Consider the following 248291-nt stretch of genomic DNA (forward strand, 5'->3'; position numbering starts at 1 on the left):
AATTATATCCCAGGTGCATGGCTTTTGCTCATTGCTAGGTCTTTAGTTTAGTAACTGAAAAGGAACCATGTATGAAAGGGCAAAACAGGGGTAAGTAAGCAGAGGACAACAGAAAGGGTTTACTTACAGGGCTCCTGTTTCAAATTACAAAAACTGGTTATTCAAGTGTTGCAAAAAGGGCTCAGTATGGAAAGGAACTTTTAACATGCAAGTATAGTTAATAACAGACCTCTTTTCCACTTACAGATGAGAAGGAAACTAGCCAAGCGAAGAAATGGACCTGAAAGGGGGACAGTAGGAAGGCACTTTCCAACAGATGAAGTGGCCATTTGCAAACATTAATAACTCTTTGTCTCCATCTAAACAAAGGAGGGTGAGAGACAGATGCCACATACATACCTAGATTTCCCAGGAGAAGAATGGAAGGGAAATTAGAAAAGACCAGATGTTCAAGAATTACAATTTTTGAAGAGTAACTGAACACTCAAGCAGCTGTTATTGCTCAGGTGAGCTGCAGCTGCCTCAAGGTATGTCTATCTCATGCAGTACAGAAGTAGGCAGATGTGCCCTGGGCATCTCAAAAGAGCCAGCTAGGTCAGAGTCATACAAGTATCTCTTCAGAGCACTGCACTCCCCTGAGCCCAGAGGGCGAGAGGAGGCTAATGTTCTGCCAGTGCATTTTAAGCCATCTTCGGGAAGCAGATAACTCATTGTGTCTCTGCAGATCAGTTGACAAGACAGATACGTACAGACATGCGTATCCACTGGAGAGCGAATCCATCATCCAACTTAAGATTTGTCTCAGATTTTCTGACTCCACCTGCAACTCAACTAAAGACAAGTCCGAAAAAAACACAGAGGGACAAGGATGAAGTGTGGGGGGCGCTCACGTTTTCACTGTCTATCACTTCCAAGTATCACATACTTAACTCATCCTACTCTCCAAAAGTCCTTTCCCTGTTGCCCAGCCCCAAAGGACTGCACATTCAGGAAGGAAGCTAAGAAACCACTCTCCAAGGGCAGGGATTTTTTGTCCCAGTTTCAGGTTTGAATCCATTGTCTTTTAATGTTAAAGCATCTTCCAAATAGCTGCCTACAAAAAAACACCACGTTAGAAGAAACAACTTTAAAACCTTACAGCATTCCGCAAGAACAACCACTGTGCCAAGCTCCCTGTAGAATTTGGCCAATATAAGGTAAGAAGGGGATGAGAGTGTAACTTTAGCTTTGTATTTCTCTCTTAACCACTATCAGTTCAAGGTAAGCCCAAATGTTATTTTTATCCACTGTACAGACCGAGTGCTACAGAAGTACTTGTCACACTGCAAAACAAGTGTCATATTGAATTAGTGATTCTCTGCTACACTTGTCCTGTTCCTCCACAAACAGGCATGTAGTAGAAGTGTAATAGTAAAAAAAAAAAAAAAAGACAAACTAAAACCAGAACAGTTTCTAACTCCTATATTATAAATCAGCTAATTCCTCCACTTACATGGCATTATTGTCATGGACAGTCAAGAGAAGCAGTAATTAGACTGGCACATTAGACACTTGTTAATTACATTCTGAGTTCTCAATGTCAGGAGAGTCTCTTGTTCGTACCTTTAGAAGTTGTGAGAGAAGGAAGAGCGCAAACAAAAGCAACTCTTCTCTGATGCTGTGTAGTTGAATTGGCTAACAAGCTACTGCAGTGTAGTTGCCTTATTTTCGTCACGCACTAATGTATGCATCTGGGAGTGCAGATGGACTGATTTTATCCACAAGAATATACAAAACAAGTATCTCTCTATTGAAGTCAATGAAGCTGTACTGGTATGGAAACCAGCAAAAATAAAATCAAAATGCAACATATCACTTCTAGCATATTGATCTTGGTTGGACCAATTCAGCTGATAAGAACTCAGTTCATGAGACAAAAACACCATCTAGGTTTGAAGGAATTGGAACTAATATTTTTTGATTCAGGCTCAAACCTGACTTGAACTGATTTTCCTCTCACTGTGTATATCGTACGTCTTTTAATATCTTTCTCTCCAACTAAATTATTATACTTCCCTCACACCTCTCCACCTCATGTACTTAACATGTATTAAATTAAAACGTAATTTTCACAGCTCTTTCACAGGTGGTCTTTGAGCCAAATATCCCTTCTGAAGCACAGAAAGGGGAAGATGGCTGTCCAAGCAAGCGTCAAAGATGACCCCATCTATCAAAGAGCTCAAGAACTGACCAGTACATTGCTCTCAAACAAGGGAGCAACAAAAGAAGGAAAAATCTAGGACTAGAGTCAACATCCCTCTTGCACAAAAACTGAACAAAGTGAAGGGTGTATCAGGTCATTGCTGATACACAGCACAGCTGATATGCTGAGCAGCAGTGAAAACAGTAGTTAAAGCCTTGCTCAAAGCTCTGCTCAGCCAAATGCCCTGAACCACTTGCTCCCGGGGGTAGAACTCACAGCAAAAAAGTGGAACCCAGAAGCCCTCATCACAAATAGAACCAGTGAACTACTAACACATAAAATATGGCTACTAACATATAAGATCTTCCATCTGCTTTCATATGCTTTGATTCTCCAGGCAGAGAACAACACCCAACTCTGATGACACATTCCTGCACTGTCTTCTCTGACAGCCAAGCTGCAGCAGACAGCTAAGTGTGCACAAAACCTCTTCTGCACTGAAGTACCTGTGTCTGGAGCCCTCTTGCAAGCTCCCACAGAACTAAGCATAAACAGACAATTAGATGCCTTTGACAGTTCTGGAAATGTTCTTTTAGACGTTTTAAAAAGCAATCAAGGGAGCACAGGCCTAGTTGAAAGGGAGTATGTTTGCTCCTTTGGAGCGAGGATCACAGGCAGCTGCCTGAGACAGCAAACCCCTACACACTGACCTACAGCAGTCATCAGGGAGTAGCCACATCATGAAATGTCCTGAGCAGAAAGCAGTATGGGCTTTCTGTACCTCTTGCTTTTTAACTGCTGCATCTTTCCTCAGAGAAAAGGGCCACACACACATTGGCTTCTGCTAACACAGCAATCTGCATAAGATGCTTTAAAAAGGGTCAGTGAACCTACCTTGAACAGAAAACACTTTCTCCACTGAAAAAGCATGGGGAAAAAGTTGCCCTTTCCCCAGGTTCAAGAGTATTGCATTAGTCTCAGCCAATCCATGCTAGTGAAGGGTGTGAAAGTATGGCTCTATCTTACACAAGAGATCTGAGGCAAAACAAACCATTTAACACCTCACATCCTCCTTTTTCCATATTCTAGTGTGCAAGCAAAAGTTTTTGCAGTCATGGATTTCTAACCTCAGAAGCAACAGTTGGCTCATTTGTTCTGACTTCTCCCACACCCCTTAGCTCCTCTGGCTAAGGGAAATGATGGCTAATCATGAATTTTGTAGAAAGCAATCCAGAGCACTGATTTGAAGGCTTCAGGACATGGGAAAATCCACCAATTTCCTCAATAGTTTGATCTAAACTGTCAGCACAGGGAATCAGGCTCTCCATGTCTGCTGCTGTTGCTGCTTTTCACTTAACTACACATTAGAAGCCTCAAGAACAGGGCAAAAAGGATAATAGCAGTTCACAAAAGTGCAGTGAGACTGTTGAAAGAAATACGGTGCTGATTAAAAACAGATTGTCTAGAGTTCAAGCACTGTCTGCAAAGCGAATCAAAACTTAAAGGTGTTACTACAGACAAATGCATGTGCTAAAAATCAAAATTTCTCTGCCTATGTCAACTGTCTCTCACAGTTACAGCCTATATTTAACAAGGCAGACAAGCAAGCCATGCTTACTTTTTCAAAGTGCATTTCATGAGAATTTGCTATGCCATCTCACTATAGTGCTTAGATAGCAGCAAGAAGATGAGTTGGTAGAAAAGTTTGCCTTGTATTAGCTCAATAAGATTAGATTGGAGAGTTATGAAGTCTGCATTTTGACAGGAGATGACAGGACAATGCTAGTCTCAACACAGGCACATTTTGAACCCGCAGACACACATTCTGCTACCAGGAACAGGAAGGGTATTTTTGGAATCATCCAGAATCTGCCTTGTAGCATGTCTTGTCACACTCCTCTTCAGCCTCCCACGCTTTCTCCCACCCTGCAGTGCAGGTAACGTCTGCATTTTTGCATCATTTGCGCCCCTGAGGGCACATGGTTTTCCAGTTGCCCCTTTCTGCTGCTTCCCACTGAGAAACCAGCACTGAAAAGTATTTGCTGTTAGAGCAAAGCCCACTGCTAAACACCATGATCCCAGAGAAAGGGTTCCAGAGATGAACCGGTCACTTGCGTTTTACAATCCAAATGGGCCCTGAAAAGCCCCTTGGGGCTTTTGTCACCACATTTGATGTTGGCTTGGCTTCACCAGTGGCACAGAAAGACCATGTCACCAATGTCACTTCCCCACTGGCTTTGACTTGCCTAGCTCAAGTGTGCAGAGCCAGTCCATAAAGGTCTGTGACAAGGACATGACTTGTCTTTGCCAGCCTGGACTACCTGAGGACTGCATCTACCTTCCTCTAACAGGCACAGCTAGAGTAAGAGTTGCACAGAATGACAGTGCTGAAAGTGTAGTTTTACAGATCCTTGGTTGTTTTTTGTAACACCAAGCTGTGCGCAAAGAGAGTGCTACATGAAGTTAAGACCACCACCCCAATCCCTACTTGATTGACCAAGTACAGGTGCTCTCTTAGTCACACTACACAAATTCAGATACAACTCCTCCCAGGCAACACAGTGACACCGAAAGCCCTAATGGCATGGGCTCAGATCAATATCTCTTGCAAAGCAGGTGCTTTTGCTTTAGGATCAAGATACCAAGTTGACTTCTCTTCAGGCTACACTAGCTTTCAATCTTGAAAGCTTACATGGGTGATGCTCTTTCCTTCCTCATGCTGATTTACAGATCAATATGAACCTCTTTATTCATCTGATTATAGCTTCAGGGGCTCTTCACAGCTCAAGTACATTTGTCTCCCTATGATGTTAATATAATCAGGCACAAAGATCACGTCATTAAAAGATCATCTATGCTTGATCTTATTTGAGCTGTAAAGATCACTTCTTTGTCATACAAACCTTATGGTGAAAAGTGCAAAGCTGGATGACTCATTTTAGCCCAGGAAGCAGAGTTCAGCTCCAAACTGCAGCTGGAAGAAGAGCTGTCACCACATAAAGGCAGTACTTCCACCATGATTCAGATGCAGGCATCACACTGCAAACCCCAGTTAACCTTCTACTTAAGGACCCAAATCAGTCAGTATCTTGGCACTATTTAAGCACTTAAGACACTTGTTCCTGCCTTATGCTCAAATTGGCGAGACAGGAATGGAAGCATTCTTCAAAGCCAGCAGAGGTGACTGACTAGCCCGGCTGGCTTTGCAAAACAGTGAGCCAGGCTGCAGCCCCTACTCCCTTTCTGTCACAGCGCTGCCGGTGGGAAGGACAAGCCTCCAGCAAAGCAGCTGTCCCATAACAAAGCAGCAACAGCAGTAGTCTTCACCACTCCAGATGAATCCAGGAAAGACACCCATCTCTGCCCAACAGGACCTATCCACTACATAGATAGATAGACACTCTGCAACTGGGTACATGGAGGAAATGAAGAGTACATTGAAAGCAGGGTGCAAAGTATCTGTAGCAGAACCCACAATGGAGTCTAGCTCTCCTGTACTGTAAAATGATGTCCTTTTTTTTTTTCCTCATCTACCTTTCATATCACCCCTGAAATGCAAAATGCAGGGTTTGCTTATTTATAGTGTGGTCAGACAGACACTGTACTCAGAGCAAAGGGGCTCTTTTCTAAGTGGCTAGTGTCCTAGAGGGGATGTTGTCTGCAAAGGAGGCCAAGAATGTCCCAGCAAATGCAGCTTTAGGTTGGTACTTAAGTAGCCTGGTGTAACTTCCAGCTGGTTACACAGCGAATATCACACTTCCACAAAAGAGCACACCTTCAGCAGTAAAGACTAAGATTTATGATTAACAACCCAGAAGAAGCAGGTAAAAAATTGAATTTGAGACTCCAATATTGCTACAAAATGAATTAGCTCCTTGACTAGGACAGACAATAACAGAGTAATGGACCAGCACAACCAGCCTGTGTCCGCTAGATTTTTTTCAGATCTAACCCATTTTCGCAGACATCATCTAAGGACACCTACCCTCAGGCCTGCGGTGAAGAACAGTCTTTGTTAATTCTGCAAGGAAAGCAATGCAGCCTTGGGACACTGGAGCATGCACACAGAACATGTAGACAAAGCACAACCACTGCCACTGTGTCCCAGTCCAAAAGGGACATCATTCCTCCAAAGAAATTATCTTGCCCTGCCAATGTATTTCATGTGTCTACCAATACTGACCCATCTGTGTGGATATTGCATCTCTACACTATAAAACACTCAGCTGAAAAACAGGAGCAATGCTTAATATTTGTTTGAAAACATCAGGATGAAAGTAAGCTATTACAGCACTCTCTGTGCCACTAAGTTATAAATAAACAAAGTCCTGAAATCTTTCTATCAGATTCTCACTGAAAAAAAAAACCATACCACCTACACCTGCTAAAAATCCAGCAATACAGGAAAACCTGAATCCTTGGTTTATCCTTCAAAGAAGTTTCCAGACATGAATTAAATACTTATGCTTAACACCAGACATGCTCTTATAGCAGCACCACAATGCAAGTTGTTCTTTCCTGATCAGCCTGAATGATTCTTCAGGAACTAGTGATCATAGAATCATAGAATAATAGAATCGTTAGGGTTGGAAAGGACCTTAAGATCATCTAGTTCCAACCCCCCTGCCGTGGGCAGGGACACCTCATGCTAAATCATATCACCCAAGGTCCCGTCCAGCCTGGCCTTGAACACTGCCAGGGATGGAGCATTCACAACCTCCCTGGACAACCTATTCCAGTGCCTCACCACCCTCACAGGAAAGAATTTCCTTCTTATATCCAACCTAAACTTCCCCTGTTTAAGTTTTAACCCATTACCCCTTGTCCTGTCACTACAGTCTCTAATGAAGAGTCCCTCTCCAGCATCCCTATAGCCCCCCTTCAGATACTGGAAGGCTGCTATGAGGTCTCCACGCAGCCTTCCCTTCTCCAGGCTGAACAGCTCCAACTTCCTCAGCCTGCCTTCATACGGGAGGTGCTCCAGTCCCCTGATCATCCTCGTGACCCTCCTCTGGACTTGTTCCAACAGTTCCATGTCCTTTTTATGTTGAGGACACCAGAACTGCACACAATACTCCAGGTGAGGTCTCACGAGAGCAGAGTAAAAGGGCAGGATCACCTCCTTTGCCCTGCTGGTTGCGCTCCTTTTGATGCAGCCCAGGATACAGTTGCCTTTCCGGGCTGCAAGCGCACACTGCCAGCTCATGTTCATTTTCTCATCAACCAACACCCCCAAGTCCTTCTCCTCAGGGCTGCTCTGAATCTCTTCTCTGCCCAACCTGTAGCTGTGCCTGGGATTGCTCCCACCCAGGTGTAGGACCTTGCACTTGGCATGGTTAAACTTCATGAGGTTGGCATCAGCCCACCTCACAAGCGTGTCAAGGTCCCTCTGGATGCCATTCCTTCCCTCCAGTGTATCAACCGAACCACACAGCTTGGTGTCATTGGCAAACTTGCTGAGGGCGCACTCAATCCCACTGTCCATGTCAGCGACAAAGATGTTGAACAAGACCAGTCCCAACACTGATCCCTGAGGGACACCACTCGTTACTGGTCTCCAGACGGACATTGAGCCATTGACCACAACTCTTTGCGTGTGGCCATCCAGCCAGTTCTTTATCCACCGAGTGGTCCATCCTTCAAATTGATGTCTCTCCAATTTAGAGACAAGGATGTCGTGTGGGACAGTGTCGAATGCTTTGCACAAGTCCAGGTAGATGGCATCAACTGCTCTGCCCCGTCCATCAGTTCTGTAGTCCCGTCATAGAAGGCCACCAAACTGGTCAGGCAGGATTTCCCCTTAGTGAAGCCATGCTGGCTGTCACCAAGCACCTTGTTGTTTTTCATGTGCCTTAGCATGCCTTCCAGGAGAATCTGCTCCAAGATTTTGCCAGGCACAGAGGTGAGACTGACTGGTCTGTAGTTCCCCGGGTCATCCATTTTCCCCTTCTTGAAAATGGGGGTTATATTTCCCTTTTTCCAGTCATCGGGACCTTCACCTGACTGCCATGATTTCTCAAATATGATGGCCAGTGGCTTTGCAACTTCATTTGCCAGCTCCTTCAGGACCTGCAGATGGATTTCATCAGGACCCATGGACTTGTGCATGTTCAGATTTTTAAGATGGTCTCGAACCAGTTCCTCTCCTACAGTGGGCACAAGGTCTTCATTCTCACAGTCCCTGCATCTGCCTTCCAAGACTTGGGTGGTGTGGTCAGAGCCTTTGCCAGTGAAGACCGAGGCAAAAAAGTCATTCAGAACCTCAGCCTTCTCCAAATCCTGTGTAGCCACTTCTCCTGAGAGCTTCCTGAGGGGGCCTACATTGTCCCTAGTCTGTTTTTTATTTGCTATGTACCTGTAGAATCCCTTCCTGTTATCTTTAATACCTCTAGCTAAGTTTAATTCTAACTCAGCCTTAGCTTTCCTAACCTGGTCCCTAGCTTCTAGGACAACATCCCTCTACTCTTCACAGGCCATCTGTCCTTGCTTCCACTTATTATAAGCCTCTTTTTTCAATTTAATTTCCCTCAGGAGCTCCTTATCCATCCAAGGAGGTCTCCTGGCCCTCCTGCTGCACTTCCTTCTGGTTGGGATGCAACACTCCTGAGCTTGCAGCAGGTGATCCTTGAATATCTACCAACAGTCTTGGGCCCCTCTGACCTCTAGGGCTGTATCCCATGGAACCTTACTAAGCAGGTTCCTGAAGAGGCCAAAGTCTGCTCTCTTGAAGTCCAGGACAGTGAGCTTGCTGCACGCTCTTCTCACTGTCCTGAGGATCTCAAATTCGAGCATCTCATGATCGCTGCATCCAAGGCTGCCCTGGAGCGTCACATTTCCAACGAGCCCTTCCCTGTTGGTGAGCACAAGGTCAAGCACGGCACCTCTCCTTGTCGGCTCCTCTATTACTTGCAGAAGGAAGTTGTCTTCTACACAATCGAGGAACCTCCTGGATTGCTTGTGCCGGGCCGTACCGTCCTTCCAACAGATGTCAGGGTGGTTGAAGTCACCCATGAGAACAAGGGCCTGCAAGCGTGAGGCTTTTCCTATCTGTCTATAGAGTGCTTCATCCGCAGGTTCTCCTTGATCGGGCGGTCTGTAACAGACCCCCACAGGAATGTCTCCCATAGCTATATTCCCTTTAACCCTGACCCACAAACTCTCTGTTAACTGCTCACCTGTCCCCAGACAGAGCTCCATACTCTCCAGCCTATCCCTAACATAAAGGGCAACTCCCCCTCCCCGCTTGCCAGGCCTGTCTTTCCTAAAGAGCCTGTAACCTTCCATTCCAACACTCCAGTCGTAGGAGCCATCCCACCATGTTTCTGTGATTCCTATTGTATCATACCCCCATAGACATGCACACATCTCCAATTCCTCTTGTTTGTTCCCCATGCTACGGGTATTTGTATCGAGGCATCTGAGCCGAGCTCCAACTGAAGCCGGCTCATTGGCTGGAGGGGCTGGGATATCTCTACATTGCTCCAAGCATTTATCATAGGTTCTGGCAACTGACTGGGTGTGTTGGGATGGAATGATGCCCCCCTCCTCCAACACATCTAGTTTAAAGCCTCCTTGACCAGTCTGGCAAGCCTCCTACCAAAACTGCTCTTTCCCTTCTTTATCAGACCAGCTCCACCAGCTGCCACTAGACCTGGCCTACAAACTTGGGTCCTGTGTTCAAGACACCCAAACCCCTGACTATGACACCACCCTTTTAACCATTCATTAACCTGGCTAATGCTGCTAGGTTTTTTTAGGTCCTCCCCTGTACCCTGGAGAATTGATGAAAAGTCCACCTGAGCTCCAGAGCCCCTAACCACCTCCCCCAGGGCTCTGTAGTCCTTCTCTATGTTCCCCAGGCTACTACTATCTATATGCTTAGCACCCACATGTATCACCAGGAGTGGGTAATAGTCTGTGGGACTTACTAGAGCAGGCAGCCTTTCTGCCACATCCCTGATCCGTGTCCCCGGTAGGCAACACACCTCCCTTGAGATGGGGGTCTGGCTGGCAGACAAGTGCTTCTGTCCCTTTCAGTGTAGAGTCCCCTAGTACTACAACCCACTGCTTTTTCCTAGCAGCACCAGTAGAGATCGTCTTTAGCAGTGCATCAGCCGGCTGTTTCTGGCTCGAGTGCCCTTCCTTATTAGCCCCCTGCAGGACAGCAAAGCGGTTCTGCGTGGGGACAGGGGATTTAGGGGGAAGCCCCTTGCTTTTGGTTGTCCTTTTCCTCCCTTTTTTGTTGTTTTTTTTTTTTTTTTTGTCGCTAATTCCCAGCTTCCCAGGTTAACGGCCTCCTTCTTTCCTTCATGAGGTAGAGGGGAAGCTCGAGGCCCCTGCACAGTTTGGGCCTGGAGCAAGCATTCCTGCTTCCTCTCGGCTTCCCTGACATCTCGCAGCCTATTAACAGCATCCCGCAGCTCAGCCCCTGCTGCAGGAGGACCTCCACCAGGGAGCACCGAGCGCAGCCCTGCCCGTTGCGCACCCTCCCCTCACCAGACCAGTGCAGGCACTCTCCTCTCTACACCCCGAGCTCTGCGCTGCAGCCTCCCCTCTCAGCGGCTCTGTCTGGGTGCCTACGCTGGCCACCGCCGCGGCAGCCAGAGCAGAGCTCCCGGGCCGGGCCCTGCTCACACGCCGAGTTCTCACCATCCCGCCCGCCTGCCCGCGCAAACTGCCCCGACCCGCTCTGTTCGCCGCGCTCCCTGGGGCAGGTTTTTAACCAATCAGGGCTGGTGCCGCTGCTCCTGGCTCCGCCCCGTGTGAGTCAGCTGCTCGCTCTCGTCAGCTGAGCTGCCGGCTCCCGGGCAGGTCCTGTCGAGGACTTGAGGCTCCCTCGGGGGCTCTTGCTGCTCTGAGTTGAGGCTCCTGGACGCTGAGCTCCCCCCCGCTCCGGTGTTGAAGGCGTCCTCTCTCGAGCTGCTCACCTCAGCAATTCATAAGAAAATTCAGGGAGTGATAATTACAGGTCACCAGGCTGACACTGGTCCCAGAAAGCAGAGATTAGTTACTTGCAACAGAAACAAGATGAAAAACTTTAATGGAGCATCCCAGAACTAAAGGCAATAAATTGACAAGAGGTCTACCCTGCAGCACTGGAGAAATGGGTCTCCAAAGAATGGTGGTTTGAAGCCTCCATGGTACCCTTCTGGACATGTGAATTCTGAAAAGCCATCAAGTCAGAAGAATTTGAGGGGTCTCATTCCAGCCCCTAGGAGTCAGAATCAGGTGGCAATTTCCTGCAGCCAGTGGTTTTGCCTCCCAAACCTGGAAGTGCAGCAGACAGTGCTGATTTCAGCTGAAGGTAAATTGCCACAGTTAGTGGATCTCTGAATTCTGAAACTCATTTGCAAAAGCAGCGTGAAAGCAGCTGCACAAGGTACATAACATGTAACAGATACACATCAGACCCATGGCAATGGTAAAAAAGGAAAAAGCAGACACTAGAGACATGGTGCACACAGCCAGGCCAGTTCATTCACAACCCACCTCTGCTGGTTTGGAGTGATGGCGTTTCCCTGTCTTTTCACATCAAAGCATTAAACTCTGGAGCTGTTCAAACACCAAGTAGCAAAGCCACTGTCACTCAACACATTGCCTTTCCTTTAAAATCTCACAGAGAAATATCACCTCCTTGAAGGGGTCACTTTGTTGTACTGTTCCATGCACAAGAGGCAAAGTACATGAGCACATTTTATGCCCAGAAGTCTGCTGAGCTTGACATGAGACTGTATCTCCAAGGTCTATTAGTAAATACAAACCATGCATTTCCTCGTAGGATGTTAACAGTCAGCTGGTCAGCAAATCAGCCTGTTAATGATCTCAGGGCACCAGTAAAAAAACCATAAATCATACTCTCAGCCTATGGCACCTTATAAAGAACTCATTGCTTCTTACCCCAAATTACAACATCATGCAGGGGAAGGGTGTAAATCAATTCTGGGGACATCAGTGTTTCTGTTCCATGCTGCTATGAAGCTGTGAGCCTGTATGTGATTATCTGTCATGCGTGCATGTGCATTCACATGTGTACAGACATCACCACCATAGGGGCAACCTTTCCAAAAGGAAACAGAGAAGAAACTGAGAACCTGGCTTAGGTTTGCCAGAAAGTTCCCACCCTATTGAACTCAGAAAAAAACAACTGCACAGGGTGTGAAGGCTGTTTACATCACCATTCTCATAAACTTTTTTTCTGTATGTTAGTCTTGTTTTGCTGTAGGCGCAGCTTCCCAAGGATGGCTGCACAGGCAGGCAGGAAGAACAACCATGCTAGTGGTAGCAGGCCATCAGCACAATGACACAAAGCTACAGGACTCCTCAGCCCTGATACCGCACCCTGGATCCTCATACCTGCACTTCTAATATACACAGGCCAGATGCAACTTTCAAGGCTTATACAGCAATGCTGATGGAAATGACAAACTTGCCTTCAGTTAGCCAACTGAACAAATGCAAGAGAATGGAGCTTTGCTTCAGAAAGCACAACTGCTTATGAGAAGTCTGATGTATCAGAGAAATTGTGTAGCTCTGTGTTATGACTTTTTTTTTGTAAAATGTCCTTAGTCAGCAATGCAAGCCTGGGTAATCATTGTTAAAAGCATTCCATTATGGGACTGCCGCTCTAGGACATATGGGTGTTATCTACAAACAGCAAATGTGCATTAATAAAGACTAGTTTATACATCACAGATATTGACAAGCTCCATGCAGAGCAGCTACACGAACTCTCTGTCACCAAGCAGGATTTTGAGTTGATGACATACAGCTAAATTCTGAAAGCCATACAAAGACTAAGAATTTATTTTTTTCTACAGTACTGTGCTCCACGGGGCCTCTGTGTGTTCATTTAAGTGAATCCTAAGGCAATGTGCTTGTTGATAGGATTTGCTGTCTTCTCATAGTAAATATTTTGCCCTCATCTACTCATTTTTCCGCCCCTGATTGTCTTGAAGCACTATTTTTCAGCTGATATCAGATTCCAAACTGTATATATGTGTTTTGAATTACATTTCTCTTCTCTTGTCTCAGTTCCCTTGATGCCTTTAATTCATGCAGGGATCAATTCATGCTCCACAGACACAGCTGGCTTGTTGGGTACCCAACAAATCCCTAAGTGAGCGTAAAGGAACAGCAGTCACAGCAGTCAAGCAAGCTTCCCTGCAACTGCTCCAAGAGCAGTTTGAACCTGAGCAACTGGGCTGCCAATTCTATGCATACCTGCTGATTTTAGCTCAGTATCCTCTGTGTAGTCATTGCTATCTGGAGGAAAACTGATCCTGCCCAAGATAATTTTGGTGCAATGAAGACATCAAGTTCTGCCCCATCTGGTGGTTTCATACAAACTCTGAGAGCACACAGGAAACCTTCAGAGACTTCAGGAAATCTTTGTACAATGACGAATACAGATATTGGTAAGTTATCTTCAGGTGCACTTGCTCTTCTAGAATTTGGCAAGTGAGTTGATTATTTCTTCAAAGAAAGATTTCAGGGGGTTGGACTAGATGACCTTTAAAGGTCCCTTCCAATCCAAATTATTATATGATTTAAAGACAGAATTTCACAGAATTGCACCTCAACAATTGTGGTCATTCCAAAGCTACCAAAAGAATCACAGCTTATTTTCTTCATTTTCACTCATCCTTAGGCTTTTGTACCAGTCTCAAACCATTTGCAGCCTGGCCTAGGGGAATTTTCAAGACCAGATACTGACAAAATCCCATCACATGGAAATTCCTGCACAAAAAAATTCAGCAGGTAAACCTGAAGACAACAATCTGAGCACCTAACAATCTTACTGTAGTTGTTATTTGCCTTTCAGTTCTCTTTATCCCACACTAAATCTCTGAAATTTCCCACAGCTCTTCCACAAAGAACTAGATTCTGCAGAGTCATGTTCCCTTGACAGCTGTTCAGGTGAAGCTGGTCCTGCCTTCTAGGACACACTCACCCTGTAACATAGATGCAAAGATTCTGTCCCTTGATTTCCAGTGATCCCCTTGGTTATATAAATCTCTTTTTCTGTTTGCAGTTACAGTGACCTGTTGTAGGAAAAAGTCATTTCTGCATATTTTTCTCTCATGTTTGAATATCCTCTGTCTCATTGTAGCTCTTGCATCTGAGTTATCACCAGCTTTGGGTTAATGGGGATTATATACAATCTTACGTGTAAACCTTGAGCTGTGAGTCATTCATATGCTAAAGCCTCTATTGCTCCCATCTCCTGAGGGCTGCAGAGAAATCACTCCTGGACAAGCTACAACCTAATTACATATTGTCTTGCTGGACTAACCCTATTCCTTCTACATTGATTTTGTCACTGCTAACTGAAGGGAACTTCGTGACCATTTGCATTTTTAAATAGGTCAGTATGTGTGTGTCTGGGAGAACGGTAAATAAATGTTCATTAAGTAAAACAGCTCATTTTTTTTTCTGGATTGTGAAAAAGATATAAAAAGGCTGTTCTTTCCAATAATAAGCTTTGAAACCTCATCCATTTCCTCCCATTGTTTTCAAAGTCATTAAATAGAATAACTGATTGTCCATTTCTCCAGAATACCTCAGTCTTTGTCTGTTTAATGTCTGCCTTTCACATATTCCTGCTGCCTGTGAGACATATAATGGAATTCCCACTGCTCCACTTCTCCTCAAGACTAATGATCATGCTCTCCTCACATCCCAGGGAGCATCACAGTAACTTGCTTTTTGCCTTCATTTACTCCCCTCACTCCCATTTTTTTTTGCCATGAAATTTTTGCACTTACACATTCTCTGTATATGAAGTCTCGTCCAACCAAAGTCCCTCAAAAGTCTTTCAATCACCTGCTCTGTGAGATCCCGTAAGTAAACACCTTTCCCCAATTGCAAAGGGAGGATAATCAAGAGGCAGAGACTAAGTGGCCCCAAATGAGTCTTCAATAGAACTAGGAATACCCTACTGTGCTGTCCTCCACTACTGAACCAGATTAGCTCTCTCACTTTCTCATGAAATAAGTAAGACAATGAAAAAATTTTAATGAAGCTACAGGGGACACAGCCTGCTTCTCTGATTCTTTTACCTACAGGTTGAGAAAACATAGGCCATCTAGAGTACCTTCTTTATCTCCCAAGAATCCTGACCACCAGATCTCACAAAGGTTTGAACCATCGCTTTTGACAGAGCCATAGACCCCTTAGAAACAACGTGCAACAACAGACTCGGCCAGCTCAGTGACACGTACTCACAATTGCAGGGGTCCTCATGCTTTCCTTGTTTGCTAGCAAATACCGAAAACACAAACCTTCCCTATCTCTGTCCCTTCAAGACATTTCTGCAGTATGTGCATCCCCTAAAGGTAATGTTACTGTCTGCGAAACATAACTCATACCAGACAAGCAACTGTAGCTAGCTACAGAACACACTGATAGTTCTGGTATTTCAAGTGGTAGAACATAATACAGAAGTAAGTTCGTTAAACGTATGCAATTTCCATATCACCAAAAATGCTTTACTTCCCAAAACCCTTTGTCTCTTTTACTCCTTTCTCCTCAGGGAGAAAAAGGATCTAACTGCTGGCTGATGTTCTCTTTGATAAGTTCCCTCATAAGAAAATGAAGAATCAGCAAATTCAGCTTCTAGACGATTAGAGTGTTAGTCAAAGGTGGGATTCAGATTATATACAAATTTGTACACTACCCAGCAGAGTTTTGTGAAAGGTGAATCAGTTATTGATTATGCTATGCTCTTCCGGGAGAGCGTACAACCTTCTAAACCCTGGGACAAAACTGGAACACGGAGATACTATGGTTGGTAACTGCTGAAAGTTCACAAGGACTAAGGGTGAAGAACCTGTATCACAAGTCATTAACAAAGATCGCAATATTTCTCATCTCACTTTTGCTTTTATCATTTGTAGGCAGAGAAGTGACACTCCCTGAATGTTCAGGAAGGCTGAGGGCTAGAAGATGAAATTCACATGGGATTCACGCACAGTGTTACGGGATCACAGGGACAAGCTGTTGGCTCTTAACCTATGCACAGATTAGGCCTTTCCATGCTGGCCTGCCTGAGACCAAAGAATAAAGTTCTTCCCCTTACTCCTAATTTTTAGTAAGTAAAGGCTCCCTAAGCATTCCAATATAGCTGCTATAGCTCTTGTGCAAAGCCAGCATGGTATAGGGGACTATACACCACTACTTCATATGAATATTTGTCATTTGACTATTTGCATTAGCAGGCTGGAGAAGGAATTCTCTTACATCCAAGCCATTTAAAACTCCAATAATTGGGTACTACAACCATTTTACCTTATTTTTACCTAGCATTATGTCTGATCCACATGCCTCAGGAAAACATATCTGCACCACAGCTGTACAGCTCCTCAGGAGCTTGTGCTCCCTTCATGCATTGTCTCAGACAGCAGATAGAAAACGTTTCTAGTTATACTCTACATTGGAGGTATTTTTGTTTTCTGTTTAGTATCTGGACAGCCACAAGATTCACTCCCTTCCAGAAGAAAATGAAATGACAGTTATTACTGCTTATTACTGTACATCAAAATAGGAAGAAAAATAGGGAAGAAAAACAATCCTTTGGTTTGATACATTGAAAGCAGCATTAAATACATTTCTATAGTCAACCTACCAGCTCCACTGTAGACTTCTGAGAGGTGAGGCACCAGAAGAACAGGATTCATTTTACTGTGTCTAAACCACTCTGACTTCACCAAGTTATTTGGAAGAGAAAGCAGATTAATTTCTGTCCCACTTAAATCACTGAATTAGAATAAGTTTGTGCAGAGAGAAAGTCAGATGAGTGAAGGGCCTATTTTAAGCCCCTCAGCTCACAGATGCACTAAAATTATGTCTGGTCTGTAAAAACGAGAGGAAAGGATAGGGTGCCTAGTTTTTGTTTAGTTATTCCGTTTTCATAAATGCTAGTACCACTCTGAAACAGTAAATCTGGGGGAAAGGTGGGGGAGAAAGTTGGAGGGCACACTAATCTTTCCAGTTATCAATATTTGCTACATGGAAAAATACGGTCAAACTTCTAGCTGTGTTCAAAAGTTTTCCAAGTAACTTTCTTGCACAATATGGTATCTCTGCCTCTATGCCAAATTTTTATGCACAGTTCAGTGTGGTTTTTCATCCTTTGGGAAAGGCAAGAATGGCTAAAAATTACAGCCTTGACTTTTTAATAGATCTATTTTAGTTCTTTATAACAGATTATGACAGTATTACAAAAGAAAAATTCACCAATTCTGGTTTCATTCATTTTCCTTAGCATGTGGTAATCCTTTCTCTAAGATTTTCAGGTTCAACAATTATGAGAAGAGCCCAAACTGGTGCAAAGCTTCTCCCAAAGCTGCCTTCAAAACAGTGCACAGAAATGCTATATACATAAATTCCACCACCTAGAAAGACAAACTCTTGAAGAAGTCAATGCTATCTTCATTTACTAGCACCATTCCAGTGGTGGGTTCAATAAAGAAAGCTGTTCTTTTCTATGCAGTGGTTCTTCAAAGAATTCAGAAACGCAAGCCTGGGTGGGCCTCCAGTTCCTTGCTAGTGCTGGGAACATTTTTTTATTTTTTTTATTTTTTTTTTTTAATAACCTTTGTAACCTGCATCTCAAAAGAGGGAGGAGAAAAACCTGGAAATTTTCTACATCTGATACTTGTTAGATGTTGCCATGCACATAATTCTCCATTATGCACCTAATGCCGCACTAGTACCAAGAGATGAAGAATGACGACAAAATTTAAAAGGAAACAAAGCTTAAAGTTTGGTGGAAATGAGTTTTTCTCTGTCACAAACCAACAGCTTAAGTTAACTGCTTATTTCACTGGCATGGTCAGTGGTGGCATGGTCAGTGGTGGCATGGTTAAATGAAACCAAACTCACCCCTTAACTTATAAACACAACACGAATATCTACCAGTATATTTGCCAGTTTAACAAAATGCAAGACCAAACTCTCCTTCCCAGATTACCCCAACCCACCTGAGATCATGACGGAACTTCTCATTTCCCTTGTACCATCTAACTTATGGTAGAGGCCAGCAACTTCATCCTAAGAGCAGGATCTGCTATGGTAAGCAACATGGCAAACACAGAGCATAAAGCTGGGCCCTGTCTGCAAAAATCACAGCCTAAATAACTTTTCCAATCTTCCACAGATGATGGTGAATTTCCTTCCTTGTTTTCTAATTCTAAAGACCCTGCACCAATACCAAACAGACAATCCTGCCAAAACCAAAATATCAGGAAAGTTAGCAAGCAGAAAATCTACCCTGGCAACTGAGAGACTGCAGTGCAGCACAATAATCTCTTCACAGAGGAAGTGTTTTGATGGTATTCATCATACTTTCACGCCACATTGTAAGGAGAGAGGTAGAGCGGTGCTTCCAGAGTTCTCCAAACATGTTGACATCATACTGTTGACCTGACAATTAATTTGAAGCCAATATAGTAGCACATGAATCACAAGTCTTAATTACGTAACATTTTGGAAGTTATCTTCCACTACTTCCATGACATTTTCACAACTGTTCAAGAGCACAAATTGGGTTTCTGAAAAATGAATGAGACAAGACTTGAGAACTGTGTTATAGAGTCAGCAGACTCACTATTCAGTGAAAGAGCAACCAAGTTCATGAATAGAACAGATACAGCCTGGTTACTTACAGATTCCTGGTATGGTGTTACTGGAAGAGCCTCATTCTTCCTCTATGGCTCCCTAAACCAGTATTTTGCCCTTTCTGTGGAGTAGTTGCCCCAGCTCCCTCCCATATTAATTATGCTTCCTGGTATGATACACCTCTGGATTCTTTCCACCTCCCAAAGTCCATGCTGCAAAGTATGTTTTTTCTAGTCTGCATTTCTCTTTCAACTGAGGAAAAGAAGACAACCTGCAGACTAAGCAACACATGATACTGACAATGTGTCATGATAATTAGCCTGCCAGCTGGTATTCCTCAGCTGCCAAGCCAGCCAAAAAGGGACAACAGGCTGAACTCTATTCTTCTCCCTTTCACCTCTTCCCAGCATTAACTTCCATAAACATCTTTTAAAATATAATACTGAAATCACTGCCTCTCCATCAAAGGTGACTGCTACTGCCCAATGAGTTAAAGAGCTATCAGAGCAGTAGATTAACAGAAAGACACAGACAACAATCACAAGCTTTGATGTCTCAGCAAACAAGGCTAACCATGGTTACTGTCTCATATTATTAGCACCCAAAGAGCTTTCCAGAGAGGCATTCCTTCCAGGGGAAAAATAAGATAAATCAGCAAGATATAACAAAATCACAGCCATTATCTTTTCTTTTTTTAGACACTTGGATAATTTCTCTTGTTAGGAAGTACAGGACAAGGGATGTTCAGTTGCTTACAAGAAAACAAATTTGCATGGCATTTCCTGCATGTCTGCTTTTGAAATAGACAACTAGCTGCTCTTCTGCTTCTGAATACTGGCCAGTATTGCAATTCAGAACAAGCAATCTCAATGTAATTAGCAAGTAACCACATCAGACTTCATAACTGAAAATGTGAACTTAGACTATATGAAAGATCTCTTCCAGCTACTCAGTAAGAACCTGAAAGCAGACCCCTGGCCAAAAAAAAAAGGGTAAAATCAGGCTGCTATCTGATACACACTCAGTAAGATGTATCACAGGCTTTTGATGACTGACAGATGCAGAAGGCTGGTCAGAATGAAAGATGCTTGCCTTCTAAGAATTTGCTTTCACTTACTTTGTGTCATAAATTCCCATTCCCTTCTTCAGTACTAGCAACTCAGTTACCATACTGAGCCTAGATGTGCTGTACAGGTAACAAGATCTATGAAATTATACTCCATGAACTAAATCTTTACTGCTTGACAGAAGCAAAACTCTCTAAAAATATGGTCAACTGTTTCAAAAGAGACAGAAAGCCCTAATCCTTATTTTGATTTGTGAAGTAATTCTATATCCTGTCAGGTCCAGGTCCTGACCAAGACTTTTCATGATCTCTGCCAAAATGGTAAAAATTATTTTATTGGGGTGTTGTACAGTTTAGAGTTTGAAAAGGATAGAACAAGTAATCACACCCGGCTTCTATAGAGGGATTTTGCTATTCAGTGTTTGCATTGTATGCACAGAAAAGGCGCTTTTGATAGATTCTCTTAGGTACTGCATAGATAGCTAATAATCTGATTTTAACAAACATGGTTTGAAGAAGACAACAGCAAATTTTTTGAATGTTTTATTCATTAAAAAAAAAACAAACATAAAAAACCTCAGCCAGTGTTATACTCTGTAAATTGGCCTTGAAAGACATTCAAAACAATGGACTGGCCAAATACCTCTTATTTACAGCTAAGAAAAAATATCTTCCAGTGGCACCTCTAAAGACCTGGAAAGATCACTTATTCCCTGATATATGTATTTGAGAAACCCTTTCAAAGCCAGCATGAACTCAGTCAAGACATGATCTACTGTGAGGTGGTTGCAACTAGATGACCTTAAGGTCCTTTCTAACCAAAACCATTCTGTGATTCTATGATGGAAGAGAGGAGAGAGGAGAGGGCAGGTCACAGTCTAGGGAGAGAGGGCCTAAAAACAATCGCTCTTTCCTACACAGGAGCTGCTGTTCAGTATAAAGTGCAGATATTCCAGACTATTTTTTAACTCTTTTTTTTTTCTGTTTTATGACCTTAATGTAATTTTGCACAGTATGTTTATACATTTGCAATAATGAATGAACATTTTAAATGAATGAATCTGATTGTAACAAATAAGCATCTGAGAAGGTGTCATTAGTGTATCTCCAGATCTGTATTCTTATTTAAGTATCTGGCTACTTTGGATTGCTCTGTGTAGACAGCACTCCATTTTGGTTACCAGTATAACTATTAGCAGTTACCTATCACAGGTGTCAGTATACAGCAATAAAAAACGAATCCCAGCATATGCAACTGGGCAATGTATGCATAAAGGGACAGAGACTGTTCAGCTGAGCTGACAGGATGGAGAACTGTAGAAAGAGATGTAATTACTGTGCTTTGAATTCTGTTGCATATTTCAAACTATTACTTTGTGACCCCCAGGCCTAGAATTTTTTCCCATAAGCCTTTGTGCATATTTTTGCTCTGTTTCTTTAATAGGAAAAAAGCATGAAAATAGAGACTTTTTCCCCTTCTGTAACAATAATGCTACGGAGTTACCTCCACTACAGATTCAGCATTACCTGGTAACATCACTGATATTTTTGTCTCCCTTCCCAGGCAATGTAACAAGAATTTCAGTCACCAGTGCAGACTGTCATGAAATTTAGCAGTGTTTAGCTGAAAGCAATATAAAGGATAAGGTAAACTCAGTGTTTAACTAAACTAATAAACAGAAAATAAATAAGAAAAAAAAAGAAAAAAAGGAAATGCCTTAAAGGTATCACTACTTCACAAATACTTCAGATTATTTCAATCTTCTGTTTTTCTATCTTCTGTTCTAGATTTGAAAAGTCAGATGACATTTTTACCAACTGGAATTTTCTCTGGAACTTCTGCTCTCATTGGAGAAAATAAAGATGGATAAACTGTCTTCTCATTAGTGTGTTTAGTGCCCCATCTCATAGGGAGATCTCTTCCAAAACTTTGCTTGTATAGGCACCATATATCACCCACTCACATCATGTCCAGCTGCAAACAGAAGAAACAGATTTGGAAGAAGTAGCACTGAATTCAAGTTATTTCTTATGTGTTCAGCACTTAGAAAACAAAGCAAATTTGGAAATCCTTGTTGTATAACATAAATGGACTGCACAGAAATTAATACTATGCATCTATAAAGTACAAAACCAAACCTAAAACCCCTCATCTTCACATAATCATATGTGCAATTTAAAGATTTAAAAAAATTAGTTCAAAAGTAGAAATCTGTTTACTATTGAAGCTTCTTTAAAACTGTCTACACCATCAGCTTAAGCCTTGGAGACAGATTTGTAATGACTCAGCCTGTAAAAACCAGCTTAAATATTTATTAAAAAAACCCTCCTGAAATCCTTAAATTTCAGGCAGCCTATGGAGAGAAAGCTGAGAAGATTAAAACATCTTTTTAAAAATTACTTTCAATTTTCAACCCACATAAATAGCGGTTCTAGATCTACAAGCTTTTTTAAATGCTATTGTAGTAAATTATAACAATCTGCTATCAAATGAGCAGCCTTACTAGCTCTTTTGAAACACACTAGAGGACACATTTAACCTATATAAACACCCAGGTTACTATATAACATAGTATTTGCCATGAAATTACACACCTGGTTATGTTTTACAATAGCAAATAAGTAATTCCATGTGGCTCTTTTCTGACTCAATTCCTTAGATGTTTTTTCTAAGCCATGCACATCTACTGCTTTAAGAAACACTCACTCTCACTGCATCTTTCAGTTACAGTTTAATTCTAAAGACACATAATGACTTTACGGTACTCACCAAATCATCAACATCACCACCTTCATCTGTGGGAGGCAGATTTTCACTTTTCTTTTCTTTTGGAGCCAAGAACTGAAAATAAAAATATATTTATATGATATTGGCAAAACTCGGGCCCTTAATGTTAATGTCCCCTTTATATTTCAAAACAAATCCACCTGTAATTAAGAATTATGAAGGAAGTTTGTTCTGCTTTCCACTCTCCAAAATAATTTTGAACTACAAGAAATTCCTTAAGACTTGCTTTTAAAGGATTTTATGTTGAAGTGTATTGGAAAACAGACAAAAAGATACGGTTCTTCAGACAACTTATGGTTAAGCTGTAGAACACACTGCAATAAGGATGCTGCAAATATTAGTACCTAGTCTCATGGAAAGATGGGGAAAGTTCATAGAAAATAAATCCTCTGTACTAAGTCCACAGAAACAACCTCAAGCATGGGAAGTACTGGAGACATCAGTGTCTGCAGCCTGGGACTGTACACTTCTCCTTACCCATCTGTTATTATCCATTGTCAAACATGGGATTCTGGGCTAGATGGAAATTTTGTCCATTACAGTATGGCTATGTTTGTGTTCTCACAGAAGGTAATTTTAAAAGTAATATTAAATAATATTACGTGCAGCTACAAAATACTAAAGGACAGCAAACGGCATCCTCAGTGGTGAGGCGCTGGAACAGGTTGCCCAAAGAAGCAGTAAATGCTCCATCCCTGGCAGTCTTCAAGGCCAGGCTGGACAGAGCCTTGGGTGACATGGTCTAGGGTGAAGCATCCCTGCCTATGGTAGGGGGGTTGGAACTAGATGATCTTTACAACCCTAACTATTCTGTGATTCTATGAATGCCAGTTGTTATAATTAGAAAATTCAGTATGTAAAATTCTACTGCTACAGTTGCTGATACAACTCACCATATGCCCTTCACTTACAGTATGACATCCATAAACATAAGATAAAGGTAAATTGCTCAGATAGTATAACAACTGAAATCAAACATACAGACAATATCTGAAGTACAACTACCTCTGAATTATTTTTCTCTTAGCCTAAAATAGTGTGGGGCGAAAATATCTGGAATGGTAGAAAAAAAACACCAAAACAAATATTTGAGTCTTACTTTAAAAGTATCCAGTTGTTTACAAATTTTAGTTATGGTCTCTTTATGATAAAATCATACATTATCTTTTTCTTATTAAAATGCACCAGAATAAGTACACAGAGCCAAGAACAACCCTGCTGCAGATAAAAAGATGGCACTGAAAACTGAGGAGGAAGAAAAACAATAGTCCATGACTTTGAGTTCCATCATCCTTAATTCAGAAACAACTTCACTCTAATGCTAGATGATGAAAGAGAACAGCTACTTAGAAAATAACTACATTAATCAGGCTATAAATACCTGCTTAGAGTCTATGTTTATCTTTTTGTAAACAGCAGGCTCCTGAAAGCAAACTACTGTTTACCTGAGAACTCTGATTGTAACTGCCACGGAGGCTGTGTAAAAGGCCATGGGATCCCTATCAGAGCACTATCAATCTCAGAGACAATACATTGTAAAAAGCTTAGATATTATTTGACTTAAATAAAACATTCAGATCCTTTTCTAGAGCAATACTGACAGCTTTAGGCAAGGGCTAAAACACTGAGAAGTTACCAGCTGCATCCCATTTGTGGGAAAGTACCAGATACCCACTAGGATGAAAAGCAAATACATTGCTTTTGGTGAACATGAAAGGCAGAGGAAGTGGACAACCCCCGCCAAGTTGACTCACTGCCCAAAGATCAGACCACTCCTACATCTTCAACAGCAACATCCAAGACGGATGTAGAAATGTAGAAAGCTTATTTCTACAACAGACAACACTCATAATTTGCACTCAGCATGTTAAAACATCATATAGATTTTGCAGCTGAAGAAAAAAAATAAAAATGAGAAGATGACAGGGCCAGAGGAAATCAGAATTCCAACATGCTGTATGTCTGTGTATCTATCACCTTTAGTGAATGGTATCACCTTCATTATAAAAAACAACCAAACTGTTTTTGCAATCTACTACAGACCGAGGAAAAATGCTGGCTTACTCCAAGAATAAGTAGTCTTCCAGCTTCTGAAGTGAAAAGTCATATGAACCCTCAACAGACAACGGCAAATCAGGGTTCTGGTTTTGGATCTGGAAAGTGCATGGTAAGGTGGTTACCTATCAAGTAAGTGGCATTGCCAACTGCCTAGTCCTCAGAGATTAACTCATTTATTCTGAAAGTTAGGCTAACTGCTGTGTTAGAGAACACTGTTGCAGAGCTGATTTCATGCATCCTCTCTTACTCCACTATTTTAAAGGGAAGTTATGGCTGCTGTAGGATCTTCAATCAACCACAAAAGAATTTCCTGCTTTGCAACACCTGGCTGACTGTAGGATGATGTTAAACAGAAAAGCAATTTTGAAGTCAGTCTACAAATGCTTTGCTTCAGCTTAGCCTGGCAGCTGTAAATCTAGTCCATGGTACTCTAATTTGTACTGCATTCTTCTGCAGGAACAGTATTTTTTCAGTCACTTCAAGGTCACAGTTAAGACAACAGTATACTGTAAGGTCTTCATAGCTAGTAGATATTTCCTTATGGAATAGTGGCTATTTCACATAGCATTAGCACATTTTGAGCACCAATGGTAGTTTCAGACTAGAAAGTTCTCAACAAAAGTACTGTCTTATGAAGTTTCCAAGTAAATTCATACCATTTGGAATACACAACTGAAACTCTTCAAAACAACCACTGGGGAAAAAAGCTCTATACAATTACGTGTGATGAGAAACAGCCAGTAGGTCCTTCATGTCTACAAATAACATCATATTCTGTCATTTGTACCCTGCAGATGTGCTTAGCTTTCTAGTCTCTTAGTTTGTTAGCTTTTCATTTTCATGACATTTCTGTGCCTCTTTCACCTTGAGGTAAATTGTTACAACAGATGAAAAAAGCAGTTTCTAAAATACAACCTTTTACCCACTCATTAATTCACTCATGGAGAACCTACTTCTACCCTTTCCGGTTATTGCTAATGTAAAGCCTGGAAGCTGCCAAAATCAGTGTGGCATCTTTTAGAAAAGCTGCTTCTCTGCAAAGTGCTTAGTGATTTTAGCCACAGGTTTACCTTCGGGGTCTGTAATACAAGGACCTTCTTTCTCCTAAACTATTTAAAATCATGGCTAGCAGCCTGATACAAAAATGCCTGTATTACCATCGCCACAAAAATACAGTTTTTGACAGCAACTCTGAATTCTGCTTTCTTTGAAACAGAAGTCACCATTCTGCCTGTTAGAATTCATTCCTTTATAACTCTGACATCCTTCATTCATCACTGCAGTTACTGAAGTGTCATATTCCTGTAGAAATAATACCTGCAAATACTCCAAACCTTTTGTTTCTGAAAGGATCTTACATCATCACCAATAATAATACCAGCATCATCTATGATGTCCATCAATCCATAAGAGCTCCATAAAGTGGAAAATACTGGTATCATCACACATACGGTGAAAATTAGCCACAACAATTATATATTGCTAGAGTTCACAACACCTTAAGACAAAAAAGCATCCCAATTTTTGAACTCATGTAACAACGAGATCGTGGTTCTTTCTATGAAGCTCAAATAGTAATCTTGCATATACAAATAGTCTGTTACTGTTCCACTGAGTTCCTAGAGTTCCTATTCTTCGTAGAGGATATTTTCAAATAATGATATCATTACATACTACTTTCTAAAGCTCAATTAAAGTAAAATGCTGTGGGACATGCCAGGGAATTAAATGTAACTCTGAATTGGGGCAATTTCAACTGTGTGGCAAAAGACCACTCTTCTTCCTTCATATGGATCCTGTTTCATTCACCTAAAGATTCATCCACGTAAGAAAGAATCTTCTATTCCACAGCAAAAACTCTATACAAATAGTTGCTCATTAAAAAAAAAAAGATACCTTTTCAGCCTCTTCACTAGTCACTGAACTTTCCTTTGCTTCATCTTTAGTGATCAAAGAAATTCTGTCTAAAAAAGAAAAAAAAGAGATATAAAAATATCATTAGAAGGCTTACCAAAACCATACTTAATGTTAGAAAAAAAACCATCTTCCAAATTCCAACTTCTGAACGTGTCAGCAGAAGCAAAAAAAAAAAATACTGCTCAAAGGAAAATATGACTTGCATAAATGAGTCAACTATCATATAAACTATGATACAAAAATAAATTAATGAGCATATTCATAAGATTGTGGAAGTACCCATTTAGGAAACTGCTAATATTATGACAATCAAACTAATGAGACACTGAAATCATAGATCATAGATGAAACACTGAAAATCTATCAGAAATTACACTTTTAGTCATTCACAGCATGCTCTTAGGTCCTTAGAAAAATTAACTCCTAACATACAAACACTTATGCTGCGATTACCTACACTCTAACTACCAAAGTGCTGGTCCTGCCCCTATTTTACTCCTTGGTTGTGCCAGCACCACTACCCTGTGCAGTGACCTCTGAAAGAACAAACTAAAAAAAAAAAAAATCTTAATTACTTTTTACCCCAATAGTTTTTCTTCAGTTTAGCTCATCACTTGGCTACACAAATGCCTGTGCCTCAATAAAGAAGCTGCAGGTGTGAGAGCAAAGAAAAGTCAGTTCATAAAGGTTTCAGTAACAGCACAAATATAATGCCACCTTAATGGCCCCGCAGAACTACACGGCAGGATTTCATGAGACAAGCAAACTTGTCACAGATCTGCCTTGCTCTTGAGCCACTCACTTACTCACTCCCATCCTCTTTGGAGGATTGCAGTCACTCATGACAATGCCCAATGTATGCCACATTTGGAAGAAAAGAGGGGATGAGTCATCGGCAAGAAAAAGGGAAAACAGGACTTTTGCTTTTGGCAGCAGCAAATGAAAAGCTATTTCAGCTGCCTAGTGAAAGCAGCTAGATTATGCACAAAGCACCACAATTTTATCATCTTCTTACAAGACGATAATCTATTTTGTATGAAAATATCATCTCTGTATTTGTAATTCTGTTTTCTCAATAATATACTGCAGTTTTTTTACAAAATGTGGTTTGTAAAATTATTCTAGCATGGTTTTGGAAGATCCAGGTTTCCTACTTTCAAAGTTTATTGGTTTCTGTTTTTCAAATTTCTTCAGAGGTTCCCTCCAATACTTCTGAATATAACATTATTTCAGTGTGGTCTTGCGCTGTTTGTGTTGAGAAACAAATTCCCATCTCATAATTCGAGAAAGTTGGATGAAGTAGACATTACAGCGTGTCTACAGTTAATTACTTTTAAAAGTGTTATACAAAAGCATATATTTGCATTTTATAGCATGCACCTTTAAGAGATACAGCTGAGCAGTTAGATTTTCTTAGTACCGGTTCCAATTAAAAAGATTATGACGTAAAAGATTATTTTAGACCACCACGTTTTGTATTTGTGCAAGTGTTCCTTTATTTATCACTTGCATAGTCTCCGAATGCCTTTTAAACTGCACTGCCTTGTGTCTCCCAGTTTAATCATAGGTAGGTGTCACATTACTACATATTCTGTCCTTCAGGTTGCTTAAATACAAAAATGATCAGTGACATATTTCAATACTATCTATGCCTTTTTTGAAGCTTCATTTGGAAGAATCTTTTTATATCGGTGCTGCATGAGTTTTTTTCCATTTATTTTTGAATTTCAGCTGAAATCATATCTTCTTCTCCTTACTCTGTAAAATTTAATTTGTCTCTCTTCTTCCACAATTAATTTACCGTTTCAGCAAGACTTGGCAAGGCATTACGAACATTGCTGAAATATGAAACTATTAGTGTGAAAAAGGAAGTTGCAAAGTGAAAGATTATTTTGGGCTTTTTGTTTGTTCCTTTTAAACTAAACCCAGAGCCATCTGTTAAATAGTCCCATTGCTAAAAAGAAGTTTTCTCTTAGATAAAGGATAATAAACCAGAAAAATGCCATGCTACCTTGCATCATGATCTCCCAGAAATCAGCTAAGGCTTTATCTTCCACCTTTGATTTCAGGGCCTGCAGGAAATCATTAAAGCACTGCACTTTGGACAGCTGAAAAAAAATTACAGCAATGATAAACAAGAGATTAAAAATACTAAAGAGCACTGCAAACTTAATTCTTCACAAATGCATCTAACATGGTGAACACAAAAGTCATTACAGATTTTGGTTTTTATCTCTACCAAAACCAAGAGTTCTAAGGAAACGTGAACCACAAAAACTGCCTTTCAGAAGGCTAGAACGACCTTCTTGTAACTAGCTTTATTGAAGAACAAACTGGTAGGATTACTTTTTTTTCTTTTACAAGCATCAGAGAATAGGTTTTTTGTTTGTACTTTTAAAAGAAAACAAGCAAAAGCAAATAATACCAGAGAAGCTAGTCACCATTTTGGTAAGAAACATAAAATGCAAATATATTTCTAATCTTTCAAATAATGTAACAGATTTTAATTTTTTAATCACTTCTTTTGGCTGTAACAGATTATTAAGTTCCTAATACAGCAAATAGATTCATCATGTCTTTAATTTGAAAGATATGAGAGTTTTAACATATTACCTTCATAGCCTCCTCTCTGAAAACTCTGATACAATTGATCCCTTTCATGTAGTACTGAGAACCTTTATTTTCCAGGAACTGATCAATGCGGTTTATCAACTGCTGACTCACTGGAGAACAAAGAGAAATAAATAAATCAAAGAATGCACACTTTCAAAGCAAAATATATTTTTTCTTTTACATTTCTCTTTCTATTTCACAGGCATCTTTAAAGAGTTAATCATACCCCTACTGCCTCAAGCTACTTAAGTTGACAACTGTTACTTAAGCTACTGAAAACTACTTCAGCCTCTCTGGAAAATCTAAATATACTAGGAAGAAATGCAAGCATGGCCAAAGCAAAAGCCTTTCACTGAAACCCAAGATAAAAAGCACTGGCCTAGCTGGTTTGATAGAAAGTAAAACTAGAACACTTGGGATCCTAAACTGAGGGAGGTTATGTTCTACAACACAAGCATATCCCCATAGCATCCTTTGAAATACATGCATATTTCAATGAAAGTGTTAAATATACAATGAAGATGTAATAATGTCAAAACAACATCTGTAGGGTGATTACAATTATAGGAGAATACCTTCTTGCTACTGACATTAGAATATACCTTGTCTCTGTACAGGTAGTTTGATGACTTTTTATCCAGGCAATGCTGTTTATGATTATGGAGATAAGTATTATAAAATGTGCATGCCTGAGAGAGAGCAACAGAGGCAAACAACAAGACTTGTACCAACAAGAAGGGGAACACCAGATTCATCCTCACTGTTTAGCTCCTAAAAAGTAGGTAGCTGTAAAACACTGCAAATGTGACAAGTGAAAATGTCACTAAGAGCTTCTGCTCTTCTGATTTTAGTACTTTCTTTTCTTCATATTTAATTACAGGTGAAAAACTAAACAATTTTACCCTCTGGCAGACACCTCAGCCTGGGAAAAGACAACTGGGTGAAGGATACAACAGTGATCTATAAACTCAGAAGCACTGTGAAGACAGTGAAGGGAGTGATAGCCTTTCTCAAAACAAGAGTGAAGAACTGGGTTAAGAACATATGAAAAAAAAAAGAGTTCCTCTTCAAACAAAACCAGTTAACCTCTTTACCACAGACTGCTGCAGGATACTAGAAATTCTAACAGCTTAAAAAAATGCTTTAATTCTTTAATCAGGGAGATTAAAGGTGGTGTTGACACTGAGGAAGAAAATGCAGGAAAGGATTCTGGAGAAGTCACAGCATCTGCCTGTCCTGTTCTTGTACTGTTGAAGTTGGTTTACTACATTAGCAGAACCTTTAACCTTCTATAGGTTAAACCTACAGACCTTCTTAAGTTCAGAAGTTATGGGCATAGATATCACTGCAAGTACTTCAGCCATGGAAACATCAACATAGAAAATAATCTGCTAGAGTGATGGAAAAGACAAGGATAAGGAAACACACCAAGAAACAGACACTGTTTAAATATTGTATTCCACTCTGCTCACTATAAGCATACACAGCAATAACTGTTAGATTTATGTTCCATAAAATGCTTAACTGAATATGAAAAACAGCATCTCTGAGTGAAAAAGATGTGAAACAAGACATGCTTGATATTCTTTCCCACTAGCTTTTTACAGTTTCCAGAAAAGGAGGCGGATAATGGTTCTGTCCAACAGCAGCCATCACACAAGAACATGTCCAAAAGTGCCTGCTGCTCCAGAGGTGATCTGTTCATTCTTTTTATTTACTTTACCAGTAGCTGTCAAACTAAATTGAAGTCTCAGTACTTAAGCTCCCTGAATTACGTCAGTCCATTTTTTTCCATGGTTAACGATTTTCTCATTAAATGTTCTAATTTCTTAGGAATTGCACTAATAAAAGCAAGTCCTGCTGTTTTTTTCAGTGGTGCTGGTGGGTTTTTTTAAACACTGCCTTTTCATTGATGTGTTAAATTAAAACCCCAGGCACTACGAGAGTGCAATAAATGTCTTTATTGTCAGAATGATTCCAGCATACTGTTTGAAATTATCAGACACTCTACTTCTTCTTTTGCATTTAATTTTTTTAAATCCCTTTCCATTTGATCGCACTGGCAGGCATCAGAAGACTTCTTGCACTGACTGTGAATGCCTCCTTTTGAAATCTGTTTTAAGAAATCAAAAAAAACCTTACATGTTTTAAGAGGCTCTGAGAGACTGTATGTAGGAAATGGGTTAAAGGCAACACTATTTTAAGTCAGTCTTCTAATGTCTTAAAACAGCTTGGTGAAAGCTGGGTCTGTCCACTGCTTAAGTGACAGGCAATAATCCATGAATCTAAAATAGATAAAATTCTTCTGATTAGATGATCAAATTATTTCAGGGGGCCAAAGACAATACTGAAGAAGGTAGATGAGGATTATAACTGGAAGTCCTCCAAAGTGGACTGTTTCTTTATGTTTCTAGGTCTGAGAACTTTGTTGATTTCCTGTTGCTTGTCATCTGCCTATTTCAGTGAATCGTTGGGTTTGGGTGCTGCAAAAAATAGATCTCCCTACTTTTTGGCATTTGCTGCATAAAGATTTCTATTAAACTAAACTGTGAATATTAAAATTAACTCTGATGTGCCCCAGACAAATCTCAGGCACTGGGTTTTTGAAGAGCAAGTCCAAGAACTACAAATGGACACCCTACTCAGGACACTATTGTGTAATACTAACTTTTTTTTTTTCTTCTCTCCGAGCATCCATCATCCCATAGACACCTTTAAGGAAGTGAACTAATGGACTTCTACATTTTACATAAACTGGAATTCCAGCACTCCTAATAACCACCCTGTTCTGCAGAACAACCCAGGAAATTTTAATCTTCTGCTTCCTCTTTCTACTGTACCTGATTGGTTAGAAAACAAGTATAGTGATTAAAGGCTGGAGAAGTACAGGGGAAAAAGATCTTTGAATACAACATCTTTTAGTTCTAACAGAATTTCTTTCGTCTCTGGCATTCAGATACATTCCCTATGCTAAAATACATTCACCAGTGCTGTTATTTCTCATGAAATATGCCATGAACAATTATATTCACTTCTTATCTCTGAATAGTTACAGCACAAAAGCGTAGTTATATTCTCATGTTTGTTCAGTTCAGTCCTTGTTCTTGATTACTACGCCATCCGGATTACAGAATAGTAATAGATAAAAACTGTATTAGAGTCCAAGTTCAATTACTTGGGGACTTTTTTTTTTCTTAAAAAAGAAAAAAATCAGGTTAAAAAAAACCAGTTCTTTCTGCAGATGCAAGACTCCTATTGTTGACTATCTTCTGATTTATCTGCTGGTGGTGGTATTGACTTATATTCATGGGCAGTGCTTAAAGTAAGAGTCACTGACAAATCAGTTAAATCACCTCATAATTAATTTTAAACTACTGCTCTGTAAGAATAATCTTTTTCTAAGTGAAAAGAAGAAAGAGAGTCTAAACTGAAAACTGCCCTAATTTTTAAGGACTTCCTGCATCTTTAAGCCAAGAAATAAGAATTTTAACATCAAGAGCTGCTGAACTACTCCAGTGTCCTATAAGGAGCTGTTCAGTTCTGCAATGCTGTCTCTAAATGACCTGTCGGTACGGACCAGAATGATTTAGACTGGACATCTGTAGGACATACAGCCCAAATCCCTGCTCAAACCAGGGTCTTTGTGAATCAGGTAGTTCAGTGCTCCACAGACTTGCGTTCCAAGTAGCTCCAAAGATAAAGAGTCTCTAAGTTCTCTGGGCCCCTCCTTCTGTGTTTGACTACCTTAATTCTGATTTCCACCCCCCACAAACATCTAATTCAAATTCTGTTTGTTGCAACTCAGAGCTCTGCATCTCACCCAATCACTATGCCCTTCAAAGACAAATCCGGCTTCATCTTCTCTGTGAAGCAGACGTACAGAAAACTTCAAAGTAATTTTATGTACTCAAATATTTGGTTTGCAAATATCCTTCTAATGACTGAATCATTTTCATCAAATCAGTCATTGCATTTGGCCTACCTAGCAGCAGAGCATGAATAGTCTCTGAAATACACAAAAACATCCAATAAGATAGAAATGCAGATGAACTGCAAATACATATGCCAACAAAACCTGAAACTAAATACTTTAAAAAAAAAAACCCACCACCAAATACCAAAACTATGTTAGGTCTAGAAGAGTAGCTAACTATAAACATTTCTAGAGAAAATTAATGAATTATCATCCTTATTGCAACTAATAAATTCCCACTGCAATCTCTTACATGCAATTCTTTTATGCATACAAAGCATCCCGTGCAAAACCAATGTTTTACATTTTACTTAAGAAGCTATCTACATGCCACGGCAAAAGTGTGACACGTCAGGCACAACAGTATTTGCTGAAATGTACATGTGAAATTACTGACTCTTTCTTTTTCTAGAAATGCCTTGTAATAAAAATATTAACAAGCTTGCTATAAATGACAGCTGGGTACAATTTGTCTCTGGACATTTACGTCCATAACTGTACAGCTGTCATTGCAGATTTCTCTCTTCATTGACAATCAGTACAATAAAAAAAAGCTCTTTCAACTACAGGACTTCAGACACCATGTTCTCAGATAGAAGTGCTGGAAGGTACAATGAAATCCAGCCTCTAAACTCACAAAATTTATAAACCAAAGAAAATACTATACATGTGCCAATATCTTTTTTTACTTCCCATTAAGACAGCATACCTTTTACAGAAGCCTAGGAAAATACAGCACACAATATCAGACACCTGCTCTTCAGAAATGCAGACATGGATGGAAACCCATAAACAGTCCAACAGGATGAACTGATAGTCATGTGGCTACTCCTTTGGCATGACAAAGACGGCAAATACTCACCGCATTTGAGAACCGTTTTTGCAGCCACAGCAATGAAGAAACGCATTGTACACCCCAGGAGTAATAATTAGATTCTACTCAGGCAAACTAATCTATTTGATTTGCATTCATTGACAAAAATGTCAGCAGCTGTTATCAGAAAACTGCTCTTTGTGATGACTGTGCACTTGTAACCTGCTCAAAATAAGACCTGCATAAAATGACATCTCTCTGGCCATTAATGCAAATGAGAAAGATATCTGGAGGGGGAACACAATATTAGTTACATAAGCAAACAACATTAACCAGTAAGCTGACACCATCTCACACAATACATGATGTAAGCTGTAAGTAGGTCCCCTACTGCAATAAACTATACAGATGTCGATTCAAAACAAAGTTAATCACTGTTTCAGGAATTAAGCCATCAGTTTGAGAAAATCTAACCCTAAGACCCTTACCAATTTGAAACTCTCTGATTTTCTAAAAACAGACTATTTACACATTAGTGACCCAGTTCTCACTAACAGCAAATGCATTGTTTCTCCTGTGGGATGTAGCATCAGACTCAGGCTGTCTAACTTGCACTTAAGGCTTCTCCTGTGAATGGCACAAACCCTGATCATCAAATCCCAGTGAGGCTACTACATGAGATGCAGTGGTACTCATTTTGGTGATAAATATACCATCAGGAGTTCTGACAAACTGGTAAAAAAAAAATTAAAAATCCCCTTGCTATACTTAGGTCTTGATAACTTCATTCCTTTTGGAGGGAGTCTTGCTGTGGACTGAAGAGAACATGTGTCATGAACCTGCAGCTTAATTAAGAAGCTGCTATACTGTCAATATTTGAAGTACAACTCTCCCTATTACTACAACTTCTCTAGCTACCAAAAATAACCCACCTCAACAAAACAATTGAACAATCTTTCTCCTCCATGTAGAGGGCGCCTCTGTTGCTGTTTTGTTTTAAACTGAGAATCTAAGCACTATTCAGTTTGGAAGACTACACTGGATGCTCTTTTTATACAAGAAAAAAGCAAAACAGGATGCAACCTAGTAGTTCTCCTGTCTGCATTGTGACATAAGAAATGTAACTTTTTTTTTTTCAACAAGCTATTTGGATGCCACAGATCATCCTTTCCTGCAAAGACATTTGACATTATGCATGTTCTAGCAAAGGAGGAAAAAAAAAAAAGTTTCATCATTAAATGTGATATAAAATTATACTTACCCCCCCCCCCCCCCAGAAACACCAAACAGTTTTAAGGTAGATTTTACTATTTACATAACCCGAATGCAATTCAGCAAGCCATTAAAAACAAGCCTGTAATGTTTTATGTACAAAGCTACCTAAAAGGTAGAAAGCAGAAAAAGGATTATGCAAAAGAAAAAGGTAATATGAAGAACGTGTTTCTATTTATAGTGGCTCTGTCTCTCTTTTTGAATGGGTGACTGCACTATATTCTGTCTAACTACACCTTATAATTACAGAACAGATCACACATAAAATCAGGTTGCTGAAAATTTCAGAAGCCATCCAAACATGTACTGCAGTTATCTCTAGCACAGCTACCAAGTGGACGTATTTAAGCACTCTTTCGAGTTAAACCATCTTTAAGGGTAATCACTTTACTTATTTCCGCCTTAAACCTTTCCTACATGATAAAATTACTTACCATAAAGTAGCCAACTGCTTCACAGTTTCTGTATAACATACTGTACAATGGGGTTTTTTAGTGCATCTTTACTGCATTTGAGAACACAATTCTCAAATGCTCAATGAGCAATTTCTTCTGGATCTAATACAAACTATAGGTAAAGAACTGGTTAACTGGCTTATAGGTCTGAACATTCTGGAGAGAAATAGCTATGTAGGCTTTAACAAAGTGTACTGCAAATCAATATACTACTTAATATGCTCCTGCAAGCTATATCTAAAAGGACCAAAGACCTTGTTGAAATAGCTAGCACCTCACTTCAGCACCTCTGCAAATCTTTTTCTTTCAAAAGAAATGCTACGTTAGTGGCTATTCGGTAGATGAGATTTACCTTGACACAACCTTCAAATTACCCTTTAAAAGAAAAAAGGACCCCATCCATCTTGTGCATTCTTTTTAAGATACCTTCGGATGACTTGTATCTCTGTATAGCTATTCCAGCAGGAAAATACCATACAAACAAATGGTAATTCTGTTGCATTTTCAGATTCAGGGCATGCAAGACAGTGGCTGACCTGTGCTTTGTATTCTTCCTTGCCTCTACTTGAAAACCCTGTCGTATTGCACACTGAGAATAGATTCATAGAATCATAGAATGGTTAGGGTTGGGAAGGACCTTAAGATCATCTAGTTCAACCCCCCCTGCCATGGGCAGGGAAACCTCCCACTAAACTATGTTGCCCAAGGCCCTGTTCAACCTGGCACACAGAGTCCATTCAGTGTGCACAGAATCACCTCTCATCTTTAGGAGTTACATACTATGTGTTCATTACACCCTAAAAGCACCCATGCATTCTTTTGCTCACAACATGAAATAAAAAATGATCTTTGCATGTAAAGATTTAAATCACAGGTATCAGATTCTTATTTCTTCATTGAACAGAGTAAGTAGCAGAAGACAGGTTTCTCACACTGTGCACAGCCAACAGGTTTCCACTTCAAGTCAGAAAGATCCTGTGAAGCTAGATGAGAAGCTGATACCCTTCATGGATCTGTAAGAAACACCTGAGGAGTTGGCTCAGATGCCTCAGTATAGCTGTTTAGTGCCATCTTACACAAACACGGGTATTCAAGACTTTCAAATGAGGAAGGCAAGTACTGACATGGGAATTCAGCAACACCTTTCTTTGGTAAGTAGCACTAGAAGCTAACCAGAAAACTCCAAAGCATCTCACATAGTACCAGAAATTTATGTTTAGACAAACTGCCTGAATTTACTGAACCCTGAAGATGCTACTAAACATAATTAAGATAGAAGTCATTTACCGTCTTTGAAGTCAGCATTTTCCTGCCTCACCAGAATTCGGAAATCTTCTGCTGGATTAATACTGCCAACCTACAAAAGGTCCGAAAAATGATACAGTCATCAGCCAATATCCATCTCTTTCTTCTTATGAGGCAACAAGGATCTTTATATTTCTGTTCAGAAGCTTTACACTTTTCTGTGTGCAGACTCATAGAAAGCAAGTCTTACAATGTATGTTAAGGCACAGTACTCCCAACAAAGGGTAGTTATGACACGAGCAAGATGAACTTACACTTACTACGCTGCACTGTTATAAGCCAAATGTGTTCTCTAGGGTTTAGAGGTCAGAAGCACAGTAATTCAGGTTACCTGCTAGTTCAGCTTTGTGACTTTCTGTAGCACAGACCTCTCCCTAATCTTGACAGGGGCTTAATGATGAATGGAAGCTCCCAGGCATGTGGCTACAGAATCACTGGTTTGCCACTCCAACGGGACACTCAAAATTAAAAGCTTGCACTCAATTCATTTATCCTTTCTGGCCCAGTCTGACATCTTAAAGTTGAAACTCTAAATGGGCATACAAATGGAGAAGCCTTTCAAAAGGACTAAAGGTAAAATATAAACACTTACTGAAAAATGGATGCAGTAATTTTAGGGAAAAAAATTATATTGCTTAAAATTTTCTTTCAAGAATGAAAATTCTCCCAAGTATAACTGAAACTTTTATGCTCAGCTGTCAAAATAATTTGTAGCTCTTTCAATAATCTTGCTTGGTCTGTTAGCATTTCATTTAAATCTAGAAATGACACTTTTCAGGAAATATCAGAATTCTGTATTAGGAATTCTGAATATTAAAATATTTTTAATTTTAAATATTTTTTAAAATCTGAATCATGCATTTTGAAGACCAACCTTAAAAGATAACACATTTAAAAACAGCAGAAGTTATCTCAATATTAAATCACACTTTTACTTCCAATACAAAGAATCAAGTAAAGGAAGGTGCACAGTTATGATATAGGCTTCATCTACCCATGTAAACAACCTCTGGAGTTAAGTTAGATCTAGCAGCAAGATGAAGCCAAATTTGCAATTTAGAACCCAGTCCTGGTTGCAGCAGAGAACAGTCTCGAAAATCACAGCAATACCGTTGATTTCATACACAGAAGGCAACTTCTGTGTTGCAGATGATATGAAAGAGAGCAAGAACAAAATTCAACTACTGAACCCAAATTCCGAGATTCTGTTTTCTTCAGATCCTCGTGCTTGCTTGCCCTTTAGAGTTCTAGACACTGGGGGAGAATTTCGTCAAAAAATATCCAAGACTGATGGGAATTTGTGCTAAAATAGACCTAAGGGCAGCAAATCTCTAGCAGAGTTTCAAATCTACAAGTAGATAGTATTTCAGTCATGTTTCAGCTAGAAACATTCCTTTCATCAGGAATTCTATATATTCACTATAACAGAGAAACTAAACCTCCTCTTTAAGAAAGAGATTTGTAAAAATATGCTTACAGAGGTGACATTTCCTTCAGCAAGTTTCATGATGCTAAAGCTACCTTCTTCATCTTCAATTCTTGGTTTCTTAGGGTTGGGTCCACCTTCACTGCTGCTATGAGGAGGATGGAAATTAATACAAACACTTTAAGTAAACCGTCCTGCCTACTAAGTAGGGAGTCAGTAAATTAATGAAATATACACTGGACGAAACTTCATGATACAACTATTCCTAAATTAACACTAAACCAGTTTTCGTATTTCCTTACACTGTACAAAGCAGACAGTAAAAACACAGATCAAACTTTATCCTGGCATAAAGCAAAGGCACTGCTTGTTGAAGGTGCAAGATTATTCATGCTTATTTCAGGAGTGAATTTACTTATACACATCTTTTCCACTTTTCTAAATATAGACTATCTCCAGTCACTTTATTTTGAACCTGTATACTGCATTAACCTTGATAATTTACATATTATAATTTACTGATTTACAGTATATCATATACAGTAATATATTACACACATTACAGTATATTACATTTGGTATTCTTGCCACATTTGTTGTAAATAGAAATAGCAAAAAAAATTAACATTTAAATTAAAAAATTATTTACTTTCAAAAATTACCTGCTAGTTCCTGTACTGGAATTGATAGCTGCTACAAAACTGTTTACGTGGTGGCTTTTGAGTCTAATGACCCACACTCTCCACCAGCACACAAGAGCTTTATAAGCTTCCACATACAGCAGTCAAAACCTGCTAGACACACCCCAATTAAGTACGTAAGAACTCTCAGGACATTTTAAGCTAATTGCAAAATGCTTTCAAAAGACAGTTGCTCTAAAAAAGCTAATTTTGAATTTAAGCTACTTTGTTGCTTTGCCCTGACAGGTAACATATACCAAAGTGTACATTCAAACTAGGATCTTAACTGTAACATCTAACATGCCAAACTTTACAGCACATCTTGGCAACAGAAGAAAATCAGGTAATCACAAAAGTGGAAGAAAATCAGATGCTGTGTTCTGTGTCACTTAATGTGACAGGCTACTGACACAGAAGAATCAATTTCAGTTTAAGAATGACTGAAAGCTACTCAGCTATCTGAATGGCAGCATCTGCGTCCAAGAAATCCCAAAATAAAGTAAAAAGTTTTTCTCAAAAATTCTGCTACTACAGTGAAAAGACTATAGGGACAAAGCCAAGGCTCCTAGACTAGATGCCACTTTGCATTCTACAAGGTTAAAACTGATTTCTAAAAACTGCATTGCACATTACAATCAACTATTAGAAGGCACTTGCACAGTCTTCCTTTTTACTTCCTATAGCACACCCCTCCCCTACTTTACAATCAGTGTCTATCCCACCTTGTTTCAGAAGTTTTCTCTGTCCTATACTTATTTTTGTCACTACCGAAATGAAATCCCTTCTCCTCAGCAACTCCTGTCATCCAACATAACCTTACTTATCACTCCAGGAGAAATTACTACTTCGGTTATGCCTCAAGACAAGAATAGGATACCTCGCTTCATGCTCAACCCTGCTGACTTTCTGGCTGACCTTGAACAAGGCGCTTAACTATTCTGGACAGCAAATATGCTAGTCTGTAAAATGGAGAGAAACTGATACTTTTTTAACAGCAGTGAGTTTACATCTTCCACTTGAACCAAAATCCTTGTATATTGATGTGCTTTGATGAAAGGTACAAAGAACAATGGAAATTATCTTTTAGAATATTTTTCTCCAAAGGTGTTTTGCAATCAGTTGCAATGTCTTGAAATCTTTTTCCTCCTGCATTATTTTTACTGATGCAAAATGCTTGGGGATTGGAGGAAGGAGGAGAACGTAAACGCTGATGCTGCATTTAACTGCCGAGGACCAAATCCACAGCTGTCATTAATCAGTTCAGTACAGTAGAAACTAATGAATCCACACCCATTTATACCAGCCAAGAATCTGACATTTAAAATCTGTTACTGGCAATGCACTGATTACCAGTATTTTTAAACTGTAAAACGTGCAACTACTATTTGAGAAAAATTAATGAAATACAAGATTAATTTAAAACACCCACTTCTGCGTTTATATAGAAGCCTCTCACATATGCAAAGTTGCATGAGGCAACAGCCCCTCCAAAGCCAACCTAAGAAGGAAAAAGTAAAACGCTTTCTGTTTTACTGGATTTTTTAAACTACATAAAACTTAGCAAAACTGAAACAAATGAATACTGAATATTAAAAACTGTGTTAAGATAGCATGCCTACATTTATGCTGCCTTAATCCCACTAGACCTTAAAAATTACGTGGAGATGAAGCTGGTCAATATGATGATAGGAGACACAAATTAGGCTTAGGAAAAAAAAAAAAGGTCAGGAAAGCTTCTAGACAAACTTTTCAAAACATTTTAGTGCAAATCATTTAGATCTGATAGTTTTATTGAATGTTATTTGTTGTTACACATTTTTCTTCGTCATTGTCACAGTGATGTATCTCTACAGTGTTTATTTAACTCTTCTTTATCAAAAGATATCCCTCAGCTGTTCCTCAAACACAGAAAACCATACAATTAATGTTTCTGTTGAAGCAATGACAATACCACTATACCCATCCATTACTACAGCAATATCATTTATTCTGCAATTTCTAAAGCTCTATTACCGTTCATTCTTCTTTGCATAATTGAGTTTGTATCCTTTTATTTCCCTTACAGTTTTTTTTTAATCAATTTTAATGCCCTACATGAATTTCTATCTTAATTATTTTTATAGTTGCTTTCATCACCCTTCTAAAGGAAACCAGTTTTTAAACAAAATAGCTCTCCTACTTGCTTGTCAAATTGATGCCTTTGGGGTGATATGTTTTTAGGCAACTACCAATAAATTTTTGCTTATATTCTCTCTCTAGCTTGTTTGAATCTAGTTTTACTTTCTTTGATTTTGCTTTGGGTTTGTCTGAGTTTTTTTTAACTGGTTCTATCACCTTTTTAAAGTACACACAGAAATCTACTTATGCATACACACATACGAGAGAAACTGGGGCACAGAGCATGGACAGAAGAGTTTGCTCAGTATGAATTCAAGGACACACCAAGGAAGACAGGGACACATAGCAATGAACAAAACAAAAGGCAAGGTGCTTCCCAGTTTGTATACAGAAATGCAGTCATTGTTCTATAGAAGTAATGTGAGAAGTCCTATGTCATGTCTTCCCAAAGACAACATGCTGACAAGGCTCTAGTCATCCCCAGATAATGGATATATGACAGCTCAGATAACCAAGGTCTCAAAATGGCTCAAAGACATGGTTCCTAGCACTGAAAGGACTAAGATAAAAAAACTACAAAAGGGAGGGAGAAGGAGCTAACTAAAAGCTCTCCAACATGTGAGAGTGATGAGGCATGGAACAGGTTGCCCAAGGAAGTTGTGAATGTTCCATCCCTGTGTTCAAAGCCAGGGTAAGACAGAGCCTTGAGCAACCTGGTCTCATGGAATGTGTCCCTGCCCATGTCAAAGGGGTTGGAACTAGATGACCTAAAGGTCCTTTCCAACCCAAACCATTCTATGATTCTATGATCCCAGGGAACCCACTGGTTATATTATAAACATTCAACAAATTAAGCTCTAAGACACAGATTTCATTTGAGCAAATTGAGTTGGCTGGAGTGACAGTACTATTGCAGTAGCAATTAAACATTTATTCTTTATATCTGCAGCACAAATAAAGTAAACATAGTATATGTAACAACAAAAAAAAAAAAAGTTAAAAACTCTTCAGACAATAGATGCTCCAGAAAGTGTCTGTAGCAGTTTGATTTTTCAAGACATCCACATTTACTGCACAGCAGATAATAATGAAGCTGCTTTTCTTTTGATTTGGTATTCAAAAATGAAAGCTGCAGAACAACTTAAATTGAGCATGCTGAGAAGGCTCATCTTTAAACTTAGTTTAAAGCCCTGCAGCATTTATTCTAAGCTAAATTAGACCCTCTGTTATTCTTATTTGAACTGTTTTGTTAACTACCAGTAGTGAACAGAGAGAGTAAGCTGCAACAGGTTACCCAGAGAGGATATGCAGTCTCCATCCAGACTGGATGAAGCTGTAAGTTACATACTTAGACGACAGATGACCCTGCTTTCACAGCAGACTGAAAAAGAAAGCTTCTGAGGCCCCTTCCAACCTGAGGGATTCTGTGACAACAAATACAGATATGAGAAAGCTACAGAACACTTCCTAGTGTGTCTTGCCCAATAATAGTAAGACCACCGTTAATCACAAAATACCCCAGACATACTGTGGTACCACAATATTCTCCACCGATCAGATCAGTGTTTTTATATTGTGTAGCTCATTGATTTTATGTTCTGAAGACCCTGAGACTGCTTCATCCAGCAAAAACAACTTGAAGTGTAAAACAAAGTTTAAAAAAATCCATAGTACAACTTCCAACTTACTTGTCTTTGAAGATGTCTTGAGCAGTCTTGTCTTTTTTCTTGACAACCTCCTTTAGGGGGAAAAGTGCTTTTATTTTTTCAAGAGGACCCTGACACCTTTCTTTTACCACACTGGGCATCTCCAACATCTCTAAAAGGTGCTCTTCAATTGGCGGCAATGGCTCATTGGGGTGAAAAGCCTTATGCTGCAAACACTGCAAGAAACAATTTCAGCAGGGAAAAGCTTTTAGTTTATGTGCTTTTAATATAATGTCTGTATGCCTGACATCATATGGTAAATGCAAAATATCTTCCATATTAAAGAGTAGTCTTCATATTGCTGAGAAATATTCCAGCTCACAAGTGCTCCACTACAGAAGTGGATTGAAAGTCAATTGGTAAGCTGTTTAAGAAGATAAATAACATTAAACAAGAATAGTGATGCAGATGAGTGTTCCCACACTCACTGGCATGAGTTCTATGAAAATTACTAGGAAAACCCCAGCCATCTGCATCTATTCAGCTTTTTAACTTCACTTTGTCTTTAAAATGCAGATCTATTATAAAAGAGTCACATGGGAGAGATTTCTACACATTCCAAAATTAGGAATTAGCAAGAAGATATATACCCCAATCACGTATTCCAGTTACTGTCACAGTTTATTATCCCTCAAAGAACATATTTCTTCTTAGTCAATAATACTCGATACGCATACAAGAGAAATTTTCACCAGCTTAAGAGCAAATGAAAAGAGACGAGTTAAATGTACACAGGTAAGACACAGAAAACAGGTATGGTTGGAAATCAGCTTTGAAAGAGTGAGGGAATGAAGGGGCCTGACAGCTTACACCAAAGTTGGAACAGATGGTAGGAACTACAGAGAAGGCTTTTTCACCAAAGTGTAAAGACAGTGCACACAGTTAGGGAACCAAGCAAAGGAGAGAGATAAGGTTAATGAGGCAGACTATGGAAATTCCACTGAGAACCCTAAAAGCAAAATAGGTATCTTAAATGTTGTGAAGTGTGGAATAGCAGAAGAGATGCATGTGTAATGCATGTGTACGTGTGTGTGGAGAGAGAGAGAGAGAGAGAGAGAGATACCAGTGCATCCACACACACATGCATAAAACCACATAATCATAGAATGGTTTGGGTTGGAAGGGACATAATGTACATGATTTTTCTAAGCTCATTCTATTGGGTGTGTTAGACACGTGTGAAGGTAACTACTCCTGGCAAACTAGAAATACAGCAGAAATTTGCTCCCCTGTTGGCTGTCAGACATGCCATTAATTTAAAAAACAAAGCCAAAACAAACAAAACCCTCTATTCATACCAAAAAGCTGCCAATAAAGAAAATCCAGACCATATGCTACACATCAATACTGATGTGCTTTCATGCTGCTATTAAGATTCCAATCCATATTAAAGCATACTGTCAAAAGGAGGCAGTTACACAAGGCTACTGATTTGGAAAGACTTGTAATGATTTAAGGCATAATTATTTTGAAAGAGAGTAAAAAAGTTGCTAGAAGCTGCAGTAATGGCTCTTGTGATACAAAAAAAACAATATTACAACAACATTAGAGAATTGAATTAAACTCAGGAAGTGAAAAAATTAAGTCTGCTGTTGTGAATGTGTTTCCCATCTGAAATCATTACGTGTGCAACTGGAAGAGCTGAGCAGATCAAGTAGCCACAACCTCCACTTGTTCCTCTTTTTTACAGTAGACAACTACGTCTGAAACCTGAGATGGTAGGTACCATCAAAACTCAGGTGCTAATTAGAAATTAAGTTAAACAGACTTAACCTGGAGTTTCCAATTCCAAACAGTCCCTTTTAAACTTGCTTCATCTTCCTTCTGTGCTCAGCAAGAACCACTCCTACTTTCACCAGCTAGAAGCAACCCACACTGCCACTGGCATCCAGACTCACTGTTCTTTTCATGCGTGTTGTCAGCAACGTACTAGCTCCTCCTTGCTCTTCCTTATTTCCTTACATTTCTAGCCTAGAGATGTAGCAAGCTTTCAGAAACAGGCATCATGCTAAGATGCTGGTCAATGAAATGAAGAAGTGGGCTTTTCAAAGAATTTATTCCATGATAAGAAATGGCATAAATGCATGAATAGACAGGAATTTACTGCAAGAAAGCATCTTGCCTTGTTCACTTCCACACAGCGTTTAGAAACACACTTTTGTAAAGAACATATTTTAGCAAATCAATAATAAATCCCACAGCAACCTGGTAGTATTTAAAGCCTTAGAAATAAGAGGCAGATTCGGCTAGCTAAAAGATAAGCATCTAGCCTATCTCTACACCACCACAATGATCATGTACTTACGATCTCCAAAACAAGAAGGATCAATTACTTTCCCAATGTTCTTATTCCATGGATTATGGAACAGGCTTGGACAAGTCAGCCTATACTAGTTATCTAGCTTTTGGGTGGTTAAACCTGTGCGAACTGAATCCCAACAAGAGTGTCTTAAAGTTCAGTTTACAGCTGAAATGACCTTCCAAGAGATCCACCACATTCAACCAAAGATAAGACTATTTTTTGTTTAAAGCCCTTAGACTTCTGTGAGCAACCTCCTGTGCCCCTTCTGTTCTGCTTTTTGAAAGAACATAACCATACAGTCCAACCATTTATAAACAAGCTCAGTCCTCTAGGGTCACTTACACACTTTACACAAGAGCCATTACAGCATATTTAGAGGCAGACTCTGCAGCTGGATCCCATGAAATATGTGATGCTGCAGGCTACTGTGCTCACAAGCCTTCCCCCAGGTCTGTCTCAGTACAGAGGAATTGGTTTATTGGCTATCAAATAAAATGCACTGTGTTCCCCAAATATCGTACGTGTTTCAAACCCCTGTATTTAAGAGGAACAACTTAAACAGTGATGCTGGAAGTCTGCTACCACAAAAGCAATAGAAGTTCACTCCGGCTTTTCTTGAAGCAAGGAACAGAAGTTGAAACTCTGGATGTAGGATATTCCTCATCTTCCACTCCAGCAAGCTTAACAACTGCTTTTCACCCACTCTGTCATTTCCTGATGCCTACCACTACTTCCAGAGATATAATTTAGCCTGATGTTTCTGTTTAAATCCTGGCTCTTGTCACTTACCATTCCAAGTATCTTCATAAGGTAACAGAGCAAGGAAATTAGGAAGTTCATCCTTTCTTCAGAGTTGTTTTTCCAAATTATTTATAAGTGCTGTTTAGCCTAATCAATTTACTGGCTACATTCAAAAAATGCTGCATAATTTTTCTTTGTATTTCTTAATGAATCAGCAGTGCCACTTGGTCTGCGAGCAAAATATTAAGAATCTGGAACATCTTTGCAGCAGAGAACAATCTTTCTGCAACTTACACAGATTAATAGCAGTTTTGTAACCACAAAAAATAAAAAAAAAAAAAATTAAAAAATGGGGCTATGCATGGCCAAAAGAAAGCACTAAAAGGACTGGCAATTTAAGGCTTTATAAACAGCAAGCACTGTGGACAGGAACTGTGTACTACCCAGCACATCAAAACAATCAATAAATACTTTTTCCACCAGTAGTATTCACCCTTACAAAATCCTATTACCCTCTAAGGAAATTGGTGATTTACACAGTTACTCTCTTCTAGCCCTTGCCTCAACTGCTACAACACCACCATCACACTGTTCCAGAAGACAAATGGCACACCTAGAGAAACATCTGTCAGGCAATATCCACTGAACCAAAAGAATGCAAAATTGTTTCTAGCAACATAACAGAGGATATTCTATCCCCTATGTGTTTCATTTACAAGCAAAACTATGTTTATTTTTTAATACCAAGCCTTAAAATCCTTCCTACAATACTAGCCAGGCAGAGATCAAGCCATTTTTAGCTCTTGCCCAGCAATAACCTTCTATTGAACGAACCTTGCATTCAGTTACATATTGTCTTGTCAATACGACTGGCAGAATCTGAAGGGAACAGTGAGTTCTTCAAGTTTCAATCAGAGTAAGATTTTAAAAGAGTGGGCTTACATATATTCCTGAAACATATATATGACCTTCAGATCCTTTGGCTCTTTTGACAATACCACAGTAGCATGGCTTGTGGATGCTGGGGTAAGGTTTCTTAATTAAAAAAAATACAACACTTGTAAACTGAAAAATAATTATTTGGAATTGTTGAGATACGATGAACATGGTTGCTTTAACACCATTTCCAGTCAATTTTCAGACTGGAGTCATGCACTCAATATATCTCCATGGGTCTGTATATGACACAACTCTGCAGCTGCATAAGTTATAACATAATTTTCCTTATTTTTGAATTTGCTGTGTCATTTTTTGAACACTTGAATTCCAAAGTATAATTAAGTCTCTCATCCTCACAGTTTCAATGAAAACTGTCATGATATGAAAGGAATGTAAATCAAAATGATGCAAAAAAAAAAAAGCAGATCAATCTGAGTGGACTGCTCAAGATTTGACAGGACACAGAAGCTGAAGAGATCCCTGATTTTCAGTCAGTTTCTCTCTGTCCAGAAGTTGAAGACTGAGGCTATGCCCACACTATGATCACTGCAATAGAGTTTTGAGATACTCAAGCAAGTTTTAATTTGTCTAGTCTAGGTCCTGTAAATATCACTGGTGCTGTTGCAGACACCTCAGCACAGGTGTTATTTCCTTTCCTCCCTAGGAACTGGAAAATTTAAGAATAAAGACTTATGACAGGGACAACACAGAAATCACTGGCTATCCTACTTGCTACTTAAATACAAAAGAATTTATATTAAATCTTCACAATACACATCTTTCCAATGCGAATCAAACACAGAAAAGTGAAAAGTCTTAACAAAACGAGGTTTTTAAAAATGCCATGTAGTTCATCTCACCTGATACAGCCTCTGAAAATGAGGGTTTGGGATTTTGCTGGGCTTAAACAGGTCCTCAAAAGTTTCTCCATCATCAGCTTCACAAACCAAATTCATAGAATCAATCAAAGAGTCAACAGCAGATAACTGATCCGCTAAGGCAGCAATCACATACAAAGAAAAAGTAAATATGCTTACAGATGGATGCATTTCTTGGAAAAATTTCTAAATGAAGATTCATTTCAGAACATGAGATTTTGACCAAGTCATTACATGCTACAGAATACACTACAGATATAAACATGCCAATAAAGAGTAGCAGACACAATAACACCCTGCTTTATTTAAGGACTACAGTCTAAAGTCAGAAAGCTTTTCTTTTCCCCCAAGACCTCAATTATTGCTGCCCTTCTGCTTCCATTTTTCTTCTTTTTCAAGATGTATTTGCAACAGAATGCTTATAGGCCATGTAGAAAATAAGAACAGTTTATTTGAAGAACTAAAGGGCATAATATAAATTTTTAAAGTTCTGATGGCAAATTAACACAGTTCACAACAGCCAACTATTGCTTTGGTAAGTCAGGTTTGAGATTTGTTCTCAAACTACGGGTTAGAGGCAAAAAAACGGAAACTGTTTCAGAAAATAACCCAGCATGCTTTATATACCCTGATGCGCAGATACCCATTTAATGAATCTCATAACAAACTTTAGAAGTGGGAGTTGATTTTAAACTACATCTATTTAAACTCATTGCTATGCAAAATTCTCAGAACAGTGAGTCAAGCTTTGTATGGCTGCATGCTCTATGGCTCTCCAAAGACAATCTCCATCTGAACCTGGACACCAGTAAGTGCATGCTTTAAAAAAACGCGAATACACCACAGAAAATACATTCTTTGTCTTGTACATTAGATTAACAGGCCATACTGCAACTAGCTACAGGACCAGCTTTGAATGAATGGAGCTGATGCCTCTAATTCTAACTAGCTAATCACACATCGTAACTCCCAGAGGTTTGCCCATTTAGTCTCACAAATGAGTTCAAAGATCAAAGGATACAGAGGACTAAATCTCCACTCTCTATATGAAGATCCTGTGAGACTATTAATCCCATAACACAAGCCAGAAGCCATTTAACAGGACAGTTTTAAAAAACTGTGGGCAAACCTCAAGTCTGCTCAGCTTGCAACTAAGCTGGCAAAGTTTTGCTGCAGGCTTTACTTGTCAAGATCACATCACCATAATATATTCCCAAAGGGAAGGGGCTGTTCTTCCTAAGTCAAAGTTTTCACTGGAAAGCCAAATATTCCCTTTTAGAGTATCTCAAATGAAGACAAATGGGTTACCTTGCCCAGCAGCCCAGTGAATTACTATCTTACCTGTAGGAATGCATTTTTTATTGTTTTTCAAGGATGAAAATATATACTGTCTTAAGTCTTCCATGTAGGGTAGTTGAACATAGATGAGACACTAAGTGAGGCAAAAGAAGAAAACACTGAGCCTGAAGAAATCTAAAATAACCCAGAGTGCCCTATCAGGGCAATATAAACATAAGAAAAAGCCAAAGATGTAATACCTGTGTGCATGAAAATATTTAAATAAAATATTTACAGAGCAACACAGCTTTAAGCAGAATAAAACACAGAATTATTTTATAATATAGCAATGGCTATACTCCTCATTTTTTACTGGTAGAAAAAAGACCTTTCATGTCATCCAATCATTTTTCTTGCACAGAGTTCCAACCAGCCAAGTTTTAAATAAGTCATAAATTGGCGCTTTGGGAGGTTTCATCATAGCTTACTGTGGTCAAAAGTCAAAAGTTGGTTTTATTTTTTTTTACATTCTCAGCCTCATTTTTTCTTTATTCAAATACCTCCTCCAGTTCATACCACCCTAAATAATTCCTTTCCATCCTTTATGTTTACATCCTTCAAAAGTCTGAAGATTGCTATGTCCGCCCCCACCTTCATCACTGCTTCGCCATGTTATACGAATTCAGCTCTTTCAATAGACTCTCATAAGTAAGATCAGTGGAAACATGCTGCAAAAATACCGATATGTGTTGCTTCTGAGTGTCTCAGAATTTTTTATATATATATTTCATATATGATTATGCTGCATACAGAATTCCTGTTTGTTTCTAAGAAACCTTTCTCCTCCTGTTTCTTAAAATAACCTTTTCAAGTAAATACTGTCTTACAAACTCTCCAGATAAACTTGAATAACAGCTTTAAATGCTGTGAACTCGTCCACTCAGTTCCAGTTGCCTCGGAAATCTAATGACAACAGCCTAGTTGGACATGCTTGAAATGCCACATCAACTATCAAATTCAAATTTTGCACTACCAAGCAACCTGGAAATAAATCTGCAGTTTAAGAAACTTAAGGAATCCAGTACAACATCAGACTGTATGCAGAGAGGTAGATAGTCACACAGCAAAAAAGCAGTGGCAACTTATTACATAACTATGGGATTATACTGTTTTTAGATACCAAAAATTTTCAGAGTTCCAGGATAATAAAATGAAACTATTATTATGTTACTGAAACAAAAATCAGTACCATTTAAACCGGTAATATAAGGGTTTAAAGCCCTTCCCAGATCTTTGCTTGTCAAGCCATCATAGGGGATACTAGTGGAACCATATTACATTATTTTTCCATGTATTTTTTCTAGGGAATTTTCTTACCTCTAGGTAATTTTATTACCTCTTTGCCCTAACAGTTGGTACTATGACTGAAAAGTCACATTGGTTTCTTCCAGTATTACAAAACACTGCATATGGTTCAAATATGATCATTTATTAATTGGTATTTGCAAAGCATCAGTATGGATGCTTTATAGAAAGGCAAGAGTGAAATATTACCTCATATGCATCCTTAATATATGGAAAAGCTGCTCCAATTTGTGGGTTGCTTCTTCTATCATAAGCATAACGTACTACAGCTACCACTTTCAACTCATCCAATGCATGAACAAGTGCAGAAAAAGCAACTGCTGCATTCTGGAAGGGGACAAAAAGTAAAAAAAGCCACACAGTCCTGCAAGCTGTCATTAGCCTGCTGAAATACATCTTTCACAGTGAACTCTACTGCACTGATTTAACCAAGACTAGTTCCCATTTCAGCTATAACTTCAACACAAGCATTTTTCATGTTTGAAAAATGAAGATGCAGAAAGGTCCAATCTCATCATGATAGTGTATCAATTCAAAGCTGAGCAAACTTTAGATCTAGCACATTCCACCTTTTCCACTAGGTTTGAAGAGCTCTCAGAAGTGTTACAAGAGAGAGAGAAAGAGAGGGAAGACAGACACTTAAAGGAACACATCATAGCACCATACAGTGAGGTTTTTATCTCTGATTTTTAAAATAATTTGGAGGTCTGGTCTAAACAACACAGTGACAGAGCTTACCACTGCTCTGCATGTGAATGGACTTAAGCACCAATTCTAGGTTCCAAATGCTCTTGCACAAGCATAGTACTTACCAGTTTCTCATTATTCATGAGTTAGGGTACTCATTTGGGGTCTAATCCAACTTCTTTTCATCCTAATGGGCAGTGGAACAAGAACTACATAACCTGCATTAGAACTATGTGCCTTATTAACACAGAAAGACAGGACAATCTCAAGTGTCACTGTTATTCTTCTCTGTTCCACAGAAAAACACCCTTAGCATTAAACTCCAGTTCATCTTACCTCATCATCTTTTGCTGCAAAGACCTTCAGAACCTGGTTGCCCATGTAGCAATGCCTCTGGATCTACAGATTCAAATGGCCAAGAGTTAGCTTCATCTAAAGAAAACATCAGCAATGCAACTGCACCTATGAAATTATGAAACTAACATATTACTCAAATGAGAAGCCACAAAATTTCATGACTGTGAATAGAAGTTAAAGCCTTGTATACGCTTTGTATCTCCATTTATCACTCAATATGGATATTCAGTCATATTCAACTTGACACTCTCATACCTTCATTATCATAGAATCATAGAATAGTTAGGGTTGGAAAGGACCTTAAGATCATCTAGTTCCAACCCCCCTGCCATGGGCAGGAACGCTTCCCACTAAACCATGGCACCCAAGTCTTTGTCCAACCTGGCCTTGAACACTGCCAGGGATGAAGCATTCACAGCCTCCCTGGGCAACCCATTCCAGTGCCTCACCACCCTAACAGGAAAGAATTTCTTCCTTATATCCAGTCTAAACTTCCCCTGTTTAAGTTTTAACCCACTATCCCTTGTTCTATCACTACAATCCCTGATGAAGATTCTCTCTCCAGCATCCCTATAGCCCCCCTTCAGATACTGGAAGGCTGCTATGAGGTTTCCACGCAGCCTTCCCTTCTCCAGGCTGAACAGCCCCAGCTTTCTCAGCCTGTATTCCTGCTCATCAACAAGCAGGAATAAAAAATTACGGCATCTGCAGCTGTTAGCAGTCTGAATAATACTGTAGTAATTCAGAAGTCAGTGTGGAAAACCAAAGTAGTTAATAAAAGGCTTAAACCTAGTAGACACCACATCTATGCTATAAGATTTTCCTAGCAAAGATATGTGAAAAAGGAGCTGAAAAAGTCACATCCCTAATTAATTAAGCTACTTCAACAGCAACATGAAGTATATGCGCCTGTGCTGGCAAAGCACTTCTGCTGGCAGAGTTTATGCTGTTCATGAGCATGGCTGAACCACACCACACACCCCCCAAAAATAAAAAACAATTTCATCAAGGGTTATTGCTGGAATAGCTGGAACCACAGAGGCTGGGAGACACCCAGAGAAACACTGTAACAGAAGAAAACGTGTCACCAAGACTGCATACTACTATGAACCCTGGGTAAAATTACATTTCTTTGTTACAGAAAAATCTCTTCAAATTACTGTCCCAACCTAACCTGGAGTTTCATTATTTAGCAAATTACCATAATGCTGTTGAAGTCAGAGCCAACTTGCATCCAAGAAGAACTGTTTAAAATATTACTGCACGATTTTTCAACTCAAATTATTCTACCTGCAATTATTCTTTGCTGTTTTCTCTTAAAAAACTCAGGAAATTTTATGTTCAGTATAGTATAAATAACCAGATGTGTGTGTCACTACACCTTTTTTGTGTACGGGAAAAAAAAAGGTCCCTTTGTAATATTTTCAAGTATTATTTCTTGATTTATATGGCATTACTTATAAATTAAAAATCAAAGTTTAAGCAGCCTCTGATCTTCTTTCCTGAGGGATGTGAATAACTCAGAAAAATAATATAAGGTGGTTCTAGTCCTTCTTTAATTATGTATTTGAAGCTGTTCCAGTTTCTCTAGTTAATAATAAATAATCTTTTCCCCAAAGTTTTTTAAAGAAACAATTTAATACAAAACATACATTTGAATAGTGTCAATATTATGATTCCAAACAATAAAATTCCAGAACATAAGGAAAGCATGGGTTTTGAAAATTCCAGTCATAGCTGAAAACTTCCTGATATCATTATCTAAACAGCGTAATTTTAATTCTGCAATCACACCTGAATAATTTTATTATACTGATGTCTACACAACTATTATTGGGCATAATTGCTCACACTACTAGTTACAGAAGCAGAGCACACTTTACTTAAGATGTAATTCCTATGTGTTATGAAAGCCACAAACCAGAGAAGCACATCATAAAAAATTATCAAAAGCAATAAATAATATATTTTGTGCACTGAGAAAATATAAGCCAATTTGTTAATTGAGGTATATTTATGTGAATCAAGAATAATCCTAGAATTAATTATATTCTACAATTAATTATTAATTATGTATTTGAAGGTATTAACACATTGTCTGACCAAGGGGGGGGGGTGGAAACCACGTAAAACAGCAGCTCACTTACAGGAGCATTATTTTTTTATCTGTTTTCCTCTTAGTTTCTTTAAAATAAAAGTCAGACTTCAGGTCAAAATAGGAGATCAGCCTCCAGCATAAGAAAATGCTGCACAAGGTGAAATACATCTTGTGGAATTAAATGAAGACAGTAAGACTCAGCTGTAGGCCAAGTTAATAATATGCTTTGGACCACCACACTGCAATAACGTAAGGGCATAACTAGCAACATGCAGGGGTCTCTGTGCCACCTGTACTGTAAAGTAAAAATATGTTTAGTAACATCCATTTGGGAGCAAGCTCCCACAGATACTACCTATTTTATTAGCATCTCTCCTTCCTGGTAAAGGTAACGATTCCTCAGCTTTCATCACCAGTACTATTTCGTTCGGACAGCGATACATTTCAAAGAACAGCAAGAGGGCTGAGAGCTTTCAGAACAGAAGGTGCAGTGCTGCCCTATGATTTTCTTTCTGTTTTGAGTGGCGAAGGGGACTGGATCAAGTGAACTCCAAGAGTAAAATTACAGTCACCCTGCGCAATATCCTGGAGAAGAAAGAGTGGGAGCAGCTTAACATTACTAGCAAATACTGGTGCTCACATCTCTGTACTTTCTCCTCGTATGTGCTGCTTCAAGAAGGGTTTTCTTAAGCCTTTGCCTAAGGCTTCCCTAATACTCAAGTCCTGGATTTTCTGCAGGAAAGCACCTTGTGCTGGATAGCTTTTATTAAGGTACTTGCACAATATAAGTTTCTTACATCTTCCAGCTAAAACGAATGGCAAAGTTAATATCACAAGTACAGGTTAAGTGCTTATAAACACCAAGCATCTTGCTGAAATACGGAGAGCTTTTGAACGACATTATCTTCATCTAAGTTCCATGAAGTCTTTGCTACATTTAGGTTTTATCATAGTAGAAACAAGAAGCAAGTCACAGTTTACAAACTAGTCCTCATGGAAATGAGAATAAACCCAGTCAGTTCTCAGGCTGTGACATTTCTTTAATGTTCAGAGAGAGACTTCTTCTGCTCTCATGGCTGGACAAAACCCAAAAAGGCTACTGCATGATCTGAACAGAAAAGAGACCACCTTCTGTTGCAGATCTGGCATCACTATTTAAGTTCATGAGATGAAATGAAACTACAATATCTCTTGTCTCCACAGAGATCTGAGTTCCGTGGTTCTTACTTTAATTGAGGGCCCAACAGCCACATTTATGAATGTCTGTCCTCACAAGACTACATACTGTTTACATGTACTGGAATGACAAAGACAAATCACTCCTATATACATGACTGCAGATGCCCCCCTCCTAACACTGGAATGCAGTACCACATCACAACTTCAGTGAATTCAAACTGAAATCCATTGTTCGAACAACCCAGGTAGTTGAATGGGAATAAGTTTAGTACTGTACCTGAGAGAATCTGCTGAATCCCAAAACAGAAAAGCATTTTGCTTCTGTTTTGTATTTCATTTGCTCTTCATCTTCCTTGGAAAAAGGAACTATATCACTCCCATAGCGAAACCCTGGAGAATAAGACAAGAGCATCCGGTAAGCATATGGCCCTACAACTCTAACACCAAAATTAGCTCTCTGAATATTTTAACAATCATGCATGCCCCACAGCTACACTCCACACACACTCATCAAATTACTTTCCCTGTTAACAAAAAAACCACACACCCATAGAAAGAAACATTTTGTACTCCATGAATAGCAGTTGCACTCCTTGTGCATTGTTTTATGTAATACAGCTACCCTCGTAGAGAGCAGAAAATAAGGAAACTGAACATCTTGCCCAATAAAGTTACACTTGCAGAACAGATTTAAGCAAATCGGAATAGATTTCAGCAAGTAGACGGCAACACTCCTTGCAAATGTAACAGAGAAAAAACCAAACATACCACAGAGCACAGACAGGAAACCAAAAGAGATCCAGAAAACAAAATGTGTTAACAGTGGAAGTGAGATACACCTTCATACACAAAGGTACAGGTTGTATGCAGAAGTGGTGTCTGTATGTATTTGTTTTACTTCCCATGCCTTACATTGCAGGGATACCTCCACAAAACAGGAAGTTGTTAGCTTCTCAGATCTATCATCTGTTCCAACTGCTTATTCCGCCATGTCAAGCTCCAATACCCTCCCTGTATGTAACATGATCACTTTATTTATACTATAACAGACTAAGGACAATATCCTCAAGTGCAAAGAAAGCAGAAGGAACAGAGGTAAATCCCTGGATGAAAAACTATATGCAGACAGATTTTTCCTGGAAACTGAAAAGCAAGCACACATGCAGAATGAATGGAATTTCAGTATGGGTGCTTCAAATGCAAAATACTGTCTAATTACAGTATTTTCAAAAAGTTCACTGATGGAGAAATCTTTGATCTCTTTGTTCACATTGAGCTGTTCATCACTTCTTACTAATATCCCACATGCACTCATCAACTTAGGCTGTCAGGACATCAGCAGAGAATGGTCACAAATGCTTCAAAATATACATAACATAAAAAGTGGATTTTTTAAATTTTATTATAAGTTTTGAAGTTATAAAACATAAACAGACTACTACTGCTTACCTATCATTTCTGCTTAAAAAAACAGCACAGTCATTGGGACATTTTTATCTGCTACTGCTACAAGACACCTTTGATTGCTACAATTGAAAGATGTTAAATGAAAAAAAATACAGTATCGATCTTCATTTTTAAATTTACTTTATCCATTTGAGAGCACTTTCTACACTGTTATCTCAATAGTTCTGCCCTTTATAGTTAATACACTTGCCCTTGTGCGGGATAAAAACAGCAGAAGAAAGAAAAAAATTAGTAATAAAATATATCCATACAAGCACAAAAAATGTAAATATATTTGCTTAACTCAGTCTTTTAAAACTAGAGCATTTCATACTCTTCTGGGGCCTTCAGTCTTGTATGGAATTAAATCTGCTCTGAAACAAGCTGAAGATTATAAAAGAAGTATTCTTCATAACTATACCTCGGATAGAACCTATTATAGAATTTAAGAAACAAAACTAATAGACTCTTGAACACTAAACCCTCCTTTAATCATAGAATCATAGAATAGTTAGGGTTCGAAAGGACCTTAAGATCATCTAGCTCCAACCCCCCTGCCACAGGCAAGGACATCTCCCGCTAAACCATGTCACCCAAGGCTCTGTCCAACCTGGCCTTGAACACTGACAGGGATGGAGCATGCACCAAATATTCTGGTTCTCAGAATTTCCCTTTTCTCCAGATCCCTCCACTAACTTTTCCCTTTCAATCCTGTTGTATGCTCACAATCTTACGTCCTCCTCTACTGCCACTGAGGACAGGGCAGGCAAGGAAGAGCAGGTATGAGAGGAAGGACTGGAAAAAGGGATGAGAAGTAAACCCAAAGCAATTTGTCTCTGAACACTACAGTAAGAAAACAAGTTGAAACATGCTGAAATTTTCATCTCTCAATTTACTTAATGCTGCTCAAGAAGCAACCTCCTCCATAAAACCTTTTAAAGGAAATATATAGAGAGCTGTCATCAAACTATGCTTGGTGGTTTTCCAAAGTGCATCCATGAAGGAAATAATGGTTTCATCTTCCCAATTTCAGAGTATCTAGAGCAGCTGGTTATCTAGAAAAGAAAGTGTTATGAAAGTATACATGTGATCAGTACAACTGAAGACTTGAAAACAGAATAGAGGTAGCAGCACTACTCAATACAGAACTGAGGTATGGTCCTCCAGAGAATATAGTTTAGGAAGCTGTAGTACCTTTCAAGTCCTACCTGGTGGTATTATTATTGTTATTCCTATTACTGGCAAAAGCATGAATTTTTAAAATATCTGAAGACAAAGTCTCACATAACACTGTCTTGGGTTCCATCAGCTTACAGAACTTACATTCTAAGATCACAGCTAGGCTTCAAAGTATAAAACTGAAAGATGTTTAGGTGATTTAAGAGTACAAGCCATTACCATGGTTTGTCTTCAGGGTGTACATAAAGAAGTCATACCTTGAATAGTATCATCTTTCTCAACCTCTGTCTCATCATCATCATTCAAACAGTAAACAGTCTCTCTCCGCACATCATCTTTTCTGAGGGTTTTAGCATCCACAGTTGTCCAAACTTTTTTCAGCTTCTCTTCTGTGACCTTTATATCAGAATTCAAAGAAAAGGAACATCTTTCAGACTGCTTACAAAAACATGCAAAAAATTCTGAGACCAAGTTTGCATTATTTTCCCAATAAGGGACTAATAATGACAGCCTCAAATACGCATCTCTGACTGCTGACACAGTGCTTTCAGCACAGACTGATCTGCTTGTGACCTAGCACCTGAACTGTACCATATTTGCCCTGATTACTCATTAAAGTAATGCGCTAAGTCATTTGTGAAAGTCTTTTAGTCACAGATAGCATGTAACTTGAGATGTATTTTACTTCCTCCACCTATATAAACACTTTTGACAAAAAAATTAGATACGTGTTAAAGATGCAAGAATATTCAAAGCTTATTCAGCTTGTTTGCCCATGCTTTGCATCAGGCTTACTACAATTCAGGATAAAAATACCATATATTACTGGAACCTCCCCAAAAGGCACGAGAAGATCCCAGTTGCATAACAGGACTGGAAGAGGAAAGAAGGAATAAATGTCTGCAATGAGTGAATGTTTCCCAACTGGGAAAGAAAAATATTTTTTTTTTAATCACTACTTTAGTAAAATCAATGGTGTATTTAGTGAATGAGAAGAAAAATGGAAAACTGCCCAGAAAACAGAAAAGACAGAACAGATTATATCCATAGATATCTCAAGTCTATTCCTAGCTCTGACCCAACTGCTGTATGACCTTTGGGCTAGTCACTCAGTTCATTGTTGCTCACTCTCCCAAGCTTAATTTACACACAAAATAAAGACCTTCAGGAGAGGACGCTTAGTGCATATTTGTACTGATCTGGCAAAATATCCCAATAAAAGTAAGTAAGCATAAATAGAAAGCTAGCAGCAGAGACATCTTTCAAGGATAGTATGCCTGTCTCTGAGAAATCAGATATATTTCAACTTCACAATACATCTTCCAGAAATGTTGTGACACTGGCCAGACTCTTTGTCTTGGGTTCAAATACAAACCAAGTAATCTCCATTTCACCAGACCCATCAACACTGCCCCACTATATAGTTACCCATTAATTATTCAATAACTGAAATTTTGCACATTTTCTGTGTTTAAATACACTTACTTCTTCCTGGCACTGTGTGAAGGACAGTGTAAACTGTAAGGGAAACAGACTATGCACAAGCTCTGCCAAAGAGTATAAAGCAAACAAGCTGAAAAAATACACCTTTTTTTCCAAGTCTGAAGTAACAACAGATGTGATCTGAAACAATAGCTGGTAAAACATTCAGGCCCACCATTTTACATACACATGTGCATAATTCCTCTTGTGCCTAGAGCTTAAGAATCATATATTAAGTCTTATTGAGCTGCAGACATATCACTTATGCCGAATGGAAAGCTTTACATTTGCAGCATTCTTAATTAGGTTCATCAACCTCAACACCATTAAGTGTCAGAGTGTAGATAGCAATTACTTCTATTTCTGTACATCGTGAATTTTAGTTCTTTAACGTGTGTACAATATGGTGAAGTTAGAGTTGCTGTGGGAACCACAGTTTCAGATGTACTGCCGTCTACGCACATAAAATCTCTGCCATAATTATTTCAGATGTTGTTTTATCTTTTATTTTCTTGGTTTTAAATAAAAAACTTGCAGCTGCACCTAACTTGCTGCCAAAATACACTAAAACATACAATTTTATGAACTTACTGATTTGTAGGCCACAATCCTTATAGACAAATTAGAACCAATAGTGAGCTGGCAGGGCCAAGCCATAGGTCTTCTTTCTATTTTCTTAAACATTGAAAGATGCTCCAGGCTTTCTCTAAATCAGGAAAACAGAAATGAACTCTGGTAAACCGTAATAAAATATTACAGACAATACACTCTTTTCAGGGAGATGCAGGAGTCCAATCGTTTTAACTTACGACTGCACAAAGCACTAGAAAATAAACTGTATGAATAATCTTGTCATTAACTATTGTCAGGAAAAGAGAACGAAAAAAAGAAGTGGTACAGCAGATTATTCACATTTCAAGCCTTTACCATGGTGTGACACTAGTGCTTAAAGACAGTATGAAACCACACAATCGCTTATTAAGTGTTTTACAATTATCTTTGCTCACCCAATTAGGGCATGTAGCTATTTGAAAAACCCAAATTAGAAAAAGCTCCCTAAATGGCAAAATGTTTTCTGCAGTGGACATGAAGAAATAAAGAATCCAGTTTCAATTAACAGGATTTTGTCTGTGTGGTAATTAACTTTTGACACTTTGTTTTTTATACAGTACTAACGAACTCATTATTTTCAGGGCATTCCGCTAGAGTGAAACAAGTTACTTTCAATGTTTCTAGCATAAGCAGCATATATACAAGTTTATAAAGACAAAAAAAAAGGAACTGTAATGATTTTATACTAAAAAGTGTTAACTTCATTGCACAACTTTAAGCAGTGGAGTCCAAAAATTAACTAATCTACTAACTAATTAACTTATATTACTGTGAAATCAAATAGGATTGCACCCCAGAACAGCTTCCAGCTAACATAAACCATACCAGCTATTTTGCTGTACAATTACAATGCAGAGAAAGCAATCCATTTTTCTTTTATTGCACGATGAAGCAAAGATAAAACGGTGCTGACCTGCTCTTTTGCACATGATGATAAAACCCAAGACCTACCTCTCTCTTCAGTAAAGCACCTGTCTGGCAGAAATTAGCATTAACACCTGAAAAATCAGTATAGAATTCTTGGTATTTTCATGTTTCTTAGGATGAGCTGACTTTTTTTTAATGTCTAACACAATTTAAGACAGAATTAACAGAGAAAATGCACTGGGATATTTATCATGAGATAATTACAGAATCATAGAACAGTTAGGGTTGGAAAGGACCTTAAGATCATCCAGTTCCAACACCCCTGCAATAGGGAGGGACACCTCACACTAAACCATGGCACCCAAGGCTCTGTCCAACCTGGCCTTGAACACCACCAGGGATGGAGCATTCACAACTTCCTTGGGCAACCCATTCCAGTGCCTCACCACCCTTACAGCAAAAAAAAAAAACCTTCCTCCTTATACTCAATCTAAACTTGCTCTGTTTAAGCTTGAACCCGTTACCCCTTGTCCTATTACTACAGCCCCTAATGAAGAGTCCATCCCCAGCATCCTGAGAGGCCCCCTTCAGATACTGGAAGGCTGCTATGAGGTCTCCACGCAGCCTTCTCTTCTCCAGGCTGAATAGCCCCAACTTTCTCAGCCTGTCTTCACACAGAAGGTGCTCCAGTCCCCTGATCATCCTTGTGGCCCTCCTCTGGACTTGTTCCAACAGTTCCATGTCCTTTTTATGTTGAGGACACCAGAACTGCACACAATACTCCCAAGTGAGGTCTCACAAGAGCAGAGTAGAGGGGCAGGATCACCTCCTTCAACCTGCTGGTCACACTCCTTTTGATGCAGCCCAGGATATGGTTGGCTTTCTGGGCTGCAAGCGCACACTGCTGGCTCATGTTCATTTTCTCATCAGCCAAAACCCCCAAGTCCTTCTCTGCAGGGCTGCTCTGAATCTCTTCTTTGCCCAACCTGTAGCTGTGCTTGGGATTGCTCTGACCCAGCTGTAGGACCTTGCACTTGGCATGGTTAAACTTCATGAGGTTGGCATCAGCCCACCTCACAAGCGTGTCAAGGTCCCTCTGGATGCCATTCCTTCCCTCCAGGGTATCAACCAAACCACACAGCTTAGTGTCATCGGCAAACTTGCTGAGGGTGCACTCAATCCCACTGTCCATGTCAGCGATGAAGATGTTGAACAAGACCGGTCCCAACACTGATCCCTGAGGGACACCACTCGTTACTGGTCTCCAGCTGGACATTGAGCCATTGACCACAACTCTGAGGCCATCCAGCCAGTTCTTTAGCCAACCAATGGTCCATCTATCAAATTGATGTCTCTCCAATTTAGAGGCAAGGATGTTGTGTGGGACAGTGCTTAACACTTTGCACAAGTCCACATCGTATTTTGCTTTTTCCTCATGGAAAGGAAGCAATAGAGACATCAATGCAGGATTTTTAAAAAGAATCTGTTACGACATCAGTAAAAGTATTCAACATACATTCAAGAACGTGTGTGAAAATCAAACACGTGTCAAATGCCTAAAAATGTCATTTAAGCTCAATTTATGAATTCTGCCCTTTTAATTCCTTACATTTACAGAAGAAAAATGCTCCATCTTATCAAAGATGTAGCCAATAAAACCCTACTAAATGCACATTTCAACTTGGACTTTAAAAAAAAAACTGCTCTCCAATCCCTTCCCCCAAAATCCAGAGGCAGCAGAAGTACCTCCTGTCCAGTCAGAATATCAAACCCTTTAAAAAAAAAAAATAAAAATTGCTCACTTACTTTCTTGGCATGACTAATTTATTTTCACAAGAGTTGAAATATTTTTACCAGCAGGAATAATTAATATAGGGAAACAGAGAGTGTACCCAAGTTGGTAAATTATCATGACAGATTTGAAAAGCTAACTTCTTAAACCTTGATAAATAACTTAAGTGCATCTAAAATCTCACATATTCTTAAACAACTAAAGCTTTAATCTATTAGCCATATGCCTATTTATCCAGAGATTTTGGATTTTCCCTTAAATCATGGCACAAAAACAGCTTACACAGTAGCATGGACCTGTGATTAAGAGATAAAGAAGGTGACAAGCCATGTAGTAGCTTCATGCGTATGGATTATCCTAATGGATAATGGGCCCAGAAAGATACTGCCTTTCCATGCAGCCTTTTAACAACTGACAAAGCCTGCTTTCTTCTGCAGACTGATTCCCATGTTGACTAATATGAAGTACATACACAGTGATACATTTTTCTTCACTAATCCACACTAATGCAAAATAACAGTTTAACTGGCTGCTAAGGTGCAAAGCAGATCAGTTGGGCAGGGTGAGGGAAAGAAACCCCACAAATAAAATTATGAATAATAACATGCAAACCTTCAGGTACAAACCTCATCTAAACATTACACTTGATAATCACATTACAGTTAAGGTTTACTAAGATTCCTGAAAAACACATTATCTAAAAGATGGCACTCCATAATTGTAGAACAGAATTACTAAGACAGTAACAGCAGACTTCTATAAAGCACACAGATGCATTTTGCTTTTTTCCTGAGACAACACCTCCATGGAGAAGTGTTGGATATATCATTAACTACAGTTTTTCAGACACAAACATATATTTGCATTCTTTCACTGGGAAAACATGAAGTGAAAAACCATCTTTCAATTCCTGCATTTAGGAATGCCTCTAAAAAATTATACTGTTTGGCACAACAGCACAGTAGTCTCTGATTAAAGACCAGGGAACTAGATGATCTTAAGGTCCTTTCCAACCCTAATCATTTTATGATTCAACAAACAACATTACAAAGGACATGAAACTGTTGGAACAAGTCCAGAGGAGGGCCACAAGGATGATCAGCAGAGGAGCACCTACCGTATGAAGATAGGCTGAGAAAGTTGGGGCTGTTCAGCCTGGAGAAGAGAAGGCTGCATAGAGACCTCATAGCAGCCTTCCAGTATCTGAAGGGGGCCTCTCAGGATGCTGGGGATGGACTCTTCATTAGGGGCTGTAGTGATAGGACAAGGGGTAATGGGTTCAAACTTAAACAGGGCAAGTTTAGGCTGGATATAAGGAAGAAATTCTTCCCTGTTAGGGTGGTGAGGCACTGGAATAGGTTGCCCAGGGAAGTTGTGAATGCTCCATCCCTGGTGGTGTTCAAGGCCAGGTTGGACAGAGCCTTGGAAGGCATGGTTTAGTGGGAGGTGTCCCTGCCCATGGCAGGGGTGCGGGAGCTAGGTGATCTTAAGGTCCTTTCCAGCCCTAACTATTCTACGATTACTCAAAACATTAGTGGGAGTTCAATAAACTAGTGAGCTAAAAGAACAAAGGCTACCATTAAATGCAAATGTTCTTTCCAAAACATGCTTTTGCAATCTCATTTATAGAAACATTCTCTCCAAAATCCACCAAAATTTATCCAAATTTCACAGATGGAAGAAAATGTATTTCTTTTTCTTTAAATACAGAGATAGAAAATACATATTTTTACTGAAATCTTTTCTGCCTATTATGAAGCCACAGAAAAAGCTGTTTGAAAAGTACTGTGCATACAATAAGTTATAAAATCCACTGACTTCAGTGAAACTGGATTTGAAGTGACTGATTATTTAAGTAATTTCATCCTTTGGGGAAGAAATCAGAACGTAAATTTAAAGTATGATAAAGAGGATTAGCCAAGTTTACCTGAAAGTATAAATTTCTTCCAGCCCTCCTTCTTCGTCCAAATTATGCATCAGTTTCCTCACCACGTCAACGCCTTCCTTCTGTTGCTCAGTTAAACCCTTTCTTGGAAAAGGGTTTCTGTGAATATGAGAATGTACACTGGCACTTGTACCTCCACCTCCATCATCAACATCCACTGGAAATGGCAGACTAAGAATGCAAGCAAAAGCAGCTAATTTTGACTTTCTTCTTAATTAAAATAAACCAAAACAAAAATTATATCAACAGTTTCTATCTAGCTGCTGTCAGATGTATAAAGAGCCACATGGCTTGTGAAACACATTAAGTAGTATTTCAAGTCTACTTGGCATTGGTAACATCTTCACCAGGGTGCTGCACCAGTTCTGGGCATCAAACAACAATAAAGATGTCCACATATGGGAAGAGAGATTAGAAAACAGCTATGAAAACAGACTGAACAAAATAAAGCCCATAGAGAAGGGAGTCAGAGGGCAAGACAGTCTTAAATATAAGCCTGCTGTTGCAGAGGGGAAGGGAACAATCAGCCTTACATACTAAGCTTGCACTCAAATTGCATCATGGAGTAAGGCAGATATTCCAAAAACTGATACAGACATTTCAAACCATAATCTCTAAAACCAACTCTCTGAGAAGATAGGAAAGTCTCCATCATTGGAAATACTTATTAGACAAACACCACTCAGCAATGACATACACACAAATGACCCTGTCTGAAGTAGAGGATTGCTCTAGATGACTTGTTAAAATCCACTCCAGGCTTGTGATTCGGTAATGGCTCCAAATGCCAGCAAACAGGACTTTCTCTGCAGTGGAGCTGCTAGTTATTTCTGGAATATATGTTACTCTTTGAGATTTCAACAGCTTACACACTAGGTGAATTTCTGACTGAAGATGACACTCTTCCCTGCATTTAAGAATCAGATTTAAAAAATTTTGCCAGGGGTTATAGATAAAATGATTCTGCTGCTCTTCAAAATAACACAGAGCTAACAAAGTGTAATAATCACAGAAAAGAGAAGAATAAGATCCTCTACTCTGTGCTCCTGACAATGCCTGTAGATTTTTTAAATAATCTTTCATCTAATCCAATTTTGAATGAACCACATGACACCTTTTACCACATTTCCACAAAGTAAAAGAAATTTGGCTTTGTATTATGCTTTCAAGAAAGCAGCCTACATATCTCTACCATACTTTCTCCTCATTAGTCCTCACTAAACTTATCTGTGAAGCAACATATAATAATCAGTTAACAATATGCACAACAGTGTCACATATAGCAGAATTAAGATCAAACTTCAACAAAGTGTTTGGTACCTTTTTAGGAAGCAGCATCCACTGACAAATAGGGAAACTGTATTTTAAAGCTGTTAGGAGACCAAAAAGCTTCAAACCTCTGATACACAAAAGTAAGATTACTTTCATCATACAGTGCTTAGAGATTCATGTGATGAGAATGGTATAATACCAAAAGCTATACAGTGTTCAGCATGCACTTGGCAACAGGGAGGAAGACCAACTATCTGCCACAAGTTACAATCTAATCAGTAAACACGGTATAAGAGATACAAGCATGGGTGATAACAAAAGGACAAGCTTTAGCAAAACATATTTTTAAACCACTGTTCTGAGTATTTTACATTTGTACATGTATTTCTCAAAGCGTGGCTGGGAGACAGGGTATAAATTTGCAGCTATTACTATAACAGCAAAACTTCTCTGATGCTTCTATTAGCCATAGGGCTTTTCCTTTGCTGCATTACAGGCAAAAAAATGTAAAGATGTGTCAGAAATTTCACAGAATAAAACTGCACAGTTAACTTATGGTGTTAGCTAGTGCTAGTCTGCAGGGCAAACGACAGGTGTGGAGACAAGGTAGCTGCACGATGTACTCAGATTCATGGTGTTGTCGCCACTGCCTCCAGCATCAACAAGAGCTCAATAAGCTAGAAGGCCATGTCAAGGCATGCTGCAAGCATACCTTCTTTTACTGTGCAGAGAGAACCTGAGAGTAGTCTGACTGTTTTACACTCATCCTCTCCCAAGCAAAAGCAAAAAAGAACTTTTTGGTGAAGGATCAGCCCATGATTTTTAGTCACTTTTTCCTATCTAACCCCTCTGTTATCTTGCAAATGGTGGGTCTGCAAATGATTTTAATGAATTCATCAAAGTCTTAACATTGCTCCTTACAGAATGCTGGACCTAAAGTAAATATTAAAATGGAGAGAAGTAAAACTGTGGCTTTAACTTAGAATCATAGAATGGTTAGGGTTGGAAAGGACCTTAAGATCATCTAGTTCCAACCCCCCTGCCATGGGCAGGGAAAACTTCCTCCTGTGAAACTGTTTTTTATTAGCAGCAAACATTAATGTTCACACAAAGTCTTGTTTTTAAATAAACTCCTACTAGAAGGCTTATAGCTTCCTATGTTACCATCATGTGCAACATCTAATGCAGATCTCAGCACCATCACTGATTCTTCAGATCAATGCCTATACCTATACAGCTAAGGGATTCCTGTCATAACACTTAAGATATCGCTTCCATTTTCCAAGTCCATCACTGTGATTATAACTCTTCAGACTTGCTTTTCTACTGACACCAGAATCAGGCTATAAACATCTGCAACACTACCTCTTTATTTCTTCCCAGTAACAACCTTATCTAAAAGGATGTAGGCTGCCGCTGTGACAAAACTACTGTTTCCAAGTTTCTGTTACTATTTCTGGCTCATTGTTTCCCACTTCTCTGCTTTTATAGCAATTTTGTCACCCATTTTTGACTTTGGCTCTAACTGAACAAGTAGCCAACATCTTACCATGTATTTGCACATCACTTAACAGAAGGGACTTGGTTCATAACTGGAATTCATGGCATATGTAATTGATAGAAGTACTTAATCATGTTATATACTGGTACACCTTTATAGAAACAACACACCAACAGATCATCAGCTTCTTCAAGATCATTATTAAGAAGGAATAAACGTTTCCCTTAAAAAAGAAACAAAAGGCATAGTGTGTAACAGTCACTTCCATACTTACAAAAACTGAAGTGAAATTCCTGTTTTCTTCAAATTAGCAATGATAATTTCCAGCTGATCCTCACTGACAGTACTACAAAGGTCTGTAAACAGTTCAATATGTCTCTTCTCATATTTCTTTCCTCTTGAAATACAAAAAGAACATTTACATATATAGGAAATACAATCTATAAGGCCTTTTTCTAATTTTTTGCTACAAACAAACCTACTTGGTAGAAGTTGTCCTGTCACTGGTGGTTATACTAACAGTAAGTTTTTACTTTGTATGATTCCACCTACTCACTCCTATCTTCTAAAATTGAAGTCTCTAGCCCTGTGACTGGGTAAGTCACTAACTACATCTAAATGAATGGAATTCTGCCAATTTTCACCAATGATGACAAAATACTAATAAAATGTTAGGTGCTTTATTCATTATACTGGATATTTCATTTGCAGCTGTGCATCCTTATGAAAATGGAAAATGTATTTTTAAATTACTGTTGTTGTTGGGGGTTCCATTTTAGTAAGCTAATTTAGTAAATTCACTGGATAAGGTGGACTATAAAGCCTACTTAACATGTTAAGAAGTAGTAACAGTAAGCATCAGAAAGTTCTGCCAGCTACAGAACAGAATTCAGCTAAACTGATACAGTTTTTCTGGATATTTAAGCATAAGGGTGATTTTCTCAAATTTTTACCTGATATTTCTTCAGCTGACATTAAACCCCATATCAAAGGGCTTGATGCATACAAGCAACTTACCCACAGAATAACAAAAGCAGTTGGTTGCTCCATAGGCATTCAAGGTTATACTGTTACAAATACAGTGATTTAACTCACAACTCAGTTTCAGCCATTAAATTGATACAGCTTTCCATGCCGATTAGATTTTATTCATAAAAATACAAACTGCATCACTAAGTCTAGTCTTCGGCATTCACAACTGGATCATACAATATCTTAACAGCATGTTCAATCTCTGTTTTGAGAGGAAATAAGAGTATCTTCCTTTCCCTTGACCATCAGTTCACCAAGCATTAGAAATAGTATATTGCCAGTTTAAGCACATTCGCTGACAACTTTGTAACGCCTGTGCCAACGTTTTCTTTCAGCTTAAAACAGTGGTTTTTCCTACTGCACATTTATCTCCCAAGCCTGCATATTTACAAAAAGCCAGCTTATCTCCAAGAATCTTTAATTTGCTAGGCTGAACAAACCTTCCTAGTTCTGCTCTTTTTCTCTTCTTTGTAAGATATGCCATCACCATGATAAATTTGGTAGCCCTTTTCTATGCACTTTAAACATATGAATTAATGTTTTTTGAAAACAGATCACACAAAATGTGACATAAAGTGAAGTCTTTTTGACTTAGTATTAATATTCTCTGTATTAATCTACTGCAAAACTCCTATTGGCATCAAACAGCTCTCAAGAGAAGCTACATGGCTGCTGCAGATTCTTCAGGGACAGACTCCTGTAGAGTGTGGTTCGGTTTTAATGTGTTTTGGTTTAGTTTGTTTGTTTTGAAAGCATTTTTCATATTTATACAATACTGGAAATATAATACTGACAAGAAATCAGATCAGCTCCAAAGTGCAAGGTCAGAATTCTGTAAAAGGCTTTGGGTGACGTACTCACATTGTCTGCTTCTGAAGCAAGTCCATGCACACAATAATTGCATCCAGAACTAAGCAAATTTAAGAAAAATCTCATTTAGAACATGTATCATGCACAGAAGCGTTCTTCCTATGAAACAATCTTTTGTTTCCACCCCCTCCCAAACACTGACAAACATGCATTTTAGTTAACAAGCAAACAATCTTTTGAGACAAGGACTCTCCAAGTATTTACTGTGCAAGTTCCTGTATAACTTGCCGGTTTTGTGATCTTGTCTCTTCCCTATTTATCTGATGGAACTGTAAAAAGGCTGCTTCAGGGCCCAGTGAGGAGGCTCAAGTACAACAAAAGAGCAATCAAATCTCCACAAAATTACTTTGAATCCACAAGCAAAATTTATTTGTACTTTCAATACATGATACTGTTTTCTCATGCAAGTTTTCCTTCAAAACATCTGCATCTGGCAACCTCTTTATGGTTCTTTTTTCATCACAATTTCCATTGAAGAATCTATTTTTATCACTGAGCACAAACCTGCCCACCCATTGAAGAAGGAACATGACTACTTCTAAGATACAGCTGACTGGCTGTGCACTTCTCTGAAACAGCTCTGACAGTCTGTATAGAGCTCAGAACAATTATTTGATGGACAGAATGAGGAAAGACAACACATGGAAGTTTAACAGCACATAAATGAAACACACTAAGGGACACTAAATAGGTTGTCTTCTTTTAAAACTGTTCACCTTATGCAACTAACAAAAGAATATATTCAAATATGAACAACATTCAAACCAGCAATGTTAGAAATACTTTATATAGAAATCCATCTAATAAACTTCTACTCTGCTTTGTATGGCTTCTAGTACTTCTGATGACATATTTCATAAACAATATTTTTATTTGATGAATAAGCATAAACCAAGTTCTGCAACACTGTTTTTAAAAACAGATGCCTTATTTGAGGCAAAAAAAAATATTATTGCTATTTTCATTCTTCTTAATTAGCAGAACATTTCATGAAAGCAATGACCCTCTAAGGCCAAGAATCCATTCTGCTAGCCTAAAGAAATGTCAAAAAGCAGCTAATCTGCTTTTGAACAAACTTACACCCACAAATTAGCTGGATATTATAGTAGCTAAAATTTTATAGCCAAATCTGAGCCTATTTCACAACACTAACTTCCTTTCTCCTATGCAGCTGAATCAAGAAGTGCTGTACAAACAAAGGATACAGTCTGCTTGTTCAGAGCCTGGTTTAATCATATCTTGAATGTCTTCCAGCAAATCAAAATCTGGCAGCATTAGCGATCTATGCACAGTAATGTGTTGGTATTGATCTCTACTGGCAAGGTCATTCTTAGTACCATTAGTGCCAAACAAAACTACAGCGACCTCATCTTTACTCTCAGCAAAAACCTGGAAACACAGAAAATAAAAAATAGGTATAAAAACACAGGTAGATTCATACACAACTACGTTACGCAGACTCCAGCAAGTGGAACTAATTTTGACACAATGTCAAGTGCAGTGAATTTACTTTTTTTTTTTTACATTTTCAGTGCTATAGTACCAAAACGTAAACTTACAGAGAGGTCACTAATTCAGATATAATTAAAACTAACAGAATGATATGATGATATCTGGGATAAAACAAATACAATCGACTCAGTCCTTAAAATGAATCTTCACTGTGGCAAATCTTAAAAATGTTGAAGCATTTTAGAGAAAGAGCACTTGTGTCCCCTAGAAGTTTCTACTGCCCTGAAGAAAAAAATTACCAATTCAACTGCTACATCTCATCCACAAAAGTACAGCTGAAACAAAGAGTACTGATCTGTCACTCCTCCATAAAAAATAGTGTAATCCATACTCATTTCTCATCTGTTTCAATTATTAGCAAATAAGGAAAATATTTCATAGATGTTATTGCTTCCTCTCTCTTTCTAACAAGTTTTTTACCACATGTAAAGTCACACAAACCTGTCGCTGCACAAACTTTGTCATAACCTTCTTGGCTTGTTCAAGTGAAGACTCCTCACCAGGGGCAGAACTGCTCATTGTAAAGCCTACATCCAGGCACAGCACTATGGCCACCTAGAAATGAAACAGAATGCATGCAAAGGGTAAATATGAGCATAATTATTTAAAAGGGTACCTACAAAACCTAAAAAACAAGCTACATCAGTACTGGTTTCTTTTACAGTAACTGTTAATAGGAGACAATAGTGAAGAACAGAACCAGTACAACTGCACAGAACCGAGCATCATTTAATCCTGTACAGTGTTCCAGACATCCCAGTGGAAAATACGAGAAATCCTGTGTTTCACAATAATCTCTTGAGATGGACAATTTCTGTATAACCTAATGAACACCTTAGCAATTTCAGAGGTCTTCTACAGTACGGAAATAAAGCATAGATGTTTTGGTTGACAATTATAAGCACAACACAATACAGCATACCTGCACAACACAACATAAAGATTGTTTGTGAAAGTCTACAGCTACATCCACCCCTCACAGTAAGCTCAGAATAGCTGCAGAGACCAGTCGTTGGTCTAACTCAAGCACAGGAAGAATGACAGCACTCCTATAGTCCCCAGGGACAGCCAGAACATTTATGCTACTGCAAGTGCCTGCACCATGCAGCTATGCTATTAATGCCTTGGAAGGATAAGTTCCAATTTCAATTTAGGGGCTTAAATCCCATGAGCTATCTATATGCTCACATTTCTGATCATTGGTTTAACTGTATGCATGTAACTGTATGTAACACTGCCCAAGTCTTCCCCTTAACAGATTTATAAACTAGCACGTGAATAAAATAAAATTGTTTCACGTCATTTCTCTTGTTCAACCTTTGCTAAGTTCCTTTCAAGTTCTTCCAGAGACTCTTCTTACCTTGATTAACCTGAGTAATTTTACCATCCAGCTGAATGATGCAAGAAGAATTCAGCAAAATTATGCCCTGCATCTTGCAGGACACTTACAAAAAGCCAGCTGAAAGTTGTTGTCACTGATTAAACCAAGATTCTTTAAATATACATCAAAATCTTGCCTGGTGGACTGTCAATAACTTAAATTACACTGCCATCAAAAAATTACTGTTAGCCAGAACATAGGAAAGTTAGGTATTACCTAGGCTGAAACCAGTCACCTTGTTTTACAATACAAAATATATTCAGTTCTCTAAGAACTGAAGTTGTCAAAAGATATGAGCAATAAATCAAATCAGAAGACTGTCAAGCAACATGAGATGCATAGTCTGCTTTTGCAAAGTAAAAGGGATGAACAGAAAGAAAAGATGTTGGTCTAAGCTCTTTTGCAAATGGCTGGTCGAGTAATTCCAAGTACCTTTTTAAACATCAACCAAAAGAACCCGATTCTTTTTGTCACCCAAATAGATAATTCTTAATAACAAGTTTAATGAATATGAATAATCTGCCCAGATTAGCTGTCTAATCCTCTGCATTAGCAGCTCCAATATTATTTTCTTACCCTCTTCCTTTTCCCAGATTATACTGTGCATCTCCCCTGTCATTTTAACAAGCACTGTTTTAACTCCCTACATCCTTCCAGGACAAGAGGAAGAAAGAAAGAAGGCTGAGCAACAGGGTTCTACAAGATGTCCAGCACGTTCCACTCATTCTCAGCACTATCCATCACTCTGCTTTTGCTGGTGGCTTGCCTGGGAGCTAGGAATTAATGCCTCTGAGTCTGCTAGGTTTGCAGCTTAGAGCAAAATAGAGACACTAACTGAGGCTGCACTAGGTTCTCACAGGAGCCTTGTTACTGCTCACCTGCCAGCCTGAGGAATTACTCTACCAGCAACTGCAGACCCTTTGCTTATTGCTGTCCTGCCTCAAGACACACAACAGCTGGCAGCTGAATTAATTCTGTTGTCTCAAACGGTAAAATGCTCTTCACAGCTGGAAAGATGACAGCAAAGTAACCAGCCAAGAGCTGCTGTTTTGCTTCAGAAGAAAATGATCAAGTGTCAAGTGCTAACACACTTTTCTGGAAGGCAGCAAAACTCCAAGCCTGGTGTGTATTCAGGTATGTGGAATTCTCTTCTAAAGATAGCAAGTCTCTCTTTTGGTAATCCTCTATATGTCTTCTTATCCGTTATTAACCTCTGAGCATGTCACCTAAGCATCCAGTCCTGCCATTTTCAGGTGCAGTGTACTAAGCAAAGCTTTTAAGATGCACAGCATGTGTTATTGTGGGACAACACTGTCACACCTGTGCTAACATCCATCTGTTTTGCTCAAGTACTGATAAGGGTGAAAATAGAACAAGCCTGACTTTAACCTCAGTGCTGAGGCTAGTTATAATTAAGCTACAAGACATGGCTACAACAGGACTTTAGCAGGCCATATAGATGAAACCTTTGCTTTACAGATACTGAATATCAAAAAACATCATAACACATGTTTCACCAACAGGATTCCTTAAACATGCCAAACAAACTGCATTTCTAACAGGCCAAAACCATTTCTACTATTATCCTAGCAAGAGCAGAATACTACTATTGCGGTAGCTGCACAGTGCTCAACATCACAGCTGCCCCTAAGATGGAAACACTGACGTTCCTTTGAATTAGACATTAGACACCCACAGCAGCCCGGGGTCGGCACAGGAGTTACTCGGTTTCAGAGCCAGGCCTTGCAGCCGTGGCTGTTCTGCTGTTTGCTACTAACCTCGAAGTTATCTCACTGAACGTAAGCCAGGCCGGTTCAATCCCACACTGACTGCGGTACCATAAAATCACAGAATGGTCTGGAACGGACTTAAAGGTCATCTAGTTCCACACCGTCTGCCTTGTGCAGGGCCACCTTCCACTAAACTAGGCTGCTCCACGCCCTGTCCAGCCCAGCACATACAAGCCGCCTAACGGCCGCAAAGCCGATTCCCCCAGGTGAGCCTGAGGGGACCGGCCACGTTCAGCTCCCAGAGAGGCAGCAGTACCGGAAGGACCCCCCGGCGCCCTCAGAAGCCCCACACAGCGACCAAGAGGTAGCGCCAACACCCACCGACTAGTGCCAAAGCTTAAACAGCGCTCGCGTTACAGGCAGGCAACGGTGGCTCCAGCCGGGGGGAGACAGGAGACAAAGCGAGGTAAGAAATGCCAAAGGGATGCCGGGATCCTATTAGACCCCTCTCCCTCACCTTGCTGCTGCGCGCCATCGCGCTCGTTCCGGGAAGCGGTGCGCTGCGCTCAGCGCTCCGGCAAGCGACGCGCCCCGCCGCTCCACGTCCCCCCGGGAACACAGCAGCGGGGCCTCGCGTTCCGCGCTGGGGAGGGCAGCGCCACCCAGTGGCAAGCAGCGGCGAAGGCGGGCCTCGCCGGGACGCTGCCGTCTCAGCCACGGCCCCGAGTTGGGCGGGGACTGATGCGGGGCGCAGGGTAGAAGCTGGGCTGGAAGCAGCACCGCTGGGTGAGAGGAAAGGGAAGTGTGGGATGGCCCCTCATCTTTCTCCTCAGGTCATCACCCTAAGAGTGCCCCATCTCGCAGGCTCCAGTGTCCCTGGGAATTTGGCCATAGGGTGAGCAGTGAAGCAGAGCCAAGGACAAGCCCTGTGCAGGTGTACAGGGGCCCCTGAGGAGAGGCAGCGGCAGGGCAGGTCTTTGGGGCAAGCAAAGTCCTGCTGTCCTCTCCTGCCTCTGAACACTTCCTGACTGACCCTATCAGTCACCCACCCCACAGGGACCACCTACTCCAGCCTCTTCACAGCAACCAGGAGTCCTGCAGAAGAGGGAGCAGCCATTTTCCTTCACCATAGGACAGGCCTTTGGGTTGGAAGCGTCTGATAAAGTCACATTCTGCCCATGGATCAGCAGTGGGATAAAGTCACATTCTGCCCATGGATCAGCAGTGGGACAGGATTCTTTAATTAAACATTGGCACAACACTAGCTATCTCTCAGCATTAACAGCAGAGAGAATTTTGGAACAGCATTACATCCAGGCTCTGATGAAATGGAAACCTGCTGACCTTAAAAATTCCAAGTATAATAGCTGCTGTGTATCACATGTATCTTGGCTCCTGTTGGATGTTAAATCACCAGCAGAGATGTATAAAGAATAGCAAATATTTCATCACATATATTGGGTACTTCTTGTTCTGTAGTACCTTTGTTGTATCCTTTAAGAATATCATTACTACTGTTCTTTATATTCTCAGTGTATCTCAAACCCCACATTATCATCTATAATTATTCTTGAAACAGTGCATAGTGGTGATACCAGTATAGCTACAAAAGGTAAACCTCAGATGAACATTTCAAAAACCTTGCACCAGAAGACTGACCCCTCAAACGCAAGCGTTCCCTTTTCATACTGAGTGATGTCTTAAGACAAAAATTGACTTCCCCTCCTTACTACATTGCCATGCTTTGGGAATATTGGTAATTGAAGGATTTTCCCTTCAAAGCAAAGCACTTTGCATATCAAAGGAACAAAGCAGCTTGGCAATGTGACAAACATTTTATGGGAAATGGGTAGACAAAAAAAAAAAAAAAAAGCCAGCAATTGTGAGAGAAAAGCATGCATTGTCTTCCTGAATGTCTCTAAGGGGATTTCAGACTAATCAGCCAAGAAAATCAGGTCTGCTTATTATTATTGTTCCTGATGTTACCTCTGTCCCTAGGAGTGCTTGCCACATACCTAAAGCCTCCCATTGAGCTAGCAATCAGGCAGTCCGCCACCCCAACTGATTTCTGACATATCTTGCAGTCTAGGCATGAGACAAAAGATGTGCATGCACACACATACAAATGTGAAAAACAGGGAAACAAAAATTGATCAACTTCATCAGCAAAGGTTTTTCTCACACCAGCAGAAAAGCATTTTGCAAGGCACTGTAAACAATGAACACTATTTTTAAGCCAGGGCTGGGAAGTAAAACCCTTCATAGTCCTCTCTGAATCCTAGATTTGACATAAAAGCTGAATCCCAGGGTTTGGGCCAGACTCTCATAGCTGAAGCTGTAATTGCAAATATTACTCCGAGGAGCTAATCTGGGCATGCACTTGGCTTTGCAGGAAGATTGGCATACCCAGCCCAGGTGTGGAGCCCTGTTCCCTTACGAACTCTGAGTAAAACTAAAGACACCTGTAATCATGAAACTCCATGTATGATCTTCCTATCCATTAGCTCTTGGTCTGGCATAAATGAGGTCTTAGCACTCTTATCACAAAATACACAAACAATAAAACAAAACATTCCCCCTTTGCACCTTCATGCTGCCAGATTTCCTCAGAGCAATTTCCACCATTCAAAGGAAAACTGGCTAATAATTTCTGAAAGAAAGTTTAACCCCCATTTCTTTTCCCTTCACAGCTCTCCACAGAGCTCCCTTACAGTCATCAGATTCAACTAATCAACTCCACTGGGGGCACTGGCACTTCGATAGCTGGGAGTAAGATTTGACAATCTTTGCTTGTAAATGCTTTCCAAAAGATGCTTGTGATTAATTGGCCATTTCCATTTTGCAGAATGTCAAATACATAAATAATAAATATGTGACATCTCAGAGGACTCAGCATCAAGGGTGATCAGCTGTAATCTCATTTGCAACAAAGTGACTGAGACCTCAGTCCCAGTTGAGGTTCCGTTACTCCTTTTTTGGTTATTTGTCTTCCCCTCAGAAAACTAAGCCTGGATTAAATAAGCATGCTCTTGGAAAATAGCAATTAGGGGCCTGCCTTGTGCTTAACTCTATGCCTTTGCAAGGCAGTAACAAAAACGGCTTCCCCGTTTTATTACAAGAAGGAATGTGTTTCCCAGAGAGTTGCAGCTGAGACCCAACCACATATGGCCACTCTGAGCAAATGCAAATGGCTTCCATGTGAAAGTAGAAAGATGACTTGGCCTTTCTCCCTCCTGGAGCAATTGCCTACAGGGTAAAATTTTGGATAAATGCCTGGTGGAAAGAGGAAAAACACCATTGCCATCTGGGATCTTGCCCAATAGTTTTATTGAAATAGATACATGGAGCAGAACTGTCCACAGAAGAGTTAATTTCTCAATCATTACCTATTATTCACCTGTGTTTATATGTAGAAGTAGGAACTAATTGCAAACAGAGGAGTTATTAACTGAATTTCCTACAGAAATAATCAAAGCAGGGCAAGGACACTGTGACACCAATCAGCTTTGTATTTCTACCAGTACAAGCTTGGCAGCAAGCTGGAAGACAAAGTAGACAGAAAATTGGCACCTAGAGCAAAGCAGACTTAAAAGCACAGCTGTTAGTGTCTTCCTGTGTTGAGCTTCATGAGGTGTGCACAGTTGTCTTCTCCCAAGAGGCGTTTCCAAACACCTGCTTGAAAGCTTATATCAAATCTGTGGTGCAGACCAGCCCTAGTATTTATTAGGTCTATTTAGTGATTGCTGATGGTCCTTCCCAAGAGATATAAACCTAACACAGTCTTTGCTTAATTGCTTATGTGGAATACATCTGCAGGGAAAAGATGTCAAACCCAGGCTTCAGTCTCTAAAGCAAAACTGGAGCTTTAAGTCCACAGAGCTTGTCCTTTGGCCATCTATGACTCATGAACACTTAGCAAATTACGATTCTGGACCTCTAATGAACTGAAAAATAATTTTAAAAGCCTTCTGGGGATTTAACAGTTCCATCTGTTGGTCTACCTGCTCTGTCCATTTTTGGTTTACATCGTGCAGCGGAAGGAAGTGAGTCTGCTAGGAAATAAGGAAACTACTGTGGTAGGAAAATCAGAAAGCTAAATAGGAGCGATTATACCACACCATCTTACCTTCCCTGCAAATACAGTTGAAAAGCGTACTAATGAGAGGTAATGAGCAAAAAAAAGTGTATTGGCTTGTGGTGTGTTATGGCAGACACATTCTAGCTCAGGGGCTCCTGACTGTGATAAATTGGTGCATCACAGCTGACATAAAATCTACTTCAAAGCAGCACACCCAGAACTCCTAGTCCTACACCACTGCAGAGGAGGCAGGGAACACTTCAGAAGTGGCTCCATACATGCATCTGCACAGAGCTGCAAAACTCCTGTGTTCATATTTCCTCTTCCAAAAGACAGTATCACCATCACTTTTCCTTCTCACTGCCCTCCACTTCAGCTGCTGAATTTATAACCTTCTCTTCTGACTGGTCCCTTTCACTTCTCCAGAGTATGCAGTTAACGCACATTTCTCAGGCAGAGTAAAACTTCCACTGGCTGCAATACAACAGCAGCAGCCTTATTAAGTACCATAGAGAGAGAAGACATGAAGTCACAAGACAACTCTGTTTACAACCCCTTTTCCCAATGTGTTATTTACCTTTTTCACTCTATAATGAAGTCACCTTGAGGATCATTTTTCTGTTGCATACACATACTGTCCTGCAGAAAGAATTGTTGCCCATCCAGTTGTTCTTCTGCCTGCTGTTTTTCCTGCTGAACAGAATGACACATTTGTCTAACAAGTTGCATCATAGGCTTTTTCCTCTTTCACACCATCTATGAAACTTGCAATGATTTTTTTTTTTTTTAAGTTCTAACCTTTTCAGACATTGCATTTGCCATTCCTCTTAGTTTGGTGTAATTTCCAGTTTTCATAGATATATTTTGTCTTCAACCAAGTTATGAAGGAATAGTGCTCAGCCTGAGATAGCAAACCCTGCAAATATAGCCACCCTGCAAATATAGCCACCCCAAAAATGACCACTAGATGCAGCTCTGTATATAACATTCTAGCTGGTTTTGCAATCATTTTATCATAGGCTAAAATATACAACAGCTTCCTAGCTTGCTTATGAGAATGTCATTTAAAACCGCATCAAAAACTTATTAAAATAAAGTTAAATAATTTCTATATAGAAAGCCTTTTTCTCACAAAAAAAAAGAAAAATGTTGACTTGACACCTTTTTTTTAAAAAAAAAAAAACCTGTTTTTCCTTTTACTTTCTATCTTCTGAGCACTAAGAAATAGTTTAATTGTTACAATAGCTTCCAGCAGCTACAGCACAAATAGTCTGTACCTCCCAACATCTTTACACTTCTTCATTCCCTTTTTAAAAGTGTATTTACAATCTCACCTATCTTTTCAAGGAAAATCACTAATGCTTGAGATTGCTCTAGACAGTTTTATAGTTGCCTTGGATTAAATTCACCTGATTTAAAAAAAATCTCCATTGGTTAAGCACACTGACTTATCCTGGTTTAACTCAAATCACATTCTGCTGCTGGTGTTAATTTTGTTGCTGGATCCAAGGGTTTTAGCCCAGCTGAAACTCGTGTAGTTATCTGGAGGAGTATAATAAAGGAATTTCATCTTATTTCTTCACTGTATTTTTCTTTAAGAAGTAAAGAGAATATTAAAGTTGCAGAAGTCCAACTCCAAAATGAAGGACATTCTGATACTGAAGTTTCTTGTCAGTCTTAGGCAAGTACTTTGTGTCTATGTGTTATGATACAGGTTCAACTACAGGAGCAGGAACTTTTTTCTATAGTCTTTTCAATATGTATTGGCATAAAATTGGGGCTGTGCACTAAAGGAGTCATAAGAATTTTGCTTCATTTCTTACAAAAATTGGGAGACAGCAAAGGAGGAAATTCTTATGGTTATACTAACTGAATGACATTTTAAGAAGTAAATTCTCTGGTTTTGTTCAGCAGATTGCCTGCATTCTCATTTACAAATCAGAACCCAAACCTCTAACCAGTAGGTGCTGGCTATGTAAGTTACGTTTCCCCAGTGCTCAGTTTGAGATAGTCAAATATGTGTAAGTACTGAGCACTCACAAGTGTCCATGAAAGGAGCTTCACTTTCAACGCAGAAAATACCTTATGCTAAATGTTCTGAAAAAAAAACCAGCAGCAAGGCATCTCAGAGGTGCACTGAGGCTTCATAGACATTTCTACTCTTTAAAATCCTTGTGCCTTTGTTGCCACATGTAAATATATCAGCATTTATGTTACATGCTATTGGAAAAAAAAAAAGTATGTTAACTACTTATATGCTACAGTGACATGTTACTGAGAGATTGCTTTGCACAGTCTGTGCAAGGGAGGGTTAGGGCCACACTTTGAAACATAAGGGCAAAACAAAATGCTAGATTGGCTTCTTATTGACTTCTTTCCCACACCCCACTATACAAACCTGGCATGCCAGAGAAAGAATAGCATGAACTCCTGCGATTGAAGATTAATTCAGATTGCATTCCTATAAGGAACAGGGAAGGAGGGATTAACTTTATATTAATATATTAAAAGTTGGCATAATGTAAGTTCTTGGTATTAGCCGTTGCTCTTTTATGCTATATAGACTTCTTTGAACGCACATAGAAAGGAAGAATTAAAGTGTGCTTTATTCCCAGTTTTTCAGTTTCAGCCACTGGAGGGCAACATGATCCCAGTCACCTAGGCACAGCAAGCACTGCAACCTGCAGAAATGGGTAGCGGGCACCCAGCAAGCACCACTTCTGCAGATGAATTTCACAATAAATTAAGACAAAATTCAGAATTTATATATACTTTTACATTGCATTTTTCTGGGAGGGTAGATCTGAAAATTTCTTCGTACATCTAACATGTATTCATCTGGCTTTCTGCTTAGGATGATGTGTTCATGAGTTCTAAATCCGTGGATTAGAGAAAAAAAAAAATAATGGAGGTAATGTGAGGACCACTCAAGCCTGGTATCACGAGAGGTGAAATATTTCCCTCTGCTAAGTAACTGAAAACCTGACCCATGTCTCTATTCTTGAAATAACTCTGGCAGATTTCAATGGATTAGCTGTTAAATCCATTACAACAAATGATTCCTTTATGACGTATTAGAGGACTGTCAGCAGCATAAGGTCTGATTTTCTTTAAAATTAATACAAATAGTTTGGCCTAACTGAACTCCAGAGCATCTGGGTTCCTGGAGAGGAGCAGAGAGCTTGTGTCAGATACGCTTGCTTTGGGGAAAGCAACAGCCCAGTGAAGTGTTTGAAAGAAGTTAAAGCCAGTATTTTAGGAAGAAGTAACAAGTACAAAGTCAATAAAATGAAACAGCACCTTAGAAACTGGGGGTGGGGGGGAAGAGCAAGCTGCATTATAGGACACAGCAAAATAACATTTTCCAAAGTCTTGTATTGGCTGCTGTTTCAGGTTTCTGCTGTTTCAGAAGCAGAATCTCATCCATCTTGTTCTCCACATGCTCTTCATTTCACAATCTTTCTAAGTCACCTCTCCCTGTGCAGTAAGGCTTTGTTTGCAGCCATTAGCAATCCAGCTGTGTTTTCAGCATCTCTGGAAAGCAGTTTCACGCAGTGGGATTGTTCTGGACAAGCCAGTTAGGATAACTCACTGTGTGAAGGATTTGTTTTGTGGATGCACAAGGATAAGCATTTAGTGTCCTCCCGCGACCAGCACCATACATGTATACACATGTATACACACACATGCTGTCTAATAGTCCAGTTTAATCCTCACAGCACAGGATGTTGTTACTTATCTATCCAACCAGACTGCAGGAGGTGATAGGGGGAGAGTCTTCAGCTGCCAAACAAGGCTCTTTCTGAACTGGGAGAGAAGATGATATTTTAAATCCCTATTTGTTTGCCTGCACCTGAAAGCAAATTGAAATCAGACTGAAAGGACAGAAATCTGGATTTTTAGAGAAATATCAGCCTTAATGCATTTTAAAAACAGAGCATTGCAACATGGAGGATGGGAGATCATGTTTTAAAGCTTTTAATTCCTGCAGGTTCCCATTTTGTGCAGCTTTGCAGGACCAGCAGCAGTGTGAAGTCAGGAGCTGCTATTTCAGGGGGAAGAGAAAGGGATTAAGTGCGTTTCTTTGTACAAATTGATGCTAACCTATGACACTAGCAGACATATGACAATGTTAGATGTAGAGGCAGGGGAAGAATAATTTCAGGTTTTCTCTGTCAGTTATTTTTGTCAGGAATTCCTTGGAGGGAAGGAAGACATCAAGATTGACAACTGCTGATTTCTGCAGGTCTTTTGTACTAGGCAGACATTCAGATTTTTAGAACCTTCAATTGAAATAAATGGCAAATTTAACCATCAAAAGAGACTTGATTTTAGGGTGGAACTGGAGAGTCAGAGCAATCCTGCTGTTACTGTGTGGATGGCTGAGGTCACCACCACCACATGAAACTTGCCTTATAGATGTTTCCATATTAGAGTTCATCACTTCAGCAGTGTGTAATTGCATTGTAGATGAGTAGTAGTATTACTAATGACCACAGATGTCATTTAGCAATGACACTACATGTGCCTTGGGATGATACTGCTTGCTATATTAAATATTTAACTTTTTTTTTTTACTACATGCAGTTACTAAGAATTATTTCGGCTCATTTGTGAAGTCAGAGGGGAGCTCATTTGGATAAATTAATGGAGGTTAAAATCGCTTGTATTTATTAATTCAGTATGCGACTTCTACATGGTTAAAGTGTTAACAAAAATCTCCATTATGATGGAAGGATATTCTAATAACTGCCTGTAGTTACAAAGAGTGGCTTGCTACAAATTATTTAAATACATTATAGTGAAAGACATTAGAGGCTAACACTTTTGTAGTTTAGGACAAGTAACGTATTTTAGAAAGAAAGATTGAATAAAAGGCATGCTCTCTTTAAGCCAACTACCCCAGGAGTTGCTGGATTCATGCTCAGCATTGACACTGTAAAAGCCATTCAGCTTGCTTATATTTGGGGTTGTCAGGATCTCAACTGCAGGTGATTCAGATAACCGGGCTTGAATAAATTAAGGTATGTGCTATGTCATAATAAGCTAGTTTGCTGTTATTTTGTAATAGAAATATTTGATTCATTTACCTTACCACTGCAGGAGCAGAAAGAATTTGATGTACACATGAAGATAGTCAAAAGGCACCTTGAACTGTATTGGTCTTAATAAACTGATGGAGGAACTTGTAATAAACCAAGCCCTGAGGGAACATATTGCCTGGGAGGTGGTTTTATCCTATTTGCCAGGCAGAACATACTATCACATTCAATAGTTATTCTTCTTTACCTCGTGAAGTTTAATTTCCACCTGGAAGAAATGGTTGGGAAAAGGAGCCCTAAGACAGGGAGGTCACATTTGAGCAGCATCATTGTATCTCAGAGGGCTCCAGGTCAAATTCATCCATGGCATACCTGATTTCAATGGAAGCAAGCCACAATGGATTTTAACTGCTCTATTTCTGGCGGAAGGTTTTATGTTTTACCACACTAAAAGCAAGAGCATTTTTTTAACACAGGGGCAAATGTTATTGTTGGCCTGGCTCAGATGTTCTCCTCATTTTAATGCATTTTGACAGACTTCAGCTACTGTGCTAATGATAAGAAATTAGGAAGACTGAAAGTAATGGAACTGGGTGACTAAGGGGGACCCATTAGAGCCCCTCACTCCTCATTCTCTGGGTTGCTTGTTCACATGCAGTCACATCACACCTGTTTATGTGAAAGGATGCCCAGGGGCTTTTTCAGCCCCCTGGCAGTTTACCCTAATCAAACACATAATCACAGGCTCTCCCTTATCTTTAAATGGTTGCCTGTCAGAAGAGAAATTATCCTCTAGTAGGGAAGGCAAGCAAACTTGATGTCCCTTCTAATTTGCCAAATTAATTGGAAAGTTACATTTCTAAGTGGATTAGCCCCCACTTTTGCTTCAACCTTTCTCTGAGTTCCCATTTCCATATAGGGAATAAATTTGGATGGACTAATCTGTTCAGAAATGAATCTGCCTTAATATCACTGTCTTATACCACACTGAAAACTCTTTAGAAGGAAGGAGGAATGGCACTGGTCCAACAGATTAATTCACTGCCTGTGTCAAAAGGGGCTTGCATAAGCTTTGAGCAAAATTGTGTCCATCACAGTGCAGGAATGTGGGCTTGTGCATCCTTTTTTTTCTCTTTAATGCTAGCATAATTGCAGGCTTCAGTGTGCAAGAGCAGACTGTAGTGGCTTTTCTTAACTATTGCTGCAGCTTCGAAAAGGCATCCACGGGGTTGGCCACACAGATCCACAGAGCAGCCCCTGCTGTTAATCTCAGAGTGACAAATTGCAGGATCCCAGCCTCAGAATTAAAGCACTAGCCTGAAGCACAGTTCACACTGTTCATTGTTTCAGCTCTTGGAGAAACTGAATGGAATGGGTAAGTCAGCAGGCAGAATTAGCCTGCTGGTGAAATACTTGATACAATCATACAGGTGTATTTTGCCTGATGCAAAGGTCTTCAATAGCAGTCTTTCCCACTGCCAACCATTATCTTATCAAATTATTACCTTGTACCTCAAAGGTGAGACTGGAAAGGCTTATTAGCTAATTCTCTGGGTCCACTTCCTCCATCCCACCCTGCCATACCAGCAAGTTGGGTATCCTTCACCAGGTTCTCCACTGGAGGTGGAAGTCCCATGCATGGAATCCTGTTCCCTTGGCAATGTTGGCAGCAGGCATCACACAGTAAGCAGCTGGTATTTCCAACTGTTGTGCTGGACATGGCACTACTAGTTGGAGGACTCTAAAAGTGATTCTCCTTTGACTCATCAGAGACATCTCTGGAGTACTAACAGGTTATAAGAAATCTTCCCAGCACAGCTGTAAATAGCATCTCCAAGTCACAGACACACAGACCATATTTGTAGAGTTAAATATATACTTCCTATTTTGATATAGAACTGTGTCCCTCTCTACAGATCCTTGGAGCTAAAGCCAAACAGATACTCACGAGTGAAATTAAATTAAAAAGCTTTCATTTGTGTTCTCTTAAGTAAAACGAAAGAATAACCCAGAGCCAAGAGATATGGCAGCTCTGGACAGGCAAAGGTTAATAAAACTGAGATCAATTTCAGCCACACTTTAAAGTGGGTCTTGAAAGTTAATGACTTTTAATCAATTACCAGTATGAGATGACTGTCCATCCCACAGCACTGTTTTTAACACAAAATCAAGCAGAAGCACGAAAACATTCTTCTAAAGCCATGTACATCTTTATTCTCCACCCAGGCCAGCAAGGATGGGAAAAGAGAATGCAATTAAAAATAACAATCAGCAAACACACACTACCTTTAATTAAAAAAAAACAACCCAAAACCATCCAGACTAGAGCACAGCCAGGAACATACTCAACATCAGAATAACTGGAATTCCCTGCAGTTTGACAGTGGCACATAAGCAAAAATTACTTGCGAGTTTCTGAAAGCAAGGGCAGAACAAGACAAAAACTTGTGCTTTTTTCTATTACAACAACTGATAATGATTATATATCTTGCAGCAGACAAACCACTTCAGGGGATAACGGGCAAGAGAGAAAACAAAACTATCCAGAGTTGTTTTGAGAAGAGCTGGAATAAAACTTTTACAAATAGCACCAGAACCAACCCCAAGCTTAAACTAGCCCCAACCAAAATCAATGTCAGAATACCTTGACATCATCAGGAGCAGAGGCAAGCTTGGTTAAGTGTAAAGAAGTAGAAGACACACAATGGATTGTTCCAGTATATCCCCAAAAAGGTGGCCTCCAACCCCAGAAGTGTAGCTGCCACGGCAGAGGGAGGGTACTACGACTTCTCTGACAGTCTTTTGTGTCTACGTAGCAGTAAGAGGCACAGATTTGGTTTTGTCTCCACTCTGGCAGGCTGTTTGCAATCCTAAAAGCAAATCCTGCAGCTCAGCCAACATTTCACATGGCTGTATTCTGTAATGAGCTAGTATTTATCATTCAAGCCCTCTGTAAGATGAAGACTCTTTGTGCTCTGACCCCAGCCTTTCGTCTAGCCTTGAACAGCTGCTCTTTGGCAGTGACAGCTGAATTGGGTTTTCTCCCTCTGCAGCAATGCACATTTGCCAGTCATCCTTTCCCCAAACCCACTTGTTTGCTGCATGTTGGGGTCAAGATACACAATGCAGTCCTTTCATGCCTGCAGTGTACCTCTAGGCAAAGCCTGAGAACACTTGCCAACAGGCCTGCCTTCCCATTAATGCTTGTTAAGCATCACTTCTTCCCACCCTCTGGCCATGTGAGAGCCTGTGATTTTCATGTGGAAGAAGTAGAGTGGCTGTGCTGGGTCACTACAAACTGCTAGCACAGGCATGACTGATCCTCAGCTTCTCTATTAATTCAGAGGCATATCAAGCCTGATTGAAACAGCCATGTGAAAAGGATTTCACTGCTTGAACTGGTCCCAGGCATAAGTCAGCTTCTTTGAACCCCACTGAATTACCTGCCACTAAGTTGGGGTCTATTTTATATTGGGGTTTTATGTTTTGTTTTGATTTGGTTTTCTGAAAGTTGGTCATTGCCTTTAAAGATTTAGCCAGTAAAAACTGGAAGCTGTGTATCAGCAGGCAGCAAACACAGCCTGGCTGTTCCCGTCCCCAGGGAGCACATCTGCTTTGCCAGTAAAGTGTGGGGCCAAACCTGCTTTTGATATTTAGCTATTCACTATTGGCTGTAACTATTCAAACTGCTAATTCTTGAGACAGCGCTAAGAGCCTGCTTTCGCTGGATCTCCCGGAAGGGGACAGACCAAAGATGCAGCAGGGACTTCACTTATTTATGTGTCAGGCCTAGATGATCAGCAGACTTGTTTATACATCACCAGTTCCCAAATGTCCTAACCAGGACAGTCAGTGAGTGTAGTCTTGAGCTCATCCTTGGAATACAACACAAAACATTAGTTTCTGTGAAACCCAGCTTCTGAATGTTTCTCTACCATTCTAAAACTAAAGCAGCTCCACCTCTGGTAGGGAGACTGGGGAAGTGAAACACCTGGACAGATATGAATGACTGTGCAGCCTGACTGCACACTACGAACGATCTACCTACACACATGCAAATGTTGGGCTCCTCTGGGTTGGGGCCGAACCAGACCTTTTAGCAGCACCAGCTGAACTGGAGCACTCAGAAAATTAATCATGTTTCAGATGTGTAATTCAGTATCCATTAGAATCTATTACACCTCTCTCATTTTCTTCTAGTCCTCCTAAGGCCCAAACAGAAAATGAACTTTTCTGCTAGTCATCTTTTTAAAGAGACAATTAAAATTTCTCCAGTCTATGGTGGCCACCTCAGTGTGGTCTGGGAGCCCACTCAGACACCATGCAAAGTCCCAAAGGAGGGAAACCAATTATAAAAATGAGACAAGAGGGGCGGAGGATGTATAATCCACTGCTCTTCCACATAATTACCCAGGAAGTGTGTGGGGGATGCAGATTTCCAGAGCTGAGGCACTAATGCGTTTGCACTGGCACTAACAGACATGGGCTCACAGATGTCCCTGTTCTGAAAGGGAAGGTCCATCAGCTCTTTCATAAGAGCAACTTCAAAAAGAGAACAACTGTTTCAGTGAGACCTTCCCATCCCAAGCATCTTCAACATTTGATATGGTTTAGTGGTGGTCTTGGCAGTTCTGGGGTAATGGTTTGACTTGATAATCTTAAAGGTCTTTTCCAATCTAGCTGATTTTATGATTCTAACCCCACCTACCTAAATACAGGTGCTGCCACCTGCATTGCAGTAACATGGAAACTGATTATGCTTCCTCAGAGCAGGTGTTTCTTCCCTATAAATGCAACCGTTGACACTGCACCCTGCATACAACTCTCATAGCCTATTCTTCCCTAGCAGTGCACCTATCAAGAATCAAATGTAGGTGTGTCCTAAGCACCTATTTGTGCACCTGGGGGTGCTTGGTGACAGGCCCGTCAAGTCCCCATGCACCACATTACAAAGCAAGTCTTTCCATCATGTGATGGGTGCATTTCAGTGTAGAGTTCACGTGCCTTTCTTGGAAGCTGTGCTATCCTCTCTCAGAGAAAGACCAGGTCTTTTTGTGCTCTGACAGCATCTAAACAGTTAGCTACCTGGAATGTTTGCTGCACTTGTTGGAAGGACTGGAAAAGGACTATTTTTAGGAAAACTGTAGGAACATCACATGATCTGCAATTTAGCCTTCACCTCTGAATGGGTTCTTATCTCCTGAAGTTCATCTCCTGAGTATGGACTTTTTTTCACGGGGTCAATGGGTCACTGTTATGTCCTACTCCTGAAAAAGAAAGTCTAACTTTACAGAAGTGAGTTTTTCAGCATGTCTCTCTGCTGTGCTACAAACAGCGTGAGCACCACAGACCTGGATTTCCTCACCATTCCTAGAAGTTGTAATTAGCTAAAACAGATGGCAAATCCTTGGAGAGTCATGCACCTCCCCACCCAGACCATGTGAAACTAGCACACTTGTATTCTGTGACATTTAAAGAGCACTCCCAGCCCACTATTTTTTTCATTAAGTTTGTGTTTAAATATATATATATAGAAATTCAGTGTGTTGTTTTTTAGATGAAAACCACTTACATATGACTAAAATAGTCAGCCAGGACAAAGGCTCAGACTGCTGAGGTCTCAACCCCCTGTGCAGAGCTCTTGCCAGAGAGACTACCTGAGATATTATCAGAATCTAGCAGCTCGACAATGCTGTATGGAGAACAATCTTCCAAACCCAGCTTGCTGCAGAGCCAGCCACAGAAGCCCTTCTCCATATCCTTGACAGCATGCCACCAGTACCCAAAGGACCACGCTACCTGGGCCACAGCCGAGTACAGGCCTAGGGAAAAAGACACAACCATAATTATAATTGGGTAGAAGATGATCAGAAAGGGACAAAAGGTGATTTTGTGCCAGAAGGTCCTCTCTTCATTGTACACCAAGAAGATGTTATACCATGTAATGGTTCCATAGTAGAATGAAACCACAAAGGACACTACAAAAATGATGGGGAGACAAATGATGGTCCAGAGGATGATGTGGGGTCCTCTGTCTAGCCCAACATCACATTTCTTCTTCTTCTCAGGTACATCCTCTTTAGGAGGCTCCTTTGACTTAGCGAGTTCCTGCAGCTCTTTGTCCGTTAGTGTGACATGGATGTCCACCATCTGACCCTTCTTCTTTCCTCTGGTGATTGTTCCAGTCAAGGTCACATATCGGCTGTCTAAAGGCATGTTCCAGACACCTACAAACACAGATAAACTCATCTACATTAGATTTATTGTGTAAATCCCCAACGACCCCAAAGACAATTAGATAATGCACAGAGAGTAATAGTTTTTAAAAAGATGGAATGCAAGAAGTAATGCAGTATAGAGAAGATTATCATAGAAGAAAATGGAAGAAGAGCTAATGAGGGAGAAGACAAAATTCCAGAATACAGAAACCACAAGAGAGAAGACTCCAGCATCTGCACTAGGGAAAATGTGTGAAGGGAAAGTACTGCAGGAGTATATGAGAAAGAGATGAGATAGAGTGAATGAATCAAAAATGGTATGCCTATTTTCTCTGGTATCCTCATACATTTATTACTGAACAGTGTGGACACTTGGGGTGAATTAGATAAATATGATTAAAACTCCTGTTCTGGAACAAGCACATCCACACATGGAGTTATATTATATAGCTATAGTATATAGCTATGTAATAGAATAGCTAATTTTTCACTTTACATCTGCATTGTGTCTCAATCCAAAATGATTTTCAAAGTCTAGAAAAAACTTAAAAATTCTCATACAGTTATATTTACATTTTAAGGCACCAACAAAGATACCAAAAAGGTAAGTGTTGGGATGTGTGCTAAAAGTCACAGACTGCCTTGGCTTCCAAGTGACACTAGTTTAGGATGGTCCCTGCAGTAGCACTAGCCATAAACTCTTTTATGGGGCTAAAATATGCTTCCTCTTGGTCTTAAATCTGACTAGCTCAGAAGGAGGTCTTCAGAGGCTACTAAAAGGAGGTTGAGCAGTTAGAAGTGGCCCACAAAATTAAGAAGGCAGCAGATAAGTCCTGAGGATAGAGGCAAGGATCATGGGAGAGTCTGGTGCAGCTGACGGATCCAGAGTATGTATTCACATTTACACCCCTCTCAGCCTGCACTGCTGTTTCACAAGAGGATTAGACATAGGACCTGCCTCCCACACTTCTTCCCTACAGGGGATCCAGGACAGACACCAGAAGTGAAAGTTGCTCCAACATGCCCTACAATGACCTTGCAAATAATCACTCTTAATGAGGAAGCTGTGCTGAGAATATGCAAACAGAAGGCAACAGCAAATCCTAGGTAATGAGTAAAACTCCCTATCATGGGTAGAGCCACTAAATCCATCTGCTTGCATCCTTTCACTTAACAGGCAGTTGTTTCAGGCGTGGAGAGGGCCTGGGGTCACAGCATCACTGGCTTAAAGCACACTCTTACAGCATTTTTCTGGATCAACTCCAATTAGCACATGCATTTTAAACTAAGAGTGCAGCAACAACCAACCTCTGCAATGAACTGCAGGAGACAACCCAGCTCATCCTGTGATGGTTTTTATTTCAGAACATTTTCATGTATGAACTTAAGCTGTCCTTGCCTGCAGACTTGGGGGTAAGAGGTTTGGTCTCACAATCACTCTCATTTGACCTTAGTGCATGCTGGCATCAAAAAGTTTACAGAAAAGTTGGTGCTCCCAGGAATACATACCATCTGCCGTGGACTGACCCAGGAACTTGGAGCCTTCCTCAGAGCCCTTCTCCCCTCCTTCTTCATCTGCCTGTTCTTCTTCCACCTTGTTCTCATTCTCTGACCGATACACTATTATTGACTCAGGACGGGACTCTTTCTTCTTCTTTTTCCTCCGGTCCATAGTGGCTTCCCCATCAAAAGTGACAGTGCTTGCCACAGCCCTTCTCATGGAGCCGCAGCGAGGACTTTGGCTTCCAGACTTGCTCTCTTTCTGCATGGTCTCCTCCATCCCACTGCTGCTTTCAAGCACCTCACTTGACATTTTGCAGCACTTGTTTCCAATTTAACAGCTCCTGCACTTTGAAGTCATTGATCAGACAACAGTGCCAAGGGTTCTTTGTTTTGGTAGGATGTCCCACTGCTGGCATCCAACCTATGCACTCCATTCCCAGCCTAAAATGAGAGAGAAGGCTGAAACAGTGTCTTTTTGTTATCAAGTAGAAAAAAATGGCAGAATTTTCCTGTAAAAGGTTACTTCCAACTGGTTTAAATGTCATCTGAAGATCCTTATTACTGTCCTGAACATCAATTTTATTACATGGATACGTGTTTTGTAGTATCACCTAATCCTGATTCCCATGTTCCAATTTTAAACATAACAAACCAAAGCTGGAAAAGGAAAGAGTATTAACATTTATAAGAAGAGATTAAACAAGCACAGCTTACTGGGTGAATTTAACATTCCCCTGCAATGCTGGAACTAAAAAGAAGGCAATGGTTTGGCCCACATACATGAGAATGAAGAAATGAAACCACAGATGAAAAAGAAGTTGACTGATTTAAAAGACTTGCCTAGATGAGAAACAACTGCAGCAGGAACACTGAGCTCACCCTCCATTACAACAGCTATATTAGTGCTAGCCTTTCTCATTTTGAATGTCTTTTGACCACTGCAAGGACATTACAAAAAGCAACCAAATGATGTCAAAATGAATGATGGTTCAAACCATGCCAATTTAGCATTATGTAGTGCTGTCAAACCTTAAAAATATAGCATATACAGTGAATTTAAAGCAAAGGATGACTTCCCTGGAGGTGGAATTAGAAAACACAGCAAAATTTTCTGATTGTGCTGGGAAAACAACCCAAATCTTCACAAATAATTTTGACAAATATAAGGGCTCAGTGTGTACTCTTCATTCAAGCAAAATTAGCAGCAATATAAGGCGACACTGTTATCTGTGGGAAAGCTGTGTAAGTAAAAGACATATAATTAACCATGCATCAAGGCAGACAAAGCCTTCTCCATAAACATGGAAAAAGCAGGATTATGGGCTCTCAAATTTCATAGGATCTAAGAAACTGACTGTGTATTCAAGAAGTATTTAGGTACAAATTTGAATACACTGAATAATGTTTTAACAACTCTGAAGAGCTCTGTTGAACACTTACATTTGAAAGAATGCATGTGACCAATAATTAAGCTTCTACCTAGTATCTGAGTCATCTCTTTAACAGGAAACTAAGAAACACAGTTATCATAATTTGTAGCCTACACAGTGCTGGGGAAATTTTTTAACAGATGCTAGAAAAAAAGTTGAGCGTTTTTAGATTTGGCAGTATGGTCCTGGTCTTCCCACATATATAAGATTTTGGTAGTTTGTTCTGAAATCCAACTGCAGGTCCTGAAGGAACTGGTGAATGAAGTTGCTAAGACACTGTCCATCATATTTGAAAAATCATGGCAGTCAGGTGAAGTTCCTGAGGACTGGGAAAAGGGAAATATAACCCCCATTTTCAAGGGGCAATGGGTTTAAACTTAAACAGGGGAAGTTCAGGTTAGATATAAGGAAGAACTTCAGTCTTCTCTTGCTCCTGAGCTGAGAAGCGGGAATGGGCAATGGGGGGACAAGCCCCTAAGCAGCGCTGTTGCTGTGGCTGGGTCAGAGCCCTTGAGATAAAGAAGTGAAGGAGCCCAGAGTATTCTGTTTAAGTACAAGCAGGTAAAATCTGATGCCAGTCTGTCCACATCAGAAACAAAAACATGGCAAAGGAGATGCCTTTGATCCAGCAGAGGCGGCTGCAGTAAGATAAAAACCCGAAAGATACAAATATAGGGCAGATGTTAGGTAGGTGTTTAAACAACGTGGGTAGGTGTCATTTGATATACGTCACAGAGGGCTGTGGAGAACTGTCCATAACTGGAAACTTCCAAATCTGGACTGGGTATCTTGCCAGCAGTTGGGTAACCAATATTTCACCCTAAGAGGTATTAATGTGGAAAAGTCCTCTGGCTTGTATTAGAGAGCAGTCAGATTCAAACAGCAAAAAGATTCCTCCTGATATTAAGCCTGCTTTCACAGTAGATGTTTATTTTTTTCTCATCTGTTTCTGCCAGTGGAGCAGCTGGGAATATCCTCTGCCACCTGGTCCAGGCTTGAACACAGCACTTAGAAATAACACCATCAGCCCCACGTCCCACAGGGTTGCTGGTGAATCAGACAGGTTCAAGCCTCAGTTCCATTTTTTCTGGGAATATTTTCTCTGTAGATGCAAACAAAAAATGGGCTCTTGCAGAAATCACAGTAGTGTACACAAAGTTTATTTTTTCTCTCTTCCTTTTCTTTATGTCCCATAAGAACATGACCAGCCCTCACCACCACACAGCTGTCCACAGCACCAGCTCTTTTAGGACATACACCGAGATCTTCAGTCCTTAAAAGCTTTGCTGTGGAGCTGAAACATGGCAATTGCTGTGCACCTAATGCTAGTGATGTCTCCCATGTTGGCAGCACAGGGGCAGACAGGAATCTAATAACTGTCCATAGGAGGGAAGGAAAAGAAATGGTCACATTTCAGATATAGCTGGGAGCAGTTTATTAGCCAAACAATTTGTTATTAATATCCATGTGAAAACAGATGGAGAACCCTGGGGAGGCGGCTCCGCAAAAACACTCTGTAGAGGAATTTTTAGAAGCATAGTCTTCTGTTACTATGAAGGAAAGCTACTGCTGCTTATGCTTCCCATGACAGTATTAGTCTTTGACACACAAAACAGGAGCCTAAAAGTTTGGCCTTGCACCATTTAGGTCAGAGGAGGTTTTTTCCCATTGGTTTTCACAGCCTGATCCTGCTGCTAACAGAAGAGAAATTATCTGGTTTGAATACAGACAGGAAGGAAGAGCCTTCCCACAAGCTAAAAAAAAATCCTTGATCTTAAATCCTGCTACAGCACAAGTAACCTTTTTATGACTGCTCAGAGCAGACATGTGAGCAAAAAACATAGATAGTAAGCAGTGAGGAGCATCAATTCTTATTTTAATGGTCATATAAAATGTACAACATGTAAGAACTAGCAGTGTCTTCACTCACATGATGCAGGGGTTATCTGCAGAAAAAAAAACCAACCTGTGCTTTAGAAGTATTGTGAGTTACCCAGAACGGGAAAGAGATAAGGGGAAATACACCCCAGAGACACACCTTGAGAGAGAGCTCCCCAGCCACAGATCTTCCTTTGCCTGTTCCTTTTACTCCGTAGCCTCCCCATCCCCAATCCCTTCTGCACCCAACTCTACCTCTGATTTTGTGCATGGGGATGTGTATGTTTCTAAAGATGCCTATTACCCAAAGGACTATTTCCAATCCCTAGTATTTTTAATGGGGTTATCCGCTGGCAGGTTGTACACATGGAAAATAGATGGTAGCAGACACATCCAGCTGTTTAGGACAGATTTGTCTGTCACCAATCATGTTATAAAAAAAGGCACTGGTCTAATGCAGGACATGTAACCCCAGACCTTACAAACATGCGGCAAGACCTACGTAAGAATGCACATTTACTTCAGACCTTATGCTTGGGGAGGGCCAAACAGTAGGGCTCCCTCAACACCTCAATACCTAAATGACTCCACATGATCTTTCACGTATATGTCCTCACCATACCCTGCTGAAACAGAGGACGTATGTCTCCTCTTCTATTCATGGTGAAATAGCTCAAACTATATTACTCAGCCACTTGAATGTAGCAAAAAAAACCCTCAAAGCTGTGAAGAATAACGTGTTAGAAAGCAAGAACAGCCCCTCCCTATGGTCTGTGCAGCTGGAGGTAAGCTTGACAGTGATTTGCCTCACTGTAAATAACGCTTTCGCATTTTAAAAGAAAATAAAATGCTATTTTCAGCCAGACGAATTTCCTCATCAGGTTCACCATGCAGCTACCCTTGGAGGAAAGAATGTTTAAGGAGGGGGAGAAAAACTACTCCTCATACCAGTGCCCACTGTGAGTTTTCATGAAGTGTCTGCATAACAATAGCAAGAGGCACAAAGAGAAACATCTGCCTATGCTATCTCAGCAAGGTAGGAGAAAGCAAACAGTAAAGCTCATAGATTGCCCCTGTCTTTTCCTCCCTGCTTAATCCACAAGCTTCAAAGTACTTTCATTTGTCAGAGAGACAAGAAAAAAGACCATGCTCTGTCCACTCAAGCAGAAGTAGACCTCAAGGACTACTTTTTGGGCTGCCAAAAGTAGAGGATGGCACTGAGCACTGGAACAGAGGAGATAATGCAGTAAGATGATTCATGCCACCAAAAAACTTCATGGGTGTTTGCTAACGGAGACTGCACCCCATGTATCCCCCAAGAAGCAGAGGGTTCTAAAAACTCAAACTAAAAGCAAAGGGAGGAGGGGGCAAGCAGCACAGTCCCACGTTTGCACAGTCCTTCTGATTTATCAACTAGCACAGGGCTCTTGCCTGGCAGCAGGTGGCATTAGTGCCAGTGCTGAGCAGCTTCTGGACCTATCCCACTGGCCTACCTGTGTTGGCCAACACAGGCAGACTATTACTGAAGCTGCAGGTGCAGACTCACTCGGGTGTGATTAAGGGCTCGCTGGCTCGCAGTGCCACGCTGGGTGGCTCAAGCCCCTTGCTCTCCCTGTGTCTTTCCATGAGACACACAAACACTTGCTGACAATAATCTACAAATACAGCCAAAACAACAACCAAAAAAAGTAGTGGAGAGAGGTGTTCCAAGTATCACTAAATTGTTTCTGGATGACATTTTCAGAGGATTTTTTTAAAAGTCAAGGACATTTTATAGAGCACTGGGTTTATGAATCAGTTATTTTTATTTTCCTCTGCCGTTAAGTAACTTTTCCAAATGTCACAGAATAGTAACTGCTGTGTAGATCAGTATTACTGAAGGCTGGAAAACAGCATACAAGAATAGCTGTGCATTTCTATTTTATATTAAATTAAATGCCTGATTTTCTTTGCATACAAACTTTTTCAAAATCCTCAAAATGTACTGGTCTACCTTTTATTAGAGTGGAAGCCTGAACTGCTGTCTCTCCTTCCCCTTCCCACTCCTCTGTCCAGACTGCTAGAAAAAAGAGAAATTGAGACAAAGGACACAAAGCTTCCCACTGCCTTCACGGGGATGAGATCTGTTTCTTTGTATTTATTATTAGCATTATATTAGCATAAATATATATATTTATGCTAAAAATGTCAATGAATGGCACTTCCACATTAGCCTTTAAAGAGAACCAAGGCTTTAAAAGGAAAATGACTTGGAAATGGAGGTTGGTTTGAAATCTTCAAGGCAAACCAAATGGTTTAGATATGAATCTTGAATAAAATCAACAGAAGTCCCTGTATCTTGTAAGAAAAAGATCTCAATGATAAAGTGGAGACAGCATGTTCCCCTGTTGCCCTGCTTTACCCCTCACTTCTTCATTTGCCAAAGCAGGCCACACCGCACCTTGAAATAGCAGGTGCCTGTTGTAATTCCTATCCCCATCCACCAGGTCACTGATGGATTACACTGTACAATAGGAACAGCCAAAAGAAGTCAGTCCCACCAACTTAAGCACAACATTCTGCCTCCACTGCAGCGCCCTTAAGCTGGAATCAAGTGTTGCATCTATTTTTATTGGTATAATACCTGATTCATCCTCAGTTTGAAGGCCTGATATTAAATGCGATGGGAAGATGCACTAGGGGCTTGCTGTGCACATCAAACCTATGTTGTGCCTCCTCTAGGCATCCAAGTAGAATGTCTATACCCAAGTAGATGCCAAGAAGACAGTAACACAGCAAGCATATAGGACATTAAAACAGAGTTTGGAGCCTCTCACATCCCCTTTCAGAGCTCAGAGAAAACACCTAAACACACAGAGAAAACACCTTCTAAACACACACACACACAAGTAAGAAACACTGGGAGTTGCTATGGCTGAAGACTGCAGAGCTATGAAGCACCAGTGCTGGGTGTGAAGCACTTGTACTAATGCAAGACAGCACAGTCCTAGCTACAGACCTGGTAGGAAGGTGAATTCAGGGAGGAATTGCAAGACCTCTCTCTCCTCTTCTTAGGAAATCATGCAGTGCTTTCACCAGGATGTTTTAATACAAGCTGGACTCTTGCCTGACCTTTACAATACCTAAAAACTAGGACTCTGTGTTAGCACTTCAGGCTCTTTTTCCATCCCTTGATACTCAAAAGATCCCTGACTATCTCTTTCTCCTCTCCTTTCCTGCCCTGCTCTGTGCTGGCAAGATCAAAAAAACCCCAATCATTTGCTCAAACAAAATTAGAAGAGATCACACACAGAATTACCTGCAACTAGAGAGCAAGAAGTTGCAGTCATGCAGCCCAATGGGAAACACAGTCAATTGTAAATCCAGTCTGGAAAGTATTATCTGAAAAATACAACCACCAAATTACATCATGAAATCATAGAATAGTTAGGGTTCAAAAGGAAAACATCCTGTGGTTCTTATTTAGACAAGATATTTGGGGGCTTCAGATCAGAGCTTTTTCAGACTTACACCTGGCTGCAGCCCAGGAGTTGCTCATGAGCCAAACTGCACAGAGAACTAGAAGATTCCCCTGGGAGTGATTCAAGATTGCTTAATGCATTGCACAGTAAATATAATCTAAGATATTTAGACAGTCTCTCCAGCAGCAGGAATTAGTTGGCTCAGGGGACTCTTGATCTGATACAAGTACAGACACAGATCCATGATGCCAGGGTATTAAAAACACAGCCCTTTCAATTGCAGACAAGTGAATGCTTCAGTTTTATTAGTACAGTATTAGCAGGGTGTATGATTATAAATAAGACCTGTCTACATATCAGTTTCAACCTGTTTGATGCTGATATTCTACATCTTCAACATCTACAAAGTCTGCTTTGAATGGGGTGTCTGCCTTCGGTAGCACCTTTTTTTCTAATCACTGAAATGAAATTCCTAGGGATGACAATGAAAGGTTAGAAAATCCTAATTATCTCCTATTTAGACTAAAATCCCCCAAGAAACTACTGAGAGTAAAGTACCCTTCCAGAGGAGAATTCTCTGAAGAGATGAACCAACCAGAAAGCCTTGACCATCAGCTGGGGCTGGCCAGGAGGCATTCTGATATAGAAACCAGATGCCACAAGACAGAAAGGCACTTAGATGCTGGTGAGATATGATGAAAGGAAAAACAGCCACAGGAGAGAATGCACAGTCAGGAGGTGAAAGTAGTAGGGATTTCCAAAGAGGCTTTCTGCATAATCCCACAGAAAGGTCCAGAAAGGTAAGGAAAGAGATACTCACACCCATTTTCATTTGGTTTTGGCTCAATTCAGGCATTTCTTGTAATAGATATGGGAGGCAGGGAGAAATTACTGTTGTTACACTTTATGCAATTTGGTATCCCATCAAAAAGATACGAAACTGAAGCATCTGTAAGAGTAGGGTTCTGGGAAAGGAGAGGAGGCTGGAGTGCAAGCCTAATTTCTTTCTGATGGCTAACTAGCAGAAACCCTCTGTCATAAGTCATCTCTGGCATGAAAGAGTTATTTCTGGCACTGAGATGCTTTTACTTAAACTTCTTCTACTCTCACCTTGTGAGACTGCTGGCTCCAGGGATACCTCTGCTGCGGTCTGGATCCCACAGAAGTTTCTCTCCTGTTTGGAGCAATCTGTTTTTTCACATCAGGCTGGTATTTAACAACTCTGACCTTCCCCTTGCCAACATGGATTACAAGCTATGGCAGGGCGTAGACGCCCTGAAGAACAACGGGCTGTAAGGAGTTACTGCGGTATATTACATTGCCAGGGTTTTTAAAGCATGGCAGCATACTGGACTGGCATATGTCATCAGATGAACAGCTAAGCCATAGGCTGGCAAAGCACAAAATCAGCTTTTGACATAAAGCAGCTTTTTCTAAAAATGCAGAGTTCCCTATTCATCATGACAACTTGAACTAGTTCATTCAAAGCCAAGACACAATCTGAGAGCTGTTAAACCAGGAAATTTAGTTTTTCCCTTTTTCGTTTTATAAATAAAAAAGTAGATGTTGAAGAATGACATGTGCTAGTCCCACAAATATAAAGGAGCTGACAACTGGAAAAAAAAAAAAAAATTGATGAATTCTTTTTCACAATGTCATTTTGATTTTTGAATGGTTAATGTTTTAAGAGATAGATACACCAAACGGGGGTAGGAAGAGGGAAATCGGGAGCTTTTAACTTCAAAAAAATGAAAATTAAGACTCTGAAGCTTTAAATGCAGATTTATTTTCTTCCAAATGCAAACTGACACATACTGAGTAAATAAATAAATAATTCAGCTGCCTTATCGGACAGTTTCCTAACACATAAAAATTAAGAATTTGAACATTGAGCTTGTAGAATAACATAAATATGTAAGAAGAGCCTTCCACTTACTGAATTTACCACTGTGGCTGTGTGTAGTGACAGAACAGCATGTTTTAATGCTACCAATAAAAGAAAACGTTCATTTGCAAATAAGAAAGTACAAACATAGGAGATGATTTAAACTGATTTTAGTTAATAGGATTTTTTTCTTTTCAGCTTAAATAATTTTGAATTTCAACCACTGGAGTAAAATCAATTCACACAAAGGTACACTTTGAATCCTTGGTTCAAAGGCAACCTATATGACAGGAAGTCATTCCCTTGCTGAAAACATCTGTGAGCCTTGGTTATCTCAGCCCTGTTCTTTTTGCACAGATTTTGTAGCAGAAGGGGCTACTGTCCACTGAAAGCCAAGGTATGGATGTCTTTTTTTCTCAGTCCCTTGCTCTCCAGTCTTTGTGCCTTTCCCTTTTCTCCTCCCACCCATCACTCACAGAACCTTAACTCATGTGTTCAGCCCCTTACTTATGACATTTCTATGGCTACTGAGAAATTAAAAAAAAAACAAACAACTTATCTATGATTCTACTATGATAGGGAAGAAAAAGTAATTTGCTAGTGCTCTCTAAGAAGAACACTGAAATCAAGCAAGTCATATGAGCAGAGAGGCCCACTGGATTTCCCTTGGTGACCTGCAGCTCAGTTGGGATGGCAGGCAGGTTGGAAGATAAAGACCTAGTTCACTAGCACAGATAAGTGCTTCTCCCTGGGATTAATTAATGATCACTGTGATACAGCCTAAGATATGTAGGACAGCCAGAGACAGTTAATGGGGATCTGTGGCAGTGTCACCCACAGTACTTCACATTTTGCCTCCAGAAAGTAATACCATGCTTTAAAATATTAAGGTATTCTGCAAAGATTAAGCCACCTGGAAGGCAACTTTGTCTAATGGTTGCCTCACTGGCCTAAGTCACTATGCAGAAGTCTATTCCTGTCTTATCATCCTTTGCTGAATGAGTCTGGACACACTGTCAATTTCTCCATCCATCCTCTTCCCTACATTTAAAAGGAGAGTATACAGCTTCCTTTGAAAGCCACTGAACTCCAGGGTGAAAATCTTACATTTGCCTCTGATTTACAGTATTAAACTTTAGGACGTGTTTTGGGAAAAGTAAATAAATTTGTTTAACAAATGAGAAAGACAAAATCGATTCAATAATTTTCATGTTTCATGCGTCTTTCAAAATAAAAACCAAACCAACCAAGCAAACAAACTTTCTCACTCTTCTCAGATTAACCATCTCCCCTAAGGCAAAAATAACGGGACAAAATTGAGATATAATTACAAACATCTCTTCTATTGAAAAGGACAGAGGAGATGGCTGGAAAGATACTGAACATGCACACACGCCCCAAGGCACATCACTGCTGGTTAAAATCACCTGCAATGTACAGTGATGCTTTGTCACTTCACTGTGGGATACACAGGAAAATAACGTTGTCTGTCTTCTGTGCCAACTGAATAATACTGAGTTTATTGAGGGCGATTTTAAGTGGGAAAAACAAACAAAAGGCACGACAGCACACAATGGCTATGTTAGGGACAAGTAAACGGCACCACCTCAGCCTTCACAGCCTCTTCCTCACAAAGCCCACGCCTGGAAACAGGATTCTCCGTCCGCGGCTGCCTGACAGGAAACACCAGCGGCTTTCTCTGCTATTTACGACACTTTTAGAGCATTACGCTGTCTCCTCCTGGCTGGGGCTCCGTTACCCTGCTCTTCACGGTGTCTTCCCGCGTCGCGGCGGAAGGTGACCCGAAACGGTGCATAAAAACACCAGAACCCCTCCCTGTACAGTAGGCGAAACCAGGGGTGGGGGGTAGCTGGGTTTGCTTCGAGGCTCCAGCAGGCTGAGGCGACCCCGAGGCAGCAGGAGGAACCGACCCCTCCCAGGTGCTCGGACGACGGTCCCTCCACCGCAGGGACAAACCCGGTTGCCACCCACCCGCGGATAATTGCCCCACCTCCCGCCCCCTTACCTGCCGCCCGCGGGGCTCCGTACCGCGCCATGCTGTGCCGCAGGGCGATCCGTGCTGCCACAACCCCGCGCACCTCCAGCACCTCTCAGGCAGCACCGTGCTCTGCGCACCCGGGGCGGGCGGGGCCGCGTGTCACGTGGCGGGGGTGGTGGCCGTGGCGGCCGTGGCTGCTGTGCGAGGCGCTGTGTGAGAGAGGAGGAAGATGGCGGGGACGCATGGGCTGCTGGCGGCCGGACTGTTCCGCAGGCGGGTGGCCATCGTCACTGGCGGCGGCACCGGCATTGGCAAGGCCGTTGCCGCCGACTTGCTGGCGTTAGGTGGGCACGGGGAGGGTCCGCGAGGAGACCCGGTGGGGTAGCTGGGCAAGGTGGGTGTCGGGGGAGCGGGGCCGGGAGTGAGGTGAAGGCGGGGGATGGAGTTTGAAGGAGAAGGCTCGGGGGATTGTGTTGTGTTTTGGGGGTGGGCAGCGCTCGGAAGCGGCTGAGGAGTTTGTGAGTGGGACGTTGTGACAGGAGTCAGTGAACAGTGAGGACGGGATGAGGTTGATGTGGGACTGTATCTTTTGACCTGCTTGCACTTAAAAGGAGACATTATTTTAAACTAGAGTGGTCAAAGTGAAGCTATATTAAGCTCGGACCCTTTCATATTTTCTCTTAACCGAGTTTTCATCTTGCTCAACTAGAGGATTTACTTGGTTGTTAAACTGAATCTTATGGAGTTGTATAGTTTTGAACTGTTGTCTGCATGGGCAGCTTAAGAGAAATGGTGCTTCTCACTCGGTGCTTGTGACAGAAATGTCCTGATGTTAATCTTAGCCGCTTTGTGGGTTTTCTTACCATATTGATTGTAGAGAAATGGTAGAGTCTGGAGTGAAAGGCAATTTTCTGAGTAATCTACCTTGCAACACCTTTTATGCAGGTTTCAGCGTTAATTGCAAGGGATCATTGGCATCAGGCTTGTTTCAGATAACATGTGTTACCACTGTTGATCAGCTCTCTTCGGATTACCAGCGCTATTATGCCATACTCCCTGTGGTTTGTGCTCTTGGAATGAGCACTGTGCTATTTCGGTGGGTAGTAAAGAGCTTTCTTGGTTAAGACTCTGCTGGGAGTCATCTTTGCCTCTCCTGGCCTTTATCACAGCTTTCCACATATTCAGTGGAGATGAAGTGAGGACTAGTTGTGCTACCTTTGTATTACTGGTGAACTAAGCAGCTTTTTTAAGCTGTAAGGACATGCTGCCTCGAAGAGGTGCTTTTTAGGCATCATTGTGTTGTTGTTCGATGAAGTTACACAGTTACCTTAAAATTGTACTTAATTTGATCTGCATTATTTTTCTCAAAGTAACAGAAGCATGTATCCATAACATCCTAAATAAAAAACAAGGCTACAAATCATATGTGAGAAAATGAAGAAAGAACTATGGCTGAAGTTCATCTGTGTAACTGTGTTTACGTGCAGTTTTGCTGGCTACTCCTGACAAGAAAACAACCAGGAATTATTTCCATGTATACTTTGCACTGTAGGTTGTATCATTTTGGAGGAGTGCTGGATGGACAGAAAATGCCTGTAGAAGCAGTGACAGATAATGCCAGTCGTGATGTAGTTTGCTTTTATAACCAGTCTTGTATGAAGCCTTATGTACAGGTTTAAACCTTCTATCTGGAAAACTGTGCTCTTTCTCCCCTGACTTTATCAGGAAATGGCCTGGTTATTCTTTGTGAATTAAAATAGGTGAAGTTTGTATAGTAAGTACCAAGTGTACCTCAGTGAGTTAGAATCTCCCCATCCACCAGTTATTTAGCAAAACGATAGTCTTTTACTGGACCTTACTCACTATCAGTGTGTGTATTAATAAGCACTTAAGTTGGTAAATATAACTGTGCTACTATGATTTAGTATTTTGTGTTAATTGTTAATTGTGTGTGCCAGTTTATGAGCTCTGCGTTAATCAGGTGGTTGTACAAGTGATTGGAGTTCTTAATTTAAAAATCAGGAGATGTCAGAGACTAATCTTTACTTGAGTTGTTTTAAATGGCCACTGATTGAAGCTGAAGCTCCCATTCCTAGGAATATGTAGTTACAGCACTTCCATCTGGAAGAATTAAACTCCTTTATTTATTTAGTTTTATGTATAGTTTTACAAAACAGCCTGAGCCAAATGAACAGCTTGCTGCTCTTTACACCTACTAGTTATTTTGAGCTGATTCTCGTGGTTTTTTGATCATGAGAGGCCAAATTCTACTCAGCAAAATAGCAACAGCAATAACAAAAAAAACAACCAAAAAACAACCCCCCAAAACCCCACCAACCCACCTGTCAATATGTTAATATTTTTTTTGTGGTTTTGGCTGGTTGAGGGTGTTGAATTGGTCTATGTTGAAGCAGATGAGCAGCAGAGCTGCTGGATGGCTTCTGCTGGGCTTCTGAGACTATGGAAGGAGGGAACTGGGAGCAAGATGTCCTTGCCTGCTTAGCAGTAGAAGCTAGTAATTTGCTTATCCATAATACAAAATTGTATGCCTACTGGATTTGCATTAGGAATTAATTTGGTGTGCTCTGCTTCTGTCTGTGTAGTAGCAATTGCTGAAACCTGAAAGCTGTCCTGAGTTCACTGGTGTGACAGAGAAACTAGACTGGTTGTAGTGTAAGTGCTTGCCATTAATTTGGCAGCTGCATTGTTTTTCTCTGTAGAATGAGTCCTCCTGCCTCCAAATGCTGAAATAAAAAACAACAGAAGACTTGAGCTCCTGCATATTTTTTCTTCTCCTTTCTAAGCTAGGATTCTGCAGTGTGTGGTGATGCCACAGGGAAGTCTCTGTTCTTGCTGTCTATAGTCTGCAGGTAGGAATTAATCTTGTGAGGCTGTCATCCTTCCCTTCAGTCTCTGTAGTGTTAAAAAGTATTTTCTCACTGCTAGTCCAAATTACAGCCAGACATGCAGTAAGATTATTTTTTGTGGTTTTAGGAGCAAGTGGTTTTTTGTGATCAAGACCTGCTGAAACATCTTTAATTCATGTAATTGATAAACGCAGCTGTGAGCAGAGGCAGCAGAAGTGATATCTAAGAGCTGGTTTGCCGACTCTGCAATTCATAGCCTATCTTCCCTTCTGCAGGAAGGACAGGAAACCTTGTAGACATTTTTTTGATTGCTCTTCTCCTGGCACAGTGGGATCTTGTTGATAAGAAGCACCTGACATCAGTAACTTCTCTTGCAAGAATTTCAAGACTGTGTCTTCTAGACAGTGACTAATAAACTTGCATCCTACAAGATACCTCCACAATGTTATTAAAAAAGCCCAGCATAACTGTAACTATGTTACCTGAAGGATGTTTCATTTTGTCTCTACAGGTTGCAATGTTGTTATTGCCTCTCGTAAATTTGACCGATTAAAAGCTGCTGCAGAAGAACTGACTAATAAATTTTCTTCCATCAGTCCTGCCAAAGTGACTCCCATACAGTGCAATATCCGCAATGAAGATGAGGTAAAGACTAGTGATGTTGTTCTGGGGATTAACATGTCTAAAGTATATTCTGTATATAAATTCCCAGCTCTCCAAAGCTCTGCTCTGTTCTTCTCAAAAGTGGCTTAGGATAGTGCAGTAAAGCACTGTTAAACTGATCTAGATAAATTTGCTTTCCAAGGGAAGACTGTTTTTTAACCACCTAAGCAAGAAAGCATTTTTAACTGCAAATATTTTTCTGACCATGCATACGTATTTCAGATATTTCTGGGAGAAGCAGACTTTGGAACTGGCATGTTCCACAGCCGAGTCGGAGCCCACTTAGCATGGTTCTTTGTCACATTGCTGTGACAGCAGTGAGGGGGTGTTAACTTGTGAGGATGGAGTACTCAGAATAGTTCCTTTAATCAGGAAGTCATAGCATGGAATCTCAATGCCTGTGACTTGACACAAGTGCCCGGCATTGTCAGTTTGGCTTGTATTGAAGAAAAAAAAAAACAACAACCAAACAAAACAAAAAACAAACAAAACCAAAAAACACACGCACACACAAAAAAAGCCAAACCCAAATGCTATGGATATTATTATTTTTAGCCACATTTCAAATTTTGGTTACAATTTGTGGTGTGCCTCATTACGAACTCTATTACTATCCCACTCTAGTTGCTTTTTTTTCTTCAGATTGCAAAGAATGGAAGATGAAAAGCAAAAGTACTTAATCCACATTCTTCAGAAGTCAGCATTCACATCCTAGTTTTTTAATCTATGTAATTAAACATTTAAAAGTCTATCATCAGGTTGGACTTTTAACTTATCGAAGAGAAATTGAAAATATTCTAGTAACCACTGACTGGTACATTTTTCTTAACCTTTCAAAGTCTCTGTTAAATTCTAGTGTAACTTAAATTCTAGTATAACTTACTTAATGACCTTCACTAGCTATGTAGGTTCTGGAAATAGCCTAACTTACAACCATAAAGCAAATAAAAAATAAAATTCTTCCCTCAGGAACAGCTAGTGCTATAAAATACTTAGTGATATACTCAGACTTTCTCTCCTGAAGGAGGTGAGCCTTGAGGCTGTGCAGTATGTCACTTCACCTACCAATGAATTTTAGGTTAGTATTTACTAGCATCAGCAGTATGATATAATAGGTTATGGCAGATGTCAGAGGGCAACTTACATGATTAAAGCTACGGGAAAGAAAAGGGATAGAGAGAAAAGGCTTAAGCCTTCTTTCACATCACTGTTCTTGCAGAAAGTACTCTCAGCATGCTCAATAACCTTCTGCAGGTAAATCTTATTTCTGCGTCAGTTTAAAAATGAGTTAGTGGGAACTGCAGTGTTCTGTGAGATGATAGGGAGCTTGGACAGCAAAATGAGGTAACCTGCACTAAACAAACTACCATTCATTTGTTCCCTGTTTTTATTAAGTGTGACTACATATTTGACAAAACAGCCTTAGATGGCTTTGGAAACTTTTTTGAAGGTGCTTTTAAAGCCTATTTTATAGTGCAGTGTAAAATTTTTTGGCATTATTCTGTTACTGGTAGCCAAGCTGATAACTTGGAGAAAACTTCTGCTTTGCTATTACTCTGCACTTTTGTCATAGAATTGGCTTGTTTCACATGTAGTTTTAAGCTACTCATTTACAGATGCACCTGAACTTTTAATACAGTGTTGGAGAAGCCTCTATTAGGCATCTCCCGCCAGTCCAAGTTCTCTTAAATCATAGAATCATAGAATAGTTACGGTTGGAAAGGACCTTAAGATCATCTAGTTCCAACCCCCCTGTCATGGGCAGGGACACCTCACACTAAACCATCTCACCCAAGGATTCATCCAACCTGGCCTTGAACACTGCCAGGGATGGAGCATTCACAGCCTCCCTGGGCAACCCATTCCAGTGCCTCACCAACCTAACAGGAAAGAATTTCTCCCTTATATCCAGTCTAATCCAATTCCCCTGTTTAAGTTTGAATCCGTTACCCCTTGTCTTGTCACTACAGTGTGACTGTTAAATCATTGCTGTTTCATGTCTGTCTCTATTGAAGAGAGGATTGAGAAGAGTAAGGTAAATTAAACTCTAGTCTTGCATTTTTCAGTCATCAACTCTGTCTTATAGTTTGATTCATTTCAGTTCTCCAGCTGCTCTTACTACTTTTTGTTGATATCTTATTTAGAAAAAAAAACACTATGAAAACTTCATAAGCCTTTTGTGGAAGTTTTAAATAAGGAATGCAATTTCTGTTGCTTGTTAACATAAGAACTTCAGTATTCATGCTAAACAAATATTGATCCATTCCAGATGCCCATCTCCAAGACCAGATATTTTTAATGGTTAGAGACATCCTGTGATTTTTGTTCTTTAGCTCGTTTTTCTGTTTCAACAAGGGAAAAAACTTCAGAGTTCAGGTCCTCCTTAGATCTCAGAACTGATCCATCACAAGCTACAAAGCCCAGGAAGCTTCCTGAAGAACTACATAATTCATTTAGTATTTCCTTCTGTTTGACATCTCACTGAAACCTTTCTAAGAGTAAGTCTTTCTCTTAAAGGAAGCCACAGTTATCACCTTTAAGAACAAGCCATCTGTTTGTACAGTGGCATGCCTTTTGTTTTTTTGGTTATTTTTTTACATCCCTACATCTCTACCAGTTGTTCTGTGTTTCTTTAAAGGTCCCTTTGAACTTTGTCATTGCTTTAATTTTATAATAGGGCAAACTAGAGGGAGAGATTCTCAGTAGAGGAGATTTGAGGAAAATGAAAGTGCTTTCAAAATTGCCAGATGGTCTTTTAGTTTGCTTGGGCTTTTTCACCTCCTAGTAGAAATCTTAAACTAACTGACCTGCTTTGGAGGTGACACAGCTCATTCCTCCTGTGTATCTTAGTCTGGATCTGTGAAATTCAAGCATTAGAATATCCAGCCCTCATCATAGAGTGCAGTTGGTTTGTTAGAGCTCTTTCTGACATAGGGAGAGTCAGAGGAGGTGCAGTGAATTAATTGCTGCAGAAGCTTGATGGCAGATATGGCAATAGCTTAAGGAATTCACGTTTTGAAGTCTCTTAATCTTCTCGGAGGCCTTCTTGCTCTCTAGCAAAGCTTACTTTTAATTTTATGTACAAGAAATAATCTTACTTGATGGAAGATTTTCAGCCACTGCATAATCTGTCAGGCGTATTTGATAAATTTGCTGCTGCTGCTTTTGGCTAGTTTTCTACCAACAGTTTTGTAAAGGCTAACATATCTGGTTTGTTTTTAAATATGGAAGAGTAAAGGGTTCTGGGATGCCAGTAAGAACAACTGAGGTTTTTCTGCTTTGTCTTCATTGAGCCTTATTCTGAAGTAATGTCTGTGCACCTGTTCCTTGTCCCGTGGTCTGGAGTATGTGGTGGTCAATATGGCTTCTTAGTGATTATGAAGCTGAAGTGATTGTAATTATTTCAATGTTTTCTAGTACTGCCCACATAATTGTTGAATATAACAACAGCGGATCAGGTTGCTCTTGCTGAGATGCAGGCTAGACAGCTCTGCATGTGCCTTTTGAAACCAAGCTGTTTTTCCAAAATCTAATTAATTAATTAATTCCAGTGCCTCAGTGTAATTGTGGTCATACTGGAGGAGAGAGATCCCCTCCTTTTTCCATTATGAAAAGAGCTTTCTATTTATCTTTGTAGGTGTTGGGAAGGGGAAGCATTTATTTGTGTATCTTAAATACTGAACTACAGAAAATCTGTTGACAGGGGAAAGACAGACATGAGGAAGTTTTTACCTTTGTAAAGCCTTTGTCATACATGCTCTGGACAAACATTTACTTAACTGACACATAGATAAGTAGAAGACATATCTGGGTAAGTGGAAGATAAAACTTTTTACTTCTAGTAGGCCAGTGTTTTTGAAATCAGCAATTCAGAATTCTGTACACAGTGTCCCCTTTCTGTACTTAAGCTCCAGCATTAATTGTGGCTGGATCAGACCCTGAGGGTAAAACCGATCACTTGGACATCTGACAAACGGGATTCCTTGAGACAGACTCAGTGCAGTACTATTTAGTGCTTACTTTGTGTCTGAGTTCACTAGTAGCTTTTCTTTTCCAATCAACTTTATAGCTTGGCATAGTCCCAGTTGCTTAGTAAATACTGTGTGAAGCCTGTAGTGGAAGGTTGTGGCTTGGTGGAGAGCTATGGGTAAGAGATTCTTCTTGTATTTTAATACAACAGTAGCACAATGAAAAAGTAACTGTTATCACTGGGCAAGAATGGCTGCTGGTCCTAGTCCCCACATAGAAAATCTCTAACACTCTGTAGTGGGTAGTTTGCCTGGTGAGCTTTACTCAAGCTCCAGGTGACATGTGGACATGCAAGTGGACATTTGTCCCTTTCCTGTGTCAGCAAGTACTGTCTGTGCAAGTTTGCTAGTGCGTAATACTTTTGAGTTGCAGTCACACAAAAATGGTCCTTACTGAACAGCACCAGTTTTCTGGTTATGTCTGAAGTGCCTGGTTTTGTTCTTTTCAGTCTTTTTCAGAAGAGCATCCTAAACTGTTAACTCTGCCTTGTACAGTTTTGCTTTGCTTCAGAGAGTCTTTAGTAGCTTTTTAATAAAGTTCTTTCTGTGTGGATTTTGAATATTTAGGAATAGAAAGGAATCTTCTTCAGTTCTCACTGTGATTTAAATGTGTTCTACCAGACCTTCTTTCTTGCTGTGCTGGTGGCTGCTGTCACCATGTTTACTGTAACCGGGAGAAGCACTGCAATGGTGCTTTTTCTATAACACAGAAGACATTGTGAAGATTGCTACAGCTGGAGCCATCCGAGCTGTCACTAGAAAGCTGCCACCTGCTAGCTTTTGCTGGTTTTCTGAAAGCAGAACTGATACACAGTTGGGTTTTAGGTTTGGGTTGGGGTTATTTTTGTTTGATTTTTGTTTGTTTGTTTTGGTGGTGTTTTAATTTTTTTTAATTGCCTCTGGATTATGGGACAAGACGTAAGAACAGTTTCTTAAGATATACGTGGCCTATTTTGAATTGATTTGTCATAGCATGTTTTGTCTACCTGTTGAAAACTTACTTGTAATTTTTTTTCCCCAGTGGATTTTTCTTCTGATAACTTACTGGGTTTGTTGTTTGTTTTTTTTTTACTATTATTAGCATTTTCCTTTTTCTCTCACCCACCCTGACCCCCCAGCCTGAATAGCCTTAGTCTGTTCAAACATTCCTTGTACCGAAACCATTTCTCTTTCGTAAATAAGACCATACTTCAGTGGCTTATGGACAGCAATATTCAAAGCAAGATTTTCAGGCTAACAAGGAGAAGAGTTTGATAGGCTGAGCAAAGCATGATTTTTGTTGCCTGTTGAGGTATAACTTGTTTTTCTCTGGTTGTGAGCAAACCCACAAGTCTTTGTGGCATGATGCTTCTCAGAAGCCATGGGTTTGGGACTGCAGTCACAAATGCCATATTGTTTGTTTTTTCCTCTCAGATCCCTCAAGCTGCAGTGACTGATCTGAGGAATAAGATGACATTCAAAACTTAAGATGGTGATTTGGGCATCAAAATTATTTTCTTAGGCAATTTTTTTTCTCAGGAAGCATTAGTTTTCAGTCAGGCTTCAGCCACTATATGTTTAGATTCTTTTCTTCAGGGAGGTGCATCCTTACAGGATCCATACTGTCCTGTTAAACAATCCTGAACTGTAAGGCAGCTATTTATGGGACTGAGTTAGTGACACTCTTGGTGAGATACAGATCGTGCATTGCTGGTTCTTTCATTTTTTGGTGTTTTCTACTGCTAATTCAGTATAGAGGAAGGCTGATTGACATCTTTCCCTTAGCCAAATCTCAGAAGTAGCATTGCTCCTAATGTTTGGTTGGGTTTGGTTTTTTTTCTTGTTTGGTTTTGTTGTTGTTTTTTTTTTTCGTTTTTGTCTGTGTTTTCTTTGATCACAGAAGATAGATTAACTTTTTATGTGTGCTTGAGTAGGAATAACTGATGCATCCTATCTAATAACGATAGGTAATGTAAACAGGAAACAGTCATGTTGTCCCATTTCCCCTGCTTCTTGAGATAAAGATTAAATTATTAAGCAGTTGCTACAGAGTTATTACTCTCTTGTAGTAGGAAATGTACATCAGCTTTGATATCTGTAAAATCTTTGAATGCTTTGAAATATCTTCTCCTCCAGAAGCTCTCTTGTGCTTAGTGTGAATGTGTGGCAAAACTTCTCTACTTCCAAAAAAAGACAATGTAAAAAGGCTTAATTTACAGCCTGTAGCTCAGATTAGGTCAGTGTCAGAGCTAGGTTTAGGTTCTCAAATTCTCTTTCTTTCCGTATGCACTTAAGCCACTTTTTTTCTGCACTGACAGCTGCTTGAGTGAGTGAATAACACATCTACTGCTATTTGTTGTTAATAACTTCTCAGAGTACCCAAAGGTAAATAGTGCCAGACAGGGCTCTTAATTATAGTATTCATCCTGCTTATAGACAGACAGTACCTGCTTAGTCAAATATTCACCTTTCTTTTGCTAAAGAACACAGCCTGTAGTATTTTCATATTTTTTTTAGAATTTATGTGTTTTGGGATAACAAACTAACCTTCTTAGTCTCTGTAAGAAGAGTGGCTGTTGTTAACTCATATATCAGAGCTTTAATGAATGTACAAAATGTCTAGATAAGAGTGTTAAAACTTCACAAGATGACTTATGTTTTATATGTAAAATGCTCAGGTACATATGTCAGAAGAAAAATATCATAGTTTTTTTATAAGGAATGTTTCCAGCATCTGGTGTGAACAACCCACTCTTGTGAAAAATGTCCTAAGGTGGTTCTTGGTAGGTCTTAAGTAGCTGGCTTTTGTGTATGTTTGCTTTTATAAACCTTCAGCAGCTTAAATCCCCTTCTTTTTTTACTGCTGGTATTTTATGTAGTACCTGGGTTATAACAGGAAGATCTCCTAAGTAAACATGGACTTGGCCTAATTCTTCTTGGTTGACTAAGCTTGTCATACTGATCTTCCAGCCTTTATGAAGGCTGGTGCCTCCTGTTTATGTCTGAAAAGGGTATGAGAGAGAAAATACTGTCTCAGAATGAAATTGGGTATATAGTTTAATCAGAATACTATACTAACAAATATTGTTTCAGGTAGAAGCTGTGGTGAAGTCTACACTAAGTCTGTATGGGAAGATTGACTTCCTGGTGAATAATGGAGGGGGCCAATTTGTAAGGCCGTCTGAAGCCATAAGTGCAAAAGGCTGGAATGCTGTGATAGACACAAATCTGACAGGGACCTTCTACTGCTGCAAAGCAGGTAAGAACTGCACATAAAGCATTTTTTGTTGGTTTGGTTTGTTTTTTTTTTACAGCAATGCCAGAAGACAAGAAACATAAAGCTTCCCTACCTTCTTTTTTCACGCACTTACCTGACAGTGGATATTTGTTTTCACAATCTCATCCAAAGCTTTATGTTAAACTGTACATTACATGTGTTCATATATACAAACATACATTTAGGGAACTATGATCTTAGGTTAAGTGCAGATTTGGGGAGTCAATTGGCTTGGATACTCACTTAAACAATTGTAGGAAAACCACTTAATTTCTGTGGCCTGAATCCACTGTGTCTAATACAGGAAAAGATTTCTCTCCTATCAGGGGTGTAAATTTAGCTTTAAATTTAAGCATGGTACACAATTCTTAGATAACACTGGGAATGTGGAAAAGAAAGTAACTTATGTGGAAGAATGGATTCTTGACTTCCACCAGAATGCTTCTTGAAGAAGATCAAGCCCAATCTGGACCACACCTGTTACCCACCCAGTGGTGAGGCTATAGTACAAAGAGCAGATTGTTTTATCTAAATCCACACAGGAAATGTGCAGTGTAATTGGAGTTAGGAGTCCAAATTTGGCTCCAGTTGGCCAGTTTGTTTGCCTGCATTTCTTCTGATATTTATAGATTATCTTCTTCCTTCATACAGTGTACAATGCTTGGATGAAGGAACATGGAGGAGTCATTGTCAACATTACTGTTACCGTGAGAAATGGGCTTCCTGGAATGTTGTAATATATATTTTATTTTTACATTTTGCTATGTTTTCCCCCAGAAGTGCTAATTGCTCCAAAAGACTTCGTTTTAGAAAGGGCAGCAGAAGAGCATAGAAATACTGCAGTTAGGTCAAGAGAGGACAATCGTATCACTTGGCTGTATGTGTGGGGATCTCTTCCTAATTCAGTGGAGACTATAGGAGTAGATGGCATCTCTGTTCTCTGACAACTTGTTTGTAGGAAACTATGAAGCAAGACTTGCTAGCAAAATGGTATGCTAGTGGGACTAGTTGCACTTAAATGCAACCTTTACTTTCTCTCCAAATTTCTGGAGAACTTATGAGAATTTGGCCTCTGTTGTTTTCGTCTTCTACTGTTGGTGTAGAGGTGCTGATGGTGTAATGAGTTACGGGAATAGTGGAGTAGGAGGAACATTTCTAGTATGTTCCCAGGTTTTGGCTTTGTCCTTTGGGTCATGTAATGTCTGCCTTTCCTGTTTTCCTTTTTGCTCTCGCTTTTGTAGCCATCCTTCTTGGAGAAGGTCTTGGATACAGATAATTGGTTCTCTTTGCTCTGCACCTTTCTTGGAGCAGGAGTGTCATGGGTACAAACATACTACCACATTTGTAGTTCTTTTATAGTGACTCAAATGATCACAGCTGTCTGTATGAAACTGCAGCATCCTCCCCATATCTCTGTGTATACTATATTTATGCAAATTCCTTTATCCTCAAAATGGAGGTGAGCCAGGCATCATCCAGTCTGACACTTTTCCACCAAAAAAAAATTTTTCGAAAGAGAAATAATGCTCAGAACATGAATTCAAATTAAATCTCAAAGTTGGTAAAATTCGGCAATTTGTCAGTTTCTTAATAAAAAGTCTAAATTTCTTCTTTGAAACCACTTATTTTTTAAATTTGAAATTAAATTTCTATTGAAGAAAATATAAAAATGTAATCTGAGCAAATGTTACATTGCCTCTCTTTGTCCTGATTCAGAGTTTAAAGCTTTAATTTTTTTTTATTTTTTTGTTTTAAGTAGCAACAGTATTTTCTCACGAGCTTGTTGGCAGTTCAAAATACATTTAGATATCCACAGGGTGGTGCTGAAGTTACAGTTGAGTTTCTCCATTTTGGTTAAGTCTGGTTGAAATGTCACACCAGATAGGCTGAAGCTCTATTTGAGAGTTGAACCAAGAGATAAAAAACCTAACCCCGAATAACAGTGGGAAGAAAGTTTTCCAAAAAACTGTTGTGTGTGGATGAGGATGGACAAAACTACTTTCAAATTAAATTCTTGTTGATTTGAGACTTGGTTTAGAAATGTACTGTTGAAAATGACTTGCCTTTATGAATCCAGCCACCACTTGTGCCAAAAATCACCTGGTACATTTTTCCAGAAATATAACTTCTGAACATAAAACTAGTCACATTTTTTTTGCTCATAGTGTGCGTGGAGGTTATTTATTTATGGCCTAAACATATGAATAAGTTGGGTTTTGTTATATTTTCCTTAAGTTTTTCTTATTTCTTTCCTGGTATTTGAGAAGCTATTGTATCTATCTTCTCTAAGTCTGTTTTGTTAGTCTAAAGGCATTAAAGTCTATTAGTTGTCTCTGCATCCCACTTTCTGCTGTTCATCATTGCAGTCATTTTGTGTGCATTTGCTCAGCCTTTTAAACAGTTTACATTTTGTAGTTTTACACAGTTTGAACTTTGCCTTCAGTTGAAAACAAAAACATTTTATACGCCTGCTTCTGCAATAAAACATAGCTGGCCTCATGTTACACTGGGGAAGAGGTGATAAGTATTTCCCGATGTGACAGGAAATCATAGCATAGATTGTTTAAACTGTGACGCTATGATCAAACTTACAAACTAGAAAATCTCTCGCAGCTGGTCCAGTCATAGAATACCCTGGTGAGGATGTGGTAGAAGTAACATTGGGCACTGTTAGCTGGGGGAACAGATGCTTCTTTTGCTTTTTCTCAATAGGCATTCAGGAGCTGCAAGAGCTGCAGTGAATAACCTAACCAAGACTTTGGCTTTAGAATGGGCCCACAGCGGAGTAAGAATCAACAACATTGCTCTTGTAAGTAATGGCAAATGATTAGCCATCATACATGTTCAAGGCTAAAACTTTCATACTAAAAGGGATTTAAAAATCTATAGCCTGTAACTGTTTGTGGATTATTTATATATCTCTTTATAATTTCCCTCTCTACATTCTTCAGGTCATTTAGAGTGTTTTGTACTGTTCAGATGATGAACCAGAGATGGAGGATAAAATTGCTTCTGCTTTCTCCTTTGATTTGGCACTCTTGTTTTGATATGGGGTTTGTTTGTTTGTTTGATGGGGGGGGGGGGGGGGGAATGGGGTGTTATCTAGCTTAATGAAATGATACCTGGGAGGGTTGTTGACCTGTCTTACAAACCCTTGACATAAAATTACCAAATGCTTTGCATTTCAGTAATGATTACGTTATTTCTGAACTCATAAATTTTTTTCTATTTGAGGTGCAGGTATGTTGATGGTTCCCACCTGTGTTTACGAAGTTATTTTGAAAATCTTTTGAATGTGTCACAATGTCTTCACTTTGTCTTCTACATGTTAAATTAGTTGGGTTTAGGCATAAAAAGACTGTATTTAGAGTGGATCCTCTCTCAAAGATATTACGTATAAAAATGTGTATTCTGATTATTTTATTTTTTTTCTTATCAAATATATGCAGACAGGAAACCACTATACAGGTCAGCTAAAATACACATGTCACATTTCTGAGGAAGTAGTTAGCATGTAGCAGTTGTTTTGCATACTTGCATAGAAAAAGCAGCTATATTTTTCTAGTGCATGGTGCTGCAGACATAGAGGTTATATAGAAGCCCTGGCTTTAACATTTAAGATTGTGTGATCTGTTGTGATCTGTGTCATCTTCAGTCTTAACCACAATTTATTTTGCACATTTACTCCCTTGAGAGCAAAAGAGGAAAGGAAAACTTTGTCTAGCTCTTTCTACATTCAGCGTTTATCTTATCTCACAACACAGTTAAGCGTCAGATTTGTTTAACTGGTCCCTAGGAAAATCTTTGTACTATCTTTGTAGGATGTCTGTATATCCTATTGTGCCTCTTGTCCTAAAACATCTGGCTCACTTTCTTTGGCATAGCACAGAATGCTTAATGACAGATGTGTGTTGATCATTCAGGTAGTGGCTCTTACTTAGCCTCCCTGAGGCCCAACTCATCAGGAGACTTGTTAAGGCTCATTTTTCCTGTTTATTTGTTTTTTTCTGATTTATTAAGTCATTGATAAGTCATTGGGAAGTCATTACGACAGCATTATTATGTGAATATATTTTTCAGGCATGCTAATTACCTCATGAATCATACTAATTATACATTATAGCATATGTCAAAAGAAGTTTTTGACAAGCAAACACTTCAGTGGTTTGGCTTTTTCAGAAAGATTTGCTAGCTTTGTTACTGTGGGGGTCACAAAAATCCATGTAATAGTTACAGTAACACTTCATATCCTTCCGTCACATTTGTGGACACAAATAAACCTGTGGTAACCATATAAAACAGTAAACATTTTATAGGAGCAGAGTAATATGTAGGGAATAGGCACATAGACAAGGAAATGCATTCTAAAAAAATAGTTTCACATACCAGTTACTTCCCTGGCTCCCAAAACCTAGCATTCACATTTCACAGATACCTTAGAAGAGAAATCTTAGCATGTATGCCATGGATGAACTGAAGTTTTGTTATCTTATTTCAACTTGAGTCCCAAAGGTTCTGTCATAACTCATCTATGTAATTCTGTGTCACCACTGCTGTAGACTTTATCTTCCCTCTCAAGTCTAACCTGGACTGTATAATTATCAGAGCAAAGACAGTCACCTTTTTCTGTTTCTATAGCAGCTAAATAGGGAGAGTCCAAACTCTGATTGTGAAATCTGTCTGCTTCCATAATTCACAAGAAAACCAATCTAGCATTCTTACAGATTACAAGAAACTGTTGAGAATTTGTCCTTGGGGCTTTGTAGTTTTCTGCTGTAAGTTAATATGAAATGCTTGCCATTTCAAAACGGCCTTCTTCCTGTGCCCTCCACTGTAATTATTGAAGTGACAGCAGAGAATTAGAATAATCTGAATTACTTTGCTTGAATAGAGATGTGAGTAGCAGCCAAATTACCTTATTCTATAAATTATACTCTTCCATTAAATTTCAAAACTTGCATTCAAGTGCTGTTTGGGTACTTTAATGCTACAGAAAATGACAACTTCACAGTTTTACAATGATCACAGTTTAAACAATATGCAAGAGAACTTAATTTTCACTATGCTGTTTTAAAATAGGGACTAGTTTTTTCAGAAACTGCTGTTGCAAATTATGGAGAACAAGGCACAATGATGTGGTCAAAGATCATACCAAATATTCCTGCCAAGAGGTCAGCGGTTCCTGAGGAGGTAATGTACTTCAGAACATTTGTGATATTTCTACTTCTGTGTCTCTATTTTGAAGCCTCTTTGTTATATGGAGAATAAAAAAGATTTAATTTTGCACTGTGATGGATTATTAAAAAAGAAAAAAGCTTGTGGTAATGTGTAGTAGTGCCAAGCAGGAGACCTAACCAATAGTCACTGAAAGTTTAATTTAGATGCTTCTTACAGTTGAAGTGTTTAATAGTAGATAACCAGTTTCTGAAAAAGTTGCCTTCCAACAAGAAGGACTGAAAGAAGGAATTTAATATGTGAAAAAAAGTGTATCTTAAAAGTACTTAGCTCTCTTCCACCAAGAATGTGCATCTTTGATAAACTGTTCAACTCTTTTGTTTGATTTTTTTTTTTTTTTTTTTTTTTTGTTACCTGGTGTTGATCCTTGAGAGCTTACTGGTTTTCAACTGTTATGTACCTGAAGTTTGAGGCTGGAAATATGGCTTTAAGAGTCTTTAGTTTTCATTTCTGAGTAGAAAACTTTGGTATGTCTTGCCTGCAAAAGTTTTTACAAGAACAATTCCCAACAGTTTAAGAAAGATTAAAATTGTTATTCTTGTGTCAGATCTCTCCTTCAGTGTGTTTCCTGCTGTCTCCAGCTGCTTCTTACATAACTGGGATAACTCTGACTGTGGATGGTGGCCAAAGTTTATATAGGTCTCCCCTAGAGATCCCCGGTAAGAAATGGGATACAAAACAGTGCCCATCAAGTTACTGAAGTCAGGCAATGGGAGGGCACAAAAGTAAAATGCCTCAATTCTCAATCAGTTAAGTATATTGTTTTATTTGTTTTCTTCAGATCACGACAGATGGCCCTCACCACCAGAAGGAAAAAATTCTGAAATGCTTCAAAAGCTTCTTTCTGGCAAATTCAAGCCAAAACTGTAAAAAGAATGATATTTCACCTTATTCCTAGTTGCACACTTGCTGGTAATCTTGCTTTGTGATTTGGGCTGCTTACTCTCAGTAAACTTTTTATTTTTTTTCCTTATACATAACTAGAAAACACTCACTGCCCTGAAAACATTCAGTCTCCCAGGGAGGGAAGGTATAAAAGACATTCTCCATTTGTACAAGCATTAAGAGTCTGAGACAGAAGTGAATAAATAACACTTATTTTGAAGTAAAGGGAGTAGAGAGGGAATGTTTCAGAATCCTTCTGTTGCTGATGAATTTGGAGAGAACGTTATTTAAATCTCTGTTATTAGTTCCATTGATAACCCTTGATGTAGCTGTTAGCTCTAACCTATTTCTATTCTGCCACACACTGAGCGTTCAGCGATGATTTGAAGACTGAGTAGGTATTTCTCTACTCAGAGTTAAAAATACTCTCTACTCTCTCCTCAGAATTAAAAATAAGGCAGAATACTGTTATTAATGTTTCAAACTCCTATAGGCATATCATATTGGAAGCATTTTTAATTGTTTGCAGATACAGCGACATAATGGAGTTAAGATGGTGGCAACTTGAGTTTGATAATCAGATAATAAACTTAAGCTTTAACATACAGTGATGGAAAATAGTATAGATTCAACAATTTAACATGAAAAATCTTGAAGCAAAACCTGTGGTGTACATTGCAGTGCTTTCTGCAGTATTCTATATTGTGAAAGCAGAAACTTGGAATCCTTCATTTACTTCTTAAAATGCTTTCTATCCATACTCTGTTCTCTTACAGTGTTAATGCAGTTTTGTTCTTCCGTGTCTCAACACGGTGTGATTTTTGTGATCAATGGAGAGATTCCATTTAAAAAACAGGAATCTTGCAATATATCACTTGAAGAGGCTATATTTGTCATTACTCACTTTTTAAAATTCACTTCAAGGCAATTGTTCCCGTGTCTAGTAACTTTATGTTTGCTGCAACAACTGAAATTCGTGGAATCAAGTTGCCGCTATAGAAGCGATCTCTTTAATACTTCATTTTGGGTCGAATGTAAGAGTGTCTGCAAAGAGAATCTTTGCCTGTTTGTTCTATGCAAAGTGTTTGACTTTTATGTCTTTCATTAAAATATGGGAACTTGCATACCTACATGTAAATTGCTTTTTCTTTTGAAAACCTGAATGTGAGTTTGAGGGGAGGGTGTTGGGACCAAAATGCTTTCTCCTTTTGATATGGCCTCTTTCCTTAGTAACTGGGTGCTCATTCATATGGTATAAGCTTGTACAAAGATAAAAATCAGCCTTTTTCAAACTTCTTGTGAAACGTGTATTTTTATTATTGCAAATATTAGTTCAGGGTACACAGCAAGAAAATTCTTGGAAGAAAAGGCACCCATTAGATAACTAACTATAGCAGCCTGGCCCATTGCATTTAAGGAAAATTATTTTGTTTGTTAAGAGATTATTTCTACATTCTTCACATTTTTCTGTAAAAGAAGATTAAACAGGAACAGGCTTGAGACTTGTGCAATTTATTTTCTCTTCACATTTGACTGTGACCTTTTGTGATACATGTGGACTGTAGATTTGATGTGAAATGAAAGTGATTTGCTAAAACTAAATTACTTTCACTATATCCCAGAACTTGCTTGACCATAAACTTGGAAATAATGATTTTACACTGTTGCAAATTTCCTCTTTAAGTTTGCTGGAGTATGAAAATCCATGAAGAAGGGAAGTTTATACATAATGATGGTGAAATGCATCACTCAGTGAAATGGAACATTGGTGAGCATCATCCTGTGTGGGAGACATGTTCAGTCTAGAATTAATAAACTCCTCCACAAGTAAGAACTATAACAAACCTTTCCACTTGCACTGAAAACAAGGAACTTTTATGTGACCTTACCTTCTTCAACTTCCAGCAGAGCAATGGATGTATTAGAAAGATATGAAGAGCCTTGTTCCTATGTGTGCTTTTTTCCTTGGCAAGAAACAGTATTTGTGAAGTCATAATGCACTGCAGCTTAGTGCAATAGGAGAACATACTCAAAATAGTCTAGGGGTAAGTATGGTATAAAAATACAGAAAATACACCCTCAAAAAGAGGAGAAACATCAGTGTTCTCTGCCTTTTTCCTGTTTGGTTGTGTTTTTTTCTCCAGTAATAATACTGATGTCCCCCATGTGCTTGAGGCTTACTATGCACAGTATTAAAATGCTTATCACATTATATTAAAGGATAGTAACTCCTTTGCTGTGATGGTTTTGAAATGATCACAGCCCCTCTTTTTCCTTTTATTTTTCTTTTGGTTTTGCGTATTTCTCTTCTTGCACCAGGAAGAACATAAAATGTTTAATTCTTAGAATAGAGGTTTTGTTTTGGTCTTTGCCTCTTCAGTCCATTTTAATGCAGATTAAAATTATTTGTAAAGTTTTGCAGTGCCTTGCAGAAACCCAGTGTTGTGTTGGCTGCAGCATGAATGTTTCAGGTTTCTGCTGCTAGTGCTGCAGATAAAATCAGCTGTAGCAAAGCTCTTCCTACGCTATTGTACCAACAGCTCTTGATCAAAGGGCATTGAAAGATTAAAAATAAAAGTAAAAATAACTGTGGTACCAAACCATCCCTGACCTGCTTCAGATTTGGGTATATGAAGTTCAGAGAATAGTTTGATTTTTGTTTTTTATTTTATTTATTTTACAAGAGAGATGAATACAACTGTTGGAAAAGAGTTAAGGAACCTTAGGAGGAATCAAGGGTATTTATTGACCAGACACTGAAACTGAACCGTTTGCTGTGCTGTACAGTTGTAATAAACACAGAGAAAACTGTTAGAATGACAGTTACGTTTATCATTCTGTTAAAAATCTCTTTTCAGTTGCTTTACTATTTACCCCTAGTTAAACCTGTACCTATTCTACCTACCCCTTATCAGATACTCATCTGACTGACAAGTAGGTGCTTACCAACTGCTACTTTGCCTCACTGTCTGGTCTTGTATCTGAATATGTGTTGTAGAACTTCACATTTATGAAAACAGCGTCTTTCAGTGAAAGGGATTTTTTATCAACTGTACTTGCCTTATGTTTTACAGATACTCTTTGTGTTAATCAGAATATTGATTATTGAGGGTACTTATGTAGCGTAAAATGAAGTTTGATTATTCAGGGGTTTAACTTAGTGTAAAATGAAGTCTGTGTTGTAAAAATCGTCATTCTGTAAAGATAAACAGTCATCATGTTTGCTGAAGGGAATATAGTCTGAGCAGTGTCAAATACAAGACTTTCTTGTTACAAACTTTTATGGTTATGCTTAGTCTTCTGAATAGTTTTATAAAGTATCCTGTGTAATCTTTAAGAAAGCATGCTATTTGCCAGACATTGTAATTTCATCTACTTCTAATCAACATCTCCTAGTTTACTCTTGCCATCTCGAATAGCTGGCTTGTGTTAAATGGCTGAGTAATGTAGCCATTAGGGGAATAATCTTACTAGTAAAGTCAACACAGTTCTGGGTAACTGAATGTGGCTGAGTCCTAAAGGTAAATAGGTTCATCTGCTCCAACCCCATCATTGAAGTTTATGAAGCAACCCATCAGTACTGCTGCCTAGTCTCATTTATAGCGTGCTTGCTTTTTCTAGAGAAGCAACTCCATACCTGAATAACTACTGTATTTTCCCACATTTTAGACAAGTTTCAAGTGTTGCAGACAGATCAGTAGCTGGCTGCTCTTTTTTTCATTTTGCTCTGGAGCTAAACTGAAATGTCTTGAGCAGTGGGACTGTATAATGAAGTCCAAAATACTGATTATGATGGGAGATTCCAATGTGAGTAAGAAATATATTTGCTAGCGGGAAGATGAAGCCTCTTCTCTAACTCTTTCAACAGAGGCTTAGGACTGTCTTCCCTGAGCTATTTGCTCTTCGTCTCTTTTGGCATCAGCCTCACAGTGATGGTGCATTTGTATAGGGAGGAACTGGAACTGCTGAGATACAGGCATGTGTTTCTTCTGTCTTGGAAAGGCAAAAGAGCACAGAAGGCAGGTAAGGCTAGCGAAGGCTTGAAGTAGTACTATTGTTTGCTCAATGCAGGAGAGCTGGATTTAAATTTATAATAAGAATGTTGGCCTCCTGCCAGTGAGGATCACATTATAACATTTTGGCATCACAAACACTATGCTGCTGCTGCTCCCAGAAGAAGATATTTTGACTTCCCTTACCTGCTCTGTCTCTAGCAGCTTGTTCCTTTGCAGTTAACCCCTCTTCTGGATTTAAAAAAAAAAAAAAAGAAAGAAAAGAAGTATTAAATTGATCACCTAACTGGGTCCTTTTCTGGATGTAGTTCAAAATATGGTAATATGGTGCCAGCTATAGGAAGGACTGGTGGGGAGGCAGAGAAACTTGGGAAAGAAATGGAGGACTATGTCATGGCCATGAAAAGGAGCTGTTTTGTTCCTTTTTAACGTGTTCAGAAGCTGTGTCTTTAGTGTTAACTAACAGTCACTTGTTAGCCTCAAGCAATACATCTAGAAGGTGAAAACCTCTTACTGCAATGAGGTATTGATTCTGGAATCCATGGAGAGTCTTACTGCCAAATTTCAGTCAATTGCTTGAGTAGACCATCCTAAGATGTGCTTATCCACTCCTCCTGACTTCCATCGCTTGTAAAGGGCTTGTGCTGAATGCTTCAGGAGCTAATACACTTTGCTGAAACTTCTGTCATCTATTTTTATACTCTTTTTCCATATCAGCAATTATACTTGTCCCTATAAGCTTTATTTTGCTCCAGTAGCATGACACATGATCTCAGAACCATGCCCCTGGGTTTGGGCTGAGCTCACCATGAGCCACTGTCATTAAGTGCTGGTCACTGATGTTGATGGATATTTTTTTTTTTTTTTATCTCAAAGTCAGTATTTAGCTCCTGATACTGAAGGTGTTCTGTTTTAGGGATTATGGCACAACAGATGTCTGTCAGGATGTACATCACCTCTGCGAAGCACTCTCAGGACAGTGCTCACAGTGCAGGGAGTGTGCTCTGTGCCAAGATGGCTTTGTGCAGAAGTACAAAGGATTGCATGGGCAGAGGAATGTGGGATGATTCTCCACAACCCTTGTCAGCTGCTTCTATAGTGAAGGAATTCTGACTTCAAAACCTACTGTTCACTAACCCTTCCTCCATCAGTGAAATCTATTTGCAAGATGCTAAAACTGACAAATGGCCATGAACTGGAGCATTAAGGCCAGGGAAACACTGAATGTTTTCCAAGCTGTGTAAGCAGCTGTGGCTCATTGATCTTGCTTGATGGTGCAGGAGCATCACACGTCAGCATTTTTCTTGGCTCTTTCCCTGTCCTTTAGCAGAAAAGGTAACCTTTTTAACTTTCTAGTTAAAGGCTCTTGGTCATAGCAGGTGTCTCATGAACATGGCTGACGATTTTGCCTACTGTGAAAAAAGTGCCTTAGCTTTGAGAGGCAGCTGCATCTCCATCATGTTGGCTCTGGAGTTCTTATTTAACCAGTGTGAATCAGAGCCTTGTGCCCTTTTTGGCTATGCTTCATCACATGGTCTTTCTTTAGCACAGTCCTCTTCAATCCTTTTTTTTTTTTTTTTTTTAAGATGACAATTTTTCTTTTAGCATTTTCTGCAGATGATTTCAGTGGAACATCTCAAAGCTCTCAAGCTGTGGCCCTTGATGTGCAAATCCTGAGTTTTATACGTGGTTCCCACTGGAAGTTTATGTGCCTGGGTGTGCAGCTTGGGGTCTTGTCCCACTGAAAACTTGCCTGTATTACCAGCATAATTATGTATGCCTATAATAACAATGTCTTACAACTTCCATTCAAGTAGATTTTCCTAGGTTTGTTTAGGGTGACCGAAATAAACCCCTAGCCCTTGTTTTGGGTAAATTTTGAGGGCTTGTCCAGGCTTTACAAGCCTCCAATTGTCTTAAATACCTTTGCCCACGTAGCTGGAAAGCAGCGCTTGAGTGCAGCTGTGCTGCAGTGGGGTGCATCAGCACAGCTCGCTGCTGCCCTCTCTGTATATCCGTTGCCCATCATCAGTGTCACTCGAAGGGTTTGCTAAACACGCTGTCACTCGTGCATTTTTACGCAATGGTTCATGGCTGCAAGCTTATTTTTAAATCTGTACAAAACTGATTACACTGCTGTAGTAATATTTACAGTCATGTGCTACTTAGACTGCGAGGATAGCAGTCATAGCTGTCCTGCTATGTACTGGGAGGTACTTCCTCACTGATTAACTTCGGGTAGCATCCTTCTTTTTTGCATGTCTTGACTTCCTGAAGGAAGAAGGTGGCTCCTGCAGAGAGCAGTCAGGCTGCACTGTGAGAAAAATGGACATCCTGAAGGTGGCAGACCAGCATTTTGGATAGTCCTAAAGTCGTATGTGGCCTGCTCAAGGTGGAGTTTGGGGAGCCTGTCCTACCGCAGGGCAGCTACTCCGGGCACGCCGGGGCTAAGAGGTTTTTTTTGAGCTAAGCAGCGAAGGAGCCATGATTGCCCGGCGGGGAACGTTCGCACTCTGCCCTTGATCATCGGAGATAACAAACCCGCAGTAAGCCAACAGCTCAGAGCCTGGCAGAACGAGTAGCGCTGCCCGGAGCGCTGAAGCCCTGCACTCACCAGGCCGCTGTGCCCCGGGCGGCACAGACCCACACCACATAAACCCTCCTACCCTTCCCTGCTTGCTCCTCCTGCGCGTGCGCAGAGGAGGAACGCTCTCCTCGTCCCGCCCGTGCGCCGTGACGCTCCCTCCTTCCCCGCCCGCCGCTGGCAGCGCAGCTGACGTCACGAGTTTCGGCGGAGGGGGAGGAGGAGCTTTCGGTTGGCAGCAGGAGCGGTAGCGGCTACCGGCGCCTCACGCCTGACGGGATTCCCCCCGCCACCACCCGACGCCCGGGCTCGGTCCGGCCCGGCCCGGCTCGGCGCGACGCGGCCCGGGTCTGTCGCGGCGGCAGCGTTCCGGGAACCCCTTTCCCACTCGCCCCCTTACGGGCCTGCCGCGGCGTGCGGCTCCCTCCGTGCCGGCCTCGGTGCCTCCTGTCACCCTCCCCGCCGTGCCCCCGGGCGGGCAGGCCTCTGGCCCCTTCCCCCCCTCCTCCGGGGGGGTGGGCTGCTTTCCGGAATCCTGGCCGCTCCCTCCCCGCCGCCCGCCCAGCCGGGCCTGCGCCCGCCGCCCCCGGGCAGTGCGGGGGGTCCCTCGCGGGCCCCGGCCTCCGCTGTGACACAGGTTGGTGCCGGCGGGGCGGGCGGGAGTCGCTCTGGGGAAGGGCGGGCGGGAGCGGCCCGGATGCGGTGTGCTTTTCAAGGGGGCGGATTTGTCAGAGCGCGTTGAAGGGGCCGCTTCGGTGTCCAGGAGGTGTCGGGCCGGATTGGGGGGTTGCGGGAACCGCACTGCTGAGAGCCTCTGGGGGCACCGGCCCTCGGCAGATGGAGGTACGCGGCGGGGTAGCTCTTTGAGGTGGGGGGGGGGGGGGGGGGGGGGGGGGCGGGCGAGGGGCTTATTAGGCATTTACGTTAGAACTGCAGAATCCCAAGGATTTTACGAGCTCTACAGATATTTGTATGTCACCGTAAACCTTGCTGTGATTGCATACTGATGCTGTAGCATCCTGTCTTTAAATTGCTCTACAGTGATAGCAGCACTATGATTTGGGTATGTAGGTCAGATTCTGTGAGATATTTTTGTCAGAGGAAAAGTGAACGTTGGATTATTTTTTCCTTGTATTTGAGGTGCATTGCAGCACCCATGAGGTTGGATGGATTTGGGGTTTTGGATTTAATTTTTTTTTTTTTCTGGCTTAATTTTTTGCCTCATAAAGCTGGTTATATTTTTTGGTTGTGGAATTACTGAAGATCAAAGCATTAAATAAGCTGAGTGCTTCAAAGATGTATTGTATCATGAAATGTCCTCCAAGAGGGTTGTAAAAGATAATAGAAACCTGCTTTGAAGTAAGGGGAATTTCTGGTCTGCAGAAAATGTTTCTCAGCTATAGCATTTCTTTTCTTTAAACAATGCAGCACGTTGCAGAGTGTGAGAGGCCTTCAGTAATGTGTTGCTATGCATATGGCAAAGATGTAGTAGTATTTGCAGAATAAATTTCTACATGCTTGTCTTGCACTGCATCTTGGATTCTCTGATGGCATAACATTTATTAGCAGAATACCCTAGAAAGTGCTCTTTCCTATGGGGTTCCCTTATGGATCTTTTTAAGTGGATGGGCAGTGATATAAGTTAGTACTTAGGCCACACTGAAAAACCTCAGAAGAATTTTTTTGTTTTGGTTCCCACTCTTCATGGAGCCTGTCACTGTCACTTGAAAATGAGAGAAATACTGCATGAGGAAATTTTATTGTCACGTATGCCTTTGCTGATTTTGGAAGTAACTGCTTTCCTCAGGAATACATTTAAAAATGAGAACTTGCTGGAATTCTTGTTTTCTTCACACTTTGTGTTTGTCACAATTGTCACAGAAATGTATTGAACCCAAATATTAATTCGGATAATGTGAGGCTGTATACAATTAATTTGAGGTTTTTCCAAGGTTCTGTTGCATTTTGATAAAGCAGAATAGCAGGGAAATGTTTATCAAATGACTTGCTGCTGGAGGAAGATCTGTGTACAGTTTGTCTTGATGAACTCTGTCGGTAGTTTGCCTGACACTAATGGAAGACTATGGTGAAGAAAACAGATGTTTCTGAATGGCTTGTCTTGGCTTGCTCAGATTTCTAAACTGTCAGAAGAAACTTTTCTGAAGATAGCTGTGGCATCTGGTAGTATTGAGAGCTTTTATATATATGTGGGTAGGCAGATACCTGCAACGGGTAGACTTTATTAATGTAGGTTAACAAGAGCATACCGTGTTGTTTAATATCATGGTAGAGAAGCTTTTTGTAAAATGTTGATAAAACTCTAGTTATTTCAAAAAATGCATAGCCTTTCAAATGTGGTCATAGACCCATCAGTGTTTTTTTGCTGTGGTTCTTGGGAAAGCGCATAAATGAACAGACTTGTGGAATTTAGAGCCTATTGTGGCTAAATGCATAAGAATTACCTTTTTATTATAAAGGTAAAGCTTTCTTCTGGAGAAAGCAAGGAAGTTGGTCATGCTGTAAATTTAATTCACATTTATATTTTTTACTTTAAATTTTTTCTTATAAATTCCTAAAATACAATGTTAACATTTAGGTGCAAATTACAGTTATTGGTTTTTAAACCTTTATCATTCTTAGGTATTCATGGAGCACGTTTTGAAAAAACTTTGTGTATTAGTAATCTTAAGTTTCATTTTATGTTTTTCATCTTTATTATCTTTACTGCAGGCTGACTTTTTACCACAGTAAGCTGTCAGAAGTAGTGAGTAAGATGTAACATACTTTTTGATGGATTATTCAGTGGCTCTCTAGCTGAGCGTTCTCTGAACTGAAAATGTTTTTTTAGGAAATACAACCTGAGAATTATAGTAGTAATTCCCTTCACTGATTCCCCCTCTCCCACCAAACACACAACCAAAGGTGTTTTGATCTATCCAGAGGTACACATTTGGTTTGTAGTAATGAATGTATTTTCTAATAATTTTGTTTTAGATTGTTGCTCTTCACATTAGTCTCTTTTTAGACTACTCTTGGAGAAAAAGCAGTAAATTAGGAAAATGTGACTGAGCAACATAATTAAGTACATCTTGTTACTTTTGCAGGGCTTATTTTTCATGCGTATGATAAAATAATGTAAATATATATATTGACTACTGACTCTGCCTAGGCTTATCTAATCGGCAAAAAACTAAGTTTGAAAGGTTAATTTCTAAACTTAAGCTTTCTAAATTCTGAAGTAGAAGTGACACAGTATTAAAAAACAAAACAAACAGACAAACAAAAAAAGGCCACAAAAGCCCCAGTGAATTCTATTAAGTACGCTGTTTTTTCTATGGGAGAGAATAAAAGTCTTTTTTTAAAACAATAAATACTGCATTTGCTCTTTTAATAGTTTGGTGTGTTGCAGTGCTAAGGAATTACATGTAAACATATAATTGGGCAGTGGGAACATGCTCAGAATGTGGTGCAGTCCTGATTCTCACTTCTGGATCGTAGTGTGACATCTTGATTTAGTAATACAGTAATAATAACAAATGCAGCTTATGGCTGTATTAACTGATTTCTTAGTTTAATATGCTGTTTGCATTTTATTTTCTGAGGTGTCTTTAATATATTCACCTTGTGTAGTTTCTGAGGAGCTGTAGAAGGTTTGGTGACAATAAGAAAAGGAAAGGTGGAATTCTGTGAGGATATTACATTGATTTCCACCTGTGCGATCCACTTCTCTAGGGATACTTGACCCAGAAATATATATATGGCATAGTTTAGAGCCCAGCTTAATGAGGTCATTTGAAGTTGGACTTACTAGAGCAAGGCCAAAGCGAGGGGTATCTTCAATGTGCTTTAAAAACTGGGAGTTGGGAATTGGTAATGTAGGGGGGCCTGTAAAGATGTGACTTTTCCCTGTCCATTTGCAAAGTCTTTTACTTACCTTAATTTCTGTATCTCAAATTATTGCATGTTTTTGAAATTATACTAGCAAACTGTAACTTAGTTTTTCGCATGATAGACAAAAATAATTTTCTTCAGGCAGCAGGTATTTTTCTTTGCTGTAGCTTTGTTTTCAGCCATATTTTTTGTTCTTTGAGTCCTTTACTATGTTATCCTCACTTGCTTTTCTTTCTGTATTTCCATTCAATCATTTGTCCACTTCTGTGGATTATCTGCAGTAGTAAAGGATGCTTCACAAAGTACACTATCAGTCTGACAACAGCAATGTGATAAAATTCAAATGTTTCAGATATTTATGTTGCAAGGACTGTACTTCTAAAGCTTAGGTATGGTAACATGGATAAACAGTTGTCATTTGGATAAATGAAGAAATTATAGATGTGTAAGAAGGGAAGGGATTTCATGAAGTCAGCCCCTGCTGTGTTTTCGAAACAAACACACTGAAATCAGGTCTGACAGGCATTTGTCTGATCTACTCTTAAAAAATTCAAAAGAGAGGAATACCACACCTCTTCACAGATCTATTTGTAGCTAGTACATAACTATTGTTATAGTTAGGAGGCTTTTTTTTAATATTTAACTTAAGTCTCTGTCTTCATGCTATTTGAGCCAGTTAGTTCTTGTCCAAGCATTATTACTCATGCAGGATAATGATTTATGTACTCTTTGCACCAATGGTTTGCATATGTGAAGACTCCTTCTCCTTTTATTTCAGACTTCTCTTTACTAAACTGTGCAAACAGGCCTTTTCTTCACAGATCGAGTTTTCTCAGGGTTGTTGTTGTAACCTCTGTTGGACTCTGTGTGATTTGTCTATATCTTTTTCAAAGTTCCCCTGGCAAAGTCTTACAGCACCAGAACAATTAACTTACTCTGTAAGTTGCAGGAGAAGTAACATGACAGCCTTATTAAAATGTCATTCTGGGGTGTGTGTCTGCAGGTATGGTAGAGGCTGGTGCTTTTTTTGGTGTGTTTTTTATATGTTTTTTGTGGGGTTTGTTTTTTGGGTTTTTTTTTGGTTGGTTGGTTGTTTTTTTGGGGGGGGGGGGGGGGTGTAGTTATTGGGGTTTTTTGGCTTTTTGTTTTGCTCCTGCATGTTAACACAGGAGCTTGTATTACTGCTTGTTAGATCAGGTATCCCTTTCTTCATACGTATGAGTTTGAATTATCTCTCTGAAGAATAGCACCTTATACTATATTGAATTCAGTCTTTATTTCTGGTTAGTTTTCTTATAGTAAGCATTTCTAGACTCAAACCAGGATCACTGTTCAATAAATTATTCTACAGGAAAATGTGCAGTTTCTGCTCTTCCACATCTATTTGCCAGCACATACAATCCCTGTGGCTTTTGAACATATACCCTGCTCTGTAACAGGAAACTTGATTGAGAACAAGTTCTCCTAGGGTTAGATGCAGCTTTTATTGGCAAAAGTGTGTCATTACCAGCCTGTTTTATACATGTACTGTCTTTCAAGTAAGTCATTTTGCTAAGGTAACTTCTGTCAGTCCAGCAGTACATGAACAAGCCTTTTGCTATTCTGAGACGTCATACAGTCCAATGACACAGTAGAAGAAATTTTTATTATATAGGCATGCCTTATTGGAAGAATTGCAGAGTGAACTATGGAGCAGATGTATTCAGCACATCTGTTATGCTGTTATATATACCCTGGCTTACACCACTTTATCTGACTTATATAAATGATCTTAACCATAATTTTCAAGGCTAGATCACAGATGGGACAAATTCTGCAATTCTTTCAGCAGTGCTGCCTTCACAAAAAAACAAAACAGACATCAATAATGATTCTTAAACAAGGTCTTTAACTTTTTGCAAAAATAAGTAGTCAGTGTTGATTACCTCTTGCCTATCCCAAAATTATTTCAAAATAATTTGGACAAGAGAGTTCTCTAAATGCTAACAAATTGAATGTCACGTTACCAAAATGATAACAGTGGGAACTATGGTCTCACCTTTGAACCAGGATTTGAAAGCTAGGATACATCTAGCTCAAGCTGTTTGAATTTTAAAAGAGAACTAAAATCCTGACACAAGCAGTAATTAAACTGCTAAAGAAAATCTGAAGAAAATAAGATATTCTACATGAAGATGTTCATGTTCTCTACAACATGAGAATTGTAACCCTAAATATTTTTTGATGTTAACTGCTCATGACTGGTGAAACTCAACCTGTATTTAATTGTTGTTTTGTCACACCATGTGTATTTTTAGAAATGTCACAATTATTGTAACTCCAGCATGAAGCTTTTAGGCTTTTTTTTTTTTTTTTAATAAAAAATCAATTGGAATAACAAACCCCAAATCTTCAAGTGCTGTTTTGTATTTTCAGTAATGGCTTGTTGATATTTGAATGGGTATAAGGAATTAGAAAAGCATTTCTTGCGCTGCTGATACCAGTAAGTGCAGTAACTTCAGGCAGGGATAAGGTGGATAGTGTAATGCATAACTTCTTAAACCGCTGCAGTCAGTTCCATTAGAGAATATCTATTATGGCTCTGTGACTGTGATACTGGCACTATCATGAATACCAAAAAACTGTAGTGAAATCAAACAGAAGATAATGAAGTGTTTTCCTCCAACAGGTGAGCATGAGTGAATGCTTATGGAAGAGTGAGGACAGGGCAAGCTTATATAGTACTTAGCTTGAATATTCTTTCAATCCCTAAATATTTTCAGAAATGTGTTTGTTCTAAGTCCGATGTGGTTTTTGTGTGGCTAGTAGCTTTTGGACTTTTATCCTCAACTTTGGCAGTTGTTGGATTTTTTTCATGCTGCTAAATGTCTGGTATCCAAATATCCTTTGGTATGGTATTTGTTGCATTATTTGTTTATTTATAATTTTTGAACTTAGCTTGTACTGGTATCCTTTGGTGCCACATTTCTTTTGGGAAAGAATGAACAATCCATCTCTTTGTTCCTCATATGAGTTTGTAACTCTTTATCGCTTTCTTCTTCCACCTGAATATTTCTGAAACTTGCCTGTTTGTTTTGCCCTCTAGAACCCATTCTGTGCCTTCAATTTTACTTTTTGCTCTTCTCTGAAACTACTCGTCTCTTCTGGAGCTGAAGGCCCTAGCATGACTGATAGTATTCAAGATGGGCAGAGTGTCATCTGTTTTGAACTGGTTTGTGTTTCCCCTCACCCTCCTATAAAAATTAATAATTCCTAATTGTCTTTCATTTGTGAGTGTTGGCAGTATTCAGTGCAAAGCCTATTGGTTTGTTGTCTGCAAAGTTAGAGCTGCTTTTCTCCACCCTCACCTCTGCCCCCCAACCTGTATCACTTTCATTCATCTGTGCTGTCTCCTGTTTTACTTGCTCAGTCCCTTGAGTTTGATAAAGACCACCTCCTCTACTTTGATTTCCCAAATATTGTAATATTGATAGGCACAGTATTGTTGGAAAACTTTTCACCTTGCTCCTGCCTCTTGAATAGTTTAGAGTATCTTGAACAACACAGACTCATGTGGAGCTTCACTGGTACCCTCCTTTCTTATGAGAACAACCATGTCTGCAGTTTTCTGTATTTTAACTGATTTATTGATGCAAGGGTCTTTTTCCTTCTGCTGTGACTGCAAGAAAGCCTTTGAGGAGACTTCCAGCACTGGAAGTCCAAGTGTACCGTGATAGTGACTGAATGGCTTTAAACTGACAGGGGGTAGATTCAGATTAGATATTAGGAAGGAGTTCTTCACTATGAGGGTAGTGAGACACTGGCACAGACTGGCCAGAGAAGCTGCGGCTGCCCCATCCCTGGCAGTGTTCAAGGCCAGGTTGGACAGGGCTTGTAACAACCTGATTTAGCATAAGGTGTCTCTGCCCATGGCAGGGAGGTTGGAACTAGATGATCATTAAGGTCCCTTCCAACCCAAACTCTTTTGTGATTCTATGATTTTAAAAAGATCAGAATCTGTGCAGTGGCCAAGAGGGATGGTCCCAGCATGAGTTCTTGCTCCTTTTTTTTGTGTTGGTATTGGTTCTTTAGAACTGTGGGATCAGTTACATAGGCTGATGGTTAATTAAAACTTAAAATAAATCTTTTCAGCTGGATTAGCAGTTTGCCCTGCACCTCCTGCTTGTCACTGCGGTTCATCTGGGAAGTAGCAGTTCCTGTAGAAAAGCAGGACTATTCCCTTGACAGAAAAGCGACCTAGGCAGTGGAACTGTAGTGTTAAAGGTGATTATTAGATGTGGGCATGTGCATAGTAATCCTTCCACTGGAACTTTTGAGTCTCTAGTTAGTTTACCTTATTATCTGTATTTATGAGGGTTCTTAAATTTTTATCACTTGAGAGGAAAGTATAATTATGTAGCATCATAGATGTCACTGTGATGATTTAGTACCCACTGTTAAGGGGTGTGCAGGGGGAGATGTAAGAAGGAATGTAAGAAGGAAATGTGAGGATACATTGTGTTCATGTCTTTGTATTTGATTCTGGAGTGTTTTGACAAAGTGAGGCTTTCATTGTTACATTCTGGTTTAAATGTTATCGTGAGGGACTGAGTTAAATTACTTTTTTTATATATATTTTTTTTTCCTCTGGTCTGCAGGAAGCTGAAGGTTGTTAGCAAAGCACAAAGTGAAAGTGTTTGTATACTTGCAGTATCTTACTGTGTCAGTCTGTGTGGATCATGCTATTTAAAAAACAGTGCATACTGAATATGGATATGAAAATGGACAAGTTTGTCCATTTAGACCTGCTCGGTGAGACCTGCTGGCTACAAAAATGATGCACAATCTTCTTATGCATGTGGTAAAAAAAATTCTTGGATTTTGCATAGTACTTTACCTATGCATGCACATGTGGTTTTCTCAGTTTCCATTAATGTATATTAAGGTTATACTTGTCTGTCTTCTCAAGTCCTCTGTATAGTTCCAAATGTGAGATGTCTGAGTATACCCATACCTGTGGCTCCCTGGTTAAATTTATTGCTCTTTGTTGTTGTCATTGGTGAATGTTTTACTCTTGAATTGGAAATCGATTTGGGAGGTTTGGTTTTGTTTTTTTTTTTTCCTACGCTGTGTCAGAGTTCTGTATGACTCCTGTGTTATCCTACTTAAATATTCCATGTTAATGTATTATGAGAGGCTTTTGCATTTTGTATTTTATTAAGGATGGAAATAATGGAATAAATGCCTGACAATGTGCAGAGTTAATTTGAGTTATGATGGGGAGAGAGCCCACAGGGTATTGAACCAGGAAGATCGGTGTGTGAGCCAGGAAAGGCATCTTAAGCAGAAGCTCCAGGCAGTGGTGTGTGAGCCAGGAAAGGCATCTTAAGCAGAAGCTCCAGGCAGTGGTGTGTTAATGGAGTGTGAAAGCTTGATGGCAAGACAGAGGAAGAAGATGAGAAAAATCTTAGTTATATTGCCATGCTCTGGTTTTCCTCATTGTATTGCTGCCTTATTTAGTGTGTAGGAAGAACCGTGCTTTGAGGAATGAGTAAGATAGTGTGTAATGAAGGCTGTTCATTGAGGAGGATTGCTCCTTGAGCTGTTGCAAGATTTAGAAGACGTATAGCAAATGAAACCTGAGATGCCTTCACAGCCAAGACACATAAATGACTGTGGAGAATTAGATTTTGTCCTTTCTGGTGTCACAAGAAGATGCCAGGCAGACCATGTTAATCAGAAAGGTTTGCATGTATTGTTGTGTTCAGGTTTTTTGGTACCTGATTTGAAATGATATTAATGGGATTTGCAGCTGTGATTAAAACTCTCATGCCACAGTGACTGTGAAATCAGTGAGTTTTGCTGAATGGAAGGTGCTATCAATTGTGATGGTTATATTGAAGAAAAGTGAAGCTTCTTATTACCTGAAGATAGATATTAAAACTAGCTGTAGAAATAGAAAATGAGTTTATTTCTCTGGCTTATTTCCTAAAATAGTCTCTCAGTCCATCACTGACACAGAACTGGAAGATGAACTGAAAAGAACAGAGGTACTTACTGGAGTTTAAGGATGTGCTTTGTTTGTTGTGTTCTCAAAAGCAAAATCTGGCTGATTTACACCTAATTCCTCTTGTACATTAATTTAAATGCTCCACTTGTTTGCAGTATTCAGTTTCTGCTGGAAGCCTGCTTTTTCTTTTTACGTACTTTATTTTTGCTTAAAGAGCGCTGGTCATAGATGCTACGTGGTTTGGGATAGGTTTACTTTGTAAGCGAACAGTTACTCTTAAAATTAATTTGTCACTGGTTGTAGCACAGTGTTCCATTCTTAGAGTTGTGAAGGTTGCAGAAATTGCCAGTATCAATAGTGCTGGTAAGATTAAGTTTGCTTACTGTGCCCAGTTAGTCCTTTGGTTTGACTTGTGATCTTGAATTCTGTGACAAGGGAGAGAGATATACTCTATTCTTTTAAAGTGTATGCTGTGAACAGTCTGTGACACACACTTACGAAAAAGTTTTCTATCTGTGGGATCTCAAATAGGGGACATGTAGTTACATTTGTAGTGGGGAATAGTTTACATGTAACACCTTTAGCACTTCTTAAATATTTTGACTTGCTTAAAATATCTGAGTCCTAAGTTTGGAGTAAAACTAACACTGATGCCACTCATGACAGCTTCAGCAGAGGCCTCCAAATGACAACAGCAGCTGCTGAGTGGAGAGCACCACTGAGATTTTTAGAAGAAACAAAAGCACCTAAATCTGATTATGACATTCACTGTAATGCATGCTTCATGGGAATGTATGGATTGAAATTTCATACACCTGTCTTCTTTGGGAAGCCTTTTATGGGGATACTCAGTTCACATACGATAGTTAATTAGCAAAAAAGTTACAGACATCACAGAAGTGTTTTACTCTATGGGCATGATAACGTAAGCCATCAGTGTTTTTTTGATGTGAGTATAGCATATAGCTTATTTAATGACAAGGAATTTGTTATTCTTAGGTGTTGTGATGCTCTGAGGCTTCCCATCATGATGGTGGTAAAAAATTTCTGAGATGCCAGAGTGATTTGGAGGCAGTGACGCGTTTATTTGTAGCCCAGTGAACTGTGTCTATTACTTTTTAACATACCTTTGTAAGAAAATCTGCTTTTGGATAAGAGTAGAGGAGTATGAGCAGTCGATTTGTAACCACTGTGTTCTGTTGCAAAATGGGCAACACTAAAATATTTTGCAAGGTGTCACTATGGCATCTGTCCACAAGTTACAGCTGTTGTGACCCTTTCTCACTTTAAAATGCATGTGTTTAAGTTTGGTCTGTTGTTTTGTTTTTTCTTGGAATTGTGAACAGGTCTTAGGAAGCATTATGACTTTCAAGGCAGGTTTCCTTGATGTATCAGCAAAGTCATATTTCAGTTAGGTCAAGAAATGAGCTGTCAGAGTGCTTTGGCTGCTGCTGAGCAATAACAGATACAGGAAAAAAAGAAGTTCTGTAAAACTTGAATTAGGTGAAGAAAGAGGTCTTGCTGAGGAAAGCAGATGCTTTTCTGTTTGAGGCCGATTACAGTCTTATCTTTTTTGTGTACTTGAAGTGGAGTGGGCTCATGAAGGGTTAGCCAGTAGAGGCTCTTGATGCCATTCGGAAAGAAGAGGTTCATTCAAAGCAGGAAACTTACATATAAGTGCATTGAAACTCTCTAAATATGCTTATCGCTCCCTATCAGCTGTAAAGGAAGTATAGAGAGATTAGCTTTCCTAGACTACAGTTACTCTTTGTGAATATTGCTGTAAGTGTTAAGATACTTATCTCAAAAGCATAATTTTGCTATACACTCATCTTGAAGTAAATTATCTGCTACTTTGCATTTTTATGAGAACAATCCTTAAAAAACATCCCTGCATTCTCAAAACTTCCAGCACGCGTTTTTTCAAGTCAAGATCATTGTTCATCAAGTTGATAAATGTTCTATGAATGTGTCAAATTACTGTTTATGGAACAGCAGGAACTAAAGATTTAATCAGAGTAGGATGAAGATTTGCTTTTGTCACTGGGCATGTTGGATCTTTCAGTTCATTCTGAAGTCTGTTTCTCAATGTACTTTGAGAGATGAGCTGCCTTTTTGGTGCTAGAACTGACAGTACTGCTTTAAAGGTTTTGTCCTTCTTGTAATGGGGAGGGCACTATCCATAATTAAAAGTTGTATTTTATGCAAGTCTGTGTTTCTTTTTTTTTTTTTTTGTCCTTTTTTTATTAAACTCTAGCAGGAGAACAGCTGGTAACCATTCTTTTTAAAAAATAAGCAAGTACCAAATTGTATCTGTAGCTGTACAGATGAGGTAAGTCTGCATGGTCTTGTATGCTAACTTAGGCATAAATTCACTTTTTTTTTCTTGCCAGGAGGATTTTGAAAGTCTTCAGTTTAAGAAATTTCAAGTCTGCACATTGTAGAGATACCTGATACATCTGTAACAACAGTAAAGGTATTGAGGCTTCAGCCATCCCACACTTGTTGTCTGCAGTCTGTCTGATATTCTGCACTGAACAGTGTATGTGTAGGTTGTGTACAGAAGCGAGATGGCTTCTGCATACGCTGCATTTTTATACAGGTGAGGATTGCATTATCCATCTAATTTTTTATTGCACTTGTGTTAGATGGTACGTTAGATATGTTGTGATTTAATAATTCTTCTGAACTGTCTTCTGGTAGGACTGTCATATCTTGCAGCAGCCACTTTTTCTTCTAATTTCCTTAATGATTGTCTTTATGTCAAAGTGCATTTAATGCAAAACCATTATTAAATAAACATAATAAACAACAATATTTAGGCTTATATAAAATATATCTTCTGATTATGGGTGTTGCCCTCCCAGCTGCAGGGAGGATAAAAGTTCAAAAAGCAGTTCTGTCGGTTTTAGCACCATAAATGCAACTCATGTCCTTTTTTAAAAAAATAAACGCAATAACAATTAAAATTTAATTGTGGAATATCACAAATTATTATATGTATTAAAAATATTAACCGTGTATATATATACAAAATGTATAAATACATTTTGTTGGACTTTTAAATATGATTCAGGTTATTTGCTTAAGATGTAATTTGTATATTTTATTGTGTCTACTTGATCATTGCTGGTTGAAGGGGGTTGCGCTAGGAATTGTGATCATTAATGTTTTCTGCTAAATAGGAATATGGATCTCAAAATGTTTTATTTTAGTCCATCAACAGAGTTTCTTATTAGTTGAGACTTTAAAGCAAATAATAAAAATTTCATGTGATGTTTAGCCAGATATGTTGGAAAAACCTAAGTAGGGTAGTCGCTGTAATTAGTTCTGTTAACTGTAATCATTTCAAGAAGCCGTATTTTGCTTGGCAGTAATAGTAATCCTTGAAATCAAGGCATTTACTGTGGTTTTGCTTTTAATTCTGAGGTGGAAGCCAAGCTAATGATTGTATTCTTTTACTCTCAACTGATGTGAAGATAAATAATGGCAGCTCTTAGACCCTTTCTCTTAGCCTTTTCAGTTATTTATACAATATTTAGAATCCACTGGAATCTTCTTGTTTTCCAGGTATTTCCAAATATTTTCTAGAATGGTCCAGGAAACTGAACCACTAATCTTGTGAAGAGGTGTTGTTAGACTCCTACATGTCCCTGGATCTTTAATTAAAAGTATTTGATCTGAAGTATATTATAGCTAGTGCATTGTATCTGTTGCTGTTGTAGATGGTGAAATTTCTATTCCAGTACCACTGTGCTGTGGTTTGGATATATACTGTTGATTTTTTTTTTTATTTTTACTTTTTTTTTCCCCCCAAAACCAGAAAACAACTGGATGCTGGCTATTTGTTCCTGTTTTTTATCACCACTAGCTATTTCATCCTCTAAATTCAGTAAAACACGTGTACCTGAGTGGTTCCCTATTCGCTTAATACATTTTTATTAAATTAAAAAAGAAAGTTTGTTAACTTTGGGTGGATTGGGTGCTATTAATTTATGAAGCACTTTATGCTGATCTAGGTAGTTGGCTCATGGTGCTATATGCTTAAGGTTGTTTGATCTCTGTAAAATAGGTTAAAATAGCTCAGTCTTCTGCAGAACTGGTTTAATTACAAGAGAGAGAAATTCAGGGCCAAATTTAGAAGTATACTGACTAAGCTACATACAGTCAGACAATCAAAAAAAGACTTAATATATTTTTGAAAAATAAACCCAAGTCCTTTGCAGGAAATAAACCAGAAATGCCTTTTTTGCAAAGGAGTATTTGATATGTTTATGGTACTTACTCTGTCAAACAGTCATCCTAGTGGTAGAAGAATTTAGTTCAGCTGCTCAGGATAGAATTGTTGAATGATGGCAACTATGGAAGAGCAAGCTGTAAAGGGGAAAAATAGAGGGGAATACAGTTTCTCATGCTGTCTTGGGTCCAGGACAGGTAGTCACACCTGAATTGCTGCCTTGTGAGAAATGCTGGTCTGGATTGTGTCTCTTCCTTGCTCTGTGGCATCAGCTGGGAGAGCTTGGTGGGTTCTCCTGTTTCGTCACTCCTTCCTAGTACAGCAGAATTAGGTGAACTTTCTCAGTGTATCCTGGCTTGTGTAATTAATCTCACTATCAGGATTAATTAAGAGGAGAAGAAAGTGCTTCAGAATATGAGGGGCACATGACAGAGGAAGACCTAAGGAGGAGAATATTACTGCTCTCTGGCTCACAACCTTTATGGCATGCTGCTGATATGCGAGATAACTCCCTGCCAGCTTTTGGACCTTAAGATTCCTTGAGGTGTGCAGAGAAGGCTGGAAGCTTAACAGCTTTTTTCCTAAGCAACTTTCATCTGTTAATTCCCCTGTGATATGTTTTCATTTTAAAAGATCCCATGGTACTGTGACAGGAATGTTTCTGTTATCGTATTAATCAGTTAATTTCTAATGTTCCAAATTTGACATACAGACTCCCTTGTTTTGTTTTGTCTTACAGATCTTACCTTCATATATCAATGCGTCATTGGCTTTTGGTTTGCATTGATTTAATCTTTCTTTCCCTTTTCTGCTTTCCCTGTGAACACCTTTTCTTATGTATATTTACAATAAGTTAAAGATCTGAATTTTTCTAAAACTGAATTAATATCTGATGGGTTATTGTTAGACTCCAGTTATTGCAGACCTTTCTGTTATCTGCTTAAATATTTTTGTTACTGCTTTTTGCTTCTCTTTTTTTCTCTCCTTAATGATTTTGCATTGTTGCCACTGCTTTCATAGTCTTTGAAAAGGGTGGTTTTTTTGTCCAGTGTGCATTTGTGTGTATGTCCAGATAAAATCCTCTCTCTTACTCTTGTTTTATAGAGTTACCTGCTTTTAGGTATCCACTAATGTCTTGTAACAAGAATGAATTTTCTTCTATGCTTGCCATGCTATGTAAGTTGCTGTCATTTATGCCAACATTTGCTTTGAGCTATGAAAAGGTCTGCTGTAGAAATTCAGATTTAGGTATTATTATTTGCAAGTAAATATAGTGTCTTGTTCACAGGCACTATTTTTATTTGATTTTTTTTTTAATTTAAAAATCAGAGTGAGCAGTGCTGCACATTATTTTGGTTAAAGGTTAAGTAGGTATATTTGATTAGGTGATCACTTGAGGTTTTGTTATCCTTGCTTACTGTGATTTGTAAGAGGTTGGTTCTTTACAAGTAACACTTTAGAGGTAAAACCATTTTTCCTGGCTCATTCTTCTTGTTATGAAATAAATTTTTATAGTCTTACTTTATATTTTAGCCATTCTGCAGTCTGAAAAATTCTCTGTGAAAACTCACTCTTAATATTTACTTGGCTCTTTGTATCATCTACTTTTTTATAGATAGACATGTCTGAATAGCAATGCTAGCAAATTTTATTTTGGTTCCTGTCATTTTGGTTTAACTTGCTTATGCCTAATATAGCATAATCTCCAATTTAATCTTCACCTGTGGCTGGAATAATTATAGTGCATCTTTCTTCTTTTGAGTTCACATTGTGTCATTTTGCTCTGGTGCAAGAATGGGGAACTATGTATACTTGGACTGATCTACTTTAGTGAAGATTTGTAGGGAATTGATATCCTTGAGATTCCTGCTCTGCTATTGTAACAGGTTTGGACTCCAAGGGTATAAGGCACCTTTCTATAATGATAAAGTGTTACTGTAGAAGTCTGAGTTCCCTACAAAATCAGGCTAAATTAGATTGCTTGCTTCACTATATTTTTTTTCTCAGTTTTTAACATAGCATAGCCTTATGTTCTTAAGTTCTTTTAGATACTACCTTTACTGTTCTCATATGATTAGTTAATGGCTCTTATTGTAGCCATAGCTAAATTTACTCTTTAGAAATTGCACTTATGTTATGAAATTGGATGCCATAGAGACCATTTAATTTCTGCACACTGTATGGCTCCATATTCACGGAACTAAAACACCCTTTCTAGCTTACTTAATAAATACTCATCTCATAGAGTATCTGCTTGCTACCTTCCTCTGCTGTGTGAGGGTAAAGCTTTCTTATTTTATTTTTTCGTTTGTTTCTAGCCTACAAATTTTCTGAATGTGACCAAGCCAGTCATGAGAGATGATAGAACATTTATGCTGGTGTTGTGTGCTTTAATCTATCAGTTACCAAGAGGCAGCTTAACCCTGTTGTGTTTATTACAGGGAAAGTTGTATACATATGGACAATCAGCACAGAGTGTCTGAACAATTGGATTATCATCTGCATGACTTAATTACCTTCAGGCTTTTTTTCATTTGCCATGAGATAGCTAAAAACAATTTCCAAGAATCACCTGGATGTTTTCTTCCATCAGCAGCTTTCACACATTCTGAAAGACTTCCAGGCTCTGTGGAAGGTGGCTGATGGGAAGTGAATCATGAATATAAATCAACATCTCTCCACCCTTATATCCAAAATGCTGTTGCTAGGATATTCTTCTTTGTTTGCTACTCTTATCACATCATCACCTTTTTGAAATTCACTCTCTGTCATCCTTTCTTTAATTACATTCAAATTCAAGCTGCTTGCATCTCTGCGAGACCTAGACATAATCTTATTCTACCTTTGCATCTGCTCTCATATTTTGCTGCCTTTTCTTCTCCAGAGTCTTTCTCTGAGTTCCAGTTTTCTGTTTTGCTTTCTTTTTGTTCTAGATTGTCATCTACTTTGCTGTGTGTTTTGCTAATGCTCCTTTGTAACCATAGCTTAGGGTATGCTTTTTTCCCTTTCTACTGAATGAATATTTTTTTGTTTAAAGAAAAAAAATATTTTTGGCAGCTTCCTTTTTTAGCTTTCTCCCCACCACCACCCTGTTGTTACAGTCCATTGCAAAAATGAGCAGTTAAAACCAGAATCATTTTAATGTTATTAGCTTGTTTTTGGAGTCGCTCTAAATGCTAACAAAAAGTTTGCTAAGAAGTTTAGTTGGTGATTAATTATATTTTTTTTTGATAGAAAGAATTTTGATCAAAAGGGATGATAAAGTGAGAAGTCCCTGAGGTACACAGAGAAATGTAATTGCAGTTTTTCTAGTTTTTTGCTCTCTTTTTTTTTTAATTATTATAAGAAGGAAGTAGAAGGGATAAGAGATAGATGCTCACTCATTAGTTTATGTTCTTCTAATGAGAGATGCCACAGATGAAGTTTAACCATGCCAAGTGCAAGGTCCTACACCTGGGTTGGAGCAATCCCAGGCACAGCTACAGGTTGGGCAAAGATGAGATTCAGAGCAGCCCTGTGGAGAAGGACTTGGGGGTGCTGGTCGATGAGAAAATGAACATGAGCCAGCTTCAGTGTGCGCTTGCAGCCCAGAAAGCCAACCATATCCTGGGCTGCATCAAAAGAAGTGTGACCAGCAGGTCAAAGGAGGTGATCCTGGCCCTCTACTCTGCTCTTGTGAGACCTCACTTGGAGTATTGTGTGCAGTTCTGGTGTCCTCAACATAAAAAGGACATGGAACTGTTGGAACAAGTCCAGAGGAGGGCCATGAGTATGATCAGGGGACTGGAGCACCTCCCGTATGAAGACAGGCTGAGGAAGTTGGGGCTGTTCAGCCTGGAGAAGAGAAGGCTGTGTGGAGACCTCATAGCAGCCTTCCAGTATCTGAAGGGGGACTATAGGAATGCTGGGGAGGGACTCTTCATTAGAGACTGTAGTGATAGGACAAGGGGTAACGGGTTAAAACTTAAACAGGGCAAGTTTAGACTGGATATAAGAAGGAAATTATTTCCTGTTAGGGTGGTGAGGCACTGGAATGGGTTGCCCAGGGAGACTGTGAATGCTCCATCCCTGGCAGTGTTCAAGACCAGGTTGGACGAGGCCTTGGGTGATACTGTTTAGTGTGAGGTGTCCCTGCCCATGGCAGGGGGCTGGAACTAGATGATCTTAAGGTCCTTTCCAACCCTAACTATTCTGTGATTCCAAGAATGAATTCTTTTAGCTGGAGGAACTTGCAGAAGATTTTTCCTAAGATGTCTGGGTGAGATGGTTTAGTGTGAGGTGTCCCTGCCCATGGTAGGGCGGTTTTAACTAGATGATCTTAAGGTCCTTTCCAGCCTTAACTATTCTATGATTCTATGTTTCTTCTTCAACTTGCCTGCCCTTTATGACCCCTGTAGCTCAAATATCTTGAGCTTCCACATATGGTTATTTCAGCTAGGTTAAGGAAGAACATTTAGGGTATTTTTGTTTGGAGATACAACTTCTTTTAACTTTCTTCAAGTGTGGCGGAAGTTTTAAAATGTCTTACAGGATTTATGTATTTCTCTGAAATGCTTACAAGGAAGTGTTACAGAGTAATTAATCCAAAGCCATGAAACACATTTTATGATTAATGTAGTAACACAGCTCATTAAATCATGCATTTTATAAAATTGCACTATCTCACATTCTAAGACAGTTGGATCCAGCACAGAATTAAATACGTGTTTTATAGGGACTTTAGTGAATAATTCTGTGGAAGATTCTCCAAGAGTACTGCTGATACAAAAAACATGGCAAAGGAAATAACTGAACATCTGTTCTGGTTTACCTTTTTGACTCCTGGGGATGAAAAAGATGCAACGAATCAGATGTGGGGAAAAACATTAGTGGTATTTAAGACTTTAAAGGTAATCCCAGTTTGCAAAGTAAGTCAGATTTCCTGGAATCTTGTGTACCATAGCAGCTTGCTTTTTTGTTGTGTTTTGTTTTTGTTGGTTTTGTTTGTTTGCTTGTTTGTTGTTGTTTTTATTTTTTTAATTGACATTTCTGCCTCCTGCTGTGGTGGCACCACGAAGCTGGGGATCATGTTAGCAGCAAAAGTTGGGGTTGTGTCTTGAGACTGTGGGCAGCTCAGGCCAGATGTACTAAACTCACTCTTGCAGGCTTCAATACTTTACAAAGTATTAGAGGGGAGTTTCTTTCCCACAACACTTGGAAGCTATTTCAGGTACTGTTTTGAGGTGCTTGATGTACTTGGGAGTATGTAACTCGGAATATGCTTGAATCATATTTTCAGCTTTTAGTTCTAATGTGCTCTCTTGCATGCACTCTCAGCTGAACTGATTTCTGATTGTAGAGTGGGACCTCTGAATCTTCTTTGAAAGCCTGATCTCTACTTGGGAGCTTGAAATACTCAATAGTAGATGAGTCCTCTGATATGTAGCTAAAAAGCAGTATATAGGAAAGACTTTTTTTTATGCCTCTGAAGTCCAAATTTCTTTCTGAAAAATATGCCAGAAGTACTTTAAAGCTTTCTAGTTCCACTGATGAAATAAATATTGCTTGAAAAGGCTGTTTTCATGAAATCACTATGTAAGAGAGATGGTGCCAGAAACTCTTAGATGCCTAAATGAAGATCCTCAGAAATCCTTTGGAAAATTGTAACTAATTTGTTATTAGCTAGAAAATTAGCAGAATATTAAAGCAAGTAAGCCTGACTGAATGGTGCTGAAAAAGCTGCCTGCCTCCCCTCTGTTCTCAGCATGTGCTCCCAAAGGTGGTCCTGTGTTGGTGTCATGGGTCATATGACACTGGCAAGGAACTAAACCATGAGAAAACACACAAAAAAGGGTCATTCTGTTGGTTTAGCTTTTTGAATGAACTTGCAGGGAAATCATCTGTGTTATCAGAGCAGGGTAGATTTTTCTTCTCTGAGTCAGAAGGATGAATAGTCCACTGCAGCCGAGAAGAGGGAGAGGGGAATAGACTCTCCCTACTTGGTCACAGTGACTGCTTAAAAAATTGAAGAGTTACCTTCCATGATCTTGGATTAAAAATTCTGATTCTTCCTTTGGTAGTCAGGATTACAACAAACCTCATTGTTTATTTAGGGATATGTGTTTAGTTTTCTGCTCTTAAGCACCGTAATAGAATCTCATTGAAAGATTATTTTAATTGGCCCTTAATTATTGTGTTGTTGTTTTTTTTTTAATTGGCTGGTGTTCAAGATATTGTGACAGACAGGGTTTGTTCATAAATGTGTTCCCTGTGTTTCTGATTTTCTGGATAACTTCTATATTGTATACAAAAAGTTAATACCCTCTATATTCCAGAGGTATTTGCTTTCAGGGGTGTTGGGGTATCTGTGTAATGCTCTTGCATTATCATTATAAAAACCTTACCAATTAAAGTTTTCTAGTTTATATAATCAGTAGGTATTGATGATTCTTGATTTGTACTGTGAGTTTCATATATATAAATAAATACATATGAAATATATGTAGTTCTAAACACAGAACTTTGTATACCAGATACAGGAACCTGTAGAAAAGGAATTGGTTCTTTATAATCTGGACTAGTGAGTAACCCATGTAGCACTGTTATGGCTAATTAAGCTATTAATCATCATTTGGAGGTTCATCTTGAGTCTAGAAGAATGTTTAGTTTGGGCTTTGTGTCTTCTGAAAGCCTGTATATGTTGCTGATAGCCCAGTGAGGCTTTGGGGACAATATCTGTTTTCTCTGTATGTCTTATCCACATATGCAATCTTATTTGTAGTTTATACATGTTAAACAAATTCAGCTAGCACAACTTAATTCACAACAATATGCATATTTGATATCTGGGATATTAAAAAACCTTACTGTAAGCAATGAAGAGTTGACTGTTTTACATTGCTTTGACAACTTCAATAACTGTGTGTTTGATTTTTACATTTTAGGAAATAGAATAATGCTAATGAAGCAACAGTTTCCCTGAAGTTCAAGTTTTCAGACTCACTGCCATTATGGGTATGTCTTGTTGTCATGTGTAGGAAAAATTTAATTTGGACACTTTTGATTTCTGTTGAAGACCAGAACCATTAATACCATTCCTAGGAAATAAGTGCTTTTGCTGTGAAACCCAATGCAATGTGTATGGGAAAGGCAGTGTTCAACCTTTCATAATACTTCTGTGTTTTTTCTATTGGAATATAGCACTTTTCCCTCACTATGTGGTAACTTAAAAATTCAGGTAAAATAAGATTCATGGTATTAGGGTACTGGGCAATATCTACTGTGCTCTTAAAAGGTAATGGTTATTTGGAACAAACACCACCACCACCACCCCACCACCCCCAAATTCTATATTAAGAATCTTATTGTGTTGCCTTGTGTCATTGCAGTATAAAGGCAGGACTGTGTAGATGGTCTGTGCTTTTCTAAATATGTAGCATATTCATATTACTTCAAATTTGGTATTAATTTTTCAAGTTGTGCATGCTTTCTAGTGAGTTGACGGTGTTGTTATTATAATCTAACAAACCAACCAAAACATGGTTACTGGTATTGCCTTTGTTTACCTGTTATTGTTACACTAATTTGTCTTAACCTCATGCTTAAAAATCAAGTAGCTGAATCTAGGAATACATCACTCTTTAGATTTCTGATATTCTCCAAAATTTTGTAGGAGAGAAATGGCTACTGGGTCACACTGGATATCCAGCAATCTTTAGATACTTTGCCACGGTTCTTTGATTCTCTTTGTATGAAATATGCTACTGAGCGACCACTGGAAATTCAGTCTCCTCCAACCAACTGCTGGAATAACAGCACTAGAATAGGCTGTAACACCATAAAATAGTTTAACTTTTAATTGTGGCAAGATTTGAATATATTTCAGTGTAAAAAAAGGAATAACTGAGTTGCAAGAATGCCTTCAGTTCTGCTATTAAATATTGCTAATTAGACTTGCTTTAATAGATTTCACATCTTAGTAGTTATGAGTAAAGACAGCATGAGTGATGATTGAAGTTAATAATTTTCAGACCAGCTTTCTGATCTGTTAGGAAACTATTAAACTAGATGCTGGAACTGCACAATTTCCTGATATAAAAGAAATATTTGGTTATATTTGAATAGTGTGTGAAGGAGTTCTCATCACTGGTGAATACCTGAAATATTTGCTTGCTGAGTTTTATTCAAGACCACGTTTGAGAAATACTGTTTTTTGTAAATCACGGTGCTTAGGAATTCTTTAACAAACACATCCTTTGGGAAGTAGTGTGAAGGCATACAATCAACACCTTTTGTCGATAAATTTTGTTATCCAGAGTTCTAGATGCATGTTGAGTATGGTAGCTTTGCTGTGGCAAGGAATTAATATAAAGTATTAGTGACAGATTTCTCTTAATGATGGATGTACAGGATTTTGAACTTCTAAGTGCTTTCCTAAAGGAGCATCCCATATCCAGGGCAAACCATGTCTAGCATGGCCTCAGTCCATCTCAGATGCAGCAGATTTTAATGGTGGGCAGATGGATGAACAGAGGCATTCCTGTGTGTCTTTGCTTTACTGTAGTTTTAATTGCTTTTCAAAAGTGAGGGCATTTTTTGTTTGAATTTTATAGTAAATCAGGTCTTTTGTAGACTAATTAAGCATGCTTTTCAAACACCATCTTCATGATACCTTGTGTGACCAAACACACTGTGGAGATCAAGTCCTAGGAAGCTCCGGAGGACATACAGCTGCAACCCTGCTAAAAGCAGCATACATGATAGAGGACTGAAACTTTCTGGGGTTGTTGTGTGGCAGGATTTGTAGTAGTAACTTTTGCAAAGTCTGGGAAAGTTGTTGGCTGGATTCTTGCACATTTAGTTGCGTTTTGTTTTTTTTTTCACCAGATGTTCCGAGTATAATGTTGCTGAGGGTCTCTAGAAATTTATGCATTATATATTGAATAAAGGTGATGTTTGGAGAGAGCTATTCCACAGGTTGGAATGGTGTCTCTGTATTGTTTAAGAAGTGCCTTATGTTCAGTATGGCCCCTAAGTATGAGAGCAGCACTGGGTAAAACAGGTTTTTCTCTCGTAGAGGCTAGCTATTCCTGCAAGGAGCAGGGAGTTGGACTCTGACCCTTATGGGTCCCTTCCAGGTTGAGATATTCTATGATTATATGATTTATGATTTTGTGTGAACTTGATATCTAAGCTGTATAGCACTGGGTTCAGTGCTCCTGTTTTTCCTAGCCCACCAAAAAAGGCCTATATTTGCAGTCCTAGAGAAGTTTTGGGTTTTTGTTTTATTTGATTGGTTGGTTTGGTTTTGTTTTTTTTTCTGGGGTCGGGTTTTTTGTCCCCCTTTTTTCCTTTTTTTTTTTTTTTTTGTAATTCATGAACTGTCAGCACATGCACAGATGAGGAGCTCTTCTGGGAGTTTGTATATAGTTCCTACATGCATGACAGTACCAGTTCAGTAAAGAACAAAACGATTCAAAAGTACGTGCTTTTATTTTATGAATGGGGGATGGCAGGTCATGATTTCTAGTTACATCTGATCCATGGACATCGAAACAAAGGAGATAAAACTTTTTTTTTTGTTGTTGTTGTCTTGCCTGCCCTTCTCTTACAAATGTTGCCTGAAGTTTTGCAGTTAGCAATCTGTTCTGACTTCAGTTTTTTAAACCTGCCATGTAAGTCTGTTTACTAATTGAGCTGCTTACTTCCTTAAGCATTGTTAATGATAAATAAAATTAAAATGTTTGCAACATGGCAGTATATTTTTTTAAATTTGGCAATTATGTATTAAAGTGTAATATAGTCTTCTAGATTTTAGTGTAATGTTTGCCTAATTGTGAGATGAGACAGTAACGCACTTCAGATTTAACAGCCATTTACACTTCTCTTACCTGGTCTCTTTCTCTGAGCAGATGAGCAGCAAGCTTTGAATTCAATCATGCAGGATTTGGCTGTGCTTCATAAGGCCAGTCGTCCTGTATTGCCCCAGCAAGAAACAGGAAAACCAAAGTCATCTTCACCTAAAAAACAGGTAATCTTCAATACCTTTACTAACCTATTGAACATGGAATGTCCTGCTTTGACTTCCATAATTATTTTTCTTGTCCGACCAGTGAGCGTACCAGAATGAGCTATTAGTCTCTGACATGTACTGCCATTTTCTTTGTTCTGGTTTTTAAATTAGCAGCAAAATGAAATGGTGGCATTTCAGACCAGATGATAGCGTTTGCCTAAATTAATTTGATCCTGATAAATTGAAGATTATAGGAGTATTTTGACGTTATTGACATTAGATTGCTTATTTTTCGTTGTTTTTTGATAGGTATTGGAATGTTTAAAAGGTCAAGGTGTTCTAGTATCTCTTATTTGGAATGCATTGTTAGAATGAATTTTATATATATATTAGATTGCCCAGTTGTCAGATTTTTCTTAAAAAAAGAATGTCAGTATAGCAGCAGAAACATACGTTCATTTACTGTATCTTTGGCCTTGATTTTTTTTTTTTGTTTGCTCATAAACTGAAAATGTGAGTTCTTTTCAGCTGTATTTGTTTTTCTGCAGATGCTGCGCGCAGATAGAAAAGTGGTAAATACTTAGCTGATATGTTTGAACTGTTATATAGAGAAATTAGGAGAGGATGTAGATTTTTTGACCCAAATTCTAATAGCCCTTTTGAGTTACCTGTATGTTTATTTGGTCATTTAATTGACAGGCCAATATTTCATGAAACTTCACTTTTTGCAGTCTTGTTTTAACCTGTTGAAGGCCAGAGCATTTGAATATATTTGGCTCTTAAACTGTCAAAAAACAATGGCTTTTTTTTTTTTTCATTCTGTGCTTTAAAAGCTGTATTAGTTCAGTATATAACACAATGGTGCTTTGCTCACGTCATCTAAATCACTTCTGAGCTGTGACTTTAAACAGTGTAGTGACGTGCATATTGATCCCACGTGATTTGAACGTAATACTTGTTTAGAAATTTAGAAGAAAAACAGTTGATCCGTTTCCGAGTTTAAATGTGGTAGTGGTAAGAGGGAGATACATGTTTGTCATTTAAATTTTTGAATTTGGAATGTAATCACTTGTGAATTGATTAATTCTTTTGGAACATGCAACATTGTTATTTGGATATAATCTCTGTGGTTCAGTGCTTTTTTGGTTGTGTTTTTTTTTTTCCTGCAATAGTGAATACAATTTGATTCTTAAAATTATGATTATTTTTTTTTTAACAATTTTATTTCCATGTAACTTCAGATATTTACAGGTATCTTTGTTACTGGGAGGTTGATTGCACGAATGCTGGCTTAATTACATGTGTGGGTTTCTATGGTAATGCTTATGAAACAAGATATGTTTCTCAAGCCTGGAAGGCTCAGCTCTGAAGCGTACATAAAAACCTGTTATGGTAGAACCTACCTGCCTGTTCATGATAGGTAATTCTTTGGTAATCAGTTCCATGCTGAATTTGAAATAATGAATCTGTTATATTGCTAAAATATATTGGTAGAAAATAGTGGTTTTACTTTCAGAAGAATTTGTTGTACTTCAGAACTTTTTTTCTTATGCACTTTAAGCCTCTATCAGAAAACCCTAGCAGAAGTAGCTTGTTAAAATGCTTGCTATATTGGAAAGGACAGAAAATTAATATGGGCTGCTTAAGGATTTTACTTGTGATGTAGGATTATTGAATGTGATTTCATGACCTTCACTAAAGGACGTAGTAACTAACTAGTAGTGGTTTCTTTGTCTCTTCTTACAGAATGATGTCAGAGTCAAATTTGAACATCGAGGTGAAAAAAGGTAAGGTGGTACCACAGGAAACAATCTTGCCTTTTAATTATTTATAGAATTTTGTTGTGTTCTTATAAAGTGTTAAATAAACTGTGCAAAGTGTTTCAGATCTCTTAGTGTATTTAATTTGAGCTTAAGTCTAATTTGGATATGAACACAATTTAAGGAGAATCTGTTTAAAATGTGGGCTCTAAGTGTACATAAATGCAGAAATGTCTTACTGTAGCTGTTGCATGTAATATCCTTTATTTTTTTACCCTTCAGATAGATGTTTGTAGCCTAGAACAATCACTTGGATCATTAGCATAGATTTCAAATAAGACTAGTCCAGCAAATAAATATTTTTGCTACATCATGTGCATAATAAATGCACAATAATATATTGTTACTGTAGCACCCAGGATAAGAAGCCTATATCTTAAAGCCCAGTATTGCATTGTACTTTGGAAAAAACAGTCTGAGAACTGTAATAGAAAAATCGATAGACTTCAGATTGTTTTCATTGATAATTTTGAACAATCAGCTTTTACTTTCATTTTGTGTATGGGAGGTGAATGATGTACATGCTTAAATTATACAAACATCCATATATATCTTTGCTGGCTGCTCAAAAGCTTTTCCAGAAGTTGATCTACAATTCTGTGCAAAGCTCATTTGTGGGCAACTCATTCTGTCTGTGTCTTTCTGAAAGCATAAAATCTTCTACCTACCTACAGAGAAGTGGTTATAGAATATGATCTTTGAAAACGTGTACTGAACAGGAAATAATATCCTGGTCATGCTGTTTTTCAATGGAAATGGTAAATTCCTTAGGATGGCTTCAGAATGCTATGCTGCTTCTGGGCAGTCCCTAGTTCAGTGTGCGAAAGATCATATGCTGATTATAGGACGTGCCCTGTCTTTACATGGGGTAGTAAAATAGCATTAAGTTCCCTAGGTATTAACATTCTTCAGCTTCTTTCTATCACTTTTGTGAACATAACATGTAACAGTGCATTGGTAATGGTTGAGTGCTATGAGTAATTTGGAGAAAATAAGTCTTTTCAAAAGCTTTGAAAATTGAGGACTCTTATCTAGTAATTCATGTGAAGTAAGTGGCAGCGTGAGTATAAACCAGAGGTGTTACTCATTGCCAGTCTGCACAGACAGTACATTCTTGCAGTTTGTTAATTCACTTTCACAGTGGACTAAATTAATCAGTTCAGTATGAATGCAAGTATAAAGTAAGTGTATAGGAAGATATCGTTCCCAAGCTTTTATCCTGATGGCCTAGCTCTGGTTTGGAGTGTCCCAAGTAATTTGAGCCTGGTTGCCCAGGGGCTTGTTGCTCAGCATGCTTTGTAGTACTCTGTTGCCTGAACATATAGATCTAAAGATAAAATAATGAAATTATGCAAGAAAAATAAGTTATGCAATGGCTTTCTCACTAGTTTTGAAAAGGGAAATGGAAGAGAGAAGTTATTCTAGAATTTGTTTCACTAGTGAACATGGCACTCTGTACCAAGGAGTGGGAAGTGTGATGGGCAGAGCTCCAGGCATGCTAAATAAATTAACTGCAGTGAGAACTGGTGTTTGTTTGGGGTTTAAGGTTTTTGTGGGGGGTTTTGGTATTTTGGTTTAGGTTTGTTTTTGCAGTTTTGGTTTTTGGTGGTTGGTTGTTTGTTTTTCTTGTTTTTTTTTCTTTTGGTGTGGGTTATTTGTTTTTTTTGTTGGTTTCTTTTTTCAAAATAATAATTTTGAAAAATAATAATTTTGAAAAATTATGATTTTGAAAAATAATAATAGGTTTTTTTAATTGCAAGTGGCCTGGCTTCTAGCTTTACTTCAGGGAGAAATACTGTTCCCTAACCAGTGTACTACCTGAAACACTGATGAAAGCTTTTCTGCTTCACAAAATTGGAGTGCTGTTTCTTTTTTGAATGTACCTCACTAGGTTAGTCACTTCTAAAAGTGTTTTTTCTTTAATGGTGGTGTGTCTCAAATAATACAATAGTTTTCTATAGTAAAGGCCAGTTACAGGCATTTTAGGTTATGTATTTTGTGAGACATTGAGTTATAAAAAAATCTGAATTGTTGACCTACAACTGCCCCATTCGTACAGAAACACACTTGAAGCACAGATGGTGGTGGACTCAGCAGTTCAAGCATGTAATTCATTATGGTGAAAATGGTGACATTCAGTTACCTTCCTCACATAAGATACTCTTTTGAATTTCCCAAAAATGGGGACCGTAGGAGTAATTATTTTCTGATACTTAGGCTTGCCAGTCTGTGGTACTCATTGTCTTAGTTTTCTGAAGTGTAAAAAGTTTTAGAGGTTTCTAAGAACTTGCCTCTGGAATGGAGGCAGGCAAAGCATTAGGTTAAGAAAGAAGCCATTTTCAAGCAAGTAAAATAGTCATAGTGAGATCTAATGTTATGTGTGATTACCCTTATAACTTTCTCACTGCTTTACTCTCCTTTTTAAAATAACTCAAAATACGGAGGTCAGTGAATAAAAGCATAGCCTCTTATGGTCTTCCCAGTAATAAATTCAATTTTGACCTCATTCTTGAGTAATGAGGTATCAGATTTTCATAAGTAACAGACAAAAATTCTTTACAACTTGAATTGTGTTTCAGGATCCTGCAATTACCACGGCCTGTTAAACTTGAAGATCTTGCAGCTAAAGCTAAAGTTGCCTTTGGACAGACTATGGATTTACATTACAGCAATAATGAGGTAATATTCTGTGTCTTGTAAGTTCTCAGCAGCTTGTACATTGATTATTTTAAGGCTGAAATTTCCTCACGTAAGCAGTGAGAACCACTCCCATGACAAAAAAACCCAGATTCCTAATGTGTGTATTCTCAAATATGTAAGGCTTGTCGAAATTGGGATGAACAGGAGATGCATGAAATGTTTTATGAGAAGAGTCATATCTTAGTGAATTACCTCTCAGACTTGATTGGGAATGGATAAATTGTCTTCCTGCTCTGCTACAGTCCTGTTTCATCACTTTGGAAAAGTCTTTATTGCTTTGAGCTTTGTCATGTTTGTAAACTTGAAATAACATTTATCCTTTCTTGTATAGTTTTGTGGGTTTTTTTTTTTCTTTAAGGTTTAATCTTGTTCAGTAATTGCTAGAATGCTGCATTTAGTAATGTATAGATTGGAGAACTAGGCTTAATTGTTGCTCCTCTTAAAGTAGCTGGTTCATAAATATTTCTTGGCAACAGTTCCAGTGCCATTAAGCCACTTATGCCTGATCAATATTGCTTCCAGCTTTCCTTTAGAAGTAGAGATGGAATCAGTAATGGGAAATACATTTGCAGATGCAGGATCCTTTCTTAGGAGTTACTTCTGGTTTTTGAATTGAGTCAGCAAAGTGCATGGAGGATTATGTGTGCTTGGTTATGCACAACATAATTGCTGCATCTGATCTGCATCTTTGCAGAAGAAAATGCCTGTAATTGCTGTTTGTTGGTTATTCAGTACCTTACCAGGCACTTCTGTGAAACTGATGCTCAAAATGAAGAATTCCAGCACAAGTCTTTTGGAGATTAGGTTGGTCAGAAGAAAAGTCCATTCATGATACTTTAACCTCGGCTCCTTCCTCTGATAGGTTTTGAGGCATTTAAGCAGGTTTTCTGCATGTCAACTTCTACACTAGTTGGCAAATAATCCTATAACCTTTCAGAAATGTGATGCTAATTACCTGTCATTAGCATTAAAACTGCAACTTAAAATGAAGAGTGTATGTATGTTATGAAGACCATCCCCCATTCCCATTTCTTTTTTGTATAAAAATACTGTATTTCAGTTGATGTTGTGTTTGAGCAACATTGAGACTATTACAAGTAGAATACATTTTTTAAAACTACATTGCCTTGTTCTTTTGTTCCAACAAGCAGAAATTATAACTTACGCTCCTGAAACATAAGCCAAATTTTAATTGTTACAGAACTCAAGTGTGCTTTAACAGCATAACATTTTCTGTTCTAAAGATACATGTGTGCCAAGTTAATTCTTATTAATTAGATTCAGGTAAGAGTTTTGTGAGGACTACAGTTGTTCCATGTGAATCACATCATGCCTGATAGAATTCCTTAAAAACTCTGTTTTTTCAATGGAGAAATTCTTAGTGATGCAACTTCAAACCTGTATACAAAAATGTACTTTATGCCCTGCAAAATAGGTCTTTCTTTATTTTAGACTTGCATTAATTTAGGCAATGGCAGATACATTGACACTGTTGCACATGTTTCTGTGAAAGTTGTAGGATATTAAGTTGTGCATATGTAAAATGGTTGTTCTTTCATTGTGAATGTTTGTTCCACCATGCTGTGCTATTGAAGGCATCAGAAGGAAGAGTTAAGGTTAAACTTCAGATATTTTGGTGCTAACTTGGGGCATCATTTAATACATTTTCCTTTCAAGTTCTCTTGAATGAAAGGAAAGGTAGAATCAGTTTATTAGTTTCTCTGCACTTCCTGATTTTTTTTTTTTCCTTGTATCCTTGTTTAAGATCTTGTCTTGTTTAAGACTTTTTTTTGTTTTTTTTTCCCATTTTTGTAGCTTGTAATTCCATTAACCACACAGGATGACCTGGACAAAGCTGTTGAACTGCTTGACCGTAGCGTTCATATGAAGAGTCTCAAGATATTGCTTGTAATACATGGAAATACACAGGTATGAGTTGATGTGCTAAATGTCTTTTTCCTCAGTTTTCGTATAGAAATTTTATTTTTTTTTCATATAGAAATTTGTATTTTTTTCTTCAAAATGACGTTTTTCTAATTGAAAATATTACTGATTGCTTCTTCAGTGCACTTCAAGTATCTTAGTGTTTTATATTGACTTGGTTTTAACTTATTCCTAGATCCTATTCCTTCCTCTCTATTTGTTTGCCTTTCCTACATAGTTAGAAAAGTGTTCCTTAATAGGATGATGATGTGATACAAGTTTGAGAAGCACATAGAATTTAAGTAATTGTAGTTACTTGAAGCTGTTCCTTAAATCCTATGTTGTTGATGCTCCTTTGTGGCAAGTTAAATGTTTGTTGTAGCAAACAGTAGTAGTGGAGTATGGGCTAAATACTGAGTTATTTTGGTAATACCTAACACATCATGGCCATGGTATTGATAGGATTTGTGTACTAGTACATTGTGAAAATGATCTTTAAATATTAAGAATGAGCTACTAAAGATTAATTTTTATATAAATTGGCAAGCTGCTTTTTGACTGCTTGAAAAAAAGGAATGTGCTGCACAAAGTCTGTAAAGTTAGTGGAGTATTTTCATTGCTAGGAGTATGAAGTAATAGCTGCAGGTTATAATATGTATGCATTTTCAGTCACCCAGTGTAAATAATGTCGAACCCTTGCCCTCACTGGAAGATTTAGACAATACAGTGTTTGTGACAGACAGAAAAAGGCGATTGTCTGTAATAGGTAAGCTACATATTTTAATATCTTTAATTGTAAAACCTTTCTTTTTGTAATAGTCTCTTTATTAAGATCTTGCTATCAACACAAACTATTTGAATTTCTCAGTGATTCTAATATAGAGTTGTACTTGGGGAGGTGGATTTTGAATTTTTAGTCAAAGGTGTTTTAAATATATATATATATTTATCCCAAGGAAATGAATCTATGTAGAATTATTTAAGATAACTGATGGGTATCCCAAAAAGTTGATGTTAGTACTCCCTTTTATTTTCAGGAACAGGAAAGAGTTTCTGAAAAAAGAATCTGTTAGTTTATATGGCAGTGAATTTCCTTGCTCAATTTAGGACTTGTATGTTTTTCATCTTAATGTGTGAACATTTTTTAAGATACTTTTGGCATTGATATAACCTTTTTGTTTATTCATGTTTAAAATCTGGTGTAATATTAACTTCCAAATTTAATTATAAAACTGGAGAGTTTAATGAATAATTTTCAGACAATTTATTATGCATTTATTATGAATAGAAGTATTCATATTCTTGCAGACCTAATATTCTACAAGGAAAAATTGAAATTCTCAAGAGCTGGAAGGAATGAGTTGACATGGGTGAAAGGGTTTGGATCTTTACTTGTTTCAAAAGAAGAAATGCACACAGCTGGATGTGGAGGGAAATTATATTTCTGTTCCTATAGAACCAATATTCTTTTTAAAGCCATTGAGGCAACCCTGCTCCATACTTTTCATAATTCCTGGATTACAGATTTTAAATGCTATATATAAGTATTGCATAGGCATTTGGGAAATTTCTAAAGCAAGCAGTGAGCCAGGCAGGCTCAGTGCCTATGAAGCATTTGAATAAAGCCCCTGGGTTCTGGGTTATTGAAGAGACTCTAACTAGCCCTTTTCTTTCAAAAGTTTCTAATACTCGTGACAGAAGTTCACCTCCCCCAGGATACATTCCAGATGAGCTGCATCAGGTGGCCCGAAATGGGTCCTTCACCAGTATCAACAGTGAGGGTGAATTCATTCCAGAAAGCATGGATCAGGTGTGTATGTGATTTATTAAAATTAAAGTTTTTGTTAGTTTGATCTATTAAATACTGCTATTCAAGAAGGGTGTGGAATTGTTGGAAAAAAACAGCTAAGAAGTGACAACCCTAGAACATAATTTGTGAGAAAAGGTTAAAATAATTATGGTTTAGTCTCGTAAAACCTGTTTTAAACTCTGTAAGTCTCTTCAGTTATTTAAATATTTTCCTACAAGGAGAAAGATAATATTCTTCATTTCCATGATAGTTGAGTGAGGTAATGATATAAATTACAGCAAGAGATGTCTACATTAGAAAACACAACCCCCTTTATTTTAATGAGAAGTATCTGTAAGCAAGACAAGTTGTACAACTTTCCCAGGTGATTAGAAGAGTTTTTAAAGAAGAGTTTGGATCTGGGTTGATACTCTGGTGGTGTAGAGGCAAAGGGATGGAGATGGGTCTGGTACCAAGAACCTTTGAAATAATTTCCACAGTCATGTTTTTGTGTGAGGATCACTGTATGCTTTTTTGTTCTTATTCACCTGCATTATTGGTGTGGGATTCATCAGCACACTTAGCATGAATAAAATGCTCTCTGAGTATCAAAATTGCCCTTAAAAACAGAAGGAAAAGATGGAGGAATGTAATGGCTCACAGAACTGGCAATAGAGAAAGAGTTATTTAAGGAGGAAGAAAAAATAAGGCTGCATACCCAAATCACATTAAGTTCTTGTTGACATTGGCGCTGTATTCACAAATGGCAACAGGCAATGGTTTTTATGAGCTGACTAAATGAGACACAGATGATAGAATAAAAATAGAGGGGGAGAGACTGTGCAATTTGTTGCACAATTTTAATGACTGAGCTGGGAATAGAGACTGAATCTCCTAATTTCTAGACCAAGGTGCTATTCATTAGCATATCCATGTGGTCAGATCCAGCCCAGATCATTCAGTGGAATGATTGCTTTTGGCCTGGGCAAAGTAATTTTTGGTCACTGGTCAGACAGACAGATGATCTCTGAGGCCCAGGGTGTCCTTTTACTCCAGAGTATTCAAGGTTACAGCCTGGCATGTATGCATGGCTGTGTAAGCTGTCAGCAGTATTTAAATACAGGAATGTTACTTTCATGGGAAGCCAGGATAGTTCAACCTAAGAAGCCTCAAGGGCCAGATTGGGGCGTTACAAACTCACAACCTTGGTTTGCTTCCTTTCCCTTAAGTTGCCAAATCACATTGGCAAGTGTTGACCATGCTGTCTACATCTGTCACAGCCTGCCTTACAAAGACAAGAAGGGAATTTTTGAGTGGAGGGCTTTGCTCTGCTTTCCTGTTGATCTGCATGAGCCCAGCTATTCACACTCTGACAGCCTACCTCACACTTTCTCTGCAGAAGAGATGATGGGTTAAAGTGGGTCATGGTCTGCTAGTTTTAACATACTGCATTGTTGATGTTGTTGATTGGTGCTTGGCAAAGTATGTGCCCAGGACTTTTAAGATGCAGCACAGACCATAAAAATTGGAGGGTAACTGTTCAATTTACAGCAAAATACTGGTGTTCAATTCACAGAAAATAATAGATCTTATATAATAGCCAAAGGAAACTTTATTTTAGGAAGCAACTCATTTTAAGACAACAGATGAGCTTTCCTCTCTGTTTTTGAAAAGGTAAAATTGTCGCATTTAATAGTTCAAAATTTAGATTCTGTTTTCACTTCTGCAAAATGAATCTGTGAAACATTTCAGATTGCTTTACTGCAAAAGAGAAGGGAGTGATGTTTGTCATTAAACTTAGCACAGGTAGTGTGAGATAAAATAGATGTCAGCCATAGAAATGGCTGGTAAACAAGAGTATGCTCATGATAATCAATTTCTTTTTCTCTGGATTAGAGTTTAAGAAGCCAAGTTTTGTTTTCATTATGTAATGGATCTGGCCTAGATAGGTTTGGCTTCTTCAGACTGATACCTGGCAGGTTTCATACAGCTCATGAACATTGATTACTAGATCATCAGATGTGTTTGGGAGGGAAATAATATGTCTTTGATGTTTTTGTAAACTCCAGTTTCACATGAAAGTTTAGTTTATTTGGAAAACGGAGTGTGTTTATGTATTTTATGAATTCTTCCTCTTTCTCCTTCAATTTTCTCTTCAGTTCTATTTAGAAGTAACTCAGTTGGAGTCCTAACTAGAGATGTTAACAGCATTTTAGAGTATTTGATTTCAGCTGGTTTCTGTGACTCCTAGCTGGCAAAGTTTGAGCCATTACAGAAACTATATAAATTGTAAGCTCACAATCTGTCACGTTTGAGATTCTTTTTTCTTTTTTTTCTTTGACATTATTTTTTTTAACAGTCTCAGCTTTTTATCCTTTAAAGGACTTACTTTTGTTACTCTGTTTAGCTACCCTTATGCAGATGTTGCCATAATATTAAAAGACAGTGGTGTGTTCAGGAAGAATGTAGCAGTACAGCTTATGTACAAAGCATGATAGAAGATGAAATACCTTAACTAAATTTTATTTAGAAGTGAGAAGAATGAAAGAGTCCTTTCAGGATTGCAGAATGCAGTGCAGGTTCAACTATGGCAGCTAACTTTAGTAATTAATTTTTCTGGTTTGTTAAGTGTTTCAAAGCAGAAACCTTCATTTAAAACCAACCAACACACAAGCAAAAACAACAAACCCAACCCAAATGCAAACAACTTGAACTTGCTGGTCTTTCTCTGTTTGTTATTTATTAGATGCTGGATCCACTGTCTTTGAGCAGTCCTGAAAACTCTGGCTCGGGAAGCTGTCCCTCACTTGACAGCCCTTTAGATGGGTAAAAGTTACTTGCATTCATTATTCATCTTGATTAGATTGCATAATGTATCTGTTGTAACATGTAATAACTCTCCAGTGACAGCTTTTACTGAACTTCTTCCAGAAACTCTTCTGCAAGTTACAGAACATTGATAAAAGCTCATTGAAACTTAATTGCTTACTAACACATGGAAAATAGAATTATTTGTTTTTTTAGTAAATTGTATTTCAAACACAGAAATTTAGACTTTAAATCCTACAAAAATGTACTGAAGGTTTTTACTCAATTTTGCCCATTTTATATATATGTGAATCATATTCCATGGCAGTGAGCCACCCCATCAGACTTTAATTTCTTAGGTACTGTCCACAGTTTCTCAGCCACCAGGTAAGCCAAACAAAACATACTCCTGTTTCGCTTATGGTTGGTCAGACAAATAATAATTGGGTCTTACGTTGTGCAGATTTGCTCTTCTTTATTTGGAACTGCTATACAAATAATACTGCTAAATAAATATTTAATTGATAGATAAAAAGTTGGAAATCATTACCTATGGCAATTAGAGCTACAGTATTGCATAATAACATTTCATTTGAGGATATGTGATCTGAGGACACAGATCCATTTAATCTAATAAATTTTTGAGTTAAATAACTAGTCTCTATTTCACAAGTAAGAGAACAATACATGCAAAAAGTATTTTGTGATTAGAGTGTGATAGGTTATACACACAGGGTGTTTGATGCAGCTACACAGCATAGCAATTCTACCAAATTGCCAAACTTTTAGGGTTTTGTGCGGTAAGGTGAGTGCCAGAAGGGGAAACAAAACCATCTTAATTCAACTCCTGTTTCTCCAAAACTTCTTTTTGTTGTTTATTATTTACTTTTGTCACCTCTACTTAGTTTGTTTTCCTTCTTTTTTTTTTTTTTATTCAAGTATTTCCTACAAAGATGTAGGTTTTGTGTCTCCATTTAGCTTCTGTTACCCATTAGAGAAATTCTTGCCAGAGAAAGGAGGACATTGTTTTGGTATATTTATCGGTTGCTCTGACTGGCAATCCCATCCATTCCTTTTGGTGGCTGGGAGTTACATACCAGCTGTAGGTAAGAAATGATATGATCGTATAAGAGCCAAAAAATTCTTCATCATTCTATAACTCAATAAAATTACTCTCTTAATCCTATGAATTCCATGGAGAGAAAAGGAACTATTTTGAGACATTAAAAGGTTCTACATTTCTTTGTTTCGATTTCCTCAAGAGTTTTTGTAGGCTATGTAAGACATTTTGCCAGTCTATAAAACTTTGCGTTTAGCCATAAAGGTGTTAAACACTACAGTGCTCCTTTGTGGCTTTACTTGTGATAATTCATGTTTTTACTAATACCATTGCTCATTAACAATCTGTTGCTTTCTTACTACATTAAGCTCATCAAGCAAACTTTTCCATTGTTACTGATCTTGAATTGTTATTGATACCTACTAGATTTTATTCTCAAAATTGGGTTCCACATTTGTAAACCAGTGCAGCAACTTGTATAACAGTAATTTTTCATCAGTCATAAAGAACTTTGAAACAGTAAGATAAAATCAAGTACCAGATTAACATTTTTTAGATACTGTGTGTTTTCACGCTTCCAGAGACAACTATCCCAAATCTCGGATGCCAAGAGCCCAGAGCTATCCAGATAATCATCAGGAGTTCTCAGGTAGGCAAAAATCACTGAATATACTATCTAGAATTATTATTCTTGTAAATAAGGGCTTAGAAGGGAACTTCACACTGAGAAGTATTGTATTACACAAACTTAATATGGTAGGAGAAAACAAAGTCACAGAATCCAATCCCAACACACAGAGTAAAATATATGATGAAATATAATATCTTCCAAATGTTTTTTTTCTTCCTGGATTATGTGTAATACCACTGTTAGTGTGCGAAGTATTAACTGTGTGCTTCTCTGAAAAGAACAAATGATGCAGTGGGGCACACAACAGTTGTTAAACTGGACTGTAATATCCATGTCGAAGTTTGCACATAACCTTGGTTAACTTATTTAATTTTGAAGTGTTGTGGTTTAACTCCAGCAGGGAGCTAAGCACCACACAGCTGCATGCTCTCTCTCCTGCAGTGGGATAAGGGAGAGAATTGGAAGGGTGAAAGTGAGAAAACTTGTGGGTTTAGATAAAGGCAACTTAATAGGGAAGGCAAAGGCTGTGCATGCAAGCAAAACAAAACAAAGAATTCAGTCACCATTTCCCGTTGGCAGACAGATGTCCTGCTTTCCTGGAAATGGCTAAACTTCATTACATGTAATGGTTGCTTGGGAAGGCAAACACCATGACTCTGAACATGCCCCCTTCCTGCTTCTTTCTCCCAGCTTTTATTGCTGAGCACAACCTCATGTGGTATGGAATATCCCTTGGCTCAGCCGGGGTCACCTGTTGCAGTTGTCCCTTCCCAACTTCTTGTGCACCCCCAGCCTGCTCACTGGTGGGGTGGTGTGACAAGCCAACAAATAAAAGAAGCCTTGATGCTGTATAAACATGGTTCAGCAATAACTAAAATATCTCTGTTATCAGTGCTGGTTTGGCCAGAAATCCAAAACATAGCACCATATAATATACTAAAAATAAAACTATCCAGCCAAAACCAGTACATGGAGTCTTAATTTTCTCCTGCGTGAAATGAGGATCACTTTAAAGTGTTCATGACTTCTGTAATTGAAAGCACTGCAAAGTGATAAGATGGAGAACTGTGTGCTGTGCCTATAAATTAATCATCACTACTAATACTGTTTTCATATGATACTCTGGCTCGAGTCCAAGTTGTTGTGCATGGTTCAGGATATGAAGTGCAATGGGTAACCCCAAAAGTGCTGTGAAGTGTCTCTCATGGACATGCTTTGCTACAGAATTTTGCTGTTGAACAGTAATTAGCTCCCAGTGAATCTGGGGTGTGTTGTGGGGTTTGGTCCATTCTGTACTCTGTTGTCTTCATATTTTGTTTATGAAACTTTATCCAGGTAACTCTGTGATGGTGTGTTTTTTCTTTTAGGGATTCTAGCGTGTTTAAGAGATTGCACCACTTTTAAATGAAAATAAAAGCAAAACTATGTAAAAGAGGCATTTAGATGCCAGAGATAAATACCAATAAAGTTAATAATGTCAAATTAGTTTGCCTTTGTTAATCTAGTTTATTTGTGTTTATTACAGTTACTTATGAGATAATCTGGTATATTAACAATGGGATAGATAGTGCTCATTAGTTCAACATTTATTCTCATGATTTGATACGAAACAAAAGCAGAATAGTATACAGAGTCAAAAAAAATATCTATCTGGCCTAGTTCTTCCTCCTGCCACAACCAGTACCAGGTTTCTGTAGAGAAGCATGTCATATTCCTTCCTCAGAATATATTCCTGGTCATGTATAGCTTAAGGGTTCTGTAAATGGAAGAGACTCTTCTGTGATTCGATGGATTCCCCCCCACACACAGATTTTTCAAGTCTCTGTTTCAACTTGTATAAACTTCTTCAGTCTCAACAGTATGTTGTGACAAGAAGTTGTGCAACTTACTGCATTTTATGAAGAAGTATGCCCCTTGTGATTTTTTTATAATAGACTTTGTCTCCTTTTCTAGTCTATAGAAGCCAACATTTCTTATGGAGCAGCAATTTTGTATCTTTGATCATCTCTGTACTTCTAAATCTTTTCCAGTTTTACTAAATTCTTTGAAATTGAGTGGACCAAAACTTCGTTCAGTGTATCTTAATGATTTATAGCATTTAATTTGCTTCTTAGCCAGTACAGGGAATTCAGCAGCTGCTTTATTTTAACTCTTATCACAAAAAAAAAAAATCCCCTTTACACTAGCCTACATTGAAGTTCATCTGCCATTTTAACATCAAATCAGATAGACTCTTAAGGGCTTTCTGTAATTCTTCTATTGGCTCCAAATGATTTTGTCACCTCAATATTCATTGTTCTGTCCAGAGAATTGATGCATAATTAAATAGTGCAAATTGTAGCCAAGATTCTTGTGCAACAGTTCCAATAGAACTGTTGACAATTCACTCCCATCTTTCGGGCTTATCTTCAAACCAATTATTTATGCATGAGGGACTTTACCCTTCATCTTATGAATGTTTTTCTCCTTCAATATTTTTTTTAAGAGGACCTATTGAGCGATTTTTCATAATTCAAGCTTTGTTGACTTTCTCACCAATTATTCATGTTTATGCATATTCAAATTTTATTCCTTGTAATGGCTTCTACCAGTTTTCCTCTAGAAACTGTTTTTTAAACCAGAGCAATTAGGCATGCTGCAGTACTCTAAATTCTTTCAAGCAAGAGGTGCGAAACCACTTGATCTGTTGAATTTTTGATCTTTTAGAACTTTTGGCTGAATGTCATTATAATTTCTTGGGATTTTTTTAGATTTGTGGCTTTTGTTCTGCAGTTTTTTTTTCTCTGATATTGATCTTGAAAAAAATCCTCTCATATGTTCCACTATGTTTTAGTTTATTATACCAAACTGATTAACATGCTTTTGTCACATTTAAAATTTTGAAATGTAGCTTTTTATTTTCTAGTAGAGTATGATATTCCAATATTTGAGAAATTTGGAAAGGGGGGAACTTATCCCCGAAGATACCATATTTCATATAATCAGCAAGACTACAATGATGGTAAGTGTTAATATTGTAGGAGTTCTACTTTATTAATATGTTTTCTCTCTTAATCGCTTAAGATTGTAAAATCTTAATGCATAAAAAAATTGGAGAAATTAAAGATTAATTCTTTCCCCAGACTCACTTGCTCAAATTCTAATGACTGGTAGAGCTCCTGAGCAGACTTAACCTCTGGTAAAGTTACAGGTTACAGAATTCATGACTCATGCACAGCTATCAAAATGCGCATGCCCAAAGATAGAGAACAAGTCATCCAGTATAAGCTTTTGACCTTTGTGGCACACACCCCTTCCCCTTCTCGATTCTTGTAGTGGCCAAAACCTGGTAGACTGCTGTAGCTGAGGCTTTTCTCATGGCCAGTTTATGTATAACATAGAATATAACTCAGTATGTAACAGTCATGTTATTACATTCCAGAATGATACTCTAACTTTTTTTCATAGTCACCATACTGACTGCTGTTCAGTCTCTGGTCCATTATAGATCCTATATCCTTTTATTTTGTTCCTTTTCCTTTTCTACATGACTTTTAACCAACCAATTACTTTATACTTTGTGGTTTCTGTATTTGATTTCTCTTTTTATCTATGTTGTACTGCCTTACTGAATTTCATCTTGTGGATTTCTGAATCATCTCCAATTTACTAACATCATAAATTTTGATTTTTATCTTTAAGTAGACTTCCAGCCACACCTCACTTGGTGTCATCTGCAATATTTCAATGTATCGTGTTTATCATATATATATATATATCATCAGTTAAAATAGCATATGGAAGTGGACTGAAGGTAAACTGCTGGGGGTGTCCACTTAAATTATCTCCCTCTCTGAGAAATAACTTATAACTGCTCTGAATGTCTTGGATATACTCTACATAGTAATTTGGTCTATGCAAAACTTCACTGGTTAGCTTAGGAGAATGTACCAATGAAATACGGAAATTGGATTAGCTATATATGACAAACGAATTATGGCTGCTTTATCACCTTATCTTCTCAGTGGTTTATAAAACTGCTTAATTTGTTTGCATATCTTTCTTGGAATTTATATCTGCCAGACTAGTATATAAGTCTGCATCTATTTTTTAAAGATATTTTTTCTGCCTTCTTCAGTTCCCCTGGGAACATCTTCTCCAATGTAATACCTAATGAATCAGAGACTACTTCAGCTATTTTTGAGTTCTGTAGGATGAAACTTCATCAGGCCATGCTAACCTAAAACTGTTAGTGTTATCCAAATAACTAACACAAGTCATGTTAATATATCTGGTTGTAATTATTATTTTAGAAGATCAATGCCCCCCCCCCCTTTTTTTGTTTTGTTTTGTTCTAATGCTGTAGCTATCTCTGAATTATGCATTGTTTGTGATTTCTATACATATGTATATGTATGGTCTTCCTGTTGATTCCATGTGTAGGTCTTTCTCTGCATTCAGTTCTTTCTAGCTTACAGGGTGAAGATGCCAGCCTGGGCACCACTGGAATGTAAACAAATACCTCTCTCTCCTATTTATCAAGAGAGTTTTATGTCTTAATAAAGCAACAGAAGTAGAGGCAGGGCATGTTCCTTTTTCCTCTCACAGCCCTCTTGGTTTGTGAAGCACATTGATGATGTTTCAGAACAGTTCCAGAATTTGGTCCTAATTTCAGTCACTTAAATGTAAACCAGTTCTTGTTTCAGTCTAATTCTTAGATACATCTGTGGTGAATGTTTGTTTTTGTCTAGGTGGACAGTTAAACCAGTAAATTTCATGATCATTACATCATAGAATCATAGAATAGTTAGGGTTGGAAAGGACCTTAAGATCATCTAGGTCCAATCCCCTGTCATGGGCAGGGACACCACACACAAACCATGTCACCCAAGACTTCTTCCAGCCTGGCCTTGAACTCTGCTAGGGATGGAGCATTTATCACTTCCTTGGGCAACCTGTTCCAGTGCCTCACCACCCTCACAGTAAAGAACTTCCTCCTTATATCTAACTTAAACTTCCCCTGTTTAATATAATATGCTGCAGAAGATCTGAACTACATTATGTGGAATTCATAAAATACTGCATACACATATTGCATAGCAGTGTTTTTTGTAGTGTAATATTAGTATTCTTTGTATATCACTGAAGGTCGTAAAACTTTTCCAAGAGCCAGAAGGACTCAGGGGAATAGCTTCCGATCACCAGTTAGTTTCAGTCCCACTGATCACTCACTGAGCACCAGTAGCGGAAGCAGCGTCTTTACACCAGAATATGAAGATAATCGAATGAGGAGGAGAGGAAGTGATATAGACAATCCTACCTTGTCAGTAATGGACATCAGCCCGCCCAGTCGCTGTAAGTTAAAGCATTTTGTGAACTCCACTGTAAAGCTCTCTTACCTTTCAAGTATATAATGTCAAAACTAAGTGTGTCATCAAAATATGTATAATTGAATAATGGTTTTGTCTCTCTAATAGGGAAAAGTCAAGACTGTATGCTCAGCAGTTTTTTCGTTGCTTACTGTGCCAACCTTCATGCAGATTTTCACATGGGAATTGCATCTGTAATAACAAAACACTGTAAAACATTTCTGATGATTTGTTAGACTCTTGAGGACCTGAGAAAGGTTATCTAAATTGTAGTTACCATTCATTATTGCAGATGTTGTTCACATCTTCTGATAAACTGTAGGACTTAAGTGGTACTGGTTTATACCTGTGGTGGCATTTCAGGAGCAAATTTACTTTTTGATTACTTCAGTAGCTGGTACATTTTAATCATGCCTCAATTCTTTTTAAGTTGTTACTAAGTTATTTAATATGCTTTTCTGTTTTAAGTATGTCTGTCTCTACCACAAGGTATTTTGTGAATAAATTTAAGTAGCTTGTGTTTTCCATCTTACAGGAAGTTTTATTGATCTTTAACTTAACTGGGAAGTTTTAGGACACGTAGTTTCTGTTGTTGAAAATGTAGTCTTTTAAAAAACTATTTTCTATGTATTCCAGTTTTTCTCGATCAGCTGAATAACAGGCTCATTTGAAAACAAAAACATACTTATATTTTCAGCACCACGAGCTCCAACTAATTGGAGACTTGGTAAGCTGCTGGGTCAAGGTGCATTTGGCAGAGTATATCTGTGTTATGATGCTGATACCGGAAGAGAACTGGCTGTTAAGCAAGTTCAGTTTGATCCTGACAGTCCAGAAACCAGCAAGGTAAGCGATACCAAAGAGAGTTTGCAAGGAGCTTCTGTTGAAGTGGTGTGTTCTAAACTAGACTGATGTTACTTTTCTTGAACAGCCTGATGTTTTAAAACATGATGTGTTTTCATGTCTGTCAGTAATCCTGTTTTGTAAGTACTTTAAGGAATTAGTTTGGTTAGCTGATTTTAATGTTGCATCCCATTTTTTTTTTTTGCTTTTGTTTTCAGACATATCCTTTATACAGCAAACATACGTATCTTAATTTGGTATAGTCTCAGCCTTTAGAACTAAACAATTATTATCAAGTGTGCTCTGAAATAGGGAATTATTTATACGTACAGGAATTGGAACCAGTTCCACTCAGAAGCAGAAAAATCTGTACTAATTTAAGTATTCCCAAAAATAAATTCTCAAGGATATTTTGTTCGGCTTTGAAGACAGTTTGAAATTTATATCTTTTGGGGGGAATTGTTTGATTGCTTTTTGCTTGGGTTTTTGTTTGGGTTTTTTTGAACCTTGGGCATCAGGGGAAGTTACTGTTACTTGCTGTATTTCTTCTTGAAGAGCAAAAGTTTCGTTGACAGTTTATTTCACTATAAAATGAAACTGGTCCTTCTTTAAATACTGGACACTTGAGGAAAGAAGCTATTTTAAAGTAGCACTGATCTTCTCTGTCTTTTTTCCTAAACTGTACTTGCTGCTTTCAACAGGATGGAAAAAGAATTACTAACTTCCTGCATTAGGACTGCATTCTGCACTGTGGGGAGCAAGGCCAGGGAAACAATGGGTGTAAGCATGATTGCAGAACTGAATAGCTACTAGTTGTAGTTGCTGCTACTAGTGATGTAGGATCAATGAAAAAAAGACAAGAATCATTTGTGCTGTAGATTCTAGTTGTTGTTGCTACTTCTTTAAAATGTAGCAGAAACACTGATTATGCTTTGAAGTGTTAAATATAAAATACTGTAGTCTGTCCTGTAGCAACAGTTTTGTGACATCTGTTGTCATAGCATTTTGTAATGTGTCCCTTTTGGTATCAAAAAATGTTTTTCTTCTAACCTCAAAAGAGCAAGGATATCAGTAATAGTCTGTGATAGATATAAAGTAAGTTTTGGTGAAAGACTTATAGGTGAAATTTGGAATCCAGTCGAGATTGAATTCATGGGTTAGTGTTTTTCCAGCATCTTAATACACAGGCCATTTCAAATATCTTTCTGTTTGCAAAAGTTCTAATATTTCGGATAGCTCTAGGGAAAGCACTGTATGTGTTGATGTCGTTCTTTGTTGCATGTTATTATCACAATGCTAAGTGGTCTTTAAAGGTGTTCTTAAAGCATAGTCTGTCATCCTGGAAAAGTCAAGAATTAATGCTAATTATTGCATTACAAAGGTATAAAGATTTTTATTTTTTTTTGTACCCACTTGGAGGATTGTGACATTTTGCATAATGATCACTTCATGCACATAGTGGTACCTGCTATGCTCTGAAACAAATGTAGCTTCAAAACCAGAAAAAGACTGGCGTAACACCAAAATCATCTTAAAGTCAGTTTATAGAAAAGCCATATTTTTTATTTCCTTCAATCTAACAGTTACATTTTCTTACTATAAGATGTATAAAATTTACATAAGCTACAAGACTTTTTTTTCTTAGCTTGCATAAACATCCAGTCATGCTTAAAAAAAAAACAAAACAAACCCACAAATCCAAAACATTACTATTCCTATGTCAAACATGGTAAATTTTGTCTTGATTTTTCCTTTTAGGAAGTAAATGCACTTGAATGTGAAATTCAGTTGCTGAAAAATCTGCTGCATGAAAGAATTGTTCAGTATTATGGCTTCTTGAGAGATCCACCAGAAAGAACACTCTCTATATTCATGGAATATATGCCTGGGGTAAGCAAGAGAGACTGTTCACTTCAGCCATCATTACTATGCAGTATGACAAGCACCCAAGTAGACGGCTTTTGCAGTAGTGCACATAGATATTAAAGAAATGTCCAAGTGAAAAACAGTACCCAAAGATGGGTGCTGGCAAGAGCTTGCAGCAGCTGACATTATCTATTGCTTTTTGGGGGGGTTCAGAGTTAGATTGATTTGTACAAAAGTTCTTTGCATTTGATTTTGGCATAAGACGTGCCTGGCAACATCTTTGAAAAACAGTGTTATCATTAATGAACTCACAAATCTTCCTGAATTTTAATGTTCCTCCTTGCTGTGCATCAGCTTGTGCTGTTGCAAAGTCACCATGTGAAGTGCTCAGTTATTTAAAACAAAAAAACAAAAAACAAAACAAACCAAAAACAAAAAAAAACCCACCTAAAGCAGCTAAGATGGGTGTGGGAATAAGTGCATACAGAAAATAATCTTGGTGCTTGCTTTCTGTGGGGCATTCAGGTACAGTTGGATGATTCTTCTACTGTTTTGTTAAGAAACTAAGGTCAGAAAACTGTAGATTTTCATTTTCTCACTAGGTGGGGTCAGCAGAGCTAAATAAAATGTGCTTGTATAAAAACACAGGCTCTATTTCTGCAGAGTTACAGCATTTACTTTGCTGTGACACTCCAGAAGAACAGTGGCAGTGGGGGGAGTTGGTGATGGAAGTGAGTTGGAGCTTTCTTTATTTGTTTCTTTTTTTTTGGAGTTTTTTAGGTGAGTTCTGCACTCTTAGGAGGGGCCTTGTTGAATTTTTCTGAGATTTGAAGGACTGTCACAGAAGTAATTTTCTGAGATTTGGAGGACTGTTACACAGTTTGTAACTGTGTAACAAAGCCAAGTTATACAAAACTGTTGCAAAAGCATTAATTTTTTATTTCATGTTTTTTTAAGTCAAGAATTTCTTACCTTTTAATTTTTACATACAGCACCATCTTCCAGCATTTGGTATTTTTGACAATCTTTTTTTTGCCTGAGTATAAACTAACCAGAGTGAATGGTGTGTGTTCTGTTCAAATTGAGCATCATCATTTAACCATCAAAAAATTAGAGTGGTGTTTAAGTGAAAGTACTGTTCTTTTACTGTACATCATACTGGAACTATTCAGCTGCTTGACAATTTTAAAGCTAATAGGTTAGCATTTCAGTATATGAATTCTCTGTCCAGCCTTTTTTTTTTTTTTTGTCAAAGTGTGTATTTTTCTCACTGGAGATAAAACTTTAGCTGTGCTTATAAGCCAGTCTATATAAGTACTGCAACTTTAAGTGTCTGCATTTCAGGCATAAATTTTATTGAAGTTCAGCCACAGTATCAGCCCACTTGTGATTCTAGAAATGTTAGTGGTTTATACTTTTTGTTTGCCGTAGGGTTCCATTAAAGACCAACTGAAATCATATGGAGCACTCACAGAGAATGTGACTCGTAAATATACGCGGCAGATTTTGGAAGGAGTTCACTATTTGCACAGTAATATGATTGTCCATCGGGATATTAAAGGTAATGATAGTTCTGTGCACAGTTCAGTGCTCCGTGCTACAGATTCTGTACCAGTTTTGTGTGAAGCACTAAAATGTGTAAGTTTGAAATGCCAAAATACTGACTTAAAATCAATAAGGTTGCTTTCCATCATTTATTCTTGTTCACTGTTGTATCCTGAAGGGGAGAATATAAGCATCTTTGTGATGTTCTAGCAGACTTCTGGCAATGCTTGTGGCATCTTGTCTGCAAAACAATTATAACAGATTTCTTTCTAGTTTTAATATTAATAGTTTTGAACATACCCAAGGATGTCATTGCAAATAGAATGTGCAGAGGAAAGTATCATGATTTGAAAGCTTATTTTTACAGAGTTTTGTTTCATCTATTATATAGAAGTTACCAAACATTTCACTGGTACAAGAAATGACTGCAGAGGTGACTTGCCTGGTCAAATGACTTGGACTTCTTCTATTTACTGACAGGAAACCTGAGGAAACAGACATTTTTACTTTCTGCAGATAGATAGGTACAAGACGGCTTGTGTAAGCAAATTTATAAATATGTAGAGAGATGGTGATGTGCCAAATAGGTGCATTGAGCACAATGTTGTGGTATTCCCTAAAAGTTTCACAATTTTCCTGTTGCTTTCTATCAATAGTGTTGTGTTCCAAAAAAAGTTGAGTTATCATTGTCAGTTTGTACATACTTATGTACATAAGTGTTCTGAAAAAACCTCGGAGACAGCCTGAGGTTTTTGTGCCTTTCATGAATGTAACAATGTATTCTCTTCCTTGCAGGAGCAAATATTCTGCGAGATTCAGCAGGCAATGTGAAGCTCGGTGACTTTGGTGCCAGCAAACGACTGCAGACTATCTGTCTCTCTGGCACAGGAATGAAGTCTGTCACAGGAACTCCATACTGGATGAGTCCAGAAGTTATTAGTGGAGAAGGGTACGGCAGAAAAGCAGACATCTGGTATGTTAAAAAGGAAATAATTTTCTTCTGAAGGTTATTTCAGAATGGTCACTTTTTCGAGTGTGTAGGTGTTTGTTATCTGAAGTTGGAGTGTTTTGTGCTGGGATTTGAGCTGAAGAAGGTGGCAAGTATGAGCACTTAGTGTCATAGGATATTTGGAGAGTGTAACACTGAAATTTGGGAATTTTTCATTTGGCAGTTTCTTGGCCCATCAATTTGAACAACATAAAATTATCCTGTGGACCAGTCCTGCATGAAGTTAGGATTACCAGACTGTGGGTCCTGGAGAGGGACTGGGTGATAGCAAAATGGGAAGCTTTGAAGCAGCAGTTAAGTCAGTGTCCTGTAATGAAATTTCATTAATGAAATACCTTTGATGCAAGACAGAAAATGAAATGCAGGTCCTTTAAAAAATGAGCACATAAGAATGAATTTACCAGATTTAAATGGGAAGTATCAAAAAATAATTTGGTTTAAGTTGTTATTAAATACTTAAGAATTAAGAGGGAAAGGTAATTTTAAAAAATGAATGCCTGTGATACACTGTGTAATATGACATAGTCTAGCATAGGTCCAGCCCGGTGGACAGATGATTTTAGTGATTAGATTCCTTGCACTGCAGGTGATCTGTGAACACACAGAATAATGGGTAGGCAACAGTAGAGATGCAGTAGTAATACTTTGTTTAAAAAAGAACTGTATTTTATCCAACCAGTGGCAATACTTTAAATATCAGGGAAATTAATTTGGCCTACTTCAGATCACTTATTCAAGTATAGCAGAATAATTACTATTAGAACAGCCTTATAGATTTCAGGCAGTTGGCTTGTTCAACATTGAAGTATTTGTACCAAGGTTAATAGATGTTTTTGTGATGGAGAAAATTCTCATTAAAACTAAGAAAAAATACTGAAGTTTGACTTCAGACAGTCAGTAAATCCTATTGTGTAAATAAATGTGCCTCTGTCTAACCATAAATTTCTTGCAAACATATTAGTAAAACATAAAACTTCATGAAAAACGGGAAATTATTCCAGCTGTCCATTTTGCAGTATCATTTGCTTGTTATTGGAAGAGGCTGATCTTGCAGGACTTACGGAACAAAAATTTTCTGGCCACATGCATATCTTTCTGCCTTCCTAAATCCTTTAAACATAAGCTTTGTATACAAAGATTATTTAGGATCTTAACATTTTGTTTGGCAATTTAAGTGTGTTTTTAGTATCCTTAACTAGCAGAGGAAGGTACCACTGAAGTATGGTTTTCAACTTTTGAGGTGGCCATGTTATGTTTGCACATTACTCATGTATTTTTAAGGAGCTAGCAATATGTACAGGATACTCAAAGCATTCCTGTTGCTTTGCATTTCCGTTAGGCCTTAAAGAGAACGAAAGCTTTCAAGTGCATCCAAATCCTGCAGGCGTCTGAAGAGCTGGGACACACAGGTTGTGCAGCACTGGTGGCCTGCATCAACCTGCTGAGCACTGAATAGTGCAGTGCCATAACACAGTTGGTATTGCCTAGATAAATACCTGATTACCTCTTCCTTGACATAGTAGCTTTTTGCCCAGTGAAGTAATAAAGTGAAGATGTAGGTAGTGATGTGTGTAACTTTAAGATAGAGCATACAGCTATTACATGCAGGTTTTTTAGAGCTGTTTTCCACTGAAGCTGCTCTGTAGAGTTAAGTGGACACTACTTACCTGGGGCATTTTAGTCGCGTTCTGCTATTTCTTTGTTTTCATAAAAGGGCATGACTCTGTTGTAACCTGCTGTTTCACTTCTGCCTCTGTTTCAGGAGCGTAGGTTGTACAGTGGTAGAAATGCTAACGGAGAAGCCACCATGGGCAGAGTTTGAAGCAATGGCTGCCATCTTTAAAATTGCCACTCAGCCCACCAACCCCCAGCTACCACCTCATGTCTCCGACCATGCTCGGGATTTCCTGAAACGGATTTTTATCGAGGCCAAGCTGCGACCATTTGCAGATGAACTGCTAAGACACACGTTTGCACACTATCACTAACAGCCTGCCTCAACTCGGCTTGCATCTACTGCGTTTATTTTCTATTTGACTGCACTTTTATTTTTTACAAAAAAAAAGGAGAAAAAAAGACAAGAGAGAATTTTTCTCTTGAAACTTTGTTTCACTTAGATTGTAAATAATCTAAATTTTGTATCTAAGATGAGAATCTTCTCTCCCCAGCTCCCACCAGGACTAGAACTTTTAGTTCCTATGATGTACTGATGTGGTTCATGTAGATAAAGCACTTTAGTACATATTTGTTCCTTATTTAACGAGGAAAAAAAAGAAGACAAATGCTTGGACAGTCAGGAACTGTGTGACTTTTTCTGACACCACTGACTGACTCAGGGTGCAGGGAAAAACAGACATGCAGCTAAAGGACAGAAGGTTACTTCTCTGTGATTCTTCTTTACATTGTAGGTACTTTTGTGGCAGAGAGTTCTAAGTTCTTATATTTTAGCAGTTTAATCAGTTTCTGGATTTTACAATTTAAGTTGGAACGTGCAGTTCTGAGAGTTAATGATAAAGCTAGAACTTGGAACTCTTTGTACACCAGTGTGTCTAATCGGTACTTCTATGTGACCAAAAGAAAATAACAAAAAAGAACTCAACACTGATGTACTAGTTTGAGGTTTCGGTGTAGAACTATTGCATTTTCTTATTAGGAAAATAACTACAGGCAAACAGATTATAGAACCAGACTCCTCAGAACTACTATACTGCAAGGGGGAAATTTCCATAATAGACAAGGGTCAGCTGTTGGATGTAAATAATTAGGAGAATGCCTCCTGCTGTATCTGCCAAAGAGAACCTCTGTTGCATAAGCTTGGAGGGCAACGGTTATCTTAGGTAAGGAATAACATTGATGTTGAGAATCAGTTCTCCTCCACAGTCCCATGAATAGCTGGAGGGGGAGTGACTAATCCTTGTGCAGTATATGAGTTACTTGAGTCAGAATGAGCTATAAGAAATGTTTTCAAAGCTGTTGAGAGGCACTAGGATGGAATGTATGTCAACATCAAGTGCCTGAATAATACAAAATTCTCCCCATTATGCACTAAAAAACCTGTTCTAGTAACACAGTTCAGTCATCTGGGATGTGTTGAAAATTCCTGAAATAATTAAACATCTTTAATGCCAGGAAGAAATCACTGAGAAAGGCAACACTCCATTTACATTTTTAATAAGGTCGTGATGTTGAATCCACATAAATAAGGAGGCAGAGCACAAAAGACTGTATGAAGAATAATCCAAATGTGCAAAGAGGGCCAGCAGCTAAATAACATATGTGATTACTCCAGCCTGATAATCCAGATGATTGGTGTTTGTCGGATTTCCAGCTGTCATAAAACATACGTTAATCACTTTTTCCATTGCTGAAAGAGTATAATAAAAGAACAAAAGGAAAACTCTGAAATACTTCTTCTCAGTTGAGAAGTCCAGGTACTGATCAGGTGTAGAATGACTGACTTTTCATAACAGAGAAGTCGAACTCCCATAGCTTTGTAGAAGAACACAACACAAATAATTTAAAGGGTATTTGGAAATAAACTGTTGGACTACAGAACTGAAATACTGTATACTGTTTTGAATGATTCATTACTTGCTTTTGTTGTTTAGTGAAGGCAGAGCAGGTTGGTACTGTGAACCGTATCCATGTTGACAAGGTTCTACCTGTTTTGTATCTTTAGAGGACTATCGGAATTATGAAGTGCATGGAGACAGAAGAAGCAGCTTACCCATTCCCATGGTAGCTCACTCATGAGATTTCCACATTTATGCTGCTAACTTCCAAATTTTTTATCGGAGCATAAGCAGGAGTATGGCTTTATCCTAATCACTTTTACCTGCAGTGGAGCAAGAATGACTTCTTTTGAGTCTGTCATCTCTCCTGTGACTGAGGGCAGTGGCTTCTTTGGTTTATATGAGTATTTTGCCCAGCACTTAGAATTTTCTCAGTCAAGGTACACAACTGTGCAAGGTTTTCTGAGCATGGGAAGAACTAGCCAAGCCAGGGAAGGTTTAGAAGACTGAAAGAAAAAAAGAAAGTCAGTTTGTACTGACATTTTTTTAGTCACTTCTCTGTCACTAGATCAAAACTATGGAAGCAGCTTTTGAGAACTGATATGTACTCTGCTGTAAAGGACTTTTGCTTTATAAGCAAAATTTAGTGACAGCAGGGATGTAGAGCATAATAGTTTATGTAGGTAATTTAAATATCATATCATCAAAATGATTGGTTTCAAACAGATAAAGAAGGTACCAAAACCAAGATGAAAAATGTATATAAAAATCAGTATTGGACAGTGATACCTGAAAAGGTAAGGAAATTTTCTATTACCAAAAAGGACATTAAAGGGAAAATGTAACCAGGTTTATCTGTAGCATTCATAACATTTAAATATACTATTCTAAAATGAAACTGCACTCTCTGAAGCTTGACAGTTTTCAGAATCTAGTTTTCTTATAATGTGTCCTTTTTGTGAGGCAGTGCTGGCTCATGTATATTGCAATATCACTTTCTTGTTGGGATTTTTTAATTACTGAATAATCAAGTTTGCTGCTTTTGTGCCTTTTTGAAAAAAATGGCATTCAGTCATGACAACGGTAAGCATTTTGGAGCCAGGAAAAAGGGAATTGCCCGAAGGCATTTTCCTTCATTTCTTTGCTGCATCAGAAAGCTGCCAACATAGAATGCTTCTTAAATGAAGATGCTATTTGCCAGTTAAAGTGATTCTAGTAAAATTTTATTAATTTAACCAAGATTAGGCTTGAGCTGTTGTTTTTTTCACGCTATGGAGACTTTGTCTGCTTGTTAAGCAACTTACAGTATATTAGATAGATATTAACATAAATATTTTGAGCTAGAAATAATTACGAAGCTAAATCAGACTTTTAGCAAAAGGCTAGCCTAGTATGCATCCCTTACTGCGGTAATGCGGTAAAACAATCTGTAGTACCTCTGTATACAATGTCTGTAGAACACTTACGTTGGCTACTGATAATGAACAAACGCTAGTTCTAGAGCCTGAGAGAACTTGAGAGGGTGCATGGAACTCCATATTTAAACTTCCAGTTTAAATCCCTGCTTGCACCTTCTTGTATTTTACTAACAAAGATACCAGCATTTTAGAATCATGAATTATTCTTAATGTTGGATCCAATGACTCGAAAATGCCAGTGAAAACAATCCCATTGCAGGGTGTTTTGCTTTCCTGTAAGTGCCACGATGAAGCGGTTCTTTCAGTCAAGAAGGACCGAGGTTCCCAGTGAGTATGCGTATCTTCAACACTTACTTATTGGCCAAAGAATTTTATTATTCTGTCTGTTGCATGTATTAAGTAACAACAGTTGAACTGCTTCTTAATGGTGTGACTAACAGACCTGTTAAAGTGCAACTGAAAATTTCAGTTGTGTTAGAGCAAGTTGTGTATTTTTAATCTGCGTGATAGAAATATCCGTGTGGGGACATAAAAAGGTATGGATCCAGTAACTGCAAAGGTAAATTGGCCTAGGCTTTTTTTCCTTGTCAGTTTTAGTCTTAAAATTTGGAGTTACAATTTGATTTGTAGCTAAACAGTCCTTTCAGTGTAACAACACAAAAATGTCTTTGTTGTTTTTTCTTTTTTTAGCTAGTGCCTTTTTATTTGTATGCCTTAATTTTGTTCATATTTGAACACCGTGTTGAAATATGTCATACAATTCCGTGTCACCAAAGAGTCTTAGAATATGGGCACTTTTTCGCAAAGTACCCAAACCAGAATTTGCCTGACTACGTTGAAAAGTGTGCTTTAGTTAGAACCTGCGGCACACGTTTACATTCAGAACTTTAAAAAGTGATTTTTTGAGCACTTCCTGAGGGCTTCCTGTGCTAATACAGGTTTTGTATTTGTGGTTTGGAGATTGTACACTGATGCACATATCAGAAAAGGGACTTTTCTGTACTCACAGAAATACTGTTAGAGCCAAGATTTAGCTTCCTAGCTCTGGGTACTAGACTCTGGGTTTACTTTAGAGATTGCAGCAGCATTCATAACAGACTTGGAGTTATAGTTGGTACATTTGTAAACGTGGTACTGAATTAAAAGCTGTTTACTTTCAACACACAAGATACAATGTGTCTAGCAAATCAGCAGATTTCTCAGTGAGGCTACCACCATGCCCATGACATTCTTTCCTGTGCCTTTTGGGTAAATCTAACCTGCCGTTGTCTTGACTGAAAACTTTGTAGCAGCTGTAGGTACAGTGCAGAACAGCAAGCCATTCTTTGGGACAACACAGAGCAATGTCTAACCACAGCTTGAGCAAATTGGTCAGATCTACAGTTATTTATAACTGATTTCTTACTTTTTTAATCTTGAAAGTCTTTGTCACGCATATAGAAGAGCATAATGTGTGTGCTTGAATGTAAGTCCCTATGGTGTTTCTGGAAAAGCAGAAGTATTACTGCCAGTATCATTTCTTCTTGCTGGTAACTTGCCGTCTTGTGTCAATAGCAAGTCTGCAGTGTAAAATCACATACAATTACCAAAGCTTTTCTATCCCCGTATACATATAGCCAGAAGTGATGTTTCATGAATTAGTACTGTTACTTAGAGATATATGTATATCCATCAGAAAGCTACTGCTGATTAAAGCAAGGTACTAGTAAAAAGTGATAGACACTGCCCATATTTAAGAGATTTGGGTGTTTGTAGTCACTGTTTTGATGTGCAAAATTCATGCCAGCATTAAAATGAAGAGTTTTCTTTTTAAAACTCTTAGTCTTGTAATTTTAAAATTAGTGCATAAGCTTGGTGACTAGACCTGGTGACTTTTGCAGCCGGGTCTGAGCTTTGAGAGATTCAAGGCACACCACAAAGATAAGCAGATTTGTGACCCGAGCTGCTCCATGTACTATAGTGAGAACATTTCAGAGCTACTGGGGAGCAGTCTGTTTGACCTTATGGCAACATGTCACCCACAGCTACCTGGGTGTCAATGCTGCCTTCAGGAGGAGCCACAAATGCACACCAGTGGGGGCAGGCAGAAATGCCACCAACCCAGGGTTTCTGAATCAAAGTCCTCAATCAGAACCAAAGGAGCTCCTTTCTCTCTTTATTCCCCCCACTTGGTTTGCATGGGTTTTCTCTCTAGTTGGCGTAACTTCGGTACTGCATAGGTGGTGGCCACCCACAGCTCCTGAATAAGGTGCGAGTTCATGCACAGCTTTATACCAGGGCCCTGTCACTTGAATCCAGGTTGCTGCAGCTTCCTGCTTGCTGGAGTAACCCTTGAGTTTTCCCTGGCAATATACATATGTGTGCTTGAGGGGTCAATGGGGTGGAGTAAATGAGCTTCCTCACGTGTCAGGGCACCGATGCTAGCAGGCACGCTTCGTCTAGGTCTTAGTTTTTATAAATTTATTTTAAAGGGAGAGGAACTGGATAAAAACAAATTAAAATTTTATCTTACAGTTCAGCCCTTAAATTTAGGCCACCGATGAGGATTGGAGGTCAGGGTCTTCTGGAGAGAGAGAGAAGGAAAAGGATACTCTTGACTCCAGAGTGCATAGTCATAGGAAATATTTCAGAGGTTTTTCATGTCTTTCTGCCCAAAACTAGATTATCCTTTTTCCCAGAGGTTATATAATGTGGATTTAAAACCAAGGATTGCATTTTGTTTTCCGAACAGGCATAAGATTGTCAGTTCCGTAGTGTTTGTTTCTCATTAATATCAGTAAAAAAGGTGGTGTGCTCCTAAAATTGGAACAGTTTATTAAAGCCTAGTGTCTGTCATCTCAGGCCTCGCAGAAGTCATGTAATGGAGTATCACTGTAAATACATGGAGGAGACTTAGATGAATTGGAACGTAGGCTTTTAGTTTTCATGAAGCTATGAATAAAAATTTGTAAATTTTCTCTTGATCTAATGTACATTTTAATGTAGCCATTAAATTCTCTATTTAATCTATCAGTTTCTCACTGTAAATGTTTTTACTCTCAGTTGAATGCTGGGCACAGTTTGTAATGTATGTACACAAAGGTGTTTTTTTCTATCAACGTTGACTTTTTTGCACATTTTTGGAAATATTTAATTTGTACACTGATTTAATACTCTGACCAATTGTTGATGGGTGTATGGGAATCACGTGTGCGTGCAATGTACTACTGTCTGGATGTATGGGGTTTTTTATTACTTTTTGAGATGTTGCTACCAGTAACTGCACTGCTGTTGCTGCTTTACATGGAATATCTTGTGTATAAAAAACAAAAAAGAGATAAAAAATACAATTAAAAAATTAGCCTATGGTTATCTTGGTTGAGGAACTCAGGAGTTGAGTATTGCTTGCTAGTTCCGTTTGTCCAGCAACCTGCCAAACCGAGAAACAGACAAACAGACCCCCTTGTAATTCTGTGTATGCATTGAATGTGTGTGTATATATGTATCTCCCGGTAATCTTATTCCACAATTTCATTTCTACATTTTTATGAACTTGTTTTTTAAGGATACAATGTTTAGTTAGAATAATTAAAATATATAAAAGCTTTGAGAGATGATTTACTAGATAAATATATTTTCAGCTGGCTGATGTTCAAAATATTTTTTTAATTTTTGTTTTTAACCATTCGAAATGTATTTGTATTTCCAAAATCAGACACGAATTGTACTTAGAAATCTATTAAAACACTCTGTAGGGACAACAGTGTCATTTCTCTTTTCAGAGTTGTGTGCTGTACAGCGATGCCGGATGTCAGGAGGGTTTTTTTCTTTACTTTATGTGCGGCAGCCTGTAGTGTTAGGTATTGATTATTTTACCCCTCTTTCCCGGTCTCGGCCCGTTCTCTCCGCTCTGGACCGGAGCCACAGTTTCGCCGCCCTCCCGCGTGTCCCCCGCGAGGAAGCGGCCCGGGGAACAGAAAGTTGACGGCCCTGGGCTCAACTCCCCCGCTCCCTGCCTCCTCCCCTCCGGCGCGGCGGAAGTGACGAGCGGGCGGGCGCAGCGGTGCCACGGACGCAACGCAGACCGGCGGCCATGGGCAGGAAGGAGCGGGGTGCGCGGCGCAGGCCGGGGTTGGGGGGGGGGGGGGGGGTCGGTGCCGTGCCTTGTGCCGCGGGCCGTGTCACAGCTCCGGTTTTGCTTGCAGAGAAGAAGAAGGGTAAGAAGCGCCATTGCGATGAGGACGAAGACAATGAAGATGAAGCTCCCGGCAAGGAGTCGCAGGAGGCAGTGCCGTCCGCAGCGGGGAAGCAGGTGGAGGACAGCGGCACCAAGCTGGACGAGTACGGGGCCAAGGACTACAAGCATCTGATGCCCCTGAAGGCTGACCACGCCTCGCGTCCGCTCTGGGTGGTACGAGTGGCCTCGTTCTCTCACCCCGTCTTGTCTCCCCGCAGAGGTGGCGGCTGTGCCCGCTGCGGGTGGCCGCGCAGTTAGGTGCGCTGCGGTCGGGCTGCTGCAGGTGGGGTTTTTCTCTCTCCCGCCGCCCCGTGAAGGCGGTGGGCCTGCGGCCCAGGCCGTCCTGCAGAGCAAGCCCCGCTCTCGGGGGCGGTAGAGACGCCAAGAAAGGATGGGTTGGTTGTGTGCGCGGGTGTAGAAGGCGAGCGTCAGAGTTTGGCTCTGGAGAGGGATTTGCTCTGGTTTAGGTGTGAGGCTGCCCCTGGTCAGCCCGGGAGCCCCAGAGCTGCTGCCATCCCACGCGGGGCTCCGCGGGCTGCGGCTGTGCCATGTACCGACAGGGCCGTGAGTGCCTTAAGCCAGTTGCTTTTGCCTGTGAGGTAGAACGGCTTATGGAAGTGGCTGCGTTGGCTGACGGCACAAGTGGGGTCTGTTGTTGCAGTGACGCAGCAACGGGGGCTTCTGTTTTGAAATGAAGCAGACTTAGGACAGGCTGGTCTCACCATCTGTAAACGGTACCGTTTGTTTCTTCTGCCCCAAAAGGGACATTGAGAAACTTACCCAAGACTCTGTCAGTAGTGCAAACATATAGAGAAGAGGTGGTTACCCTGCCAGTGTCTGCAGGGTGCTCTTCCTGAATGCTGTGACATGCAAGTGCTGTCTTTCCATGCATTCCATGTAACATGAGTGAGGAGTTTTGTATTGGTTTAGAGGAGCATGGCTGAAAGGTTGTGCCTGCTTGCTTAGTATTAAAGAAGAGATGAAATACCCCCATGTGTTAGTCTGGAAAAGCTTACTCGATCTGAGAGTGGTTTATTCTTAATGCTGTGGAAGGGACATGGACGAATCAATGTCTGAATTCTTTCAGAAGACAAAATTTGCATGTTCCTGTGTTTCCCTCTTCTTATGTGTTTGCCCTAACACAAAAGTCATTTTTTTGAAACCCTGTGACTTGTTACTACCTAAATAGTGGACTGTCTCTGTATTACGGCTGCCGTGTAGAAAAATCCTGATCCTGTTCAGCTAACACAGTTGTGCCTTCAGTGTTTCTCTTTATTTCTGCAGGCTCCTGATGGCCATATTTTTCTTGAAGCCTTCTCTCCACTTTACAAATACGCACAGGATTTTTTGGTTGCCATTGCTGAGCCTGTGTGCAGACCAGCCCACATTCATGAGTACAAGCTGACTGCTTACTCACTGTATGCTGCTGTTAGTGTTGGGCTGCAGACAAGCGACATAATAGAGTATTTACAAAAACTGAGCAAGACGGGTGTCCCAGATGGAATTATTCAGTTTATCAAGGTAAGACTGTTTTATTAGCACTGGAAGTACATCTGCTGCTACTAGTGACATACTTTCCTGCTCCCTCTGCTTAATTGATTTTATTTTGTTTTTAATTATTCTGTTTCAAGATGTCATGGTTTAGCCCCAGCCAGCAGCCACTTGCTCGCTCCCTGCCCTGGGTGGGATGGGGAGGAAACTCTGAAGAAGGTTTTGAAGACAGGTTGAGATAAGAACAGTTTAATAATTGAAATGAAGTACAATATAATAATAATAATAGAAACAACAGCAATAGTAAGGAATTAGAAGAAGAGAGAAAGAGAAATGAAAATTCAGAAAACACAAGTGATGCACAACACAACTGCTCACTACCCGCCGACCAATACCCAGCCTGACCCCAGCAGTGATCTGCCCCTTGCGAGTATCTCCCCCCAGTTTATACACTGGACACGACATGCTGTGTCGTATGGAATACCCCTTTGGCTGGTTTGGGTCAGGTGTCCTGTCTGCTCCTCCCAGCTTCTTGTGCCCCTCCTCACTGGCAAAGCATGAGACTGATCAGAGTAAGCATTACTTAGCAACAACTAAAACATCAGTGTGTTACCAGCAGTGTTCTCAGACTAAAGCCAAAACACAGCACTGCACCAGATACTAGGAAGAAAATTAACTCTATCCCTGCCAAAACCAGGATACGAGAACAGAGGCTTTATCTTATTGTTTGCCTTTGATAGTGTATTGCTGCACATGTGATTTTTACAGTATATTCTGTGTGGGGTTTATGCCTTTTTCAAGAATAAAAAATATCCCCAAGCATATCCAGACTTTAAGCCAGTAGGAATTGTACGTGGGGAAAGTTTCCTCAGATTTGCTCTGGAAGAAGACGGTGGCTGTGAATGTCTTTAATGGCCAGACAGAATAAAATAAAACGGAGCCTACCTAATCCTGCAAGTATGCTCTTGCACGTCTTGGAGGCTGATGGAATTGGCTATAAAAAATGAGTATCTGTGACCGATGTGCATGAGATGATGTGTGCATCTTCTGAAAATTCCTTTTTAGGTTTCTTCTGTAAGCAATACGACCTTGCAAGTAAATGTTCTGTGATAACTATGCTTCCTCAAAGACCTAAACTGCATTGCAGCACTTGGTCTCAAACACAGAATTGCTTTTCTGCCTATTCCTAATGACTGCTTTTGTTCATTTCTAGCTGTGTACTGTCAGTTACGGGAAGGTGAAGCTGGTACTGAAGCATAACAGGTGAGTGGTTGCTTCTGTAACTGCTGTGGCAGAGAAAGACTCCAATGCATGCCTGAGTGGACTCAGTAGCTGTTGAGTCTTATGGCTCCTTACTAAGTGGAGCATCTGTCAATACAAGATCACTTTTTCAGTTGTTGGAAGTATTTAATACGTTATTCAGTGAGTTCAATGAGTTCGGTTTGTCTGTCCTGAGATACTCGTACTTGTCATTACATTTTTAAAAGTGTGTTGCAAATTTGATATTCGAGCTTGTTTCATTACTGCTTGGACTTGCAATGCATTCTTAATGTTCCTTCCAAATTTCCATGAGCCTGGTCAGACAAGTTTTTCCGCAGCTGTCCTTAAGTCTTGTATATTCCGATTCGTAATCCATTGTTTGTCAGGCTGAGAGATCGATTGGCAAGAGATGCATGCTTGTTGCTGGGTTGAATCTGGCTTGTTTTAAACCTAGAAGATAAAGTCGGAAGGATCCTTGTTCAGCTTGAGGTCAGCTTGTTTAGACCTATCCAGTTTTATCTCGACCTGTGATTCTGCAGTAGGCAGAGGGAAAAGAAGGGGATGGGAAAACCACAAAGCCTACAACTGTCCCTTGCCTGTGTTTTCTCTTTCTCCTTTTATTTCTTTTGCCAAGTTCTCTGTTATCTGACAGCCATGGGTAACCTCTGGGACTGTAACCTAACACTGTGCTTGTGCTGCTGCTCTTTTGAAGCTGCTGCTTTGGGTAGAATTAACACAAATATTACTAGCAGGATTTTGTTGTCTTCCTGGGTGTTTCTGAGAAGAAGATACCTCACATCACTTAAGGCTTAACTTGGCTCATATTTTAAGTGGGATCTTGTCGTGGTTTAAACCCAGTCAGGCAACTTGTTCACTCACTCCCAGTGAGTGGTGCCAAGCTGACAACAATCGAAGCCCCCCCCCCCCCCCGGTGCTCTCCCCTTCCCCGCTCCCGGAGGAATGGGGAGGAGGATCGAAAGAGTACAACTCCTACGGGTTGAGACAAGAACAGTCCAGCAACCAATGTACAACACAAAGCACCACCGCTACTATCAACTACAACAATGATAAGGGAAAATAACAAGGGAAGAGAATACGATACCACCGGCCAAGAAACGAGTCCAACCCGGAAGCCCGTGTCCTTCCGGGTAACTCCCAGTTACCCCCCACCCCGGGCATGACGTGCTGTGGTATGGAATACCTCCCTGGCTAGCCTGAGTCAGGCGCCCCGTCTCTGCTTCCTCCCGGCTTCCCCTCCTCCCTGGCAGAGCATGAGCCTCACAAAGTCCTTGGTCAGGGTAAACATCACTTAGCAACAACCGAAAACATCGGCTTCACCAACACTGTTCCCAGGCTGGAAGTCAAAACACAGCACTGCACCAGCTACCACAAAGGAAAAACATGACTGCTACTGCTGAACCCAGGACATATCTCCAGCCAGCATCGTTACTGCTGAATCTTCAGGGAGAGACACAGTTTCAGGAGACACTAATTTAAGTACTGGACGGTTTGTGTTTTGGAGGTTTGGGGGTTTTTTGGACTTTATTGGTCCTGTGGGCAGGACTTCAAAACACCACATCCAGTGTTTTCACAGCCTTGCCTCAGTTCAGTCCCCAAAAAAATGGACTTATGTCACAAATAATCTCTCTCTAGGCAGAGTTCTGCTGCAGTTTTCCCACTTGTGTTAGGAAACATCTGAGCAAGCTGGATAACTGCAGAGTACGTGATGCTTTTGGTGAGGCATCTTTGATTGCCATGATGCCTTTGGTTTTAAGTGACCAGCCCAAGATTGTCTACTTGAGAGTGCATGTGGGATAGTTATATATTTAAGCATCTGTGCCACTCTTCCTGTAAGTTGATTAGTTCATAAAATTGCTTTTCTTTATTCTTTCATTTTAGGTATTTTGTGGAAAGTACCTTCCCTGACGTCATTCAGCAGCTTCTCCAAGACCCAGTGATTAAAGAATGTCGCCTAAGAATGAAAACTGATGCTGAGGATGATGATACAGAGTTCCTTACAGAGACATTCACCAGTAAATCAGCAGTATGTTTGGGCATGTTTTACAATTACTGAATGAACAGTAGATAAACTGTTGAGTAGTTTGGGATGGTTGTTGTTTTGTTTGCTTTATCGTCAGTTGCTTTTGGTTCTGTCAGCAATGATCTGTGCCTCCTTAATGAGCCCACATTTGGAGGGTGTTAGTCTAATAAAACTCTTGGTGAAAATCTTGTCCATTTCAGATTGCCAAATCCAAAGAAGGTGGCTTCGGTCCATCAACTTCACAGGAAACAGATGCTCAGAATAAGCCAGATGTCCCAGCTGACTTATTTGAGTTTTATGAACAGATGGACAAAGATGAGGAGGAGGAGGAGGAAACACAGACAGTGTCTGTTGAAGTCAAGCAGGTATGAGTATTTTAGTCTCTGCATTTGTAGCATTGGGGAATGAGCCTGGAACTTGCCAATAAATAAGCACAAGAACTTCATGTACTGTGGCCCTTGGTTTGATAGGGCAGATCACTGGAAGTCATTGACATTCCTTTTACCTTCTTAAATCTTTAGAATCTTCCCTTTCTGTACAGAGGGTGACAGGGAATCTTTCCTTCCCAGCCCACAAGGCTTAGGGCTCACAGGCCAGAGAAAAGCTCCAGAGTGTAATCATAGAATAGTTTGGGTTGGAAGGGGCTTTCAAAGGTCATCTAGGCCAACCCCCAAGTAAGGGAGGTTCCCATCATGCACAGCTTAGTGTTGCTTTGTGCAAGACAGGCAAAGATTCAATGGAGAGCAAATCTGCTGTTGGCTTCAGAGCATTTTTATTTCTTTTTTTGCCCTCCCTTCCCTCCCTGTTTCTGTTCTGTGACTCATGTTTGCAGAAGAAACTCTTGAGGTTCTGATTTCATAGCTTAAGAAGGGAGCTGGAGGTTGGAGCACAGCCCTGGCTTGTCCTGCAGAGCTTTTGTGGAATTTCTCAAGTTGTTTTTGGATTCCTTAGTGGGGAAAACAGGAATTTTAAAACCAGGTAACTTAGCAGCTACTTTGTTTATTTTAAAACACCCAAACCAACAACCTCTTGGTGATTGAATCACCCTGTCACTGTGTGGAATAAGTGCATTACCAGGGCATGGAAGTTTTCCAGGTAACAGATGTGCAGCTTTGGTGGGTCCTTTGTAACACAGAACCTTTTGTGTCTGTTCCTGAGAAATGCTGCAGGACTTCAGAGTGTAGTTTAGTAACTGTGGATAAACAACACATCTGAGACTAATGCATCATGTTCTCAGTCTGCCTAAACAGCCGTCTCTTGATATGGAGTGTTATTTAAATGCTTGAGGGGTAGGGGTGATCACAGTGTTTTCTGAATGAACTTTAATTCTTGCAGACTTCATGAGCATGAAAAATAAATGTAACTTCACATGGTACTAGGCCATCTGGTTGGGTTTTAAAAAAAGTTACGTCAGATGCGGAGAGCTTACCTGAAGCTTTGTTTCCTCTTCAGGAGATGATTGAAGAACTTCAGAAGCGTTGTATCCATTTGGATTACCCCTTGCTGGCAGAATATGATTTCAGAAATGACTCTGTGAATCCTGATATTAATATAGATCTGAAACCTACAGCTGTGCTCAGGCCCTATCAAGAGAAAAGCCTAAGGAAGATGTTTGGAAACGGGCGAGCCAGATCTGGTGTTATTGTTTTGCCTTGTGGTAAGTTTGAGTTGGGATTTAGGGGTTTTGGTCTTTATTTACCTGTAGTAAAGGAACTTCCAGATATGACAGCTGCTGGGATTTCAGACAGTTGTAGCTGGTCTTTAGTGAGTGGATTCCGGGGCTGTGGTGAGGGAGAGCTCGGTTAACAGAGCTGCCAGGTGTCTGCTCAACAGTGCTGTCAGGATCCCTGTAGTTACTGAAGAACTGATACGTGGTTGTGATAGCTTCAGGCTACCATTCGTGCTTTCGCTGTTCCCTCTACATCAGCTCTGCTTATCCTCCAGGGAAATGTAAAGTTGTTGGTACTGGAAGCCTTTTTTTCCTTGGTTGGGAATAGGGAGACTGAGGGGGACTGGGACTGCAAATATGGCATAAGAGGGGTGCAAGGAAGAAAACTTGTGTGTGCAATTTGTGGGCAAGGGGAACTTAAGGAAGAAGTGAGGAACATGCAGATTGGGACAACCTACAGGAAGCAATGGGAAAGGGAGGGAACACAAAACTGCATGCCAGTGCCTTTGGTATTGTGGGTGGAGGAAGCACATGGGAGGGAGGGCTTGAGAGAGTGTAGAAGGGGAGCTGGAAGAAGTGTGAAGGAAGAGTGGAAAGAGGTAAGGACTTGCTATGTGGGGGAATGCTCATGGGAGCGGGGGGGGGGGGGCAGGGGCAGGCAGATGGATCACCCCAGGGGTAACTTTCTGTAGCCACCTGGAATTTAACGTGCTTTTGAAATTAAGAAAGCATTAAAATGATTGTTTCTAGTAGGCAAAGCCATTGTTTACAGTGATTCTCTTGAGAAAATGTAGTTAAATGTCCAGTAGACAATCCAGTAGAAGTGAATACTCCATTTCTTTAAAACTATTACAGTAAAGAAACAATGAAGAATTTGTCCTTACATGATTTCATATCCTCTTGCAGTTTTCCTTTGCTCTTTTTTTTTCCCCCCTCTCATACTGCAGTGATATCTGAGAGATGACTAACGAATATCACTCTCCTTCCCTGCAGGTGCTGGCAAGTCTTTAGTTGGAGTGACAGCTGCATGTACTGTTCGCAAGCGGTGTCTGGTCCTTTGTAATTCTGCAGTGTCTGTAGAGCAGTGGAAAGCCCAGTTCAAGATGTGGTCCACCATCGATGACAGTCAGATCTGTCGGTTCACTTCCGATGCCAAGGACAAGCCCATTGGCTGCTCAGTTGCTATCAGCACATATTCCATGTTGGGGCATACGACAAAAAGATCCTGGGAAGCAGAAAGAGTAATGGAGTGGCTTAAAAGTCAGGAGTGGGGCCTTATGATACTTGATGAAGTACATACTATCCCTGGTAAGGAAATGGTGTGCAAATCTGCTCTTTTAGAAATGGTGGTTTTTTTCTGTCTTACTCATGATTAATATAGTGAGTAAACCCATGGCTTAGGGTTGTGAAACAGCTAAACTGCCTTGTTCTAGCTTCTTTTTTGTTTTTCCCTTAATACTACACAGTGTAGCTGACCATGACTTTTCTGAATCCCTTCAAATAAGACACTCTATTTTTCTATAATGGCAGTGTAAAAAACAGGTGCCTTCCCCTTCTGTGTAGGTTGATAAAATGCTCTTTCAATACCCGAATTACATTTGTGTAATTTTGCTGTAGACAGATTTGAACAGGAGAGGAATTCTTCTGCACTCTTTTCTTTTGAGATGTAGTGGCACTGTAGGATAGCTTTTAGTGTCTATTTCTACTCAATGAAATATGAGTAACTGTAGCAATTACTGTCCAGAAATAGCTGCTGTGTTTGATACTACTCTGTAATTGAGATCTGTACTATTGGAAAGCAATAATGTAGTAGTAAAGCATCTGTGGAATAATCCTGGTTAAAAATACCATCCAGGATTCTGTTAGCTGCTCTAGCTTGTTCTGATTGCATTTGAATATATAATTTGGATTTCAGAAGCAGACCTTGATGATTACCTGCCCTTTTATCACAGCAGCATGTTGTTGCCACCGTTCTTTTGCTTTTGTTCTTACTTGGTCTTGTAAAAATTAAGGTACAGAATTTCTTGTGTGATCTCTGTCCATGCTGAATTCTGCAGTAATTCTGCCATATATACTACAAGTCCTAAATGTGGCAGTCAGCCAGGAGTCCTTGCGTCATGGTTCTTCCTGTGAAATCTGTATGACCTAAAACAAGCCATGTAACCCCTGGATGTATTAATTTTGTCTCTGGAAATGGGAAATAATAAAGATGCCAGGAAGTTTACTGAGGTTTTCAGAGTACACTGAAGATGTAAACTAAAGCTGCAGTCAGTGTGCAGTTTTGCTGTAACGCAGATTTGTTAGAAATGTATGCGAGACTGGGTTATATTTCCCAGCCCTGTTCTTGATTTGTGTTCAGGAGTTGATGAAAATATTCTTTTAAGTTGCAGTGTTTGTCTTCCAAATCCAGTCAGGAAAGTAAACAGAAAATTCGTTTTGCATTTTTTAGCAAAGATGTTCAGACGTGTGCTCACTATTGTGCAAGCTCATTGTAAACTGGGGCTGACAGCTACTCTGGTCAGAGAAGATGATAAGATTGTTGACCTGAACTTCCTGATTGGACCAAAGCTTTATGAAGCCAACTGGATGGAGCTGCAGAACAGTGGCTACATTGCTAAAGTCCAGTGTGCTGAGGTGAAGCTCTGCTTTTTTGGTACTACTAGTGTTTATTTAATATGCTTATATTTTAAGAAGATGTATAAAATTGCAAGTATTTAACTGGGATAAACAAGACTCCTTATGACTTCTCATGTACTTTATCACTCAGGCAAAGCTGTCGCTAGTCAATATGAACATGCGGCAAATCCAGTAGCCATGTATTCTTCAGAGTGACTTAAGCGCACTCTGTTTGCCAGCATTGTGGTGCTTGTTCAGCCATCTCCAAGTCAGCGTTTGGAAATGTGGACAGTGCTTGCAGTGTTGTAGACCTAGTTTGGTGCAGTTGACATTCGTGTTGCCTGGTCTGACTTGATCTCTTAAGCACAGTTCTCTGCGGTAGTGTAACACCATGTTACAATGAGCCTGACATCAGGCAGCATGCTTGGAAGCTGCCTTTTAGAGACTTCAGCCAGCAGATAATCTGTAGTTGTTTGAGGAAAATTCTTGTAACTCTTAAAACAAAGGAGAATAGCAGAAAGTTTAAAAGCCATAAGAAAATACGTGCTTATTTCAAGCCTGAATGCATGAGAGTGAAAATTGAAAACGTAAGACTGGATCTTACTGTTTCTTTCCAGTATAATGGAACCTCTGTTCTTTCCCACATATGGATGAGAGAAAAATCTGGTATCACAGAAGTGGAAACCTTTCACACAGGCACATCGGAATGTTAAAGAAACCTTTCTGGGTCAAACTAAAGGTGTAACTTAATACAGCATTTCTGATAAATGTCAAGGAAGATACTTAGGGAAGGGTATAAAACAAAGGCAGACATATCTGTTACTTCTCCTGATACTTCTCCAAGCCCTCAATCACTGGTGAGCTGTTTTGGCCATTGTGTAGTCACCAGTAAGTTTCTTTTTCATTAATTTTTCCAGACTCCCATTGAATGGAAGTAAAGTTTTAGCAGCTACAGCATGCTATGGTAGACTATTGCAACTTAAATGTCATCTGGTTTTTGGGGTTTTTTTGCTGGCTTTTTCAGTTGTGTGCATTTGGGTTTTGTTTGTTTGGTGGTGGTTGTTGTTGGTTGTGGGTTTTTTGTTAGTGGTGTTTGGGGTTTTTTTAAACCTGTGTTTCTAGTTTCGTGTAATTCTTCCCAGGTCTGGTACTGGAATAAAAGATGCAGGTGCAGGTCAGCTGTTCTCCTTTTGTACAAACTGGAGTTGTAGAAGAAAAAAAACCCACAACTATTTTTAAGTAATATAATGCAAGTAAAGAGCATCTAGAAAGTAAGTAGGTTGAAGGGGGAGTAATCGGTTTGCAAATTCAAATTAGATTGCTTAGGCACTTTGGTTGATTCTGCCTTAGGGGCATGATTCTTCTCAGTCACTGAACTACCCTTTAGACATTGAAAAGTGAACCATGGGCTACCTTTGTTCTGAATGGTGTGAAAATTCTGCAAGTTTGTATTCTTTAGGTCAATGTTTTTAAGTAACCTTTGATAGGGCTACCAAAAGCAGAGAACCAGCTGTTAAAATCAAGGTCGCTCCTTTGTGAAAAGTATATATATGAGAAAAGGTTGGTAAATTTGTTCTGCAGTGAAGACTAAATGTATCTCTTAGCTTTCAGAATATGGATTAAAATCTTATGGTAAAAAACTGACTGCTGTGACAGGCAGATTACACAGTTCAATCCCTTAATTATTGCTCTGTAAAAAGCATTCAGTAAAATTAAGTATGAAACATAAAGGAAGTATCTTCCAGTCTTCTTCCAATCCTGCTGCCTATTTCTGTCATTGATCCCACTGCCAAAGCATTTTGCAAGGCCAGAATATTAATGAGGTTAAACATTTTGGCTGTTCTGGAGGCTACCCCAACCTGTAACTTTCATTTTGGTACACAAATTCCTCTGTTAAGATGTGGCTTGTGCTATCCAGAAGGTTGTAATGCATAATCATCCCCCCGCTGTCTTTTCACTTCCAACTGGAGTAAAATAAATAACAGAGGGTTACTCTATGTGTGTGTGTTTTCTCTGATTCTAGGTTTGGTGCCCAATGTCACCTGAATTCTATAGGGAATACGTAGCTATCAAAACAAAGAAACGGAAACTGCTCTACACCATGAACCCAAATAAATTCAGAGCCTGTGAGTTCCTGATTAAGTTTCATGAGCGACGGAATGATAAAATCATCGTATTTTCTGACAATGTCTTTGCACTGAAGGAGTATGCAGTCAGACTTGGGAAGTAAGTGTACACAACCAGCAATGACACTGTTGTTTTCCAGGGTGCTTCTCCTCAGGTTCTCAAAAAGTCTTAACCTTGTCTAAAAAACCTGGAGACAGACTTTTTGGGGGTCTGTGCTGTACCAGTGCATTGCCTAAAACTACTGTAATTGTTTAATAAATGAAAGGATATTGCTCCCATGAGCTCCTCAGCCAACTTAAATGACTTTAATGCAAGTGCAGTTATGGAAGGTTTTACAGACAGAGTTTACTGACGGGTCAGCATCAGTGTATTTGTCAGGTTTGGAGAGAGATGGTCGGAGAGAGTATTTGTTAGAATCAGGTATAGGGCAATTACTGGGGAAAATAAGCATAGAAACTGGCCTCATCCTTTCTTTGACAAGCTGTGGGGTCTTTCGACTGCATATGATTTCATGTCTAGGAATTTCAGCAGTACCACAAACAAGTGTTACGCTTAGCAGAATTCATGATCAGTTTTGACTGTAGTTTGCAGCCATATTGTGCTGGCTTGCTGTGACATCAAATAGCAAACAGAGCTTGCTAGATGGTGCTGGATGAATTCCAGCACCTGTGGTTTCTTTCATCATTTTTTTTAATCTGTCTGGACAGAGATTAGCTGTAATGATGCCTCTGGAATGTCTCTAGCAGTGTTCAGTGCACTGCACAAAAAGCCTTTAGCAAGGGCGATGCTGGGAGGGAGTGCTTGTGAAATTGCACAATAGTTAAGTGGAGCAGATGCTGTAAAAGCGTGTCAGGCAAAACAGTTAAAGAAATACTTTTCACTTCCTTGAGTGAATTGTTTGTTCCTCACATCATTTGTGGAGCTCCAGGTTATACTGCTGTGGGTGTTTGAAATGAAGGAGGCTCACAGTGCTGGATGAAGGTGAGGGAGTCTTTTAACCAGAGGATTTTCCAGCATAATTTGAGCATGCTGAAACACAGAGAACTGTTAGTTTGGGTAGAAATTACATGTGTAAGGAGGAGAGAGCAGCCCAGTAGGTACGGTGGTGGTGGCTGAGGCTCTGCTGGCCCAGCAGGAACACAGTTCCCACTGAACTTCCCATGATCTGATTGAAGTACATAGGGTGGGTGGCTCCCAGGTGGAGGGAGAGACTATGGCTGTCATCTGGCTATCTCTGTTGGCTCTTCCCTTAACTGCTCTTTCCCTTGGTACTGTCAGGGAAAGATCATGCATGCACATGACAGGAATTATTTTTACTACAGTTTTGGGGGCCACAAAATTCAAATGTGCTTAGCCATCTTTTACTCTGTCATGAACCTGTCCGATGTAGTATAGCTCATATGCTGAGTGATTTTTGTCTGGTGTTATTAGTATGTTTAAATCACTGTTTCTGAAGGACTATGCCTCTGTGGTTTTGACAGGTATGTCAGTTGGAGAGGGATTTATCTTTGCAAGTTCCTCAAATGCCTTGCAGTGAGGAAAAAGAGTAATTAAAAAAAAAAATTAAAGTCAGCCTGGCATTGGATGTTCTTGAATGAATTGTTGTCAGGTAGGATCTAAGTGCGTTAAAATGGAGGATTGGTAGTCAGGAGTTCTGGGTTATTCTGTTCGTAAGTAAAAAATGTGTTTGAACCCCTTCTGGTGGCTTTAAAAAAACAGAAGGCTCACAAATGCTTTAGTTTCAGTTTAAATCTTCCATTTAAGTTTTGGGGTTTTAAAATAATCACAATTTAAATATTAAATAAAAATTTAAATAAGGCTTAAGATATTAATGAATGCTAAAAATTGAATAATAACGCTATTATTTCAGAGTTCACTTGTTTGCCACTTTCATTTTTTAGCTGCATTTTCCTAAAGATCTGGTTAAATACACTAAATAGAAGAATTAATAAAAGTGACTAGGATCACATGGTAAAATGAAGGCTAGAATAAAGTTTGTAGTAAAGAAAGCAAGAGGAGCCAGTGCACCCAAATTAGTTGATAAGAATAGAAAACCTTAGTACTGAGCAGTGCATGTTTATGTTAAGCTGCCACCCATATATGTGCGATAGTAAAAGTTAAGTGCAAAATTTGAGGTTGGTTCCTTTTGTTAGAAATAATGTATGGAAGTGTCAACAAAACAAATTGTAGGCCTTGATTCCTGTTATTTGGAGATGCTTGTTATTAATGAGCATTTGGAATCAGTGCCACAGCTGAAGCAGCAGTGGCTATGGACACCTGCAGTCCTCTCATTTTTATGTGGGTTTTGCCATTTTTAGCCTTTTTTTTTTTTCTTTTTTAACAAAACCAACCCTGCTTCAGCTGGAAGAAAACAGCCGGACTCTAGAGAGAGCCTTAGGACATACATAGTAGCCCAGGTTACTCATGAAGTCCGTGGGTGACTGAGTTTGTGTGAGCCTTCTGGATTGAGATATATTCCACAAGATTCATTGTCAAATGTTAGAAACCTTAGGTGAAATGCCACTGTGAGCTGCTTGTGGCCATGGAATGTTTGGGACCTTGTTTTCATTTCAGTAGGTCCGGAAGGTATTAGGAGGGGCAAGAGGTCAGCTTCAAAAGCAAAAATAATTTTCCCAGAACAACATCGAGCAGCCAGCTTGTGACACTTGGCATATAATTGATTGAGAAGCCTGGATTTTCAAGTGTTTAAATAGGAAGCAAAGGTTCCAGCTGTCAATGTGCTAACTCAGTAGATTTGAGGGAAAAAAATGTCTTATTTTAACAGCTGCCTTCAGTCTTTCATGTGGGCTTAACGAGTGTATTGAGTCTGTTGATACAGAGCTTCATTGGTGCATGTAATTGCAAAACATTTGTAACTGTCGGAATTTATTTCTGGCAGCCTGCATTGCTGCAGAGGGTTCCACAAACAACTGGATTGCTGCCATAAGGAGCCAAATGAACTAAAAGTAATCCGTAACTGTGAAGTGCCAAAATCTGTTTTGTTTTTATATCAGTTCAAGTGTATCCTGTGCTCCCTGCCATGGTATTGTAGTACCTCATAAAGAAAACTTGAATTGATTTAATTTGTGTATGTTCTGTTCTTTTCAGACCCTATATATATGGTCCCACTACACAGGGAGAAAGAATGCAAATTCTACAAAACTTCAAGCACAATCCAAAAATCAACACTATTTTCATTTCCAAGGTAAGTGAGGACACTGAGTGTGTCCCTGTACCTGTCCTCAGAGTGAACTTCATTTGAGCATTATACTTGCACATTGTGCATTTGATGTCTTTGTATCACAGCTCACAGAGGTGTACTTTGCATTAAGGCTTTTTGATGATATGTAGAGAAAAGATAATGCTCAGAGACTGCTTCTCTGTTACAGGTAGGTGACACCTCCTTCGATCTGCCGGAAGCCAATGTTCTGATTCAGATTTCATCCCATGGTGGATCTCGAAGACAGGAGGCTCAAAGGCTGGGGCGAGTGCTGAGAGCCAAAAAAGGTAAATGAATGGTTGGTAAGGCTTCCAAAGGACAAAAAAAAAGCTGAAGAAAAATGAACTTCTTGTTCTTTGGTGGTTCTTTCACTTTTTCATTCCTTGATAAATTTCCTCAACATGAAATCCTTTTAAAAAATCATGCTATTACCCTAAAAAGCAAGTTTCTAGAAGGCACGTTCTTCATATTGCAGATTACTTTCTTTTAAAAATGGGATTTGGTTTCCAACTGGTTGTATTTTTGCAAAACATATCCAAGGAGCTTTTAATTTAGAAAATTGAGTCTTAATACACTTTCTGCTTAAGATCTGCAGACACTTACTTTATGTGCAGTTGGTGCTAGTTACAGCCGAGGCTTGCTTTGAAAATGTATGCAAAAGCCATGTTAGTTGTTTAACAAAGTCTTAGCGAAGCCTTGGACTTTAAAAGGGACCCCGATGCTGTTTGGAAAATAAACTTTAAAGGACTGTAAGTTTTAAAAAAACAAATTGGTATACAGGCTGGTATATCCCAGTCTTCAAATAGCCCTAGGAATTCTTATCAAATGATCTTTGTCTTGCTTTTTTTTAATGCAAAACCACTACAGACTCCAGTTTACACTGATAAAGCTTTTCCTTTGTCTTTCTCTGGGCTTTTTTAACACGTACTGCAGTCCTTGCTCTTGATTTTTTTAGTTCCTCTTTACCCAGTTGACTGTAAAAAAAAAATCTTACCTTCCACCTTGTCTAGCTAATAAAGAAGCAGGTTCTTCTCAGAGCACCACTGTAAGTGTGTGGGTCTACACTTCCTTTTCTGTTTTTAACTTTTTACCCCTTCTCAAGTTATTAAGAACAAGGGTAGGAATTACCACACTGTGCGCTTGGTCAGCTTATGTAAGGTCTGGGTGGAGCTAAGCTTTGCAGATTGTTTTTGTGGAGAGACAACTTTTTTTCACTATTCAGCCCTTTGTTGTTCTTTGCTGCAGTGTTCCAAATAGAATTACTCACTTGGTGTCTTTGTCTCCTAGGCATGGTTGCAGAGGAATACAATGCCTTTTTTTATTCTCTTGTATCCCAAGACACTCAGGAAATGGCATATTCAACAAAACGACAACGGTTTCTTGTAGATCAAGGTTATAGCTTTAAGGTAATTTGTACCTTCTATTTTTTGTATTTGTGGCCTGGGAATGTAACTTGGATATTCTTTCATGTTAGTACTAGGTCAAACACTTGAGAATTCCAGTTGTGGAATGTATTAATGAAGGTTTTGCTCGCAAGCAGGAACCTTTCCAGTATTGTTTTATCCATCTGTATTACTGTGGGGGTAGATACAAGCAGCTTAGTACAGCTTCTGGAAAGGTAAGTATTCATACTTCAAACCAAGCACCCACTGGGGAGTGAAGTGGACTGTTACTTGCATGGTTGGTTTATATTTATGCTGTGCAGTTGTCCATCTGTGCAGGCCTCCTCTTACACCTTATCATACGGGTTGTGCGTAAAGCATTGTTGATATGCGTTCATGTCATAGTTGCCAGCAGTAATTAGAAAACTCCCAAAACATCACAAATCACAAATAATATCCAAAGAACTCCAGTCTCAGACCAGTTTTTCAGTATTGGGAGAAAATCTTTTTCTTTGTGGCTAAAGAGAACATACAGTAGACAGGATTCATGCATCCTACATTCATACATCTGACTGTGGTTAGGTGTCTGAAAAGTATAGCAGCACATTCCAAATGAAATAGTTTTTGGGGTTCTTGGTGCATGAGATTAGTGTGTAGACAATTTCCACAATGCTGTCCAGAGCCTGCAGTGCTACAGAAAATCAGGCAGGATGGAGATATGTTGATACAGTGGCTCTGTTAGCAGAAACTGTTCTGGCTGATAGAGGTCTTCAGACTGTGCTTATTTCCACCAGCAGCTGGACCTTCCTCTTGTAGTTTTTCTCTGCATGGAATGAAGTATATCACCAAAATCACTGGGTTGAATGTTCATTGATTAAGAGATGTCAGAATTGACTGCAGGAAAATACTCTTACTGGAGAGTAGCGATCTTCCTGCTACAATTAAAACATACTCCTGGAAACAGAACATTTTCAGTGTTGACAAAGTAACAGAGCCATGAGTTGAAAGACAGAAGTTTCTCCCTAAAATCCCTTTTGTAAAGGACTGAATGCTGTCTCATTTCTCCAGACATCCTTGAAAATTGGTCACCCCTTGTACTTGGTTTGTTATATATCTCTGTGTCATCTTCTTCTAAACATAAAATGTCATTCTACTAAGCCTCCCCTATTTTACAGATTTCATGGTGTATCTCATTTAATTTTCTTTTAATCCATGGGCTGCTCTGTATGCTCGTTTGTTGGGTTGTTAAAGGCAACAGTGGCATGATAATTCTGCTTTTAGGTAAATTATTCTTTTACAAAACTGGAATTTACATCTTCGACTAGAAGCCTTCACAATAAGGAATACTGCTGAGAAAAAGAAGAGCTAAGGCTCCCTGTCTGCCTTTAGGGAACAAACTCAAGCTTATGGCATTGACAGAATTGTGCAAGGATTGCACGAGGTGCAGTGGCAAGCAGCTTCTGCTGGGTTGCACTTGAGCTTAGCTATGCAAGAGCTTTGCTTCATGAGACAATGCAGTACAGGATGTCCCTGTGGGTAAAACCTCTCTGAACTGCAGCTATGCTGAAGTAAATAATTGTTCTCTAATCAGTGGCCTTTTAAAGAGAGCTTTGAGGGTGTCCTTACACCGAAACAGGCACGTCACAGTCTTCAAAACATGGTTTTGCTTTGTAGTGAATGTATTTTGACAGAACTGTAGATCTATACTAAGCTGCAGCTAATTACAGCAAATGCATCTATGTGGCTATAGCCAAGAAGATTAGAAAAATCCCTTTACTTGTATTTGAATGCTTTGGATTTTGGAGCTAATAAAGAGGTTAAAATAGAGGAATTTTATTTTGCAAGGAAGAACTAGGCAGGAGCTCTGGTGTAATATGGGGGAAAAGCAGTGCAAGAGGCAGCTGAGTATCTGAAGCAACAGTTTAGCTGACCAGTACTGGGATGATTTTATTTGCAGTGTAGGAACAAAACATTAGAATATCTATTTTCTTCTGTTTGACAAACTTTAAACGTTAGTCATAGCTGGCATCAAAGAATAACAGAGCTGGAAGAAACTTCCAAGAAACCACCGATACCAGCATAGCCAGGATCAACTGTGTGTAAGTCATTCCCAGCAGATGTTTGCCTTCTTATTCTTCCAAGTATGGAGATTCTACCTTATCTTTAGGTGATCATTTCAGTGCTGATGTTCACTCCTTCAGAATCTTTGTTCCTGAATTACTAAAAAATCATTACTCCTCTAAAAGGGTTTTCGCTTTTTTCTAGGACTTGTTTTCTTCCTGCCATCTCTCAATAGCTCCCTTTTATGCCTTTCACCAAAAAGAGAACTGGAATAATACTGCTTTGCTAAGTCACATCTTTTTGTCTTTGCTTCTTAAATAGGAGCCTTGTCATTACAACTTTCTGCTTGGAGTTTACTGCTAGTGGGGTTTTTCTGTTAACTAACCATAGTTTAGTTATTTACTGTATTGTGGTTTTATTTAGAGACTTAATGTAGGATATGTTAAATTTTAAAGCAGTAGTATAACTCATTATATCTAAGAAGTGGGGATGACTTTAAGCTTAGCATCTGTTAAACAGCTTAAAAAAATGGTAATGCAGTGGGAATTCTTTCCATTCTATGAATCACATTAGTACTGTTTTTGCAACCAGAACTGGAAACAGGCTGTTGCAACTTAAAATTGCTTTTTGTGCCTCCTTTTTCTTTATTTTTTAGGTGATCATAGCACATGCTCTTCTGAATAAACAAGGGGACCATGTATTCCTTTAGCCATATAATAGGACAGGCTGCTCCCCCGAATGGATTCTTAAATCTAGGACATTTCTCACACATCCATTTTAAATTACAAATTGCCACTGACAACAGCCCACAACACTGATCATTTGTTCTAGGATTTCATGTCTCTGTTTTTCAAAAACAGTACTTTGTAGCTAATGTGGATTTATTTTACCATAAGATGTTTTTAAATTTTTTTAATCAGTCTTTGTGATCAGATCCAGCCCAGATTACTGAGGTAATTAGTTTCTAATAGTATTGACTCGTGAAATAAGCTGGAAAAGGAAGATGAGGAGGGGAAATACTACATAACCAAGGGAAGTAGCTGAATTAGAATGTCTTTCCCATAATCTGTACAAGTGGGAAAACTGAGATTCTGATGTATAAACGTGTATACCATAACGTGTTTAACTGCTGGAAAATTCTTCTGAAATTTTAAAAATACCTCTAATTAAGAAAGCAAGCTGCCTATTGTAAAGCTTTATAACGAAAGCTTGAGAGCTTTTCAGCTGTTCTGAGGAGGTTTTTCAGCTAGTGGAGTATATGGCACTAAATAGCCAGTAGATGGCATGTGCCTTGCATGCAAGGTTATCAGATGAGTTACAAAAGAATTTCAGAGAACAAATCTAACAGCTAAATTACCTTGTGTAAGTACACGAACATTTAAAGGGTCCTTTTGCTCTGCTGCTGCCGTGTTGCAAGTTGCTGCGTTGTCTCTCAGCAACTGTTCATACATCTCAATTTGTTTGTGGGTGTTTTTTTTTTCTATATTCCTCAATGTTCATTGCTGCAATTCTCAGTGTCTGGAAATCTAGTGAATTATTTTTCTTAAATATAAAGCACTAGTTCTTAAACTAGACAAATGTAGAGCCCACATCATAAAGCCGACCTTGCAGTAAGTTCACTGTGCATCTGAGCTATATGTGCTTTGGTCAGGCTCTTGATCAAGCTGGTATGGACAGTGTTTGGCTGACATCCTCTGTCCAGAGCTTTCATTTTTCCTTTCTGTTTTTCTTCCAAAGGTTTGTATTCTGCATTTCCAGCTAGACTATAAGAAGGAGGGTGGAGGGTGTTGTATGTGTATGCACCCCACGTCGGGAGATTTTATGTGTATCTGTGCTATTCATGTTGTTAAGCTGTTCAAACCATTAATAGAAGTTGAGGGCATTTCCAAGAGGATATGGTGTCAGAAATTCTTTTCTTGGTTTTGAATAGCTAACAGTGAGGAGGAAGATTTGTCACCTTGTACTGTGGTCTATTTCTTAGGTAGTAACAAAGTTTGCAGGCATGGAAGAAGAACAACTTTCATTTTCAACCAAAGAAGAAGAGGAGCAGCTTCTGCAGAAAGTCCTGCAGGCATCTGACCTGGATGCTGAGGAGGAAGTAGTTGCTGGAGAATATGGCTCAAAGTCAACTCAGGTAATGAAGAATGCTTTGAAAAGGATGACCACAGGTGTGGAAGAACTGGATGATTCTATTTTCATTCTAAATGTAATGCCATCATTGATGCTCTCATATGTGGTAACTAATTCTTTTCAGGTTAATGTTTGCGTAAATGGCATTGTGATGAAGTACGTTAGGAATTTCCACTCTAAGGTGTACTTACAGTGAGTGGCAGGCAGTGATTTTCTTTGTAGAAATTCTTAGAAAGAAAATTTGAAAGGCTTTTTGGCATTACAGTTGCTAGATGAACAGTGCTGCCCAGCAGCCAGTGGGCATTGGTAGGTTAGAGTACGACTATCTAATCACACATTGACATGTGGTTTTTTAACTCTTGCAGGTGTCACGACGTACGGGCACAATGAGCTCTATGTCAGGAGCAGACGATACAGTTTACATGGAATACCACTCTTCACGGAATAAGGCATCTGGAACTAAACATATCCACCCACTATTCAAACGCTTCCGGAAATGATGTCCTTCAAGCGTGCATTCAAACTGCAGATCAACACACTGGCTGCCAGAACTAAGAATATGGACTAACGATTTCTTTTATATGCATCTATATAGGCACAACAAAATCTTACCACAGGAAACATACTATCCAGTGACTGGATCCTGGTTATACTTGTTTTCAGGGTAATTAATAGAATTTATTTTTATCAGTTGAAGATTCTTTTTCAGAAGAATTCTGGAAAATTAAGTTTTTACTGATGTTTGAATTGTTATTTATCTCACTATTGTGTCTGTTCTACAAAATACTGGCTTTTTAAATGCTTAAGTAAAAATCATTCATTTAGCTGAACAAATCCTGATAGGAGCACTTTACATAATATTTTTAAAACTAGGAGCTAATTTATACTTATTACTTAACCTGTCTTAAAATTCTAACGAATTGTTTGGAAATATTTTGAAGTTTGAAAACAAGGAGGAAGAGGGACTGTGTCTCCGATGTAAACTCAAGGACAACATTAGTAAATACAATAAAATTCTGTGCTCCATTTATTTTTCTTTCAACTGTTGAGAAGTTGTTAAGGTAAAAGCTGTTTCCCTTGTCTTTATATTATATTTATTAACCATTCAATAAAACCATTGTAACTGCTAAACAGCACAGTGTGACATCAGAAGTTATTATTGAATCAAAAAGTGGTTTGACATGTCATGAGGTGAGTTGGAAGCAGAGGCTGAAGGAAAGATTCCCAGGTTTGGGGTTTCTTTATTAATGAGCACTGTATATTTCTAGAATATTTGAGGAGAGGTGGTGGTTTGTGGCAGAACAGTTTTTAAATATCATCTGATTAATATTGTAATGGTTATTCTACTTGGTACGGTATTATGAGGTGGGGGTTTTTGCTAAGAGTTTATAGAACTTCAGGAACAACTTATGAAATAACATTGATCTTGATCTGTTGGTTCAAAATAGGTTAGTATAATTCTTTTCTGGAATGAGTACGTGTGGTAGAGCTATCCTGTATATGACAAACGTGTTTCAAAAAAATACTCTGTTTCTTATTAGCATAAACTCACAAATTGAGAATATAGGAATAATGGAAGCGCAATTCAGAACACATGATGCTTGGTTTCAGTCTCTGTCTCAGAACCATGTAATTCTGAAAATAGAACTGATCTGGTTCAGTTTAAACTTGGTTTAGTCTCTGAGCCCTACACCATAATGCATGGTTCTTCCTATTGTTGAGTTTTTTTGCCTCACAAACTGTGACCAGCCATTACAGTGCTTGAGCTGTTTATATGGAAGAGATCAATATGTAGTATTCTGGTGCCAATTTCCTCTCCCCAGTTTTACAGCATTATTTACTTCTAATAGTAGTTTGGACCAGCTCTTGTGGCAACAGTAGAAAAATTGTACTTTAATGCAATGGGAGGTGTCTGTGACAGTGGGATAGCTGCGCAAGTCAGCCAGTGTCCCTCTGCGTAATTACAATGACATGCTGTATGAATTGCTTTGGAACTTTTCTCCACTCTTAATCAACTTGGGGAAAAAACAAAAAAGCACACAAAACCAAACTACTAAATGTGGAAATGGCTTAATACTGATCTTTGTAAGTGCAGTGCAAGTAGTAGGTGGATTTAGGACCGTGCTCTAGTTCTGGCATAGTAAATCTTGGCTATGCTGTCTTCTTACTTATCTTACTTGTCTTATCTTACTCTTCTAAGTAATGGGTCTGTGTGGGATGGAGTACTTCCAGCATCAAATAAAGGATAATGGTTTTACAAGGGAAGAATCACTCCATGCTTCATTAATAGTATGTTAGTATTCAGATTTTAGATGTAATTATTTTGATATGATTACTGCAGTAATTACTGCCTGCTGTTATTCCAAACTGTAGCTGCAAGTGTCAGACTGGTATGTATTTACTCACTACAAAACAGTTCCAGCTCTGCACAGTACCATCCGTACTGGAATATGGTTAGTGCTGCTTTCCAGAGAGGGGTCAATTGCTGAGAAATGCTGCTGGTTCCTGGGGTATTTGTTGTACAAGCTCCTCACTACTACCATCCAGTGCTCCTCACCCAGCGATCGCAATAGACTGCTCCAGAATTCATCTGTAATTACAACCCTTTAGGAAACTAAATTGTCCTGACCAGTCTCAAAACTCAGCACTGTATTTTGTCAGGTGGATGTCTTTATTTGAAGAAGTACTGTAGACTGCAGTTGTAACGCTTCACTATGACCAGGCAGGTGGGTTCTTGCTGCTTCGTGGCCTGAAGCCAAAGAATCTGTGACCCAGCTCTATTGGAGTGCTGTCAGGCCCTCACACGCTTTTACCATATGCTCTTGTTGGCCAAGACTTCTCTTGCAGAAGTGGATTGCAAGCTCCCTTGCTAACTAGACTGTGGAAACAACATAGCTAAGTACTCCATGCTTGCCTTGAAAACATTCACATGAAGATGATCTCGCTTTCTGCCGCTGTGCTGCTGTATACATACCTTTCCAAGATGCTGCCTACATATCTGCAGGAGTATGATGGCACAACACTGCAGCAAGCAAGGCACAATACAGTTTGTGGATCCAGATGACTTGTAAATGGACAGTGATAGATAATTACCCAGAAAGGATTTGTTTGCTGTAAGGCTCTCCCTAAACTGGGTGCAAAATAACAGATTGGTGTGGCCAAAATGTGTTTTACTTGAGCGATGGCAGAGGCTGATGAACTCAGGGTAAGTACACTATTTGTTGGAATTCTGTGAACAGAGGACGTGTGATCTTCCTGGATGTAATTCAGGTTTCCTTGCTGAAATAAAAGCTTTTACTTTGCTTCTTGACCTCCTCTTTAGTTAGGCTGAATTCCATACTAAGGAAATTAAATCTTCTTGAGGAACTGGCATTTCTTATTAGTTCATTGGTTTGTTTTTTTTTTCTAATAGGCTACAATACTGAAACTTGCGTTTATGTGCTCTTCATCCTTGTGGGAAACCAGCAAGTGTCTGTTGCTGTTATTCACTGAGATGGCTTCCTAGACTAAAAGGGCATAGTGACAGTGGGGTGGCAATTTCAGCAGCATTACAGCTCAGCAAAGTACTAAACTACACCCAATTTCTGTTTCTTTGGTTCCTTATGCCCTCCTGATAGTCATAATTTTTAGTAGTGCCTTTTTCCTACTGTTTAAAAACTTGGGCCTTCAAGGCAATGTGGTACACAATATGCAGCATGGGGTTAAAGGTCTAAAACAGCTACAAAAATTCTGCAAGTAGAGCTGAATTCTTCATCTGTTGCAGTGGATTCATTGAGCTTTTGTTAAGCACCAAACTCATGCACAGTGATATCAACACCTGGGATTGGTTAGCTTGCTGTGATTTAAATATCATCTGTTTGTACAATATTAGATTAGGATTTTAATTGTTGTCATATGATAGATGACAGCAAAGATTGAGAGAAGCCATTTTCATTTCTCTTCTTAAACTGAAGCTGCTTCAGTAGCAAATTACCTGTAAGCTCTGTTCTCACCTCACAGCCTGTTGAGTTCAAATTTGGCCCCTTTTCAGGAAGAAGCATGGGAATTTAGAAAGACTTTAAAATTCCGAAGAAGTACCTTCACAACTTGCAAATATCTTCTGGAAGATGGGTTTGAGGACAGTCAGAAAAGGCAAAATTCATGACTAACCACACAGCTTTTACAGTGAAGAGATGTTTCAAACTGCAATGAAAATTTCTGCATGTATTTCTGACAGCTCAATGCTGTTTTCCAGTTTTTCTTCCCTGCAAATGTCCTGAAGAGCCAGTCTGTACAGTCTTAGCTGAAGGTGTTACGCGGGCAAAGTTAAATGCCTATGAGCAAGTATCTTTTACTTCCATAAAGTATACTTTTAGATGCATTAGCTAAACAGTTATGTAAAGCATACAGTACAATATTTATTATACTGTATATCATAAAAGTATTTCCAAATAATTACAAGCCAGATATAACCAAGACTGTTAAAAAGTGAGAATAATTCTAAGAAACCAGAATTCCTAGTAGGATGATAATGTACCTATTGACTCTGAATATTGATGTTATTAAGACAAAGAAAGCTTCAGATGAACTTTGCCAGAGTTCATGCAAAGAGGAGGGCAAGTTTAAATTGGATTTAGAAATAACTAAGTGAAGGTAACAAAGTACAAATTATATGACCCCACTAGGGGGTCTAGACCAAGAGAACAGTATGACTGTGGATTCGGAGACAAATTATCATCCAAAAATAATACATAATCTAAATTATTGTTAGTTTAATTTATACTGTGATCCCATTACATACCAAAAGTTAACTAAAATTGAAGGACTTCTGCTGTGGAGAAGCATGTGCTTCAACTTGTTTAAAATAACAGAAGTCCTAACCGACTGGTTACATAAAATGATTTCTCAGACTCAGCAGACTGACAGGCTGGGACAAACATCATTGTTTAAATTTAAAGAACTGTGAATGTGTTTTCAAGTCAGTGTTAAGACCTCTGTTAAACATACGTGCTAGAAGATTGTAGAAGTAGGTGAAAAAATATTTATCTTCCAAGCCACAGAAATGTGTCCTGGTTGGCTAGCGCTGATGGCATAGCTTCTCCTTTCTTCACAGTTTGATGGTTTTACATGGATTGATAGGAGGTTTTATATCATGGCTGCTACTACACTCACCATTATTACTGGGAATTCTGTGGCAATACTACTGGACTTATGATCACAGACTTCTTTAATGTAATAGATTTGAGAGGAAAATGGGATCAGGCAGTGCTGACCCTTAGAGCAGTTTGTTTGTTGCATCCTAAACCTTTCACTATGTAAAACCCTTTGCTGCTCTTTCAAATGTTTGTTGGGGTTTTTTGGCTCTTCCTTCCTTTTTTTCAAGTCTACTGTAGGAAAATGTTATTTCAGCTTCATCTATCATTTATTATAAATTTTGGGGTTTACTCATAACGTTGACTATTTAATGTGCTGCAGTTTACAAGTTTGACCTCCAACTCGGATTCTGCAGAAGTAGAGATGATAAGTGTGTCTGGCATAGTTGTGATAAAACAGCAACGTTAGTAAAACATACATACATTAATAACTCTAACTTGAAAGTAAAATAGATCCACACAATTATGATCTGCCACAGCAAAGAGAAGCAAATGGTTTAATTACGCATTCCATGTTGTGGTAGCCCCCATGTATTCATTCACATTCATAAATATTCCCTTCCTGTATATGACTATTTAACCACCATACAATTTGACTATTGTCATATGGAATGTTCTTTTTCTATAATTTACCTGAAAAAACAAACTTGTATCTGCACAGATGAGTTACCGTAATACTACTGATTATTGTATAGTAGTGTTTTAACAGTGTACCTGAGCCTGCATCTGTTACTGTCTCTGCATTTCTACCACATCTAACAAACCTCCTAGAAATATCTTTTATAAATATTTTGAACACTAAAACAGGGTTATTAACCTGTCTCGTGACCCTTCTGTTATCTGTTAGTCACTTACGACAAACTACAGTATGGTAGCCTTTTAGGGCCTCTGGTCCTTGGACCTAGTACTGGTCCACCGCTTGTAAAAATAATACTTCTGTGGCTATCAATCCACTCATACCTACTTTTTTACAAGGAAGGCACTCTTTACAGATTTGCAGAATGGCATCCTTATTCCCCTTTAAATCCTTCTTCTGTTATATCTAAGAAATTTGGCCATTTTCATCATTAATGCATTGCTACTTTGTGCTTTCTTCATTTATTTCTTCCTGTTGCACTTGGCTGTTGCTTCTAAACTTCTCTAGAAGTTCTTGAGGATAGGGTGGTTCTGGTTTTGTTTGTAAAACACTTGATAGCACTTTTTAATAAAAATACAAGATAGTAAGCCATAGTGGAGGTGTCTCATAGGTGCTCCCTGGTTAGCAATCTTTTCTGAAAGAGCACGTACAATCTTTAAGCAGATGGTAAGTATAAAATTTTATTCAAAGTTAATTATGTACTTGGAGGTTTTCCTGTAATGTTTTTCTTTCTTTTTTTTTCTTTCTTTTTTCTCTTTTTTTTTTTAATAATAAATACTTGCATGTAACTGATGCAACAAACTGTCCTAGACTTTTCATTGTTGAGCACTATCTTAAACAACAAAATCCATTCCAGGCAGCATAAAATTCCTCAGGAGACTTAGGACAATGGCTAGCTACACTGTTTTTTCCTGAAATTGGCTTTATTGTGGTGTTCTAAGCTGCACTTAGAAACTTGATAGCTGGTAATCACAGAATGTTTGACTAATGTTAAAGAGTTGCTGAGGATTGCCAATAAAGAGATCTGAAAGTCTGCAGCTGAAATTGCATATCCTGAGTGTTTACTTGTTTATTTTAAATGGGATCTGTGTTTCAGATAATTTTAGTGCAAACAAAAATACAACAGTAAGTAAACTGCCTAGACAACTGAGTGAAAGTGCGGTTATACAGCACAGTTCCTATGCTGGGACTACTGCCACCTCCATAAACTCCTCCAAGGGAAAACAGGTACTGTTTTGGTGAAGTACTTACAAGGCAGAGCTTCTGAGACTTTTTCAAGTAGCTTGGCTAGAAACACTCTCTCCTACAATGATCTGCATGGAAAAGAGGTAATGGTGGGAAAAGAGTGAATGTCCCAGTATGGAATTAACTACAAAAATGTACAACCAGAGAAAGCTACTACTGCCTGTCACAAAACTATCCTTTACAGTATAATGTAATTAAGCATATCTCACTGCATATTAACAGAAGCCAATGCTTTGCACTATCTTAATGGTGTATGACTTCAACAAAAAAAAATTACCTGCCGTACTTGATAGCTGTGAGCAGCAGTTTTTAGAAAGGTTTTTTTAAAAGCTGGGAACTACTTATGAATTAAAAAAATAAATAAAAATCAAAGTATTAGTACTGAGCTGAAGATTTTTTTTTTTAAATTCTGGTATAACATTTAATACATATAGCTAAGGGATTATAATGGTGTTTATTACAAAGTGAATTCCTATTCTTTCCATTCTATTTGTTGACTTACAATACCTTTGTTGTTATTGTTCATTATTTTCTGTCTGACATGCATCTTTTGTTAACAATAGATGTACACATCTGTAGTCTGTTGTCATACTCCTGGTAGTCATCTTTCCCATATGAAATAACTCTTCAACTTCCTCTTTACGTAATTTTAAAAAGCTTGTAACTTTTTCTGTTGCTGTTCTCTGGATCCTTTCAAGTACGGTGAAGCCCATTTTAAAGACATTATTTTAGCTTAAACCAATATGAACCTTGTAGATTTTAAGACAGTTTAACATCTGCTTTTTGTTCCTTTAATATTTACTTCTGTATCTATAAAGACTGATGCACATGTCTAACTTCAGGGATAGATTATTTTTTCTGTGATTCTCGGTGGTAAAATTTAAGCATGTACACAAATCTTGATTGGACTGTGGTATCAAAATACAAATGTAGAAAAATAAATGGAGGGAGAACAAAGGCTGATAACTTTGAAGCTCACTAAACTTACTTTTCCAGCTCCTGATTCATAACTGAGTTCTGCAAATGGCGATCTTCCTTAAGACTTTTGTCTGTCCTGAAGTTTTTTACATGTTTAAACCACGACAGCTTCTGATTCAGATAAAACCAAAGTGGCTCTTCCACATAATATCTGAAATTAATCAACATTTTATGGATTATCACTGACACCTTTGGAGTCATGCAGAAACACATATGAAGATCACACAAACACTTTTGAAACTGCACAAAGAAAACTGATATAAAGGTTGGAGCTCAAGTTCTCTGTGTGTGATTATAGAATCATAGAATCATAAAGTAGTTAGGGTTGGAAAGGATCTTAAGATCATCCAGTTCCAACCCCCCTGCCATAGGCAGGGGCATCTCACACTAAACCATGTCACCCAAGCTCTGTCCAACCTGGCCTTGAACACCACCAGGGATGGGGCATTCACAACCTCCCTGGGCAACCTACTCTAGTGCCTCACCATCTTACAGTAAAAAACTTCCTCCTTATATCCAGTCTAAACTTCCCCTGTTTAAGTTTGAACTCGTTACCCCTTGTCCTATCACTAGAGTCCCTAATGAAGAGTCCCTCCTCAGCATCCTTGTAGGCCCCCTTCAGATACTGGAAGGCTGCTATGAGGTCTCCTCGCAGCCTTCTCTTCTCCAGGCTGAACAGCTCCAGCTTTCTCAGCCTGTCTTCATATGGGAGGTGCTCCAGTCCCCTGATCACCCTCGTGGCCCTTCTCTGGACTTGTTCCAACAGTTCCATGTCCTTTTTATGTTGAGGACAGCAGAACTGCACACAATACTCCAGGTGAGGTCTCACAAGAGCAGAGTAGAGGGGCAGGATCACCTCTTTCAACCTGCTGATCACGCTCCTTTTGATGCAGCCCAGGATATGGTTGGCTTTCTGGGCTGCAAGCGCACACTGAAGCTGGCTCATGTTCATTTTCTCATCGACCAGCACCCCCAAGTCCTTCTCCACAGGGCTGCTCTGAATCTCATCTTTGCCCAACCTGTAGCTGTGCCTGGAATTGCTCTGACTCAGGTGTAGGACCTTGCACTTGTCATGGTTAAACTTCATAAGGTTGGCATCAGCCCACCTCACAAGCGTGTCAAGGTCCCTCTGGATGGCATTCCTTCCCTCCAGCGTATCAACCGAACCACGCAGCTTGGTGTCATCGGCAAACTTGCTGAGGGTGTGCTCAATCCCACTGTCCATGTCACCAACAGAGATGTTGAACAATACATCTACACAGCTGAACTGGAGCAAAACTGGGGTGCAACTCTATGCACCTACAGGGCACTGGTTATTTTCTACAAAAGTTGATGCAAGCTGCTTATGGAGTATATCCTGTCCAAAAGTTAAATCATCCTGCAATGAATATAACATCTCTGGATCTTGTTATTTACAGAAACTGTTAAAAACACTGCTACTTGTGTGTCAATGCTGAAATGTTTTCTGTGTATGTTACAGGATGATGAATGGTACTAACAGAACTCCTCACAGGAAATACAGGATCTTCCAGCATACGGAAATGAATTAATGCCACTGAAAAAATAGCTCTAAACTCACCTTTTTACTGAAGGAGAAAGAGAAGATAAATCCTTATGTGGGCTTTTTGCCAAACCAATGGGGGAAAGAGGGGAAACCTCAACTTCGGCTGTGTGCTTAATGGGTAAATTTATCTGATTTGAATTATACGAAATAATAGGTTAGTTCTATTCAAGTCTCATCCCAGACCCACCCCCCTTTTCCAGCCCTAGGGGAGGGAGCGTTAAATAATGGTCTTTGTAAACTGATGCCCATGCAGTAAGAGTTTGGAGGAGTGCTCCTTGTACAAGTTAACGCGGGCAGCGAAGAAGAAGCAACCAAATAAAAAGCAGCTGCAGGAGCAAAGTGGACCTTGCTGAAATTAAAAGACATGTCTTTCTTCACGAGAGTTTTGGCCATGAAATGCAAGCAGACGCTTGAATCCGAGGGAACTTCCTTCTACCGTGCGCTTTTTGCCAGTAGGTTTCACCAGCTGCCCAAACTTTCCAGCAGCCAGTCCCTGGAGGTGCAGAATAACTCCCCAGCGGCGGCAGAGAACAAAGGCGAGGCGACGGTGGGGAGCTCGGGGCGCGCAGGGGAAATGCTGGAGCCCGCCCCGCGCCGGCTTGGCAGGGTGAAGAGCCTGCACGAAATGCCCGGACCCAACACCCTCTACAATCTTTACGAGTTCTTCTGGAAGGACGGCTTCGGCCGCATCCATGAAATCCAGGTACAGCTTACTCGGCTTTTTAATGTTTTATTCACCCCGCGATTACTTAAACTTTTCCTCTTCTTTCCTCACAAAACGTTGGTTAGACACCGGGTTAGCAGCACCGCGTAGCAGCACCGCGGCTATTCAGCGCCGCGTTCCCGCTGTTAGCCAGGAGCCGCGATCCAGAGGATCCCCCCATTCAATCTCCCTCTCCCGTAGCACTGGTAGGGTTTAGCGGTTTTGTTTCGGTGAGGAGCCTGTGAGCTCGTTCTGTGTGAGCCGTGTCGGCACGCCGTTCTCGGGACCCACGTCCCCTGTGCGCGGGGCGCCTGAGCTCTCCCTTTTGATCTTTATGCCTATTTTGGACTCTTAGAAGGTGTCTTAAGACTAAAAAGGGGGAAAAAAGTCAACCCATCTTTTTGAACTGGGTGGTTGCACAGACTTGCAGAGGGCTTATTGTGCGGGCAGAGCTGGGAAACATGGGCTTTCCTCGGACGGCAGCACCCGCCCCGAAGGTGAGGCAGTGCCGGGCCGTTTCCACCCGGGACCGCCTCAGGCGTGCTGAGGCGCCGCCGCCCGGGATGCGTGCGGGGGATTCCCGCCGCGTTCCTTCCTTCAGCTCAGTCCTTCTGCTCTGGGAGCAAGAGACCATTTTGTTTCTTCAGCCCTCGCTTCTGCCCCGGCCTCCCCTTACATAAATACACTTCATATATATAGGTCCCCGAAGGGGGCGGCATTTGCGCCTGGCCGCGCCGCTGTCAGCGCTGCCCGGCCCACGGCTGCCTCCCCACTCCCCGCTGCGGGAGGCGGGCGGGCGGTTTGAAACCTCCCCCCGTGTGTGCGCGGAGGGGGGGGGGTGGACGGGGGTGGACTCACGGCGGTGGCTGCCCGCGCGCCCCTTCCCCCGGCAGCCCCATTGGCTCGCGGTGATGGGGAAGGGAGGGCGGGAAGAGGGGCCCGATGGCGGGGTGAGGGGAGGGCGGCGGGCAGCTCCTGTCACCTGGAGCATGGGTCGCTCTGGAGAAGGCCGGGCGGGGTGCGGAGACGGTGAAGTAAATGTGAACGGGGGTGGGGGTTGAGAACTGACCTCGGTGGTTTGGGCACTGCCGCCTCTGTGGTGGTGCACGGGCCACGGCGTGTACTGTCTACCTCAGCCGCAGCCGGCGAAGGGAGAAGCACGGCTATCCGTGCCTGGGGCAGCAGGAGCTGCTGACCAGTATCCTTCCTCCGTACAGCATTTGCTGGATGCTGGGATGGGTAACTGTCTCACTGCAAGGCTGACTATAACAAAAGATAATTTTTTGGTTGCTTGGCCGAACACGTGGGTTTCATTCCTAAACAGTCACAGTGCATCTCCTGGGGCCCTTTCCCCATGTAATCCAAGCAATTCTGAAGTGAGCGCGTGTGTTTGAGAGAGGAAAGCAGTGTTTCTCATCCTTTTGCAGTTGTGGATCCATAAAGCTTTCCACTGGCAGTACAGATCTCTTCGGAATACCTCAAACGTGGCATTTGTTATTTTGCTTTTCTTAGCGACCTTTCTCAGGTTGCGGGAACCCCAAGAGGTACACTGCCTGAAAAATCACTGAAATAAAAAAGAGTGGGAAGTAAAAACAGAAAAGGGAAACCAAAGGGAACAGGACAGGACTTTAAATGCTTTGAGGATCAAAACTCAAAAGTTAGGATTTACAAAGGACCTAAAAACACCAGAAAGAGGCAGGGAAAAAAAAAAAAAGGTTGCTTGGTTCTGCCTGTCTGTTGCATTTACTATTTAGATGTATAAAAACAAGCGTTAAGCTCCTCAGTGCATGCTGTGTTTGATGAAAGCTAAACAAGATTGCCAGTGATGAATTGCTCAACTTAATTGCTTACTAATCCAGGGACATGCAGATGAAAATTCATGATAGTTAAAGCTTTCTGTTAGTTTATGTTTCTTTTTCTCTCTACCTCAGTGGTGGTATCCAGAATTTAAGAGGGACTCATCAGCCATAACTGAAAAACAAGCATACCAAGCTCCCCCAACTACTCTTGCATTCAATTTCTTTCACTGTCAGAACAGTGAAAATAATTCAAACTAGTAAAAGTAAGACAAACTACATAGTATATGCTTTTCACTACCACTAGCTCGTATGAGTATTTTCTTCTTTCATGAATATTATTCATAGAAAGGAAGTCAGGAGGAAGGGTAAGGAGGAGTTTGATACTGATTTTTATTGTTTTGAATCTCAAAACTCACTTTACAAGTCATGAGTGCACTGTTTGCATACATGCTGGATGCAAATAGGCATTATCCGGATTAATAACAGTCTGTTAAACTTAACAATACAGTGAACATCAGGAATGAATTAATCTGAACCCTTCTGGTAACCTGCACAGCTACTTAAATGATGTCCTTTGGTGTGCACAAATATTTGTATGCTATATGCAGAACGGGTGGAGAAGCTGAGCCCTTTTTCACAAAGGAGGTTCTGTTCTCAGTAACATGATTCCAGTTACTCCTGGCCAGAGCAGTAATGCCTACAGCAATTATGACAAAGGGAAAGTATTTTTAATTTGATGGGGTTATATCCCTTTGTATCATCAGTGCTATGCAAGTATAAAGAAAGGTGAGGGGGGAAGGTTTGGATGCTGGCAGTTTGAATTTATGATGTGCAAAAATGCCTGGGGTGAGAGTGGTATGTGAGACATTAAAGTGTAATATTTTTAAGTTTTGGAACAAGGGGAAGAAAGCCTATGTTGTGATAGAAAATATGAAAAATTCCTGTCGTTTTTTTTAAACATGAAATTGATGCACTGAATATCATTCTGTTTTAAAAGCAAGAGATGCCCAAATATCTTGTCCTTGCCTTTTTCTGTTTTAAAATTAGTATTGCATTTATTTGATTGTATGGCTTCACCCTTGATACGTTTTCTGTTAAAGTTCATCCTCACATGTAAACCTCACTGTTAGTGGAAAAACCAAGCTACTCTCTAAATAGCAAAATTTGTTGAACCTGGTTTTTTGTGTCTGGTGACCCGTATTCCCCTCATTCTACTGCCTCTTCCTTGCAGCACTCATCTCCCAACTCGTTGTTTCCTCTAAAGACATGCTCTCATTTGTCCTCAGGTTCAGTTTCAGTTTCTCTGAAGATACTTTGGGTTTTGGATGTGCTTGTTCACCTATTGGCATACTTGTCTGCATGTGGTGTTTGGTTAGCAGCCAATCAAGCAGAAATGATAACAGTTGAGTTCCTATTGTAGCATTTCCCTTATCAGGGTGACTAATATGTGTGTCTCATTTGAATCCAGGTGCTGATTTTTGAAAATGGTAAGAATATAGTTGTAGGAGACCTTTAACTCTCTGTTAAATTTAACTGAAATTGGCCATTGTGCTCCAAAAGTAGTAAAGAGGAGACTGGCAGAGACCACAATTGCACAACTCTTGCTTTATTTGGAAAATGGGGAGAAAATATATATATAATGCTTATACACATTTTATATAAACACTTGGTACCATATGCTGAAGAGTGATTAATGTATCTTAAACTTATTGTTGGCAATTAAAAAATTCATCTCTGTAACCAAGACTGATTAAAAAAATATTTCTTGTAAGTTAATCAAGGGTCAACAGTAAACTTTCACTAGTGATTTATACACCATTTATTTACATTTATTTACAATCTGATGCAACATTTGATTTATAATCAGTGTTACTCTGCAAGGTAATGTGTCAAAGTTAAGCTTTGGTTGGTTTACCTTGTTTTGCTACTTTAAGCTGAACTAAAGGTGTTAAAATTTAAAGCTTTCTTAAATTCAAATTCCTGAGAATAGCTCTTTAGCAACTCCTTTTAAGTTTTGGGGGTTTTGCCTATTTATGTACCTCTACTCCAAGTGAACTCCTGGGAGTTGGGTGTTTCATTTCATTACCCATATCAGAATGAAATTTATTTGAAATGGTAAGATTTAACGGTACAGTTATAGTACAAATTTTACTGGAAAACTTTTTTTTTTTTAATACATAATGTTTTCTAAGCCTTAATTGCCTGTTTCTTGCCTCCAGCTTGAATTATGCAACTTGTAGATCAGCCACTAAATAAACCTCACTGTTGGAATAAGACCTTAACTTCTTCTTCCTTTTGCAGAATTAACATATGTCTTTCTAAGAAAATTGCTGATGACAGTGTTCCAAAATGCAGTTCTTCACTAGGCTGCTGTGCTGTCATAGTCCTTAGTTAGGTGTGAGAAACTTGTAAGTAGTTATTTGTAAAGAACAAATTGGTACACTAAGTATTTACAAAGGATGTTAAAAGTAAATTATTACATTTTTGTATTCTACTGTTCGTTTCACCTATTTGCCTCCACATTTTTCATTTTCTCAGACATTCTTTCTAACCTGTTTGATCTGAAGGGACATGTTTTTAGGTGCCCCAAGTCCTTTCATCTTCTTGGTATTTGGTTTCACTCACACTTGGTGCCTTACAGCTTTGGGTCTTTTCAGTCAGAGGTGTGACCTCTCTGTTCTCCTTGTGAATATTCCACATTAATGCTTAGATGCTTTCTGCTGACATTCCAAACCATGCATTGACTGAAAGCCTGGTGATCAAGTTCTAGAAGTCATAGATTGATTCACTGTATGACAAATTGTCAGTTTCCTTTTGTGATATTTTTCCTTAGTAATACTTTACTTCTGTTTCTCTGTTGGTGATATTGTAGCAAAAACACACTCAGGAGTATGGAAAGATCTTCAAGTCTCACTTTGGTCCCCAGTTTGTTGTATCCATTGCAGATCGAGATATGGTTGCTCAAGTCCTCCGAGCAGAAGGTAGAGCACCACAAAGAGCTAACATGGAATCCTGGCAGGAGTACAGAGACTTGCGAGGGAGAGCCACTGGACTTATTTCTGCGTAAGTGTTGCTACTCCTTCATTTTCTTTGTTTTCTTGTTAAAGTTTAGTGATTTTCTGAAGGACTCTACAGGTCATCTGGGAATTCAGGCTTTTCTGTGTGGGAAGAGGGTAAGAATTGATAGTGAATTGTCTGTTCTGCTGTAAATTTTGAAAGGGATGGTAATGATGGGTAGTTTGTGGAGTAAGCTACCTTGCACAAAAGCATTCTTGAGGAATGCGTATCAACTAGAGCTGTCTGAGCTGACTCACTTGTAGCAGTACTGCAGAACAGGGCTTATTAACTTTGGAACAGCACTGTGCAAATGCGGTTTTACTGCTTCTAGACTGTTGCATCCAGTTGTCAGTGTGCTCTGTGGACTTGTTGGCTCAGGTTGGTTTAACTTTATTGTTCTTTGAACTACCCCCTCAGTAAATCAATGCAGAGGAGTCACTGCATGGTAAATTCACATCCCCATGCAGATATTTTTGAACATGGCTGATTCTAGAACTTTTCTGTCTGTAAAGCTTACATAAATTGGCAGTGCATGTGGGTGTGGTTAGTTGCCACTGCAAACTACTCCTCATCCCCACTTATTTAGGAAGTTTGTTTAGAGGGAAACTAATTTCCAGAGCCATGTACAGTCTGTTTCTTTACTTGTAGGAAAAGTCATTACGTGTTGCACTGCAGACTCAAATCTTCAGTGCAGTTCAGAGTCAAACTAATAGTTCTTTATGTTTTGTTAGATGAGATCTTAAATCAAGAGAGTCAGAAAATGTCTGCTAAAGAGATTATTTTGCTGGTCAGTAAGTACCTTGCAGCAGCATTGCTCCAGGTGAAGGAAAAAAAAAAGGAGGGGGGGAATACGTGGCAATTTAAAATAAATGCATAAAAGGCAAGTGCCTGTCTTAATAAGGAATGGAAAGGTATCACTGGAAGCACTGTTCCCAAATACTGTGCTTATACAAAGCATGCAGAGGCTGAAATTCAGGTTTTTAGTCTTCAGCACAAAGATTTTGATACATAGCTCAGCTAAAGGAGAATCTAGCTGTAAATTGTTTCCTTATAGCTGGGTCTGCTATCCTATTACTTTGTAGGTTTAGAATTAGGGTACCTGAAAGTGATGTATCAGAATGGTACTAGATCAGATCCTTCATTTACCAAATCTGAATGTGTTACCTGTCTTTGATAATTAAACACCAGTTCTAGGTAGAAACAATTTTTTGGTTTGTTTGAAACATTTTAAATATTTTAATAATTCAAATGTTTAAGTAATTTTAGTAAGCAAATTTTGCTAATTTCTTGTGTTAGCTGCTACTAAAATACTGATACAGAGGCACTTGTCAAAGTCAAAATACTGTCACTGAAACCAGAGACTGACTTGCACCTGTACATACATGTAGCAACACTGAAATTTAATGAGGATATACAATAAATACATCATAAAACTATAGCAGCATAATACCAAGTACACGTGATAATAATTTTCACCACTTGCTTTCATTTGACATGAAAAATCGTAAATGGTTTCATTGAGAAGCTCTTATGCAGCTGATGATTGTTAAGGAAAATTGTGTATAGATATTATTAATAATCTCTTCTAGGGAGGGGGAACAATGGCTAAAAATGAGAAGTGTACTGAGGCAGAAAATTCTGAAACCCAAAGATGTGGCTGTTTACTCTAAGGGAGTCAATGAGGTAATCACAGACTTAATTAAGAGAATCCACACCCTCAGAAGTCAGGAGGACGATGGGCAAACAGTGACCGACGTTAACAACCTTTTCTTCAAGTATTCAATGGAAGGTAAGCCCAGTCTGTATAACATTTTTTTAGGCATTTTTGGCAAATGACTAGTGCCCCTTTGTGATTAATCTGAAAAGGGAAGCTTGATATTCTGCTTTCAGATGTCTTCCTACTTAGTACAGCAGTTATCAGTAGAATTCCTTTGTAGACTCCGAAGAGATGATACCTTGTAGAAAGGGTTAATTCATGTGGAAATGCTGGCATATAGGTAAAATGTGCAATCAAGGTCCTGAGCAGTTTCGGTACTCTGTATTTCTGTATTAATTTTGCAAGAATAAGGGTGCTAACTTTCTAATTGTGAGACTTTGAAGACATGTTATTTTAACAACATACTAGCCAAATTCCAGGTGGAGAATCACTGTGTGATGGATCTAAATTCTTTTTATAGCTTAATGTGGGAAAAGATACTGCTTTCGAATGTTACACATGCCAAGTGTAGGGTTGTTATGCTTGCTTTAAAGTCATCTGCCACTAGCTACCATTAGTGAGGGAATGCTAAATGGAACTCCAGCCTGAGCTATTATGGCATTTCCTGTGTTCTTACAGAAATCTTAATGGTTATTCTCTTTCATGCATTCCTTTAACTGACTGCATAGAACCTGATCTCGTTACACGTAGCGCCTTTTAAAAACATAGGTACTGTGCTGACGGGCAGCTGAATCATTTGGGCTTTGTAAGAACTTCCAAATTGCTCATCTATGAAGATGGTGTATCAAATTGGTGTCTGCCTTTGGTAAACTAAACTGAGTCTGTTCTGCATTAATAATCTCTAAAAATGGCATTAAACTAAGATTTACCAACATTATGGAATTTTAAACTCTTGAGCTTACAGATTCACTTTAACTGATGGGTTGAATTTGCATTCATTCCTTTGCATTCCTTTAGCTTTTCATTTATAACTTGTGCCTGGCACACACATATTTCCTATATGAATTGTGGTTTTAATTAACTTACGCTGTCAAATGTTCAGGGAACCAATGTGTAAGATTTTTTTGAAAGGACTGTGTAAAGAGCAGAAGAATGCATAAGAGCTAGCAGTTGCTGAAAGAGGCACAAGAGAAATAAAAGGCACAGAAAAATAATCTTCCCAGGGAGAAAAATTAGAGAAAGAAGAGTGGGTTGAAAATAGCCAGATTTTAAAATTATTTTTGTCTCTAAAGAAGAAATACAAAGCAAAGAACAGGGAAAATGGAAATTTTCTTAAAATAGCTACATGTATATACACTTGAGAATTTATGGAGAGTTTGATGGAGGGGAAGAGCAAAGTAAACCATCATTATCTATTGTACTCTGTTTAGCTGGGACTTTTTACTGTTCTAAATTTCATTTTATTTGCTCTCAACTGCAGTAATAATAACTAAATATTTTTGGAAGGTAGTTCAATTATGTTAGCATTTTAATTCCTTAAACTACTAAAATGTATCTATGCATGTGTATAGCAAATTCTTTGATTTCATGTGTACAGGTGTGGCAACTATTCTGTATGAATGCCGGTTGGGCTGCCTGGAAAACCACGTCCCGCCGCAGACGGTTGAATATATTGAGGCTCTGGAGTTGATGTTTAGTATGTTTAAGACCACTATGTATGCAGGTGCTATTCCCAAATGGCTTCGTCCACTTATTCCAAAACCCTGGAGGGAGTTCTGCAGATCCTGGGATGGACTCTTCAAATTTAGTAAGATTTAGTAGTAGAAAAGTTTGGCTGTATTTCTGCAGGTTTTGTGTGTTTGGACAGGACTTGCTGCATTTCTTTTCTAAAATTCTAGGAATACATCGTGGCAAAAGTCAGTTTCACATTAAACACAGACTGGCCAGAGGAACCACTTAAAAACCATACTCTATTGAAAAGAAAATTTACTGGTACACTTTAAATATTCCCTATTTTATACTGCTGTTTCTTTGCTTGTCTTCATCTGTTCCATCACCCAGGCCTTACTCCAGGTTTGAGTTCTTTGCCAAGACTTTATCTTAAGCCACTCAGATTTTAATGAAGGTAGTTTTGTTGACTTCAGCAAGTTTTCAGTCAGCTACTCTGACAAATAATCACTACTAAAATTAACTAGAAAGATAAAAAAATTAGACTTTAGCAGTTAATTACACTCTTTGTGAAGATTATATGTCTACTGTACAAGCATATAAGTTGGCATAGAAGTATACCGCTATACTACAGTATTTTTTTTGGTAAATAAAGCATTCCAGGCTACTTTATGAATCAGCTTTCATGTAAGAAGAAGAACTTGTCTTTGCAATATTTTTTTTTCTTTTTAATATTTTGGACCCTCTTTCTCTAATGTTAGAAAGCTGCATGTATTTTTAATCTTATTTTATTAGCACTATTTGTCTAGTTAGGTCTGTGTACACCTTCCTGAGGTCAGATTCTTTAGTTTCTTAACCTTTAGTACACCTAGTATGCTTATTTTTTAATATGTATTGCTCTGTACATGTAGTAGGCATTAGAGATTTAAGTGTGTTTTCTGTGAACTGTGTACATTTTTACACTGCCACTTCTACATTATTTCCCACAATAACGTACTCTTGTTCCCTCTTACGGGTTAAAAATAACAGGAGACTTCAGCTTTGTCCTAACAGTGGCTGAAAAACTGTTCTTGAGGAATTTGTTCCATTTGAAACTTGTGATGCTGTTTCTTTGTTGAATCCCTTTCTGAGAAAGGAATCAAATGGTGAAAATCACTATGTGATATGTGTGTATTTGTGTAGGCTTCACAAAGGAACATATTAATTCTAGTTTCTTATTTTGTAAGTTCATTCTGTGAGGCATTAAGTTTCTGAGGGTTTTCCCTGTTTTTAAAGCCCTTGTTTCACTGAAGATGCTATTTGTAATCATTGAAGTATAAATGGGATTGTGGGTGAACTTGTTCAAAGTGTCATTCACTGATGTTTTTCAGTTTTTGTTACTACTTAATGCTCCTCATCTTCAGTGTAGTTCTGTGGCTTTGACCTTCTGGTTGCAGCTAACATCTTGTAGCAGCTTCTGTGTGCCGAGTTACAGCATGCTCTGCAGAGTTCACCACTTCTAGCAGGGTCATCAGAAAACAAGCCAGGTGGGCAGAAAGACTTGACCTTCAGCTTCCTTCATTCCCTGTCAGAAACTATAGTCTCCTGTGTCCTTTCTTTGCACTCAGCATTCTCATGCTGTGAGCTACTTAGGTTCCTGTCAGCTCAGTCTTTCCTTATAAGTACCCAGTGACCTCCACCACTACTCTGTTATCTTTTCCTTGAGAAAACAGATTCATTTATTTTATTTTTATAGGTAGTGTAGCATAAGGGAGAAATGTCATTACTGTCTGAAACCAGCAGAAAAATAAAAACGGAAGCTTAATTATTATTTTTTTTTTAATACCAAAGGTCAGATCCATGTTGACAACAAATTGAAGGCTATTCAGTCTCAGCTGGATCGAGGAGAAGAAGTGAATGGTGGGCTACTTACATACCTCCTAGTGAGTAAGGAACTTACTTTGGAAGAGATCTATGCCAATATGACTGAAATGCTTCTGGCAGGAGTGGACACAGTAAGCTTGTTACCATTTTTCTTGTGCACAGTTGTTTTCAAATCCGTACCATTTGCAGCAGTCTTCAGGGGGGTTATGTTATTTATAAGGACATAAATTCTGACACATTTAAGTCATGACATTTTTAAAGTGGTAGAAAATACATCACTTTGTAATCTCTCTGCTGGAATGAAACTGGTGTTCTGTTCTAGCTAGGAACCCATCACTTTGGGTTCTGCAGTTTCTTAAACAGATAAAATAACATTTGTTTTTACACTGGCCTTAAATTTCATACATTTTCTTGTACTAGTTTGAATACTGGGTTGGTATTTGTGCTTCTTTAGGTAGACCACAATAAAAAAGGCTGCTGAGAGTTAGTGTGAAAAAAATTGATCAGTAAACTCGTAGGTAAAATTTGGTGAAGGATTTTCTTGTGTGGCTAATAAATCAACTGAGGCACATATTATGGATTGGCTCCTGGGTTCTATTGAGGTTTATTAGGAGGTGGGTGTTACACAAGCACTAATGTGGATAAGGCATAAGTTTACCCATGCTTGTGTTGGCAACATACAGTCAGTCTGAGGCAAAGAGCTGTGGTAACGGGGCTCAGTACTAATGAGGCTAGCGTATGGAATATGTTAACACCTAGTGAAGCATTTTATGTGGCCATCTTTCCTCATTCTTCTGATTTGTCATCTAGAGTATTTGAAGAAATATTAAAGTCATGTATGTATGTTCCCTTCCTCTCATTCCTGTCATCAGTGTAGCTTGGTATTGACTGCAGCATGACAATCAGAAGAATGAGAAAGGATAAAAATGAGTTATTCTGTTGTATACACAAAGTATACAGAGTTATTCAGAATATCAGTGAATATTGTAAATGATTGTAACTGAACAAATTTTTAAAGTATACGAATTTGATAAAGTGCTATGTAGGACTGTTTAATAGTCTTACAGTAGAAAAGTTTAAAACTAGTTAAAAAGTAAAGTAGCCTTAAAGTAAAAACCCTCTCTGGATAACTGAAATCAGATTTTTTTTTGATTTAAGAAAATTTATTAAAAAAAAAAAAAAGTAGTACTTTTGAATTCCAACATAAGGAGCATATGTAAAACTTATTTATGTGCTGAAGATTGTTTCATTGGTTAAATATCCCAAAGGGCTTATGAGTTTGGAGAGCTTTTTGATGTTTGGTTCTCAAGTAAAGCACAGTTATTCATCCCATTCATTTTCTAATATTTCATACATTAATCTTCCATTCTTAGTGTGTGACAGAGTTTTCATTAAACTAAGAGGAAAAGGTTCAAGTTCATGCCAACAACTTTCCCTTTCATTTGACTCAGCTTTCTCAGCCAGCAGAATTTTTTTTTTTTTGTGAGAGAATGGTACTTCTGATTTCCTCATTTTCAAATGCAAGACTGAAACTGAGGGAATCTTTTCCCCTACCGCTGTCACTTCAGTTCTCATTTTATCATGGAAACTGAAAGAGGTTTATAAAAGCTTTCAACAAAATTGTAAGGCAGGTTTTAGCTACAGAGCCTTTTGGCTGTCCCTGGAACAGTGCTAATTTTTAAGAGGTTATGAAGGAGCTGGGAACCTGGGAAGAAACAGTGTTTTTATCAGAGTTCTGTATACAGCTGGCACAATTGCCAGCTCCTCTGAGGTCTGAGAGGAATAAAACAGGGTTGCATTTTAGCAAGGGACACTCAATATTGCAAGAAGAAAAAAAGAAAGGTTCTGAGAATGATACTTCTAGCATTTGTTTGAAGACAAGACATGATGAATTTGGATTCTAAATTTTTCTTAGATATAAGCCCAAAATAGGGCATTTCAGGAAGTTGGTGTTTTTATCCATACATTGTTTATAGCCTGATGCTTTGTTGTACCAATGAGTGAGAAGCTGAAAATAAAGCTGTTTCACTTTCTACATAGGAAACTTTTTGTCTCTCTTCATTATACAAGTTGAAAAAATACACTTAAAAATATTTCAAAAAAAATGTGGTAGAAGTTACAGTTTTTCTGTCTGAAATGCTGCAAAAGCATGGAGCAGATCCTCCTGGAAACTGTGATAAGGCACATGGAAAATGAGGAGGTGACAGCCAGCATGGCTTTGCAAATAGTGTCTGACAAATTTGGTGGCCTTTTATGATGGGGTTACAGCATTGGTGGATAAGGGAAGAGCAACTGACATCATCTGTCTGGACTTGTGCAGAGCATTTAAAACTGTCCTGCACAGCATCCTTGTTTTTAAATTGGAGAGGCATGGATTTGATGGATGGACCACTCAATGGATAAGGAATTGGCTTGATGGCTGCACTCAAAAGAGTTATGGTCAGCAGCTTGATGTCCAAGTGGAGACCAGTGTTGAGTGGTGTTTCTCAGGGGTCGGTTCAACATCTTTGTCAGCAATATCAACATTGGGTTTGAGTGTGCCCTCAGCAAGTTTGCTGATGACACTAAGCTGTGTGGTGCTGTCAACTCAGTGAAGGGAAGGGGTGCCATCCAGAGAGATCTTGAGAGGCTTGAGAGGTGGGCTGGTGCAAACCTCCTAAAGTTCAACAAGGCCAAATACAAGGTCCTGCCACCTGGGTTGGGGCAATCCCAAACACAAATACAGGCTGGGCGGAGACTGGATTATAAACAGCCCTGAGATGCTGGTTGATTAGAAGCTCAACATAATCTGGCAAAGAGCACTTGCAGCCCAGAAAGCCAGTTGTATCCTGGGATGCATCAAAGGAGCATGACCAGCAGGCCAAGGGAGGTGATTCTGCACCTCTGCTTCACTCTCATGAGATCCTAACTGGAGTACTGCATCCAGTTCTGGGCCCCCAACATAAGAAGGATATGGATCTGTTGGAGCAAGTCCAGAGGAAGGCTACAAAGATGAGGGCTGAGACACCTCTCTTATGAAGATAGGCTGAGAGAATTGGGCTTCTTCAGCCTGGAGAAGAGTAGGCTCCAGGGAGACCTTACAGCAGCCTTTCAGTACTTAAAGGGGGCCTACAGGAAAGCTGGAGAGGGGCTTTTCCCAGCATCATGTAGTAATAGGACATGGGGAACTGACTTTAAACTGAAGGAGGGTAGATTTACATTAGATATTAGGAAGAAATTCTTCACTGTGAGAGTGGTGAGGCACTGGAACAGGTTGCCCAGAGAATTTATGGATGCCCCATCCCTGGCAGTGTTCAAAGCCAGGGTGGAGGGGTCTTCGAGCAACCTGGTCTAGTGGAAGGTGTCCCTACCCATTGCAGGGGGGTTGGAACTGGATGATCCTTAAGGCCCCTTCCAACCCAAACCACTCTATGGTTTTATGAAGTTACTAAGAACAGTATAGGTAAGGAACAGAATGATTGCATTGTCACTTTGCCATAACTACTCAGGAACACTGAAAATACATTTTCATGGTAAATTTTCTGTCTTCAGTGATAGTTGTGAGGGAAACAGCATCAAGTAAGGCTATTTGCTTGACCTTAATGTCTGGGTGCAAGTGGCAGTAGAAGCAAAGTGTCCAGAGTCTGTCTAGTATTTGAATGGGATAGCCTGAGAAATCCATGTAGCTTAAACAGAGGGGACTCGTGGTTAAAATAATGGTAAATATTGTATCACTGTACTTATTTCCATGTTAGTACAGATGGAGTGCATGATCTCAGAATGTGTCCTAAACCACAAGTGTGCATTGAAGTGCCACCTTTCCAGCTGAGGTGAAAGAGGATTAGATGATGGGCTCCTTTAAATTATCTTGTGCTCAGAGTTGAACTGTCTTCTGCCTTGTGTCCCATTTCTTCCTTTGTAAAAATATTTTAAACTTATTTTTCACACAGTACCTCTCTTCTGGAGCCTTGCTAATTATTCGCATCATTAGTTAGGAGGGGAGTGTATTTTAACATCTTTGGGGCCACTTTGAATATATAAGCTCTTCTTCAAGCTTCCTTAAGAAAGCTGTCAATAGGATGCTGAATTTCAGTCAAATGAGAATTTTTGTGAGGTAGAAAGTGCTAGTTGTGATATAGCACTGCTTACCAAAGGATAAGGTATAATCTTAGTGATAATATCAAATCTGTTGTGTGGAGGCTAATAGGAGACCACCATATGCTTAAAAGGGTTTGGTAATATTCTGAGTAGTATTCTCTTGATTCCTGTGTATTGTCTTGCTTCCTGTGAAACAATTTTGTTGGAAAGAAAGGTGAAACACATATTGAAAACTAACAGTTAACTTAATCCATTTTTGTTTAGAGTGTTCATGTAGTTTTGATTGCATTTGTTTTTTCTGTTGCTTTTTATATATCACTAGAAAAATATCAGCATGGATTGTTTTGGTATGTGGGCGATTTTTGGCTGGAAAAAAGATGAAGGAGTGCTGGTGATATCTGACAACATCTCATTGAGTCCAGATATGAATCATTGCCAGTCTGTTTTATAACCGTAAATTTATGAAACACATAGTTGAAAACTGGTTGTTTTTCTTGGCTTGAAGTTATTCTTAAACTAGTCTTTTTGAACTTGATGATGGTGGTTATGTGCTTTCTTCCTTAGACTTCTTTTACTTTGTCCTGGGCAACATACATGTTGGCGAAGCACCCCAAGGTTCAACAATGTGTTTATGAGGAAATAGTCCATAAAGTGGGGAAAGACCAAGTTCCTGTTGCTCATGATATCCCAAAATTGCCTTTGATTAGAGCTGTGCTGAAAGAAACCTTGAGGTAAGTAGGTAGCCGACAACTATAACCATTAATTAAAAAAATTAATTCCATGTAGCTGTAGTGGATTTTGAGTCCATTTGTAGTTGGTTTCTGTTACTTGCTGTTTGCTGCTTCTGCTTTTATTTATTGTATAAGTATTGTGTCCAAGGATGCCTAAGCAATGAAATATGTTCAGTTGTATAATGTTTAATGCTTTTAGTGTGACAGAAGTAGTATGACATATGTAAGACATGTCTGTTAAGGTAAGTAATTGAAAGCTAGGTTTTTGCCTTTTAAAGTATTAGTCTCTGATGGACTGCAACAACCTCCTGCCCCACACTGGTACTTTGCGGTGCCACTACAGTGATTTTAAGCTTCTTGATTTAAATTGAAGGCTTGTGACTTACTTTTTTAATGTTTATACCAAACGTTCATAGTGAGGTTAGGGCAGTAAGAGGACCTTAGGGAAGGCATCAATAAGGCTTTTTCACCTCCCAGTAGTGCTAAAACATCTCCAGCTTGACAAGTTGATTGCATTTTTTGTACATGTGTAAAGAAAATAAATATACAGGCCAAACAGCTCAACCTCCAGTTATTAGTAATAAATTTTCTCAGGTATTAATCACATTCTCAGAGATGATTCAAGGCTTTTGAATCTCCAAGGTGTTCTGTACTTTTGAAAAACCTTTTTGCTGTGAATGTATATTGCATTCATAATGCATATTTGCAAATGCACATTGGAATCTAAACTTTTAAAGTTGTATTTAGATATTATTTCTCATAAATATTTATCTCTAGGTTATATCCAGTATTGCCAGGAAATGGAAGAGTGACCCAAAAAGACTTGATAGTTGGAGGATACTTGATACCTAAAGGGGTAGGTTCTATTGCAGTCCTCTCCAGAGAACACAGTTTATTTTTTGTGTATGAAATGTGATTTTACAATATATATCCACTTAATTGATTTCAAATGATTTCACCAAGTTAGAGCATTAAGAGGAAAATATTTTAATAATAACCATTTATATGGCAAAACCGGATTTTATAATTGACTTTGTTGATGCTGTTTTTTTTAGGTTTGTCCTCATGACTTGTTTTTAATATTCCTAAGGGTGTAGTCTATTAACTTCTCTGTGCGATGTTACAATTTCATTTAAAAAGCATTAATTTCATTATTCTTGCAGTTTTCTAATTCTTTGCCTTTTAATTCCCCTTGCAGAAAGAGTTTAATTTCCTTTTAAAATTATGAATCTTTTCCTTATACTATTGTCACAGTTTAAATCCAGCAAAGATTGCACAGAGATCATGGTAGAACGGTATGGCTCTATTTTAAGTGGCAGCATTCCTGTTAGAGCAATGTAGCTTTAAATCAGTTAGGATTCTTAATTCTTAATACAGTTATTTAAATATTATTCCACACAGATCCTTCTAAACACACCCCCCCCCCCCCCCCCCCAATTAATTTGGAAACATCATCACATCAGTTATTGCTGTTCTTTTTCCTGAGGTGGTGTGGTGTTTTTTCCTTCTCATCATCTATTTTTTTTTTACTTTTCCATTGTCTTGTATCTTTTCTCTTCCTCTCATACTGAGACAATTCCCAGTACTTGTGACTTTTGTTCCCATCTCGTTCCCTACTGCATCTTCTCTAATGTATCCAGCAACATTTTAAACAATTTGAAGCTTATTTCATTCAACCAGGTGAGAATGTGATCTGATATTCCAGGTATCTGTTTTTTCTTCTAGAATTACTCAAAAATACTTAATATTTATCACCTCATATTGCAGGAATGGCATTAATTACAAATAATTTTGTATTTTGTTATATATATTGGAGTTAGCTAAGTATAAATATGATTTATTTCCTCAGACGCAGCTGGCACTCTGTCATTATGCTACTTCATACAGTGAAGAAAATTTCACAATGGCAGATGAGTTCCGACCTGAGCGCTGGCTGAGGAAAGATAACTTTGACAGAGTAGACAACTTTGGTTCCATCCCCTTTGGTTATGGCATTCGAAGTTGCATAGGAAAAAGAATTGCAGAGTTGGAAATTCATCTTGCATTGATTCAGGTTAGAACTATGTGACAGCATTACAAGAAGAAAAATATATTGGTATGATTCTTTTCTATGTATACCATTTCTGGATATCTTACAGTGCTCAAAAACTTTGTTTTTGGGTATTGTTTAATATACTTATCCTGCAAAGGATGCTTGAAATGTGACATGCTAGTTAAACTACATTGCAGAATTATAAATCCTTATAGTACATATAAAGGTAAGATTTTTAAGGAAATATATAGATTCAGTATAGAAAGTTTTTGTAAGCAAATTTGAAGTCTTTCTTAATGTATACTACAATTATCATCTGCTCAGTTTCAGTATTTTAGTTATGAAGAATTTACATGAAGTAGTTTTTATATCCTGTAATGACCACAGCGTAATGACAAATAGTAGAATTTTCTATGTTCTGTGGTCTTCTGTCCTTTCTTGTTCTTTCTTCTAACCTTATTATTGCTTTGGATATACATAATTTATAGTTATATAAGTAGTTAGTATTTACATATATATATAGTTTTCCATTGCTTCATATCATAAAGAAAGCTTCGCAACAGCTGCTGCATTTTTTGTCATTTAGAAGACACCATTTAATGCAAATACTGAGCTCAGGTTGTGCAAAAATTTGGAAACTATTTATAGTTACTTATCTATAGAAATATTTAGACCATTGTATGTATTCAAAGCAAAGCTTGATTGAATTTACCTTAGAATTTCCTTAAGTAAACTCCTAGGGCAATCTCTGAACAATTAAGTGTCTGTCTTTTGGAACTCACAGTGAGATAGCTCTCAGGGGGCTGGATAAAACAAACATACTTGCTTCTTTTTCAAAAGGAGTATCAAGGAAGTAATAGTGAGCCTGCTTTTGTTTCCTGGAAAGAAGCTGGAATAAAATAGCACAGAACGTATTTACAAGCATCGAGGTACTTCAGGAAGTATTTTCCATGTCTTATACATTGTTCTCATAATTAAATTAATAAAATTTGTTCCAGATGGAAGTACCTATAAAATGCATGCACAACTAATTAGAAAAAAGAAATAGCTGGAGGCAGCAGCTGTTCCACTGGGAAAGCATTTTATTAAAATTCTGTAAGACTGTCCTGCTTTTGATTTAGGTTGGTATTTTCATTAACAGTGGAAATGATGGATTAGAGAATGCTTTTAGTGTTTGCATAGGATACCAAGCTGACATAAATGAAGTTAAAATCAAAGGAGGTGAATACAGAATTATGAAAAAATGGAGAAATGTTCCAGAATCAACACAAAATTGTTCACTAAGAAAAGTTGCAAGTTACTGCCTGTAGAAGAAATCAGTTGCATTAACTACAAGTTGCTGACTGGGTAATTAGTACCACAGAAACAGACTTGAGGGAAATAGTAAAAAATCTGTCAGCGATAATTATGCTAATTCTGACGAAGCAGTGTAATTCTTGGGTATATTAACAGTATTAGCAAGCATGTTGTATATCAGAAAGAGGAGTTAAATTACTCAGTCTTAACAGTCTGACAAATCCTTGGCTAGATAATGATACACAACAAATTGTGTGCTGCATTTTAAGGACAGCATAGTCAAACGGGGGGAAGACTGAGAGAATAAGAAAGATGAGGGGCTTGAAAAAGAGAAGAATGGGATGAAAATTTCATCAAAGACATAACACTAAAAGATAGTTATATATATGAAAATAACACATTGCTCATCATGCTTACTAGAAGGATAAGAGAAGATTGCTTAGTGTACAGGACAAAGTGAGAGTTGGGAAAAGTTGAGGATGTTATGGTATCTCCTTCTTGAAGGTTTAAAAATAGATAGCAGTTATTCTATGCTCAGCCTCAGGATGAGTGAGAAAGATCTCTTGAAGTTTCTTTTAGCCCATTATTTCTCTGATTTGCAATTGATTCTCAGTTTTGTTAAGTGTATGGAAATAGAATTTTAATGTATGGAGAGCCTGGATGATTGAATTATAGTGGTTCTGTTCAGGAGAGGCTCTAGTATTTGACTTCCTGAACTATGATTGTTTTATTTGGTGCCCTGGACAGTTGCTGCTCACGAGGTTTGAAGAGATCTCAGTTTCTTTGATAGCTCAGACTGTTTAATCTGGTTTTGTGGAAATTCTTCAGAAAGGACTGGCTCAGTCCTTCCTCAGTCAAAGGAGGAAGATTTTTAACCGTAATCTTCACTTTCTAACAACCATTTTTTTCTGTGTGGGAATCATAGCACTTAAGACTCCACAGAATTGGCAACAGAAATATTGTTTATGACAGTCTGTTACGTTCTCTTCTCCAAAGTCTAATCTTCGTAATTCTGCAGCTTTTGTAATATTTGTCCTGTTTATTTTCACAGTTGCTTCAGAATTTTGAGATCAAAATTTCTCCCAAAACTGAACCAGTTCATGCCAAAACTCATGGACTTTTGACTCCTGGAAACTCCATCAATGTGAGATTTTCTGACAGAAAGTGAGACTCCAGTGTTTTGGAAATACTTGTATGATTTTTATGGGAACAGACTTGCATCTTATGGATGTTTAATTATACTTGTTCTATGGTTTGTATTGGCAAAATGGTCAAGGATTATGTTCTGCCTTAGTACTAGCAGTACATAAGAGAAATTACCTCTTCTGTAATAATTACACATATGAAAACATAGTGAAAAAATTACTTCTTGCACTGGGTATCTGCCCTTACCTGGAAAGATTCCTAGTAACAGCAACATATGCATTGAGAAAAAACCCAACCAAAATTCAGTCCTATCATTCAGTGCTTTTGTTACACTGCTTTGTCATGAAAGTCAGTTACTCGGTGAGTCTATTTGCGAGCATGCGTTTTAGTATATAATTTGTGAAAATTAGTTGAGCTTGTGTTTCCTTGTTTCTTGTCCTCCCATGTTTTTTAAAGGTTTCCACCTAACATTGAAATTCTGAGATCATTTCTCTCTTGTCTGTAGAAACATTTACCTCGTGTGTATTAAAAAGTTAATACAGTAATATGAAAAGTAAAGACAGAAAAAATAAAATTCATGTCAGTTTCTGGTTAGGCTCAAAATACAGAACCATTGAAAATTTATCCAAACATAATCCCCATGAATGTTTCTATATAATTAAGAAAAAAAAATCTTTAAAATAAAAGCTTAAGTGTCACATTGTAGAGTTATGAATCCAGACATTATTCTCATCACCAAAGCATATGCTAAGTGGATCAGCACAAGCCACTTTCACCATTCTAGTTAATATTGTTCCAAAACTAAATGTAAATAATTAAGTTGTTGCTACATTTTAATAATTCAGTTAAAATTCTTCAACAGTAAGAACTGGAAACTTCCCATTGTGCCATGCTGAACCCATAGGCAGGTGCACAGTTCCCTTCAGTAGGATGAAAATGTGACTACTAAAGTATTTGGAGATTTTTTCTTCTTACTATCTGCTGTCTTAATGTCTTCTTTACGAAGAGTAAATACCTGAAAGGTTTTGTTGTTGGTTTGTTTTTTTTTATTTTGTTTTTCCTGTGACAACTAACAGAAAAGTCTCTCTTGCATGATACTTCAGTCTTTAGATAACTTTAGTGTCACTGCACTAACCTAACTTCATCATTTCTGGGAGAAACCTGATACCTTAGGACCATGTTATGCCTTGAACATCATTCAAACCTACATAACCTAATAAATTAACTGTAATTATGTATAGTTAACTCTTTACGCATCAGGCTCTGACTGCTGTTCGTGAGGTAGTTTACATACTGATACCCATAAACTTCTCAACCATATGAAGAGTTAAAAAAAGTTATGCAACTCAGTTTTTAACATGGCCACATTTTTCTTTGCTCATCTAGCTCGAAGAAGTCAAAGACAGGTTACAAGTTAAATAACACATGGTATTTTTAATGGTGTACATGAAATTCAACTTAGATAACTACTACAGTCCCATCATTGTAGTATTTTGGTTACTTTTTGTTGTGCCTTTTCAAGGTCTTGACAAAACAAAAACAAAAAAAATTTGTATGGATCTCATATATAAAATAATACCACTAAACAAAATTGATCTGATCTGTGAGAAGGTAACTGCTTACATGATGACTTTAAAATGTTAATCCTATATTGAGTAAATACATGTCCTGTAAGAAAAACAGGAGATCTGTGAACAGTTTTTTCCTTTAACAAGCTTCCCTTTTGATGCTGTTTTCCAGGTCTTCACTTTATTCCTTTTGTTTTTCTCTCCTGCTGTTATTTCCAATTGTCTCCATCTTAAATAGAATGGAGTTGTATTTGCCAGAGCCAGCTGACATCCCAAAGGAGACATGTTGCAAAGGTCTGTTTAAAAGTCTGCAAATTGACTATTTGACTCCATAACTCCGCCTGGTTTTGTTGACTGGGGGACCAAGGAGCCCAGGCCTTGAATCCAAATTTGGATTCTGTATGGTGACCTCTTCTGCATTGTCAGCATCGTTAGAAACACCACCCATTGCTATGTTGTGGTACATTTGCTACTTGGTATCAGTCCCTTATTAATGACTGTAGGAGAGGGAAGAGGTATTCTAAAATGCTCTTTAAAGCATTTGAGTCTTTTAATGAAAACAGAAAGCTTGTGATTTTTTTTAATAGAGTATCTACCCATGTAAGTTGTCTTTTATACATAATAAAATATTTATACGGAATTTACAAGTCCTGGTTCTTATTTCAATTGCTATTTATAATTGCATTTTTCTTTAGCATTTTGAAGTTTTTGACTTGTTGGATAGAAATGGAAGATTCGCTGATACATGAGAAATGCTAGTTCAGCTAGAAAAGACCGCGATTCACACAAGAATTTAACATGTGTGGTGACCTGGCTGATAGAGAGGTAATACTATATTAGAAGTATTGTCAGTCTGGAGGAAAGTTAGTGGCAGAATTACCCAAGAAATACCCTAGGGCTGACTCTAATGTAATGTTTTGATTAGTGATAATTAATACATAGAAGACTACTAATGATATAAAGAGTGAAGGCATGAAGTACAACCCAAAACACACCAAAACCAACAGAACCCAGAATATAATAGAGATGGGATGGCATTTAACAACAAAAGACATGTATGTAGGGAATAAAAATCATTTATTTGAGGAGCTCACCAGCTGAAAATGAAATGTGTAGAGAAAGACCTAAGTTAATCACAGATGACTGGAAACTGCAAGTGTTAGAGTAATGAAAAACAAAGCCTAGAATGTACGAGATAAAGTATCTTTGCTAGAGATGAGGAAAGAGTAGCTGAGCCTGCATCTTAAGTGCTATGTACAGTGTTACATGTTCAAGAAAGGTGGAGTTTGGTTTGAACAGGTAACGCAACTACTAAGATTATCAAGTTAATAAAGTTGCTGTGAGTAGAGAAAGCACTGACATTTGTTTTTAGTCTACCTCCCTGTGCTTTAAGCAGACCACAGGCTTGTAGATCAAGACCTGTCACTTCTGGAAGCTGTGTAACCGTGGGCTTAGGAGAACTTGTTTCTTTGGACACAGAATTGTGCTGACTTGATTACACTCCTTCCAGTCAGATTAGATACCAGGTATTGGAAACATGGATGTCTGCATGAGACTAAATGTATCCTCAAAAATATTCATGTACTTAGCCTAGAAAAGTGGATATTGAGGGAGGAGAGAAATGTTCTTTTTTCATACCTTCAGGTTGAGGTGTTTACTCCTTAAGGTAAAGGGCAATACTTGCCCAAAACGAGTATCACCAGCTAACAATGAATAAACTGGAGTAGTACATTTTGAGCCATCAGAAGAATGAGAGTTTAAGGTGATGATTTAATTAGAATAGCTGTATTCTGTCCTCTGTTTTTCTTTACTCTTTTGTAGGTTCATAGGTGTGGAAGGAATCTATGCGGTCAGTGGTGAAGTAGTCACAACTTCAGCAAAATTGTATGCCGGGGTGAATGAAACTTACGAAGTCCTTATACCGCAGCACTGATGTGGCTCTGAAGATGGAGAGTAGTACGCCTGGCAGAAGTAGGCACTGGGGGAGTGTTCAGAGATAGAAACAGAAGAGTTGTGCTGTCAAGCAGAAGACTGGGGACGAGGAATAGCAGAGTGGAGGCTTTGGGGCTATACCAAATAATCTCTGGAAGAATACATGAGATCAAAGTTAAGGAACTGGAGAGGTAAGCTGTGGACTGCATGTAGGGAAGGGGAGGAGGAGAGAAATGAAATGAAGCAAGAGCAGTTTGGGCACCTAGTATGTGTGCTATTTGCACCACATACCAAAAAAAACCCGCCGTTACTGGTTTTGATCATTGAGGTGTTTCAGTCATAGAATCATAGAATAGTTAGGGCTGGAAAGGACCTCTGGATGGCATTCCTTCCCTCCAGTGTATCAACTAAACCGCACAGCTTGATGACATCGGCAAACTTGCTGAGGGCGCACTCAATCCCACTGTCCATGTCAGTGACGAAGATGTTGAACAAGACCGGTCCCAACATCGATCCCTGAGGGACACCACTCATAAGCGGTCTCCAGCCGGACATTGCGCCATTGACCACAACTCTTTGCATGCGGCCAGCCAGCCAGTTCTTTATCCCCCAAGTGGTCCATCCATCAAATTGATGTCTCTCCAATTTAGAGACAAGGATGTCATGTGGGACAGTGTTGAATGCTTTGCACAAGTCCAGGTAGATGATGTCAGCTGCTCTGCCCCTGTCCATCAGTTCCATAGCCCCATCATAGAAGCCCAGCAAATTGGTCAGGCAGGATTTCCCCTTAGTGAAGCCATGCTGGCTGTCACCAACCACCTTGTTGATTTTCATGTGCCTTAGCCTGCCTTCCAGGAGAATCTGCTCCAAGATTTTGCCAGGCACAGAGGTGAGACTGACTGGTCTGTAATTCCCTGGGTCATCCATTTTCCCCTTCTTGAAAATGGGGGTTATATTTCCCTTTTTCCAGTCATCGGGAACTTCATCTGACTGCCATGATTTTTCAAATATGATGGACAGAGGTCCAAAGTTGCTCAGTATGTCTTATATAAGTTTCCATCTAAATTTTACACCAGCAGTAGTAAATAGTGAAGTTAGATGGAAAGGTATGAATAGTAACTATTCTAATACATGTTCATTTTTTAAATATGTATATACCTATGCACAACCCCTATCCCCATATTCTACCCTCTGTGATTAATACTCATCTTTTTCCCTTTTCAAAGAGTAAACACAGAACATAATTAAATGCATACCCAGAGCTTGAAAATATTATTTATTCCTGTTCATTCCTAATTAAAAACCACCCAAAATATGTAGATGTCATGTAGGTATTTTAAAAGCAATTTCATCTGAGGTTTTTCCCCATGATTTCCAAGGTAATTTTCTTCAAGGAAACCACTGAAAATGCTGTACTGTGGTTTGTTACCACTAGGTGGTGCTGCCATTATAGTATTCCTTAGAAGTCTGTGATTATGTATCTATGGAAAAAAATATACACACAGCTAAAAGCAGTCTACTTACTATAGCTTCTTAAAGATAGAGGAGCTTTGTTATACTTGTGTGACAAGGAATCTTAGCCCTCATATGTGTAAATGCGCTCAACTTGTGTTCATGTTTTGCATATGCTTGCTTAAAATGGGAATTTGTACCTAACTATTGTACAGTATGCCCAAAGTTTCCTGTAGGCCTCGTTAGAGAAGGTCCAGCCTTTGCAGTCTTGTATGCTTTCTACTGAGAATTGTATTTTACACTGTTAATCATTGAGCTTTGATACCCTACCTGTTATCATGCAAAATTCAAAATAAAGAGAGTTCCTACTCTGAAGAGATTACGGACTAGGTGAGATAAGAGTAAAGAAGGCAGGAGGTAATTGAGGGAAATATTTTGGGTGTTTCAGCCACTATCGTAAATTAGAGTCTTGCATTGCAGAAAACAGCAGATCTTTTGACACCATTTAAAGGGGATTGTACCAATCTTTGCAATGTTTGAAACCAGCTGTTTGCTGCCAAGTGTTTATCTAGTTGGGAAACATTTAAATTGAATCGTAAACTGGCTGAAGTAGCCCACTTCACTCATGAAAAGAAGGCCCGAGTCAGGGATTTTGGAAGGAAGTATCCAAGGGATAAACAACTGCAAGAGAGTATTTACCACTGCAGCTAAGGTTCAGGATAAGATCTGCTTTTACCATTTTATTGTTTCAAATCAGTCAGCTGTAGAATTGGTGTCTAAACCAGAAGCTAAAAGGCGTGAGCATATTGTTCAGATTTCATTGTTTCTATATTTCTGAGAGGAAAAAAATTTAAACATTTGGAAGTATGAACAAAACATTTTTCTTAGGGGCAAAAAGTTGTGTGCTCAAGTTAACTTAGCTCAAGTTAATTGTATTTAGTTTTTGTTTTTTCAGAAAGCAAGTGGCTCAGGCAGCTTCAAGAAACCAGTAAGCAATAGTAACTGGGGTACATTTAAAGTAGGCTAAATTTCTTTGTCTGTAATATGCAAGTAAGGATTTGCATTCAGGTTGCCACTTGTCAGCTGAACTGCAGCAGGTTTGTAAGGGCTCTTAGCTCCTGACAAGTACAAAATAATGCAAGGAACCTACAATAGAGAATAGTTAAGTAAAGTTATTCTGTCACAAGCCAGGAGTATGCACACAGGCAATACCAAACTGACTTGATAAACATTATCTTAATAATTTTTCTGAATATTAACTTTCATGGGAGGTTTGCAGATTTGTAAGTGTATGCTGGGACACAAACTGGAGAAGGTATAATAATATGAGATAAAGCGATGCCCATATGAAAGTATTTCATATATGACATCATAAAAAAAAAAAATCAACCCATCCAGAAGCAAGTAATTCTTTGCAAGTGGTCTGAAAAATAGTATCATATGGTATCTTTCCCAATAGGAAATGTTGTTCTTAAAATTTGAATTCATGCCAATATATGAACACCATTTTTCCGGAGGTGTTTATGGGAAATGTTAAAGAACTGTAGTCAGAGAACATGACTAACGTGTTAAAGGAACTGTTGATGCATATATAATACATCAGCATTGACACATCCACTATTACTACCATCTAGTCTTAAACATAAGTTTATTTAGGATGAAAGAAATTGTACATGGAAAATCTAGGGTGTGCAATTAAGTAAAACACCTAGAATATACATTAAAGATGCTAATTTATGCTAGAAGAGAAATCTTTCAACTGGGTCTAAGGGAAGCTGATAAGAACTTTCCTCAAATAAGGTATTAAGTAATAGGATAAGATTTCAGCCATGTTTACATTAGCAGCTAGGTTCCTTTTGGCAATTGATTGTCTGCTGTTTGTTTTTCTAACTGAATTAGTGCTTACTTTGATTTCCAATTGCAGGTGCAGACAAAGAGAAGATGAAAAAACATTTAGAAAAGTCTCTTTTACTCTCAATAGCTCAGCTTCTGAAGGTCTTTGTCTCCTTTATGCAGATAGGGGTAGTCACTTGAATTTGCTTGAAGATTCCCAAATACTGCAGAGATAGTCTCATCCCAAATGGAAAAAGGAAGCATTAACTTTTGATGATTAGAGAATCAAAAAGGTATGTAGGGAATTAGTTACATATCTCTGTAAGGGTTTCATTAAAAATTTTCATGTAAGGTAACACTGAAAAGGCAATCAGTATTTCACTATGACATAGATGGTTCTTTTGTGTTATTGTCACAAACTCATATATAATAAATGCATAGTAATCATGACAACTATCAAATACCAGTTGTTTTCAGATGAAGTTGTATGAAAAAATATACCATTCTTTTCACATAGAATTAAGGCACAAATTCATCCAAGAAATAATCATTTACTGGTTGCTGATCATCTCAATTTTGCAGTATAAATGGCTATCAGTGCCAGAAAGTGGGGGCAATTATTTGTTTCACTTCTAGCCTACATAGTATTTTAAAGGGGGTTACAAAAAATCCCAACTTTGCAGATTTTTAGGACCTTAGTCTCAGCTGGAAAACTTTCTGATTAATGATTGATCACTTTCTCACCAGGTAAGACTGCATTGGCTACATTTACCCATTCATTGGCTCTGAGAGATTATGTCAATTCAAGAAAGATCTAATTCAGCCATATTACTCCACCAAAGCAAATGTCTCTAATGCTTGAGTGTTTGCAAGTCTGTCATTTTCAGGCCCACAGTGAACAGTTTCAGTGTGTTGAATTCCATTTTCTGAATCTTCTGTTGTTGGGTCATCATGATTGATAAGGCATTATTGGCAAATGTATACTAAAGATTAATGTTTTAATCTGTCATGACACTGGGCCACATGTGAATGCATGAGTAGTATTTGTAATGACTGCAATTATATTCATGTATGATTACATATTATGATATTTATAATTGTTTTTGGTGTTGGCATTTTACTATCTAATAGTATGGGAGAGGGAGAGAGCAAATGAAATTTATGCAACTATTTGGCTAGAAACAAATTACAACTAGAACACTCTCCTCGTTCTCCTGACACAGAAAATAGTGTTCTGTTGATGAGTTTCTGCCACAAGAAATGATATCAATTGTTAATTCAGGTAAAATAAATTCAATTACAGAAAAATGTATAATGAATGGGGAATAATCTTAGGTTTCCCAAATGACAGGTTAGGTCAGGCCTCTAAGGCTTTTTTTATTGCACTGGCTGCTTTTAAGTGGAGAAAATCTTTCCTAGGCCTTTGCTTTACTTTTATGACTAGTACTTCAACTGCATAGCGTTAGAAAAAAAGAGGAGAAAAAAGTTTGTTATTTTTTAGATGTGTTTAAGATAATGCAACAAGTGGAGGCACCCTCCAGTCCTTATTGGTTATCAATATGTACTTGGCTTCTAAAGTTTGGAAGTCTGTTGCTGGACAGTTTGAGTGGAAAAGTGATGTTTAGCCTCAAGACCAGGGAAAAATGAGAATCCATTATTTATTTCTCAGGGATTTGTAATAGAGTATTTTTTTAAGGGGATGGCAAATCAGAAGAGGGTAAGAACTGCTAGCTAGAAGGTGCTTTCCTTCGTTGGTTCCTGTGATTCTTGTTGGTGTTTTGAGTGACTAGTGGTTTTGTAACCAAGAAGCCAAGAGAAACAGGTATCAAAGACAGTGATGGTTCAGTATATTCTTCATGGCCAGCTGGAAATTCCTAAAGGATGGATAGGAACCTGTAATTGCAAGAAAATGGGGGACTAGTTACTTGTGTCCAAACAACTCTCTACCCTTCTGTATCAATGAGCAGGAGCATGTAAAATGTATTTTAAAAAAAGAGCATAGCTGATCTTATCAGCTTTATCAAAACATGTCTGGGGCACAGTTTCATCCCATATGGTATAAAACCAAAAACTGTGTGTGTTTGTGTTTTCTGATATTTACATAAGAAGAAGAAGACTTGTTTGCTCTGAGTTTTGTGGATAGGATAATTAATTAAATACCTCAAAAAAACATTTAATTAATGGCAAAGTCAAACCTTCTTGTTCTCCCCTCCTTGAAAAAAAGCTTCCCATATATAACGGGAATATCTAATTTCAGTAGAAAACAGTTGTGTGGTTTCTAGGATTATCACACCTCTATGAGACTATGAGTAGATGTAGTACTGGTTGAATTTGCAACTGACTTGTGCCTATTTGTTGCTCTGCCTGGGGAATGGAGGATTGCTTGCCTTGCTAAATGTTTACCATGTTAGGGAGGGATATTGCTTGGTTTTTTGCCTTTTTTTTTTTTTTTTTTTTTTTAATCTAGGATATCAGAAGATCAATGAACATCCATCCATCCAAAGGATAATGCTATGCAAGTTTATTCTTACCTAGGCAGTTTGCCTTTTGTTACTGTGATGGAGCTCACTAGTGTTATGTAGATTGAAAATACTGTTCTCTTACAATAGTTCCCTTTGGGGTTTCTGTTTGCTCCCAGTTTCTGGAAGCTAAATATGAGTAGCTATAGTATGCTGTGGCTTATTTTCTCATATCTATTCGGGGGTATGAAGTCTACTGTTACTCACAGTAGTGTGACAACAGTATTGGAGCTATAAACAAGCTAATGACCTCAGTAAAGCGGGAGTAGATGAGGAGCAGTCTATTCCAAATCCCCAGAGCTAGAATATAGAACTACTACATCCTTTGGATTTGAAAATATCAGATCACAAATGATGGGGTTTTTTCTTTTTTTGCAATAAAACATTCAGCATTTCTAAAATCATAACATTGGTCTAAATGGTACCTGGGAAAAAAATGTATAAATGCAAAATCCATGCAGACAGAGTAGGACAAATTAAATGAGTTTGATTTTGCCTTTTTTTTTTTAAGGATAAACATATTTTTGATTTTTATTTGAAACAAAATATCTGCAATAAGCAATTTCTCTTTCATGCCTCTCTTTGCATATAAAATGGAATTAATGGATGGAAAAATGTCCTTTTGAGAAAGTGAAGGGTAACATTAGCAGTCCTAGCTGGAAATTATAGCTTGTTTTCACAGTTTCAGATCCCTGTTTTAAGCAAGAATTTGACATATATATTCATGCAGGTTCCTTAGTTTCCTCAAAGGTATGAGATGGTGACAGGGAATGGAAATATCAAAGCCTTTCCTTCATGGAATGTTGAGTTCCTCTATTTGGGTATTTCTGGATATTTTCAGTTTTTTATTTAGGCTGCAATGGGTATGTGAGCATTTGAACCCATGAAACTTTATTCCTTTATAGGGAATGATCTTTGAGAAGCTTAGCAAACTTCCAACTACTCAAACTGTCCCATTTGCTAAAGTGTTGGAGGCTCAGGCTTCCAGCACAGAAACATCCAGGTTTAGTTCCCACACTCAGCCCAGCTTTGTGCACAAAAGGTTTGCTCTGGTTTCTCAGAGTTAGCTGGTTAAATGAGGTTAGTCTGGCACCATGCACTCACTCATTTTGGACCACGTAACTTCGATTCTATGAAACATCTGTCTGGATGTGGAGATACGAGATTATCTCCTCATGTTATGCTTCTCTTTCTTGTCTTTCTCATAACTGTACTGTATTTTGGTCAAGTTTTTGCCATATATCAAACCAGGTGATGCTGATTGTGATCACACTGCCCTGTCACTCTTAGGCAGGAAAGAGATCCTCACTCCTCTTAAACTGCCAGGGTTGTACCTGCAGTATGCAACAGCTGTATGAAGTCTGCATGAAGGGATAAAAATGGGGAGAACAAAACATTTAAGGATTCTATACAGTAAAGACCCCATGTCTCACATGGAAAGAGCTTTCTGCTCCTATTCAACAAATTAGGAGCAGTGGGGGGAAGAGTAGGAGGTTCTCTGGTTGTTTTCCAAGAAGCACATTTTTGCAATATAGAAACTAAATTTATCTATAACTCCTTATTCAAGAGAGAAGTCTCACGTCTCATGTCTTCCCTTAGCTTATGATTCAATGTCATTATCATCAGAGTATGCAGAGAAAGAAATGACCGTGAATAATGCCTTAAAATAAATAAAAATGATAAAGCAATGGCTTGATTCCCCCTGCCCTTCTTTGGCTTTGAGTTTTTGGGATTCAGATTTTAATGTAATTCCAAAAAGTGGAGTTTTGAGAGAACATCCTGTATTGCAAAATTCCTAGTAAAGATGTTGAGATGCTGCAGCATTTCCAGACTTGTTCTGCTTTCAAAGTAGTAGAAATAGTATGCATTTCTGCCACTTGTATAGTGATATGTTAAGAAAAAAAATTCACAGCTTAAGATATTTAGTTGGTTTATCTGGTAGAGTTGTCTTGATGTTTATCTTTATTCCTTCTAGCATGCTGATGACCATGATATCTGCATACACAAGGCTGTGACTCATTAAACTGTAGAGGATGCTTACTTTAAGACTCTGTTTTCTGCTAAATTTGGCAGGGACATTTCAAGATGTCAGAGCATTGAATGACATATAAAAATGTCATATAATCTGTGAAGAGAAATCCACCAATTCTAACTTTAAATTCTAAGTCTTCATAGTATTCTGTTGTCAACCATGGATCAAATATTTGTCTATGAATCAAAGAAAACTGGTAATTTACTGAAGTTGGAAACAGCTAAGTATCTGCAGCAACTGAGTACAGTATGTAGAATTTCGGTAAGAATCCAGGTTGGAATAGCAGAGTTCACATTAAAAACATTTCAATGGGATCATCTCTTTTCTTTCAGAATGGCTTACGCTTTATGCCTGGTTTTCTAAGCGTGTACTATCTCTGTGCATGGTCTCACATTATTTTTAAGGTAGAATATTTGAGTGATGCAGCTGGCATTTAGATAATATGATTCCAATGGATGAAGGCTTACATACAGTAAACATCTACTTTAGTTCTCTTGTTCTTTTTTTTCAAGTAGAAACTAACTGTTTGGTGTGCACCAAATAGTGATATAAAAAATAGAGCACATGCATAGTTTGAAAAGTTCCATAATGTCACTATAATATCCAGAAGCTTTGTTTTCCTATATAATATTTGTTTACTACAAAATCAAACATGCATATTGATTTACTGTTACTAAAAACTAATGACTCTGAGAGTGGCTTTTGTAAAGATGTACAGTTAACTTTTAAATTACTTACTGTGGTCTTTAACTCTTTTGAGGTCTTTATTATTTTTTGCTGAATCTTTATGAAAGTCCTTAGCAGAGTTGATAAAGCCAGCTGGTGGAAATGACTGAGTTGTTACAGGTAAGAATCATTTTCTTGCATTTGTCTGTATTGTATTTTCTGCAGTTCAGTCCTTGTCCAGGACAGGACTATTATAAATATCAGCAATTACTAATCAGAATAGATTGTAGTAATGATGTATTTAATGCATGCAGAAAACTGCACTTTCCCAAACTGGAAAGTTACCCTCCTCAGTTTGTGAAAAAACAAATCCAAAATGCCAAAAGCAATGAGTTGGATCATTCTGAAAACAGAACAAATCTGAAGTGGTAACAAGCTTACAGTAAATGAAGGTGAGAGAGCTCTTGCAAATAATTCGTAGTGAATGAGTCACTCAATTTAGTTACCAAGGAAATGAAATGAGGCTATCAGTAAAGGGAACTGAGGAGAATGACATTGCAATTGGGGCAGCTGTTACCATTGCATAAGCCTACCTTGTATGGTCATCGCTAATGTAAAACCTTGCAGAGGTATGTTTTATGGAAGATGTTTTCTGGGTTTCACTAATATTTTGTGCTGTTAATGTTGTATTCTCATCATGTGATAATACTTTGTGTGACTCCACCAGATTGGCCATGTGTTCAACCACAGCTATAGACAGGGATAAACTGGCCCATCTATTAGAGTACATAATTAATTACAGTTTTTAAGATATTTTAATAAATAGTAGGCTTCTGGAATCCTCACAATAATTTCCAAAGCAAGCACATGATTGACTTCCCTGCTCCCTTTTTGACTGATAATGAAAAACTAAAAAAAGCTGTTTCATATGTGCCAAGTCCCTTTTTTTCTCATGATGGGGCACATAGAAATTTTGGTAAGTTTCTTGGAAATATAGTGTGCAAAGCTTATGGAATATTCCCACTCATTACTCCATTTATTAGTGAAAGGTAACTAAACTGTCACAAATTCAGAGCCTAAGATGAATTTGTGGTTGCCAAATCCACATAAGCAGAAAACAGAAAATAGCTACATGCATCTGAACCAAGCATCCAAAATGTTACAGGGATGGAAAAGAAATTTGATCTGAATTTTGAAATTCAGTGAAAAATCTGGCAAAGTTTTGAAATCCCAGTAAGATATATCATGAACATGACAGTTCTCAGGAATTCCAGCAAGCTTGCAGTCAAGGAACAGTCCTCAGTGAGGCAGGTGACAAAGTTTTAATGTGATTTTATTTCTTGCCTCTTCCCCCTTTCTGAGTGAGGGAGTCTTTATGAACTAAACTAGCAAAGCTTTCAGATTTGGAGCCTTCCCTGTGCTAGTGTATTGGTATTTTTTTGTATTTGGGACACAAGAAGAGTCACTTAGGTATCATGGTCTATTTCTCGTAACAAGGTAGTGAAGAGATTCAATAGAGGTTGTGGATTTGATAGATGTGGGAGAGAACACCTTCTGGATGCTTTTTTAAAATCAAAGTTGCTTCATCTTGCTTTTGTTTTAAGGAACAGAACATATAATCAGAAAGGTTTTATCTATTGTATTTTATGTCAGAAACTTCCAAATCTTCCCAGCACCTTTCTGTGGGAGAGCAAAGGGAGTTTGCATAAGAATAGTCAGTCAAACAGGAATGCTAAGGCAAACTAGATAATGATGAAACTGATGTCTGAATTACCCTTGATAATGTTATCAGGTTAAAAGGAAGGATACCAGTCACCTTTGCAAGCTCTTCCTGAATGTTATCCCAGAAGAATGCGTGATCTGCAGTGGAAAGAAAAAAGTAAGCAAGCTGTTTAAGGCAAGTGAGGTTGGAATCAGAACTATTAGATAATAGATTTTGTGTAATTTATTGTTTTCAGTATATTGGATTTACTGTCTTAAATTAATCTTTCAACTGACATCACTGTAACAAGGGAGTGGTACTGGCAGTAAGTGAGGCCAACTGACTTAGGTATTAGGGCTAGAGTCAAGAGTCAGAACAAGACTATGGATCCAAACAAAAGGCTCTGGGGTTGTTTAAAGTGTGAAGGTCAGCTTTTAATACAAACAAGAAATCCTGATCAAAATAGATCCAATAGAAATTGACAAATTATTTACAAGAGCTATCTCACCTTTATTTACTGTTGGCTCACTTTCACATCAGATTTGTTACATTTTCAAAATGAGCCAACTCTTTTTGCTTTTTGTGTGCTTTATATTAGTAGTCAGGGAGGAGGGCTTTAGGGTTCTTTGGATAATTTATAGCAAATAATATTATTTAGTGTGAATAGAAAAAAAATAAAGAATTCAATAATAATATATTTACCATAAATATCTCTAATTAACTAAGCTCTAGTAAATGTTTTAAAACCACAATAATTATATAAACTTTGGATCAGAACTCCTTGCTGAAAAAAAAACAAAAGTCAATCATCTTAATGAGTTTGTTTTCTCTGTAACTGGAACAGAGAATATATATTGCTAGTTCCATGAATGGCAGAGACCATTACTATTGTAATTTTAAAATTATTTTATTTAAATGAATTAGATTATGCATGAAAGATTTTGCCACTGGTAGCTGGGAAGCAGATACATTTTGATTATCACAACTTGTAGCTCTAAACACACAAGCTACAATAAAAACATTCAAGTCAAAAAATAAAGATTGACTGAATTGCTGAAATCACTCTTTAAAAAATAAATTTTTAGACCAATTTAAATTAGGAAAGCTTCCTGCTCCCAGATGGACAAGCTTGGCAAAGCAGGAATAATAATAAAATAAAAAATAGATGCAACAACAATTTGTGCAATTAAAGGAATAAATTGTATCTAAGCTACAAAATAATAGACTCCAACCCAGCAAGCACTTAAACATATGCTTAATTGTAAACAGGTGAGCAGTTCATCTCTAACAAGACAACTGAGAAGTGAAATGCACTTATGGGGCTGAGGCCTAAGATAGATATTATTGGCTAGAGTATTAATCAATTAAGAAAGCGATAATAAATCGATGGTAGTAAGTACATTTTAAATACGTGTGATTGTGCTATTGCTTTTGACAAATTTGTTTCTTTCCTATGAACTGTGTAAATGAATCATACTGTCACCGAGGAGATGGACTACAGGTAGGTTTCATAATCCACCTGGCTGCCTTAACTTTAGCTATTTAAGCTCTTCATCTGATCTCCCTCTGTAGCTAAGGGGGAAGGGAGACGTTTCTGTTTTACCTCTTATCATCCTTCTGAGGTACTGATTTATCTCTTCTCAATAAAACAAGCCTAAGTGACTCAGCTTAAATGAAACTAGATAAATATAGCTGGTTACAGCCAGGTGCAATGAAACATCCTAGGGTCTATTGTTAGAATGAGACAACTATGTGCATACTGAACTTAATGACTCTCATTGCAGGAGATCGATATAAGCACTAAGTTATATTTCTTTTAACTTCAGTTGTGCAGAATCTGTTGCCAACAGCTCTTAAAAGGTTAGACAGCTCTGCCTCACAATGACACAAAGTACAAAGGAATATAAGCATTAGGTTTCTAGCCTGCATGTTTGTCACTATGTGCAGTCCTGTTGGCATACAAATTACATTTATATGATTATAAAAAAATGTAAGCTTGAGATCAGAATAATGGTGGGTGCATATGAGACTGAAACCTCTCCTGTCCACCAAGCAACAGCTTTCAGCATTTGTCACCTGGCTAAAATGGCTTATATGTTCATCCAAATGCAGAGTCACTTACATATGTGGTGTTCACTGGGTCATGCTAGGGGAGTACCTTTTGCAACACACCTGGAGCCCTGCACATGCTTTGCAGCTTTAGTGCTGATCCAGTCAAGCACAGAAATAACTGGGAAATTACTCATGTTCACTGTTAATCCCAGCTTTTAAAATGTATACAGTTTGTCATCATTTTTCTTTGTGGTGAATGTGTGTGTCTGGCCACTTCTGTTTCACAATTGTCCAGTATTTGCCATGGACTCTCTTTTCAGTGCATGTGCTGCAGTCGTTCACTTGTCACTTGAAAGGACGTAATCATACAAAAATCCCTTCAAAACCAGTTTCACTGAAGAAGAGACCTAAGCAGGAGAAACAAATATATGAGGTAAGATGGAGAGGGATGTGTTCTGACCCTGAAACAGCTGCTCTTTTAAAGGAGTAAGAAACAAAGACAGTAGGATATTAATTATGTTTCCAGATCAGACAGAGCAGTGAGATGCTGCGAAATTATAGATGTTACTGGACAAGAGAAGTAATATAAATAATACCTAATAAGGCTGAAACTACAGGCAAAAGGGGACATATGGGACAAATACACAGTTGTGTACCTGCAGAAACCACCCAGAAATATTAATACTAAATGTAAAGCCAGAAAGGAATTGAATAAAACTTGCAGTTTGCAATGCAGTGTGGCATCACAGGTATGCACACGCTTTAGTCTGAATGTCTTACATCACTGCACTTTTCTCATATACAACTGAAGCACATGCCTAAATGTTTTATTAAATAGGAGCAGTATGTCTGCTAACATAATTGAAGTATAGCATAGGTTTAAACCGATTTCTGAATGAGGGCTTTTGTCATTTAAAAAGAAAAAAAAAAAAAAGCCATTGTCATAACAGGCAAGAAATGTAGAGCACTATCTCACAAAGCTTCACAAAGAGGTGTTGACAGGTTCTCTGCCCACAGTTTCTAAGGGGTCTGGCAAGACAATTGGTTTTTATTCCAAGTTCTGAATGAATAGAAATAGTAGTGAAGCAGAAATGGGAAACAACATATGAAATATATGATGAAAAATCTGGCCTAGCTCTCCCAAGTAATGCTCATCAACATTTTTTTTTGTTGCTGAGATAGCAGTAGTGCTACACTACTGACTGTGTGTAAAACTCTGGAAATAACATCTTCGTGTGGCAAAATAAAGATGGTGTGAAATCATCTGGGAACACAGGTAGGTTTTGGTAACATCTTTCAATTCAAATAGGTGTAAGAAATGCAAGTCTCCATCTTAAACAAAAGCAAATGCAAGTTCCATAAATACCTAAATTGTCTGCAGAGCACTGGTCTGGTTGTTACCATACTGTATGTACACAGCGAGTAAGATGAGTGTGCAGAAGCAGGCTAGGAAGGAAGCTTTCCTACCACTTGACTGTCCCCCAGTGTGTGAAAGTGATAGAAGCTTTGGGGCTGAGTATTAGGATGTGAATAACAGTGCTGAGGTGGCTTCCTGTATGCCAGGAAACAGAACTTTTTCCTATCTTGTAGAGGAAGAGTTTCACAAAAGGTATTTCTACAGCTGGTCTAGTATAGCATGGCTGAAGCCCTGTTGGGATGAAAGTGGTGGCATAACTGCAGTGTACACAGTCAGGAAGTCCAGGCTCACAGAAGGGGGATGGGACAAGCAAGGGGCAGGTAGCATATCTGGACCAGGAGCAACAACACAGATGAGACACAGCTGAAGGATAACAGACAGGTAGCAGGAATTCAGGGGAAGTTAGGCATATCAAGCACTCTGTGCAATCACTATTGGTTTTCTTCTGGTAAATGTCCTTAGTTACAGTTAATGTCTTCT

General features: G+C 38.9%; 6 protein-coding genes and 1 long non-coding RNA gene across 19 annotated transcripts; 5 read left to right on the forward strand and 2 right to left on the reverse strand.

The window, feature by feature from the left end:
* Positions 1-20180: 20180 nt before the first annotated feature.
* XRCC5 (X-ray repair cross complementing 5) lies at positions 20181-74006 on the reverse strand. 4 transcript variants are annotated; one of them, XM_061459448.1, is made up of 21 exons: positions 73953-74006; positions 70766-70879; positions 70018-70201; positions 68804-68852; positions 67185-67307; positions 64120-64236; positions 59513-59627; positions 57697-57835; positions 55092-55204; positions 51517-51579; positions 50683-50820; positions 49192-49282; positions 47833-47966; positions 42973-43166; positions 38538-38631; positions 37043-37112; positions 29242-29351; positions 28640-28736; positions 26608-26675; positions 22636-22707; positions 20181-21840 (listed from the first exon to the last, which is right to left on the reverse strand). In XM_061459448.1, the coding sequence occupies exons 1-21, from the start codon at positions 73968-73970 to the stop codon at positions 21826-21828; spliced, it is 2118 nt and encodes a 705-aa protein (XP_061315432.1). In that variant the 5' UTR covers positions 73971-74006; the 3' UTR covers positions 20181-21825. The 4 variants fall into 4 exon arrangements, with proteins under 4 accessions (XP_061315432.1, XP_061315338.1, XP_061315519.1 ...); XM_061459354.1 differs by having other exon boundaries at positions 64120-64308; XM_061459535.1 differs by lacking the exons at positions 70018-70201; positions 73953-74006 and having other exon boundaries at positions 64120-64308.
* A 10737-nt stretch (positions 74007-84743) lies between these two features.
* TMEM169 (transmembrane protein 169) lies at positions 84744-100977 on the reverse strand. The gene is made up of 4 exons (XM_061459705.1): positions 100957-100977; positions 96883-96965; positions 90283-90717; positions 84744-88782 (listed from the first exon to the last, which is right to left on the reverse strand). Exons 3-4 carry the CDS (start codon positions 90584-90586, stop codon positions 88160-88162), a joined length of 927 nt encoding a protein of 308 aa, XP_061315689.1. The 5' UTR covers positions 90587-90717; positions 96883-96965; positions 100957-100977; the 3' UTR covers positions 84744-88159.
* A 139-nt stretch (positions 100978-101116) lies between these two features.
* Positions 101117-120505, forward strand: PECR (peroxisomal trans-2-enoyl-CoA reductase). Of its 3 annotated transcripts, XR_009744479.1 has the most exons (10): positions 101117-101273; positions 104308-104441; positions 111560-111725; positions 112395-112476; positions 114456-114552; positions 116823-116933; positions 117526-117637; positions 117760-117890; positions 119534-119690; positions 119769-120505. XR_009744479.1 is itself a non-coding variant. In XM_061459838.1 (9 exons), exons 1-8 carry the CDS (start codon positions 101159-101161, stop codon positions 117846-117848), a joined length of 906 nt encoding a protein of 301 aa, XP_061315822.1. In that variant the 5' UTR covers positions 101117-101158; the 3' UTR covers positions 117849-117890; positions 119534-120505. The 3 variants fall into 3 exon arrangements, 2 of the variants coding, with proteins under 2 accessions (XP_061315822.1, XP_061315955.1); XM_061459838.1 differs by having other exon boundaries at positions 119534-120505; XM_061459971.1 differs by lacking the exon at positions 117526-117637 and having other exon boundaries at positions 119534-120505.
* Positions 120506-124975: 4470 nt separating this feature from the next.
* MAP3K2 (mitogen-activated protein kinase kinase kinase 2) lies at positions 124976-179849 on the forward strand. 3 transcript variants are annotated; one of them, XM_061460168.1, is made up of 18 exons: positions 125006-125097; positions 136734-136942; positions 145501-145570; positions 148468-148586; positions 150315-150355; positions 152968-153067; positions 154904-155017; positions 155681-155777; positions 156691-156821; positions 159547-159626; positions 161250-161317; positions 164205-164300; positions 166427-166633; positions 167345-167493; positions 169249-169380; positions 170788-170917; positions 171697-171874; positions 173673-179849. In XM_061460168.1, exons 3-18 carry the CDS (start codon positions 145567-145569, stop codon positions 173896-173898), a joined length of 1872 nt encoding a protein of 623 aa, XP_061316152.1. In that variant the 5' UTR covers positions 125006-125097; positions 136734-136942; positions 145501-145566; the 3' UTR covers positions 173899-179849. The 3 variants fall into 3 exon arrangements, with proteins under 3 accessions (XP_061316073.1, XP_061316229.1, XP_061316152.1); XM_061460089.1 differs by lacking the exon at positions 136734-136942 and having other exon boundaries at positions 124976-125097; XM_061460245.1 differs by lacking the exon at positions 136734-136942 and having other exon boundaries at positions 124976-125097; positions 164208-164300.
* Positions 179850-180884: 1035 nt separating this feature from the next.
* Positions 180885-202184, forward strand: ERCC3 (ERCC excision repair 3, TFIIH core complex helicase subunit). The gene is made up of 15 exons (XM_061460372.1): positions 180885-180931; positions 181025-181230; positions 182341-182577; positions 183761-183810; positions 185707-185851; positions 186049-186213; positions 187301-187505; positions 188511-188825; positions 189967-190151; positions 192157-192359; positions 195369-195465; positions 195650-195767; positions 196768-196886; positions 200905-201057; positions 201419-202184. The coding sequence occupies exons 1-15, from the start codon at positions 180913-180915 to the stop codon at positions 201551-201553; spliced, it is 2352 nt and encodes a 783-aa protein (XP_061316356.1). The 5' UTR covers positions 180885-180912; the 3' UTR covers positions 201554-202184.
* A 7648-nt stretch (positions 202185-209832) lies between these two features.
* Positions 209833-232846, forward strand: LOC133272860 (cytochrome P450 27C1). 6 transcript variants are annotated; one of them, XM_061460597.1, is made up of 10 exons: positions 209833-211312; positions 215984-216174; positions 217758-217957; positions 219423-219632; positions 221324-221487; positions 225998-226164; positions 226942-227020; positions 228014-228217; positions 230544-230667; positions 232452-232846. In XM_061460597.1, exons 1-9 carry the CDS (start codon positions 210974-210976, stop codon positions 230658-230660), a joined length of 1671 nt encoding a protein of 556 aa, XP_061316581.1. In that variant the 5' UTR covers positions 209833-210973; the 3' UTR covers positions 230661-230667; positions 232452-232846. The 6 variants fall into 6 exon arrangements, with proteins under 6 accessions (XP_061316581.1, XP_061316494.1, XP_061316671.1 ...); XM_061460510.1 differs by having other exon boundaries at positions 209834-211312; positions 230544-230656; positions 232379-232846; XM_061460943.1 differs by having other exon boundaries at positions 211200-211312; positions 216057-216174; positions 230544-230656; positions 232379-232846.
* Positions 232847-234031: 1185 nt separating this feature from the next.
* LOC133273084 (uncharacterized) lies at positions 234032-245177 on the forward strand. The gene is made up of 4 exons (XR_009744650.1): positions 234032-234329; positions 237607-237716; positions 242735-242820; positions 243806-245177. It is a non-coding gene; the product is annotated as an uncharacterized LOC133273084 (long non-coding RNA).
* Positions 245178-248291: the final 3114 nt, after the last annotated feature.

This window comes from Pezoporus flaviventris, unplaced genomic scaffold, assembly GCF_033815535.1.
Source record: "Pezoporus flaviventris isolate CSIRO_AGI_PZ_B2104156 unplaced genomic scaffold, CSIRO_AGI_Pfla_v1 ptg000001l, whole genome shotgun sequence".
In the NCBI taxonomy this organism is placed as follows: Eukaryota; Metazoa; Chordata; class Aves; order Psittaciformes; family Psittacidae; genus Pezoporus; species Pezoporus flaviventris.

Coding starts and splice junctions, on each gene's coding strand:
- XRCC5 (XM_061459354.1), bottom strand. Junction 38,632..42,972: donor CAAGACATCTTCAAAGACAA/GTAAGTTGGAAG, acceptor TCCTCATAGCAG/CAGTGAAGGTGGACCCAACC. Junction 28,737..29,241: donor TCAGAGAGGAGGCTATGAAG/GTAATATGTTAA, acceptor ATTTTTTTTCAG/CTGTCCAAAGTGCAGTGCTT.
- MAP3K2 (XM_061460089.1), top strand. Junction 166,634..167,344: donor CATCAGCCCGCCCAGTCGCT/GTAAGTTAAAGC, acceptor TTATATTTTCAG/CACCACGAGCTCCAACTAAT. Junction 171,875..173,672: donor GGCAGAAAAGCAGACATCTG/GTATGTTAAAAA, acceptor CCTCTGTTTCAG/GAGCGTAGGTTGTACAGTGG.
- PECR (XM_061459838.1), top strand. CDS start 101,159: ATGGCGGGGACGCATGGGCTGCTGGCGGCCGGACTGTTCCGCAGGCGG. Junction 114,553..116,822: donor GAATCAACAACATTGCTCTT/GTAAGTAATGGC, acceptor GTTTTAAAATAG/GGACTAGTTTTTTCAGAAAC. Junction 117,638..117,759: donor GTCTCCCCTAGAGATCCCCG/GTAAGAAATGGG, acceptor TGTTTTCTTCAG/ATCACGACAGATGGCCCTCA.
- TMEM169 (XM_061459705.1), bottom strand. CDS start 90,586: ATGTCAAGTGAGGTGCTTGAAAGCAGCAGTGGGATGGAGGAGACCATG. Junction 88,783..90,282: donor GGGTCAGTCCACGGCAGATG/GTATGTATTCCT, acceptor CTGTGTTTGTAG/GTGTCTGGAACATGCCTTTA.
- ERCC3 (XM_061460372.1), top strand. Junction 183,811..185,706: donor CTGGTACTGAAGCATAACAG/GTGAGTGGTTGC, acceptor CTTTCATTTTAG/GTATTTTGTGGAAAGTACCT. Junction 201,058..201,418: donor ATGGCTCAAAGTCAACTCAG/GTAATGAAGAAT, acceptor TAACTCTTGCAG/GTGTCACGACGTACGGGCAC.
- LOC133272860 (XM_061460510.1), top strand. CDS start 210,974: ATGTCTTTCTTCACGAGAGTTTTGGCCATGAAATGCAAGCAGACGCTT. Junction 219,633..221,323: donor GGATGGACTCTTCAAATTTA/GTAAGATTTAGT, acceptor TTAATACCAAAG/GTCAGATCCATGTTGACAAC. Junction 221,488..225,997: donor TTCTGGCAGGAGTGGACACA/GTAAGCTTGTTA, acceptor TTTCTTCCTTAG/ACTTCTTTTACTTTGTCCTG.